At 43.6% G+C, this 288,358-nt stretch overlaps 3 protein-coding genes across 9 annotated transcripts in view; 1 reads left to right on the top strand and 2 right to left on the bottom strand.

Annotated features, from left to right (window-relative positions):
* PHC1 (polyhomeotic homolog 1) overlaps positions 1–20,909 on the top strand; it is a 78,787-nt gene extending 57,878 nt beyond the window's left edge. For 3 of the 7 annotated variants that reach the window (XM_077455175.1, XM_077455173.1, XM_077455174.1), the window contains exons 9-15: positions 2,558–2,690; positions 2,892–3,079; positions 6,149–6,260; positions 13,241–13,346; positions 14,546–14,720; positions 17,189–17,414; positions 18,670–20,909. In XM_077455175.1, coding sequence (XP_077311301.1) covers positions 2,558–2,690; positions 2,892–3,079; positions 6,149–6,260; positions 13,241–13,346; positions 14,546–14,720; positions 17,189–17,414; positions 18,670–18,824 — 1,095 coding nt within the window. In that variant the 3' untranslated portion in view covers positions 18,825–20,909. The remainder of the gene's footprint in view (positions 1–2,557; positions 2,691–2,891; positions 3,080–6,148; positions 6,261–13,240; positions 13,347–14,545; positions 14,721–17,188; positions 17,415–18,669) is intronic. The other 4 variants (XM_077455179.1, XM_077455177.1, XM_077455178.1 and 1 more) reach the window with 3 other exon arrangements.
* A 14,959-nt stretch (positions 20,910–35,868) lies between these two features.
* LOC143930668 (cation-dependent mannose-6-phosphate receptor-like) lies at positions 35,869–62,253 on the bottom strand. The gene is made up of 7 exons (XM_077455171.1): positions 61,996–62,253; positions 51,195–51,347; positions 47,870–48,036; positions 46,626–46,735; positions 45,134–45,264; positions 39,282–39,408; positions 35,869–36,508 (listed from the first exon to the last, which is right to left on the bottom strand). Exons 2-7 carry the CDS (start codon positions 51,344–51,346, stop codon positions 36,386–36,388), a joined length of 810 nt encoding a protein of 269 aa, XP_077311297.1. The 5' UTR covers position 51,347; positions 61,996–62,253; the 3' UTR covers positions 35,869–36,385.
* A 15,479-nt stretch (positions 62,254–77,732) lies between these two features.
* On the bottom strand, positions 77,733–288,151 carry LOC143930667 (alpha-2-macroglobulin-like protein 1). The gene is made up of 36 exons (XM_077455170.1): positions 287,942–288,151; positions 286,411–286,594; positions 284,323–284,485; positions 281,152–281,204; positions 278,567–278,587; positions 274,001–274,154; positions 260,025–260,109; positions 246,128–246,254; positions 245,878–245,992; positions 244,618–244,736; positions 244,334–244,501; positions 225,826–226,056; positions 224,430–224,493; positions 208,608–208,753; positions 194,021–194,170; positions 193,191–193,373; positions 192,948–193,053; positions 189,606–189,753; positions 170,450–170,675; positions 162,793–162,919; positions 151,301–151,422; positions 144,829–144,880; positions 142,792–142,875; positions 140,170–140,346; positions 125,687–125,768; positions 125,427–125,583; positions 119,432–119,539; positions 115,728–115,890; positions 112,434–112,648; positions 108,474–108,692; positions 99,067–99,191; positions 96,481–96,571; positions 89,032–89,097; positions 83,802–83,904; positions 79,793–79,857; positions 77,733–77,820 (listed from the first exon to the last, which is right to left on the bottom strand). The coding sequence occupies exons 1-35, from the start codon at positions 288,004–288,006 to the stop codon at positions 79,817–79,819; spliced, it is 4,440 nt and encodes a 1,479-aa protein (XP_077311296.1). The 5' UTR covers positions 288,007–288,151; the 3' UTR covers positions 77,733–77,820; positions 79,793–79,816.
* Positions 288,152–288,358: the final 207 nt, after the last annotated feature.

The following is a 288,358-nucleotide window of genomic DNA, read 5'->3' as shown; positions in this document are numbered from 1 at the left end:
TTCTTTTCTTGTTTGGTTGCTTTTAAATGTGAATTCCACTCATGACTGATTAAGTATAGTATAGTAAAAAAATAAAAATAATTGTAAGGTTTTACTTTGTGTGGGATATAAGCTTTACTCACAAATGATTCAAAGTGTTGCCCCTAGGAAAGGTGTACGTTTCTCTACTTAAAGAGGGATTCCACCTACAAAAGAAAAAATATTAAAAGCCAGCAGCTATAATTGCTACAGCTGCTGACTTTTAATAAATGGACACTCACCTGTCCCAGGGTCCAGCGATGTCGGCAGCCGAGACCGATTGAACTCTCGGCTGCTGCTGCCGCCATTCTAGGTGAGGGAATCGGGAAGTGATTCCCTCGCGTAGAATTTGCGGCTTCACTTCACGGTTCCCTACTGCGCATGCGTGAGTCGGGCAGCGCACTAGGAATGGTCCACGCTGTCTCTAGGACCCGTGTGTGTCCCAGCAGACAGCGTGGCAGGACAGGAAACAGCATAGACTCCCGTGGAAGTCTATGCCCGGAAGTGGGTGCAAATACCTGTCTTAGACAGGTATCTGCACCTCCCTCCCCCCTGAAAGGTGCCAACTGTGACACCGGAGGGGGGAGGGTTCCGATGAGCGGAATTTCCACTTTAGGGTGGAACCCCACTTTAAATCCAACTAATGAATGCACCCAACAAAAGGATATTCCAGTAGGAATGAGTATACTCCCTACATAAAATATAAAATGTATACAGAGACCTTAAAGTGCAACTAAAGGAAAAAAATTTTTTTTAGTTTTGGATAGAGTGGAGAGGGATTAGAACACTTGTCAGTTTTTATTGCTTTCTGCGCCCCCATTAAGGAGATTCACCCCCTCTATTTGTCGCAGTTACCATTATCATTGAAAGTAAAAGACAGTTCCAAATTTTGTCCACAATAAAGTAATATAGGGGAAATATTCCAATGGGGACACTAGTTCTGGTCCCCAAGAGATTCCCATAATTCCCAAAGATTTCTTCTCACTTCTAGTTTGGCTATGAGACAGGAAGTTCAGTTAAATCTCCCCGATGGGACACAGGTGACAAAAATAAACCTTACAGGGGTTATAGCCCTTCCTCGCATATCCAAAATGAAATAAAAAAAAATAAGATTTGGCTAGACTACTTTAATTGTATGAATACAGTCAAAAATGTAAGTTTATTCAAAACAATGCTATTTGATAAATAGAATTTAGGTTTCTGTGTAGATTGTAGGAGGTCAAAGAGAAAAAGGCAGGGAAGTGCACCATCTTGCACAGTACACAATTAATAGAATCAAAAGTTTGCGCTCAACTGGGGAAGAAAATTTTTGTACACAACCTCATAATCGTGAAAGGATGAACACTGACACCATGGCCAATGGTGCAGTGTAGTAGACGGCTCCAACCTCGCTCCTCTCTGTGAGCGCTGACAGGCCAGGGAATAGGACGACTCCTGCGCATTGTACAATGATTCACATCGGAGCCCACAGTATACTGACAGCATGTACAGCTGTGGACATGCACTAATTCTGACAGGTAGCAGTAGGTTGCTAAGTCCAGAGACGTCTGACCATGAAGCTGTTACCCTACACTGGCCATAGTATTGGTGTTCATCCTTTTCGTGGTTATGAGTCTGTGCACAAAGTTTCTTCCCCAACTGACACATGTGCGTGCAATTTTTCTTTGATAGTATTTATTTTTAATAAAGTATTTAACTGCACACAATTGTGCACTTCCCTTTATTTTTCTCTTTTAAGCTTTTTGCATCCCTTTGTGCATGTTAAGCTCAGGAATCACTGCTGAAGGTGGTGTGCACATAAGATTTCATACATGGACTGCTATTCTGCCTTAAATTAAGGGCACATAGCGTAGAAAATGTTAAAGCTTGTTTGGCTGTAGTTCTCTTGTGGATCACAGGAGTGCTGTTAGTTTTGCACTCCTGTGACCCGTTTTCAGCAGATGGCCCGCTGTCGTCTGTCCTCACAGAGGTGTTCCAGGCTCGAGAAAGAAGGTGAACGTATGGTTGGGATCCGCCCACATGCCTGGGCCGGCATGCAGCTCAGCCCCATACTTCTCTTTTAAGTGTTTCTATATCATTGTGTATTTTGTATGTACTGTGCATAACTAATTCCTACTGGGGGGGGGGGGTGGTTATATATTTGACTTACAATGATTGAGGGAAATGTATCCAGTGAATGACACTATCTCTCAGACTCTCTCATTTGAAGATTAAACATATTGCACAAACCCAAGGTCCAAATATTGCTATGACCATAAGTTTCTATTTGTACTTTTATTTTGTTGATGGATGCTGATTGGTTAAATTATTCTCTGATTTCTGTTATCTTTTTGGGAAAAGTTCTCTCTTCTATAGATCCCATCTCTATCCCCCTCCAGCATTAGAGTTTTAATGAAAAACTCATCAGGAACAGTGAGACAGTTTGGCAGAGCTGGGAACACAAGTGCAGAAGACAGCTTCTTACTAGGGAGGGAAAAAAAAGAATTGATGATTCGACTGACCATTCGATAAGACACACAATGGTTGTTTGATCTCTTAGGGCAAGATGTCTGCAGCTGGAAAGAGAAAGACAGAGTCAGAGGAGGACAGGGAAGAGTCTCCAACACTCCCAGTGAAAGCATCTCCCCCAGCAGATACTCCACCTACAGTTGAAGAAAGCAGCACCCCAGCTGGTGGGTGAATGTGATAACTCTGCTTTGCTTTACTTGTTATGTCTTTCAGCACTTAAGTTGGTAACATTCTACTCGCATCTGTCCTGTCAGCTCATTCAGCCTCTCCTTGTTTTCACATTTTGCATTTGCAGGCAGAAGGTAAGATGCTGATGTTTTCATTCACAGCTTGATTTCATTTTATTTGCACACTGTACTCCACAGATAAGCCAGAAGCTGCCTCTCAAGTCACCCCTGCTCTGTCTGTGTCTGCACCCCCTTGTGCGCCCACCCTTTCGATCACGTCGCGTCAGCACAGTGACTCCAAGCCCCCACAAGCCATTGTGAAGCCACAGATCCTGACTCATATCATAGAGGGCTTTGTCATCCAAGAGGGAGCGGAACCCTTTCCTGTAAGCTATTAGCACTTATCTTAGTTTTGAGCTACTTTTGGTTGAGAAGAGTTGTGTGCCATATGTACAGATTCTGAAAAATGTTTATTAAAGCATTTGTACAGGCAAAAATGAAAAAGTAACAAGTGAAGTAGAATGAACTTTTCTATAAGGGAGTGAAGTGCTTTCTGTTTTTTCCTTTGCTTTCATGTAAAACATACCTGTTAATCCTGCTAAATTCCGTGTCCAGGCAATTTGTTCTCTGTTTCAGAATGACAGGGGTGTATGCTTTGTCCCAGTGGTGTCACCCTTTTCACTCTGCCACTGCTGGAATAGGGAGGCTGCATTAGCTTATGATTATGCAGTATGTTCACATAATGTCACATCATTTTGTTTCTTTTGGAGGATAAAGCTGGACACTCCCACATGAGGGATGGGCGAACGATTCGGCCCGGGCACAAGTTCAGGCCGAACATTGGTTGTTCGGATGTTCGGCGAACACTGAACAATATGCTGTGTTCGGGGCAAATTCAAAAACCGCCGTTACACCATTAAAATCCATGGGACACTAACATGAAAAATCAAAAGTGCTAATTTTTAAAGGCTTATATGCAAGTTATTATCATAAAAAGTGTTTGGGGACCCGGGTCCTGCCCCGGGGACATGTATCAATGCAAAAAACTTTTTTTTTAAAACAGACGTTTTTTTCGGAAACTGTGAAATTTTCTTTAATGATTAAAGTGAAACAATAAAAATGAAATATTCCTTTAAATATCATGCCTGGGGGGTGTCTATAGTATGCCTGTAAAATGGCACATTTGTTCCCATGTTTAGAACAGTACCACAGCAAAATGACATTTCTAAAGGAAAAATTGTCATTAAAAACCGATCACGGTTGTAAGGAATTGTCGGGTCTCGGTCGGCAATATAGATAAAACTGAAAAAAAGGGCATGGGTTCCCACCCAGTCCATTACCAGGCCCCTTGGGTCTGGTATGAATATTAAGGGGAACCCCGAACCAAAATTGAAAAGGAAAATAGCGTTTTGGTTTGGGGTTTCCCTTAATATTCATACCAGACCCTAGTGGACTGGAGGGGAAACCATGCCCTATTTTTCAATGAGTTTTATCTATATTGCTGAGACCTGACAATTCATTACAGCCGCAATCCGTTTTAAATGACAATTTTTCCTTTGGAAATGTCATTTTGCTGTGCTACTGTTCTAAACATGTGAAACGTGCCACTTTACAGGCATACTATAGACACCCTCCAGGCACAATATTTAACCACTTACCGACCGCCGCACGACTATGTAAGTCCCTTTTTTGAAGAGGGATATCTCGGTAACGGCAGCAGCTTCTGCCGCAACCGAGGTATCCATCTCTTCAGGCGGCAGCTCGGTAAACGATAATGGTGGTCTCTGCGATGGATACACCACAAGATCACCGTTATCGGCAGAAGGAGAGGTGCTATCCCCCCCTCTCGCCGCTCTCCCGTGCCATCCGTCGCTTACCGAAGCTGTCGGCAGGAGGCGATTGAGTCCCATCACTTCCTTGGCATGGAGACAAGTGAGGCTAAGATGGCGTCAAAACGCCACTTCCGCCGATACGTCTTAAAGGCACATTTTTTCAATGTCGTTTTTTTCAAATGACAATTTTTATTTATTTATTGTATTTAAGTCCAAATATGAGATCTGAGGTCTTTTTGACCCCGGATCTCATATTTTGACACCATTCCACGAGCCCGTGCAGTTTTGAAGTGTGACATGTTGGGTTCAATTTACTTGGCATAACATTATCTTTCACATATAAAAAAAATTAGGCTAACCTTTACTTTCTTATTTTTATTTTTTTATTCAATTAAGTGAATTTTTTCCCAAAAAACAAGTATTGCAGTGACCACCATTTTATTCTCTAGGGTGTTAGAAAAAAATGTATAATGTTTGGGGGTTATAAGTAATTTTCTAGCAAAACACAGAGTCTGAAAAAGAGGCTCGGTCCTTAAAGCGGTAGTAAACCCGCTATTTTTTTTTTTAACACCTGCAAAGCAAAAGGCATAATGAGCTAGTATGCACCGCATACTAGCTCATTATGAAATACCTTAGAACGAGGCCCCGACATCTGGCACGATCCACGCCGAGGGAGCTGACATGCTCCCTCTGCGTTTCTTCCGGGTATCGCGGCTCCGGCGCTGTGAGTGGCCGTAGCCGCGATATCGTCACTTCTGCGCATGCGCGCGGGAGATTTCTTTCCGGCCGCCGGCCACTGCCGGATTTTCAGGCCGAGAATCCCCTCGTGCGCATGCGCCGCTGCAGTCAGCGGCGCATACCGAGGGGAATATCTCCTAAACCGTACAGGTTTAGGAGATATTTTTTTTACCTACAGGTAAGCCTTATTATAGGCTTTCCAGTAGGTAAAAGTTACAAAAAAGGGTATACAACCACTTTAAATTGTTAAAGGAATTTTTGTTGCTTCAATTAATTATTTTTATTGCATTAAAAAAAAAAAATCACTGCTCCCGAAAAAACGTAAATTTTCAAAAAAAATGTTTGCTTTGATATATGTTCCCTTTGGCAGGACCCGGGTCCGCAAACACTTTTTATGACAATAACTTGAATATAAGCCTTTAACATGAGCACTTTTGATTTTTCATGTTCGTGTCCCATAGACTCTAACGGTGTTCATGTGTTCTTTCAAATTTTTTCCTGTTTGGATGTTCTGGTGCGAACCGACCCGGGGGGGTGTTCGGCTCATCCTTAATGACCAGTACCATCCACACATCTCCTGAGGGCTGCTGGTAGTAGAAGTCAACCTCTATAGAAGGGCTGATGTTAGCCTCTTCACACAGCCATTACCCAGTTGCTTGGGAATGTAAGAAATATGATCAGGAGTCTGCTACTAAAATCAACGTGAAAAAAATGAGCACCAAAAAAAAAAAAATCTTTTAAATATCCTTTTAAGAAAAAGTATTGGAATAACAATAGATGTAACTGCGAATCAATTTTCTTATTTACTTTATATCACTGAGCAAAGAAATGATTTACTTGTTGGATGAAGGAAAGCTTTTGCTCATGCATGTTGTCTTTTTCCAGGTGGGTAGTCCTCAAATACCAAAGGACCCTGAGAAGGTGCCTGCGACTGGTCCAGCTTTGATTTCAGCGGAGAGTCCTCCCCCTCAGCCCACACTAGACCAAGCTATTAGTGGTATTTCCTTTTGTTATTTCATTGGCTTTGTTGTGTGATCATGTACTAACTTGTTACATTTTGTCTTACTCTATATTGCTTCTCATTTGGTAAGTCAGAGTTAACTCTTCCAGGCTGATAAGATCACAGCCATAGAACCTGTAGGAACTGTATGTTGAAGAGGGGATCCATGCTCCCCCCCCCCTCCCCCCAAATAAAAATACTTTAGCTGCTGACTTTTCTGGTACAATACTTTTTATTAAGATATGAGAGAGACTACAGCTGTAATAATCCCACGCAGGAGATATGAATAGAAGGCATAAAATAGTACAACTTAAAAATACTCATAAATTACATTTTAAGGTATAAACTGTCTGACAACAGTTACCCTCCGACCAAAGCCGGGGATCAACACAAGGTGCCTGAGTCAAAGGGCTCCGAGGCTAGGGTCTGGAGAAATCCACAAATATTGGGAGAAATGAAACCTAAACCAGGCACACAAGAAAAAAGAATAGGGGGTGGTCAAGTAGGGGTGGGGTAGTCACAAAAGAAGGGGAGGAGAGGAATGAAGAATGGGAAGGGAGAAGGTACCCCCATGCCAGGAGGTGGAAGAGGTCAATTGGGGGGCCCAGGCTGGTCGGGTGCAAGGTTGGCAGAGCGTAAGACCACCACAGGGCCCTAGTCATCTTCTCATTAATCATGAAAGTCCTTAAGATGTTTTTTACCTCTGCAAACGAAACGGCTGGCTTTTTCCAGGCCCTGGCTATTGCGCGTTTAGCATCAATAAATAACTAAGTGGCTAATTTCTGCTTATAGGAGAAGAGGCCTGGGAATGGGCAGTGGGGCAAAGCCAATTTGGTGTCTTTGTGGGTAGGTACATAGAAGTGGGTGAAAAAAGGCCAAATACCCTCGACCAAAATCCTACTAGGTGGGGGCAGGGCCACCAGTTTGTCTCCTCATTGACCACATCCCCAGAAACATCTATCAGTGGGTCATGCGGGCTTGGACCCAATACCAATGGAGAAGGGCCTTCTAGGCTGCCTCCAACATGGGCGTATTAAAGGAGCACTTTGCAATAACGGACCAGGCTTTGCTCCAATCCACCAGTTCAACAGGGGATAGATCTTACTTGAAGACATAGGATAGAGGAGCTGGGGTACCACTAGAACTAAGGGAGCAGTATATTAGAGATATTGTACCAGAGGCTCCTGCAGAGTGCAGGCAGGTATGCTCAAAGGCTGTCATAACTGCTGACTTTTAACGTTGGGTACCTACCTGTCCAGGCATCCAGTGGTGCCCTCACCAGAGCCTATTCTTCAATCGGCCATCAGTGCTGGCAATACCATCTTGACTAAGGGAAACCAGCTGTCAAGCCCTGCAGCTTCACAGCTGCTTTCCTACTGTGCATGCGTGAAGCGCACTTTACTTTGTGAATGGACCACAGACTTCTGAGACTTGTGAAGCATCCGAGAAGACTGCAGGGGGGAAAGGGGGGGGGGGGGAGTGGAGTCTGAACTTCTGGCTCACAAACTCGCGATCCAGAAGTGGGCGCGGGTACCTGTCAAAACCAGGCAGGAGGCAGACAGGCGGATGGAGCTCCACATTAATGAACTTTCTTATGTTCTATCTTCTTTTCATGCAGTGCCACTAAAGTCAGTAAATATGGTTGGTTATTTTATGTGCAAGATTGTAAAATGGGAACCATAAAGTACAGTTTGTACACTAATATAAAATATGTAACCAATATTTCTACAAGGAAAGGCTGTAAGGATTCTGCCTAACTTTGAACTCGTTTTTTGCCCTGCCAGAAGTTCCAGTCTTCTCTCTAATCTTGGTCAACATTTTAATGCTGCACAAGGGTTGAAAGTTCCCTTTATCACCACCCAAGGTAGCTCCTGTAAGACCTGGTCTATGTATGATCCTTGAAAGTTACAGTGTATCTAAAATAAATGTAAAAATTAAAGTAAACTGCGCTTCTGTAAACGTAATACACTTGTGTAAAGCAGCACCACTGACGTGGGATATGATCACATGAATGATAAATGTATAGAAAAAGGTGTTAAGCTAAACAAAAATGTGATGTAAATATCAATGTAAAACGAGTCCATGTGTCTGCTAACTATTATCAGTGTAATGCCTTCACTTTAATCAAAAGTGCTCAAATGCTGGTTCATTCAATTTTTCCACCTTATGATAACCATTACCATAATAAAGGATTTACCCTTACCAGAGCATGTTTGACCACCTATAACGGGGGGTCAAATAAGGCTTGTGTATCTTATATGTTCTTATATGTCCAATGGGATGTATCAATATAAAGATAAACACCAATAGTGTAAAATCCTTAAGACCCCTTTCACACTGAGGCGTTTTCAGGTGCTAAAGGGCTAAAAAAAAAAGCACCTGTAAAACGCCTACCCTGCAGCCCCAGTGTGAAAGCCTGAGATTTCCTAGCTGTTTGTACCGTTACTGGAGCAGTCTGCCAGCAGAGGCTCTAAACTTGCTCCACTGCACTCTCTCTGACCCTCCCGAGCCTGTAAATCAAACCAGGCCTGCACCCCTGTTACTCATTCAGATTCAGAGTCCCAGTAGTCAATAGTCTATGTCAAGAGCGGCTGTTTTTCTGTCACCGCAGTCTCCTCCAGTTGACTCGGATATACAGGGATTTGTTTCAAACCTTTTATTGATGCAGGATGTATTACCTTGCATCTAAGGCGCTGGGTCCTCGGCCATCATGATTGACTGGCATGAGATGACTTTACTCCTGTGCAGGAGTTAATTCATCCTGGGCACAGGTGCAGCTTAGTGTTGATTTAAAAAAAAAAAAACTATGAACAAACAGGTATTTTTTTTATTTTTATTATTATTATTGCAGAAGAGAGAAAGCATGTCTCCTCTATAATAAAACTCTTGCCTGTTCACAATTCCTGCAAATTTAGTTCCACTTTCAAAAGGGGCAGCTTTCTAGACCCTTGCAGCTGAAATTCTTCTGAAGGGCCAAACTCCTTTTACGCTTTGACCAGGTTGGGAAATCTTCAACACACCCTGTGTGTTAGTGGATCCTTCCCCCGTCCCTTCTTCACCTCTAAGGGGTTGTATGGTGTTGTGGAATTACCCCCTTTTATCCTTTCAGCCTTGCTGACACCTTGGTTCCTGGGAACCTGTAGGTGAGACAATCAGATGATCCTTATGGACCAAAAAGTCCCTGGCATGACCCTTCTCTTGGAGATAATGGGATGGTTACTGTCTCCCATCCAGGGAGAAAGTACTTGTAGGGGGGTCCCCATACCTGGAGCTTGAATCTTGTTTCACAGAAAGATTGGTACCATTGTTATTTTTCAAGGGATCCCCCTGTGAGTTGGTTCCTTGACCTACATTTTGTTGGACATCACTATGGTGCTGTTAGACCTCCAGGAAGGTTTGGGAACGCTCTCTGTGAATGGTCTGGTAACAGTGTTGGACGATGCTAGAGTGTGCTACTTGCAACTGCATTGCATTCTGGTTCCCATCAACCTGTAGCCTCCATTCTGAAGAGAGGTTTATGCACCAGGGTGCACCTCATCTCCTTTATGGCAGGGGGAAATCATTGCTTGAGGAACCTGTATTCCTTTGTATTGGAAGCAGATGGCTCACACTGGAATCCTGTGTAGGTACACCTTGTTGGGGACACTGTACATACAGAGGCCTGGAACTGATTACCTGGAGTTGGGTCCACCTTCTGTGTCTTTTCTGAAGCCTTGTCAGAAAGCTTCCCAGGGTACCTCTCCTTGGTTCTGTCCTTAGTCATGTTCATGTTTTTAGCTGTCTGGCAAAGGTTCTTGTCCTTAAATCCATGTCTGGATCTGGGCAGCTCAGTTAACTCTTGGTATAGAGTCTGGATCAGGTAGGCATATCCTGTAGCATTTCTTTGTCAGATCTTAGAGATACCACCAAGTGTTTTAGTGGATGGGTCTTACTCATCCTCTGGCCTTCTGGCATTCATATGCACCAGTCTGGAGTGCTGTTTTGTCCCTATTTCTGCCTACCTTTTTAAGCAGTACTTCTTTTGCATCCTATCTTACTTTATTTAGTTACACTAAGTTTAAGATTGTTTCCTTTGGGATTTTTATTAATTCCCAGTGATTTTTGACTATCGCTTTGAAACATTATACTGCAAGGCTTCCTACTACCTTGGATATCTCCTTGCAAAATTGGTTGCCTGGCCAGGCAAGCTAATTTCTTTCCTTGTACCTTCCCTCCCTGGAGATGGAAGTGTAAGGCTTGGACCATTTCTCAGTTAGACTGGCTATTTTTTTTCTCTCTGAACCTGTTTTTGTCCAATGTTTCCTCTGGGGACACAGATTGTGTTTATTTATTTTTTTGTTATGTTCTTTCTTGTCAAGTAGTCATGTAGTTTCATCTGTTTTTTTTTTGTGGTTGGTTGGTTCACACGCTCTTACTGTTCCCCTTGGTGGAGATCTCTTCTACCCTGCTCTGAGAATCACTTTAATCCAATGTAGCCTTCCCTTGGTCATTAGCCGATTCCCCTGTCCTGCAGGAGATTTCACCTCATCTGGTTCAGATTCGATTGTTGGTCCTTCTCCTGATCTCAATAACCGGGGTGGGGGGGTTCTATAGTGTACAAAGAATGCTAGTGATAGCTGATAACGTTGCTAGATATATATAATTTCAGTGGACAGAAAATTACAAAAGGGCTGGATTTCTGGAAGGACCAACTGGAAATTCTGTGTTTGCAAAAATACACTTAGTCTGAAAAAATCAGAAAAATTGCATGGTCACACTAATGACAATACTTCAATATATTAAATGTTTGTTCTTGGGTTATAAAGGAACACATGCACAGATTTGTTCATGTAGGTCCAGCATCACTCAAAGCTAGCAACAAACGTGGTATAACTTATTAGGCCAATCTGTAGAGGAATCTTAACAGCTCGTGTGTGGAATCATGCAAGATCCTAAGTGAATACATTGGATAATTTCCATTTGCACCATGGAAAATCTCTCATGAAAATGTTTTTTTCCTACAATTTACAAAACATATTAAAGTGGAACTCTACCCATGACTACTTGATAAAAAATAATCTTCTTTAGAAAGGAACATTCATTCCCCTTTAATAATTATGCCACCAAACGTGGTGTGTGCTGTAAATTGCCTCCAGCATTGCTTCTGTTTCTTCTTGCTGGAGGCTGCCATTTTGCTGAAGCTCAGAGCCCCTGAACAACAGTAAATCATAAAGTGGAAATAAACCCATCCATTTAACGGTATCAAAAAAAAGTTACATTCCTGGGATGCCAGGATTGCTAACTGTCACGTTTGTGTTCTCAACAAAACTGTCAAACCATCAAATGGATCAGTTGATGGCCATCAAACCATCAAATGATCAAATGGATCAGTTGATGGGCATCAACTGATCACATGTGCAGCACCATGGCAGTTGCAGATCAAACAGAAGCAGCTTCCTTGCTGTAAAGGATAAGAGGGTTTAATTACACTTTTTAAGACTGTCAACAGATCAGCCTCTACAAACTGGACAGTGCCTAAAAATGGAGCGCAACAGAGCATGTGCAGAGCAGGGGTAAGATTACTGGATTTTAATCACTTCAATACTGGGCCAAGTCTGACACTTCTCTCATATATGTAAAAATCAGTGGGATTTTTTTTTTTGCTAGAAAACTACTTAGAGATTTTATATATATATATATATATATATATATATATATATATATATATATATATATATATATATATATATATATATATATATATATATATATATATATATATATATATATATATATAATATATAATTTATTTATTTTTAGCAGATGCCCTAGAGAATAAAACGTCGGTTGTTGCAATTTTTTACGCCACTGTCTTTTTGCAGCGATTTTTCAACGTAATTTTTTGGGTTAAAATATACACTTTAATTAAATAATAATAATAAAAAAACACTATATATAACTTGATTTTTGTAAAATCTGAAAGATAATGTTACACCAAGTAAATAGATACGCAACATGTCAGGCTTTCAATTTGCGCACGCACGTGGAATGGCGTCAAACTACATTACCTAGAAATGTCCTCCGAACCTTCAGAAATGTTTACAAGTTACCAGTTTTGCCTGCAGAGAAGGTCTAGAGCTAGAATTATTGCTCTCACTAGAATGTTCACGGCAATACCTCTTGTGGTGTGTATGCTGTTTACATATGTGGGCGTGACCTATGTGTGCATTTGCCACGGCGCTCGAGCACAGGGGGTTGGTGGAGCTCTTTAAATGTTTATTTTATTACATTTTTTTTACATTTTTACACTGTCCCTTTAAAAAAAATGTTTCTATCACTTTTATTACTATCACAAGAAATGTAAAGAGCCCTTGTGATAACGATACAGCATGACAGGTCCTCTTTATTGAGAGATCTGGGTTCTTTAGGACCCCACATCTCTCCTCTACAATGGAAAGCATTAGATAAAAAAAACAACATTGCTCTAAAGCTTTTTTTTTTTTTTTAAATTGCATTGTTTACATTGGACCAGAACCTGAAGTGATGTCATGGTTTCCGGGCTCACCGATTGTCCAGGTAAGCCCAAGAACTACTGGAAATTGTTGTCTCTTCTAAAAGTGGTTCAGCGGCCAATTAGCTGCTTGGATCTCTTTTAGCGGTTAGAGAATTGCCGGCTGAGAAAAACAATAGCGGGATTATGGCTTGTTGCTCCAGCCATAACCCTGGCATTCTACTTCAAACTGAGGGTGTCTTTTTCCTGTGGCCCGGTATTGAAGTGGTTAAACAGTATAGACACTTATTTTTAATGTTTCATATAGCTAAACCTGCAAAAGAGGCCGGCCTGAAGTGATCTATCAGGACTTCATTTTCAGACTAAAGTTCCACTTTAACAATGAAGGGACATTTAAATACAGTGATAACTATTTAGTTTTCTCTGCCCCTATATACGGCTCTCTCTTGTTATCTGACATCTATTATATTCATGCTTTGTGTTGCAGATTCTTGTAGCTCCAAACTTTTAAAGTGTGAATACTGTGGCAAGCTTGCTCCATCAGATCAGTTCCGGGGCTCAAAGCGGTTCTGTTCAATGGCCTGTGCCAAGAGGTAAATTTTAATATTGAATATTTTTTACTGCTTTGTACACGTAATGCTGCAAATGTAGGGTTTGGGACATGTAGACGACTTTTCTATATCTCTAAATGACGCATAGTTCATCTTTACAAAAAAAAAAACTGCCTGTGCAGATAATGCAGCTTTTTCTCTGATTTAAATCCCGTCGGATGCGCTTTCTCTCCCAGAATGCAGCATTGGAGAATAATAAACAATAACAGCTGGGCGTGTGTTGACAGCGTCCTAGCAACAAGGCAGGATGGGGAGAGATGCAATCTTTGGGAGTTTTTCAGTCCAGCTTTGGGAGGTACATAAATGGCCTACACCTATAGCAGGGACATTATTTATTTAAAGTGTTACTAAACCGAGGACCCTTTCTCATCAGCAGTATATAGTAGTCTTGTGCCTTCTATCAGTGTCTGGTTAAAGCTTGTAAGAGGAGTTTTCACTCTACGCTAACTGCCATTTAATGCTGCAGGACCCCTGCCCCTCTGTCTGGACAGTGCTGATTGGCCCGGTGCTGATCACATGCACTCTATCTCAAGATAAAAACTAACTCTAGCAATACACTCCAAAATGAGCATGTGCAGGCTCTGCTTTATCAGGAGATAGATTGGTAACAGTGGAAAAAGGGGAGGAACAGAGAAGACCGGATCAAACAGTCTTTTTACACAGTGAGTATAATAAGCTTGCTTTACTACATATACACACTGATTTTACAGTTGTGGGTTTAGTAACAGTTTGGTCAAAGCTAACAGTTTTGTTTCTATCTACAGGCAGTTTTTTTTAGTAAAGATAAACTAACCCTTTAGTCTCTGGAACACTCTGTAACTTAATGGAGTTATCATTGTGTGCCAAGTGAACATGAATGTCCCAATGAACGAATTTTGTTTTATATTGCCTGTACCTGCTAAAGTGCTTGTATAGCGTCAATAGGTGGGGCAGCCACTGTACAGCCCAACAGGGAATGTCAGAGTAATCTTTGTATTTGTTTTCATATGTTCTAAAGTGAAGGCTTTTTCCATATTAACCAATTGCCCTCCAGAAGGTTTTACCCCGTTCATGACCAGGGCATTTGTTCAGCATTGCGCTAGTTTTAACTGGCAATTGCACGGCCATGCAACACTGTACCTAACACTGTATATAAACAGCAGCAATGTATGTGGCTGTGGCATGTCAAGACGTCATTACAGTTCCTTTCCTTCCAGATACAATGTAAGTTGCAGTCACCAGTTACGTCTTAAAAGGAAGGCATTGAAGGATCTTCAGGAAATGGGAGGAGTGAGAGTGCGCAGACGCGGCCCACGAAGAAACAGTTCTGAGATTGCACGTGCCAAGATCCAGGGGAAGCGAATGCGGGTAACAGAGGTGCCTAGCGCCCATATTCTTTACTATGGCGCAAAAGTAATAGGCAGACATGTTTTAAGTTAAATGTAACTATAGTTGTGGGAAGGGGGAGTACGAGGGGAGGGGGGTGCCTGAGCCCAGAGGTGGAAATAATTAGTTTTTTCTGACTGAGAATTCTACACAGGAAGTATATAGGGAAATCATTTGAGCCTTCTTAGAAAATATTCTTCATTATTGTATATTTTGCTGAACAACCAAATACAGATTTTTTTTTTTTAGAGAGTGTGTTCTACATGACAACAGTGCTTTTCCCATTTTTTTTTCACACTGTTGGTTGGCATCTATGCTACCCTTGTACCTGCATGCTTTTATTCTGTCACAGTAGTGGTCATCTTCCTGCCCAAGAATGTCCATGGATGTCCTGGAGTTGGGAAGTGGTCATGCTGGGATGATGCCTGCAGCCGCAAGCATCATCCTGGTATAAAAATGTTCAGCCGGTGAATCCCTGTTAAATCTCTGTCCTGACTCTGACTCTGGGAAACCATTCAGGACAGTGCAGCGCGACTCGCACCTGGCTGTGAAGCCACAAGCTGTCACACCTGGGTGCCCACACTAGTGACGCTGGTGAAGAGGAGAGGTGGGGGAGAGAAGCGAAGCTTCAGGCGGCCACATCGTTGGACAGTGGGACAGGTGAGTGTGTGTTTATTAAAAGCAGCTACAGCTTTTGTAGCTACCTCATTTTAATAAACTGAAAAATGACTGGAACTCTGCTTTAAGCAAAAAAGAATTTGAGTGGTTGGCACTCGATCACTTCTGTGGGGGTCCTCCCCTCTCCTGCCACCACCTTTCCTAGGCTTTCCCGTCTGATCACGAAGCCTGGGAGTGTTGCGACGATGTTCCTCTCTCTCTGTGACCTAGGAAACCAGTCAAGGATTTCCTCGCTTCTGGTTTTGGCACTTTGTTTCGGAAAGCAGCTGGCTTGGCAGATCTATGTCTCTTAAGCTGCACTGGAGGCCAGAGGAGAGATTTGGGATCTAATAGACCCCAGATCTCTCCTTGAAGAGGACCTGACATGGCCCATGCTGTCACAAGGGATGTTGTTTATCCCTTATGATAGCAATAAAGTTAATACAAAAAAAACAAAATTAAAGAGACAATAAGAGACAATGTAAAAAAAAAAATTTGATAAAATAAATACATTTAAAAAAAAATTGCCCCCGTGCTTGCACACAAATGCATACGTAAGTCCTGCACACATATGTAAGTGGTGATCGTACCACACTTGGGAGGTATTGTCATGAATGTCAGAGTGAGATCAATAATTGTAGCAGCACAAGACCTCCTGTGTAACTCTAAACTGGTATTAAGGCATTTAAAGCGTTGCCCATGGAGAATGTTAAGTACCGTAGTTTGGCGCCATTCCACGGGCGTACGCAATTTAAAAGCATGACATGTTGGGTATCAATATACTTGGCATAACAACATCTTTTATATTTTACCCAAAAATTTGGTATTACATTGTGTTTGTGTGCAATAAAATTAATTAAAATGCATTTTTTCCAAAAACTGCTGCGCAAATACCATGTGACGTAACAATTTGCAAAACACATTTTTTTCTATAGGGCCTCTGTTAAAATTTATATGTATAATGTTTGGGGGTTCTAAGTAATTTTCTTGCAAAAAAATGTATATTTTTACATTTATGTAAGGGAAGTGGTTAATAAAGGGCCTCAAGTGCGGCCCCAACTCATCCAGGGGACTGCATGGTCAAGATGCATTACGTCAAGTCAGATGTTTAATACCCCTCTATTGTCAGTGCAGTGAAATATTAATCCTCCTGGTCTGATCACATGTTCCAACGCCGCACTTCTACTCTCCTCAGTCTACAGAAGGAGGCTGGGACTGGGCATTTCAGCGCCCGGCATCCTGCTGCCTCTCTGCAGAATGGTGGCCCACAAGTAGCGTACCAACACACAGCGAGCCACATGTTGGGTACCATTGTTCTATCATGTCATTACCAATGGCAGAGCTGGAGCGCAAAAAGCCATTGATTGATAGGCATTAAGAGCTATGTAATCACCCACGCCTGCAACACCCCCCCCCAACAAACACAAAAAAAAACACACACACACACACACACACACACACACACACACACACCTTTATTGCTGTCACATAGTGGATTAGTAGCACCCATGTGACAGCATGGAGCTTGGTCACCTTCTTTCTAATGAGACATTTTAGGTCCCTATATTGCAGTGCCTATGGAAGTGAGCGGGCAACTTTACAGCTGCCAAAATCACTTCCAGGAGAAAGCTGACAGTCGATCTGTGAAGTACACACAAATTGTGTGTGAAATCCACCATTGCCACAGTCTTAGCCTTACGCTGATGACAGAGAAGGGGATTATTTTCACTGTAGCATGTAACCTGTATTAAATTCAGGATCCATTGGGTTTATACAATTTTCTGACTATTCCTTCATTACAGGAGGATTCGAGCCGCGGTTCTGACAATTCCAGCTACGATGAAGCTTTCTCTCCCACCTCCCCAGCCCCTCCCTCCTGTAGGACACCCCATGCAGAGAGAGATGGAAGTACCCCAACCAGTGGACCCTCCAGCTCAGAACTTCTGGGGATCAATCCAGTGTTTCTGTCTAGCAATCCCAGTCGTTGGAGTGTGGAGGAGGTGTATGAGTTCATTTCCTCCTTACAAGGTATGACATGTCATTATCTGCTATTTATAAAGGGCCATCACAAATATTGCAGAATAAAGGTGGGTGGGGGAAGTGTGCTGACCAACTAGGGTAAAAACTATATTTTTTACTTTTTGGGTTTGCTATTAAGATCCCTTTCACACCAGGGCGTTTTGCAGGCGCTATTGCGTTAGAAATAGCGCCTGCAATCCACCCTAAAAAAGCTGCACCATTGTCTGTAGTGTGAAAGCCCAAGGGCTTTCACACTACAGCGGTGCGCTGGCAGGACGTCGGGGAAAAGTCCTGCCAGCAGCTTCTTTGGAGTGGTGAAGGAGCAGTGTGTTTACCGCTCCTCCCCCGCTACTCCCCATTGAAATCAATGGGGCATCGATGTAATACCACCGGCAAAATGCCGCCATTGCGATGTTTTGCTGGCGGTTTTAACCCTTTCTCGGCCGCTAGCAGGGGTAAAAGCGCCCCACTAGCGGCCGAAATGCGCCGCAAATCCGACGGTAAAATGCCGCTAAAAATATCGCCGTTTTACCGCTGACGCTATGGGCGGCGTGGTGTGAAAGGGGTCTTAAGGTCTCTTAATTATTTGCCTATTGCCTCTACTGCAGTGACCTATTTGAAAGTTCTTGTAATGAGAGTGGTATATTGTTGTTATTTCTTTTGTATCTTTGAAGATAGGCTCTTTGAGTTGCCCTTCTAAGGCCCCTTTCACACGAGCGGATCGCATAGGTCCGCCTGTCCGTTTTTCAGGGGGACCCGATTGGACCACCCATTGCTGTCTATGGAGCAGCAGATGTCAGCAGACACCCACCAACATCCAATCCAATCCTGCCCACTAAAAACAGACAGATGGGTATTTGTTCCTCATCTGTCCAGTAGATCGGATTGGTTGACAGTCGGATGGAAGAAGACAGGCGATCCCTTTCCATCCAACTGCCCTATAGAGAACCACTAGTGGTCTGTGCCCTTTCTGCATCAGCATAGCGGACATGGAACTGTCATCCACCCGCTCAGCGGGGATGAACGGACAGATCCACTGCTTAGCAGTTGGATCCACTGCTGGAGTCCGCCCCGTCTGCAATGGGGCTAAAATGAATAACCTGCAGCAAATGGTCAGATGCCTGCTTTCATTTTTCTGTCCACTTTAGGTTTTGAAAGCCAAGTTCTGATGGGGAAAAAATGTCTTTATGATTTGGAAATGCATCCCTGTCGTCCTAAAATGAAATCTGAGAAAACCTGATTTGCCCTTTTTTTTGTTCCCTAGGATGCCAGGATCTAGCTGAAGACTTTCGGTCCCAAGAGATCGATGGGCAGGCTTTGTTACTGCTTAAGGAAGAACACCTTATGAGTGCCCTGAATATTAAACTGGGACCTGCTTTAAAAATCTGCGCCAAAATCAACCTTTTGAAGGAGACTTAACTGACCGTGTTTTCCCTACAAAGCACAAGGGGGGAGGGTGTGAAGGAGACAATGGACAACTCCCTGGACCGTTCTCCCCCTGATATTTCTCCGGAAAACTGTGTAGGGAAGCCATACAGCAAAACTGACAAGAGAGAGGAACAGCAGCCTTCTCCACTACCAGCCACCCATCTAATAAACTCCCCTACGCTCAAAGCTCTTCTTTTACCATTTAATCATTATTACTATAAATATATATCTATATCTTCTGTATGTTTGTATCTGGTCATTCAGGAACCATGCCTGCCATTGGGAAAACTACAGGCATGAGAAGACTATAACTACGGGCCAAGCCTTGTGCAGTTTGATGCTTTGTACGTATTAGACAATACTTGCCTAAGCAAGTAGGAGTATCATAAGTAGATGCAGGGGGTGCAACCAAGAGCAATTTTGTGTACATGTAGCAAATCTGTAGACAATATACAGATGAAAGCATACTTGTAAATATACTGGTCTGTGCAGGTACAGGGGCCTCTTTTACTTGCTTATCATATGCACACATTTCTACATACGACTGAATGTATATATAGTGAGATCCCCTGGTCACGCTTGCTGTAGAGACTGGTACTTAAGACATGTCCACACTGTATTTCCTTGTGCCTCTTTTTAGTGTATGCTGGTCTGTTGCACATATATGCAATGGTTCGGTATGTTGGACATACTCGTCTTACGTGTACATCACTGCAGCATGCAATACTGCCTGTTCAAACTCCTAGTGGCAGGGCTATTGCTGCACCCTGTTCAGTTACAATGTTTTCCCCTTGAGCCCCTGTGTGCACCAGCATTTGGGATCTGAGCCTTAATGATTCTCATCTCACAATGGAAACATCCCTGCTTGTGCTGTACTGCACCAGACCCGCTGACACAGCACCCTCCTCTTGTGCTCTTTAACGTATAAATGTGCCTGCTGAGTGGAGGCAGCCATTTTTCTTGCTAGCGGTGTTTTCGGTAAATTCCAGCAGGTTGGATCACAGACACTCCAGCAGTGAGATCTCTCATCTGGTACCCTCAGTGCTTTGCTGTTTTTGGAACTTTCATTTATTTTACAGCAGGAATGAGTCCCATGGGGGGTCTGATTTAATGACTGCATGGAAGAGATCTAGTCACTGGACTCGCTAAAAAATAGCGACTTGGTGATTCAGCCCACTGTCACCCACCCATGATTAAAATATCTGTTTTGGATGGACACACCTTACATAAGCAAAATCAGCAAGTTGGTAAGAATATCTAAAATGGGACCCAGAATTGTTTTTGTGGCCCTCGGATTAATGAATATCATGTATATTCTCCACAAACTGTACAGTTTCATTTTTAGAGCAGTGGCCTACTAACGTCCAACTATGACATGTTGGCATATGGGCTTCTGTCCCACACAAGGTCATATGAGCATTGCCTAGCTGTGCCCCAGCCTTTTTGAGACCTGAACCAGTAAAGATGAGACTGCATACTGCCAGTTTACTAATTCCTTCTAAATTTGAAGACTAAAAAAATAATTCAGCCCAAAAAAAAGTCTGAATATTGGTACTAATCGCAGGCCAGCCATGTGTCCTCTGTATGGGTGGCCCCTACACTTCTATGACTCCAGCACACTAATAAGCACAGCACAGTGTGTTGCTGGATATCAGCCCAATACAAAAATCACAGTCTGGTCTGTATATTATGTTTTTATAGCTTCTTCTTTTATTCTTGTTTGAATACCCCACTGTTTTGTGACCATTCTTGCAGTACTGGCTTCCTTTTCCCGTTTTTTGTATTTTCTTCCTCTTGTTTTATATATATATATATATATATATATATATATATATATATATATATATATATATATATATATATATATATATATATATATATATATATATATATATATTTCTCTGTAGGTTTTTATGTAAGAGCTCATCCTGCAGCCTATCACTGATTTTAGGATGCCGTAACTGTTGGCCAGCTGATATAGCAGCGGTGGGAGAGAAGTGGAATGTGTCCTTTTTTTGTTTTGTTACATTTTGTCAGCACTTGAAGACAATGGAATAAAAGAATCATTGCTTTGGATCTTGGTGATTATGTTATGTGAATAATTGTCCTTTGCATGTCCTAAATACCCGCCTCGTTCCCAACACTTAATTTTGTATTTCACCATATTGTTATTGGCTGGTGGGATGTGTTTTATGTATACAGAACATTTTCTGCACAAACTATGTATTAGGTCAGGGGTAGGCAACCCCGCGGTATGCAAAGCCTCTTTTGCCAGCACTCGACTCCCTCCCGATCAGCAGAGCAGTGCAGGGAAGTGTCAGTGAGACATTAATGCATTCCAATTTTATTGTCCCCCACACCGCACCTGCACTGAGGGGGAGACACTGTGCCCCCCACATTGTAAAAGATGGGAAACCTTGTTTTGGCTCTCTAACTTTACTAAAGCTGCGATCGTCAGCTTTTGTGATGCAGGTCATTGGCCCTGGGAGGAGGAGGACTGTCATTGGTCACTGCTAAAGCCAATCGCAGTCCTGCTAGCCCCACCCACCATGTGGAGGAAGATGACTTGCTTGGTTACCACTACCAATCTCAGAAAGAGGGGATTTCACTGACAGAGAAAAGGTGACAGTTTGAAGGTGACAGTTTGTGGAATTGCTTTTAAGCTTCTGGGAACTTTGTTGAAATTATTCCTGAACCTCTGTGTCACTTACTACTGAACCCTGACACTCTGTGTCCCTTTAAGCCACAGCTGTATTCAGCGCAATGAAAATCGCACCCAACGCCACACTTTTTCTCAGCTGCAGGAGCCCAACTAATGATCCTGCACACAGGCCCAATGCTTTCAGAAAATGCCCCTGACCTGAGCTCATCATTGCACATCCATTCTATATGCTTGTATGTGACATCACATATAAGGACGTGGGCTGGATGCAAGAGGTGGATCAGCAGAATGAGTGTCCCAGGACAGGTAGACGTGTCTCATCTCTGCTTTCTTTCACCACTCTGCATATCACGCATATCATAGATGAGAAGAGGGTACAGCAGTGGAGCAGATGAGCAGGGGGTGTACAGTGGTGGAAGAGATGAGCAGGGGGTTAAGCAGGGGGGTAATGCAGTGGGGCAGATGTGAAATTAAGTGTATTGGTGGGACAGATTAGCAGGGGATTCCAGTGGTGGAGCAGGGGGTACAGAGGTGAGACAGTTGTGCAGGAGATACATTGCTGGGGCAGATGAGAAAGCGGGTTACAGTGGTGGGGCAGATGAGCAAATGGGTTCAGTGTTAGGACAGATGAGAAGGTGATTCAGTAGTGAGACAGAAGAGCATGGGGATATGGCGGTGGAGCAGATGTGTAGGGGGTTACAGTGGTGGCGCAGGGGGGACAGTGATCTGAAGTGTGGAGTTGCAGGAATTGGGGCTGATCTGAGGTGTCAGAGTGCAGGATATTCATTTCTCTCTACTACTCAAGTAGTTTACAGCATTTAACTTATAAAAAAAATCCCTTTCATGATTGAGAGTGTAAAGTTGGCTTTTTTTTTTTTATAAAATCGGCACGCTCAATTTCTTTGAAAACATTTTTCGGCACACTGTGCTCAAAAGGTTGCCTACCCCTGTAGTAGGTATTTAAGAATCCATTGGATAGTTAAAAGAAAAGTATTGTATTTATGTTTATTTAAGAATTATACTTATCTAGGTGGATGTAGCATCTGTCCCCCGCTGGCTCTAACACGGAGTTCTGAGTGATGAAATACCGCCAAACGATCGGTTCCCAGAGCTTTATTGGCAGAGAGCTGGTGACTGAGTCACCGGCTCTCTGCTCTGCCCCCCCTGCACTCACTGGAGGGTAGGGCTATGGAGGGGGTGGGAGTAGCCGGCGCAGCCTCTCAGTGGCTCACTGAGAGGCTGAGCTTGGTGCGAGTCCAGGTATGTGTGTGTGATCCTGGCCATATGACCGCAATCTTTCCTGAGCCTGGACTGGCTTTGTGATGTCAGCTGACAACAGGCTTCAGCCCACTGTCTTCTGAAAACGGGTCACAGGAGTGGAGAACAGACTGCACTCCTGTGATCCACAGGAGAAGTACAACCAAACAAGCTTTGGCTGTACTTCTCCTTTTAAGCTGGCCATAGATGGTTCAAATCTCTGCCAGTTCAGCAGGGACCGGCTGAGATTCTAACCAGCTTTGGGCAGGCTGATTGTACCCAAGTCTATTCATTGATTAACTTGGGTACAACCAGCATGTCGGAATTTTACATGTGATGTTTGCAAATGGCTATAGCCACAGCAATAATCACTGTGTTCTCTCGACAGGCATGGCTCCCCGCACATCCATCGCCCCTCCCCCACGGAGAACATAGTAGCTCCTCGAGAGGGACTCAAGCGATTATCTTTCCTAAAAATCGCATCATCTATGGCCGGCCTTAGAGAGAGATTTACTAAAACTGGTACCAACAAGATCTGATGCATAGTATTCAGCTTCTAGTTTTTTTTGTCAAAGCTTAACTGAACAAGCTGACGTTAGATGCTGATTGATTACTATGCACAGCTTCTGTGTGCATCAGTTTTAGTAAATCTAGTTTAATTTAACTAAAAGCTTTTTTTTTTCAAAATAAATCTTCTGCCCTCAACTACTAAAGTGACCTGAACCATGGTGTTGATCAGGTGACAGGTCCCAACACACTAAAGCTAGCTCCACTCCATGTAGAGAGAGGATTTAAAGTGTAATTTGTTTTCAATACATACACATTTGCCCATGTTTTGTCTATTTTAAAGCTTAACTCCACATTTAGTTTGGACCAAGTGTGTGTGTTGTTTATTTAAAAAATAAAATAAAAATTATTTTGTCCAGACAGAATTCAAACAAACATGGCAAGACAATCATGACTGCGCAGAACACATGTGCTAACCTATAGTGTATAGTGCTCCCGCTTCATATACTGAAGCGGGTGCAGGGCACTTTTAACTCCAAAGAAGGTTAATAAGGGGTTAAAAGCGCCACTGCCAAAGCACTTTGCGGGTGCCTTGGCAGCACTGCTCATTGATTTCAATGGCAGGAGTGGTGTATACAGCGCTCTCACACCGCCCCAGAGAAACTGCTTGCAGGACTTTTTTTTTTTTTTTGTCCTGAAAGAACACCGCCCCCGTGTGAAAGCTATTTTTAATGCTAAAACACCTGAAAAGTGCCTTCAGTGTGAAAGGGGTCTTAGTGTTGGGTCCTGCTCAAAAGAGTCTACCTTGTCATGGTGGCAGGCTTCCCATTTATTTGGCCACAATATATTTTCTTACTGTTAAATCTTGAAAGCACTGATGACTGACCTGGGATACACTTTTCATAGCCATATATTAAGTTGTAAGAGTATTAAAATAAAAGTGGTTGCATTGAAGGACTCTGTGGGCAGGCCCTGGGGAATGTTGGTGGTCAGTAGGTAAGTTTGACTGGAACATCGGGTGTTTGTTCTAAAACTAACCGAACATATGGGGCATTCACGGGAAATTTGAGCACTGCAGAACGCCCCATAATGTACTACGAGATCGCAATGCATTGCTGTATGATGATTGGCCAAAGCATGCACCTGACCTGCATGCTTTGGCCAATAACAGTGCATTCTGCTGAGAGAGCCATAATTGGCCAAAGGCAGGGTGCCTTTAGCATATTGATGGGGACAAGGGCCTTATCCCCACAATCCTTGCGCGGTGGTTGTGGGGGTCTGCGGGCGGGGGGCTTATCGGAATCTGGAAGCCCCCTTTAACAAGTGGGTCCCCAGATCCCACCCTCCCTTGTGAATTGGTACAGGGTACATCGTACCTCTACCCATTCATCAAAAAAGTCAAAACGACAGACAGTTTTTCACAATTCCTGCAATGTAAATCCATCATCAATCAGGGCGTCCGATGGTCCCAGGAAAAAAGAAAGAGGAAAAACTACTCCATGGGAGGCTTCCCCATGACTGCAGTCTTTTTGCTTTGACTGCTGTTATATAGGCAAGGGCGGGGCCACATGGTGATGTAACCGAGTGACTCTACCCCCTTGTGACTGAGGGGGCGAGGTCACCCTTTTACGTTCTGGGTAGCCCTGTCCTTACCTATATAACCACTGTCACAGCCAAGAGACAGCAGTTGGTGGGACCCCTGCCATTGAGACAAGGCTTTTTTTTTTTCTATTTTTTGGGTATGTCAGTGGCGTGATTGAAGATAGATGGACATCGCAAGACACTTTTATTTTATTTTTTAAATAAAGGAATTGTCAAAACCTGTCTCCTGTCGTTTTTACTTTTTTGACACTTTTTTTGGTGAATGGGTAGGGGTACAATATTTAAAGGAATAGTTAATTGTTATTGTTTCACTTTAAGCATTATTATAATCCCTGCTGCTGAAAAAAAACGTCTTTAAAAACTTTTTTGCAATGATATATGTCCCCTGGGGCAGTACCTGAGTCCCCAAAACTTTTGAAATTAGCACTTTTGATTTTTCACGTCGGTATACCATAGAATTTAAATGTGTTCGTACAAAGCTAAATAGCGTTAGCCTAAAGTAGTCTGCATAGGATACATAGGATATTAGCAATTTTTTTTTTTTTTTTTTTTTTTTTTAACTTCAGCGTTTAGGACAGAAAAAAAAAATTGTATTCGAGCCCTTGGAAGTGTTTTCCTGCCAGAAAAAAAACGCTACTAACAGCTTTTTTGCGATGTACTGTACTGTTCATGTACTGTAAAAATGCTAATAAAATGCTACTAGAAACTGGCACAAAAATGCTGTTATCAGTGTTTTTCATCCATGTTTTTTTTCTAGCTTAAAAAAAACTTTAGTGTGCATGGAGCCTAAGCGCACCTGCTAAACTTAAAAAATACATGTATTAAAAAAAAAATGTAATTTATTTTCCATACATAGTTACATACTATGTATGTAACTATGTATGGAAAATAAATTACATTTTTTTTTTTTTTTAATAAATGTATTTTTTCCCAGGTGCTCTTAGGCTCCATGCACACTAAAGTTAAAAGAAAAAAAAATAAGTCATTTATTTTCCATTCCTGACTAGCCGTGCTGGTCGTCTCCAGAGTGGCTCTTGTTGCCAGGGCAGGAAGTAAAAATCGGGTCCTCTTTGGGGTACCTGGAGGGAAAAAGGGGTGGAGATGCATGTGCCACTGACCTAAGGGCGTATTGGTAATTTCTAAAGAAATGCAGGTAGTAGTGGGATGAGGGATCTATGTTCCGAGTGTGGGGGGGGGATGTGGGCGATTATAATGTTGGGGTGTGTTTTGTGTTCAAGTGTTTGTAATCCAGCTGGATTGTGTCGGTGACTGTTAACCCGGGTTCACTCTGAGGCGGGGCGGGACACTGCCTGTAAAGTTCACAGAATCGCAGCACATTCCTGTGCGAATTGCAGGCAGTGTCTGTAGGGGGCAATTTGAGCCATGGATTTGTATGATCGCACTGCGTTTGCCACAGACTCGTGCAGGACCCTTTTTGTTGTCTGCACCAGAATCGGATTGCTGTTGTTAATATACACTCCACAATCAGTTTGCATGATGCAGTGTGAAATCTGCAGTGACTTTGTACCGCATCCAGTGTAAAGTCAGGCCTACTTGGAGTGACTGTGAGGCCAGAGATGGTTACAAATTTTCGGTGGGGGTGGATATGGCTATGAGTGGGGAACGTGTGTCTGTGATCTCGGGGGGGGGGGGGGGCACAGTTGGGAGATTCACAAGTGACACTTGTGTCTGGGCTCCATAGCTAGCACCATATATTGTAAATGTGGGCGCCTAGAAATCCCAAGGCCCTGTGGATGACTAGAGGAGTGTTGTATAAAAAGAATTAGGCACACTGTAATAAGAATCTACATAACTGAAAATCGCCAAATTTAAATATGAAATAAAATTGTGCGTGTCGCAGTCAGAAAATAAAAATGTTTTAGCAGCCAGTCTTCTCACACTAATTTCCACCCATCTTTGTGCTGTATAGGAGGGGCGCCTGGATCTGCACCCTCATATCCTGGAATATGTACTGCAAACTGAAGAGCCCTCCCCTCTCCTCTCCTCTGCTCCTAGACGGTTGGAGTTATGATTTGTACTCCAGATTATGGAAATCGCTTTTATGGTCCTAGAAAATGACCAACGCACGGCGCCGGCAGCATTGACTTTGTAGATTGAACTTAAACTGGAAATCGTTACACCTTTTCCAGATACTACAAATATCCCATAAATCCTAAAGAAATCCAATATCTTGCTTTTTTTTATTATTATTTTTTACACAAAATAATGAACACAATTTTCATCATCAGGTGTGTTTGTGTAGTTTCCCTAGTTGAATAAGAGTGTTACTGTTATTGGACTGCACAATTAATCACTACTGTACTCAGGTGGGTTTGCACAATGTTTCACCACATTCACAAGGACATTCACCATTTTGGGAGAAAACAAAATCAAACCAGGACTGGTTTTCACATATGCTCACTAATTTTTTACCATTCGCATGAGTATGTTCAATATTTTTGTATACATCTAAATAAGCCAGGACTGGCTTTAGCAAAATAACTAGCGCAACAATTTATTTTTAAAATGAAGCCAGTTTTTTTATTTTTTTTAGCCCTATTCTATAATGAATACCCTTGTGAAAATTAGTGAATAATCGTTAAAACCAGTCCTGGTTTATTTTGCCTTTTCCAAAAATGGTGAACATTCTTGTGAATATGGTGAAAGTTTGTGCAAACCCACCTGATAACAATTACAGTTATTACTATGATTCAGGCAATTTCCATGAGCTTGCACTAATTAAATATAATCAGGTGAGTTTGCACAAATTTTCACCACATTCACAAGGACATTCACCATTTTAAGAAAAAGGGAAAGTAAACCAGGACTGTTTTTCACGATCACATATCACCATTTTCACAAGGATGTTCACCGTTATGGAAAATCAACCAGCACTGGTTTTCATGATTGATCACTAATTATCACCATTTTTACAAGGATATTCATCATTTTTGGAAAGAGCAAAATAAACCAGGACTGGTTTCCCAATTACTCTTTTTTGAATTTTCACAAGAATGTTTACTACAGTAATATTCACCGAATTATAGAACAAGCCTCCTGCTTTAGGGAAAGTAGTACAACAATTTATTCATTTTTAAAATCAAGCTAGTGCTGTTCTTTTAGCCCTATTCCATAATGGTGAATACCCTTGTGAAAATTAGTGAAAAATCATTAAAACCAGTCCTGGTTTATTTTGCCTTTTCCAAAAATGGTGAACACCCAGGTGAAAATTAGTGAATATTAATTAAAACAAGTCCTGGTTTATTTAGCCTTTTACAAAAATTGTGAACGTTATTGTGAAAATTGGTGAGCAATCTTGAAAACCAGTCCTGGTTTATTTTCTCTTTTTACAAAATTGTGTCCCTGGGAAAATTAGTGCAAACCCATCTGATAACAATTACTGTGATTACAATGATTTAAGCAATTTCCATGGACGTTTTGGGTTAAAAAAAAAAGTCCTCACGTGTCTTACTTTTCCCAAAAATAAGTCTGTCCTGTTTTTTTTCCTCTGTGTTATAAAGAACATCCTTGTGCAAATCACTTGCACCAATTAATCATTGTAATCAGGTGTGTTTGCACTCATTTTCACCACATATACAAGACGTTCACCATTTTGGGAAAAGGGAAAATAGGCCAGGACTGTTTTTCAAGATTGCTCACTAATTATCACCATTTTCACAAGAACTTTCACAATTTTTTTTGGAAAAGGCTAAATAAACCAGCACTTGTTTTCATGATTATTCATAAATTTTCACCTGGGTCTTTTCAAAGAAAATTCAGCCCTAGTCAATAATGGTGAATACACTTGTGAAAATGAATGAATAATCATTAAAGCCAGTCCTGGTTCATTTTGCTTTTTCAAAAAATTGTGAACATCCTTGTAAAAATGGTCATAATTGGTGAGGAATCGTGAAGACCAGTCCTGGTTTTTCTTCCTTTTTACAAAATGGTGAATGTCCTTGTGAAAATTTGTGCAACCCACCTGATAATATTTACAGTGAGTTCAATGATTTAAGCATTTAATATGAGTGTTTTTGGATAACAAAAAGCCCTCACTGTGCCTTCCTTTCCCCAAAATAACTCTCATGTTTTTTTTCTCTGTGCTATAGAGAAAATCCTTGTGCACATTACTTTCATTAATTATTCATTGTAATCAGATGAGTTTGCACAATTTTTCACAACATTCACAGGGACATTCACCATTTTTACACTTTTGAATTTGCACAAGAATGTTTACTACAGTCATATGGGCTGAATTCTAGAACACGCCTCTTGCTTTAAGGGAAAGAGCTAGTACAATAACTTATCCATTTTTAAAATAAAGCCAGTCTTTATTTTTTTTTTAGCCCTATTCCATAACGGTGAATACCCCTGGGAAAATGGTGAGATTCAGTGAATAATCGTTAAAACCAGTCCTGGTTTATTATGCCTTTTCCAAAAATAGTGAATGTCCTGGTGAAAATGAGTGAATAATTGTGAAAACTAGTCCTGGTTTATTTAGCCTTTTTTTGAAAATGGTGAACATTCTTGTGAATATGGTAAAAATTTGTGCAAATTCACCTGGCAACAACTACAATGATTACTATGATTCAAGCAATTTCCATTAAGTTGAGAGAAAAAAAAAAGCACAAACTTATCACGGTGGACATGGTGACTTTTTTTTAACTAACCTTTTTTTCACAAATTTTCATGACGACGTTCACCAATTTTGGAAAACAGGAAAATAAGCCAGGACTGGTTTTCACGGTTGCTCACTAATTCTCACCATTTTTTGTGGGGGGGGGGGACAGGACTGGTTTTCAAAAATGCTCACTAATTATCACAATTTTAACGAGGACATTCACCATTTTGGAAAAAGGCAAACCAAGAATTTTTTTTTCACAATTGCTCACTAATTATCACCATTTTCACGAGGACGTTCACCATTTTGGAAAAAAGAAAACAAACCAGGACTGGTTTTCACAATTGCTCACTAATTATCACCATTTTCACAAGGACGTTCACCATTTTGGAAAAAGGCAAACAAACCAGGACTGGTTTTCACAATTGATCACTAATTATCACCATTTTCACAAGGACGTTCACCATTTTGGAAATGGTGAAAATTATTGAGCAATCGGGAAAACCAGTCATGGCTTATTTTTCCTTTTTTTTCTAAATTGGTGAAAATGGTGATAATTAGTGAGTTATCGTGAAAACCAGTCCTGGTTTATTTTTCCTTTTTTCTAAATTGGTGAAAATGGTGATAATTAGTGAACAATTGTGAAAACCAGTCCTGGTTTATTTTTCCTTTTTTCTAAATTGGTGAAAATTGTGATAATTAGTGAGTAATCGTGAAAACCAGCCCTGGTTTATTTTTCCTTTTTTCAAAATTAGTGAAAATGGTGATAATTAGTGAGCAATCGTGAAAACCAGTCGTGGTTTATTTTTCCTTTTTTCTAAATTGGTGAAAATTAGTGAGCAATCGTGAAAACTAGTCGTGGTTTATTTTTCCCTTTTTCAAAATTGGTGATAATTAGTGAGCAATTGTGAAAACCAGCCCTGTTTTTTTTTCCTTTTTTCAAAATTAGTGAGCAATCGTGAAAACCAGTCCTGGTTTATTTCTCCTTTTTTCAAAATTAGTGAGCAATCGTGAAAACCAGTCCTGGTTTATTTCTCCTTTTTTCAAAATTAGTGAAAATGGTGATAATTAGTGAACAATCGTGAAAACCAGTCCTGGTTTATTTCTCCTTTTTTCAAAATTAGTGAAAATGGTGATAATTAGTGAACAATCGTGAAAACCAGCCCTGGTTTATTTCTCCTTTTTTCAAAATTAGTGAAAATGGTGATAATTAGTGAACAATTGTGAAAACCAGCCCTGGTTTTTTTCCTTTTTTCAAAATTAGTGAAAATGGTGATAATTAGTGAACAATTGTGAAAACCAGCCCTGTTTTTTTTTTCTTTTCAAAATTAGTGAAAATGGTGATAATTAGTGAGCAATCGTGAAAACCAGTCCTGGTTTATTTCTCCTTTTTTCAAAATTAGTGAAAATGGTGATAATTAGTGAACAATTGTGAAAAACAGTCCTGGTTTATTTCTCCTTTTTTCAAAATTAGTGAAAATGGTGATAATTAGTGAACAATTGTGAAAACCAGCCCTGGTTTATTTCTCCTTTTTTCGAAAATTAGTGAAAATGGTGATAATTAGTGAGCAATCGTGAAAACCAGTTCTGGTTTATTTTTCCTAAATTGGTGAAAATTGTGATAATTAGTGGGCAATTGTGAAAACCAGTCCTGCTTTATTTCTCCTTTTTTCAAAATTTGTGAAAATGGTGATAATTAGTGAGCAATTGTGAAAACCAGTCCTGGTTTATTTCTCCTTTTTTCAAAATTAGTGAAAATGGTGATAATTAGTGAACAATTGTGAAAACCAGCCCTGTTTTTTTTCCTTTTTTCTAAATTAGTGAAAATGGTGATAATTAGTGAACAATTGTGAAAACCAGCCCTGTTTTTTTTCCTTTTTTCTAAATTAGTGAAAATGGTGATAATTAGTGAGCAATCGTGAAAACCAGTCCTGGTTTATTTCTCCTTTTTTCAAAATTAGTGAAAATGGTGATAATTAGTGAACAATTGTGAAAACCAGTCCTGGTTTATTTCTCCTTTTTTCAAAATTAGTGAAAATGGTGATAATTAGTGAGCAATCGTGAAAACCAGTTCTGGTTTATTTTTCCTAAATTGGTGAAAATTGTGATAATTAGTGGGCAATTGTGAAAACCAGTCCTGCTTTATTTCTCCTTTTTTCAAAATTTGTGAAAATGGTGATAATTAGGGAACAATTGTGAAAACCAGTCCTGGTTTATTTCTCCTTTTTTCAAAATTAGTGAAAATGGTGATAATTAGGGAACAATTGTGAAAACCAGCCCTGGTTTATTTCTCCTTTTTTCGAAAATTAGTGAAAATGGTGATAATTAGTGAGCAATCGTGAAAACCAGTTCTGGTTTATTTTTCCTAAATTGGTGAAAATTGTGATAATTAGTGGGCAATTGTGAAAACCAGTCCTGGTTTGTTTTCCTAATTATCACAAGCACTTTCACCAGTCAGGAAAAAAATGGGAAAATAAACCAGGACTGCTCTTTACGATTGCTCACCATTTTGGAAAATATACCAGGATTGGTTTACCAATTACTTTTTTGAATTTGCACAGAAATGTTTACTATAGTCCTATGGGATGAATTATAGAACGAAGTACCTGACTTAATGTACAGAACTAATAAAATTTATTCATTTTTAAAATAAAGCTAGTGCTGTTTTTTTTTTCAACCTTATTCTATAATGGTGAATAATTTTTAAAACCAGTTCCAGTTTTGCTTTGTCTTTTCCAAAAATGGTGGACATCCTTGTGAATATGGTGGAAAAGCCATCTGATAACCATCACAGCGATTACAATTGTGAAATCCACTCGTGTGAGATTTGACCTTTCTTTTGAGAATCCGATTTTCTGACTGTTTCCATCTACCAGACAGACATAGTAAAGAGTTGATGTAATGGTGAGCTTCGGGTGAATGGTGAATATTGCTGGAATGTTAACTTCAGTCCACGGCTCTTCTCCAAACAAATACCGCAACAGTTTATTTTTTTAGAATGGTAGACCTCAGTATAGAAGAATAAGGTAACAATATCTTGGCGCTCACTTGTCTGGCTCCTTTAATGCATATCAATAATAAAATGCAATCAGAAGAATTTGCACAAAGCCATTCACCATAAAGAGAGAATGGCAAAATAATTTATAATTGTTCTATATTTTTTTGCCATCTATATGAGGATGGTTTGGTTGCCATTACTGAATAAACCGGCTTTGGTTCTCACACCGATGAATGTTACATTTACATTATTAGAGAACAATCATTAGACAGTCACCCCTGCTTTATTGCATAATGAAACTTCTTTTACAAATGGTAGACAGTTATAAAGCCCAAGAGTTGTGGAATTTGGCCTTTTTCTGCCCTGAATTGAATTAGTAATTGGTGAGATTACTGGGGGGGGGGGGGGGGCATTCCATCTAAAGAGCTCCTGTAATGGTGAGCTTTGGGTAAAAATTTATATATATATATATATATATATATCTATATCTGGAATGTTAAGAAACCACAGTCCCAGCTTCTTTATACAAAAACCACCCCGGTGTATTTAGTTAGAATGGTAAAGCGTTTAACAAACGTCTTGTGGCCCACTTACACTGGTCAGGACCCTTTAATGCACAGTGGGGCCTTTTGACATGGGCATTCTGCTTTGGGGGTGGGAAGTCCTAGACCGATACCCTCCTAAGTTGGATCAGAACAGACAAAGATGTCACATATGCAACATTCTCATCTTTACCATTTTCTTTCTTCCATATAAAATATATAGACCTATAAAAGGCCTATGGGAGGCCAAATGTAAACAGATGTGTCCACTGTACTCCCCCACCTCTATAAAAGTGGACCCAAATGTAAACAGTCTGACCACAAGTCAAAAACAAAAATGTGAAGAGGAACTCCTGTGTATTCTATGCATAAACCACTTGCCTCCTGGTCACTTTTACCTCATCTGTGATCAGCCGAGGCCCAAGGACATCCTCTCTGCTTTGTAAGCCCATGCTGTAGCTGTAGCTGTCTTTTGGCTTTAGCACAGATGTATGGTGATAAGCCATACATATTTTGATATCACTACAACACTGTTTTTTATTTTATTTATTTTTTTATTTGTGGGGGTTGCATTAGGGTGCCATTAAAAATCAATAGGCATTAAAGTGCACCAATCACGTGCAACTTATATTACCACAGCACAATGTGGTGAACAAGTCCTCAGCACTGAAGGGATTGTTCTCAATCATTGCACAATGGAGGCCACTTGAGTTTGTTCTCACATTCCAGGCACTGTAACTTCTGTTCCAGGCTTCACTTAGAGAGTCACAAAGGCAACCTCATGTTTCCTTTAGGTGGTCTTCTAAGACTACTAGTTGCCTTGCTGTCTCTGGAATTTAATACTTTCCAAGTCAGGTACCTATAAGCAATACTTTCCAAGTCACTTAACAGGAATGAGCATGCAGATAAAAAAAATAAAAATTGAGCAAAAAAAAAAATAAAAAATTGTTCTAAGCTGTATACTTGCGTTTAAAGGTAGTGACTAGCCAGGCAACAAGCATTTCATAATGCAAAGTCAGCCATAGCATCCAACATTTCTTTAAAAGAGGATTCAATGTCTGTCTATGTTTGACTAAAACCATTTTTTTTTTTTTTTTTTTTTAAATATAGGAGTATTCATAGTATCATAGTCAGTAAGGTTGAATAAGGACTCCAGTCCATGCAGTTTAATAAGGAGTCCAGTCCATGCAGTTGAACCTGAGTGAGTGTCTACAATTGTCCCTGTACATTACACACTCACATTGGTCCCTACCCTCAAGAAGGCCACAATCCAAGGTCCTCATTCATATACTAGGGCCAATTTTTGGACAGAAGCCAATTAACCTACCTGCATGTCTTTGGAGTGTGGGAGGAAACCCACACAGGAAGAACATGTCCTGTGCCACCCTACACCACTGTGCTGCCCTGTATGGTCTGCTCTATCAGTTATGTTACCCTCTGCGCCACATTGGGGCACCCCAGATGTTTTGGAAATACATTTCCTATGATGCTCAACTACACTGCAGAGTGCATGAGCATCATGAGAAATGTAGTTCCAAAACATCTGGGTTGCAAGGTTCGCCATCAATGTACTAACTGTTCCATTCTCCATCTAAAAGAATAATGGTTCCACTTTAGAAAAATCTATTGTTTGCCCAGATGTGAACTAATGCCATTTAAAACGAAAACCAACGCTGTACATGAGTTGATGTACACGCAAAAAAGAAAATACACTTAGGTGCGAATATGCTCTAAAGGTAAGAGACGATGTAACCATGCTGATCTGTATTCAGATTATGGTATTAATTCCCTGGTATTTAAGCCAGCCATAGATTGTTTGAATGTCAGCTGCTTCAGTAGGTACAGGTTAAGAGTTTATCCATCTATGGGCAGGTTGATTGATGAATTAAACTTGAGTACAACCGGCATGTTGGATTTCTATCATGCAATTATTGCCAGCAGCTATAGCCTCTAGCAATAGTCACAGTATTCTTCTGGCAGGGATGGCTCCCCCAATCTCCCAGGCAGGAGAACACATTAAATCAACAGGAAGGATTCCCCCATCAACACAGACTGTTAATAAAGTGATTTTCTTTCCTGAAACATGGTTGCAGGAAAGAAAATCCCCATCTTTAGCCTGCCTTAGAGAAATTATTCTTCAGCCTTTCATTTTGATTTACGAACAATTAAAAAGATGGTGTCTTTTGACCAAAAGTCAATCTTAGCAATAGAACCCGGTGATGGCAATCTACAGCATATACAAACCACAGAAGTATAACTGTCCCCTATGGTGCAAAAGATACCAAACAAGATCTTAAATTCTCATCGCAGACATTCCTGCAGTAGGCAAGAAATGGGCGCTGTAGCAACCAACAGCTGGAGGCTGGTAATGTTCTTGGACAAAGCACATTTTGGTAGCACACCACAGATCTTCAAGAAAACATCCAAAAGGTTTCAGTTAAATGATCACAACACAGCAATAAAGTGTAATGTTTAGGGGCCAAGCAGGACCCCTTCGTCACAAGCCTTGATGGGATCAAGCGTGGCTGCAGAACATTGCACTTTATCACTGATTAGATAACATTAAATTAGGAAAAAAAAAAAAAAAAAAAAAAAAAACCAACACACCACACAAAACACAAATTCTATTTAGAATTTTTTTTCTTGTTTTACTTTTTTGTAAAAAAAAAAAATCCAGAAAAATCTGCCAGTAGTCACACAAGATATAAACACCCATAAAAAGGTAATTAACCAAAAAATAGGTATAGGAAAAGCAATAGAAGGCGAAGCAGGAAGATGAGATGGCGATTTCAGTTGCTGCAAGAAATATGAAACAGATATATAAAATTGAATGTCAGATAAGGACCTTGTTTTTTTTTTTTAGAACGGAAAGTAACAGGTGGGGGGCCTACAGTATTATTGGCAGTTCAGTGTGTATTACCATGATCCAGAAATAATGTGGGTCATATAACTAGCCAAACACAATCTATCCAATCCTGGCCCATAGCTATGATCCAATCAGGATCTTTCCCATCCTATGACTTAACCTGAGTATGTCTGTTTTTGGTTTTAAAGGCCAACACCGCAGCAGTACCAGGAGCAGACAATGCTCCTTACTTTGAATCAGAAAGTAAGAACCAGGAATCTCAGGAGGGCTAGCCACCTTGGCTATACTCTCATATGCAAGGCATTTAAAGTCTCTTCCCAGGACAATATTGTGGCAGAATTTTCACCACATAAGGGCTGTGGGAACTTATGCCCACATGGCAGCGGAGAAGCTTTAAGAAACAAAAAAGGAGGTTCTAAGCAGCAGGTAAGAATGTGGTAGAAAGTGTGGTTTCTTCCATTTGTAACACATCAGGGGATGTTGTAGGGAACTGGATTTCACATAGGTAGTAAGTGGTCATCTCTCTCTTCTGGCTCTTCCCCAAGCTGATCATCTCCCACTCCGCGGTAGGCGGTTTCCGAAGACCGGGGCCGAGATCGGCACACAAAGTCACAGCCATCCTAAGAGAAATTAATAAAATTAGATTTATTTCAATGAACCTCAACCTGAGAAATGTCAGTTTGACAAACTGTGACACCATTAGTTACAGACAGGCCTGGCAATACCATCATCTTTGAATGTCGAAGGAGTGCAAGTTTGCTGGAACTAAATGGGCATGTCAGACTAGCAATCCTCTGAGGGAGAGTCGCCATGTCAAGGTCCGGTTAGTTAGTATTACCAGTGATAAAATAAATCTGCATGGGTTAAGCCAATCTAGTAGGTTTAAAAGAGAAGTATGGCTTAAAAAAATAAATAAATCATACCTATATGGCTGAAGCACCGATCCCATCACCTCTAAAACCAAGAACTGACTGATCAAACACCGCTGGCTGCTCAGCTCTCAGTCCTTAGCCTACAGAGGCCTCTCTGATCTACCCTCCAGTGTTCACTGGAGCGCTGGGCTGTAGAGGGAGCGGCTGGCTCAGGCTCTCAGCAGCATGCCGAAATGCTGAGCCAGCAGACAGCGCAGGCATCTGGGTGGATCCCGACTGTAAGGAGTAAAGCTAGCCGACAGTGGACTTTAGCCAACTGTCAGCATAGAATGGGTCACAGGAGTGCAGAACGAATTGCACTCTTGTGATCCTCAGGAGAGGCATAACCAAAATAGCTCTGACTATACTTCAGCTTCAAGTGATGTATAGCGATGGTGGTGGTTAGCGGACAGACATTTTAAGTGCAGGTTTAGAAAAGGAGGGAATAGCCAGGATGGCTATAGAAAGCACTGTTTTGCCATCAATGTCCGTTGACCACTGGTGTCTAACCTAGGTCATAAACATAATATAATCATCTGACTGGCATAAAAGGCAGTTTTCTTTCGGCCAGACTGGTTGTTATGGAGTCATGTTTTTATCATGGTAATCCTCCCCTTTAGGCTCTCAAAAAGGAGGAGTCCACTTTTATAAATCTATAAGAGCCAGGATAGAAGACGCTGTGCATGGTCCACCGATTTTTTTTTTTTTGTGTGTGTGTGTGTGTGTGTGTGTGTGTGTGTGTGATAAAGCTTCACACACACGCACACGCACACGCTTATACCTTTCCATCCTGCATATACAGTGCTCAGCATAAATGAGTACACCAGCAGATTGGTCAGAAAACCGTTTAGAATCAACATTTTCTATGGGACACTATACTGCAAAATACACCCACAAATGTGGGCCATTGATTGCAACCAAGATTTAAATGGCACACAAAAAAATAAAAAAAATGTATTTTCCCTAACAAATTCATTAAAGACCATGTTGCAGAAATGAATACACCCCAATGAAAAAGTCTTAAGAGCAAAGCCAAGTTTTAGGCAACAAAACCCTAAACAAGAATTCAACTACGAGTGAGTAATTATTCATTAGCCACTTCAGTGCTGGAAGGTTTACCCCCCCCCCCCCCTTCATGACTTGGCCATTTTTTGCAATACGGCACTGTGTTACTTTAACTGACAAATTGCACGGACGTGCGACAGTACCCAAAACATTTAGGTCCTTTTTCCCCCCACAAATTAGAGCTCTCTTTTGATGGCATTTGATCACCTTTCTGCCATTTTGCGCTATAAACAGACATAGCATAGTTAATTCATCCTGTAAACATTGTAAAAAGTAAAATTCATTAAGGCATATCTCCATAATTATAACCATAGTAAATAGATTCCAATTGATATATAAAAATACAGTTATAACAACAACAAGGGGGCATCTAATGGCTCCTACCCATAGATTACAGTTATCTACTATGGAAACACGCTTCAATGAATTTAGCTTTTTACAATGCTTACAATGTGAACTAATTATGTTATAGGGTAGGAGCCATTAGATGCCCCCTTGTTGTTATTATAAAACTGTATTTTTTATATATCAATTGGAATTTATTTACTATGGAGATATGCCTTAGTGAATTTTACTTTTTACAATGTTTACAGTATGCATTAACTATCCTACTATATTATGTTATTATTACTGCTATACTGTATATACAATTAAACCATTAAATGCCAATTGATGTTATGTAATGCCTTATTTAACAACTTTAGTTCAATTTTTTCTAGTTATTTGCCATACTCATTGTGATTGTATTATCTCCTGAGATGCATGCCTCATACAAAGCCCCACCTTTCTTCTTTCTTGTTCAATTATTGGGGATGGAGGCGTTTGGCTGTAGATGCCCTATGTCTCACAAAGTCGCACCCTTTAGCAGTTTTATTTTTATTTATTTCCAAGTAGGACTCCTGATCTGAACCCAAACACCTATGGGGAATTCTGAAGAGACAAGTTGAGCATCACTCTCCTTCCAGCATCCAACCTCTAAAAAGGAGGACATTCTTGAAGAACGAAAAAAAAAAAAAAAAAAAGATAGGATGTTGCATTATGTCGCCAACTTGTTCATTCCATGCCTAGAAGACTTGGCATCTTTACAAATCATGGAGGCCATACAAAAATACTAGATGGAATAGTTTTTGTTGTGGGCTGTATTCATTTTTGAATCAATTTGAGTAAAACTGAAGATTTTGTAATCCAAGTTATATCGTTAACCTTATGTTCATGTAATGAGCTAAATAAAAATGTTCTATAAAATGGTTAATGTCAAAATTTAGGAAAATTGTTCTGGGGTTCATTGAGAAATTAAAGTATAAAGTATATACTTTTCAAAAGAGATGTACTCATTTATGCTGAGCACTAGTAAACGTCACATTTACTACCACTGATCTCCATAAGTGCGCTAACATCTATGGAACGTCATACTCACCGCTACCAGGTTGCCAAACTCTTGCCAAAAGGTGATATTGGGGAACTGCTCTATCCCTTTAGCTCCAACGACAAAGCGCTTATAAATAAATCCACCGATGATATAAACCGCAACTAGTACCGCAAACCTGAGAAAGTTCAGAGCCAAAGTGTTAAATCATACATGTTTACCCATCACACCTTGACCATCATATCTGATTAAACAGGTAAAAGAAATATCTGGCTGTTATTCAGATTTTACAGTTCTATCAAGGAAAAGCTGTTAAAATTCATGCACATGAAGGCCACCACTGCTTACCTCTTCTTCTGAATAAGCTAGTTATCTGGCTGCATGCTTCCCTTCCTGCTTTAATATTTCCAATTTCTAACCCAGAACAAGTATGCAGGAAATCGAGGGAGAATCTTTCCAATAGGGATGCGGACAGCAATAAAAACCTGAGGTAAAGCAGTAGCACATCCTCAGAATAACAGAAGACTGTCATCACGTTGCTCGCCGACAGACCACTCAGTCCTCTTCTTCCACATTCAACTCAACTAATGGGGCAGGGGGGTGTGGTGGCAACCGTTTGCAATGAGCGCACAAAAACCTATAGCATGCATGATTTTCAGAGCTGAATATCTGGAAGAGCAGCTTGGTGCTGTGGTAAAGTTTCAGGTCCGTGTGGTCACTCCTTCCATGTCGGGCTGTGAACTTCTGAGACGCCCCTCATACATGCCAACAGAGAATGCACTAGCTCAGTCTTCACTCCACCTTGTGATTACAGCAGTTATGTAGAGTTTATAAATATGAATGTAGTCTAATAGGCACCATAGCAAGATCTAGTACACTCAGGCACAACATATTACTGCTGATTACTGTCACCGCCCTTTTCTTCTGCTATACAGATCTGTGATGACAAGAGGGGTGATAGATACTATGCCAGCACAGAAAAAAAAACTGCAGTGTGACCGATGCATTTTCACAAATAAGTCACAAATCATGAAAATGTAGGTTTAAAAAGATGAGACTTCAACTGGGCTTTAAGTGTCTAATAAGTATTGTCTATATTGCGGAGGACCTGACCAGTATGAATTCCAAATTCTGAACTACCTGGCTTTACTGGATGGGGTACAAGCAACGCCCCTTCGGTTCAAGACCAGCTAACCCCTCCCAGTCGCTTTCCACCCCTAGCAACACCTAACCCTTACTCAAAACCAACCCTTTATACTCCCCCTAAATACATTTTCTCTAAGCGTCTTCCAGGACACTTATGAGACCTAGGGCTCCTCCTACCAGGACAGGAAACACGTCAACTCCCACTGGATAAAAGGGCAGTCCTCCAGGCCCCATGTCAGCAATAGGGTTTCCTCTGGATGGACAGTGGGGGGGTGGGGCTAGGGTAACATGTTTCCTGTAATCAGGTTCCCCTGGGTCTCATGAGCGATGCTCGTTATGATGGGGAAGTTTTCCTACCTTCTCTTCCACCAGGGGAGTGGGCGATTGCTGTTCTCTGTCATCAGTATCTGGGGAAGGCCATGACCGTGGTGATACCAGCTCCACAGTGCGTCACGTAGGCAGCATGCTTTCCCTGCTAATGCGCTCCAAGCTGGCCCACAAGAAGTATCCGGCAGGGTTACTCCCAGGGTGTATAACGTCATCAGCGGGTGCCAGAGACGCTGGTTCCAGTGTCCATACGGAGGGAACAGGGGACGCTGGCAGATGGTGTTTAGCCCCTTGCCGACTGGCTCACCCGGATAAATGTCGGCAGAAGGGCAAATACAGGCAGATTAACATACCTGTACGAATCGGTTTGAGGGCACATGCGCCGGCCGCGACCGCCGTGAGTGTGATCGCGTCTCATGGAGAGGATGAATGGGGGGGAAATGCTAAACAAGCATTCTGTTCTGCTTAGTGACAGGACACTGATCACCGCTCCCTGTAATCAGGAGTGGTGATCATTGCCGTGTCACAGAGTGCGCAAAGCCCCCCCCCCCCCCCCACAGTAGAATCACTTCCTAGGACACACTTAACCCCTACAGTGCCACCTAGAGGTTAACCCCCTTTACTGCCAGTCACATTTACACAGTAATCAATGCATTTTTAATTGCACTGATCGCTGTATAATAAATGTGAATGGTATCAAAATCTCACCAGAAGTGATAAAAATGCCATAAAACTATTGCAGATGCTATAACTTTTGAGCAAACCAAACATGTATTGCAATTTTTTTTTAAACAAAAATATGTAGAAGAATGTATTGGCCTAAACTGAGGAGATCTTTTTTTTTAAATCTGGTATTATTGCAAAAAGTAAAATAATGCGTTTTTTTTTTAAATTATGCTTTTTTGTTTATAGCGCAAAAACTAAAAAACCTCAGAAGTGATCAAATATCACCAAAAGAAAGCTCGATTTTTGGGGGAAAAAATAAAAAAGTCATCAATTTTGTTTGGGAGCCTTGTCGCACGACCGTGCAATTGTCAGTTAATCGACGTAGTGCCAAAACGCAAAAATACACTCTGCTCTTTTGCCAGCCAAATGGTCCGGGGCTTAAGTGGTTAAAGGGTGAACACCCAGCAGAGGCTGCGGACCACCAGAGGGACAGGATGGATTCCTCTGCAACACCTGCACAGGCAGCGGATGCAGGCCACAGCACCTCACAGGTAAACCTGAAGTGTTATACATACCCTTGCATACCCTGCAAGTGTGGGACTCCATAGATCAAAAAGGTCCTGATCCTGGTTCTCCAGTCAGATCAAGGCAAGGGCTTTTATTACCATATTTTTGTCATCGGAAAGCCATCTGGAAAATATTGCCTTATCCTGAACCTCTGGTCTGTAAACCGCACAACCAGGTACAAGCAGTTTCGTATGAAAACAGTGTTTTCAAATCAAAAATATGCTTTGCCTGAGCGGCTTCATGGCCACTTTGGATTTGAGGGATGCCCATCTGCACATCTCTATACATCCAGCTTTCCAAAAGGTTCTTGAGACTGGCAGTCAAGATGAGGCTGGTTGATAAGGACAAGTCTTCCTTGATTCCAGCCCAGAGGGTGACATATCTGTGATACAAATATTGCTCAGTAAACCAGAAAGTTTTCCTCCCGCAGGAAAAAGTCTCAAATGATTCAGGCAACGTCAACCTTACAGACCAGTCAGTCTCGCTGAGAGAAATCTCAAGAGCAGTTGGTCTGATGACCTTTTGCTTTCCCGCAGTTCCATGGGCAAGATTGCATCGATGCCCACTTCAACTGTTTCTGCTAGGGAACTGGGACGGAGACACAAGTTTCCTAGAGTTGAGGGTCCGGTTACCCTCCAGGGTAAAAAGAAGCTTGTGGTGGTGGGAGGTTGCACCTTCACCTGACAGGAGATCTGCAATGGTCCATTCCGGTATACAAAAGGATAACAAAGGACGCAAGTTCCTGGGGACAGGGAGCCCACCTCACCAACACAATGGCACAGGGAAGATGGTCTCCCAAGGAATTAAGAGCTTCTTCGCATCAGAAAGATTCTAGCGGTCCAGAGCCTTGAAAGCATTTCAGATGCAAATCGGGTCAGTCTCCAGATTTTATCCAACAATATCCCTACTGTTGCACGAGAAATTTGATGCTTCAATCTATAGCCCAGGGGATCTTATGGGCAGAAAAGAATCTGGCGTCGATCACAGCAGTGCACCTGAAAGGGAAGCAAAACTATCTGGCAGATTATCTCAGCTGCTACCAGGTGTGTCGGGACAATTGGTTCCTTCATCCAAAAATCTTTACAGAACTTACCGGCAGATGGGGATATCCTGAAGCGGATCTTTTTGCAAATCAGAGCAATTGCAAAACAGAGAAATTACTTTTCTTGAACCCAGCAGACCAATCATTGGTGGATCGATGCTCTAGCAAATCCATGGCCTTTCAGCTTCTGTTACTCCTTCCCGCCAATCTGGAGGACCTCTGGAATTGGCCTGAAGTTTCTTCTAGAGGAGACAAGCCTCATCTTAATAGCCCCTTTTTGGCCCAAGAGGCCATGGTTTTTCCTGTTGCAGACTCTGGCCTCAGAGCCTCCACTCAGTGTGGAAGAAACAAGACCTATTGTCTCAGGGTCCAGTTTTGCATCCACGGGTGGCTTCCTTAAACTTGATGGGTTGGCATCTGAAGATACTAAGCGCCCAGGGGTTTTCAGACAAAAGTAGTGAAAACCCAGGTTAATTGCAAAAAGCAGCTATATATTCTAAAGTCCTGTATTATATATGGATATGGCTGGTAGTTAGAAACTGCCCTACTGGGGACCTGTCCCTGGTGCAGCAGAATGTTAGAATTCCCTTTTGAGCCCCTGGAGGATATTTCAGTTAAAATTACTTACCTTAAAAAGACAATTTTCTTAGCGGCAATTACCTCAGCTCATGGGGTAATAGCTGCATGGACCTTTAAAGTTAGAGCCTTTCCTCTCAATCTTTGAGGATTGGATTGTTTTAAAGACAGATCCGGGATTTTTGTGGCCAGTACCTTCCACAGATCGCAGGATATTGTACTGCCAACCTTTTGCAGCATGCCGAAGGGCGACAGAGAAATAAAAGTTTTTTTTTTTTTTAAGACATTAGAAGAGTTCTTGTCTATCAAGAGGTCATCAATACCTTTAGGAAAACAGACACCTTGTTTGTTATCTTTTCAGGATCGTACAAGGTAAAGGGAGCAAGCATCTAAGGCCACGTTGGCTAGGTGGATAAAGCAAGCCATTTCAGAAACCCATAGGGTTAGAAAGAATCCTCCACCTTATATCAATGCGCACTCAACAAGAGCCTTGCCTGCGTCTTGGGCTGAAGGCTCACCAGAACAAATATGCAAGGCTGCCACATGGTCCAGATTTTCAAGCTTCGTTCAACATTATCGCCTAGACTTCCTATCTACTCAGTAGCAGGCATTTGCTCGCAAGGTCCTTCAGGCATATTTTTATCCTCCCTAGACTGGCAAGTTCTGGCTCATCGTCTCATGGGCTGTCCTGGAAGATACTTAGAGGAAAGCGGAGTTAGACTTACCGGTAACTACTTTTCTGAGAGTCTTCCAGGACAGCCAGATTCCCACCCGGTTTTGTCTTGACGTTATGTGTATTAGACATGTGTTTTGCAGGTATGTCCTACGGTTCTTGAGAAATACTGTAATAGTGCCAAGGGGCCTGGAGAGGGTTAACGTGTTAACGAGGAGCTCTAGGTCTCATGTGGGGTCCTGGAGAGAAAAAAAAAAAAGAAGAAGAAGGAGGGGGGGGCTGGGAAGAGGTACCTGTAAATCTCACTTTTTTTCCCCCCTTCCCTATATCTTGGTCAAACCCTTATTTCCCCCCATGGTGACACCAATCCCCCCACTCTTTCTTTGCAGATGGGAAGCCTGGCTCCTCCCCCTGCCTTGCTAATCCCCTTGTACTGTTCCTCCTCTTGACCCAACCCCAATTCCCCATCCCCCCCCTTTCCTTTTCTACCAGTCAGGTACCCAGTAGAATTTCCCCACCCCTTATTATTCTAATTTCGGTTATTCTCTTTTCCCCAAATAAAAATAAATAAATCCAGCATTAGTTATTGTCAAGACTCGTTTGTGCTTTTGTCATGAAATTTGCATGTATGAATTTGGTATAACTCTGTATGATTGAACTCAATTCCATGGTTACCTGTATGTCGTACATTTAAGATGTGAATCTCCAATTGTCTTTACTACTGTAACCACAAACTGAACTGGTTAATTCACTTTTTTCTCCTCCATTTTAGGTGCCTAATTGAGGTGATGCCCATTTACAATCCCATGTCATCTTCACAGTTTACAATGCTCTAAAATAAAATCACTACTGGCACACAGGTACTTTAGAATCTAAACCATTTTATTTCTCTAGCTGGGCACTTACACAATGAGAAGAATGGAGCCCACACTAAGATGGGATTCCTCTGCTGGACAGGCAACACTGCTGTCCATCTCAAACAGATAGAAACAATTGCTCGTTTTGTTTCTCTCCTCGCTAATTATCGTAAAGGCATCCTACAAAGTGAAGACAAGATACATTTAGATTAGATTACACAGCTAGTTATTGCAGCAGCATGGTAAACGACTATGGTCTTTCACTGGGATACAAATCTATTACCAAATATAGACTTATTTTCCTTTTTGTTGAGTGTTTTTTATGCCATTAATTATTTCCTGCTTAAAAAAAAAAAAAAAAAAAAAAAAAAAAAAAAAGGGGAGGGGTAGTTGTCAAGCTGAACATTGTTTACGTATCACAAGTCTCGGGAGATGTCTCCACACTACTTCTCTCCAAGAAGATCAACATGTGGTTTATATACAACCCTGACTATCAACCGCTGAACTGCCTATGTTTTACTAAAGTGGAAGTTCAGGCAAAACCCAACGCTAAACCTAATCTAGCCCTGTAAAGCAAAAGCTTCGGTCTGGTCCCAGTGTCAGCTTCAGTGTGGAGATGTATGCCGGAGAGGCAGCAGACAACGGAAGCCCCATAGTAAAGTCTATGGGTGACATCACTTCCTAGACATTTCAGTTGTTGTCGGTCCTCTCTTGCACAGCATTCCCTGCTGGAGACCGGATGTAGAAAAAAGGTAAGTACATTCGACTTTTGCTTTACAGGGTTAGATAGATTAGGTTTAGAATGTGGCAGAGAGCAGGTTTTGCCAGGACGTACACTTTAATATATAAAATAATGCCAATATTGTAGATGTAGATTGTGTAGACTGTAGATCTGTTGCCCGCTATAATTTCACCCATATCCGCAGGAATTCTGATGCTGCACCTCCAAGTACCTGCACTTTATACCTGCAACAGTTCTTTTCTTTTATACGCTAGTGGTAGTCACTTAAATGTGGGTTGATATTGTTGAAGTCCACTGTTTAATTAGTTGCAGGACTAACATTGTCCTTGGATGCACCTCCAACTTGACTATGGACTAAAATCTTTGGAAACTGTTGAATCACATAAATATAGCCAAATACCCGAGGGGAAAAGATAGCCAGTGGTTACAGCCCCCAGACTTGCATACCAAGTGGTAGCAGTTTATAAAACAGATATTGGGGGTTATTTATCCACTTTGCACTACACGTGCACTTGGAAGATCAGTCGCTGTAGATCTGAGGGAGAGATGCAAGGAAAAAAACAAAACAAACAAAAAACAGCATTTACATGAATCAGCAGAGCTTCCCCTCATTTCAGATCTTCCCCTCCGATCTAGAGCGACTGCCCTTCCAAGTGCACTTGTAGTAAATAACCCCCATTGCGTTAAATTTGCTTCCGACCACCACTAAACGATTACCTTGCTAAATTAAGTGCTTCGTAGTAGATAAAAAAAAAAAAAAAAAAAAGTCATATCCTTTAAACATCATTGAAGAGCATACCCCCAGGGTGTTCTTGTTGCAGGATATCATGATCAAGGCCTGCCTTGGTTCTTTACCACAGTGATTGTCGTACTTGTCTCCAGATTTGTAGAATAGCATGATCCAATCCGCTAGAACATGAACAAAAGAAAAATTAAACTACATCCGCTCCGTGTAGATAATCTGTATTTTTAAAGAAAAAAGAACAAAAAACAGTGAGTGAGGAGAACCATTCTTGCCCTTAACTACCTTCTGGGCAGAGGTAATACATTTTAGCAGCATCAGTATACTCCGGGTAACCTATAACTATTTTCCCTACCCAACTAGTTTTCACATCATCTTTAAGCAACTACCATGCTTTTTATCTGTAATGCAGTCTTAAAATACTCTCCCCTCCCCCACCCATTAGTTATCCAATAATAAAAACAGCAAATATATATAATGGGGCACTGCCATCTTCAGGTGATGGGGCCTCTAAAGGCTTTGTTCGTAAACAAACCCAAAAGCTTGCATGCTATTACGACGTCATAAGCACAAGATGGACTCATGCAAAGAGATGCATTTCCAGGTGGATGGCAGTATGTACAGTATTTGGGAGCCCATATTATGCCCACCTGCGTGCGCATGTAAAACACAGCTGCTTGCGTATACCCACAGTGTTTTTTGTAACTTTTTTCTATGGGCAGGGTTTTGTTTTTTGTTGGTTGTATGACTATATTCCTACAAATATTGCTGAGTGCATGAGCCCTAACAGCTGTCACATGACAATCCACAATGATTCATTCTCAATCATTACTAGTGACCAAAGCAGACACTGATAGAGATTGGTGGGCTCTTGTGTGCGCTGCTTGCCGTCAAATGGGGGGGACATTGACTGATATCTCCCCCCCCCCCCCCCAAAAAAAAAAGTGTTATTGTGCAGAAAAAGGTTCATCTACAGATTAAGGTTGAGAAGAGGTTAGCATTACTGAAAGATTGCCGATATGCTGCAGATCTATTTTTTGATATTAGATAGCGGAACATGAAGGGTATTTATGAAGGGATCCCACAAGTAGCCCAATGTTAATAGATTTGCAGCAGACAACAATAGAAAAGATATGACAAAGGTCAGAGGTCAAAGTCCAGAGAACAGACATTACCAGGTCTAGCAAACAGTACACAATAAGAAACCGGTTTACAGGGCTCCAATTGTATGACGTTGTTGACTTTCAGTTGATATAAATGACTGCTCATTGCATTAAAAAAAAAAAAAAGGAAAGACTTACTTCCATTGATGAGATGGGTGTCATTGATGCGACCAATCACGGTGTCCGGGGCGCCTGCTTTGGATTGCACCAGTCCTGCATATGAGTTTGTGCTGGTATTGACCTGGCCACATATTACAAATGTATATTTGTAGGAATCACCATCTTCATTAATGCTGGTCTGAAAACTAGATGCATAAAGTTACAATTTGTTTAGTAGTGCCAGCACTTCTGAGCACGCCACAAGCGAACCTGGCATTTTAACAAACCCAGTCCGATATATTAATGCTAATAAAAACATTCAATGTCCTCCGAAAGAAAAAAAAAAATGCAATATTCTCGTGGGTTGATATTACTGAGGGCTTTTCTCCCTCGCTTTAGGTTTAATCATGTCTGTCATGGTGGCCCTCATATTTAAAGTTCTCCAACCCAGACTTTCAATACACAGGGGCCAATGTGATCCAGTATGGGAGAAATTAAAATTCTTCACAAATGAGAGCTGATGCTACTTATTCCATTTGTATCGCTTTAGCTGTAGTGGGGGCCTTCCAAAAACAGTCTTCACCTTAGATAGCGCCTGCTTGCTCTCCATATACAATTATCTTTAAAGCCTTGCTCCCCAGTAAAAAGCCAAAAAAAAAAAAAGTTCCTCTGGCACTAGCCACCTCTCAAAGCACATACTCCAGCCATCTGTCTGTTTGCAGAGGTTTCCATTTTGAAGTTAAAAAGGAGAAGTTCACCTTTGGGAATGTTACACCCCATTTCTAGGGTGGGGGCATGTAGCACATTCCTGCAGCTCTCCCCCTGACAGCAGGCCGGGGATCCTCACCCCACACTCGCTGTCGCTAACTGACAAGGATTCTGTTGAGCAGGGCTCTGGCCCCACAGACGAGACTTTCGTTCACAGAGATCTTTGAGACTGACAGCTTGTAGTTCTCAATGTACTGCGAGGGCACTGGTGAGCCGTCTTATAGTAGACTGAGCTTCCCAGACTGAAGTAATGGCCTGCCTATACCAGACGTACAGGCAGACAGCTACAATGAGACATTGCTCATGCAATCTGCTGATCGCTAGTACAATGCTCTACATTTTCTAAGAAAATAGTAAAATGCCCATTTATTTTAAACCAAAAAAAAAAAAAAAATCTGAACTTAACTTATAAGATAACTGACAGCACAATATACTGTACAGAGTCGATATACAGATAAGATAAAGATAAGAGATAAGATGGGACACAGATGAGAAAGGATTTCTTCTCATTGTAAAATTTACAATGAGATTACAGGAACTGCATGGTCTAGCTTACCTACTGACATACATTTTGCAACAGATATCAACTTTATGAGCTAAATTGCGTAATCATAAAACTACTGACTACAACCCCCACCACTTCTAGCCTGCACATACACACAGCTGCACGTGGAACCAGTAAGGCCTCAGTCACCCAAGGGGGAATAATGCATAAACCCATGGAGGGCTAGGTTTACTTGCATGAGAATGCACAGGTGTTTTGTGCATGGCCATGCAGGCTATCCCATTGATGTCAATGGGACACAGGCGCTGCGCCCGATTTGTGCAGGTGCACGGCCTGAGCCCACAATGTATACTTTCAGGGCCGTGCACCTGCAGATGTCAGATGGAGAGCAGCATCTGTGTAGCTGCTGCATTCCAATTGACATCCATGGGACTACTTGCATAGGAATGCAGGTTAAACACAGCCCTCCACATGCGTATGCTTTAGTCCAAGTGTGAACAAGGTCTTACAAAGTAGTACCTGAATATGAGAGACTTTGTAATTGAACTCTTCCCTTACAACCAGAACCAGAAGTGGGCCCATTTGTTCCTGTTAAACAGTGATTGTGGTATATTCTGGGTATCTATTGTTAATACAGAGTCTATTCAGGTAGCGTTTATCTAATGGAATGTTTTAGTAATAAAAGACAGAGTAGGAGATTGAGAATATAGAAGTGATATGTTTTATCATGCTATGAGGAAGGCTGTATTAGATGAAACACATTAGCATTGTTTACACATGTCATATGTAGCCAAAGTTCAATAAGAAGAGTACACCGAGTTGCTGGCTTTATTTGCTATGGATTGAACATTTATCTCTATGTACTGGGGTCAACATACTAGAACTGGAGAGTGAAAAATCAAGAGCACCTGGGCATAGAAACCAATCAGCTTCCAGGTTTTATCATAAAAGCTTAACTGGACAAGCTGAAATTAGAAGCCGATTGGCTACCATGCACAGCTGCACTAGACTTTGCACACTCCATTTTTATTAAAGTGGTTGTATGGTCATTTTTTTAACTTTTACCTACAGGAAAGCCTATAATAAGGCTTACCTGTAGGTAAAAAAAATATCTCCTAAACCTGTACGGTTTAGGAGATATTCCCCTCGGTATGTGCCGCTGACTGCAGCGGCGCATGCGCACAAGGGGGTTCTCTCCGTGAAAATCCGGCAGCGCTCGTGCGGCCGGACTGAAATCTCCCGCGCGCATGCGCGGGAGTGACGATATCGCGGCTCCGGCCACTCAGCGCCGGAGCCGCGATACCCGGAAGAGACGCCGAGGGAGCATGTCGGCTCCCTCGGCGTGGATCGGGCCAGATGTCGGGGCCTCGTTCTAAGGTAAGTATTTCATAATGAGCTAGTATGCGGTGCATACTAGCTCATTATGCCTTTTGCTTTGCAGGTTTAAAAAAAAAAAAAAAAAAACATTGCGGGTTTACTACCGCTTTAAGTCAACCCCAATGTGTCAGAGGAGGATATAGTGGTAGGAGGAGACAATAGTCATCTATATACAACTGCAATATAATGCACCGGACAGGCCAGAAAAGAGGAGAAGCACAGGAAACGGGTCCTCTTCTCCAGCCAGGAACTTACAAAGTGCATGTCTTTACCACATTTTCTTGACAAAGTGGAGATGAGAGAAATGCCAGCCATGACGTTGATTTCTGAAAGCCAAAATGCCTGTTCACAATGCAAGGGGATTTTCACTTAGCAAAAAATACACAATCGCATAAAAGAAAAAAAAGAAAAAAAAAAAAGAAGAAAAAAAAAAACGATTTTTGCTTGTATGCGATTGGATGATGGAAGTCAGCAGAGCTTCTTCTCACAAAGTGAAAGTTTCAAATCAAAGTGAAGAGACTCTTTGGCTAATCAACTCCCATAGGTAAAATCCATTTAGCACAATCAATAAAACAGAGGAAGGCAATAGTGTTGCTCACAGAAACCTCTTTACAACCAACACTACTCAAAGGGTATGAAATCTACAATTTGCCTAGTTCCTTGGGGAAAGACACTGCTTATACACATTCCATATCAATATTCCTGCATAATTACATCTTATTCTTCAGTGGAGCCAGCCTTTGGAGGAGAGCTTGTTCTGCTGCGGACTTCTTGTCTCCACCGGTCAGTATGCAGTCATTCACAACCGGGTTGTCAGCAATGGCTGATACAACAACTATGCAGAGACACCACAATGGTGCGTACATCCTGCAAGAAAAAAAAGAAAGGAAACTTAACTGCGTTCTAGACAAACAGAAAGCTACTTTTATTAGTAATAGTTGCCTGCAAAATGTGAGATCAGGTGTTGTATGAATCACCAGCTATGTAATAAGCAGAATGTACCCGACAGCAATCTGTCACCAGCTCTCAGAATCCTGAATGTAAAACTTGTAGAGATTCTGCTACTGCTGTACACAAGAGGCTCCTATGATCTACACTGGACATTATCCAGAATACAGATGTGGACCAAATGCACGTGGGGAGCCGTGCCTGCTAGAACACGGCAATTACTGCTATTGGCTATAGCTGCTGCCAATAATCACATGCTAGCAATCAAACATGCTGGTGGTAACCAAAGGCAATCGATGCGTCAACATGTATACATCAGCTGCATTAATATCAGGCTGCATGTTCCACCCTAAATAAAGTGCAACATGTGATGTATTACTACAGGCAAACTTGTCATTTATGTTTTTTTTAGTTTATTAAAAGTCAGCAACTACAAAGTGTAGCTGCTGACTTTTAATCTTTTAACACACACACACACACACACACACACACACACACACACACACACCTGTCCCACGGTCCAGCGATGAGGCCACCCAGAGCCTCACTTCTCTCCCTCTCCTCACTGTCAGCGCTGTCACAGCAACTGTTGGCACCCAACTGTGACAGCTGTCAGCTTCACGGCCAGACAGGCTGCACTCTGCTAGCGGCAAGGCAATCTTCTGGGACCTGCGACATGTCACAGAAGATGGCAGAGAGGGAGGGGCTGCCTAGGGGGAGAGGAGGTGTCACCTGGTAGGCAAGAACAGGAAGGAGGGAGAGGGAGTCCCAATCTAAACTAGGTAACCCCCCCACCCCCCAAAAAAAAAAAGTGATATGTCAGGGGGCGAGGAATGCTTAAAGCAGAAGTTCCACTTTTGGGTGGAACTCCGCTTTTAACCACTTGCTGACTGCTTGCCCACAATGTACTGTGAGCGCATGGCCACTGTAGGCAAAGTGGCAGACTTGTAAATTGCTGCTTGCTTCCGGATTAAGGGTGCACGAATGCGCACCCCACACTCGCTGTGACTACACGGTGTGTGCCGGTCAGCAAGTCGTGGACAATGATTCATAGGCGGGACATGCTGATCAGCTATGTGCAATCACAGCCCAGAGCTCTGTGTCGGTAAACACAGAGGGAGCAATCTGTCAGTTACTTATCCCTGCAAAGCAGGAACGAGGAAACAGATCTAGTAGTAAAAGCAGCACACTGTACACACAGTTAGGCACAAATTTAACCTCTTGATCACCCTAGATGTTAAACCCAGTGTGTGTGTGTGTGTGTGTGTGTGTGTGTGTGTGTGTGTGTGTGTGTGTGTGTGTGTGTGTGTGTGTGTGTGTGTGTGTGTGTGTATACACACACACTGGGTTTAACATCTAGGGTGATCAAGAGGTTAAATTTTACATACACACACATATACACTAGAATTCATGCACATTAATATACATGTATTGAGATTTTTATTTTTTTAAATCAAAGATGTCATGTCAAATTGTATGAAGAAAATACATTTTTTTTATTGGATAGGTTTTGAAGCATTTTCTGTATTTCCCCCCCCCCATTTATATTGCAAAAAATAAAGAAAGAAAAAACAAAAAACAAACGGTGATCAAATATCAACAATAGAAGGCTATTTTTGTGGGTAAAAAATAAAAAAAAATAATAAAAAATAAAAATACATAAGTTTTGTTTGGGCAGTGTTGCATGACCATGCAAATACCAGTTAAAATAAGGCAGTACTGAATAGCAAAAAAAAATAAAAAAAAAATAAAAATGGCCTGGTCATGAAGGGGGTAAAATCTATGGAGTGCCAAGTGGTTAAGCACTGCCTTGATGTGACAGATATATCCTACAACAGTGATCAGTGTACAACCCACATTTGTGAAGCACTCGCAATACAAAGGTTTTGAATGCAGTTTACAAAGCAGGCGGCATGCCCTGGTACGAATAAGACTTCAGTTTACCAGTTTTAGGGCACTTGTATACCAGCAGTATGGTTTGCTCAAGCTGGATTACAAACCGGTAAAGCAGGTATTACTAGAACCCCTGAAGAGGTATGCTGGAAACAGAGAAAACAGACCCAACTGTGTAATCAGTCACACACTTCCTCCTCTCCAGCCAGGAACCAACGAATAGCAGGGAAGAGGAACTGACTTTCATCATAGAGCAGAACTTTACCCACTTCCATACATGGCAGGAAGAGCTCATTCATAACCGACCACCTTCTGAAGAAACACTCAGTGTGTAATCTTCATCTCAGGAGGCCTGTCATTAAATGGTTTCACACCTATTTACTATACAAAGATGTGTCTATTTCTCATCTCTGACAACAAGTTTAGAGAACACGGAGTCTGATTACACTAAAAACATATGAGTGCAATGCGCCCCGAGCTTTTACTGCACTGCCAGATGGGTGTGCAAAATGGAGTACAGCTTCCCAGCATAATCAATGCTAAAAGGCTTTCCAAATAAATAACCCGTCATCTCAATTCAGAAGCTTGGTCTGTACCTCCGGGGCCCTTTGTGTGCAGCCCTCTGTGTTCTGGGCTGGGCCCGCCATGTGTTGGGCACATTTATTACAATGAAGCAAGCATGAGCACTCATTTCAGGTGTAGATGACCTGAATATGATCTGCTTTTGCAATCATATAGACTTGTATGTGGAGAGAGGCAGTCCCAAAGCAAACAAAAGCCTATCAACACTGGCCCTAATGCAGGTACGTATCCATTACAAAAATCACTGTAAAGGGTACTATAAATAAAATAAATAAAATTATAATATATACAATTTTGTTATACTTTCCAGATCTGTGCAGTGGTTTTGCCCATAGCAGTCCCGAGGTTCTTTAGGTCCCTCGCCGTCACTCCTGGCTTCTCTTCTTCCTGGTGTGCCCGCTTCCTAATGTGGCACACCTGCGGGCTCAATCTTGAGCCATGCTGCCTGTGTCCATAGACACAGGCAGCATGGTTGGGTCCTTCCCCTCGTCACAGGCGATTAGCAGCAGCAGGAGGAGCCCCATGGCTCCCACTGCTGCCTGTCTGTCCTGTGAGGGAGGAGAGAGCCTATGCTTTCAAGCACAGCCCTGGATTGAATTTAAGGGGGTTGGCAAGGGGAGCTACACACAGAAGGTTTTTTTTTACCTTAACCACGTCCCGCTCAAGGTACGTCATATGACATCCTGGACTTTGAATGGGGATATCTGAAAGATGACTGCAGCTACAGCCACTTGATTGTTCTTATAGGCGGCGAGCGTCTCTCCAGCTGTCCTCCAGTGCTTCTACCGGCGAGCCGGGAGAACGGATCGGTCGCCGCCGGAAGTCGAGCATAGAGATTTCTGATGATCCTCAGAGGCCTGTGCGCTAAGTTATAACCTCACATCAATATTTTTTTTTATCTTGGCCTTTCCAGCCTGAAGTAGAGATGGGGAATCTTCTAGTCCCCCCCCCCCCCCCCCCAGTTGTGTTCAGTAAGGAAATGAAGCCGCAATGCTTCACTTCCCGATTCCCTGATAGAGGATGGTGGCGGGGGCAGCCGAGAGATGAGTGATTGCTTGTCATCTGCTGCCAACATCGCGGGGCACCCTGGACAGGTAAGTGTCCATTTATTAAAAAAGTCAGAAGGTGCAGTATTTGTAGCTGCTGGCTTTTAAAAAAAATGTATTTATTTATTTTTTAAAGGTGGAGCTCCGACTTTAAGTATCAAAGTTCTAAGTAATTTTTTTTTTTTTTTTTTTAGAAAGAGTGATGACTTTTACACGTAGGAGTGAAGTGCCAGAATTAGCCTGGATGGGAAGTGGTTAAAGCCATGAATGCACTTGAGCTCTCGAGTTTGCAAATGCCACAAGCTTAAATACATACATTTGACTTGTTATCAGCCTCTTCTAATCTGCTCTACATCAGAACTCTGGGTGGGAGAAGAATGGGGAAGCACAGTGGTCTACTTAAGACATTCTGACCGGAGTAAGCAGAGTGATGAGCTTGACAGTCTGCTATTGCTCCTTTACTGTCCAATCAGACTGATGACCATGAAGTGACTGGGCTGTACTGCTCAAATTGCAATAGAGCAGGCATGTCCAAAGTCCGGTGTATACCGTATATACTCGAGTATAGGCCGACCCGAATATAAGCCGAGGCCCCCAATTTACCCCAAAAAAACTGGGAAACTTATTGACTCGTGTATAAGCCGAGGGTGAGACATGCCTGTCCATCCCTGTGTGTCCGTCCATCCATCCCCGTGTGTGTGTCCATCCATCCATCCATCCCTGTGTGTGTGTCCATCCATCCATCCCTGTGTGTGTGTCCATCCATCCATCCATCCCTGTGTGTGTGTCCATCCATCCATCCATCCCTGTGTGTGTGTCCATCCATCCATCCATCCATCCCTGTGTGTGTGTCCATCCATCCATCCATCCCTGTGTGTGTGTCCATCCATCCATCCATCCATCCCTGTGTGTGTGTCCATCCATCCATCCATCCATCCCTGTGTGTGTGTCCATCCATCCATCCCTGTGTGTGTCCATCCATCCATCCCTGTGTGTGTCCATCCATCCATCCCTCCCTGTGTGTGTGTCCATCCATCCCTGTGTGTGTCCATCCATCCATCCCTCCCTGTGTGTGTCCATCCATCCATCCCTCCCTGTGTGTGTGTCCATCCATCCCTCCCTGTGTGTGTGTCCATCCATCCATCCATCCCTGTGTGTGTGTCCATCCATCCATCCCTCCCTGTGTGTGTGTCCATCCATCCATCCCTCCCTGTGTGTGTGTCCATCCATCCATCCCTCCCTGTGTGTGTGTCCATCCATCCATCCCTGTGTGTGTCCGTGCAGCCTTGTGTGTCCCGAACCGAGCCTCCGTCCCGTCCCGAGCCTCCGTCCTTCTGCCAAGCCAGGATCGCCGCTCTTCGTCGGCGCCTCGGCGGCCATTCCTCTGTTCAAAAGCCGCGCCTCCGTCTGTGATAGGCGGAATACTCAATTTCCCAGCAGTCTGTGTTCCGCCTATCACGGACATCCTCTCATCCTCGTCCGTAGTATGAGGATGAGCGGATGTCTGCGATAGGCGGACCACTGACTGCTGGGAAATTGAGTGTTCCGCCTATCACAGACGGAGGCGCGGCTTTTGAATAGTAGAATGTCCGCCGTCTGTCTGCTCGACGCGCTGATCGGGCAGGCAGACGGCGATGACTCGAGTATAAGCCGAGGGGGGCACTTTCAGCCTCAAAAAAGAGGCTGAAAATCTCGGCTTATACTCGAGTATATACGGTAATTATATATACATACATACACCTGTGGCCACCAAAGATTGAGCGTGTTATGTTTTTTATGCTGTCAATATATGGTCGGCCCTCACGCATGTTCACTTCATTAAATCTGGCCCTCTTTGAAAAAAGTTTGGACACCCCTGCAATAGAAAAAAAAGAAAGTCAACTTACTAAGCTGACTATGTATATCTCAGGCCTAGAGAGGCATGTGCAACCGCTCCCATAGGCGTTTAGCCGCAGTGCATGAGATTGGCGAGGGTGGACACAGACGCACAGTCCTGCACCACTGCTGATGGCCTGTAAAACTCTACAAGTGGCTGAGAGCAGCTGGACGGTGCACCGAGTGGTCCAAACATTTAAGGCAGTATGCACCTAGCAACGAATGCTCAGAACCAGGGCAGCTGTTAGAAATCATGGGGCCCTGTACAGCCTACCTGACGGGGCCCCCTTCAACCACCCTTGACCCCACCCCTGATCCCGGCTTGAAACAAAATGCAGGTTTGTTGCCATTTACATATGCGCGTGGAGCCAATGCATACTTTTGCAATTAATAAGCACGAAGGGGGGGGGGGGGGGCAGTTTAAAATTATTTAAAATTGTATTTTAGTACAAATAAAAAAAAATAAAAAAAAAATCTTACACTGCATCTTTACATTACTTGTGATAGCATGGGCCATGACAGGTCCTCTTTATGGAGAGATATGAGGTCTTTTAGACCCCATATCTGTCCTCTGGCCTCCAAAGCATCTGATCAAACTAAGATCAGTTTGATTAGATGCTTGTTCAAGCCAGTGATGGCTTCTTTACATAACCGGCAGTGACAACATCCTTGTCACTTCCGGTTTCTGACATCACACAGTGGGAAGAACAATATCCATCCCTCTCACTGTGTCCCTGGAACCGGATGCTACTGGTCACATCTTAAAAGCAGTAAAGGTGGTGATGGGACCCCCTTCCACTGCCTGTAAAAGTAATCCAGTGGCTTCTTAGCCATTAGGATTACTTTACTTTGTGCAGAATTGCTGGGACTAAAAAAATGATATCTTGATCATTGCTGTAGTGATGATCAAGATATCATCCGTCTATCCCAGCGATTTACTGGTACATTGCTGGATGGGAAGCAGTTAAAGGGGATTGGTTTGGGGAGCCGTAAAAATGTAGCTCTGCTGCATGTTTACTGCTCCCCCAAATCAAGTCTAAGGGTCGGTTCACACTAGGACGACTTGTAGCGTCCCGTTCTGTACAATGGAACCGTTCTAATCGGAGTGACACAAGTCGCTCCGACTTAGAAAAAGGTTCCTGAACGACTTTGGGGGCAACTTGCATTGACTTCTATACAGAAGTCATTTTGCAAGTCGCTGCAGCGGTCGCGTCTGGGTCGCCTGAGGCAGTAGCGCTGTAAGTTGCGCTGCCTCAGTGTGAAACGACCCTCAAGTAGCATCTCGTTGTTTCTTATGATCATCAGCATTACAATTATCACAGGTAGCACAATAAGCAGGTGCTCTGTCATGGTTCTATCATTGCTCTAGGTCACATTGCTTTTGGGTGCTCACTGAGTTAACTTATGGCTGTACTGTATGTAACAGACTGTAACAAAGCACAGCCATAATACAGTGAGCACCCAAAAGCAATGTGACCTAGAGCCATGATAGAACCATGACAGAGCACCTGCTTATTGTGCTACCTGTGATAATTGTAATGCTGATAACCTACTGAGCTGTGAGATACATGATAGGACACAGTGAGTATTCTAACCTCTATTCCCCACTCACTGTGTCCAGTGCAGCCACGCTGTCCTCCTCCTCTCCCCTGTCAGCCGATCAACTTCTATATAACTCATGAGGAATGCAACCAGGAGACGAACGGAGAATCACTGTATCACTCCGCCAGCCGGGACTAATAAAATAGTGGGGCGGCATGATGTACATGTGCCCGAAAATAAAGAAATAGTCCCTCTGCTGCGCCTGCACTCCCCTCCTGGAAAATTATATAACCCCCCCCCTCTGTAAGCAAGTAGGAGCGGGAGGGGAATTTAGGAAACTTTTTTTTTTTTTTTTTTTTAAATGCAGTAACAAACTAAGATGCCCGGGCCCCACTGTGTAGCTGATGGGGGCGGGCCCCGTACAATGGGGCTGGTTGTACTGCCCTATCAGCGGCCCTGCTCAGAACACAAACCAGCCTGAATGGCCCTGTTGGCACCAATCTACCCAAAGTTCTTTAATTCCAAAAAATTGAAAGAGCTGGGCCGAAAACTGTCAGATTCAGTCACGGTCAAAAAAATTGCAATAAAAAACTGCTAAATCAAAATAAAGTATTCAAAAGCTGCAGCGGGTGATTGGTCCGTCGGTACCGTTTAGTGTCTAAGGCCGGAATCTGTTAGAATTATTTTATTCGTTCTGCAGGCTAAAAAAAGAAAAAAAAAAGCAATCTAAGCTCTGGATCACACCAGATGCAGTCCGGAGCGTTTTTATTCTGCATCAAAAATGCATTAAAAGCGTTTACCACTTGCCAACTTGGTTATACAGTGGCAGAGCGGCTGTGCTGTGATTAGACAATGGAGGTCCGCTGGCACCTGCCGATTGGTGAGAAGATAAAGAGCAAAGGCAGAGCTCTATTCTTTCAGTAGGAATGTGATGAATTTTCTTTCCCTGCAGGGCAGGGAATAAAATCCATCAGATGCCTTAGTAAAAACAGCAGACATAGTACACAAAACAGTTAAGCATAAAATGTAAGGCTTTGATCAACCTAGATGTTTAACCCCTTGCAAGCCAGTGGCATTAGTACAGTGACAGTGTATATTTTTAGCACTGCACACTGTATGATTGTCGCTGGCTCCCACAAAGTGTCAAAATACCTGCATCAATATTGCAGTCCTGCTAATGGATGATCGCCACTATCCATTATTACTAGTATAAAAAACAAAATTTCCAGTATGTATCCCATAGTTTGTAGATGCTATAACAGCTGAGCAAACCAATCAGTATATGTTTATTGGGTAACAGTGCCGAATCACAAAAAAAAAAAAAAAGCTTTACCTTCTAAGAAATGGGTGCAGCACAGGTGTACATCAGAGGCCAGTCCACCCAGGAAGATTGCTTGTTGGGATATGGAATTCTATTGGTTTTATATATCTTTTGGGACCTATCAGAATACAAGCTACAGACAACCATCTTCTCATTGGGTGTTTTATAACAGATGATTACTTCCCTAAAGTGGAATCAGCCACATGAAATGGAAATGTGCTCACATAGACTGTAAAGCAGAAGTATGGCTCAGACACAGGACGGCCAGAATGTGAATCTTCACAACAGATGGAACAGAGCAGAAAACATCACAATTACAGAACAACTCTACACAGAATAAAATATGGGGGGGGGGGGGGGGGGATACATCACTATCTACAAGACAGAATAGGCCCCGAATTGGTGGGAGTGTCCTCTCCCAGTCTGCCTGCTGATCACCAGTTGTCCATGTATTCTCACCCAGATAGGCGGGTAAATATCAGCAGTAGGATGCCAGCTATAGAGTGAACACATAACCTTGGCATGAATGGGTAAAGTCCAGGCTCACTTCATGTTGGACAACCCAGGAGTACTTAAGAAATCTCCCCCCCCCCCCCCCCCCCCCCCGTAAAAGCAAACTCCTAATACCTGCCTAGCAGGCTTGTGACATCACTGCAGTGACCTATGACCTCTGGCAAAATCTTCACATTTTGCAATTCCAGGCGAGCCCATTGCTGGGGTCCGGCGATGTGCACAGCGATTCCATCTGACGGCCATTTACAATCATCCTTAGATCCACCAAAATGATGTAATATGAGGATTTACCCATTCAATCCGTATCCAGCAGGCTCTCGTCCTACATACTTGTTGGTAGATCTAAAAAGGTGATTGTACAATCAGATTGTAACATTGTGGTGAGCTAGAGGCCACAAGCACGCCGTACATTTTATTTTTCCTCCCCTGGACGCCTATTATGAGTCTGTCTGCTCTCACCAACAGGATGCCAAATGTGACGACATCCTAAGAACGCGTTAATGAAACAGGGACCAGCAGGAGGACCCAGTGCAGGAGAGGCGAGAGGAAATCCTCCAATGGGGAGGCGGTTCTGGTGACAACCATCTAAAAGGTCTAGTTTACGCAAGTGGTAGCCCTCTGAAAAGCAATCTACAGTGGAACACTCTTTCAGGGGGCATTATGTTGCTTCATCACGGCCCGTTTTAATCCCTCAACTGCAACTGCATGCATTGTAGGTTGCAGCTTGGCCCTATTGGCTAGAATGTGGTGTGTTTGGCGGGTGGTCCTGTGTGTTACTGTATGGGGATCATCATAAGATATGGGGGGGGGGGTCATTTTTTCCATGACACAATGCAAGTATCGTAGCCTGGGCACGCGCAGACCCCAGACCGGTGCCACGCCATGTGTACGCCCCACTAGAGCTTCCCTCTAGACCAGTGCTCATCAACCCTGTTCTCAGGGTCCACTAACAGGTCAGGTTTTATGTATTACCTTGGGGAGATGCAGACTAGAATACTGCATTCACTGAGCAGCAAATGATATCACCTGTGATGTATTTCAGTTAGTTATTTTGCAAACCTGGCCTGTTAGTGGGCCCTGAGGACAAGGTTGATGAGCACCGCTCTAGACGGTAAAAACATGGCTCACCCTCAAGGGTAAAATAGGCCTCAGAGAGTTACGCCCCAACCCTACTCAATTCAAAACTTACAATATATTTTGGCTATAAGTACACTTTAAGGTGTCCACATGGCCACACTGTATATGGGCTCCCAGGAGACCCAGCCAGTGTACAGCCACCCACTGTAATGAATGGCTGGAGAGGAATACATGCCATGCGGGCGTGAACACACCCCGGGGGGTGGGTGATGCTTGGACTTGGCATTAAAGATTTCCCCCGGTCTACATTGATTCATTACTATGGAGAGTGTACACCACAACCGTGCCTCCCAGGCCCAGACATAACCTGCAATGACATTATACAGCCTGTCCAGTCAATGCTGGTTGCACTACCTGGTGATTCTCTAACCTGGAAGGAGGAGCCGCAATGAAAGTCAAAGGTTTTATACCAGGGGTCTCAAACTGGTGGTCCTCCAGCTGTTGCAAAACTACAAGTCCCATGAGGCATTGCAAGGCTGACAGTTACAAGCATGACTCCCACAGGCAGAGGCATGATGGGACTGGTAGTTTGATTTAGATGCTTCAGACTTCACTGGCTGCATGCTTGTTCCAGGTCAGTGACTCTCCAGGCTCCCAGCATCCCTTCCCCCGTCCTCAGAGGGCCCCATGACCAGGATAAGGACTGTACACACATTACCTGGCTGTGTCTCTCCTGGAGGTCCCTGAGGAGGTCGCTGGAAGCCCTCTAGTCTGAGGTGATGATCCGGATGTAACGTGTGTGCTGGAAGCTGCACCTCACACTACAATGTGCACGGCTCTAAGGATGAGCATGTCAGGCCCCTTCCCAGCACCGAGCTCACACAGGGCTCACCGGCTCCCTCCCCATTCAACCCTCCACAATGCTCACTCTTCTCCCTGCCAGGCCGGAAGCAAAAGCTGGACTGTCAGGGCTGAGTGGGCGGGGCCGGAGCGGCGAACCGCAGCTAAGCCAATCGCTGCCTTCTATGGCTATAACCACACCCACTGCTAACCAATTTCCCGGTTGGGGATCACGGGACTATAGTCATATGCTATCACGTGGGCCGTGGGAGCGCTGCGTGATGCCGTAACCAGAGTGTTTGGGCATGATGGGAGTTGTAGTTCTTTAGGAGGGACTCATTCCAGATGGGTCACCTGAAGTGAGGAGCTAAAACAAACGTCCCCCCCTAGACACACACACAGGGGTCATATTGGTCAGTTCTCCTCTGAAGTGGTCTGTCTTCTCTGCTGGGCATAGGAAGGCCCTGACCTGACACGGCTATGTCTGTTTTCTGAAATCAGAGGCGCTGGAGAATAAAATGGTGGCACTTCCAATTGTTTATGTCACACAATATTGGTGCAACTTGATATCAATACAAAAGCTTGGTTTTAGGCATACCAATATAATATATTACCCACTTTTTTTGCTAAATTATAAAAGGTGAGCTTGTACCGAGTACATACGCAACTTAACCACTTCAATATGGGGGACTTTTACCCCTTCCTGCCCAGGCCAATTTTCAGTGCTTTCATTTTTTGAAGGACAAATTGCGCGGTCATGCAACACTGTTCCCATGTGCCATTTTTATCATTTTTTGAGACAGATAGAACTTTCCTTTGGTGTTATTTAATCACCACTGGGTTTTTTATTTTTTGCTGAAAATACAAAAAAAAGACAAAATGTTGAAATTGAACTTTTCTTAGTTTCTGTTATAAAACTTTGTAAATAAGTAATTTTCTCCTTCACTGATGTGCACTGATGAGGAAGCACTAGTAGGCTGCAACGATGGGCACTGATTGGCATTACTGGTAGACACTGGTGAGTGGCACTGATGGGCATCATTGTAGGGCACTGACAGGATTGCCCAATGTAGACGATCTCCTATTTACAATGTGATTGGACTACATCACAGGCTCTTTCCGAGATCAGTGATGCGGTGTGACCTTCGGACATGGATCGCCCCACTCTGATGGACGTCATATGACATCCATTCAGAACAGCCCCCGTATGGCCGTCATTCTGCTATAAGCCAGTCGGGAAGGTGTTAAAATTATGAGCGCCCGTGAAATGACAACAAATTTTGGTACCCAATGTTTCCATAGGCAACACTTTAACCACTAGGCGTCCGCTCTATAGCCGAAAGACAGCTGCAGAGAGGACGCCAATTGCCGGGAGGCCGTCCCTGGACGTCCTCCTGTTTACTTCAACAATGTGCGCTCCCGTGAGCGTGCTTCGGGGGGAAGTTCTGTGCTGGCCGTGTCCCCTGGACACAGCCAGTCACAGATCGCTGTAAAAGCTGCCAATCACAGCTGCCGTTTACAGCACGATCGGCGTGCCCAATGAGAGTCATTTGCCCCAATGCCACCTGTCAGTGCCATCTGTCCCCAGTGCCACGTATAATGCCATCTGTGATCAGTGTCACATATTAGTGCCATCTGTCATCAGTGCCACGTATCAGTGCCAGCTGTCATCAGTGCCACCTGTCAGTGTCACGTGTCAGTGCCATCTGTCCCCAGTGCCACGTATAATGCCATCTGTGATCAGTGTCACATATTAGTGCCATCTGTCATCAGTGCCACGTATCAGTGCTCCAGGGCCTTCAAAAGTGTAATAGGTAGTCAACAAGTTAGATGTGTAATTTATGCTCCTAGAACATGTGATGGCGCTCCCTGCATGTTGGGCCTCTCTAAGTGGCCAGGCTGTGGAAAAGCCCCACACATGTGGTGTCATAATACTCAGGAGAAGTAGCAGAATTTATTTTGGAGCGTCATCTGTGGTATACACATGCCACGTGAGAGAAACTACCTATTACAATGATATTTGAAAAATAAAAAATTAATCATTTTGCAAAGAATTGTGGGGAAAAAATGACAACACCAAAAAGCTCACTATGCCTCTTACTAAATACCTTGGAATGTCTACTTTCCAAAAAGGGGTCATTTGGGGGGTATTTGTACTTTCCTGACTTGTTCGGGTCACAAGAAGTGAGATAGGCCACCAGTACATCAGATGTGATCAATTTTGTATGATTCGCACCACAGCTTGTAGACTCTCTAACTTTCACAAAGACCAAATAATATCCACTAATTTGGGTTATTTTTTACCAAAGATATGTAGTAGTATAAATTGTGGCCAAAATAAATGAAAAAAAATAAATAATTTGCAAAATTTTATCACAGAAACAAAGAAAAATGCATTTAAAAAAAAAAAAATTTCGGTCTTTTTTCATTTATAGCGCAAAAAATAAAAAACCAGAGGTGATCAAATACCACCAAAAGAAAGCTCTATTTGTGGGAAAAAAAGGACAAAAAATTTATTTGGGTACAGTGTTGCATGACTGAGTAATTGTCATTCAAAGTGTTAGAGCACTGAAAGCTGAAAATTGGTCTGGTCACAAGGGGGGTTTAAGTGCTCAGTTGTCAAGTGGTTAAAAGCCTCTGCAGGTCATCGGTTTAGAGTTATAGAGTGCAGACATATTTTTTTTCCAGCGTTATTAGACAAGTTCACCTTTTAACCTTGTCGCACCGACCCTTTGAGAGTTCTAAAGCTGGGAGATGATTGGCTGTCACAGCAGTCACATGATCGGATTGCAAGTATGCATCAGGAGCTTACCGATTCCACTGGTCACTGTGCTGGGAGCGCGCTCTCAGCTTGGCAGTTTTTTTTTTTTTTATCTTAATGCATCGAATATAGTAAGATAAAAAACCTTTTGCCTTTACAACTCCTTTAAGACCCACCTGTCAGTCAGCCGCATATATATGCGTATGGCTGACAGCAAGAGGTCAAAAAAGATAATAAATTGTTTGTTTTGTTTATTAGCTTTGCAGGTAAAAAAATGTGAATTTACTATTTGTCTTTTTTTTCATAGTAACCTGGAAAGCATTGCACCCAGGATCAGCAGATTGCAGTGCAGTGCAGGGCTCCTGCAGACTGTCAGTGTAAGCTGTCTAGCTGTACATCGCATGGACTGGCAGTTACACAATGACAGGAAGAACCGATGAACTACCAGAGCGCTCAACAGCATCCCTGCAGTTCAAAGAAAACCATAAGCTGTCGGCCGTAAAGACTGTCGGTACTTGTAGTTCATTCGTTCACAGAACTCAGTGAATGAATGACGTGGCCGTGTGGGCGGAGCCCCGCATGGCTACGCTGTTTTCAAATACTGACAGGGACTGTAGGGAGAAGATCCCAGGCATGCTGTCACAGGGAGGAGGGCGGTTGCAGGAGCGGGAACATGTTAAACGTTTCCCCCTAAAAATGGGTGAAACGTTTAACATGTTTAGGGCTGCAACAAATGATTATTTTCAAAATTAAATAGTTGGCGACCGCACACTGTAGCTTTATTGCTACAGTGCGGGCCGGTTGCACAGAATCACGTACAGCGTATAAGTGATTCTGCTTTCCCGGGTAAGGGGTATGTGCGCCGGCTGTGCTGTGATTAGCCATAGCACAAGCCAATCACAGAGTGCTGGCCAATGGATGACTGCTGGCACCTGCTGATTGGCGTGGAGGAAGACAGGACAGAGCTCTGTGTATGTAAACAATGCAGATCTCTGTCCTCTCAGCAGGAATGTGCTGTTTTTTGTTTCATTGCAAAGCAGGGAATAAAAACCATCACATCCCTTAGTGAAAGCAGCACACAGTACATACATAAACACTGGTTAGGCACACATTTGATCGCCCTAGATGTTTAACCCCTTCCCAGCCAGCATCATTAATACAGTAAATATTTTTAGCACTGATCACTGTATTAGTGTCACTGATTCCCACAAAGTGTCAGTTAGTGTCAGAATGTCGCTATCATTTTTGCACAAATCACTCTGTATAACAAAATTGGCACCTTTTGTTCCCTACAAATAGAGCTTTTTTTTTTGGTATTTGATCACCTCTGCGGTTTATATTTTTTTGCATTATAAACAAAGAGCGACAGTTTTGAAAAATAAACCTTTTTTTTTTTTTTTTTTACTTTTTACTACAATACATATCCCAAACAAATATAAAAAAACAAATTTATTCATCGGTTTAGGTCAATATATATTTTTCTACATATTCTTTGTAAAAAAAAAAATGTAATAGGCGTATATTAATTGGTTTGCACACAAGTTATAGTGTCTACAAAATAGGGGATAGATTTATGGTATTTTTATTATTATTATTATTTTTTTTTTACTTATAATGATGGCGATCTGCAATTTTTAGCGGGACTGCGACATTGCGGCAGACAGATCAGACACTTTTGACACTTTTTTGGGACCACTGACATTTTTACAGCGATCAGCGCTATAAAGAGTCACTGATTACTGTGTAACTGTCACTGGCAGGGAAGTGGTTAACACTAGGGCACAATCAAGGGGTTAAATGTGTTCCCTCAGCATGTTCTAACTGTAGGGGGGGTGGGCTACCTGGGACATGACAGAGACCACTGTTCCTGATCACTTGGAACAGTAGATCCCTGCCATAATGGGGAACCGCCTCGTTTACAAAGGCAATTCCCCGTTCTGCCTCTGCACTAGTTGACAGATGGTTGCTGACTCCGCCCTACCCGCGGACACGCTCCTGCAGCGTGCAGCGCGAGCAGGCCGCAGCTGTGCACGCCCACCATCACGCCTGCGCAAGCCGCCATACAGCTACGCAGTATAATGACAGTGGCTGGTTGGCAAGCAGTTAAAACAGTATCTTTTCAGCAATAGAAGATTCTCCCTCTTAACCGTGTGAGAAAAACATGGTATTGTGGGTAAATTTTATACACATAAACCTGTTTTTTTCCTTCTAGTTGAGAGGGCTGGAAGGGAGTATTTGTCTTTTAGACACATGCCTCCTTCTATGACACTGCAGTGAGAGGCGTGCCTCCATTGCAGCATTTTTATTGGACAGCTGGGGGGGGTACCTTACTATTGGTCCAAGGCTCCAAGATGTCCATTGAGCTCAGTGCCTCTGACAAGAAGTGAGGAGAGGCACTGTGAGCTCAACCTCTCAGTCTGCTGCAAACAGAGTGTGCCAGCTTGTATTTAAATGGGCCTCTCTGTATGTAGCTTCTTTCAGGCTGTCTCAGGAACCATAGGTCCCAGGATTCCCAAATATTGATCAGTGGTCTATGCGACCCCAGGTCCCCGGGCTATGATCCTCAAAGCCTTACTGTTTTTTTTTTTTTTAATGTTCATGGCTCTGCCTCACCTGCCTTCCCTGACTGCATGTCCCTGCTCCAAACTGCATCAAATAATGGGTGTGGCCAATTTCACCAACAGTGGGAGGGTCTTAAAGGGGCATTATATATGAGGAGTGCATTATATACAGAGCGCAGTGTTGAGCTCCGCATGCACCCCTTCACTACCCCCATCTTCTGCCCTCTCCTTAAATGCTACATTATCTTCCACGTGTCTTACTTTTGTTACTGTAGTAAGCTGAAGGTGGTATGGGTGCCAATGGTGGTATTCCAGTTAACGGTGGTTTAGCTGGAAGTTGGTTAACGGGTGCACTGCAGTCAGTGGGTTGTCTCTGAGCCAGCATGTTGGCTAGAGACCTATTATGATATTTGAAAGGTACCGCAGTGCAGTATTAAACAGATGGTATTTTGGGGTTCCTCAAAGACCAAGGCTATTATTGATGGATGGGTGTTTTGGTAACAGATGTTTTACGGGTTATGTTAATTTAAATAGAATTTGTTAATAAAAGAGGCTTCTACGGACAATATTTACTCGTTATGTGGTCTCGTTTAATGGGTAATGGTATGGGGGTGGTCTGGCAGTGATGGAAGGATGGTACATGTTATACAATGGTTATGACTGCATCTGATTTTTTTCAGGCTTTATTCCTTTATGTGCAAATGGTTATCCAGTAACACAATATCTGTCCTTGGGTGAAAACACTCAGAGCCGGTTCACACTTAGGCAGCATGACTTGCAGCACGACTGCCTCAGGTGACCGGGATCCGACAGCAGCGGCGGCTTGCAAAACGACTTCAGTATAGAAGTCAATGCAAGTTGCCTCAAATTGCCCCCAAAGTAGTACAGGAACCTTTTTCTAAGTCGGAGCTTCTTGAGTCACTCCTTTTAGAACAGTTCCATTGTACAGAACGGGGCGTAACTTGTCAGGTGGCTAAGTCGCCTGACAAGTCGCCCCTGTGTGAACCAGCTCTAACTCACTGTATTGTATCTTTGGAGAAGCAGCATTACCACCCTCTGTTTGCACCTGATTTGGACTTTAGAACCCCCCACTTTCTTCAGCTACATCAATTGGAAAAGGGTGTCCTGTAGCTCGCAGAGTTGAACTGGATAGGGCTGGGATTTCAGTGTAGAAGTAGTAGAGTACATTATTGACAGGATCAACAGGAATTTTTTATGCACATATCAAACAGCTAGTATAACAAAATGCTCTCAATGGTATATTAAACAGACCAAAAAAAGCAAATAAGAGACGTTCATTATTACATTTTAAAGATATTTGTGTGATTGAGAATGTTAATCCACTTTATAATATTTTCATGTACAAGATAAGCATTCCAATACTTTCATATAAAAAGGTACATAAACAATTTTTTTTTCATAGATGGAAAATGTGTGCAATAAATGACCAACAATTGGCTGGTAATATACAGTAGTTCCGGCACCCCTGCGTATTTATCTGTCTGGCTGTATATAGTCTTTAAAATCTGATACACAAATGAGCAGTCATATATAAAGCTGTAATATTGCAATTTAAAATTTAATGATGTGCAAAAACTAATGTAGTGGTACCCCTGTAGGGGCTGCTGGATATTGTGGTCCACCTGTCACCCTGACCAGCCCAGCATTCACTTCCCAGTCACTCCAAGACAATAAACAGTCCGTTAGCTTTGTTTTGTGTTTTTATTGAGGGATTATAACTTGGATGGGGTTAAGGAATTCATGAGATGCCCAGAAAGATTTTTGCATAGCTTGGGACAAATAATAAACTCTCCTCTTCCTCCAGCACAACTCTTGCTGCAGACTATTCCCTTCATCTTCCTCCAGCACAACTCTTCAGGCACAGCTTGGTTGGGCCTGACACTGGCTTCAGCCAGGCCCTAGCAACCCTTTACCGGCAGGGACCTCCGGCCCCTTTAGTGTAGCAAAAAGAATGGGAAGTTCTGGTGCTAGCTGTCCTAGGTGGACTACTGATCCCAATCAGCCCTCTTTAGGCCCTGCCAGCCTTCCTGGCTGCAGCTGCCTGTCTCCACTGCCCATGACATCACAGTCCTCACTGGCTGTACATCCATCTCAGATTGCATCCTTCCAATCCTCACCGGCATGCCTCCCAAGCTTTCCTGGCTGTGTGTCACTCACCGACACCCGGTGGATCCCTCCTGCAGACTTACCCAACAGTACTCTCCGCTGTCCTCTCCTGCTCCAGGTCAGGACACCTCTTTGTTTTTATGAGGGTTCCTCCCACTCCCGAGCTCCAGGCCCAGGTCAAAGGCCACGACAGCTAATACTCCATCTCCCAGTTCTTCCACCTGGCAACTCCTCCCCAGCAGGGCTGACTTTAGGTCTTTAAGGAGGACTGCCCCCTGCAAATCCAAGTTGGGGATTGGTCAGGGCTCCTTAGAACACCCCAGGCAGGGCCACCTCTCTTCCCCTCCTCTCTTCTAGAATCCTCTAGAAGCCAGAGGGAGGTAACTGAGAAGTGATGCTACTCTAGGCTACTCCCAGTCCACACAGATCAAAACAAACAGCTAGGCCTGATTACATTTACCTGCACTACAAAACTCCTACTTCTAGCACCTACCTAAAGTAGAGGGTGCTACACTAACAACACTATTTGGAGACCTGAGTGGCTTAAATTGACCTGCTCATTAAACTGAAATCTTCTGGAACTCATAAAAATTCTTTGAAAAAAATAACTTCTTCCTCTCCCTGTATTTGGGAACCTTGTTTTAAACTGTCTCAAACTTCTTCTGAAGACCACAGTAAAACAAGTACTTCCAGTGTCTATTTCTTGGGTCCTCTGCAATTCTCAATGGTTTTTCCTTCTGACCTCCACTCATTACAGGATACAGTAGCGATGTAGAGATCAGATGAAGAAACCAGTGAGAACGGTGGGGAACCCCAAGCATTGGCACTTCTAGACTTGTCAATCTCATTGTGGGACCCAGGGTTAAGATGGCTACTGATGACAGCAGAGTTTGGCTGCATGTAAGGTAGGAAATTGAGTATTCACACTGTTTTATTTACAGGTATGAGTTTCTGAGAATTTCAATCTAATGATAGTGTGCCTTTAAAAGTCAAAGGATACATACACTTTTAGACAAACTACATATATCTTTGTTTGCCCTCTTCCCTCCTACAGTGTTTACATGCAGTGCTGAAAGCCTTCTCTGCACTGGCCGCACCTGTACAGTAGATCTCCATTGACTTCTTTGGGACTAACTTCTACGTGTCACGTGCCTGTTTTCCATAGAAGCCTACAGGGACCTACCGTGTAGGGAAACCCAGCGCAGGGCACATTTTTGGAAAAGGATGGAAGATATTTGGGAGGCCACTGAATGGAGATATGTTCCTGGGGAAGTTGGGATACTAAATGTCAGAAAGGGTGCAGAAAACAGGATACCGTAAGTGCATTGAGCTTGAAAGTGCACTTTTGTTTTTTGGTACACGGCTTGATATTATACACACCAGCTTTTTACTGGCAAAAATGCTGCATCTGAACCCCCTGCTTTGTCCAATGGCCCTTCAAGGTGGGTACTCTTAACAGAGAATGCAGCAGGATAAGACAACTATGCATGACATTGCGATGTCTGTGGGGTAGAACCAGAACTGGGTAATTTTAAGTTCGAGTGTCCCACAAACATTTGAAATGAAAGTACACTATAGAATTCCTGTCAGGAAAAGGGCACATACTCCAGACAATAATGGGAGTATTTTGCATTCATGGCGCCCTGGGCACACATGCAAAATATGCCCTTTATTCCAATTTTCACCCTTCTTTCATCAGACATGGTGTATGTTTTATTCTGTAAGAACGAACATGAACCTGTACTACAACCTGCAGACAATTTACATCCTTTTTACCTACAGGATGTTGTGAGACCATTTAACCCTTTCCTTCTCCTTTCTAATTATAGATTTACCCACAAGTGCCCAGAGATGGCTAGACAATAATAAGTGAAGACACTCCGCAGATTTTTAGCAGGGTTTGAGAACTTTTAAATTTTCTTTACCTTTTCTTGAATGCTTCTGGACATTAAAAGGCTCTATTCAGCAATAGAGCTGTAGGGGAAGCAAGGATATTGAGTGGAGTCCTAAGACTAGGTTCACACTGCCGCCACGTGTGAGACCCCAAGTTGAGTGATATGTAAACACAAATGTTAATCAAAGAGAGCTGTCTTAATTAGCATTGCTGAAGTTGTTCCGACTTTAGAAAAGGTTCCTGTACCACTTCAAGGCGACTTCTATCCGACTTCTATTCTATACTTCTATCAAAGTAGAACTCAAGTTGCCAGGAAGTCGCCTGGGAAAGTCGCACCATAAATCAAGTGACTTTCAGGTCACGGCAGTGTGGACCCAGTCTAATGCCACATACACGTGGTCAGATTTTCCAACGGGAAATGTTGGATGTGAGCTTGTTGGAAAGTCAGACCGTGTGTATGCTCCATCGAACATTTGCTGTCGGACTTTCCGCCGACAAATGTTTGCTAGCAGGTTCTCAAATTTTCCACTGTGTGTACACAAGTTCTTTCGCACACGCATGCTCAGAGTCAAGCAGAAGAGCCGCACTGGATATTGAACTTCATTTTTCTCGGCTCATCGTACATCACCGCGTTCCCACTTTCAGAATTGTTGGCCAACATTTGTGTGACCGTGTGCATGGTGTGCAAGACAAGTTTGAGCCAACAACCTTCGAACAAAAATCCACTTTTGTTGGCGGAAAGTCCAATCGTGTGTACGGGGCATAGCTGCCATTACTAGTAAAAAAGAAAAAAAAAAAATCTATCCCCTATTTTGTAGGCGCTATAACTTTTGTGCAAACCAATCAACATACGCTTAATGCTCTTTTTTTTAAACTAAAAATAGGTAGAAGAATGAAACTGAGGAAATAATTTATTTTTTTAAATCGGGATATTATAGCAAAAAGTCAAAAATATTGTGTTTTTTTTTCAAAATTGACGCTCTTATTTTTTTTACAGCCCAAAAAATCAGAGATGATCAAACACCACCAAAAGAAAGCTCTATTTGTGGAGGGAAAAATTACAATTTCAGTTGGGTACAGTGTTGCATGGCCGCGCAATTGTCATTTAAAATGTCATTTAAAATGTTACAGTGCTGAAAGCTGAAAATGCCCTGTATTGAAGTGGTTAAAGATATGTTTGGATGACGCCCAAGCTCATTTCTACTGCCAAGTAGCTCCGCATTTAGGGCTCTCTTACACTTGCAACTGTAATTACCACCCCTCTAAAAAATGTTCTGCAGTGGATCACTTTTTAAAGGCATTTGACAGGCAACTTTGACAGGCAATACAGTGGGTATAAAAAAAGAATCATCTGCCTTTAATATAATCACATTTTGTTGCTTTGCAGCCTGAAATGACAGGCACAATTTTTGTTTTATCCATCTGTATTTACTCAGTGCAACTTATAACATCCAAGTGAAAGATATAATACCAACGTGTCAGAAAAAAGTAAACATCAAAAACAGAATCACTGAGTTGGAAAAAAGATCCCCCCTCCTTATGTCAGTATTTTGTTGAACCACCTTTTGCTTTAATTACAGCCTTTATTCTTTTGGGATTTGTCTCTACTAACTTTGCACATCTAGACTTTGCAATGTTTGCCCACTCTTCTTCGCAGAACTGCTCAAGTTCCATTAAATTTGATGGTGACTATTTGTGGACTGCAGTCTTCAAGTCATTCCACAGATTTTCATTGGGGTTTGAGTCTGGGCTCTGACTAAGCCATGCAAAGACATTCATCTTTTTTTTTCCTTCAACCACCGCATGGTCATTTTTGCTCTGTGCTTCAGGTGATTGTCATTTTAGAAGGTAAACCTTCCCATTGACAACTTTCTGGCAGAGAGCAGCAGATTTTTTCTCAAGAATTTGATGGTATTTTGCCCCATCCATTTTTTTTCTATTCTGACAGATGCTCCTGTCCTTGCTGCAGAGAAACACCCCCATAACAGAATATTACCACCTCCATGCTTTACTGTAGGAATGGGGATATTTGGATGGCGAGCTGTATTGGATTTCCTTTGGTATTGAGGTCAAATAATTCAATTTTAGTCTCATCCGAAAATAACACCTTTTTCCATGTGGCCTCAGAATCTTCAAGGTGCATTCTGGCACAGCTCAGTTGTGACTGAATGTGGCCTTTCTGGAGTGGCTTTTTTTCTTGCAACCTTCCCATATAATCCACATTTGTGGAGAATGTGTAATATTGTTGTCACATGCACACAATGACCACTCTTTGTCATAAATTCCTGCAACTGCTTCAGAGTTGCTGTAGGCCTCTCTGACCAGTTTACTTCTGGTTGTTTCATCCAGTTTGGAATGATGTCATGATCCAGATGGGGTCTGTGTTGTACCAAATACCTTCCGCTTCTTAATAATTAACTTCACTTTGTTTTTAGGCATTGTTAAAGCCTTTGGTAATGTTGTATCCAATCCCTGACTTGTGCCTTTCCACAAATTTATCCCAGAGATCTTTTGACAGTGCCTTGCCACCCATAGTTGTGTGCTGCAGTTGCATTACCAGGGACTGAAATGCTCCAGGAAAGCTCTTTTCATGCTGAGCCAATCAAAATGAACACAGTTGAAAGTCAAATGGGTTTGTGTGCCATTGAGAAGGTATTTAGCTACACCTGATTGGGTTTACAAGTCTTTTTTTTTATGGGGGGGGGGGGGGGGGTCCTTTTTCTAACACTTGAATGCTATAAGTGGCACTAAATATAACTGTATAAAAAAAAACAAAAAAAAAAATAACAAAAATAAAAAACGGTGTCTGTCTTAGTTTTGGGCTGCAAAGCAACAAAATTTGATTATTTTAAAGGGGGTGATTATTTTCTATACCAACTGTATGTCACATCCTGGACACTGTTTTAACCATTGAAAGTCCACTGTGGCTCATGCCACGACCACATGCAGGGGTTTCAGCCACTTGAAAGGGTAGCATTTAACAAACAAATTGCAGATTGACCACAGAAGTGTGCTGACATGGCCAGTGCCCATTTTAACTCAGGGCTAGGTGGTATAACCATGGCCCAACTACTAATTTTTAGCACCCCCTGGGTAAATGGGGCCTTAAAGTAAACCACATGCTGCCCTCTAATTGCAGCGTTTTTTACTAAAATAATCACATGACAGAATTGGGGAGCTTTACTAAATTACATTATCATTCTGAAGTACCTAGGGTAGAATGATGTTGAAATAACGCTCATACGACAGCTCTGCTTCTTGACAAGTTTATCGCAACAAATCAGCATTTTACAGATCTTATATATAATTATTTTATCTCAGAGATCTGATATACTGTATAATAGATACCATATATTATTTAAAGTTATTAAAAAAAAAGAATTGCAAATCTTTATACAGTACACAATTAAACGCTACTGGTAAATTTAGCCAAGCAAAAGAGGAGTTTGAGTTTAGGTGGTTCACATTGGGTGGCATTTGGTTAATGTCAACTTTCAAACAGAGGTACACTGACATCCATCTTGTAACTGGTATGATGACATCCTCTGTAGAAGTTATGGCAGCTTAATTTACAGTGATTATATATTTTATAGTTAAAGGCAAAGCTTTGTGTTTTGATTTGGATAGAGAATAAGGGGTTAGAACACCTGGCAGGTTCTTATTGCTGTTTGTGTCCCCCTTTGGGAGATTCACACTCTCTAATTGTCCTGAGCACCAGTGTCACCAGGACTGAGGGTTACAGTAGCTTGAAAAGGTATTCATACCCCTTGAAATGATCCATATTTTGTCATGTTACAACCAAAAACATAAATGGATTTTATTGTGATTTTATGTGATAGACCAACACAAAGTGGCATTGTGAAGTGGAAGGAAAATGATAAATGATTTAAATTCTTTTTACAAATAAATATCTGGAAAGTGTGGCGTGCATTTGTATTCAGCCCCCTTTACTCTGATACCCCTAACTAAAATCTAGTGAAACAATTGCCTACAGAAGTCACCTAATTAGTAAATAGAGACCGCCTGTGTTTAATGTAATCTCAGTATAAATACAGCTGTTCTGTGAAGACTTGAGGTCTTGTTTATTTACTTGAACACTTTATTTTTAATCTAGTTCAGTCATATATAGCACAAGCAAAATTATTTGGACTTTTTTCACTGTACCATATATTTAAGTTTCAATGACCTTCGTTTTGTCACTTTATATATCAAGGTTTATTAATTTTCATGTGTCACTTTATATTGATTAAGGTATATATCATATTACCTACCAAGGTTCATCGATTAGCACATGTCACTTTACACTGGTTTATTGAAGGTTCTTTATCCATCTCAGAACAGCGCCACAACCACCACTTTCCATATTATCTCTTCACACTCTGACCCTACCTAGGTAGGTGTCACAGTGGATTCAGCAGCTCTTATTAAAGGATATTTACCATCACCACAGGACATTCCCCTCTATGAACATCTCATGGAGCACTGTTCAATCCATCATTCTAAAATAGAAAGAGTATGGCACAGCTGCAAACCTTCCAATACATGGCCGCCCACCTAAACTGACAGGCCGGGCAAAGAGAACATTAATCAGTGACACAGCAAAAACTGCAAATCTGAACTTTATGGAAGAGTGACAAGAAAAAAGCCATTGTTGAAAGAAATATAGAAAAATGGGATTCCCTCGCGCTATCAAAGTGAAAAATATCTGAATGTGGTATGTCGGTTAGATTGCTGCTAGACCTAAAGTGTATACCATGCACTTCAACAACAATACATAAAAAAAGGTGATCAGCGCAAACTATATACCAAATATTACTACAAAGATGGAAAATCCTTGTTTGATATGTATTCTACTTCATAAAGTGCAATAAATCAATAATTATATCAATACTATTGGTGAATCCTAATGCAAATTGCTGCTGTGCATGCAATTATTTAGCTGCTGTGCAAAATTGCTACTGTGCAAACTACATAAATTATTTTCAAAAAATGCACAACACATTACCATAAATTCATAAAGTGAATAAAATAGCAGCTATTTTATTCACTTTATGAATTTATGGTAATGTGTTGTGCATTTTTTGAAAATAATTTGCGTAGTTTGCACAGTAGCATTTTGCACAGCAGCTAAATAATCGCATGCACAGCAGCAATTTGCATTAGGATTCACCAATAGTATTGATAAAATTATTGATTTATTGCACTTTATCAATGAAGTAGAATACATATCAAACAAGGATTTTCCATCTTTGTAGTAATATTTGGTATATAGTTTGCGCTGATCACTTTTTTTATTTATTATTGTTGAAAGAAAGCCATAAGAAGTCCTGTTTGCAAGAAGTCATGTAGGAGACACAGCAGACATGTGGAAGAAGGTGCTCTGGTCAGATGAGATCAAAATTTAAGTTTTTGGCCTGAAATCAAAACGCTATGTATGGTGGAAAACTTCACCCCAAAAACACCATACCCACAGTGAAACATGGTGGTGTCAGCATCATGGCCATGTGTTTGAATGGCCCAGTCAAAGTCCAGACCTAAATCCAATTGAGAATCTGTGGCAAGACTTGAAAATTGATTTCCACAAACACTCTTCATTCAATCTGACAGAGCTTGCACTATTTTGCAAAGAAGAATGGGAAAAAATGTCACTCTCTAGATGTGCAAAGCTGGTAGAGACATCTCCAAAAATTCTTGCAGCTGTAATTGCAGGGAAAGGTGGTTCTACAAAGTATTGACTTAGGGGGGCTGAATACAAATACACGCCACACTTTTCACATATATATTTGTAAAAAGTTTTGAAAAACATTATTTTCCATCCACTTCACAATTATGTGCCACTTTGTGTTGGTCTATCACATAAAATCCTAATAAAACACATTTACGTTTTGGTTGCAACATGACAAATTGTGGAATATTTCAAGGGGTATGGATACTTTTCCAAGGCACTGTAATTACAAAATTTGCCCCCAGAACAGCAATAAATGGGGAAATCTTCCCATAGGGACACTTCTTCGTGTGACATTGGAAAGATATCATCTCATTTCCTGTTGTCTACAGGACAGGAAGTGAAATCTCCCAAATGAAACACAGATGGCAAAAAAACAAACAGCAGTTTTAATCCTGCACTACTTTTATTCAAAATAAAAAAAGTTTTGACTTTAAATATACTTGAACTGAGTTCACTTTAAGACACGTATATACAATATATGCCATATCATTTTTTGAGATCTTTGCTTCAATAGTATCCATAAGAATGCCTGCTTTCTTTCTCATTTTCTTTTTCTGAAGTTTTCTCAGTATACTGTGCTGGCTTCACTCGGCAGTAGACGTAGAAATCTCTTCTCTGGTATATGGGCATTGCTGGACATTTTTCAGAGAGAGAAAGATAGTACGTGTGAATAAATTGAATTGGTGTTGTATGAATATCCTTGTGTATTGCAGAATTGCATATAAACTTTGCTGTGACAAAGGCAGTAATTACATCATAGATTATATAATAAAGTTATACTGCCCCCATGTTGTCTTTGCTTAGAGTCTACAAACATGTTTTCGAACATAAGAAGATATCTAATCAATCTTCCTCACATCTAACATCAGTTATCCAAATTGTCCACAAGCAGCAGACCTGTTTTTACAGGCCCCCATACATCTACTGCGAAGGACCAAGTCGGGAGGCAGCCACCCTTCAGCAGGAGGAGTGTAAGCATGTGCTTACAGGTTGGTTGTGTCGAGTTACTGTAGTTATTTCTCCAGGCTCCGCAGGTGGGAAGGGGTTAAACAAGTAATTTTCCCGGGCTTTTCTGAGCTCGCCCTCCACCCTGTGCTGTCAAATAGGGGGATGGCTCGGCTCAGCCATTGGCCATGGCCTGTATGGGAAGGAATCGAGAGACCAAGCCTTAAGATGATATCACCAGCTTCATTTGGAGCACACTCTAAGAAAGTCTACCTCAGCCAGGACTCCTCCACATAATAGACTCTCAACTTGGGAAAATGCATGCACCAGCAGCATGGGTCTAGCTAGTTAGAAAGGAACTGTTATTGCACTGTATACTGTCTCAACTGTTTCATGCCTGGTCTGAAGTTATTCAAAATGGTGCATGGAGTTACATAGAGTATCTGGAAGAACAGAGTCTGTAAGCACATAAGGGGGTGAAGAGAAAGGAATGAAAGGCTATCATGAAGGGTTAAACTCAGCAGAGGAGTTGACAGGAAATGTGTAGTTGCTACGGGTAACAATAAACTGGTGGGAATGGGCAGCCAGACAGCAGAGAGTGCTATTTGGCATGGGTGTCAGGTCCTCCAGTAGTGAGGAAAGGCAGCGGTTCTTTGGCTCCCTCCCTTGTGGTTGGCTCCCCAAAAGCAATCAGGACAAAACCCTGGGTACTGAGACCCCATGGACCTAGCCGTATGGTACGGGAGAGTTGAAGGAGTTAATTAAGTGCACTGTGCACAAATGAGGTCTGCGTTTAATGCATGGCAGGACCCTATTCTGTCACTGGAAGGGAGGTGGCAGAGAAAAGCTGGACTGGTGGAGTGAGACACAAGCTCAGCGGTGACCCCTCTAAGTGCTACATTCTGGAAGACAAGATGTGCAGCAATATGGGATGGAGTGTTTTACAGAAAGAATCTACATGTTGTTACACAGCTGCACAAGGTGTAGAGCAATGATTCTCAATCAGGATTCCTCCAAAGGTTGCTAGGGGTTCCTTCAGCATTGGGCAATTTTTGCCTCTCAGATAAGTTCCCACTGACACCATTGATCTTTTTAGCTATCTGTAAGGAGGTAATTCTTCTCAATGACCACAAGTGTAAGGACCATTCTTCCCACTGACCATCACACTAATGTATCAGGAGTTGTAGATTTCTAATTTTTAGCAGGGGTTCACCGAGACCGGAGGACTACTTGAAGGGTTCCTCTGTATTGAAAAGGTTGAGAAAGGCTGGTGTAGAGCTCACTTCTAAGTTGACTTTCCACCTTAATTTTGATCTTCACATGACGGTGGCTCTGCCTAGTCCCAGGCATTAGTGAGCATATACACAGGAAGAGGTACCTACGATGTGCAGGGTGAGCGGTCCCACCCACTGGAGAGTGGCACAAAAAGGTAGGACCTGCAATGTATGATGCTGAACTAACTCAGACCATGAGGTGGAGGGGCACACTTTGACCTTGGGTTCTATAAAATCTTGTCCTGTCCTACTGCAGGTATAGGGTAGCATCTTGACCCTTCTCTCCAAATCCAACTAAAAAAGTATTCATATCTGAGCAGAAACTTGCACCCCCCCCCCCCTTTTCAAAATACGAATGGCTAAGACTACAAGAGTAATTAATTACCATCTTTAATTATATCCACTTTGTTCAGTAATTGGGCACATCATACATTGTAACAGCGTTCTCTCCTGCCAAAGAAGAAAAGAAAGGTTTAGGATTTTTTTTAAATATTTCCCTTGAAATTAAAGGGAACATGTAGAAGCAGCTGTCAACTGTCACAGCCAAGGCAGTCATCCAATGGTAGACATTGCTCCATCTTCTGGAGTTAGCGTTATACCTGAGGCAGAACACACAACCCTCTGTACATGCAGACAAATGCTCATATTGCTATGACAGCTGTCCTGATAGATTCCCTTGAAAGAATGTGAAAAGGTTCAAGGCCTCAGTCAATAGGCTTTTGACTACCTTTAGGTGGGTTTTGCATTCCCATACAAATCTATTGGAATGCAAAACCAAGTTGAAGCAGGTCATCTGCAGCTCAAAAGCACCTGTCAATGTATTCTAAATAGCCTCAGGAACTTCTCAAACTGATGCCATTGACTCAAGCCCAAATAACATCGACATAGGTCCTTAAACATAAAATGTTTCTCTGGCATCAACAGTTTCTATAACAAAAGCCTGATTGGTCAATATTAATTGCTGAACAAAGCCCGGCAAAGTCTTACAAATACAGTATGTATTGATCCTGCCACCTAAAGCAGCTTCATGTGATGATGTGGCAACAATACTGCATTGCTCCTGAAGTCAGAGAAGAGTTGCCACTCTCATCTCATGTCAGCTGTGACTGCTTGCACTAAATTGGGACAACAAAAACTTTGCAGGAGACTTAGTTATCAGCATTGTCATTGCTAATTCACAATCCTGTAGCTTGATATACAGCACCCAGACACACATAGTCCTACCCACTGCTTTCTGGCGTGCTTTCTGTATCGATTTATTTTGCTGAAACCCTTAGGCTGCTTTCGCACTGAGGCGCTTTGCAGGTGCTAAAGTGCTAAAAATAGTGCCTGCAAAGCGCCCTGAAACAGCCGCTGCTGTGTCTCCAGTGTGAAAGCCCCGAGGGCTTTCACACTGGAGCAGTGCGCTTGCAGGGCGGTGTATTTACCGCTCCTAAAGCGCCCCTTCCCATTGAGAACAATGGGGCAGTGCTACAAATCTGCCTGCAAAGTGCCGCTTTAGCGGCGCTTTGTGGGCTGTTTTAACCCTTTTCGGCTGCTAGCAGGGGGTTAAAACTGCCTCGCTAGCGGCCGCAAAGCGCAGCTAAAACAAAGGTTAAGCACAGCTAAATATAGCGCCGCTTTAACGCCAGCACACGCAACGCCCCAGTGTGAAAGTAGCCTTAGGCTGGGTTTACATCTAATACCGATGTGCCTCCCAGCAAGGGTCCTATGCATCCCCGTTCACTGATTCAGGTCTGATTTAAGCCCACATTTTGGGCGGAATTCAGACTTGAAATGGACCAAAAGACGCACAGGGCTCCTGTGCAAATTCGGACCAGAGCCACAGCGGAGATATGTGAACCGGCTCCATAGAGAGTCGGTCAAGATCTCCTGCTATTGTGCATCGGATGTGGTGAATCTGCATCCAATTCGCAATGTGTGAACCCAGCCTCACCTTGTGAGCTACAGTGTCTGGGAAGGACGGCACGCAAGACACAAAAAACTGAGGATTTTGATCAGTTTTGAAAAGAAAGGAAGTATTTTGTTTAATTTATGAGTCTTGTGCATTCCATAGTAACTAGATTTGGTACTTGTTTAGACTGTCATACTGGAGCATTTTACGTACTTGAGGGTTTTGAACAAAAGAGATGTGTCCTAACCAAACTTCAACGTTTTTAGAATGCATCTATTATGTCCATCTCCTCTGCTTCTGCTGACACTCCCCCGCCATTATTACTGGCTGCCAAAATGACAGCTGATAAATGCTTTGCAGTACACAGCAAATGCAGCTGCTGCAGTATAAAATGACATTTGCAGATTGTCTGCAAATGTCTTTGAGTAAGTACAATGAATGAATATTTTTTCATTGTATTTGCAATTTCATTCATATGTGGATCAAATGTTTCACCTTATGACAATTGAAGAAAAAAACCTTAAACGTTTTTTTTAATGAATTACATACTATGTATTATTTGTTATCCTAAGTTATCACCATGTAAACTGGCCCATTGTGGAAATGTAACATTTGCTCTGGCCCATACTGGGTATACAGGTATGAGAGCAGAAGTGGTTAATGTAGACATAAAGGAAAAAAAATAATCCTAATTTATTTTACTATGCAAGTATTTATTTACTATATACAGTATGCATAGCTAGTTTTGGATAGGTCAGGGGAGGATTAGAATCACTGTACCCAAACAAAATTGCCATCCTTTTTTCCCACAAATAGAGCTTTCTTTTGGTGATATTTGATCACCTCTGCGTTTTATTTATTTATTAGTAATGTCGGCAATCTGCAATTTTTATCGTGACTGCGACACATTGGACACTTTTGACACTATGGGACCATTGTCATTTATACAGCGATCATTGCAATAAAAATGCACTGATTACTGTGTAAATTACACTGGCAGGGAAGGGGTTAACCACTAGGGGGCGATGAAGGGGTTAGGTGTGTCCTAGGGAGTGATTCTAACTATGGGGGGGAGGGGCTACCTCGGACATGACAGCGATCACTGCGCCCGATCATTACACTAGGCAGAACTGGGAAATTCCTTGTTTACATAGACACTTCCCTGTTCTACCTCTCCACACCACAATCGCCAGCCGCCAGAGAACATCGAGTTCCCAGGACCCACAGGCATGCTCCCACGGCGTGCAGCGGAAGCGTGCGAAAGGCGGCAAATTTAAAGGGACATACCTGTACACCCATGTGCCTGCCTGTGCCATTTTGCCAACATCTGTGTGCAGCGGTCGGCAGGTGGTTTAAGTCCACTAATACACCGTCTCACCCTGCTCTGCACATGTTTAGCTGTGCTTCATTTTTAGGCACTGTGCCGAAAATGTAGAGTCCGATCGGCTGACAGCCTAAAGATTTACTGCTGCTCAGGAGCTCTGGGCTTTAGCAAAATGGCAAACTCCAGCAAGACAAAACAGAAGCAATGCTGGAGACAATTTACAGAACACAAAAATTGTGGTAGCATAAATAATAATGTGGAATGTATGTTCCTTTCTGATGAATGTCACTTTTTATCAAGTTGTTATGGCTAAAGTTCCACTTTATTTTGCAATAATAGCTTGCATACTAAAAATAAAATTTCTGTTAGGAAATAATTTCTCTAAATGGGAAACCAATTAAAATGTTATTGTTATAATAATGTATATAATGGCAAGATAGGGCAAAGCAACATTCCTAACAATTTGTAAAATACTGCTTTCTTTACACTATATCAGCCAGGCACATGACAATGACACATGGAAGCCGGAGAGTATGGAATATCCCGATTTCCTTTTATGCCGCGTACACACGGTTGGAGAATCCGTCGGAATGCGTCTTATCAGTCCGTGTCGCCAGATAATTCGACTGTGTGTGGTATGCATCGGATTGATTCCGTCCGAATCTCCGTCGGACCCAATTTTCCAACATGTTGGAAATATTTCCCGACCAACTGGGCCGGTCGGACATATTCCGATCATGTGTAGAGAATTTTGATCGGACCAAGTGCCACGCATGCTCAGATCAAATTCCTACATCAAAGATATTGGCTACTAGCCTGAACGTAGTCCCATCGTAACGAAATTACGTCATCACGTTCTGAAAGATCGGATTTTTCGCTAACTTGGCCCGACCATGTGTATGCAACAGTTTCGGACAAGATCCGACGGACAAAATCCAACGGGCAAAATCCGACGGATTTGGTTGCGGAAATCTCCGACTGTGTGTACGTGGGCTTAGTCTGCTGAGAATTCCTTTTGTGTACATGGCTGTGATAATGCTTTGAAATCATTGGTTTCATATACATCTCTGTGGAAAAAACACACAATGAGAAGGAAAAAGGGAATACATGGAACACATCTCTTACAGACCTTATGATTTTTTTTAAAGTGTAAATGTTTTAGTAACTTTAGCATACCTATATCATAGTAGTCAATGACCTTGATCATTTTAGGTCTTTGATTTTGTACCGTAAATTCTTCGTCAGCTGAAAAGGAAAAGCTCTCGTATGCTCTACACAACTGTGGAAAACAATGGGAAACACTGGTTGTAACTTAAAATAATGAACCAATTTTCAAAAACAGAAACTAAAATGAAAAAGGAAGATAAGAGGAGTAAAACTCTGCAGAGAATGATAGGTGATCTGAGCAAAGAGCTAAAGAGTGACAATTGTATGAAGGCAAATAATGGCATTAGAAGTAAAGGCAAGATCTTAAAAAGTAAGGCCGCGTACACACGCGCGGACTGTTCGCCCAACCTTGTCCGCTGAACAGTGTTTGGGCGGACAGTCCGCTCGTGTGTGGGGCTTCAGCGGACAGTTTCAGCGGACAGTTGGCCGAACAAGGTCTTACGGAAATTCCGAAAAACTGTCCGCTGAAACAAGGTTTCAGCGGACTGTTCGCTCGTGTGTAGGCTTGTTCGGCCAACTAAGTCTCGCGCATGCTCAGAAAGGATTTCCACGTCGGAAGGTTGCATTGCAGTGTATAGGACGTCGTATTTTTCGTCCCGTCGTACGTGCCGTTCACGTCATCGCGCACGGTTTCAGCAAACTGTTCGTCCGTCGTGTGTGGCCATGTCCGTCCATGCTAAGTTTGAGCGGACTGTTCGCTCAAACTGTTGGACGGACAAAGTTGGGCCAACAGTCCGCGCGTGTGTACGCGGCCTAAGGAGAAAACAGAAGTCAAGGAAAGACTGGATGAAAGGGTGTAACTAAAGGAATAAAGGAGAAGAGTACAACAGACCAATAAGTCTGGATTGATTCATAAAGAGAACAGAAGATATCATATGAAAATCATGTTAAAGAAGAAACAAGTTGACAAACCAGAAAGTAAAAAAGAGGAGGCAAGAGGAAACTAATTTGGGAGTTTTATCGCCCATTCACACCAGAAACTGCACATACCTGTGCCTTTTTGACTGCAAGTTTACGTGCATTTGAAACTTGAATGCGTTTTGTGCTGTATGTAGCAGTTTGCATTTTTCTATACATTTTTGGGTTTGGCTTTCTTGGCTTAAAGGAGCACGTTCTCTGCATTTGCGGTATGGAAAAATGCAGCAGGCTCCAACTGCGTTCAGTGTGAAAGGACCCTAAAGCCCCGTACACACGAGCGGACTTTTCGACATCCAAACTCCGACGGACTGAGTCCGGCGGACTATCCGATCGTGTGTGGGCTGCAACGGACTTTAGCGAAGCTAAAGTCTGACGGACTTTAGAAATGAAGCATGCTTTAAATTTTCCCGACGGAACTCCGCCGGACCCGGTCCCCTTTGAAAAATCCGCTCGTGTGTGTGCTACTCCGACGGACTAAAACCGACGCTAGGGAAGCTATTGGCTACTGTCTAGGAACTTCCTACGTCGAATCCAGTCGTACGTCATCACGTTCGACTCCGTCGGAGTTTGGTGTGATGGTGTGTGGTCAAGTCCGTTCGGTCGAAAAGTCCGTCGGAACTCCGGCGGAACTCCTTTGGAGGTCTGTCAGACTTAATCCCTCTCGTGTGTACGGGGCATTACTGTTATTTTAGGTTTATTTAAAGCTTAAAGCATAAAAATCAAGGTAATCCTATGGGCGCAGTTCACATCATTGCAGTGCAGTTCAGTACAGCTAAAAAAATAAGAGCATGCTGCATTTTTCTGCACCGCAAATGCAGGGAACGCGCTCCTTTAAGTAAACAAAGCCAAACCCAAAAACATATAGAAAAATGCACAACTGCTAAACACAGCTCAAAACGCATTCAAGTGCGCTTCAAATGCACGTAAACTTGCAGTCAAAAAAGCACAGGTATGTGCAGTTTTTGGTGTTAGTGAAGCTTTGGACGGCAGCATTGCTAATCTTGGGGAAAGGTAGTGTTAGGGCCGGTTCACACAGCGATGCGATGCGAGGCGACACGGCTCGCCTCGCCTCGCTCCCGCAAGTCGCCCCCGTTCAGTACTATGGAACCGTTCTGAGAGGAGCGACTCGAGTCGCTCCGACTCAGAAAAAAGGTTCCTGTACTACTTCTGGGCGACTTCGGGGGCGACTTGCATTGACTTCTATACAGAAGTCCTCTGCAAGTCGCCGCTGAGATCCCCGCAGGTCGCGGCGAGGCAAGTCGGAGACGCCTCGCCGCGCCTCGCTGTGTGAACCGGCCCTTAGATGGACTAGCAGATTTAGACCACATTCACCCAAGGTGATTGAATCTGTGCCCTGTGTGATGGCTGTTTACCCAAATGGGGATGTACAGGTGTTAACCCTGGGTGCATTCAGGGCCGCGCATCCACACAGATATCACATTGGGAACAGCGGCTGTGTCTGTGCAGCCGCTGCATTCCAGTTCTCAGCAATGTGACAGTGATGGGACTGCCTGCATGGGGATGCACAAGACACTTCAGAGTGGTGTAGTGGTTGGCACTCTTGCCTAGCAGTAAAAAGGGTCGCTGGTTCGAATACCAACCATGACACTACCTGCCTGGAGTTTGCATGTTCTCCCTGTGCCTGCATGGGTTTCCTCCGGGTACTCTGGTTTCCTCCCACACTTCAAAGACATGCAGGTAGGTTAATTGGCTGTCCAAAATTGGCCCTAGTATATGAATGGGGACCTTGCATTGTGGGCTCCTTGAGGGTAGGGACCAATGTGAGTGTGCAATGTACAGGGATAGGGACAATTGTAGACACTCACTCAGGTTGAACTGGATGGACTGGTGTCTTTATTTAACCTTACTATGTAACTTGTGTATCATTGTGTGGGTGAACACACTGGGCTAATGAGAGACTGTTAGTTCTCTAAGGAGTGAACTCAGCAGGAGCTGTACAAAGGAACCAATTTTGTGCAGGAGGAAGGAAGAAGTAAAATCTGTAAATAGGGTGGACTTTATCTCTGGTTTTGTTTGTTGGACATTTTTCAGCTTGGGCATCCCATAATCCCTAACCCCATCCAAGATATCACGCCCTAACAACAAAAATAAGCCAAAGGACTGATTTCTATGTCTGGATGCAAGAAGGAAATGCTGAGTGACTGGCTGTGCATCAGTGTGGACTCCTGACATCTGAAACTATAGAGGGTAGTGCTACATAAATGTTTGTTTTTGGTATATGCTCTGTGCTTGAAGTTTATCAAAATATTATTTTTTATGTCAGCATCAGGGACAGTACTTGCATTGAACGAGAAGTATCCCTGGTGCTGGTGGCAGCCATGTGCACTGAAATCTCCAGTCCTCTGCCCCCATATACCCTGCAATTGTGATCTTCCAGTCCTGCGAGGGTTAATACAAGCATCTGGACTTGTCACAGGCACTTGTTCAAAAGTGCCAAATTTGTACTGTCTTTCCCCCCTCCTCCATTAATAGAGACCATACTATTGTTTCCAGGAAATAAAAGCGCTCGAGGAATGGAGGACAGAAATAGTAAAAGGTCCACCTCCTCCTTCATTCATAGAGTTATTTTAATTGTAGGAAGCTATAGTACAGCTTCTGTGAGCAGAAGACAAAGGGGTGGAAAGCCTATGAAAGATCCAGCTGCCTATATTACCCCTCGCCAAGGGCAGATGTGCAACAGATGACTAATCCGAAATTAACTTTCATTGATTTGCCTTTATAATCTACTGAATTTCACTTCTGATTGGTTGGTATCTATAACCCAGATAGCAAGGACATCTTGCCACAAATTGGCAGTGTTGAGTTGTAAGTCTGTTAACACATTTTCACTGGCAAGTTGTACACTTACAGAGCACTTGAAGCACAAGTTTTGGTAGACACTTTTCCAATTTGTAGCAAATTTCTGTGGTAAGTCTCTAGCAAGAGCAAAGTTTCAATGGTGAGTCTACAGCAAGAGCTCTGCAAGTCTACAACATGAAAATTCAGCCACAGTGCCCCCTGTGGTGGGATGACTATAGCACAACATAACTGAACAAGATCTTCCAGTAGACTTGCAGAATGTTTGCAAAGAAAGTTGATCTGTAGTCATGCAATGTAGACTTGCTGCAATTGTGCAACAAACTTGTGAAGTCTGGCAAGTCTAAAGCCTTGTACACACGGTCGGAGAATCCGTCGGAATGCGTCTTATCGGACCTTATCGTCGGATAATCCGACTGTGTGTGGTATGCATCGGACTGATTCCGTCCGAATCTCCGTCGGACCCAATTTTCCAACATGTTGGAAATATTTTTCGACCCACTGGTTTGATCGGACATACTCCGATCATGTGTAGAGAATTTTGATCGGACCAAGTGCCAAGCGTGCTCAGATCAAATTCCTACATCAAAGCTATTGGCTACTAGTCCCATCGTAACGAAATTACGTCATCACGTTCTGAATGATCGGATTTTTCGACAACTTAGTCCGACCGTGTGTATGCAACAGTTTCGGACAAGATCCGACAGGCAAAATCCGACGGATTTGGTTGGCAGAATGTCCGACCGTGTGTACAGGGGCTAACAATAGCTTAGCAAGTCATTTTCAAACTTGCAGCTCAATTGTTTGCTATCTGGGAAGCTACTGTTCTTTACACTATGAAAAGTAAAGCCATTAGTTCTTTTGCCTTTTTATACTTTTTGGCCTCACGCACACAGGTCATCTGAACAAGTGTCTCGGAATGCCAGAACTGCTGGTAGGAAAATACAGCATACAAAAATGTGCTAAAAAGCCATGTATTGCATATGCTATATGCACGCTTATACACGTAAAGCGCTTGAGTGTAAATGCATTCTACTTATTATTTTATTCTGGCCAGTAGAATGCATTAAAAGGGTTGTAAACCCTTGTGTTTTTTTTTTTTGTTTTTTTTAAGCATCAAACATGTCATGCTTACCTCCACTATGCAGTTTGTTTTGCACAGTGTCTCCCCGATCACCATCTTCTGGGGTTCCCCAACTGCGCTCGTGGCTCCTTCCCGCATTGGTAAACCCCCTAGGAGAGGTCCGTGTGGGGGGGGGGGGGGGGCTCCCGGGTCCAGCATTTGCGTCCATAGACACAGAATGCCGGACTTGTCCCCGCCCCCAGCGCCCACATCATTGGATTTTATTGACAGCAGTGGGAGCCAATAGCTGTGCTGCTGTCAATCTATCCAATCAAGAGACGATTTACAAGCTGAAACAACAATTGTATAAGTGGCATTTTTTAAGCTTGGTGTGCATGAGCCATTTTGTTTAACCTTGTTCATAGTTTCTTATCATCATACCTCTGAAATATAAATATTTACAATGTCTCCTTCTTTTTCAGTTTTCTTCACCAAGTCCTTTGTCATCTGAAGAAAAATTGAATAGACAAACAAATGTTAGAAGCACACTAATGTGTACTATACAGTGGTAGCATCTGCTCCTCAAACTAAAACTCAGACAAAACATGTAAAATATTATTAGTTGATGAGTACAGTAAAAACTTTGTGACTTATTAAAAAATGTCTGGTTTAAAATTGTGTATTGCTTTATCAAAAGTGTTATCCAAGTGTATAATGGTTTTCATTTTTTTCTCTAAATTTAGGTAACCCTTAAAGCAGAACTCCATGAACTGCAACTGACTTTTAAAAGGTTTAAGTCTGAGGAGGTGTATGCTACCTGTGGATCTGCATTTGATTTTTTATTTACTATTTATTTTTTTACTGAGTGTCAAAAGTACGGTTATCGCTGGACTCCCAGCACTTTGACAGCTAATGCCATGTACACACGATCGGAAATTCCGCCAGCAAACGTCCGAGGAGAGCTTTTGGTCAGAAAATGCGATCGTGTGTATGCTCCATCGGACTTTTGCTGGCGGAATTTCGGGCATCAAAAGATTGAGAGCAGGTTCCTAATTTTTCAGTTGGAAAAAGTTCCGATCGGAAATTCCGACGTGCAAAATTCCTGCGCATGCTCGGAAGCAGTGAACTTAATTTTCTCGGCTCGTCATAGTGTTGTATGTCACTGCGTTCTTGACGGTCGAAATTTCAGCAAACTTTTGTGTGACCGTGTGTATGCAAGCCAAGCTTGAGCGGAATTCCGTTGGAAAAACCATCCAAGATTTTTCAGACGCTTGTATGTACAGGGCATGAGATGTGCTTTTATACAAAGCAGCTGCTCTGCCCATCTCTCCCTTCTGGTGTCCATTCACATACTTTATAACACAAAGCCTTCCATAATTTGATAGGAAGAGAATAGGGGCAGGCAGAATGGCTGCAAAGGAATCTGCAGCTGCTGTATCAGAGACCTGAAGGTCCAGAGCTGGTGCACTGGAAGTACAGTTGACACAACTTATAAAACAGCTGATTTTTTTAAGAATTCTGCAAATCCTGGAGTCCTTTTTTAATAGCTTTAAAAGGGTTGTAAACCCTTGTGTTTTTTTGTTTTGTTTTTTTTAAGCATCAAACATGTCATGCTTACCTCCACTATGCAGTTTGTTTTGCACAGTGTCTCCCCGATCACCATCTTCTGGGGTTCCCCAACTGCGCTCGTGGCTCCTTCCCGCATTGGTAAACCCCCTAGGAGAGGTCTGTGTGGGGGGGGGGGGGGGGGGGGGGGCTCCCGGGTCCAGCATATGCAAGCCAAGCTTGAGCGGAATTCCGTTGGAAAAACCATCCAAGATTTTTCAGACGCTTGTATGTACAGGGCATGAGATGTGCTTTTATACAAAGCAGCTGCTCTGCCCATCTCTCCCTTCTGGTGTCCATTCACATACTTTATAACACAAAGCCTTCCATAATTTGATAGGAAGAGAATAGGGGCAGGCAGAATGGCTGCAAAGGAATCTGCAGCTGCTGTATCAGAGACCTGAAGGTCCAGAGCTGGTGCACTGGAAGTACAGTTGACACAACTTATAAAACAGCTGATTTTTTTAAGAATTCTGCAAATCCTGGAGTCCTTTTTTAATAGCTTTAGCAGGCTTTCAAACAAATACATTGCCATTTTTTTACTCAATGTGCAATGCTACAACAGGATACTACACTAATATTTCAATAGTGCAAAAAAGTTGGGATCTAGAGCAGGGGTCCCCAAACTGTGGCCCTTTGCATACTTTTATCTGGCCTTTGAGGCACTATTCCATCCACTGACTTCAACAATGGAACATCATTCCTTCCACTGACACCAACAGTGGGGCACCATTCCTCCAATACCAATGAAGAGGCACTGTTCCTCCCAATGACAGCAACATTGGGGCACAGTTGTCCCCACTGACACCATTTATGGGTCATTATTCCTTCCACTGACACCAATGATGGGGTACTATTCCTCCCCTTATTACAAATATTGGGCATTGTTTTCTCCTATTGAAGCCAGTTCATTTTCTTCTCTAACTTCCGAAAGTCCGGCCCCCCTGAAAGACAGTTAACTGGCCCTTTGTTTAGAAAGTTTGGAGACCGCTAATCTAGAGCAAAGGAGTCCATAGAAAGAAAAGATTCTCCCAATATACAGTTGCCAGTAAGTGTTCCCTAGGGAGGTTTTTTTCTAACTGTGGGGGGAGTGGACTGACTGGGAGAATAGAGAGATCGCTGTTCCTGATCACTAGGAACAGACACTCTCTCTCTAGACCCCTGTCAGAACAGGGATCTGTTTACATTGACAAATCACCATTCTGCCTTTCTGTGGAGTGAATGCAGCCGCCAGCCATGCTCTTTGGCTCCGGCGGCAACACCCACTGTATCTATTACACCAACCAACGTACCAGTATGACGATTCACGCAATAGAGCTGACCTCCTGCCTGTATATTGGCAGCAGCTGGTCGGCAAGTGGTTAAAGTGGTTGTTAAGTCAGAAGTTTTTTTTTTATCTTAATGCATTCTATATATTAAGATAAAAATCCTTCTGTGTGCAGCAGCCCCCCCAGCACCCCCTAATACTTACCTGAGCCCCATCTCTCTACAGCAATGTCTGTGAGTAACTCGGCCACTCTGGACTCTCCTCCTGATTGACTGAGACACAGCAGCGGAGTCATTGGCCCCCGCTGCTGCCAATCAAAGTCAGTTAGCCCCTGGTTAGGTTGATATGGGGATGGTGGCCTGCCATCGCTGCACGTCGACGCCACGCCCACACGCCGTACGTGCGGTGTCATGGTGTGACGCCGCACGGCGGACGTTGTCTTTCCAATCACCTCCAAACACGAGGGACGCTGGGCTCCCCTATATGAGCGCTAGTCGCTCAGACGTGGATGCTTCTACCCCGTGGATCTGGACATAGTTTTTTGCGTGACGTCGGTGTACATCATTGGTGGTGCTGCGGACCCTCTTTTCTTTACTCTGCTTCGTTTCTACAAGTGTTCAATTTCGGCTCAATCTGCCCTTATACCTAATTTTCACTCCTTACTGGACACTGTTCTGTGTAATCCCAGGTAAACTTAACTTTTGGGTTGGGCTCTCTGGGGGTTCTTTATGGTGGTGTGTCACTTTTTTGATTTTACCTCATTGCACAAAATTGCACATCTGTTCTGTTTCCTTTGTGGTGACTATTCCGGCTTATTCCGATATCCCCCACTTATTCCTTTCCTTTTTTTATTTGTCTATTTAACTTCCCTGATTTCACACTCTACTAACATTAGCCCCAATTGTTGCCTTTCACTAGTTTTTCTGGATTCATTCTTATGAGTGCTACTTGGCCGAATGAATCCCATCCACAAGGACCTCTCAACTATTCTCTATGGCCCGGTTGCCAATCCAGGATGTCACCCCAGCTCCCCGGGGAGGCTATTACACCCCTCCCAGCGCTTCTGATGTACACTACCATTACCATCCACTATATATTTTATCCGTCATCCATAGGTAAGAGTGACTAGGACCATTGTTATGCTCCCCCTCTTTGCCTATGTATATAATCAATTACCATTGATTATTATTATAATATATGATTTATCATAGGTGTTCCAATATACAGCTGCTCCTGATGAGTGGAGACGATCCACCAAACGCGTCGAGCTCTTTACCAATGAATGCCATGCCCTAGCGGCCATGATTCTACTATGGGTTTGATCTACTTCAATCATCAATTCATTTTATTGGTTATTATATACACACTTTGGAATGTACTGTCGGTCTACTGTTTACTTTGTCATGTTCATTATTATCATTGTATCATGAATTTTATTGGGCTATGCGACAATTATATTAATTATATTATAAAATTTTGTATATCATATATCTGATTACTATTAATATACCCATTGTACTACCTCTTGATGTGTTTCCAATAAATTAGTAATTTACTATATCATATTGATTGAAGTAATTCACCCCAAGTAATTTGTTTCATATAAAGTCCCGTTGCCCATTTTTTGCCCCCTTCCCTTTTCCTTAACAAATATCGGGGATGGAGTCTTGTGTACTGGATGGTCACGGCTCATATAAAGTTCCATTTGTTCTTGTTTTTTTTTTTGTTTGTTTTTTTTACTTTGTCTGACTCTATAGGATGTTATCCCCTAACGCCCCTGTGCTGCTCCAGTCCTAATGAAAATGCTATTCATGGTCTTCAGCAGCTGCTATAATTGCTATTGATAAGCAGGCATGTACTGGCCATAGGGACTATAGGGAGTTTCCCGGTGGGCCGATGGCTCAGTGGGCCTGTTTCAGTGACAGCCAGTGGCATCGCTGGGGGGGACTTTTGGGGCCATAGCCCCGAATCTGGGGCCCATAGCCCCGAGTCAGTCCAGGAGTCCCCAACCACAGGGTCCTGGCCCACTACCTGCCCTCTTTCTGGTGACCCTGATATTAGGAGGGGCTCTCTGTGGACCCGGGTGTAAGGGGGGGCTCTGTGGGGACCCGGATGTAAGGGGTTGGCTCTCTAGGGACCCTGATGTAAGGCCGATGATCTCTGGGGACTCTGATGTAAGAGTGCCTCTCTGGAGACCCTGATGTAAGGGGAAGGCTATATGGGGACCCTGATGTAAGGGGGGCTCTCTAGGGGCTTTTTTGCGCAATTGCGTACAGTTTATATACTGTTTTTTTGCGTGTTTGCAAAATTAAAGTGGGCCGGTCTGGATGAAGTCCAGGGCCAAATTTTTGTTCCAGTCCAGCCCTGTTGATAAGGTTGTCTTAATTGTGGAGAGTTGGAGGTGTGTTTAATGCAATTTTTGTATCAGATTAGTTTATTAATTAGTAAATAAAACCTTGTTTGTCAATACTGCTTGACTCTTTTAGTAATATCACCCTTTTGGGCTCTTTTCAGCCTGACCCTTTTGTAAAAAGATTTGTTATTATGTCTAATCAGCCCTATGCTGCCGACAGCACTGCCAGAAAGCATGGCCTGATCTTAAACTTCCTGAGAGCTCTCTGCAGACTATACTGCAAATCAAGGCTGGCCCAAGACATTGTGCTGCTTGGGTCCAAGAATGAAATGCTGCTCCCCCCCCCACAAAAAAATTACGCTCACCAAAAGGCCCCCATATCCATTATTTTATATCATGATAATTAAAACCAAAATTAAATGTATCAGGAAGTCAGATTTACATGCAACAGCACCTTGTCTATATGCAAAATTATATGACATACCATTATGTTCAATTCCAAGGAGTGGGCTAGGACCGTATAGCGGCAGGCTAGGGTAGTATATGGACAGGCTAGGGCAGTATAGGGGCAGGCCGGGGTAGTATATAAGACAGGCTAGGGCCTACATAGGGGTAGGCAGGGCGGCCCGGGGGCAGTTGTCATCATTACACACAAAACTGCTGGGCAAAAAATCTTGGTCGTCAATTTGCTGAGTAAATAGGATAGAAGGAAAGGCGTCGTGGTTCAATTTGCTGCCCTCTCAAAGTGCTGCCTGGGTCCAATGGGCCCACCAGGACCCATGATAGGACCGGCCCTGCTGCAAATAAACAATAAAGTTGTTGCATTCTGTAAATAGATTACTACACTAATAAGGTCATCGGTCTGCTCTCCAGTCAGCCAGCTTCCAGTATTAGATGGACAGCCCTGCACAATGCAAGCCCCGATTGGCTCAGAGTGGAGCTCCTCCCTTTCCCAGTTTAAGTGCTCATTTGCAGGGGATTACAGGAGATTCATAGTTGAAAAGTTAATCTGTATGTAAAATATTTATTACAAAATGTGTAACTGGATTAATGTATGGCTTTTTAAACCAGTCTGGTATTTTATGGGTAAACATTTTTTATTGAGATATTTAACAGAATTATTTTATGTGATGTTTTACATTTTTACATGTTTAATGTTCCTAATTTGTATGACTGCAGGTCGTACACAGATTTGTAAGTTTCCTCTCTAGTCACTATCTGTATGTTAGACAGTATAAATAGCATTCTAGCTCAACAAATGCTGAGATAAAATGAATCACTAGGAAAGCTACATGTAGAATATATTGTTTTTAATCTCTACTGACCTATAGACTTGCACTGAGAGTGGAGCAGTATAACACAATCACTGTGCTAAATAGACCACTCATTCCACACTCAACCAATATACAGGGCAAAAAGCAATAAAAAACAAAATATAGTAAATCAGTTAGTGAGTTCCAATATGCAAATTGAAACTTAAATTAAAGTTACGGTGCTTCTATGGACCTCCTGTGATACAATAAAGTGCCTATGCTACAAAGAACTTTGTATGTCCATAAGAAGCATCGGCATTTAATTTTATCATGGGGCGTCCATAGAAGCACCATCACTTTAATTGAAGTTTCAATTTGCATATTAGGACTCACTAATTGGAGTTACTATATTTTGTCTTATATTGTTTTTTGCACTGTATATTAGTTGAGTGGGGAATGTGTAGTCTATTAGAGTTTTACCAAGTTTATGTCTTGTGTTGGCACATATGAGACTGCAGCTTTCACATACTTATAATAGTGATATATTCACATATACAAAAGCGCAGAGCATTTGTTTATATACACCGCTAAATAATCTTTTTAGTATTTTTTTTTTTTACTGTAAGTACAATTACTAATTAAAAACTTTAGCACACACTGATAGCCTTATTTATGTTAAAATAATGTTCATGTGCATGTAAAAAAAAAAAAAAAAAAATAGTAAATTGCCATAATAAAGACCACATATGTTTATATGCACCAGGGTACTCACATAACCAAGTCTCACCATTTGCAGAAAAAGTGGAAAGCGGAGTGGCCCGCTCCTGCCTCCTTTAGCCGAATGTGGCCACCCATTCTTTATTAAGACCAGCAGTGCTATAGAGTCGAAGTGTTTATAATTTAAAAGCTGCTATAACTCATTCCAAAATAATTAAATGTAATTTCTTTTGCTGCCAGCAGTATCTGCTTGTGAATATGGCCTCTATGCTTTGTCATTGAAAGTAATAGACTAATATGATATATACCTAGTCTTTGAATTATCTTGTTTCCTATGTTACCAATACACACTAAAACAACGGCTGTACTCATAAACCAGGCTAAGTTATCTGTTGACAATAGTAGGTGACTAGTTGTAAAGGATGATCCAAATGGCAATCATTTTTTTTCTATAATGACATGCACTCTTAAAATCTCAAGCATGTGGTAATAATTTAGGAATGGATGTGGGAAAGGAGGCAGAAACCCTGACAATCTGACTGTGGAATACATGATAATGGTAACTGAAAGGACCCGGCCTTGCCAATGAACCCATTTAGACAAGAGGATCTGCTGAAACCCATTGATGTAACATTCATAGAAAATAAATCATACACATTTGTGAATGGTTTCTATATGTTGTAGTTCCATCTTACTCTTGTCAGAGACTCTTCATTTGCATTGAAACCAGAGGGTAATTCAACCTGAACCAGAACCATGTTTGATGCATTGCGGGGGCCTGTGTACCTGTAGGAATGAAAACATATTCTTTTAAAAATTAAAGAATAGAAAGAATGCAAAGCAATTAACTAAGAGCACAACGAAGACCTGTAGATTTTTCTTTTTTGCTCAAATATTTTATAAAAATGAAGACAATAAAAATGTCACAATGAAATTTTGTGGGTTAAAAAAATTGGAACAGTCATCCAGTTTGGAGTCGAGAATGAGAACAATCAAAGCATCAGTAGAACATGGTGCATCAATCACATTAAGGATAGTTTGTTTAAAATTTGTTGAACAAGTGATACCCAAATATTGAAGTAGTTCCAGGTAATACTTAAAAAACATAACTGGGTAGAACGGCGGTATGCCTGGTGTATGGTTAAGGAGGACTTGGGTGCCCCAATTCCTAAGTTTCAGGAAGAGCAAAGAATTGTGTGGGAAATGGCAACCAGGGGGATGATTGATGTGTAATGGCTTCAGTAAACCATAAGAGAGAAGGAAACATGTTAAGAAGTATTGAGTTAAAAGCATAGCAGGAGAAAAGTGGGAAAGGTAGAAGAAGGGATTAGGTAGGTAGGTGAGTATCCCCGGGGGGGGGGGGGGGGGGGGGCGTGGAACATCTAGGGGGGCTGTGGAATTTGCCCTATATGTGTATATAGGAGAAATTATGGAAGTAAAAGTGTACTATCAGAGTTGGAGGGTAAATAGCTTTCAACTCAAGGGTTCCAAAGTTTCTCATATTTAGGGATCCTATACAGCAACACGGCTTCTATTTTGGCATGAATCATAGCTTGTGTGACCCTATTTTGGGCTACTAGTACACAGAGGGAGGGGGTTTTCCAGGCTGACCTGCAGATTTCTTATGTTTAAATAGCAACCCTAGCCAAACAACACAACACATGTTTGAAAAACATGTATACAGTATCTCACAAAAGTGAGTACACCCCCTCACATTTTTGTAAATATTTTATTATATCTTTTCATGTGACAACACTGAAGAAATGACACTTTGCTACACTGTAAAGTAGTGAGTGTACAGTTTGTATAACAGTATACATATGCTGTCCCCTCCAAATAACTCAACACACAGCCATTAATGTCTAAACCGCTGGAAACAAAAGTGAGTACACCACAAGTGAAAATGTCCAAATTGGGTCCAAAGTGTCAATATTTTGTGTGGCCACCATTAATTTCCAGCACTGCCTTAACTCTCTTGGGCATGAAGTTCACCAGACCTGCACAGGTTGCCACTGGAGTCCTCTTCCACTCCTCCATGGCAACATCATGGAGCTGGTGGATGTAAGAGATCTCAAACTCCTCCACCTTTCGTTTGAGGATGCCCCTCAGATTTGCACATTTGCAAATATATGAGTAAGCTGCAGCAGCCATGGCACGGCATCCCAATGTACTGCAGTCTTAATTCTTAATTGTAAAATTTGATTGCCTCCGAGTTGGAGCACATATATAATAATGGATAGATTAAGGTCAGCTATGCCTGGAGGGAGCCCACACCTTCTTAAAAGGTTCAGTGAAGCACTGGTCACCTAGCAAAAGGACAATGGAAGCGAAGGTATCCAATGCATCCTCACACTAATTCACCGACTATACAAACAAATGGCAACCACCCCAACCTATAACTAGCCTTTGCAGCAAGGAGCACATGGAAGGGCAACTTGGTCTCCCAACTTGTAGACTCTCAAAATAGAGTTAGGACTTCAGTACACTGGGATGCTGTGACGTGGCCAGTGCAGCTTACACATGTATTTGCAAATGTGTGCAAACGAAACCCCTTGTTTTTAACATGAACTGTTAAAAAGGGTCAATTTGGTTTGTTGAAAGCTGACTGGCAAGTTTTTTTTTTTTACATGCATTGCCCTTTCATGTGCTCCTTGCTGCAAATGCTAGTTATAGGTTGGAGTGGTTGCCATTTGTTTGTATAGGCACAAATTGTGAGCACATGAATTCTTTAAAACTGTACTATATCCTCCCAGCCATTCTCAATGCAGCCTACCATCTCTGTCAATTGTTTTCATTCTCCCAGGATCGTCCTATGAGGATGTAGGACCCCTGACCCTCTGTCTGGACAGAGCTGATTGGCCCTGTGCTAATCACATGCACTATCCCAAGAAAAAAAATACTTGCTGGCAATACACACCAAACGGAGCATGTGCAGCCTGTCCCTCAGCCTCTATTCTATCAGGAGGCAGATTGGGGACAGTGGAAGAAGGGGAAGATGAGAGGAGACAGGATCAAACAGCCTTTTTACACACCCCCTTAGGTTCCACAGAGCATAACAAGTATGCTGTACTGCATATACAGACTGTTTTTACTGTTGTGCATTTAGTAACACTTTAAAAATGACTTTTGAAACTACATTAACTTGCTCATTATATATTTCAGAAACTGGGTTTAGATACACTTTAAATATTAAGGAGATAAGTTACACTTAAGGCAATGTGGTGATTTTACTTTCTTTGTAGTGTCATACTAAAAAACACAACAGGATTAGTCTTACTCACCGTACTGATATATCATAATGTAAATTAGGTTTAGCTTGGTCCTCCACCTTTACCACAGTGACATTCACCTTGATATCAAAAGCTGATCTGGCTTCAGCTTTATACACGTTGTACTTCAAAGATGTCTGTTTAAAACAAAAAAATAGGAAGCTGGGTTAAATGAAACCAGAATCCTAGCAAGAATAAGACCCCTTATCAGCTCACAGAGCTAAGAATTTTATTATTATTAATTATTATTAATTTGTTCCATTCCATTTGTTTAGATGTGGCATTCGTTATGGATAATTCATAACTTCAGATAAATTTGTATTCATTCACAAACAGCCAAATTTGAAAGGACATTCTAATACATATAATTTAATAGTTAGTTATTATTAGCTAGTTATTATTTAGAATTTTACTGATTTTCTTTCTTTTTTCAGATTTTCAATTTTTCTATTTCTCAGTTCTCGAATTCCAAAATTGGAAAATTTTTAAATTCGAAATTGAAAATGTGAAAATCAGAATTATCGGATCTGAAAAAAAGCAAAAAAATAATGAAACGAAAATGAAAACGAACACATTTTTTGTCAGTGCACGTCTACTCTCCTTGCCCGGCTTGTCAGTTTAGCTGGGCAAACATGTCTTGGTAGGTTTGCAGTTGTGCCCCACTCTTTAAATTTTCAGATGATGGATTGAACAGTGCTCCGTGAGATGTTAAAAGCTTGGGATATTTTTTTTTATAACCTAACCCTGCTTTAAACTTCACAACTTTATCCCTGACCTGTCTGGTGTGTTCCTTGACCTTCATTATTATTATTATTATTAAAAATGTATATAGCGCCAACAGTTTACGCAGAGCTTTACAATGTATAGGTGAGACAACACAATTACAGTAAAATACAAAAGGTACAGGAGGGCCCTGCTCATAGAGCTTACATTCTAAAGGGAGGGGGTGGTGGTACAAAAGGTAATAGCTGCAGAGAATGATTTGATGGGGGCAGCTCGGGGACAGTTAGGTGGGTGTGGGATAGGCTTCCCTGAATAAATGAGTTTTCAGGGAACTCTTAAAGGTGGACAGGGTAGGGGCTGAGCGGACAGACTGGGGCAGGGAGGTCCAGAGGATGGGAGAGGCTCTGGAGAAGTCTTGAAGGCGAGCATGAGAGGAGGTAACAAGGGAGCTAGAAAGCAGGAGGTCGTCGGAGGAGCGGAGGGGACGATTTGAGCGATATCTGCAGATGAGGTTGGTGATGTAGATGGGGGCGAGATTGTGGATTGCTTTATATGTTATGGTTAGCAATTAGAATTTTACACGGTGGGGTAGGGGAAGCCAGTGAAGGGATTGGCAGAGAGGGGCAGCAGTTACGGAACAATTAGTGAGGTTTATTAGTCTAGCAGCAGCATTCATAATAGACTGAAGGGGGGATAGCCTGCTTAAGGGTAGGCCGTTAAGGAGAGAGTTACAGTAGTCAAGGCGGGAAATAATCAAGGAGTGAACGAGTTGCTTTGTGGTGTCATTAGTCAGGAAGGGTCGAATTCTGGAGATGTTGCAGAGGTGAAGCGGCAGGATTTAGCCAGTGATTGGATATGGGGGCTGAAGGAGAGGTCAGAGTCAAGGATTACACCCAGGACCCTGGCATGAGTGGAGGGACCAAATGTTGTGTTGTTGATATTAATGGTGAAGTCACAGGGGGGATCGTGAAGGAGGAAATATAACAAGCTCAGTTTTAGAAAGACTGAGTTTAAGGAAGTGGTGTGACATCCATACTGATATGTCATTCAGTAAGTTGGAGATCTGTGAGGAGATTGAGGGGGTGAGTTGAGGAGTGGAGAGATAGATCTGGGTGTCGTCGGCATAGAGGTGGTATTGGAAACCATGGGAGCTTATCAACTGGCCCAGGGAAGAGGTATAGAGTGAGAATAGGAGGGGCCCACAGACAGAACCTTGGGGTACCTCAACAGAAAGAGGAAGGGGAGCAGAGGAGATTGAGTTGTAAGTGACACTGAAAGTGCGCTGATATAGGTAGGAGGAAAACCAGGATAAAGCAGAATCGCAGAGGCCAAGGGAGCGTAATTTGCTGAGGGGGAGCAGGTGGTCAACTGTGTCAAAGGCAGCAGAGAGGTCTAAAAGTATGAGTATGGAGTAGTGGCCATTGGTTTTAGCAGTTAGTAGGTCATTGGTGAGTTTTAGTAGGGCAGTTTCAGTAGAATGTTGTGGGCGGAAGCCAGACTGTAAGGGGTCAAGAAGGTTGTTGTCCATAAGGTAGCGACTCATTTGGTCATGGACAAGGCGTTCAATGAGCTTGGAGGCAAACGGAAGCAGGGAGATGGGTGTTAAGTTGTTCAAACAGGTTTGGTCTAGTGAGGGTTTTTTGAGTATGGGGGTAACCAGTGCATGTTTGAGCAGGGAAGGAAAGGTGCCGGAGGAGAGGGAGAGGTTGAAGATGTGGGTTAGGGAGTTAAGGATAGAGTGGGAAGGTGGTAGCAGTAATTGTGAGGGGACAGGGTCCAGGGAGCAGGTAGTGAGGTGGGCCGTGGAGAGGAGTTTATTAACTTCCTCAGTGGTAACTGGGCAAAAAGAGGAGAGTATTGAGCGTGGTGTTGGACCTGTTGTGTTGGGTAGGGGAGGAAGTTGAATGCTGGATATCTCCTTGCGAATTGTGTCAATTTTGGTATCGAAATGGTTGGCAATCTGTTGAGCGGTAAGCAAGTTGGTGGGTGGGGACAGTGGGGGGTGAAGTAAGGAATAAAGAGTAGAAAAGAGTTGACGTGGTTTGGATGAAAGGGTTTTGATGAGAGTGTTGTAATAGGTTTGTTTAGCAGTGTGGAGGCAGGAGCTGTGTTTGAGAAGGGCAGATTTGTAGAGGGTAAAATCTTGCAGGGACTTAGATTTACGCCACGCTCTCTCAAGAGCACGGCTGTGTCTCTTAAGACTTCTGGTGCCATCTGTTTGTCAGGGTTGTGGCAGACAGGGCCTTGTTCTGTGTGTAGAAAGAGGAGTAAGTATGTCTAGGGAGGATGACAGCGTGTTGTTGTAGATGAAAGTGGTTAGGTCTGGGCAGTACAGGGGTGCGATTTTGTCTTAAAGGCCATCAGTAGCAGAATGAAAAAGGGAAGGGTTGAGGTTGCGAAGGTTTCTGCGGGTAGTGGTTTGTAGGTTGGCAGCATAGGATGTAGGAGACAAGTAGAGAGTGAAAAGGATAAGGTTGTGATCAGAGAGAGGAAAGGGTGTGTTAGAGAAATTGCAGGGAGTGCAGCGATGGGAGAATACGAGGTCGAGAGTGTTACCGTTGGAGTGAGTGGTGGTTTGTGTCCATTGTGTTAGGCTAAAAGAGGAGGTTAGGTTGAGTAGTTTAGAAGTGGCAGCAGTATTAACATTGATTGAAATGTTAAAATCACCTAGGATGATAGCAGGTACTTCAGATGAGAGAAAATAGGTTAGCCATGCAGAGAAGTCATCCAAAAAGCGTGACACTGGTCCAGGAGGTCGATAAATAACAGCGACCCTCAGACAAACTGGAGAGAAAAGACGATTGCAGTGCATTTCGAAAGAGCAGGGGGAAAGAGAGGGAGGTGTGGGAAGTACCTGAAAGGTGCATTGTGGGGAGAGGAGAAGTCCAATGCCACCTCCTTTTCGTCCACTGGGTCTGGTGGATTGAGTCCAAAGGAGGCCACTGTGGGACAGGGCAGCTGGAGAGGTAGTGTCAGATTCCTGGAGCCAGGTTTCAGTTATAGCAAATAGATTAAGGGATTTGGAGAGGAAAAGGTCATTGAAAGAGGCTAGTTTGTTGAAGACTGAGCAGGCATTCCAGAGGGCACATGAAAGAGGGGGGCCGACTTGTGGAATTAGGGGAATTGGGATGAGAAGGTGGGGGTTACGACTGTTGAGGGAGGTAGACAGCATATTTTGGGGGTGGGAATTGGGTGTGGGGGGGGGGCAGGGTTTGGTGCAATGTCACCAGACATTAGTAGGAGGGTGAGGGTGGTAAGGCGGGAGTGGGATTTATAGGGGGCAGATGCTGTGGTGGAATGGACGTGGTGATACTGCGTGGGCTTTGAATGAGCAGGAGGTAAGTGGTGCTCACTAAGGTTCTCTAACAAACCTCCAAGGGCTTCACAGAACAGCTGTATTTATACTGAGATTAAAATACACACAGAAAGACTCTATTTACTAATTAGGCGACTTCAGAAGGCAATTGGTTCCACTAGACATTAGGCTGAATACAAATGCATGTCACACTTTTCAGATATTTATGTGTAAAAAAAAAGTTGAAAATCATTTATCATTTTCCCTCCACTTAACAATTATGTGCCACTTTGTGTTGGTCTATCATCTAAAAATCCCAATAAAATACATTTATGTTTTTGGTTGCAACATGACAAATACTTGAATGAATACTTTTTCAAGGCACTGTAAGTCTGTTTGCACCCACCTGTCCATTGGGATGAATGGACCATCCGATCAGGTTGACCTGAAAAACTGACAGGCAGGCCTGAGTGGATCTCGCATGTGAAAGGGGCCTAAGAGTTGCTATTTTGTTATTCAGATTTCAATAATGATTTAAAATAATACAGTTTTATAATTATTCATTATTGATCATAAAATGTCATAAATATTCACTATAAGAATCCGTAGAGTTGCCAGATTAGAGCTGCTGTATTTAGACAAAAACATATTGTAGAATTTTAATTAGTCGGGTGCACAATAGGAATGATATGATTATACCTGAGTTTAGTGAACCTTACTGAATTACAGGTGCCAAATTTGAACCCCATTGAAGTCAATGGGAGCAAAACGTTAAAAATGGGGGATGCCCTTAAATTGCTTGTGAAGTGGCATATCAGCAAGATGTACAGTGAATATAAAAAGTCTACACACCCCTGTTAAAATGTCAGGTTTCTGTGATGTAAAAAAATGAGACAAAGATACATCATTTCAGAACTTTTTCCACCTTTAACGTGACCTATAAACTGTACAACTCAGTTGAAAAACAAACTTAAATCTTTTAGGTGGAGGGAAGTAAAAATTAAATAAAATGATGTGGCTGCATAAGTGTGCACACCCTAAACTAATACTTTGTTGAAGCACCTTTTTTTTTTTTTTTTTTTATAGCACTCAGTCTTTTTGTGTATGAGTCTCTAAGCATGGCACATCTTGACTTGACAATATTTGCCCACTCTTCTTTGCAAAAACATTCCAAATCTCTCAGTTGCGACGGCATCTCCCATGCACAGCCCTCTTCAGATCACCCCACAGATATGCAATTGGATTCAGGTCTGGGCTCTGGCTGGGCCATTCCAAAACATTACTCTTCTTCTGGCGAAGCCATGCCTTTGTTGATTTGGATGTATTCTTTGGGTCATTCTCATGCTGAAAGATGAAGCTCCTCTTCATGTTCAGCTTTCTAGCAGAAGCCGTAAGGTTTTGTACCAATATTGACTGGTATTTGGAACTGTTGACAATTCCCTTTACCTTGATTAAGACCTCTGTTCCAGCTGAAGAAAAACAGCCCCAAAGCATGATGCTGCCCCCACCATGCTTCACTGTGGGTATGGCATTCTTTTGAAGATGTGCAGTGTTGTTTTTGTGCCAAACATATCCTTTGGAATTATGTGATAGCTTAATTCTGAACACAGCTACATCCCCAGTTATAAGAGAGTTTATCCACTTATGCAACCACTTTATTTTAAAATCACAACCTTCTAAAAGATTTCAGTTTGTTTTCAATTGAGTTGTAGAGTTTATAGGTCACATTAAAGGTGAAAAACATTCTGAAATGATTTATCTTTGTATAATTTTTTTAAATCACAGAAATCTGACATTTTAGTGTTCTGACATTGAGTGTGTAGACTTTTTATATCCACTGTATACAAACTACTACAGTAAAACCGACATTCACAAAGAAAATAAAAAACCTGTCTAATTTGCAAGTGAATGACACTACTTTTGTTTTTCCACAAATGGCAAGGGATTCCCTTCTATATACCAGACTCTTATCTTAGATTAGGATCTAGTACAGATGTTATGGGGGACCCCTATGTAAAAAAAAAAAAAAACAATTAGTGCGGGCCCCCCCCCCAATTATATACCAGACCCTTTGTATGTGCTCCCCCTGAACCATACCAGGCAACATGCCTCAACTTGAGGGCGGCAAAGCACCTTGTTCCCATGTTGATGAAGACCTCTTCCCCATAACCCTGGCCAGTGGTTGTGGGGGTCTGAGGACAGGGGCTTTTCAGAATCTGGAAGACCCCTTTAGCAATAAGGAAGCACCCCGATACCATCCTCCATGAGAATGAGTACCCCTACTCACTCATAAAAAAATGTAAATGCTAATAAGACACTTTAATAAATATTAAAACGCACCCAAAAATGTCCCATGATGTACATCCATTATGAATCGTGTCATCTAGTGATGCAAAGTGTTGTCAGTTCTGATGCGGACACTATCCTGTCCTGGCAACTATTTGCCCACGAATGACATATCCAGTGGATGACAGCTGAGCCTAAAGGAGTGGGGTTTCCTGGGGGCTGTCATTCAGCAATTATGGACAGGACCATATTTGGTCAATGACAGTCAAACAGGCAAATGGAAAAACACAGTGCTTTGTGTATCCCTTGTCATTTTATACCCGTGAAAATGCTCCAATACCCCAAAAAAATACTTTTCAGCGTGATTTGCATCAATACAAAATGAATGGGTGCAAATCACACTGCAAAGAATCCCATTAACAGGAACAGAATGTATCACAAAGCCCCCCCATAACAGATCCGCCCTCCCATCACAGAGCCCCCCATAACAAATCCACCCATCACAAAGCCCCCCCCCCAACACAAACTCCTCTCCATCACAGATCCCGCCCATCACAGACTCACTCATAACAGAGTCACCCATCACAGATCCCCCCATAACAGACTCCCATACCACAGATATCCCCCCTATCACAGACTCCCCCCATCACAGACTCCCCCCATCACAGACTCCCCCCATCACAGACTCCCCCCATCACAGACTCCCCCCATCACAGACTCCCCCCATCACAGACTCCCCCATCACAGACTCCCCCATCACAGACTCCCCCATCACAGACTCCCCCATCACAGACTCCCCCATCACAGACTCCCCCATCACAGACTCCCCCATAACACACTCCCCCCACCGATATTACACTTATAACATCACAGCCCTCCCCTCTGCTACCTTAATCACACAAGACTTTAAGCAAGTCCAGGCAAATGGCAGGACATTGCAAGTGAAAGGCAGGTGTTTGATTGCTGGGACCACCCCACTGCCTAGTAACCAATCACCCTCTTCTTAACTCAAAAGGTCCTGCCCTTTGTCCGGACCTTTCATGTGCCTTGTCTTGTGTGATAAAGGTAGCAGAGGGGAGGAGGAATGCTGCGATGTTAAAGGGGCAGTCCACAGGCTGGGTATAATCACGCTGGTGGGCCGGATGTGGCCCGCGTGCCGTAGTTTGAGAACCCATGCATTAGGTACATATCTGGTCAAATGCAAATTGCATAGGCATCCCAGTCTGGCCGATGAAAGAAAATAACTGCCACTGGAGGTGCTCACAGGGCTGGAGGAGATATAGAGGCAGTCTGCCCCCAAGCTGACATCACTTCTGCCCTATACCCACTGGGTACCAGAACATCTCCTCCAGCCCTGTAAGCATCTCCAGTGGGCATGATTTTCTTTCATTGGTGGGATCGGGACACCTATGCAGATTTTCATTTGACCAGGTATGTACTTAAAATGGAATTCCACCCAGAAATGGAACTTCGGCTGATCCGGTGCCCCCCCCCCTCCGGTGCCACATTTGGCACCTTTCTGTCTTAGCCAGGTATTTGCTCCCACTTCCAGCGAAAGATCGCCGCAGTATCCACGAAGATCTACTCCATGTCTGGCCCCTCCATCCCCCGGCTGTCTTCTGGGAGACACACAGGTCCCAGAAGAGAGAAGGGACCACTCAGAATGTGCGCAGTGCGACTAACGCATGCTCAACAGGGAACCAGGCTGTGAAGCCGCAAGGCTTTACTTCCTGATTCCCTTACTGAAGATGCCGATGCCTCCACCTGGAGCCGAGGGATGGGTCGGCTTCTGGTGAGGACATTGCGGGCTTCCTGGACAGGTAAGTGTCCTTATTTTAAAAGCTGCCGTATTTGTAGCTGCTGACTTTAAATTTTTTTTTTTACAGGCAGAACTCGGCTTTAATGTGAGTTATAATTTTTTTTATAAACTGACCACTAGATGGGGCTTTTCCTTTTCTATACACACACAGCAGCAGTGGGGGAACCACATTCCTGTTCAAATCACATGTGATTCTTTGCAGTGCGATTTGCACCCATGTATTTTGTATGGATGCAAATCGCGTTACAAAGTATAGGTACTTGATATCGGCGAACACTTAACCTAAAGTATCAGTACTTGTAGATAAAAAAAAATCAGTGCAACCCTAATTCAAACCTTAGCATTTCTTCTTGAAGTGTCTTCCATTCCATTGACAGAAACGTATCAGAACCCATATAAACACATGTTGAGATGTTGCTGTGTGCTTTAACCACTTCAGCTCCATTTTTGCTATAAAATATTCCCAATAATTAAAAAAAAAAATCAAATTTCTTCATCAATTTAGGCCAATATGTATTCTGCTACATATTTTTGGTAAAAACAAAACAAAATACAGTACGTGTATATTGATTGTTTTGTGCAAAAGTTAGAGCATCTATAAACTATGGTATATTTTTATTTATTTATTATTAAATTATTTTTTACAACTAATGGCAGCGATCAGCGACTTATAGTGGAAACCGCGACATTACGGCGGACAAATTAGACATCTGACACTTGACAATTTTTGGGGTCCAGTGACACTAATACAGTGATCAGTGCTAAAAAAAAAAAAATGCACCGTTACTGTACTAATGACGTTGGCAGGGAAGGGGTTAACATCAGGGGTGATCAAAGGGTTAAATGTGTTCCCTGGGTGTGCTTACTAACAGTGGGGGCTGCTTTGACTGGGGGAATGTAAAGATCTGTGTTTCTGCTTAGCACATTCCCCTCTCACTGAAAGACAATCTGCCTTGTTTATAGGCAGACCACGGTTCTGCCTTTCTCAAGAATGATCGGCGGGTCCCCACTGATTGGCTCCCACTGTGTCCAATAACAGTAACAGCGGGAGTGGGTCGCCAGCAGCGCTTGCCCCCCAGACCCGAAATATCAGATCACAACAGGGTCTATTGCAGGACCCTGTTGTCAGGCATATAATGAGGCCATAGGCCTGACGAAGTGGGCCTTTGAGGCGCCGAAACATTGCACTTGCTCTTGTGATGTGATTTTTATGTAATAAAAACCTTTGAATGACATTTGAGGATCCTTGGTATGCTGGGGAATGTGTGCATTTATCTGTAATATACACAGTCTTACCTGTGTGAAGACACATCCTTTACCCGTCACCTGGACTGTATAGTTTCCAGGAATCCTTGTCAGCTGTTTTTTCTGTAGAAGAAGTCGTGTCTCTTGAGCCACATTAAAACGATGAAGAGTGCCCTCCTTGTCTGTGCGTAGTGTTATCTCCAGCCCTTCATGCTTTGCATACGTTATTTTAGAAAACAGAGAAAGAGCCTGGAACCCCACCACCGTGTCCTGTGCAGGAGACATGAGAAATAAGCTTGTTTATTAAAATAATTGATGAAAATTAACTTATATATAACAAACCTTATCCAGCTATAGAATCCAAAGATATGAACCCAGCAGCTCCATAGTCCATAAAGTAAATGCAGCAAACAAGAATGAGTAACTTAGGACTGGTGTGTCAGGTAAACAGATGTAGCGCACCGCCAAAGGAGCCACCGATGATGAACTCATTCCTTCCCCAATTTTAGTACAAACACAGGCAGACATACAGCATTTCTTCTCGCTCTCTGGCTCAATAACAGTCAAGGGGGTGGCTTTTATGCACTTATTGCATAAAAAATACTGAATCATTATAGGACACTTCTCTTCCTATTGATATGTCACTGTGTCCCCACCAAGCATACAAAGTAAATGAGATAGAGATCCCCAAAAAATCACCACTGGTTGAATAATGACTAGTATCTTTTTTAAAAACAGAAAATTACACACTGTGATTAGGACTCTGAATTTAGGTTAGTACTCAAAATGCCAAAGGCTCAACATCCACTGGCCACTCTTCAGTGAGGGAGAAACAAAACTCACAATACCACAGGACAACTGGATACCCTCCTCCAACTTCCATCAGGTACTCTTCAGTGAGCTCTCCAGAGCAAAGTCCCAGACTAGACTTTGAAATAGGCCCCCAGCTAAGCTACAGCCGGGACCTTGATGACTCTCAAGCAGCCTTCCAGCAGACTGCCCTTAGTGGCAGAGCCCCCTTAGGCTGAGGACTCCTCTTACAGGACTGGACCCAGAACCCACTCACTCCTGCTCCAAGCCTCAGAATATTTATTGGCTCTCCAGACACCTACTGGGCACATCTTCTCAGGGATTGGCTGGGTCTCCATAAATATTCAGACTGCCATTCTACCTTTCCTCCCACTGTGCTTCCAGAACCCTCTAGAATACAGGGGGAAATAAATAGGCCAGTAGCCTGTGAAACACTGAGCAAGCTAAGGCTATCAACAGCTGCTCCACTGGCTACAGGGGAGCTAAACGAAATTTTCTTAGCATCATAAACCTTAAAGTGATACTAAAATGTTTATTAATCAGACATAACATTACATGGGACAGTCTGTTTAGTAGTTGGTCACAGAAACAGAAACCAGGTTACTGTTGAGTTTGTTTGAGGATGCTTCTCAAACTAATGGGCATGTCCTCAAACAGGGGGAGCTGTTGACATTTGGAACTGTCGGTTGTTATGGTAAACAAGTTTGTAACCATTGTCAATAAAAGCCCAAATAAAAGCCAGCAGCAGAGACATATATATAATCACACTCTCCTATCATTCGAATTGAATTCGGAGAAACCCACATCCAATTTGCATATATGTGAACCCACACCGTGTGGCATAAAAAAATTGCAACCATTGCCATTTTATTTTCTATGGTATATGATATATATATATATATATATATATATATATATATATATATATATATATATATATATACATATATATATATATATATTTTTTTTTCTAATCAATATGCAGCTGTCACATGACCCAGCTCTTTCCCAGCCTGTCTGCGGGGAAACAGTATGAGGAGGAGCTTCTACTACTCTGCTGCTGGTCACATGTTTGGAATACCGAGTAAAAATAATTAAAATCAATAAACAGTTTTTTTTTGTCATACAAATATATATTTGAAATCAAATCTTTATTAGTTTTTGGCAATAACATGGTGTGGGTGGATTTCTACCACTCACAGACAGTCACATCCCTGGTCTTAGAATAAGAGATGAAGCCTGCATGAATCTACATGTAATATCCCTCTCCCATTGTGTTTAGCTGGTTGGTTGGCATGGAGAAGGAAGACTGTCATTTACAACTGTGTATACACCCACCTGTATGAATCTATAGTCACATGGGCTGCTCAGATGTGATAGGGAGAAAATGCTCAGCATAGAAACTCACAGAAAACTGAGCATGTGCAGAGCTGCCACCACAGCTGCAAAATCCCTAGCTGAATTGGGTATAAACAGAAGGAGGAGATAGAGAGCAGCAGGATCAACCAGGTATTTTGCAGAATACAGAAAACAAATCTCGTTGTGACTGAGTGATTGATAGTTTTTTTTTATGATGTGGGTTTAGTGACACTTTTACTAGAAGGTTGCTACACAGAATTTCAGTAAAATCAATATAATAGCTTGTACACATGAGCAGTAAAGGCTTTCCTTAGTACAAACACACATCTAAAGCACTACTGAAGAAAATGCACGAGCAGAAGATAAATGACTGCCTGTCATAATCAGATTTAGCTGTGCATGCCTTATTATTATTCTAAGTAACAAACCTTCCTAACATGTTTCCTATTGAATGAGTAAGAAAATTAAGAATGATAACTGGACTATGGAAATATCTTAGAATCGCAAACTTTAGATTTTATAATAAATCTAATTTTTGTATAGTCTGGTGTCTGAAACATGTAGTGCTCTTGTGCCAAAAAATGTAAAGCTTACACTGAGTTTTTCAATAAAAGTGGAGACAAGAAAATGCAGGGGGATCGAGTGCAGGACTCTTTTTTTTTTTTTATTATACTTTTTTGTACTTCTAATAATATTTTTAAGGGAACCCTTTCCAGTTTAATAACCACTTGCTGACCAGCCACTGCAGGTATACTGTGGCAAATCGGCTCAGCTGTGCAAATCACCTTAGGTGTACGTCGGGCTTGTACACGACGATCTGTGGGCGTGCGCACGCTCCCATTGGCCAGCGGGGGAGCCAATCAGCGGGTCCAGCGAACTCTATGTCCACTGCCAACCAGCAATCATTCCCCACAGTGACAGATCTGGGGACCTGCCATAGTAAACAAGGCAAATCTCCATTCTGATAGTGGAGATCACACAGATTCTGTTTTTCTACTATGCAGCAAGACGGATCTGTTGTCCCAATGAGCCCTTCCCCCATTCCCCCATATAGTTAGAATACACAGTGAGGGAACACAGTTAACCCCTTCCTTGCCAGTGTCATTATTACAATAACAGTGCATATTTTTAGCACTGATTACTGTAATAATGTCATTGGTTCCCAAAAAAGTGTCAACAATTTAAATTAGCTGACCGATCGGTCCGCCACAATGTCACAGTCCCACTAAAAATCGCTGATCACCGTCATTACTAGTAAAAAATAAATAATAAAAATGCTATAAATCCATCTCCTATTTTGTAGGCATTTTGCACAAACCAATCAATATACGCTTATTGGGATTTTTTTTACCAAAAATATGTAGCAGAATACAAATTGACCTAAACTGATGAGTAAAAGATGTTTTTTACATTTTCTTTCGGAAATGTTTTATAGCAGAAAGTAAAAAAAAAGTTTTCTTTTTTTTAAATTGTCACTCTTTTTTTTATTTATAGCATAAAAAATAAAAACAGGAGAGGTGATCAAATACCACCAAAAGAAAGCTCTATCTGTGGGAAAAAAAGGACGTCAATTTTGTTTGGGTACAGCGCAGCACGTTAGCACAATTGTCAATTAAAGCGATGCAGTACCGTATAACAAAAAATGGCCTGGTCATTAAGGGGGTAAATCCTTCTGGGGCTGAAGTAGTTAAAAGCAGGTTTAACAATGTATCTTCCCCCTGTGGGGGGCAGGTAAATGACAGAAAAACCCTAAGCAGGCAACCACCTTTACCAGGCACCAGCTATATGTAAGTGCCCAGTAACCCTCATACAGTACATCCAATGCAAGTTACATCTGCCAACCTGGGTAGAAGCAAAGCCCCCACGTGGGTTCCGCTGTCGGGCAGCCCACTTAGCTATGGAAGAAGCTTTGCTGATATCCTCCATCATAGGGGTGTCCAAAGAAACATGTGCCAAAATCACATAGGATGCCAATTCCACCTCTTTAGAATTAGGCTCGGACCATGCTGACTTTTTGTGAAGGTTATCTGGATTTGCAGGCCAATATGTTTCTCCTCCTAAAAACGACATAAAAAAAGGAGGAAAGTAAGTGAGAAGGCAGTGAGTGCTTAAAACAGTGTGCAATATTGCATATACAGTATTTCTGTATACCACCAATTTTAAACTAGAGCTGAATCCAGTTGTTGGATTGCACTCCAAGAAGGAAGCCTAAGGGCTGGTTCACATCAGCAACTGCATTAGAACATGGCTGCCCGTGTGTGGTAGAATAACAGCAGTGCCAATGCGCCAATCACAGCACATCACACTATATACTTTTTTTTCTTTTTTTTAATGAACTCTATTGAAATGCCACACAGTGATATTTCATTAAGGGGGATGTGAAACCTTACATATACCCAGTGAAGGGACTATCATCAAATCCTCCTACTGAAGATGTATCTGTCTATCTGCAGTTTTCTCTTCTCTACATCTGTTCAAAGTGCAGAATTTATAAGCCTGTATGAGAATTCAGAAAAAATGGGGTGGAGAGTTGAAATTACACTCTGCAGAGCTCAGTGAGGAGAGCCCTGACAGCTGTTTGGAGGGAAGATACACACCCCCCCTCTACACAGATCACAGGAACAGAGCTGAGGCTGTCAATCCCATCACCTTTTTTCTCTTGGTGTCAAGAAAAATTGTCAGAAGTGATTCAGACTGATAGCAGAGGAACGAAGCAGCAGATAGAAATTACACTTAGTGCTTTTAATTAAGACAAGTACACACTATAGAGGGATATGCTTTGTTCATATTTTTTTTTCTGGGATTTACAAACACTTTAAGTTTTATTGTCCACAGTGCAGTGCAAACATGACAAATTGGGTGAAATGTGCAGTCACTGAAAGTCACTGACTTTTTTTGGACATCACATGTCCAAATTCCTCTATTTATAGACATTGCATGTCATAATGGAGGACTACTTGGAGTATTTTTAAGCACATCATTTATTATTCAAGTTTTTTGTACTCATATTATTGGTTATGGTTTATATGATCACATAAGTGCTGCACATTTCACCCAATTTTTCATTTTTGCAACTTTATCCACTGCTGTACTGGGCTGCTTTAGTTTTTTAAAATTTTTGTTTGATTTCTTTTATAGACAGCACAGTATATATGTGTTTATAATTCACAGTGCAGTGAACTTTTTTTCTGCGTGTACCACCACGGTTTTGTGAACTGGCTAGGTAGGAGACAAGGCACTTTGCCTTGTCTTGTGGTGTGACTGCAAATAGCCACCCAATGCCATCCTACCACACCTTCTATGAATAGGCCCTGAAGGTGACCATACACTATACAATATGATTGTACAATCTTCTTTTGATTATCATCAGCTATGTAGCACAAGGGCCTGTCTGACTGAATATGAATTAAAAGTATTGTTTAGGCTAGCACTCATATTACATGATTTTGGTAAATGCTAAGGTGAAACTTTGGTTAGGTTTTAATTGCTATTAGGAGATTCACCCTCTGTATTTGTCCTATTTACTGTTATCACCAAAAGCGATTTGCCTACAAAACCGTACAAAGCATTACACCTGCGATCAGCAAATTGCAGGTGCAATATCAGGCTCCTGCACACCCTCCCTGCAGCTTGCTGCCTGTACCTCTGTACAGACTTTCAGGTAGAAAGCTGGAGAACGAACGAATGGATTATAAGTGTGATGATCAGCACACTCGCAGTCCATTGAGAACTGAAGTCCTGTCTGTGAAAGGACGGGACTTGTAGTTTACTCATTCACAGATCTCTGTGAATGGAGAATATGGCTGTTTGCATGGAGCCCACACAGCCGTTCCATTTTTAAATGTAACAGTGGGTGTGTGGGAGAAAACCCCCTAACTGATGTCACAGGGAAAGGGGATGGGGGCAGAAGCTAGAACATGTTACACCCTAAATATGGTAATAATAGAAAAACTTTTTTCTAAGGGTGAACTTACACTTTAAGCACTTGAATTGAAGTTGAAAGTTGCAAGTTGAAAAAATAATTGAAGGTTACATTTAAAGATTACTCATGGCCTCATGTTCATTGTCTGAAAGCTGTACAGCTGAGAACGCCAAAGACCTCTTATGTTTGATTTGATATACTGCAAAAATACTTACAAGTGCTATGGCATGAACCACAATAAAAGGAGTTCCCTAAGTGATTACATTATCTCAGTATAAATATTATATGTACAGTACATATAATGGTAATACATCCCTGTGTATCATCAGATAAAGAAAGCATTCAAGCCATATGCACATAAACTTTAATGGCATCCCAGTCTTAGTTCGTAGAGTTCAATATTGAGTTGGTCCACACTTTGCAGGTATAACAGCTTCAACTCTTCTGAGAAGGCTGTCCACAAGGTTTATAATCGTGTCTATGCGAATGTTTTTTTTCCAGAAGCGCATTTGAAGTCAAGAACGGATGCGGACCAGAAGGCATGACTCACAGTCTCCTCTCTAATTCATCCTAAAGATGTTCTATTAGGTTGAGGCCAGTCAAGTTCCTCCACCTCAAACTTGCTCATCCATGTCTTTATGGACCTTGCTTTGTGCACTGGTCCAAATCATTTGGTGGAGGGGAGATTATAGTATGGGATTGTTTTTCAGGGGTTGGGCTTTTTCCCCTTAGTTCCATTGAAGGGAAAACTTAAGGGGTCACCGTACCAAGAAGTTTTGGACAATTTCATGTTCCTGACTTTGTGGGAACAGTTTGGGGATGGCCTCCTCCTGTTCCAACATTACTGCACACCAGTGCACAAAGCAAGGTCCATAAAGACATGGATAAGCGAGTTTGGAGTGGAGGAACTTGACTGGTCTGACCCCAACCCAACAGAACACCTTAGGTATAAATTAGAGTGGAGATTGTGAGCCAGACCTTCTTGTCCACATCAGTCCCTGACCTCACAACAAATGCATTTGGTTCCCATAGGCACATTCCTAAACCTTGTGGACAGCCTTCCAGGAAGATTTGAAGCTGTTATAGCTGCAAAGGGTGGGCCAACTCAATATTGAACCTTACGGACTAAGATTGGCATGCCATTAAAGTTCATGTTGTCAAAAGGCAGGCATCCCAATACTTTTGGTAATATAGTGTATATACAATGAAATCACCTGCTTTCTCTGCTTTGTCATGCAGCTCCTTTAGAAGAATTTCTCTGGTGTCATAATCTTTAGCCAGAGTGAATAAATAAGCAAGGAGAGACTTTGTATACAAGCTGTCCACCATGGGGATGCTATTCCGAATACATTCCACAGCATTTTGTACCATCAGATCCTGGAAGAGACAAAATGTAGCTTCATGTAGTATAGAAAGGTTTCAAAACAGGATAATGACAAGCCTGTATTTAGACATCACAATAATCCAGGCATGCATGAACGTTCAAGCTTCACCCATCAATGACACTTTCTCTGTTACAGTGAAGGAATACACTACAACACTACTCTGCTTCCAGGTTTCAGACTGGAGCATGACAGAGAAGAAGCTGATTGATGAGCTCATCTCTCTGCTCACTCTGTTCTCTCCCCCTATCAGCTTGTTCTTTTGCAGCATATTTGCACAGAGTATAATGGATTGGCCCTAAGTGCTGCCCCTTCCTTTTCCCATCTGAGTGCTGCTGTACGGGAGATTGATAAATAAAAAAGGTATACAGTGCCTTGCAAAAGTATTCACCCCCCTTGGCATTTTTTGTTTTGTTGCCTCACAACCTGGAATTAACATTGATTGTTTGAAGATTTGCATCATTTAATTGACAGAACATGCCCACAACTTTGAAGATTTAATTTATTGTGAAGCAAACAACAAATAGGACAAAATAACAGAAAAAGTCAATGTGCATAACTATTCACCCCCTAAAGTCAATACTTTGTGGAGCCACCTTTTGCGGCTATCACAGCTCCAAGTCGCTTTGGATAAGTCTCTATGAGCTTGCCACATCTTACCGCTGGGATTTTTGCCCATTCCTCCTTGCAAAACTGCTCCAGTTCCTTCAAGTTGGATAATTTGCGCTTGTGAACAGCAATCTAAGTCTGACCACAGATTTTTTTTATTGGATTGAGGTCTGGGCTTTGACTAGGCCATTCCAACACATTTACATGTTTCCCCTTAAACCACTCAAGTGTTGCTTTAGCAGTGTATTTGGGGGACATTGTCCTGCTGGAAGGTCAACCTCCGTCCTAGCCCCAAATCACACACTGAGTGGTACACATTTCCCTGAGTTTAGCACCATCCATCTTTCCCTCAACTCTGAACAGTTTCCCAGTCCCGACTGCTGAAAAACATCTTCACAGCATGATGCTGCAACCGTTGTTTGGATGGTGTTCTTTTGGTGATGTGATGTGTTGGGTTTGCGCCAGACATAGCGTTTTCTTTGATGGCCAAAAAGTTCAATTTTAGTCTCATCAGACCAGAGCACCTTCCTCCATATATTTTGGGAGTCTCCCACGTTGTTTTTTTGCTGAAAGTAATGGCCTTCTATTGAAAATAGAAACTTCAATAGACCTTTTCCTATATTTATACATACCCCTGAAGAAGGAGATTCAGTCTCTCCGAAACGCGTAGGATATTTTAAGCAATCAGTGTGTATGTAGATTATCAGTGTATTTATGCATTCCTTGTTGTATGTGTTTTTCTTATAATATTTTTTCCAATAATTTTTTTTTTTTAATTTTTGCAAAACCTGATACCTATTGTATGTGCCTAAAAAGTCCACCACTAGGGGTGTCCTAACTTTTGATTCTTACGGAGCTCATGGTCATCCGCCTGTGAGTCAATATCATCATACATGCAGCATCCCTGTGATCTCCTGTAAAGCAAAGGCCTGAGCTGGTAAGCGTGTTCTCTGTGAGGTAGCGGTGCACCTGTCTGTGGAATAATCACTGGGGTGTACCTTATTACACTTATTCCACCATTTGTGCAATTATTGGAACTATCTTATGCCCTGCAAATTTGGTTTACGGACTGTAATTAGTGCAATTTTTTCTCTTTCCCACTGTGTATATGTAATGACAGATGATTTGACACTTAGATTGCACGCAGGTAGACATCATTTCACTATTTATGTGACTTCTGAAGGTAATTAGTTGCATCAGAGCTTTTTATGTGTGTCATAACAAAGGGGGTGAATACATACGCACATGCTAATTATCAGTTTTTTATTTCTACAAAATAGTTTTATATATATATCTTTTCAAATAGTTCACCAGAATAGTTAGACTAGTGTGTTATGATCCATCACATATAATTTAGATTGAAAAAAATTGAACTAAAGGCTGTAATGTAACAAAATAGGTAAAAAGCCAAGGGGGTGAATACTTTTGCAATGCACTGTATATGCTGGCATTTATACTGGTTGCATGTGAAAATACATTTTATTATTTAATTTCTGCATTCATGTGTATTGTTTTCCAAATCTTTGTTTAACTTTCATACAGAATGTACTGTGCCTTCCTGCCCCCCCCCCCATTGTGTCTCCTTAATCCACCATACTGTTCCCTCTTGCCCCCTATACTGTGCACTCCTGCTCTCCTGTACTGTGCCCTCATGCCCCCCCCCGTACTGTGTACTACTAGCCTTCCTCATACTGTGCCCTCGTGCCCCCTATACTCTGTACGCCTACCCTTTCCTGTACTGTGCCCTCCTGACCCCTGTACTGTGCCCTCATGCCCCCCCCCCCGTACTGTGTACTACTATCTTTCCTCATACTGTGCCCTCCGGACCTCTGTACTGTGCAATCTTGCCCTCCTGTACTGTGCCCTCATGCCCCTCCTGTACTGTGCACTCCTTCCCTTCCTTGTATTGTGCCCTCCTGACCCCTTTACTGTGCACTTCTGCCTTCTGTACTGTGTACTACTACCTTTCCTCATTCTGTGCCCTACTGACCCCTGTACTGTGCAATCCTGCCCTCCTGTACTGTGACCTCATGCCCCCTTGTACTGTGCCCTCCTGTCCCCCTCGTACTGTGCTTTTTGCCTCCTGTATTGTGCTCCCCTGCCCCCTCTGTACTGTGCTCTTATGACCCCAGTATTATGCCCTCTTGCCCCAACTGTACTGTGCACTCCTGCCCTCCTATACTGTGCCCTCATGATCCCCTCGTACTTGCTCTTCTGATCCTGGTATTGTGCCCTCCTGATCCCCCCATACTGTGCACTCCTGCCCTCCCATACTGTGCCCTCCTGATCCCCTCGTACTTGCTCTTCTGATCCCGGTATTGTGCCCTCCTGATCCCCCCATACTGTGGCCTCCTGACCTGCCCCCCCCCATACTGTGCCCTCATGCCCTCCCTACTTTGTCCTGCTGATCTCCGTACTCTGCTCTTATGATGCATTGTCCTCTGCTCTTTGGACTTTTTATATTGTTTGTAAAATTTACTCTTTGGTTTATGGTATGTTTTCCTTATTGTTTAAAATTAATTGTATTGAAAGTAGTAATATATATATGTTTAATACTATCAACTATTTATAGTTCAATTCTTGAGAGTAGGTGCATTAATTGAGGCAGGCTGGTAGAGGCCCCAGTGCATTACTTTGCCCAAGGGCCCTTCATGCTATTAAGATGGCCCCACAGGCCTGTAGGGGCCCCAGTGCATTACGTTGCCCAGGGCCACTTGATACTATTAGGATAACCCTGGTATTCACTGGAAACTATACAAAACCCCCTACACATCTTTTCTCTGCCAATAGGATTTGTATTTCTGTCCATTCCAGCTTAAGATTTATGTACATTTCACAAGTAACAGGAACATCATTTTGATTATGTGTCATTGTCACTGTAACAGGCAACATAGTCACTGCAAGCATTGCTCAGATCAGTTCCATACCAGCATTTCAGCGCCTTCAATACTCTTGCTCACCTCCTCAGACCATCCTGTTTCCAGAAAAGCTATTGTGATGTAAGCATTTAGCAAAATTTCATCATTCACGTCCCCCTAGTATAAAGAAGTGTCACAATTATTAAACATGTACATGCATACCCCCATCTCTGTATGGATTCCTCTGGTCATATCTTGTTGCTACCAAGATATAGAAAGTGATTCAGCTGTTTGGGCTTCTTTTCATTTCTTTTCACCCGTGATTGGCCAGTACATCTTTTCAACTTCCTTTAACAGACCAAGCTGTTCAGCAAAAGTGGCAGAGAGGGTTGAGACTAACCATTTACAGCTACAATGGTCCACTTTTATTTATGTAAACTCTAAAAAAAAATGTTGCTGTAACTGCTTAAAGTCTTGTTTAAAAAAAAAAAAAAAAAGAGAACGAACATGTTATACTTACCGGCTCTCTTCAGTGGTTTTGCACAGAGCAGCCTGGACCCTCCTCTTCTTGGGTCCCTCGCCAGTGCTTCTGGCCCCTCCCTCCTGACTATACCCCCACAGTAAGCAGTTTGCTATGGTGGGTACCCAAGCTGCTAGTAGATTTTGTTTTTGGAGTCAATACAATGTTAATTGGGGATAACTAGGATCAGTTGTGGGTTTAATAGGTAGGAATGTCTATAAAAGTTCCCTTTTGTTTTGCTTTTCAAGGTTTGCAACAGTTGAAGCTACACAGAAGTCTGTCAGCTGTGATGAATCACAATGTAATGTAATGAAGTAGTTATTGGATATGATATCTATCAATAATCACTGTAGCAAGTTGTCAGTGAATTTTGCACACAAGCCAGGACCTTGGCGATCAAGCTTGTGGGGGGTCAAGGTTTGGACATGTACACAGCAGAGCAAGGGGAAATAATACTTACTAGGTACACCCTGGAAGCTTAAAATAAGTCCTGTGGGCTCCATAATCAGTTAAATTGTTTGTATAGCTAAAACCGTGCCAACATGGGAGAAAACCTGTGATACCTGTATGCTGCAATGGATTGGCCCCAAGAAAGGAAAAATACGGTATTTGATACGGTTTTCCATTTTTGTACTTTTGGATAGCGTGGGAAAGGGTTAAACCTCTGCTGGGTTATTATTTGTTGCCTGTGCACCACTGGGGAAATAGAAGTAAGTAGATAATATAAACATCCCTTGTGACTGTAATAGGTATTCTTTATGGAGGGATCTACGGTCCATAAGACCCCAAATCCCTCCTTTGCACTTAAAAGCATTCAAAACGCCAACGTTTGGCTGCTTTGAATGCTGTCATTTTTTGGCTTTAAGTCTTCTGTAAAGCGAAAGTGATGTCAAGATATCTTTCTGGTTACTAGATCCAAGACCCAATTGAAGCCGATTGTTCGGGTCTCCAGCCAGGCAGCGAAAGTGGGGGGGGGGGGGGGTGGAGTCCCCTCCCGCTGCTTGGGATATTGGGATAACAGTCGAGTGGCTTCTTAGTCACATTGGTTGTTATCACAAGAGAGCCAACTGCCGGCTCTTAGACACCTCTTTTACACTAGCGTGGTGTGGGCATTAGTGGTAAAGCACGGCTAGTTTTAGCAGCACTTTACCGCTGTTATAGTGATGCTATTCGGCTGATAGCGGTGCAATTTTAACCTCCGTGCGCAGCCAAGGAAAGGGTTAATAGTGCCCGTGTTGCGGTGCTGCCAAATCTCTTTGCATGTGGTTCGGCGGCACTGACCATTCATTTCAATGACTTTCACACAGGGGTGGCTTAAGAGGCGCTTTTCATGTGCTATTTTTAGCCCTAAAATGCCTGAAAAGCGCATTAGTGTGAAAGGGGTCTAAGAAAACGGTACCGGGGTGAGGCCTACAGCTGTAGCTGTAAATTCCGTCATGTATTTAAACCTTAAAAAACTGTGTCCTAAGACATTTTATGAAATGTTTTAAGAGATGAAAAAATATATATATTGTGCACTGCCTACCACAGGATGGTGCCCTTTGCATCTGGCCTGGCATTCCAGTGAGCTTGGGGGGCCAGGGACTGACAGAATTTTTATGCATACAAATTCCGTACGAAATATGAAATTTCGATTCCGAATTTTGGATCCAAATTCATAATGAAAATTTGTAATTGTTACAAAAAGTTAACAAACCTAAAAGTTAAAAGGAAGTCAGCACAGGGATGGTGGAACCCTATGGGGAATTTCTATGCTTACGAATATTATATGAAATATGAAATTTCGTTAACGAATTTTGGAATTTCGGATCCAAATTAACAGGATTGTGACTGGTGTTTTGTTCACCAATCAGAGGAAGTCAGCACAGCACAGGGATGGTGGGAACCCCTCATAATGGGCACAGCGGGTGTACACACAGACCTGGGAACTCAGCACAGGGATGGTGGGAACCCCTCATAATGGACACAGCAGGTGTACAGACCTGGGAACTTAGCACAGGGATGGTGGGAACCCAATCAGAATTTCTATGCTTACGAATTTCATACGAAATTTCGGATCCAAATTAAGAGAAACATGACTGTTGTTTTGTTCACCAATCAGAGAAAGTCAGCACAGCACAGGGATGGTGGGAACCCCTCATAATGGACACAGCAGGTGTACAGGCCTACGAACTTAGCACAGGGATGGTGGGAACCCTATGGGAATTTTTATGCTTACGAATTTCATACAAAATATGAAATTTCAGATTCAAATTAACAGAAACATGACTGGTGTTTTGTTCACCAATCAGAGGAAGTCAGCACAGCACAGGGATGGTGGAAACCCCTCATAATGGGCACAACGGATGTACACTCAGACCTGGGAACTCAGCACAGGGATGGTGGGGACCCCCCATAATGATAAATTCATCATAATGAACATTCGTTATATTTACGAAAAGTTAACAAACCTAAAAGTTAAAAACCCAGGAAGTCAGCACAGCACAGGGAAGGTGGGAACCCCCCATAATGATAAATTCATGATAATGAACTTTTGTTATTTTTACAAAAAGTTAACAAAACTAAAGGTTAAAAACCCAGGAAGTCAGCACAGCACAGAGATGGTGGGAGCACTTCCTTAAAATGCTAAATTCCTCATAAAGAACTTTTGTTATTTTAACGAAAAGTTTATGAATCTTACGAAAATTTGTATTTTGTACGAATCCGAATTGAATTTAGTAAACGGCGCCCATGTCTGGTAAACACCCTCTCCCCAGCAAAGATTTCTAATTATGAAGAAAATCTCCCTTCAATCAATCCAATCAAACTCCCTCCCAGAATCAAATCCCTGCCACTAACCACCCCCTGTAAACTTCTCAACTAGAAACTCCCCCTTCTCCAAAAGCAAACCCATGCCACTTTCCTTAACCCCCCAACAAAAGAAACTCCCCCAGGCTGGAGTTCTCACTTCCTCCTTCCCAAAACAGAAAATTAAAACAAATAAGTGTGGCGCTTAGGTGGCAACAAACCACATGAACCAGTAAGGCACTAATTCAAGCAAAGAAAATTACATACACTTCAAACCTTAATAACCGTAATGACATACACTTGACCCCAGAGGACGGCTGTTTAGTTGAAACGCGTCGGGTGGACCCCCTTACAGACATCGCTACTTTCTGGCTATGTTATTATGATTGAACCAAATGTGAGTGTAATTTTATTATTATTTTTTAATAAATTAGATGTTAAAACGGTATCAGGCTATGCTAGTTTTCTACTTCCATGGTCTTTGATACCTGAGCCCCCTATTTTCGTGGGATGAGCACTATAGGAGGATCGCTACGGATGATTTCATGACCTGAAGACTTGCGGGAGATTACATATTAGATGTATGATTATCTGGTTTGCTAACCTACAGGCCCATATGACTCGAGAGGCGTAAGCCTTCCTCTGAGTCCACGTCATTTGGTAAGCCTCCTCTCCCCTTCTTTATCACGGTGGTGGTGGTATTATTCTACACATCAGAAGCTGAATTTCACCTTTTTTCACGTCACCTCAAGTTTGGAATTGTGATTGATATTACACATTTCAAGGACTGATAGACGTTCACTTGATGGACTGTATATGTTAAATTAATTTTATTTACCTTAACCTTTTGTGTGCATGAGGTTCATGCACTCTTCCACCTGGGAGTAAGATCTCTTGATATACAACGGAATTTACACATATTTTCTTTTTTTTGAAGTGTATGTAATTTTCTTTGCTTGAATTAGTGCCTTACTGGTTCATGTGGTTTGTTGCCACCTAAGCGCCACACTTTTTGTTTTAATTTTTGTATGTTACTGTGTAGTCTTCAGTAGTGTTGGCAGCTGGGTAGAACACATCTTTTCACAGCGCAGTATTTTTTTACACCTTTATTCCTTTGTTCAAAACAGAAAATTGATGCCTCCCCCTTACCAGACCTCAGATTCAGCATGGCACAGAAGTAGGACAACTTCTGCATCCCCAGTCTCCTTTCAGCTGTGTCATATGATACCTTGAGGAGGAGTCTAGGAGTTCCCCAACTGTGCACTGTCAATTGCCGGCATCTAAGACCTTGCAGTAATTTCATGCTTTTCAGAGGGACCCCTTATTAAACTGAGGGGTTGGGGCACAATAGAAAAGGGGCTTGCTGCTGCACTCCGAAACTCTGATTGCTTCTACTGTGCTGATGCAGAGGCTAAACAGCAGGGACACTGTCTGTGCATTTGCCAGGATGCTCTGGGGGAGGGGTTTGAACCCCTCTGACCCCCCCATCTATGCCCCTGCATTAATACCAAACAAAGAACAGATTTCAATAGTGTTTACTTGCCTCCCACCAAAGCAAAGTGTCATTTCTCACTCTGCCATTTAGTAGTTCTACTGTCAGTTTGGGTCACTTCTGATATGTTTTCCTGACACCAAAAGCTAAAAAGGTGACGGGGAGGGATCTTCAGCACATAGCTTGTGACTGAGAGCCACAGTGCTGTTCCTGTGTCCCTCCAATAAGCTCTCTGAGCTCTTGTACCCCACCCCCTGCTTAGTGAATCTGTGAAAAATCCTTTTCAGTTGTACAAGGATGTACAGGACAAATGGCTGCAAATAAACAGATAAAACGTATGAAGGAGAATTTGTTTAATCTTTGTGCATCTCCTGAGACTAATTACTTAATTGGGTATAGGTAAGGGTTTACAATCACTAAGTACATCCAGACACCCAATATAGCATAACTGCATTTGGTTTACTGGTGTGTAAAGTGTATGTGAACCCAATTGAACAATTATTTGCTCCAATTTTGTCTGTTAAATATACCACTGAACAAATTTTGTTGTATCTGTTTAATAAGTGACAGAAATCCTTTAAGGTGGTAACCTTTCTGTACATTCTGCCTCTGCTGTTCTGTAATCAGTTGGCATTGTTCTCAGATGTCTTTGTAGACTACAGAACACCACCCCCCAAGTTTTAAAGATGAAGTGAGGAGGAGGTGTTCTGTAATTCTAACACACTTCTAGTCCCAGGTTGGCAACATATGAAGTGTGTTGCTGGCGGGTTTGCTAGGTTAAATCAAAGAAGAAAAAAAGAAAAAAGTACATATTCATTCCTGGATTTAAATACACTTTAAAGGATGAGTTCGCCTTTCCAGAAAAAAAATAATAAATGCCCATATTTCTGCAGAAAAAAAAAAAAACTTTCTGCCCATACTTCCATACAGGCCATCTGTGTGAAAGCTGCAGGGCTTGTGAATAAACTATGAAAGTGCTCATCAGCGCCCTTGCAGTTCATTCAGAACTACAAGCCAACAGCCACGGTGGATGGTGGTACTTGTAGTTCATTCATTCACATGAAACTGTAAATGAATGACACAGCTGTGTGAGCTGAGCCCTGCATAGCTGTGCTCTTTTCAAAAAGTGACAGTGGGTGCGGGGAGAAGATCCACCGCCCACTCTCACACTGAGGGGGGAGCGGGGGGACTGGTGGCAGGAGCTGGAACATCTAGGGTTAAAAGGGAGTTTGCACTGCTCTATTGTATTAAATATACTGGTGTACCTGTAAAGTCGTCCTGAAGAGTTTCCCCCTATTTGCAAAACATCCACTTGGGAGCTGGTTCTTCTTCAGCCATTTTCCGGCCCCCTCAATATATTTCTTATCCACGGAGATAAAACGAGACGCTGCATGAAAAGACTTCATGACAGCTGCCGTCAGCCTGAGAAAACAGAAAAAGAAATGATAATTAAATAAGGTCACCCTGTGCAAATGATTTCCTATGAGTGTGGCAAACTTTGCACGATGGAACTTCATGACCTTACCAGGCACTGCCATCTTCATCACTCTTCCCAAATGCACTGAATGAAAAATCTTCTCTAAGAAAGTTCAGCTGTCTCTCATAACCTAATAGGAGAAGAGCGTCAAACTCAAATGAAACAGCAAGCTGGACTGAATAGCTGACATTTCACTAATGTATTCTCCACTCTATCCAATATTAATAAAAATGGTGTCAGGACTTTCAGCTAAGGATCACAAACAGAAAGTGAGTGTGCCCCAAAAACAGCTGTTTGAGGTGTCTATGGTAGAACAAAACACATTCACATAAAACAGAAGGTCCCCAGGCAGGACAACTTTTCCGTAAAAAAAAAAAAGGACACTCGCACACCCTAAACAAGATGTTGCCTCCCAATATAACCCCTCCCACAACTGGGAGTACCTCAGTTTTTTCGCCAGTGTCCAAGCTGTTGGTCACAAGTAGGGATGACCCGAACACCCCTCGGTTCGGTTCGCACCAGAACTTTCGAACGAACCGCAAATTCGTACGAACTTTAGAACCCCATTGAAGTCTATGGGACTCGAACGTTCGAAATTAAAAGTGCTAATTTTAATGGCTAATATGCAAGATATTGTCTTAAAAAGGGTTTGAGGACCTGGCTCCTGCCCCAGGGGACATGGGTCAATGCCTTAAATGTTTTTAAAAATGACCGTTTTAGCGGGAGCACTGATTTTAATGACGATTAAAGTGAAAAAAAAAAAGTGAAATATTCCTTTAAATATCGTGCCTGGGGGGTGTCTATAGTATGCCTGTGAAGTGGCACGTGTTTCCCCGTGTTTAGAACAGTCCCTGCACAAAATGACATTTAACGGAAATAACGTCATTTAAAACTGCTTGCGGTTTTAATGTTATATCTGGTTCCTGCAATATGGTTGAAAATCATTGAGAAAAATGGCATGGGTAGCCCTCCCTGCCCATTACCAGCCCCTTTGGGTCTTGTACGGATATTAAGGGGAACCCCGTACCCATATTAAAAAAAGGAAATGCGAGTGGCCTCGAGGCCCTATATACTCAGAACAGCAGTATACAGGCGGTGCAAACAAGACAGGGACTGTGTAGGTTTGTTGTGTAAAGTAGAATCTGTTTGTAATTTTCACCCCTGTATAATTTGTTTTGCCGTCCGTCTTTTTTCATCTCACTTGCTGTTGTCTCCTTCCGTTTGCAAGTAGGAGACGTTTGTAAGTTGGATGTTTGAAAGTAGGGGCCTGCCCTATATGCTCTGCAGAAATGGCGGAACAAGGTGTTAGTGTTGCCACAACATTGTAAACTCTCAAAGTGACTCTTGGTGGGCGCTGGAGCTCCCTGCTGTGAACGATTATATCAAGAATTGTAATTACATGCCATTGTTGAACAGTGGTAGAAAAATTGGGCCTTTGGTGGTTGTGGTGCTGGTGCCACAACACTATAAGTCCTCACAGTTACTCTGGGTGGGCACAGGAACGGGCCCTGCTGTGAAATATTATATCAAGAATTGTAATTACATGCCCCTGTGGCTGAAAAATTGGGCCTTAGGCACTGGTGCTGGTGCCACGACACTGCAACCTCTCCCATATACTCTAGTTGTAGTGCAGGAATGAGCCCGGCTGCAAAGCATTGTATCAAAAATTGTAATTAAATGCCCCTGTTAAACAGGGGCTGAAAAATTGGGCCTTAGGCACTGGTGCTGGTGCCACGACACTGCAACCTCTCCCATATACTCTAGTTGTGGTGCAGGAATAAGCCCTGCTACAAAGCATTGCATCAAAAATTGTAATTAAACGCCCCTGTTAAACAGGGGCTGAAAAATTGGGCCTTAGGCACTGGTGCTGGTGCCACGACACTGCAACCTCTCCCATATATTCTAGTTGTGGTACAGGAATGAGCCCTGCTGCAAAGCATTGCATCAAAAATTGTAATTAAATTCCCCTGTTAAACAGGGGCTGAAAAATTGGGCTGGTGGCATCACCCAGAACCAAAAATGTTCTTCCAACATATCAGTGGAGGAGGAAGAGGATAGACAATCAACATAACAGGACAGTCACTCAGCATCAGCCATAGGCAGTCTTGAATATCACAATATTTAAAAAAAAATTATTCGGTTACATCAGCTTCAGGTGCTTGGTAGCTGTGGGTGATCCAAGACTGATTCATCTTGATGAAGGTCAGTCGATCAACTGAGTCGGTGGACAGGCGCACCCTGTGATCGGTAACAAAGCCACCAGCAGCACTGAAGGTGCGTTCCGAAAGAACGCTGGATGCAGGACAGGCCAGTAGCTCAATTGCATACTGTGCAAGCTCTGGCCAGTGATCCATCCTCAAGACCCAGTAAGCCAGAGGATTTTCGGTGGGGAAGGTGTCCAAGTCTGACCTTGTCCCTAGGTATTCCTGCACCATGTAAATTAGACGCTGGCGATGGTTGCTGGAACCGATCATACCTTGGGGCTGCGGACTAAAAAATTGTCTGAACGCACCGGTCAGACGGCCACCTTCTCCACCGCTCCTTCTGACCGATGCCTCAGCAACATGTTGTCTAGGACCAGGAGTTTGTAACCTCCCAGTCTCTGGGAACGCGTTGCACAGACCTTTCTGTAAGGCCTCCCGGAGATGTCTCATCCTCTGCTCCCTCTGTGACGGCAAGATAAGGTCGGCAACCTTACCCTTGTACCGTGGATCAAGGAGAGTGGCCAGCCAGTAATGGTCCCTCTCCTTGATCCGAAGAATACGAGGATCCTTTCGCAGGCTTTGCAGGATCAGGGAGGCCATGCAGCGTAGGTTAGCTGAGGCATTCGGTCCGGAGTCCTCTGGGTCACTAAGGACAACATGATCCGCAGCTAGCTCCTCCCAGCCACGTACAAGTCCACGGGTTTCTTGGGACTGTAAATCATCCCTACAAGACTGCTGCTGATGCTGAGTGCCAGCCTCCACCTCCATGCTGACACAATCATCCTCCTCCTCCTCATCCTCTTCCTGTGTGATGGGTGGCACAGCAGGAACACTGTCTGGATAAAGGGGGCCTTGAAAGGCAAGGAAGTCCTCCTCTTCCTGCCTCTGTTCTGCCTCAAGTTCCCTGTCCATTATTCCACGCAGCGTATGCTCCAAGAGGTGGACAAGAGGTACAGTGTCACTGATGCATGCACTGTCACTGCTCACCATCCTTGAAGCCTCCCCAAACGGTGACAGGACAGTGCATGCATCCCTGATCATGCCCCACTGGCGTGGTGAGAAAAAAACTAGCTCCCCTGACCCTGTCCTGGTGCCGTAGTCGCACAGGTACTCATTGATGGCTCTCTGCTGCGCGTGCAGCGGCTGCAGCATGGCCAACGTTGAGTTCCACCTGGTGGGCATGTCACATATAAGGCGGCTCTTGGGCAGGTTCAACTCCTTTTGGAGCTCAGCCAGCCGAGCACAGGCATTAAATGATCGGCGGAAATGCACACAGACTTTCCTGGCCTGCTTCAGGACATCCTGTAAGCCCAGGTACCTGCCCAAGAACCGCTGCACCACCAGGTTAAGGACATGAGCCACACAGGGCACATGGGTCAGTTGTCCCTGTTGGAGGGCGGAGAGGAGGTTGGTGCCATTGTCACAAACCACCATTCCTGGCTTAAGCTGGCATGGCGTCAACCACCTCTCGGCTTGCCCCTGCAGAGCTGACAAAACATCTTCCCCACTGTGGCTCCTGTCCCCCAAACAAACCAGCGTAAGCATGGCATGGCATCGTTTTGCCTGTGTACTTGCGTAGCCCCTGGAACGCCTATGGAGCCCCGCTGGTTCTGAGGACAGAGCACTGGAAGAGGCCATGGAGGAAGAAGAAGAGGAGGGGGTGGAGGAGAGAGGTGTGTCACAACCAATAGTAGCATTTTGGAGGCGTGGTGGCGGAACAACCTCCAACACTACTGCACCTTCACCTGCATCCTTCCCAGCTGCCAGAAGAGTGACCCAATGGGCCGTGAAAGACAGGTAACGTCCCTGTCCATGCCTGCTGGACCATGAGTCAGTGGTAATATGCACCTTACCACTGATCGCCCTGTCCAGCGAGGCAAGGACATTGCCTTCCACATGCCGGTAGAGAGCCGGAATAGCCTTCTGTGAGAAAAAGTGGCGTTTGGGGACCTGCCACTGAGGAACCGCACATTGTACAAACTCACGGAAGGGGGCCGAGTCTACCAACTGAAAAGGCAGCAGTTGAAGTGCTAGCAATTTAGCCAAGCTAGCATTCAACCGCTGGGCATGTAGATGGCTGGGAGTGAACTTCTTTAGGCGGTCCAGCAGCTGGGGCAGGGACATTTGCCTGCTATAATCGGACGTGGGTGTACTGCTAGCAGAGTGCCCGGAAGCACTTGGCTGTGACACACCTAATTCTACACCTTCATTCCTCTCAGAGCAGGTTTCAGAGAGGACTGAAGGTCTAGTGGGTTTGGAGATCCCAGCTGATGAGGAGCAAGGAGAGGTCCGCTTTGTTCTTTGGTGTGGGTCTTTGAGGTACGCTTGCCAACGAGCTGCATGGCAGGTCCAAATATGTCTAGTCAAGCATGTGATGCCCAAGCGGCTGATGTTTTGGCCATGCAAGATACGCTTGAGACATATGTTGCAAATAGCAGCGGTGCGATCTGATGCACTCGTCTCAAAAAAGGCCCACACCAAAGAACTTTTAGAATAACGCGCAGAGGCAGCACGCTGCACAGGCGGAGCTCTGCGGGGTGATTCAGTCGGTGTGCTGCCCCTAAGCTGGCCCCCGGAGGGCATCCTGCCTCATTGGACACGTGCCTCCTCCTCCTTCTCCTCCTCTCTCCTACCAGGCACCCACATGGAGTCAGTGCCCTCATCATCCCCTCCCTCTTCATCGCTGGAGCAAACCTGGCAGTATGCTGCAGCTTGTGGAACATGACTGCCAGATTGCTGTCCTTCTTGAGCATCCCCTCTCTCTGCGCTCACGCTACTGCCTTCCTCTAGCTGAGTATCATCATCAGAGCCTACAAAACACTGGGCATCCTCCTGGAGCATGTACCCAACACTGTGCTCAAAGAGTTCAGGAGACTCCTCAGGAGGACCTGGTGGGTCTAGGGAAGGAGTCACTGATGATGACATTGAGAGGAGGGAAGACGATGCGTTGGCAGCTGCTTTGCTAGTACCCTGAGCCTGGGTGAGAGAGGGTGAGGAGGATGAAGAGGGCTTGGTCTACCAAGTCTTCGGCATGTTGCGGCTCAACATGTCCAGCTGCCGAAAAGAAGGACAAGCGTGTCCCATGACCACGTGCTGATGAGGACGATGCACCATGTCCACGACCAGCACTGTTGTCTCTAGACACAGAGCCTGCTTGCCATCTTTTATTGGCTCGCGCCTGTCTGCCTCTCCTTGCTGGCCTTCCAGAAATGGTAATGGCCTGAAGGGAGATGGGAAAACCAGCAATTGGGTAGTGTATATTGTGCTGGAAGCACACAACACCCACTAACTCCTGCAGATGGCAGATGGCTCAATTAGAGAAGAGCTATGTAGGTGGATATAACGGTGTATACGGAGGTCAGGGCACACAGACAGCACGCACAATCTCCTGCAGCTGACTGCAAGCTCTATTTAAAAAGAGCAAGATAGCTAGCTATATAGGTGGATATAACGGTGTATTCTGCGGTCAGGGCACGCAGACAGCACGCACAATCTCCTACAGCTGACTTCAAGCTCTATTTAAAAAGAGCAATATAGCGAGCTATATAGGTGGATATAACAGTGTATTCTGCGGTCAGGGCACGCAGACAGAACGCACAATCTCCTACAGCTGACTGCAAGGTCTATTTAAAAAGAGCAATATAGCTAGCTATATAGGTGGATATAGCGGTGTATTCTGCGGTCAGGGCACGCAGACAGCACGCACAATCTCCCACAGCTGACTTCAAGCTCTATTTAAAAAGAGCAATATAGCGAGCTATATAGGTGGATATAACAGTGTATTCTGCGGTCAGGGCACACAGACAGCACGCACAATCTCCTACAGCTGACTGCAAGCTCTATTTAAAAAGACCAATATAGCTAGCTATATAGGTGGATATAGCGGTATATTCTGCGGTCAGGGCACGCAGACAGCACGCACAATCTCCTACAGCTGACTGCAAGCTCTATTTAAAAAGACTAATATAGCTAGCTATATAGGTGGATATAACGGTGTATTCTGCGGTCAGGGCGCGCAGACAGCACGCACAATCTCCTACAACTGACTGCAAGCTCTATTTAAAAAGAGCAAGATAGCTAGCTATATATGTGGATATAATGGTGTATACTGCACTACAGAAGAGCAAGAACGCAAAATCGGCCGATAGCAAACGGTGTATACTGTGTTGAAGGTACACAGAACACCCACTAACTCCTACAGACGCCAACACACTACACAAGGCCGCCGCGCTGGCGGCCTTATATAGTGTGGGGCGTGTGCTACACAGCCTGAGCTATGATTGGCCACAGGCATCCTCACTGCCGGCGCTGTGATTGGCCAAGCATGCGGGGTCACAGTGCATGTTTGGCCAATCATGAGCCAGCAATGCACTGCGATGGCGCAGTGCATTGTGGGCCGCGAATGGCCCATAACGTTCGGTATTCGCCGAACGGGCGAACAGCTGATGTTCGAGTCGAACACGAAGCTCATCCCTAGTCACGAGTAAAGATGTGCTTGCTGAGCTCCACTGGAGCAATCCTTGCTGGGGCCAGCTATGCAGCCTGATCAATTTAAAGTGGCTTTTCAAGCCGAATTGAATGGTACCCGGGCTTCGTGGCAGAAGAAACAAGGTTTAACCCATAACGCTTCCCTTTTTAGAGAGCTGGACCCCAGGATCCAGAGCTTTGGTGTTTTCAGCCATGAAGTTTTTACTGGCAGGCCGCTTTATGAGTCCAGGAGTGTGGGTTCCCAGAGGGTCCCCAGTTCCTGAAGGTTTTGTAATGGAGCCCACCGTGAGGGTGGAAGATTGGGTCTGTTGGTTTTTACCACAAAAAACCCTGCGACGGGAAATATAAGTGGGGGTTTATAAGGAATTTTTTAATTTTCTTATGAAACGTCTTTAATCACTTCCGGACCAGTGCACGTCGGCAGAAAGGCACAGACAGGCAAATGGGCGTACATGTACGTCCCTTTAAATTTGCCGTACCATCGCGCACGAGCCAGCCAGCATCCTCTGGGACTGTGGCATCATAATGGGCGGGGACATCATCCGGCAATGTCCCTATATAAGTCGCTGCACGCCGCATGCCCGTCATTGTGGCCAGAGACGGCGACGAGGCAACAGCTCAAGAAGAGAAGACGAGAAGGAGAGAAGACAGCCACTGCTTGTAAAAGAGCTAGAAGAAGGCGCAGAGGCCCGGCAAGAAGAACCGAAGAGGGGGACAAGACCCCTGAACAGGGGGACAAGACCCCCGAAGTCGGAAGAAGAGGGCGGCCAAACAAAGAAGAAAGCCGGGCTCCTCCACTAGTGAAAGAGCTAGCAAAAGAGCAGAAGTCTGGCGAGAAGACCCCCGAAGATTGAAGAAGACCCCCGGAGCTGTGCAATAAACAATTTTTTTCACAGGTGAATGGGTAGGGGTACATTGTACCCCATACTCATTCACATAGGGTGGGGGGCCGGTATTCGGGGGCCCCCTTATTAAAGGGAGCTCCCGGATTCTGATAAGCCCCCTGCCCGCAAACCCCGACAACCAACGGCCAGGGTTGTCGGGAAGAGGCCCTTGTCCTCATCAACATGGGGACAAGATGCTTTGGGGTGGGGGGCTGCGCGGCCCCCCCTTCTCCAAAGCACCCCCCCATGTTGAGGGCACGTGGCCTGGTACGGCTCGGGGAGGGGGGGCGCTCGCTGGTCTCCACCCCCTTTCCTGACTGGCCGGGCTGTGTGCTCAGAGAAGGGCCTGATATGGACCTAGGGGTTTTTTCGGCGCAGGGCTTCCCCTCTAACTCCATACCAGGTGACGGGGCCAGCGACGCCTCCTTCGCTGGTCCCGGCTACCTGGAGCCACGCTCAAAATGAGCGGACTTTTCTCCATGCTGGAAAAGTCCGTTCATTTCAAAAGTATGGCGGACTAGCACACACACGGCCGTATTGTCCGCTGGACTGCGAGTCCAGCGGACATATTTTGGTGCAAAACGACTTCCTTAGTCCGTCGGACTTTTGGGTTAAAAAAATTCCGCTGGAGCCCACACACGGGCGGATTGTCCGGTGGACTTGAGCCCGCCGGACTTTTCCACTGGATTGCTTGATCGTGTGTACGCGGCATAAGAGTCACTACTGAGGGCTGTATAGAGCATGTACCTTGTCATGCTTTCCTCAAAGATCACGCTGTGTCACAGAAGGGCTTCCCTCCGGTCGAGCAGCTCTGACCTCCGGTAACATTTGGGGGGGGGATTTTCTTCCACGAAACACCCCCCCACCTGGACAAAGCTCTCCCCCTCTTCCTGGATAGGGGGAAGCAAGAAGCTCCTGGCTAGTCTACCTTTTTGCTGTGAAACGGCTGTTTGGGGATGATTTGGGTAATACAGTCAAAGAAATTCTAGTGGAAAACGTACCCCTTTGCCATTTAAGAAAAGGAGTAAACGGATTTAATTTTAACAAGCTTCTTCTCCTGTGCCAGGGGCATCAGCCTCCAGGCAGACACGATGGCCTCTGCCGGCAAGTTCAAGAGGTAAACCCCAGAGACAAAAGAAGTCTTGGGGGAGGAAACCTACAAAATACTAAAGCCTCCTTGTGAGGAGGCACCTCTGCTCGCTCGAGTAGGGGGAATACTTCTGTAGTTCTCAAGGGTCTGGCAGGAAGAGTGTCCAGACAGATGGGGGACTTCCTCAATAGCTCCAGGGTACAAACTGGAGTTCCAAGAGTTCCCGTCTCCTCATTTTCTCAGATCAAACGTTCCTAAGGATCTAGAGAAAAATAAGTCTTTCTTTTAAGCATTGGACCATCTTTTGGTAAAAAGTGATCATGGTGGTCCCCATGTAAGAGCAGGATTTGGGGTTTTGTTCAAACCTTTTTTCACGGTGCCAAAACAGAATGGACATTCTGGATCTCAAAAATTGAATTCGGCTCCTGAATATCCACTCTTTTTTTTTGCATGGAGTCAATCCATTCAGTTGTCTCCATCCTACAAGGAGAAGAACTTCTGGCATCAATTGACATCAAGGATGCATACCTCCATGTGCCTATTTCACCGCTCACCAGTAATATTTACTTTTCAAGGTAGAAAATCTTCATTTTCAGTCTATCTACTGCACCTTGAATGTTTACAAAGGTTCTGGCCCCTCCTCTAGAAAGATTAAGGCCCCAAGGTATAACAATTATAGTTTACCTAGACGATCTGCTCTTGATAGACCAGTTAGTAGCCTGCTTAGACCAAAGTATGGTCAACACATTCAACTACCTGTAATGCCTAGGTTGGATTATCAACCTAGAGAACTCTTCCTTAAAACCATGAAGAAGGCTCAAATACTTGGGTCTGATCATACATACACCTAGAAAATGGTATTCTTGCCTCAGGCAAAGATCAACGCCATAAAGGAACTGATTCAGGTGGTCGAAGCAAGATGAATTCTTCTATTCAGCTTTGCCTGAGGTTGTTTGGAAAGATGGTGGCTTAATTTGAGGCCATTCCTTATGCTCAGTTTCATTCCAGACTGCTGCAAAACAGTATCCTATCAGCTTGGAACAAAAGGGTTCAAGCTCTAGATTTCCCAATGTGTCTGACTCCAAAGGTGCACCGGAGCCTCAGTTTATGGTTAATAACCAAAAATCTGCAAAGGGGAAAATCCTTCCTACAGTTACCTGGGAAGTGGTAACAACATATGCCAACCAGTTCTGGAAGAGGCAACTGTCCAAGAGAAGTGGTCCAGATAAGAAATTACCTTGCCCATTAACATTCTAGAGATTTGGGCAGAGCACTTGGTCCTGAGGGCCTGAACGTTCAGTTTACGGAATTTTTCTGTCAGGAACCAATACAATGCCACAGCAATGGCCTATATCAATCACCAAGGGGGGACAAAAAGTTGTGCGGCCTAGAGAGAGGTGAATCATATCCTATCTTGGGCAGAAAAAAATGTACTTGAGTTGCCAGCAGTTGTTCCCGGGAGAATGGTTCCATCACCCTGATATCTTAATGTCAATATGTCAAAGATGGGGGATCCCAGACATAGCTCTGTTTGCGTACAGGTTCAGCAAAGAAATCAACATTTTTGTGTCAAGAACAAAGGATCCACTAGCATGCGGAACAGATGCCTTGCTGTTCCCATGGAATCAGTTCTCACTGATTTATGCATTCCCTCCTATTCTGCCTGCATCCACGACTTCTTTGCAGGATCATGCAGGAGAGGAAGTTGGTGATTCTTGTGGCCCCCAGCGTTGCCCACAAGATCTTGGTATACAGAGATTATAAGGATGGCGGTAGGGGTCCCATGGACCTTACCACCATGTCCAGACCTTCTCTCGCAAGGTCGTTATTCCATCCTACCTTACAAACACTAAATTAACCTGTTTGGCTATTGAGTCCCACATTCAGAAGAAACGTGGGCTGTCGTGCTCAGTGATATCTACCTTGGTTGATGCAAGGAAGCCGGCCTCCAGAATCACATATCAGAGAGTCTGGAAGGCATATGTCTTATATAAGTATAAGTCCTCTGATCTCATGTTGCCCAACTTTTGTTGCGTCTCTCCCTCCCCTCAGTTGGCATTGCTCTGGGACATCCCACGTAGTATTTATTATGGCTCTGTGTCCCATGATGTAGGGTTAAGAAAATAGGATTTTTATAACAGCTTACCTGTAAAATCCTTTTCTTTGAAGTACATCACGGTACACAGCGATCCCTCCCCTCTTTCTGGTATACGCGTGTATTGCTTTGCTACAAAAACGGAGATACTCTCAGTAGTGGAAGGGGTTGTATAGGGAGGCAACTTCCTGTTTAGGGTGTGCCAATGTCCATCACCTGAAGGTGGCCTATAACCCACATAGTAATTACTATGGCTCTGTGTCCCGTGATGAACTTCAAAGAAAAGGATTCTACAGGTAAGCTGTTATAAAAAGCCTATTTTTTTTGCCCAGGGAGCGGATATCCACCAAGAGACTTGCAAATAGTAGAACTCAGAAGTCTCAACACTATAGGAGCCTATAGCATACAGACCTGGTGCATAGACCTGTCAAACAGACTGGGTACCATACATTTCAATTTTATAAGATGAGGTGATTTTACATAATCCTGGTCATATTATCAAAATGTACATTGACAGATGGATCAGTTGCTTTTGGTGCTGGTAGCCATTGATGCTGAGATTAAGTTTTAGGGCTCAGGTGGGGGGGGGGGTCTTTACTTATTAGGATTAATGGAATTGAAGGTTATTGTTGGAACCCAACTGATTTAGGGGAGATACAGAGCACTTGACTGTCTGTATCAAACATAATGTACTGTTGTTTTCTTTAGTAATAGTTATTTTTTTTAACTACCTGCTTATTGGACAATTTTACCACCTGCCTGACCTGGCCAATTTTCAGCTTAGCACTGTCGCGCTTTGAATGACAATTGCGTGGTCATGCAACACTGTACAAAAATGAAATGTGCATAATTTTTTCATGAAAATAGAGCTTTCTTTTGGTGGTATTTAGTCAGCACTGTTTATTTTTTATATTTTGCTAAAAAATTTGAACATTTAGAAAAAATAAACGTTTTCATTGTTTGTTATAAAATATTGGAAACCAGTAATTTTTCTCCTTCACTGATATGCACTGATGATACTGCACTGATGGCCACTGATAAGCTACACAGATGGGCACTAATAGACTGTACTGATGGGCACTGATGAGGCAGCACTGGGGGGCACTGATAGACGGCAGTGATTAGGTGGCACTGACGGGCACTAATTGGCAGCACTGGTGGGCACACATTGGCAGCAGTCAGTAGGCAGTGGGCAGTGTTTGTCAGTGGGCAGTGTTTGGACCACACTGATAATCAGGACATTGATTGTCCTTTTAGAGAAGCCAGTTATCAGCTCTTTTCCTCTCCTCATGGCTATAGTGCAGTCGGCAGGTAGTAAATGTAACTGGTAGTTTGTTATGTTAAATCCGTTTAATTTGGGATAATAATTCATTGTGTGATGCTGTCCCAGTATATTGAAAGGTTCCAGGGGGTACAACAACGTCCATCAATAGTTACACTTTGATCCAGATGATCGTTGATCGGGTTGTAATTTCTGGTCTTTACTATTGAGCATGAGCAGTACTAGTTGCCTGGTTTGTCAGTGGTGTTCTGTTAGATGTTTCCCAAAAGTCCATTACTTTCATTTGGACGGTCTGGTCTTACCTAATTATTGTATTGTTTCACTGAAATTATACACTCACCGGCCACTTTATTAGGTACCCCTTGCTAGTACAAGTGTTGGACCCCTTTTGCCTTCAGAACTGCCCTAATTCTTCATGGCAAAGATTCAACAAGGTGTTGGAAACATTCCTCAGAGATTTTGGTCCATAGTGACATGATAGCATCACGCAGTTGCTGCATATTTTTCAGCTGCATATCCATGAATCTCCCGTTCCACCATATCCCAAAGGTGCTCTATTGGATTGAGATCTGGTGACTGTGGAGGCCATTGGAGTACAGTGCACTGTCATGTCCAAGAAACCAATTTGAGATGATCTGAGCATTGTGACATGGTGCATTATCCTGCTGGAAGGAGCCACCAGAAGATGGGTACACTATAGTCATAAACAGTGTTGGTCATCTTACGTTAAAAAAGTAATTAGTTAAGTTACAAATTACTTCTCCCAAAAAGTAATTACATTAGTAACTCAGTTACATTGGAAAAGTAATTAGTTACTCAAAGTAACTGTGACTTTTTATTAAAATATTCTATAGACGGGACTAGCGAAGTAAATGTCGCCGCCTTCATCGGCGAGATTGACACCTCGCGAGCCCCGTCGCTTGGTATAGATTTAAAGGGGAACCCCTATGCTGAAAATGACATGGGGGTCCCCCCAAGGTCCATAGCAGACCCTTATCCGAGCACACAGCCTGGCCAGTCAGTAAAGGGGGTGGGGACGAGCGAGCACCCCCCGCTCCTGAACCGTACCAGGCCGCGTGCCCTCAACATGGGGGGAGGTGGTTTGGGGAAGGGGGGCCCTGGACAAGGGCCTCTTCCTGACAACCCTGGCCATTGGTTGTCGGGGTCTGCGGGCGGGGGGCTTATCAGAATCTGGGAGCCCATTTTAATAAGGGGGCCCCCAGATTCCTGCCCCCTACCCATTCACCTGGGGAAAAAAGTGTTAATAAAAAACACAACACGGGTTTTTAAAGTACTTTATTAGACAGCTCCGGGGGTCTTCTTCCGATGTCGGGGGTCTTCTCGCCCGGCTCCTCCGCTATCTTCTGCTCTTTCACCACTAGCTCTTTTACTATCGGAGGAGCCCGGCTTTCTCCTTTGTCACCGCCGCCGTCCGGGGGTTTTCTTCTGACTTCGGGGGTCTTGTCAACATGGGGACAAGGTGCTTTGGGGTGGGGGGCCACAGGGCTCCCCCTTCCCCAAAGCACCCCCCCATGTTGAGGGCACGCGGCCTGGTACGGTTCAGTAGGGGGGGTCGCTCGCTTGTCCCCACCCCCTTTCCTGACTGGCCGGGCTGCATGCTCGGATAAGGGTCTGCTATGGACCTTGGGGGGACCCCCACAAGGTTTTTTTGGCGTAGGGGTTCCGCTTTAAATCCTTAACCAGGCGACTGGACTCGCGAGGTGTCAATATCGCCGATGGAGGCAGCAACATTCACTTCCATCGCTAGTCCCGTCTATAGAATATTAAAAAAAGTCACAGTTACTTTGCTGAGTAACTAATTACTTTTCCAATGTAGTAACCGAGTTACTAATGCAATTACTTTTTGGGAGAAGTAATTTGTAACTTAACTAATTACTGTTTTAAAGTAAGATGACCAACACTGTTGACGAGTGACTGGGTGGACTAAGGGACCTGAGGGATCGTGCTGGTATCGGACAAAGGAAGCATATACGGCAAACAGACTCTTCTTGAGTAAGGGGGTCCCATGACATGGGGAAAGCCTAAGAAAAGAAATCAAATGCACCCACTACATTTAATGATTAGTAATATATTACATTTTTTATTTTGAGTTTTAATACTGCTTTAATAACTGAAGGAAAGGAATCAGCCATAATTCTCTGCAGAAAAGGCTATAGACTGAACTTACATTCCTTACAGGCAGCATTGCTGGTGAGCATGGACTTATTGTCATCTACAGCCTAGTCATTTCATTGTGTTTGTACATTTCATACATTGATTATACATATTTTTTATTTGTTTTTCCCAATAGCTTCACCCACCCCATTTTGTTAATAAAGCTTCTAGATTACATTCAGTCTGGTTTATTACAGAATAGGAGAGTTTAGTTACATGTTGAGTTACACAAAGAGAAAGATCATAGCATTACATGCCCTACTGACAATGATTTTTTTTCTACTATCTGAATGGCTAATTATCTCTTACTCACCATGTTTCATGTAGTCATCTGCCAGCTTCTTGATGTCCTCTGTCATTTGATTTGTACTCTCCAGGTAATCCTTTACATAGATATTGAGAGCAAACTTGGCCATAGTCTGCTCCCCACAGCCAGATGGGAGGGATAGTAGCTGGTCAGTTCCCTGAAGTGCAGAACCTATTAGATCTCCTGAGAACATAGAAAATAAAGGAGTGTATATGATATATTTAGTGCCTTTGTTATTGATAGACAAAAGCAATAACTAAGCCCCTATCTGGAATATGGCTAAATGAAGCACTGGATTTGACCGATCAATGGATCCTGGTTTGAGGAGGTCAAACAAAATCAACATACTGCTGAGGCCACTCTCCAACACAAAACAGGGTGCACCTTAAACCAGATGACCCAAAGCTTGGAAGCCACGTGTACAAAAGCCAAAGAAAGTGCCAAATCAATGAATTGAATGGCCAGCGTGTTGCTGCTGTTTTACTCCTGGGCAATGCATCACTTTGTTTCATTTTTTAAACAAATTAATTGTGGCAGTTCTGTCATTTTGCATCCTCCCAAATCTAGGCAATATCTGAGCCTTGAAGAAGGGGCATACTTCTTGGCCCCCAAAACATGTTGGCTGTTTTGCATTGTCCTGATGAACAAACATCAATATTAAACCGTTTTTAGACTCTCAGTTCATGGGCCTGGAGCTTTTTTTGTTTTTTGTCCCTAAATCTGGGCAGAATTTTGGTTTAATAGTTTAGGAGGAAGGGGAACATACAGGATTGTTTTATACAAAAGGTACACATTTTTTTAATGAACGTAATCATTTTTAGTCTTGTATATTTAAAAAATAACCCAGGCTTGTTTTTGAGCCACTGCAGTTTAGTTATGTATGCAATTTTGTCCACAGTAATTATGGCATTCAGAATTTGTTTCACAAATCATTTATTGGATTTATTTTTAATTTTTGCAGAATACATAGGAGAACATAAGTTCAGCACAGAATAGTGCATGGAGGTGCAGTCATTAAAAGATTATTCCAGAACACAATACCAGTACAGAAAAGTTGAAAAGTGATTGGAGAAAAGCATAAAAAAACGGTGAATGCTTGTCTGGGATGGGCAGAAGCAGGGAGGTGGTGAGAGTCAAGGGGTGATCCCATGTGAACCAGTGGTCAAGGTGCAAAAGGGCAGAATAAATAGCATCAAACTGAGAGCAAAGTCTGGTCTATATTCATGTGAGCATTATAGGATATCCAGAGGTCCCAAACCTTCAAAAACATAGCATGGGATTCTTCAAGTAAAGAAGTTAGCTTCCCATGGACCATGGTCCCCCTGTCATTCAGAATTTGAAATGGAATCTTTGCAAGATGTTTTACCTGTCAGCAGGGCTTTTTATTCTCAGAAAATAGGTGCATGTACTCTCCACTTCTGAGTCACTCCTGGTTTCCTACCCCTTCCCACCTCCAAGCAACAATTGAGCCCCCAGTGATATAAGATCCCTCTCAACAGCAATAGACCACCCTAGCAACAATAGACCCCCTACGTTCCTGCCTAAAAAAATGCCTTGCCCGTCAGCCAAGCCTGCCACCTGAATCCTTGCAGAGCTTTTCCTTTAATCCCTAAAGTAGTAAAAGTACTCCCTTCTGTCCTTATTTTAAAAACAGCCTTTAGAGCCATAGAGCTAGAGGACTGTGGTCCATGGTAAAAATACCCATGCTCCATCTAGTGCTTGCAGTTGCAGATTCACTAGAATGAACATATTATGTTAACTATAATGACATAATAAAATTATAATGACAACTAGGCAAAAGATGGAACACAGTAAGTTAACTATTTAGCAAAAATGTTTTTATCTATAACTCAGTATTAGGCAGCTTTCAGACTTAGGAGTTTTTCAAGCGGTTCTGCATTAAAAAGAAAAAAAAAGTGTTCACACTGGGGCGGTGTGCCTCCATTGCGGTATAAAAAAATCCTACTTACAGCATTTTTGGAGCATGTTTGGGAGTTAAAACAAAATAAATAAATCACCCCAAAAAATGCTCCTCTCCTTTGAAATGAACAGGAACCACATCAAAAAATGCCCCAGCTGAGTGTTTATGGTGCAGTTTTTGAGTCACATGTCCTTTAAAAAACGCAAAAAAACACTTCATTAATGCATAAGCATTTTAATGGCAGTTTTGGAGCAAACCAGTTTGAAAGTGCTCTTGGTACTACTTAGCGAGCAATGTACTACTATTGGTACATTTACCCTACAATGGGAAACACTGCAGTAATTTCAGAGCAATATGCTAAATTCAATAACCATGATAGCCAATCAGAATTTTTCTTTCTGTGCCCAAAAACCGAAAAAAATGATTTCTGGTGCTTTTTTCACTGCTTTACTAAATAGAAAAGAATGTCTTCAAAGTTTTCATACTTTTTATAGTAGGCACTGTAACTGTAAAAAAATTTAGTTCATTGTTTTAAGATCATGTAGAAGTGGTAGTAGAGTGATTCCTTCAAAATATCCTCGATATGAAATTCATACATATACTATGGAACAATCTGAATGCCATCAGTGAGAAGCGTATGAAATATGGCAGTTTGATCGACTTGTCACATTAGTTTATACATACATTACTCTAAGAATTTGCCTTACCTAAAACTGAAAAGACAGCCGTTACAGAGTTAGGCACTGCTCCAGGAGGTGCTGTGATGAATATGGTCTCAGAAGAAAGATTAGCTGTGTACACAATGCAAAAACAATCATTAAGCCAATAATTCTTTTCATGAAGCTGACACCAGGCAGATGTAAAAGCAATCATTTGCAATAGTACCATAGTACCACTGGCAATAGTCACTGTATCTATCTGTGCCATAGCACCAAACTGACCTTCTAAAATTGCCAGCATCCTGATAATAGGAGAAAGAAAAGTTATTTTTATCCTTCATTACTGATCACAAGCTAGGTGTGCCTAGATTGGAAATCTTGCTGAAAAGCATTCCAAATCTTTCAGCAAGTAAAACAGTTACATAATTTGAAACACTCTCCACATGACACTACAGTATATATTCTACATTGCACCTACATTTTGCTTAATTCATACATTTCAGGGTGCAGAGTAGGGCATCTGTGGTATGCTATGGAGTGCTCTCTGTATAATGCTGCAGAGAACTTTCCAAAATAAAAGGAAAGCACTGTCACATGATTTGCCGAATTTGTGTGACAGATTTCCTCTTCCTAGTACTTTTTTGCAGTTCATTAAAATAAATGAGGCTTTCATTTCTTCGAAGTCCTGAAGATGAAGTGCAAAATAAAATTATAAAGCACATTTAGGGGTCTACTGAGGCAAGTCAACAAAAGAGGGCAACTATAGGGTCATACTGCCGCAGGCCAACAAGATAAGGGGCGGCCTTTAGGGTCTTAGTGAGACAAACCAACAAGGTAAGTTAACCATTAGGGGTCTACTGAGGCAGGTCAACATAACAGGGCAACCATTAGGATCATACTAAGGCAAGCCAAAAAGACAGGTCAACCATTAGGGTCATACTAAGGCAAGCCAAAAAGACAGGTCAACCATTAGGGTCATACTAAGGCAAGCCAAAAAGACAGGTCAACCATTAGGGTCATACTAAGGCAAGCCAACAATATAGAGTAACCATTAAGGGTATATTGAGGCTGACCAACAAGATAGGGCAATCAGGGTCATACTGAGGCAAGCCAACAATATAGGGTAAGCATTAGGATCATACTAAAGCAAGCCAACAATATAGAGTAACCATTACGGGTATACTGAGGCTGACCAACAAGATAGGGCAGCCATTAGGATCATACTAAGGCAAGCCAACATTATATGGTAACCATTAGTGGTATACTGAGGCAGGCCAACAAGGTAAGTCAAGGATTAAAGGTACACTGAGTCCGACCAACAAGACAGGGCAATCATTAAGGTTAAACGGAGGCAAGCCAACAGGATAGAGCAACCAATAGGGGTATACAGAAGCAGGACAATAAGAGAGAGTAACCATTAAAGTTAAATTTAAGGTAAAACATTTTTTTTTTCATTTTGAATAAAGGGAGAGTTATAACGCCTGTCAGTATTTTTGCTATCTGTGTCCCATTAGTGAGATTTTCTTTTACTTCCTATCCCATAGCCAATCCAGGAATTGAAAGGAAATATCACCAAAGAGAGGGAATCCATGGCTGTCACCAGGATCACAAGAACTAATGTCCTTATTGGAAGATTTCATTTCTATTAATGTTCTGGGGACAATCCCAAAATGTGAGATTTTCTTTTACTTTCTTTCCCCTTTAGTTACACTTTAAGCATGGACAACCATTAAAAGTAGTAAGGTACACTAAAAGGAACCAAATGTAGTGCAATATCAATTGGATATACAATTAGCAACAGAGTTACACAAGAATAATCTAAATGCCTCCACCCACAATGCTGATTGGGTTCTTTTTGGTTTAGTAAAAGAGTAATGATCTGTGAAAAATGGTTTTAAAAAGCCAGCATTATATTCTGTAATCTGCAGAACACATAATTTTAGAGTCCGCTGTTTCCATGTATTTTCCATAAACAGTATTGTACTGAATATTGTCTCATTGTGGATCTGTTCAAGGTGCTGAACACTTTAGCACTTTATTACCAAGGCCACAGTATATCCCTATTATTAAAATGTAATACTGTACCTTCACCACATAGAATGGAATTGTGTGACTTCTCCACTGGCACACCCTCTGCCTGCACAATATGAATAAACATCATTAAGTTAATAAAATATGTATACAGTTTAATCCCTACACGCCCACTACTTGAGATCGTTTTTTCTTTAAATAATTTCTTACTATGTTTTTCTGAATCCTGTAATGTCATCTGTGATCTCCAAAACCTCTCCTTTTCCCTACTTCTGCAAGTGAGGATGCCTTTGTCCCTACATACAGTGAGTCAATGGAGAATGAACATAGCAACCCTCCAACACAAAGTCCTTTTTAGACTTTTTTTTTTCCTCTACTGTTTTTCCGAAGTTTAAGCTTTCAGTAGAATGTATCAATTTACATGGATATGAGACAGACCATTAAATGTGATACTAAGGGCCGGTTCACACAGCGAGGCGAGGCGACACGGCTCGCCTCGCCTCGCTCCCGCAAGTCGCCCCCGTTCTGTACTATGGAACCGTTCTGAGAGGAGCGACTCGAGTCGCTCCGACTCAGAAAAAAGGTTCCTGTACTACTTCGGGGCGACTTCGGGGGCGACTTGCATTGACTTCTATACAGAAGTCCTCTGCAAGTCGCCGCTGAGCTCCCCGCAGGTCGCGGCGAGGTAAGTCGGAGACGCCTCGCCGCGCATCGCTGTGTGAACCGGCCCTAAAGCTAAAAATTTTTTTTTACCTTAATACAAGGAATTTTTATTCCGTTTTATAAATCTCTGTCCTCTTCCTTTCCTGCATGAAGGGGAAGAGATGGGAGAAAAGGTCCAGCACTGTACATGGCTGCAGCTTTTCTCCCCCCTCGCTTCCCCAAAGGACTTGAACAGCAGCAGGAGGCATTGGCCCCTGCAGTTGTCAATCAAAGGCAGTGAGGAAGAAGAGGGGGGGTGGAGCCAAGTCTCGCTGTGTGTGTCTATGGAGTCCAGCTCCAAAGACACACAGCTTGGGACCGAGCAGACACCATGTTCCCCCTAGCAAGCGGAACACGAAAAAAAGAAGGAGCCAAGATAGCTGGCAGGCGACCAAAAAGGAGGAGGATCGGGCCTGCTCTGAGCAATACTATTGCACAGAGAAGATGAGCATAACATGTTTGTTATTTCAATTATAAAAAAAAAATAAAAAATAGACTTTAGTGATACTTTAATACTGGCAGGGGTGATTAAAATGATCAGCTTTTATTTATGTAAAGTCTTTACCCCAAAATAAGGTGACCAGATTTTTTAAATGAAATCCGGGGACATACTTTTTTTTTTATTTGTAATGGCAGCAATCAGCGACTCATAGCGGGACTGCGATATTGCGATGGACAAATCCGACACTAATGCCACATACACACGACCGGTTTTCTCATCAGAATAAACGCCAAAGGTTCCAATGGAGTTCCGCTGAAACTCTCTTGCCTACACACGATCACACCAAAGTCCAACTGTCTAGAACGCGGTGATGTATAACATGTACGACGGGACTAGAAAAAGGACGTTCGATAGCCAGTAGCCAATAGCCGCCATCTCGTACTTGCTTCAGAGCATGCATTGTTTTTGGTCCGTTGGAACAGCATACAGACGAGCGGTTTTCCCGATAGGAATTGGTTCAGTCGAAAATATTTAAAACATGGTTTCCATTTCTAGGTCTGTCCGAATTTTAGAAAAAAAAAAGTCAGATGAGACATACACACGATCGAAATATCCAATGAAAAGATTCGATCTGACTTTTTCTGTCGGACATTCCGCTCGTGTGTACGCGGCATTAGTGACACTTTGTGGGAACCAGTGACACTAATACAGTGATCAGTGCTAAAAATATGTACTGTCACTGTACTAATGACACTGGCATGGAAGGGGATAACATCTAGGGCAATCAATGAGTTAAATATGTGCCTAACAAGTGTTTTCTCACTGTGGGGGAGGTGATTTCCTAAGGGAAGACATAGATCCCTGTACTTGCTTTGCAGGAACACAGGATCAATGTCTTCCACGCTGACAGAATGGCGAACTGCCTTGTTTACATAGGCAGACCACTAGGCGAGTCCGCTGGATCCGCTGATTGGCTCTGACACCCAGAAATGCAGGATCACGTATATAAGTGATTCTGTGCAGTGCGACCACCCTGTAGTGGTAAATCATCTATCAGGCAAGGGTTAAGATCATCAGCATTACGATAACTCACAGGCAGCAGGCACTCTATCATGGCTCTGGCTGACTCTGTCACCATGTGTCACATAACATTAACAAATGAATGGGGTCGGCAACTACTGTACATGGAAAATGAGTTTCAATGTAGAAAAATTTAAAATAATGCATTTGGGTGGCAAAAATAGGAATGCAATCTATACACTGGGGGGAGAACCTCTGGGGGAATCTAGGATGGAAAAGGACCTGGGGGTCCTAGTAGATGATAGGCTCAGCAATGGCATTCAATACCAAGCTGCTGCTAACAAAGCAAACAGAATATTGGCATGCATTAAAAAGGGATCAACTCCAGAGATAAAACGATAATTCTCCAGCTCTTCAAGACTTTGGTCCGGCCTCACCTGGTGTATGCTATCCAGTTCTGGGCACCAGTCCTCGGGAAGGATTACTGGAAATGGAGCGAGTACAAAGAAGGGCAACAAAGCTAATAAAGGGTCTGGAGGATATTAGTTATGAGGAAAGGTTGCAAGCACTGAACTTATTTTCTCTGGAGAAGAGACGCTTGAGAGGGGATATGATTTCAATATACAAATACCATGATGGTGACCCCACAAAAGGGATAAAACTTTTTTGCAAAAGGGAGTTTAACAAGACTCGTGGCCACTCATTAAAATTAGAAGAAAAGAAGTTTAACCTTAAACTACGTAGAGGGTTCTTTACTGTAAGTGTGGCAAGGATGTGGAATTCTCTTCCACAGTCGGTGGTCTCAGCGGGGAGCATTTATAGTTTCAAGAAACTATTAAATAAGCACCTGAACGACCACAGCATACAGAGATATACAATGTAATACTGACATACAATCACACACATATGTTGGACTTGATGGACTTGTGTCTTTTTTCCACCTCACCTACTGTGTAACATGGCTGCTGGGTGCTGATTTTGTTAACTTATGACCAATAAGTGCCTGTGAGTTCTGATACCATCCATTATGCCAGAGAGACAGACACAGTGAAATGTAGTCTATTCACAGACACCCCCAAAGCACACCTGTGTTGAAGCCTTGAAGGCACTGACAGCCCCACAATTGGATCTGCTTCCCCTCTATTCCTGCTGCTGGACATTGTCAGCTGAGCTCAGCTGCCTCTCTCTGCCCATCGCCACCGCCACCTCACAGCCTCTCAGGTCTCACTCTCTGGGCCCCGGCTACTACTGGGTGGGGAGCAGAGGAAAATGACTGCCAGGGAAGGCAAGGAGATAAGCAGGCAGGCAGCTGGCCGGAATTTGAGCCAAGGCAGAATAACATGTGAGCGGAGCTGAATGGGCATGCATGTGCCGAAAACTGAAGAAATAGTCCATCCGCTCTGACCAGCACATCATCATCAGAAAGGGACACAGATAATGGAAAAATACACCCCCTAAGCTAGTAGGAGCAGGGCTGTGTAATTCAAAATTTGTTTTTTTTATTCTGCACTGTCTGTCTTTGAAAATTGCCCCAGCTCCTGCTGAAGTCAAATCCAGGGACAAACTTTGACGGGGACAGTGTCCTCAATCCGGGGACTGTCCCCTGAAATCAGGGACATCTGGTTACCCTACCCCAAAAGGCAAAAAACAGTTTGCTATAACTAATTATAAAGTGTGAGCTAGGGTTTTGCTATTGTACTGAAATCTGGTAATACATTTAAATAAACTTTTTTTGTTCATTTTGAACAGAGGAAGGCAGGATCATAATCCCTGCCAGTATATTTTTTGCCATCTGTGTCCCATCAGGGAGATTGCCCTTCATTTCCTGTTCCACAGCTAAAACAGTAAGTAAGAAGAAATCCCTACAAATTAGGGGAATCCCTTGTGTATCGCCGGCTCCTGAAGAGCATGTGCTGTGTTTTTAATGTTACACCTGAACTGCAGTTTGGTTTGGGTACAATTGTTATAAATTTGGACCACAGCATCAGTCTGACTGGACTACAGGATGTTCAGCCTGGCCACAAGGGGCACTATCTCTTCTGGCAGGCATGGAACCACAGTCTCGTTGGGTGCTTTAAGTTTACTCTCTCTCGGAGCCCGCCCAGTGGGAGTATCACTCTTGCTGTGCTTTCTGGGAGAGGGTACTTAAGATGCAGATGTCACGTGTTTCAGGGTTCTGGTCCAGAAGTACGTTTAGACTCCATGGTCCTGGTCCTCCTGACCAGCCCCCAGGAAGGCTATGACCTGGGGTGCGGATCCACCTGACTTGTTGTCTTGGGCTGGCTAGCCCGAGGCAAGGAAACTAAAGAAGGATTCCAAGGTGCTCCGGTGCCGTCTCCGGTAGTTGAAGAAGCCCAGTAACTTTGTAGCTATCCAGGAGAGGACTCTTCATAAGAAGGCCGCATGCGGTTGGCTTCTTAGCAAGAGCCTGGAGGGGCTGAAGTACCTAAGTGAATCCCGTCTCGTGGGTATCGCCAAGCTGGCTGAAAGATCCAGGCATCACACGAGTGTTCCACAAGTTTTAGTTTGCTGAAGTTCTACAACACCGTCTGTGGTAGAGACTTGTTCCCGAGTAAAGAACCTTGTTGGCTGCTAGGCCTTATGAGAAAGGGACTATCCAACCTGAGTGAACATCCATTTGTGAATGGCTATGCTCTGGATCTAGTCAAAGTAAGCAAGTCCTTCATTATTGACTTTGACACTAAGAGTACCTGAACTTCCTTCCTAACCCTCTGATCCTATTTTAAAGAGACTGTTTGTTGTCTAAGTTTTTTCAATAAAAATCCCTTCATGCGGATCTGTCATCAGTCTCTAGAGTTTCTGGGTATCTACCACGGGAAACCCCTAGACACAAATCGAGGAGAAGAAGGTAACGGTAAGCCCAATCAAACCAGCAGCTCCTTCGGTTGTTAGTGCTACACTTGGGACCCCCCTCCAGGTCACCAGAACTAGTGTCCGCATGGGAAGATTTCACTTATAATACTTTTCTGGGGACAACCCAAAACCTGGAATTTTCTTTTACTTTCAATGGTAAACAGGACAAATAGAGGGCGAATCTCCCTAACGAGGGTACAGACAGCAATAAAAAACAGACAGAGGTTCTAATCCCTCTCCACTCTATCCAAAACTATGAAAAAAAAAGTTTTATCTTTAGTTATATTTTAACATTCCCACCCCCCCCCCCCCCAACTGAGAATGCTGCTGTGCCTCCCATGCTCATTCCTCCACAGTGGTATCTCACTAATACAGGAATTGTGTTACTGGCCTGGATCACTGGATGAAAACAGAAGGAAAAAAGCCAAAGAAAAGAACATGAATGCAGTCACCACATCTAATGATTAGTAAACAGCAATATAATACATTTCTGGTTTTAGGTTTAATACCACTTTAAGAAAACATACCGTATTTATCAGCGTATAACACACACTTTTTCCCCCTGAAAATAGGGGGAAAATCGCAGGTGCATGATACGCCGATAGCGTATCTCAGAGGGGGAAGGAGGGGGGACAAGTGCCACTGGAAATCGTAGAGCAGAGCCGAATGCCGAGCCGAATCCCAAGCCGAGCGGAGATGACGGCTCGAGATTTCCAGCGTTCGGCTTGGCATTCGGCTGTGCTCGCGCTTGGCTTGGCATTCGGCTCTGCTTGGCGCTCGGCTCGGTTGCTCAGGAAAGGAGAGTAGAGGAGCTTCCTGCACAGTGCTGCATCTGTATTCACAGATTCAATTATGGTTTCAGGGCAGTAATCAGCTGTATTTGACAGAAGTGGGAGAGATTCCAGTGCTCTACAGCGGTGAGAGAATAGCATAACATCCCTGGCTAGTTTGGGATCACTGGCATCTCCTGCTAACTGGCTAATTCTTGCTGGATGGTGGAGCAGCTGAGAGGCAAGTGACACCTAAATGCTTAAAACACATTGGGGTCAGTTAAGAGCACATGGCAGAAGTAAATGGAAGGTTACAGATGGGCACAGATCAGGCTGCATTGATGCTCACTGACCTTATTTTTCTTAAAAGTGGTTTATTTAAAAAAAATTTTTTTTACAAAACTTGCCTCTTAAATTGGGCTGCGTGTTATACGCCGGCGCATGTTATACGCCAATAAATACGGTATTTAAAAAAAAAACCATTGCAGTCACTTTAAATTACAAATAAAATTACTTTCCTTTTTTTTTTTTTTTTTTTTAATACATCATCTGTATTAACATAGATTTCTTCCATATGAAGGGGCAGGAAGCTGATACTAGAATAGTCTAAAATATATCAGCATTATAATCTGTGGAGATGAAACAGATGCTACACATGCCTATGACAGGAACGACTTTCATTTTAAACTTTTTTTTGGTGTATATCACCAAGAGTCACCTTAATCATCACAGTCTTCATGACAATATCAGAAGCTCTGGTGTCTGGGACGATTGGCTGCTCTCCTTCACACCCTTCTTCTGAATGAATGGCTTGTATACTGGTCATAAATTCTGCAGAGCCTGGATAGAACAATTATATTGTGTTAAAGTCAATCCAGATCCAATCCTCTCCTTCAGCCATGAAAAGTCGGTGTGCCTCAAGGCAGACATATTTACAGTACTTTCTATGGTTATAGCTTATATACCCTAGGTTTTAAAGTTCAACTCCAACAGCTAAATACATAGTTAATATACACCTATGTGACCTGGCTTATCTGTCAAAAGATTTGTAATTCTGTGTAGCTATTTTTATGATTCAGGCTGTTTTTTTTTTTGTTAAAATAAAAAAAGAGGTTATACTTACCTGCCCTGTGCAATAATATTGTACAGAGCAGTTCCTTACCTTCTCTTTGGCAATCCCCCACTGGTGCTCTCGGCTCTTCCCTCCTCTTGGTGCCTCCTTAGCAAACTGGGTGCTAAGGAAGGAAGCACCTGTGCACATGCGCTCCCACGTTGGGCTGTGTGTCTCCATAGACACATATTGCACTGGTAAGTCATGACCCCTCCACCACTTCCCACAGGAGTTTGATTGACAGCTCCTACTGTTCTCAGTATCTCCTGTTAGACCAGAAAATGAGGGGAGTGGTGCTGGATTGACATGCCCAGAACAGAAAGTTAGTTTAGTTTTGTTTCAGATAGTTTTGTTTGGGTTATTCATTTTCTAATGAATTACAATTTTTTGATTCAAATTCGGATCAGTTGACAACAATGATCAACCAATCCAAATTCTATGTGAAGAATAGCTGGTTATTAAGGAGCGGGCCCGGGATGACAGCTGCCACGTCCTTAACAGCCAATGATTCATCGATTCCGAAAACAAATTTGTCCAATATTAAGTCAACTGACCACTTAGTTTATGAAATTCCGGAATTTGTTTAGTGTTTTTAGCAGTGTTTATTCAAAATAGCATTATTAAAAAAGTATAAAAATAAAATTAAAACATTTACAAAAAAAAAGAAGAAGAAGAAAACAGCGTGGGGGTTTACATCCAGTAAGGGATTAAAAAAAATGGCATGAGGACCCTACTGCCCCAAAGCATCCCTCTCCCATCTTGAGGGCATGTGGCCTAGTATGGTTCGGGGGGTGGTGCTTCTCCCTCGTCCACCCCCTTCCTGGCCTGCCGGGCTGCATGCTCCGATAAGGGTCTAGTATGAATTTTTGGGGGGTCTCACGCTATTAAAAAAAAAAAATTGTGACATGGGCTTCTTTATTTTTCATTGGTTGCATGACAGCTGATAAGTTATCAGCTGTTAAGGATGCAGCGGCCAGCTACCTGGCCCGCTTAACAACCAGCTATTTACATAGAATTTGGATCAGTTTTCGACTGGTCTGAATTAGAATCATTCCAAAAATGTGGAATTCATAAGAAAACGAATAAATGAAACTTATGAAATTTTAACTACATGCATTACTAAATAGACAAGTGTTGGGGTCAGTAGCGCTACCTAAAAAAAGTACAGAGGGAGAGAGAAAGAGAGGGGGCTGTGACCACAGATATGAGGTATACACTACAACTAAATCCCTATATAGGTGTAAAGCAAGCCCCCTGTGGGGGTAATACCTTAAGGTGTGTGTGTAGGTTTACAAAATAAACACCCTCACTATACATGAAAATAGGCAAATACACAATATGACTCACATAGACCGATTAACCAAAATACCCAAGTATTCCTAGTAAGTATGTATATACATTAATGTATGTTAGGGATGTTACCTTTCCTTCATGGTGCACTGGGTAACTATGCTGCAAGGCTGGGAAGGATGCAGAACAGGGTTCAGTTTGGAGCTTGATCCGCCACCACGCCTCCAAAAAGCTGGTGGTGATTCTGCCACAACATCTGTTTGCTCCCCTCCCTCCTCCTCTTCTTCCTCTATGGCCTCTTCTGCAGAATTGTCCTCTGAACCAGCAGTGCTCCCTAAGCGCTCAAGGGGCTATATATATGCAAGCAGTCAGGCTAAAAGATGCCATGCAGGGCTCGAGTTGGTCTGCCTAAGGCTGACATTCAAAGGGATTGCACACAAAGCAGAGGGCCATCAATGAGTACCTGTGCAAGTATGTCACCAGGGGAGGGTCCCTCTTGTCACCATTTGAGCAGGTCACAATGATGGTGAGCAGCGAAAAATGCATCCATCAGTGACACTGTCCCTCTAGTCCTCCTGCTGGAGCACAGGCTTCATGGGATCATGGACAGGGCACTTGAGGTAGAATAGCGGGAGGAAGGAGGAATTCCTTTCCTCTCAAGGCCCCCTTTATCCAGATAGTATTCCTGTGAGGCTAACAAACACACAGGGAGAAGAGGAAATGGAGGAGGAGGAGGAGGAGGAATGTGTCAGCATGGATTTAGAGGATAACACGCAGTCTTCAAGGGATGGTTTTCAGTCCCCAGAAACCCAAGGAGTTGTACATGGCTGGGAGGAGGGAGTTATGAATAATGTGATCCTTAGTGACCCAGAAGACTCAGAATCGAATGCCCCTGCAAACTTATGCTGTATGGCCTCCCTTATCTACAAAGCCTGTGAAAGGACCCTAGGATTCATGGTATCAAGTAGAGGGATCATTACTGGCTGGCAACCCTTCTTGATCCAAGTTACAAGGGTAAAGTTGCAGAACTCATCCTGCCTTTCCAGAGGGAGCAGAGAATGAAACATCTTCAGGAGGCCTTGAAGAAATGTTTGTGTAATGCATTTACAGACCCTGGGAGTTTACCATTTCCTTGTTCTGGACAACATGTTGAGGCTTCGCTCGGTCAGAGGAAGAGCGGTGGAGAAGGTGGCCGGTTGACCAATGCCTTTAAACAATTTTTCAGTCCTCAACGCCAAGGTCTGATAGGTTCAAGCAATCATCGCGAGCATCTGCATTATATAGTGTAGGAATATCTAGGGGCAAGAGCAGACTTGGAGACCTTTCCAACAGAGCATCCACTGGTTTACTGGGTCTTGAGGATGGACCATTGGCTACTGGCCTGTCCTGCATCCAGCTTGCTTTCTGAACGTACATTCAGTGCTGCTGGAAGGTTTGTAATGGATCAAAAAGTGCACCTGTCCACAGACCCGTTGATAGGCTCACATTTATAAAAATAAATCAGTCCTGGATCAGCAGCTATCAAGCACCTGATGGTAGCTTCCAACAATATTTTTGGTTTAGGGCACCACCACCCAAGGCCCAATTTTTCTGCCCCTGTTTAAAGCCGGAGTCCGCCGGGACTCCGCGTTTTTTTTTTTTTTTTAAGTCAGCAGCTACAAATACTGCAGCTGCTGACTTTTAAAATAGTGACACTTACCTGTCCAGCGCGCCCGCGATGTCGGCACCCGAAGCCGATCTGTAGATCGTCACTCGAGTGCTGCCGCCGCCATCTTGGGTATGGGAATCAGGAAATGGAGCCTTTCGGCTTCATTTCCCGGTTCCCTACTGCGCATGCGCAAACCGCGCTGCACAATGAGGACGGTCCCCGCTGCCTCTGGGATCTGTGTGTTTCCCAGAAGGCAGCAGGGCACTTGCGGAAGGGGGCGGGCACTTGCGGAAAGGGGCGTAATCTATGCCCCTTTCCGCAGAGAGCTAGCCCGGAAGTGGGTGCAGTTGCCTGGATTATCCAGGTAACTGCACCCCCCTCCCCCCTGAAAGGTGCCAATTGTGGCGCCGGAGGGGGGGAGGATTCCGATGAGCGGAAGGTCCATTTTAGGGTGGACCTACGCTTTAACAGGGACATGCAATTACAATTTTTAAAATAATATTTAACAGCAGGGCCTGTTTCTGTGCCCAACAAGAGTAACTGTGAGGGTTTACAGTGGTCTGGCACCACCAAAACCAAAGGCCCACTTTTTCTGCAGAGTATATACTGTAGTCCATATAGTATATACTGCTATTAAAAGTATATAGTGCCTGGGTGACCCTCACGCAATAAAAAAAACAAACAAAAAAAACATTTGGCACGGGGTTCCACTCAATATCCATACCAGATCTGAAGGGCCTGGTATGGATTTTGGGGGGGACCTCCACTCCATTTTTTTTTATCATTTTGGTGTGGGGTTCCCCTTAATACCCATACCAGACCCAAAGGGCTTGGTAATGGACTGGGGGGGACCCCCCAATCATTTTTTCAATGATTTTTTTTATATATATTGCTGGGATGTTTTTTCTTAGCTAGTTTCCTGCAGTCTATTAGCACCTATTTTCTCCTATACATTTATTCATTTTTTCTCTCTTAGCTTGTTTCCTGCAGTCTATTAGCGCCTATTTCTCTCTTACGTTTTATTTTTTCCTTCCTCTCTTAGTAATAATGTTTTGGGGTTCCAAGTAATTTTCTAGCAAAAAAAAAAAAAAAGATTTTACCTTGAAACCAACAAATGTCAGAAAAAGGTTTAAGTGGGGAAACTTCCCTCATTTTCACACCAACGCATATTCCTTTGAGCTAAAGGACACATTGTTACAATGTTTATACTTAAAGTGGTTGTAAACCCTTACAAACCACTTTGACCTACAGGTAAGCCTAGATTAAGGCTTACCTGTGGGTCCAAGAAATATCTCCTAAACCGTAGACAGCGGCGCGCAGGCGCACTGGGCAGGCAGCAGATTGATTGCGCACGGGAGTGACGTCATCGCTGCTCTGGCGAATCACAGCACCGGAGCAGCGAGACCCAGAAGTCACTCCGGGATCCATGGCAGCGGCAGACGTGAAGACCGAGGACCGCTTCGGGGCTTAGTTTTCTGGTAAGTTATTCATAATGAGCTAGTATGCTATGCATACTAGCTCATTATACCTTTGCCTTGCAGGTTGCTTTTTTTTTTCTTCCCCCCCATGGGTTTAGAACCACTTTTAGTTCCACTGCTAAAGAATGTTGTGATTCTTGGCAGACTTCCCTTTTTTTTTTTTTTCTTTTGACAGCTGTAGAGAATTCTCTGCATAGAAAGAATCAGGAAATACTTTTTTCAAGATTGCAATGGGAAAAAAAAATCACAATAACGATTCTTAACGATTAATCGCGCAACTCTAATATATATACATGTTTTCTATTATTATTCCGAGTTCAATTGGAGTATAAGATTTTTTTTTCTGTCAGTGGATTTGGACCAAACTCTTTACATCAGATTTGAGTGTCAGTACTGTGTATTCTAGCCAGGTTTTCTTTGTAACACCAGCTGAGTACTAATTTTAATTGGTTAGTTCACCTGTAACCTAATGATCACACATTAGAGCAATATATAGGTGATTGTGGTGACTATCTCCAATAGGTAATGACTAAGTGCTAACTTTTGCGTGAAACGCGCCTACCTCTTTGCCCCCTGCTCCCTGGATCTGTCAACCACTTGTCATATGAAGCTTCAATAAAAGGATTTTTGGAAGTGCAGCCATCTGGAATCATTTCCTAACGTTGCACAGCATGCAAGCTGGGCTGGCACCTGACTAGTGTATGGGGATTAACCAGAGACTCACTAACCTTGAGCGGCTTTCCTTGTTTCATTGAGGGGTTACAGTGTTCTGGCACCACAAACAACTAAGGCCCATTTTTTCTGCAGAGTATATAGTGCAGTCCATATAGTATATACTGTATACTGCAGTTCAGAGTATATATTGCCTGGGGGACCCCCCACGCCATTTTTTAAAAATGTTGACATGGGGTTTTCACTTAATAATATACCAGAGTCTGCTAATGGACTGGACAGATTTTTTATGTTTATTGCTGGGATCCAGAAATACATCACAGCCGCGGACAATTTTGAATAAAAATGTTTCCTTTAGAAATGTAATTTTGCTGTGGGACAGTGAAACACATCAGACAGAGGCGCTAACTTAAAGGCAGACTAAGGGGACCCCCCAGGCACAATATTTAAAGGAATTTTTCATTTTATTGTTTCACTTTAAGCATTATTAAAACCACTGCTCCTGAAAAAACGTAAATGTTTAAAACTTTTTTTACATTGATACATGCCCCCTGGGGCAGTACCCGGGTCCCCATACACTTTTTAAGGCGATAACTTGCATAAAAGCCTTCAAAATGATTTTTCATGTTCATGTCCCATAGACTAATGTTGTTTCCACAAGTTTTTTGCCTGTTTGCATGTTCTGCTGCGAACCAAACCGGGGGGGCGGGTGTTAGGCTCATCCGCAAAATTATACTGCAGCTGTGGCTCTTAGGCATCACAACAGTCATATTTTACTCTGTGACACCAATAAACCCTAATGTACAGCCCTATGCAGGAGCCCTATCACATGCCTCCTGAAATATCTGTGATATACTGTAGCAATCACAGGAGGCAGCAAGGCCAAGTTAGGCCAAAAACCAAGAAGTGCTGCCTTGCAGCACAAAAACTAGCAAGGGAAAAAATAATGATATATTAGCATTTGTGTAAAATGGAGGAGGGAGGGGGACACAAATTAATCAAATCTTCGGTTGGTGAGTTAAGCTCTGTTATAAGCTACTTCTTTTAGGTGGAATTTCCTTGGAAAAAATATTTTACCAGTTATTTGGTGTTCTTTGTATTTGTGGGTTTTTCTCTCATCTTTTTTCTAGTGTGTGCTAGAAGTTAGTATAGGAAAGCCATACTCTGATTCACTTTTCTAAGCTGGTGAGTCTTAATTGGGTCAGGGTTTTTAGAGTTCAGGGTTACAAAAAGTTGTCACTAAATGATATATTGCTCACACATGCCATAGTTATATGTGGAATTGCACCCCAAAATATATTCTGCTGCTTCTCCTGAGTACGAGGATACCACATATGTGGGACTTTTTGGGAGTCTAGCTGCGTACGGCACCCCGAAAACCAATCACTGCCTTCAGGGTTTCTAAGGGTGCAAATTTTTGATCTCACTCATCACTACCTATCACAGTTTCGAAGGCCATAAAATGCCAAAATAGCACAAAACCCCCCCAAATGACCCCATTTTGGAAAGTAGACACCCCAAGTTATTTACTGAGAGGCATGTTGAGTCCATGAAATATTTTATATATTGCCACAAGTTGCAGGAATTTAAAAAAAAAAATTTTTTTTGAACATAGTTGTCACTAAATGATATATTGCTCACACATGCTATGGGCATAAGTCAAATTACACCCCAAAATAAATTCTGCTGCTTCTCCCGAGTACGGGGATACCACATGTGGGGGACTTTTTGGGAGCCTAGCCACGTACCGGACCCCGAAACTCAAGCACTGCCTTCCGGATTTAAATATAAAATGCTACCAAAAAAAAACTTCATCAGGCCTGACTCTGCGATCGCTGCAGTTATGTGTTTAGTGTTTTGTAAGTGACAGTGATCAATCGATACTGCACTTGGGTGGGCTGGGCGAAGGGGCAAAACGCAGGTGCCAGCAGGTATCTGGGCTGATCCCGCTAACAATGCGTTCTTTTGGAACCCTAAACTGCTGGGGATGCTAGTATAGATCTGATCAGATCAGATATTGATCTGTTCAGATTCTATACCACTACGGGAGGTTTATGCTTTGCGTGTGGGTGTTAGCGGTACTGGCACTAACCTAGCGCTGCCTGGGGCGACGCAGACCCTGACCCTAAAACCTAATTGATATCACCCGCCGGGTGATCAGGGGGTTAAACCTTTATTGGGTAATAAATGGTGGGTGCCCTGATGCTATAAAAAGCAAACTAACCAGAGTCACCCGTAACACTTATACGGTGATCACTGGTGAAAGGGTTAACTAGGGGCAATCAGGGGGTTCAAATTTTTATTAGGTAGTATATGGGGGTCCCTGGCGCTATATAAAAACCTGACGGGGAACCTAAATAACTAACTGGCTAACCAGCGTCACCAGTGACAGTTATACTGTGATCGCTGGTGAAAGGGTTAACTAGGGGCAATCAGGGGGTTAAAACCATTATTGGGTAGTATATCGGGGTACCTAGTGCTATAAAAACCTGGTCGGTGAACCTAAAAAAAGAACTAGCTACCTAGCGACAATAGCGACACTAATGCTGCGATCAGAAAAATGATCGCTTAGTGACACTGGCAAAAGGGGGTGAAAGGGTTAACTCTAGGGGCAATCAGGGGGTTAAACCTTTATTGGGGGGTGATAGGGGGCTACCCTGGACCTGACACTAACTGCCCTGACAGTTTTTACTTTTACAACTGACACTGAATGCAGTGATCAGTAAATAAGTGATCAATGCAATCAGTGACACTGTGACTGGGGGGGGGGGGCGGGGGGCGATCGGAGGGGGGGGATGGGGGGGGTTTGTGTGCCTGTGTGTACCTACATGTCAGTATAGTGTTGGCGCACACTTACTTTTTGTCTTCTCCTCGTAGTCCGGTCAAAAAGACTGCCCCGAGGAGAATGACATTACTTCCTCCTTCCTGTGTATACAATACGCAGTGGGAGGAAGCTTGTCATTGGCCAGGAGCAATCGAGAGGGGATGGCCAGAAACATACGGCCATCCCCTCATCACGGATCGCTCCTGCAGCGAACCGGACCGCCGTATCCAGCGATCGGTCCCCCCACCCGCTGGAAGGCAGGCATGTACATGTACGTGCTTGTGCCTGCCTGTGCCATTGTAATGACGTACAATGGCAATACGGCGGTCCTTAAGTGGTTAAAGGTATATTTTTTTTAAATGTAATTTTTTCATTTTTTTTTTTTGCATTTTAGTCCAAATATGAGATCTGAGGACTTTTTGACCCCAGATCTCATATTTAAGAGGACCTGTTATGCTTTTTTCTATTACAAGGGATGTTTACATTAATAGGAATAAAAGTGATCCATTTTTTTTTTTTTAAAACAGTGTAAAAATAAATAAAATCAATTAAAATAAATAAGAAAAAAAAAGTTTTTTTTAAAAACACCCCGTCACGACGAGCTTGCGCACAGAAACGAGCGCATACGTGAGTAGCGCACGCATATGAGGACGGTGGTCAAACCACACATGTGAGGTATTGCCGCGATCGGTAGAGCGAGAGCAATAATTCTAGCCCTAGACCTCCTCTGTAACACAAAAAATGCAACCTGTAGAATTTTTTAAATGTCGCTTATGGAGATTTTTGAGGCTAAAAGTTTGACGCCATTCCACAAGTGGGAGCAATTTTGAAGCGTGACATGTTGGGTATCAATTTACTCGGTGTACCATTATCTTTTACAATATAAAAAATTGGGCTAATTTTACTGTTGTCTTATTTTTGTGATTTTTTTCCAAAAAAAGTGTGCTTGTAAGACCGCTGCGCAAATGCGGTGTGAAAAAAAGTATTTCAATGACCGCCATTTTATTCTCTAGGGTGTTAGAAAAAAAACAGTATAAAATGTTTAGGGGTTCTAAGTAATTTTCTAGCAAAAAAAAAAAAAACAGTTTTAAACATGTAAACACCAAATCTGAAAAAGAGGCCTGGTCCTTAACCACTTGCTTACTGGGCACTTAAACCTCCCTCAGTCCCAGACCAGCTTTCAGCGCTGATGCACTTTGAATGACAATTGTGCGGTCATACAACACTGTACCCAAATGAAATTTTTATCATTTTTTTCCCACAAATAGAGCTTTCTTTCGGTGGTATTTAATTACAGCTCGGAGTTTTATTTTTTGCTAAACAAACAAAAAAAGATGCCAAAAAAAAAAAAAATCATGTTTAATAGTTTGTTGGAAAATTTTGCAAAGGGGTCATTTTTCTCCTTCATTGAAGTGCGCTGATTAGGCGGCACTGATAGGCTGCACTGGTGGGCACTGATGGGCTGCGTTGGTGGGCACTGATAGGCTGCACTGGTGGGCACTGATAGGCTACACTGGTGGGCACTGATAGGCATAGTTAAGGCGGCACTAATAGGCACAGATAAGGCGGCACCGATGGGCACAGATAAGGCGGCACTGATGGGCAAATATGGGCACAGATAAGGTGGCACGGATGGGTGGCACGGATGGGCACTGATAGGTACCACTGATAGATGGGACTGATAGGTGGTACTGATAGGTGGCTCTGATAGGTGGCACTGCTGGGCACTGATGGGGGGCACTGCTGGGCACTGGTAGATGACACTGATGGGCACGGATAAGTGGCACTGGGGTGCAGCACCTTTGAGGCAGATTGTGGGCACTGCTGGGTGGCACTGTTGGGTGGCACTATGGGCACTGCTGGGTGGCACTTACTTTTTAGACATGTGGCACTGCAGGGGGCAGGTGGGCACTGGCAGGGGGCAGGTGGGCACTAGCAGGGCTGGCCGTGATCGGGACTGATGTCCCGATCACGGCCGCCGGTGATCGGCTTTTTTTTTTTCTCCTCGCGCTGACAGCGCGAGGAGGAATAATAGCCGATTACCGGCTCCGTTATATCACATGATCAGCTGTCATTGGCTGACAGCTGATCACGTGATAAGGGGTCGGGATCGACCCCTTGCACGGATCGGTGATCAGGCGAGTCTCATGGACTCGCCGATCACAGAGCGTGGCGCGCAGGCCGCTCGTGCACGGGACTACGTCAATAGACGTAGTCCCGGAAAAGGAGATCCGCGCTGTAGCCGTCATTTGGCTATAGCGCGGATCTCAAGTGGTTAAGAGGCTAAAGACAGTGGCATACTTAGGTCTTCTATCCTTTCCAGAGAGATCTCCTGAGAGTTACCTGGATGGGCTGGTGAGGAATCATTAGGTTAGACTGATGTAGAGAGGTAGCCAGGAGGGCTGGTGAAAGGGGCAGCTGCCGGTGAGCAGGCTGGGCCTGTAGAGGTGGTATTGGGATTAGTGGCCACAGAGGAGAAGTTACAAGCCGTTTCACTACATCTGAGCTACACAAAAAGTGGCAGCGAGTACCTGCCTGTAATGGGCTATGCTAATCTGGTCTGGGAGCCTGTCAGATCATTTTAGAGTGATTAAGCTGGAGCAAGCAAGTGAGTGTGCAGGAGGAATGTGAAGGAGACTGTGTATATATGTATGTATATAGGAAGATGGCTCTGAAGTTTTGCTGAAGATAAGTGGGCATCCCATAACTTCCAATCCCTATCCAGGTTATTAACCCTCTAATAAATAAAAAACAAAACAAAAACAAACACGGACTGTTCTCTGACTCTGGGTGCTTGTGAAGATTCCGTGTGCCTGGCTGTGCAGGAGTGGGAGATCCATGTTTGTCTGCAGCTCCTATGGGGGTGTGCTACATAAATATTTGATAAATGTTTACTGCAATTTTTTTTAACTTTTTTAATGTTTCTCAAGAATAAAGTCAAATAATGCAGCTAATCAGGGGCTCTTTGGCACAACAATAGGTCCAGGATAGTTGAAAGAAGCTTTTGTAAGCCCTAGGAGCCATGTGAAACCCACAATTGAAACATTTACAGAAATCTAATTTTTGCAAAACTTCAGGGAAATGTAAAAACTCAAAATTTGCACACCCCTAATGAGGACCAGTTCTTGAAAATAAAAGTCACAATGAAAAACGATACTCCCATTTGTGTTCATTGGAGGATATTTACCCACTTTCAGAGCTTGCATTTTCAAAGTGAGCACTATAGGTTCTTCAGGGTACAGACATTGAGGGGTGTCGCAGGTAGAACATTCATTCACCTTTAGCTCAGGAGGGTTCTGGAGACTGATTTTTACCTGCAGGGGGTCAAAGGTTCTTTTAGTGTCACCAAGTATTTCAGAATAATTGCACAAAAATCTTTACTAAATATTTGTACAAGCACAACTGCAATTTGAAGGCATTTGCACCGTGGCTTCATGCATTTGATTTGCATCAGCAATTGAGTTGCTTTGCCAGATTATATGATCTCTACTGGGAATGCAAACACAATACACACGGCACCTCCAGAGAACATGCAACCATCAGGTATTAGACATGTGCATTCGTTTTCGTCCGAATGCATTTTCGTCCGAATTTCAGCTATTTTCGTTTTCGTTTTGACAAACGATAACGAAAGCACAGAATCCGAAAAACGAAAGATCCGACATAAATAAATGCTTTATTTTCGTTTTCATTGTTACAACAGTTCGATATAGAATAGGAGATTCGACGTGACTCTGACAATAACAAGCTGTCTATAGAACCTGTGGTCGAATGTGCCTAACCTTACCTCTATTAGTCCAAGATTATATAGAGAAAATATTCGACAGAGAGAAAAGATTCTGCAAGTTACTGTCCTAAAAAGTATTTAGGGACCCGGGTCCTGCCCTAGGAGACATGTATCAATGCAAAAAAGTTTTAAAAACGGCCGTTTTTTCGGGAGCAGTGATTTTAATAATGATTAAAGTGAAACAATAAAAGTGTAATATTCCTTTAAATTTCGTAGGGGGGGGGGGGGGGTTGTCTATAGTATGCCTGTGAAGGGGCTCATGTTTCTGGTGCTTAGAACTGTCCCAGCACAAAGTGTCATTTATGCAGGAAAAAAAGTCCTTTAAAATCACTCGCAGCTATTATGAATTGTCGGCTCCGTAATACAGAGAACACTCATTGAAAGTCATTGATAAAAAAAAAAAAAAAAAATTTAAAAAAAAAGCGTGGGGGTCCCCCAAATTCAATTACCAGGCCCTTCAGGTCTGGTATGGATATTAAGGGGAACCCTGCCTCAAATTTAAGAAAAAATTTGACGTGGGGTTCCCCCTAAATATCCATAACCAGACCCTTCAGGTCTGGTATGGATATTAAGGGGAACCCTGCGTCAAATGTAAAAAAAAATTGACGTGGGGGTCCCCCTAAAAATCCATACCAGACCCTTTATCCGAGCACGCAACCTGGCAGGCCGCAGGAAAAGAGGGGGGCGAGAGAGCGGCCCCCCCTCCCTCCTGAACCGTACCAGGCCACATGCCCTCAACATTGGGAGGATGCTTTGGGGGCCTATGACCCCTCAAAGCACCTTGTCCCCATGTTGATGAGGACAAGGGCCTCATCCTCACAACCCTGGCCGGTGGTTGTGAGGGTCTGCGGGCGGGGGGCTTATCAGAATCTGGAAGCCCCCTTTAACAAGGGGACCCCCAGATCCCGCCCCCCCCTGTTTGAAATGGTAAGGGGGTACAAAAGTGCCCCTACCATTTCATGAAGAAAGTGTAAAAAATAGTTAAATAAGACAAACACACTTTTGAAAAATTCCTTTATTAAAAAAAAAATAAAAAGATTCCAGCGGTGGTAATCCACTCTTGCTATCCAGCGACGGACGATCATCTCTCCAGCGATGGCTCATCTCATCCAGCGCAGCGTATCCATCCTTCTTCTGTCTCCGCGGTGGAGACACTGCAAGGATTCCGGCGGCCTGATGTTTCTTATATACGGAGGGCGGGGCCACCCATCACCTGACCCCGCTCCCCTCTGACGCAAGGGGAAACCTGGGGTTCCCTGTGACGTATGGGTGACCCCGCACCCCTCTGATGTAACACAGGCAGGTTTCCGTTACATCAGAGGGGGCGGGGTCACCCATACGTCACGGGGAACCCCGGGTTTCCCCTTGCGTCAGAGGGGGGCGGGGTCAGGTGACGGGTGGCCCCGCCCTCCGTATATAAGAAACGTCAGGCCGCCGGAATCCTTGCAGTGTCTTCACCGCGGAGACAGAAGAAGGATGGATACGCTGCGCTGGATGAGATGAGCCATCGCTGGAGAGATGACCGTCCGTCGCTGGATAGCAAGAGTGGATTACCACCGCTGGAATCTTTTTTTTATTTTTTTTTATTTTTAATAAAGGAATTTTTCAAAAGTGTGTTTGTCTTATTTAACTATTTTTTACACTTTCTTTGTGAAATGGTAGGGGTACTTTTGTACCCCCTTACCATTTCAAACAGGGGGGGGGCGGGATCTGGGGGTCCTCTTGTTAAAGGGGGCTTCCAGATTCTGATAAGCCCCCCGCCCGCAGACCCTCACAACCACCGGCCAGGGTTGTGAGGATGAGGCCCTTGTCCTCATCAACATGGGGACAAGGTGCTTTGAGGGGTCACAGACCCCCAAAGCATCCTCCCAATGTTGAGGGCATGTGGCCTGGTACGGTTCAGGAGGGAGGGGGGGCTGCTCTCTCGTCCCCCCCTCTTTTCCTGCGGCCTGCCAGGTTGCGTGCTCGGATAAAGGGTCTGGTATGGATTTTTAGGGGGACCCCCACGTCAATTTTTTTTTACATTTGACGCGGGGTTCCCCTTAATATCCATACCAGACCTGAAGGGTCTGGTTATGGATATTTAGGGGGAACCCCACGTCAATTTTTTTCTTAAATTTGAGGCAAGGTTCCCCCCCAGTCCGCTCGTGTGTGGGCTTCAGCGGACTTTTTCAGCGGACAGTCTGGCGGACTAAGTCTTACGGAATTTCTGTAAGATTGTCCGTCCAAACTTGGTTTCAGCGGACAATCCGCCCGTGTGTGTGCCAGTCCGCCGTACTTTCGAAATGAGCGGACTTTTCCCGCCCGGAGAAAAGTCCGCTCATTTCAAGCGGCTATCCAGGTAGGCGGGGCCCGTGACGGAGACGTCGCTGGCCCCGCCGCCTGGTATGGACTTAAAGAGGAAGTAAACCCTGATGGGTTTACTTCCTCTTTTTTTCCCTGCAAAGGTAAAGCATAATGGACTACTATGCATCGCATAGTAGCTCATTATGTGTCACTTACCTGACACAGGAGCCAGCGAAGTCGCCGCTGTCCCCTGTAGTCCGCCGCATCCATCTTGCTGGTGGCGTCTCGCAGCTCCGACGAATCACAGCGGCGAAGCCGCGATAACGTCACTCCCGCGCATGCGCACGGGAGTCACGTCTCGCAGCTCCGCCGCTGCCATTCGGCGAAGCCGCGATGACGTCACTCCCGCGCATGCGCACGGGAGTCGACAAATTAGGCAAATCCATTCTTGGACTTTTTTTTTCGGGCAAATATCTCCTAAACCATATAGGTTTAGGAGATATTGCTTGGACCTACAGGTAAGCCTTAATCTAGGCTTACCTGTAGGTCAAAGTGGTTTGAAAGGGTTTACTTCCTCTTTAAAGGGGAACTCCAACGCCGAAAAAAATCGGCGTGGGGGTCCCCCCCAAGTCCACAACAGACCCTTGTCCAAGCACGCTACCCGGCCGGCCAGGAAAGGGGGGCGAGCGAGCGCCCCCCCCACCCTGAGCCGTACCAGGCCGCGTGCCCTCAACATGGGGGGTGCCTTGGGGAAGGGGGGGCCGCGCGGCCCCCCCACCCCAAAGCACCTTGTCCCCATGTTGATGAGGACAAGGGCCTCTTCCCGACAACCCTGGCCCTTGGTTGTCGGGGTCTGCGGGTGGGGGGCTTATCGGAATCCGGGAGCCCCCTTTAATAAGGGGGCCCCCGGATACCGGCCCCCCACCCTATGTGAATGAGTATGGGGTACAATGTACCCCTACCCATTCACCTGTAAAATAAAAGTACCAAAAAAAAACACAACACACGAGATAAAATATTTTATTGCACAGCTCCGGGGGTCTTCCGTCTTCGGGGGTCTTCTCGCCTGACTCCTCCGCTATCTTCTTGTAGCTCTTTTGCTAGCGGAGGAGTCCGGCTTTCTTCCTCCCCGCCGCCGGCCTCTTCTCCCGACTTCGGGGGTCTTGTCCCCCTTTTCGGTTCTTCTGCCGGGCCACCGCGCCTTCTTATAGCTCTTTTACAGGCGGTGGCCCGGTCTTCTGTCGCCGCTGTCGCCGCCGCCTTCCGTTCTTCTTCTTCTTCTTCTTCTTCTCCAGGAGATGTTGCCTCGACGATCTCTCCGGCCGGAATGCCAGAGCCGTGCTGCGCGGCCACTTATATAGTGACAATGGGGCGGTGTCACATGGTATATGTCACATGGGTTGGTGTCACATGGTGACCCCGCCCCCTTACGATGTCATAGTCCCCATGTGACATCAACCCATGTGACCAGCCCATGTGACATATACCATGTGACACCACCCCATTGTCAATATATAAGTGGCCGCGCAGCGCGGCTCTGGCATTCCGGCCGGAGAGATCGTCGAGGCAACATCTCCTGGAGAAGAAGAAGAAGAAGAAGAAGAAGAAGAAGAAGAACGGAAGGCGGCGGCGACGGAAGACCGGAAGAGGGGGAAAAGACCCCCGAAGTCGGGGGAAGAGGCCGGCGGCGAGGAAGAAAGCCGGACTCCTCCGCTAGCAAAAGAGCTACAAGAAGATAGCGGAGGAGTCCGGCGAGAAGACCCCCGAAGACGGAAGACCCCCGGAGCTGTGCAATAAAATATTTTAACCCTGTGTTGTGTTTTTTTTGTACTTTTTTTCACAGGTGAATGGGTAGGGGTACATTGTACCCCATACTCATTCACATAGGGTGGGGGGCCGGTATCCGGGGGCCCCCTTATTAAAGGGGGCTCCCGGATTCCGATAAGCCCCCCGCCCGCAGAAGAGGCCCTTGTCCTCATCAACATGGGGACAAGGTGCTTTGGGGTGGGGGGGCCGCGCGGCGGGCACCCCCCATGTTGAGGGCACGCGGCCCCCCCCTTTCCTGGCCGGCCGGGTAGCGTGCTCGGACAAGGGTCTGTTGTGGACTTGGGGGGGACCCCCACGCCGATTTTTTTCGGCGTTGGGGTTCCCCTTTAAGTCCATTCCAGGCGGCGGGGCCAGCGACGTCTCCTTCGCAGGCCCTGCCTACCTGGAGACGCGCTCGAAATGAGCGGACTTTCCTCCGCGTGTGTGGGCGAGTCCGTTCATTTCAAAAGTAGAGCGGATTTTATGGCGGACTTAGTCCGCCGTATTAGTCCGCTCAAAAAGTGCCGTGTGTGGACAAGTCCGTTCATTCAAAAGTTTGGACGGACTGTCTGTCGGATTGTCTGACGAACTTAGTTGGGCAGACAATCCGCCCGTGTGTACGCGGCCTTACTCTTCAATCAAATATCATTAAACATAGGGTATATTAGCAATGTGTTTAATTTATAGCAAAAGTATCAAAAAACATATTTCTCCATTTAACATCAAGATCAGGTTCATATAACCCAGCCAGCACAGAGTTCCCCCTTACATCAGAGTCTGCAATAGAACACCTTACAGTGAAAGGGGAAATTTGATGCAAAGGGGAATGCTGCAGACGTTGGTGTAAAGGGGAATGCTGATGTAAGGGTGGGGGGAGGGGAATGCTGATGTAAGGGTGGGGGGAGGGGAATGCTGATGCAAGGGTGGGGGGAGCGGAATGCTGATGCAAGGGTGGGGGGAGGGGAATGCTGTTGTAAGGGTGGGGGGGAGGTTACTGATATAAGGGGGAACCTTTATATCAGTGCATCCTTACTAGAGATGAGCTTGGTGTTCGACTCGAACATCGGCCATTCGTCTGTTCGGCAAATTCAGAACTTTGTGGACCATTCGCACCAAATTCGTGTGGCACGAATGGCCCACAATGCACTACGCCATCGCAATGCATTGCTGGCTCATGATTGCACTGTGATCCCGCATGCTTGGCCAATCACAGCATCAGCAGCGTAGAGAGCCATAATTGGACACAGGCAGGATTATAGCTCAGGGGGTTTAGTACACGCCCCACACTATATAAGGCCTTGTGTAGTGTGTTCCGGCGTGCAGGAAAAGAGCAAGATAGGCAGGGACAGTGTGTTCTTTTCTCAGGCAGGTTCTGGTGCGAACCGAACCGGGGGGTTTTCGGCTCATCCCTAATCCTTACCTAACTGCATTCACTCCCCCTTACATCAGTGACCCTCCCCCCTCAGACTGGCCTGGCGGCTCTGTCACTGACCTCCTCTTAGGTGTACTGTGCAGGGCTCAGTCAGACATTTCCCTCCGAATTGCATACAAACGCATTTTCGGATAGGAAATTTTTCCAACCGTAAAATAGAGAACCTGCTCTCAATCTTTTGCTGGAGCATACAAACGGTCACATTTTCTGACCAAAACCTCACATCGAACGTTTGCTGGCGGGATTTCCGATTGTGTGTAGGCAGCATTAGGGTCACACACCCGCACCTGCACACCTGTCTAATTAGGACGTGCGACCATATCTGTACAGCTCCGCATACACTGAGGACTGGTTCACACCAGAACACATGCAAACAAGCACAAGCATTTCTGCATATTCGGTTTTCGACAGCTTATTCATTTCAGGGGGCTGCCAAATGTACAGGAACGCACAAAAAATAGGGCAGGGGGTACCATGTGGTTTGGTAGACACAAACGCACTATTTTCTAGATGCATTTGTGGTGCCATTAACAATTAGGTTCAGTTCACAGTGCTGCGACATAGGATCTGACTTGTGAGATCTCAAGTTGCATGTTTTCCTATGAGAGCTGTCTTAACATACTACACAAGTCTGTCCGACTTTAGAAAAGGTTCCTGTATTACTTTGGTCCAACTTGGGTGCGATTTCAGCCCTTGTACATGCTCCTAAGTAACATTTAAGTTGGAAGATAGTTGCAGGGCAAAATCACAGGCAAAGTTGTACAACTTTGCTGCCACAGCAGTGTAAACCAAGCCTTAGGCCGCGTACACACGCGCGGACTGTTCGCCCAACTTTGTCCGTCCAACAGTTTCGGCAAACAGTCCGCTCAAACTTAGCATGGACGGACATGGCCACACACGACGGACGAACAGTTTGCTGAAACCGTGCGCGATGACGTGAACGGCACGTACGACGGGACGAAAAATACGACGTCCTATACACTGCATTATAGCTTTCGGCGTGAAAATCCTTTCTGAGCATGCGCGCAACTTTGTTTGACGAACAAGCCTACACACGAGCGGACTGTTCGCTGAAACAAGGTTTCAGCGGACAGTTTTACGGAATTTCCGAAAAACCTTGTCCGTCCAACTGTCCGCTGAAACTGTCCGCTGAAAGCCCACACACGAGCGGACTGTCCCCCCAAACACTGTTCAGCGGACAAAGTTGGGCGAACAGTCCGCGCGTGTGTACGCGGCCTCAGTGGCACCAATGCAATTAGCAAGAGTAACATGTTCCCAATGCAGTGCAAGAAACATATACAGAAAACCACCTTTCCTGCATGTTATGGGGTGAAAGGACCCTTATATAGGCTGTCTGCACACAGCCCCAGCTAACTCCATCTGCATAAACAATCCCCTCATTCAAGCTATACATGTGAACAAGGCTTAAGGCTCCTTTTTCTAGTGCATTCGCTTTGTGAATTGAACCCTTTAATACAATCAGTGTCCTATATCTGACTACTGAAAAATAAATTAACATTTAAGTGTACTTACCATCATTGGATAAGGTAGGTAGTTGAATACAGAAGATTTGATTAATAATGTCTCTCCTCGGGTTACAGAATAGGGATGATTTATGTGTTGAAAGAATGGCTTGAAGGCCCGCAAGGAGGTGGCATTGGCAATACCAAGGCCTTTATCTCCCATACAGAATGCTGTAGCTTTCCACTCAGTAATGGAATCTGGAACATGGACTTTTATCTCAGCATGACCGGATATCCTGATATAAAATATTAACAGAGAGCAAACTAATGTTAAATAGAGGCAAACGATTTGATCGAATAGTGCACTGAACAGCCCTTGAAATACATACACTAAGCTATCGTGGTTGTGTCCATTATATCTGTTTTGTAACCAGCAGATGGAACTTAATGGGCACAGAGGGCCGTACATCATGAAAAAGGAGTGGGTTTATGTGGCTGGGAGGCACCAGGGAGTGACAGGTTTAAATATAGTAGAAAACACCTGTAGTATTTCCCAGAGTTGGTAAGCGATCGGTGCACTGGCTTGTGTCCTCCTAGCACCAGAGCAAACATGTAGATAACAGAAATCTGGCAGCTCAATCTTCCACAATGGATACATGTACTAATCCAGGTTTGGTACAAAATAATACAGGGCTTACGCATTTCGGCATGTAGCCTTACACATAACCATTCATCATAGGCTATGATTAAGGCTACATGCCAAAACACGTAAGCTTTGGATTATTTTGTACCACACCTGGATTGATAAATGTATTCATTGCGGAGGATCAAGCTGCCGGCTTTCTGTTATCAATAAGGAAGTTACAAGTGTTTGCATACAGCTGAGAAAAATAATAAAAAGGTTGAGCTTAGCTTAAATATTGTGATCAAAAACTGCTGCAATCAAAAATTCCTTGAATAGTGAAGAAATGGTATATGTGTATATATTTATAAGATGTGCTGTTTCCAACTTAAATTGTGTCTCCAAAACAAATGTGACAATTCTTAAAAATGGAAATAAAAAACATTTTTTTAAATAAGCTTATCACTCTAAATGCAAATGATCATATATGATCATGCAAAATAAAATATATGAAGCTGAACCACACAATTGGATCACAAATATTGTGTGACTGAAAACCTGCTGCAACACAATGCAAATGAATTAAAGATGAGTCAAAAGTTCATTTGTGTAAGCTGATGCTCCAACAGTTGCTATAATTGTATGAAAATAAATGAGTGGTTCCAACTTCCCACATGCAGTTCATAAAGGATTGTCTTTGTTCAAAGAAAAAATAATCCAAAACTTCAGTGCATCACCACGGTGCTGTGAACGAAAGACTGAACGCTAACCAAATGGAATGATCCCACCAAGAGACCATTATGTGTGTCTGTTAAAGCTCCTCTGAGGGTAGTTGATCAAGCAGCTTCAGGGGGTAGATCCAGGCTTGCATGTCTCACTACCTTTGTGTCTCATATAAAGTAGTAAAAAAAGAAATGTAAAAGGCTCATAGTGCAAAACTGTATAAAAAAATTTATTTATTAAAAACAAGATTGCACTTACAGCATAGTAGTATACATCGGGCAGTTTAAACATGTGTGGTGTACGGCCACCTGCAGAATGGTCAGCACTTGTATACGTCATACTGCTGTCTCTAAACCAACACTTTTCCTCTCAGAAGCCATCGAATGGGAATGGAGGCTCATGTGGTTTGCATACAGCTGCCTGTAGAAATCAATGACAGGCTGCGACTGTATGCATATTACTACACAGCTAAACGTCTGTTTGTGTAAAGGGAGAGATGATTATCCCTGGGTGAAAACTGTCTGTACAATCAGCTGTACGCAAACATCTTTCACTCCCAGGACACAACCACATAGACACATTCCTTTTCATGCTGTATGGCCCTCAGCACCTATGTGAATGAGGTCTAGGGCTCCTTTACATTTTGATTTATCTTTTTGACCCGTATTAAAAAAAAACAAAAAAAAAACTGTTATTTACAGAGATCATTAGCAAATTGACACAGGCAGGCAGGATCTGCTGTAACATTTCCTTTAATAACTCACAGTGCTCTGAGAATCTTTTGTAATGTACATGTTTACATGTGCATGTTTACAATACAGTGGTCGGTAAGGGGTGGGATGCAGTGGGGAGAGAGTAGTGCTGGTGAGCATGATCACGGCGCATCGCACTGTTCACTTTGTTTTGCAAACAAACTTTATTGAAATATCACACAGTGACATTTCATTAAGCTCTATTGCCCGCCGATGGACTGCCTTGCACCGCGCTGTACTGGAAAAAGTTTGGCTTGCTATAGTTTTTTTTTAAGCACACATCACTGCAACATGATGATGTTAAACATTACATACATTTAGCGTATATACGTAAGAATATTATTTATGTCTAATATTCTTGTATCTCAGAGGCGTTTCCGAATCAATAGCATTGATAGTCAAACTGACTTAAAAGAAAGTGTGAGTTTATTTGTCACACAGTTGGCATCATAAATACAATGTAAAAAGTATAATAGTTCAGTTCAGTGTAGGTAAAAATATATAAAATAGAATAGTTATAAAGTAATAAGCTTATGAAAGCATGTGTGTTTCAATGGTGCTGCCTTCTGTCCACATTGACCCCGTGTGTCCTCCAAGAAGAAACAGGAAATTACGTTCTTAGACTTCTGGCAGAATTCAACTGTCCCAATTCATCAGTCTCTGTGTGAATATGTCAGTATCATATCTTTAGTGGGTGTGTGTGTGGGTGTCTGAGTGTGAGTGAGTGCCCGTGTGAGTGTCTGCGAGCACCCTCCTTCAATCTTGAAACTTTGGTTTAAATATTACATGTGAACGTCATAACCTCACAAACTTAGAACCTTATATGGCACACATTCATTTCTGCTAACTTCCGCAATGTGTGATCCAAAAGTAGATACTAACTCAGAGAGTCATATGGAGCTTGATTGACAAGCTCACATGTAACACTCCATACTTGACATCATGTGCTGTTCATGTAATGTCATATAACCATACATTTACATAATATGAACACATATTAACAACTTTACATTAAGTAACTATATACTAATATGTACTAACATGACTGAGACTACTCTAAACTTATTTTAACAAGATATAATCCATAATGTATCATTGCTTTAGCTACATAGACACATGTCTATTTTTGTCTTCTCATGACATTCTGTACCAAGATACCATATATGTCATACTCAAATTGGCTACATCAGAAACTTATTACTAACTCAGCTTTAGATGAGGATATGTTTCACTGAACACTTGATCAAGGTCATTCACATGCTATTTATTATGATTAATCATAAAACCAAATATGTTTTCCAAGCTTGCCATAGATATATTATAACACCTATAAGTGCCAAATTATGAATTTGGAATAATATTCTAACATACGTTTAGAAATGTCCTATAAAGAAATCTATGTCATTATCAGTGTGAATGAGACATTAGCTAACATAGAGCATGGAGTGTCTACCTAAAGTAGATGCAAACCATAAGGCATAGTTGCCAATATTGTCAATAAATTTCTAGGGACACTTTTTTGTCTGTAAGCTGAGTATTCTTTTAATTAGGGGCGGGACCTAGACAAAGTGAAAAAATGTGGCGTGCTCAACGCACCACGGCGAATAATTGGCATGGTTATAACTATGTTAAATATTGGGCATGGCTGGTGTGGTTACAGAGAGTGAGATGATGGAGGGAGAAGGAAGAGAGGGATGGAAGGAGAGAAAGAAAGGGAAAAAAAAAGATAGGGAGGGAAGGAGAGAGAAGGAAAAAAAGAAAGAAGGGTGGATGGACAGCAGGCCCAGATCCTACATCATAGTAGCAATAAAAAAAGATATAATTTAGTCCTCTGCGCTATGTGTAGAAATGTGCTAACAAATGTAGTTGAGAGTCTGATGCTATATACCCAATATGTGTTCAAATGTGATTTAAAATAGTGAAAGATAGGAAAGCACTCCCCTATAAATAACTAGTAAAGCAAATCATACACAATATCCTAACATGCAGTATAACAACAGCAAAAAAAAAATAGGATTTTTAAAACAGCTTACCTGTAAAATCCTTTTCTTTGATGTACATCAGGGGACACAGAGGAATAGTAATTACTATGTGGGTTATATCGGACCGACAGGTGCTGGACACTGGCACGCCCCTAAGGCATGTACTCCCCTATATAACCCCTCCCATTACTAGGAGTGCTCAGTTTTGTAGCCAAGCAATACAAGTGTATACCAAGAAGGGAGGGACCTCCGTGTCCCCTGATGTACATCAAAGAAAAGGATTTTACAGGCAAGCGGTTTTAAAAATCCTATTTTCTTTTCTTACATCAGGGGACACAGAGCTATAGTAATTACTATGTGGGATGTCCCATAGCAATGGCAACTGAAGGGGGGGGAGACACCACAAAAAACAGGAGGCCAGAGGACTCATACTGCAGCCTGCAGTATACTGCGCCCAAAGGCAATATCCTCATGACCTTTAATATCGATTTGATAAAATCTGATAAACGTATGAACCGAAGACCAACTTGCGTCCTTACAGATCTGAGCCATAGAGGCCTGATGATGCACCACCCAAGAGGCACTAATGGCCCTGGATGAGTGTGCTCTAACATGAGAAGGAAGAATTTTCTTCTTTAACCACTTAAGGACCGCCGTATTGCCATTATACGTCAACACAATGGCACAGGCAGGCACAATCACGTAGATCTACGTGCCTGCCTTCCAGCGGGTGGGGGGTCCGATCGGACCCCCTCCCGCTGGTTACGGCGGTCCGTTTCCCTCCGGGAGCGATCCGTGATGAGGGGATGGCCGTTGGTTTCTGGCCACCCCCTCTCGATCGCTCCTGGCCAATGACGAACTTCCTCCCACTGTGTATTGTTTACACAGGAAGGAGGAAGTGATGTCATTCTCCTCGGGGCTGTCTTTTTGACCCGGACTACGAGGAGATGACTAAAAGTAAGTGCACCAAAACACTACACTGACACATAGGTACACAAACCCCCCCCCCCGATCCCCCCCCCGATCGCCCCCGATCCCCCCCGCCCCCCCTCCCCCCCCCAGTCACAGTTACTGATCAATGCATTCAGTGTCAGTTGTAAAAGTAAAAACTGTCAGGGCAGTTAGTGTTAGGTCCAGGGTAGCCCCCTATCACCCCCCAATAAAGATTTAACCCCCTGATTGCCCCTAGAGTTAACCCTTTCACCCCCTTTTGCCAGTGTCACTAAGCGATAATTTTTCTGATCGCTGCATCAGTGTCGCTAGTGTCGCTAGGTAGCTAGTTATTTTTTTAGGTTCACCGCCAGGTTTTTATATCGCTAGGTACCCCGATATACTACCCAATAATGGTTTTAACATCCTGATTGCCCCTAGTTAACCCTTTCACCCCCTTTTGCCACTGTCACTAAGCGATCATTTTTCTGATCGCTGCATCAGTGTCGCTACTGTCGCTAGGTAGCTAGTTATTTTTTTAGGTTCACCGCCAGGTTTTTATAGCGCTAGGTACCCCGATATACTACCCAATAATGGTTTTAACATCCTGATTGCCCCTAGTTAACCCTTTCACCCCCTTTTGCCACTGTAACTAAGCGATAATTTTTCTGATCGCTGCATTAGTGTCGCTACTGTCGCTAGGTAGCTAGTTATTTTTTTAGGTTCACCGCCAGGTTTTTATATCGCTAGGTACCCCGATATACTACCCAATAATGGTTTTAACATCCTGATTGCCCCTAGTTAACCCTTTCACCCCCTTTTGCCAGTGTCACTAAGCGATCATTTTTCTGATCGCTGCATCAGTGTCGCTACTGTCGCTAGGTAGCTAGTTATTTTTTTAGGTTCACCGCCAGGTTTTTATAGCGCTAGGTACCCCGATATACTACCCAATAATGGTTTTAACATCCTGATTGCCCCAAGTTAACCCTTTCACCCCCTTTTGCCAGTGTCACTAAGCGATAATTTTTCTGATCGCTGCATCAGTGTCGCTAGGTAGCTAGTTATTTTTTTAGGTTCACCGCCAGGTTTTTATAGCGCTAGGTACCCCGATATACTACCCAATAATGGTTTTAACATCCTGATTGCCCCTAGTTAACCCTTTCACCCCCTTTTGCCAGTGTCACTAAGCGATCATTTTTCTGATCGCTGCATCAGTGTCGCTACTGTCGCTAGGTAGCTAGTTATTTTTTTAGGTTCACCGCCAGGTTTTTATAGCGCTAGGTACCCCGATATACTACCCAATAATGGTTTTAACCCCCTGATTGCCCCTAGTTAACCCTTTCACCAGCGATCACAGTATAAGTGTCACTGGTGACGCTGGTTAGCCAGTTAGTTATTTAGGTTCCCCGTCAGGTTTTTATATAGCGCCAGGGACCCCCATATACTACCTAATAAAAATTTGAACCCCCTGATTGCCCCTAGTTAACCCTTTCACCACTGATCACCGTATAAGTGTTACGGGTGACTCTGGTTAGTTTGCTTTTTATAGCATCAGGGCACCCACCCTTTATTACCCAATAATAAATTAGGTTTTAGGGTCAGGGTCTGCGTCGCCCCAGGCAGCGCTAGGTTAGTGCCAGTACCGCTAACACCCACGCGCAAAGCATACACCTCCCGTAGTGGTATAGAATCTGAACAGATCAATATCTGATCTGATCAAATCTATACTAGCGTCCCCAGCAGTTCAGGGTTCCAAAAAAACGCATTGTTAGCGGGATCAGCCCAGATACCTGCTAGCACCTGCGTTTTGCCCCTCTGCCCAGCCCACCCAAGTGCAGATCGATCACTGTCACTTACAAAACACTAAACACATAACTGCAGCGATCGCAGAGTCAGGCCTGATCCCTGCGATCGCTAACAGTTTTTTTGGTAGCATTTTATATTTAAATCCGGAAGGCAGTGCTTGGTTTTGGGGGTCCCGTACGTGGCTAGGCTCCAAAAAAGTCCCCCACATGTGGTATCTCCGTACTCGGGAGAAGCAGCAGAATTTATTTTAGGGTGTAATTTGACTTCTGCCTATAGCATGTGTGAGCAATATATCATTTAGTGACAACTTTGTGCAAAAAAATAAAAGTTTGTAATATTCCCGCAACTTTTGGCAAAATATAAAATATTCCATGGACTCAACATGCCTCTCAGTAAATAGCTTGGGGTGTCTACTTTCCAAAATGGGGTCATTTTGGGGGGTTTTGTGCTATTTTGGCATTTTATGGCCTTCAAAACTGTGATAGGTAGTGAGGAGTTAAATCAAAAATTTGCACCCTTAGAAATCCTGAAGGTGGTGATTGGTTTTGGGGTGCCGTGCGCGACTAGACTCCCAAAAAGTCCCACACATGTAGTATCCCCATACTCGGGAGAAGTAGCGGAATATATTTTGGGGTGCAATTCCACATATAACCATGGCATGTGTGAGCAATATATCATTTAGTGACAACTTTTTGTAAAAAAATGTTTTATTTTTTATTTTTTGTCATTATTCAATCCCTTGGGACAAAAAAAAAATATTCAATGGTCTCAACATGGCCCTCAGCAAATAGCTTGGGGTGTCTACTTTCCAAAATGGGGTCATTTGGGGGGGTTTTGTGCCATCTTGGCATTTTATGGCCTTCAAAACTGTGATAGGTAGTGATAGGTAGTGAGGAGTAAAATAAAAAACGTATGCCCTTAGAAATCCTGAAGGCGGTGCTTGGATTTCGGGGTCCCGTACACGGCTAGGCTCCCAAAAAGTCCCACACATGTGGTATCCCCATACTCAGGAGAAGCAGCAGAATGTATTTTGGGGTGTCATTTCACATATGCCCATAGCATGTGTGAGCAATATATCATTTAGTGACAACTTTGTGCAAAAAAAAAAAAGTTTGTAATATTCCCGCAACTTGTGGCAAAATATAAAATATTCCATGGACTCAACATGCCTCTCAGTAAATAGCTTGGGGTGTCTTCTTTCCAAAATGGGGTCATTTTGGGGGGTTTTGTGCTATTTTGGCATTTTATGGCCTTCGAAACTGTGATAAGGTAGTGAGGAGTTAAATCAAAAATTTGCACCCTTAGAAATCCTGAAGGTGGTGATTGGTTTTCGGGGTGCCGTGCGCGACTAGACTCCCAAAAAGTCCCACACATGTAGTATCCCCATACTCGGGAGAAGTAGCGGAATATATTTTGGGGTGCAATTCCACATATAACCATGGCATGTGTGAGCAATATATCATTTAGTGACAACTTTTTGTAAAAAAATGTTTTATTTTTTATTTTTTGTCATTATTCAATCCCTTGGGACAAAAAAAAAATATTCAATGGTCTCAACATGGCCCTCAGCAAATAGCTTGGGGTGTCTACTTTCCAAAATGGGGTCATTTGGGGGGGTTTTGTGCCATCTTGGCATTTTATGGCCTTCAAAACTGTGATAGGTAGTGATAGGTAGTGAGGAGTAAAATAAAAAACGTATGCCCTTAGAAATCCTGAAGGCGGTGCTTGGATTTCGGGGTCCCGTACACGGCTAGGCTCCCAAAAAGTCCCACACATGTGGTATCCCCATACTCAGGAGAAGCAGCAGAATGTATTTTGGGGTGTCATTTCACATATGCCCATAGCATGTGTGAGCAATATATCATTTAGTGACAACTTTGTGCAAAAAAAAAAAAGTTTGTAATATTCCCGCAACTTGTGGCAAAATATAAAATATTCCATGGACTCAACATGCCTCTCAGTAAATAGCTTGGGGTGTCTTCTTTCCAAAATGGGGTCATTTTGGGGGGTTTTGTGCTATTTTGGCATTTTATGGCCTTCGAAACTGTGATAAGGTAGTGAGGAGTTAAATCAAAAATTTGCACCCTTAGAAATCCTGAAGGTGGTGATTGGTTTTCGGGGTGCCGTGCGCGACTAGACTCCCAAAAAGTCCCACACATGTGGTATCCCTATACTCGGGAGAAGTAGCGGAATATATTTTGGGGTGCAATTCCACACATGAGCAATATATCATATTTTTTTTTTTTTTTTTGTCATTATTCAATCCCTTAGGACAAAAAAAATAAATATTCAATGGGCTCAACATACCCATCAGCAATTTCCTTGGGGTGTCTACTTTCCAAAATGGGGTCATTTGGGGGGGGGGTTTGTACTGCCCTGCCATTTTAGCACCTCAAGAATTGAGATAGGCAGTCATAAATTAAAAGCTGTGTAAATTCCAGAAAATGTACTCTAGTTTGTAGACGCTATAACTTTTGCGCAAACCAAAAAATATACGCTTATTGACATTTTTTTTACTAAAGACATGTGGCTGAATACATTTTGCCCTCAATGTATGACTAAAATTTAGTTTATTTGATTTTTCTTATAACAAAAAGAAGAAAATATCTTTTTTTTTCAAAATTTTCACTCTTTTTCCATTTATATCGCAAAAAAAAAATCGCAGAGGCAATCAAATACCATCAAAAGAAAGCTCTATTTGTGGGGAGAAAAGGACGCAAATTTCGTTTGGGTGCAATATTGCATGACCGCGCAATTACCAGTTAAAGCAGCGCAGTGCGAAATTGGAAAAAGACCTCTGGTCCTTAAGGTGTTTATTGGTCCGGAGCTGAAGTGGTTAAGCTAAAGCTTGAATAATCACTTAACAAATCCATTTGGACAATAGTGGATCTTGATGCTGCCTGTCCACATACTGGACCCTCTGGCAGTACAAACAAAACCTGTGTTTTGAAAACCTGAGCGGTCGCCCTTAAATAGACTCTAATCGCTCTTACTACATCAAGAGAATGTAGTGCCTTCTCTTCCCTAGATTAAGGCTCTGGGGAGAAAGAAGGAAGAATATCTTGGTTTAATGAAAACCTGTTACCACTTTTGGTAGGAATTCAGGACGAGGACATAAAACCACCTCATCCCTATGCATGATGAAATATGGCTCTTACAAGACAGAGACGCTAGTTCCGATAATCTTCTAGCAGAAGAAATGGCAACCAGAAAAGATTATCTTTCTTGTCAAAAGAACCAAGGAAATTTCTTGTAAAGGTTCAAACGGCTGACTTAGCAAAGCCAATAAGACCAATTTTAAATCCCAAGGATCTAGAGGTGCCTTGATAGGGGGAATAAACCGTGTTACCCCCTGAATAAGCTATGCACCAAGAGTGGGAAGCAAGAGGCCATAGGAAAAAATACTGACAAGGCCGGGATCTGGCTCTTGATAGAAGTCAAGGCCAGCTTCATTTCAGATCCCATATGCAGAAACTCAGGAATCCTGCCTATGACATACTTCCTGGGGTGTCAACCCCTGGATCCACACCAAGAAACATATGCCTTCAAGGCTCTAAAGCAAGTGATTCTGGAAGCCGGCTTCCTGGCATTATTCAAAGTAGACACTACCGAAGGAGATCACCCACAATCTTCTATAGAGTGGCATTCAACAGTCAAACCTGTTAAAGTTAAGGTAAGGTAAGATGAATTACCGGACCTTGTACGAGAAGGTCTGGCTATAATGGCAGAGTCCAAAGGACTCCTAGTGCCATCTTTATGATCTCGGTAAATCAAGATCTTCTGGGACCCGCTGGGGCCACCAGAATCATCTCCTTTTGTTCCTGCTTAATCCTGCGGAGAAGGCGCGGAAGTAGCAGAACTGGAGGAAATGCATAGACCAGTGAAAACTGATCCTATGGGAAGACTAATGTGTCTGTTCCGCCTGCTAGTGGACCCCTTGTTCTCGACATAAAGTTGTCGACTTTGTTGATACCCCATCTCTGACATATCGCTAGGAAGATGTCGGGGTGAAGAGATCATTCTCCCGGAAATAATTGTTGGCGACTCAAGTAGTATACCTGAAAAATGAAAATTGCCGATAGGCAAGGAATGTTGTGTTCTGCCCAAGCTAGAACATTATTCACTTCTTTTTGGGCTTGCACGACCTCTTGTGCCTCCCTGGTGATTGATGTAAGCCACCGCCGTGGCCTTGTCAGACTGAATCCTGACAGGACAGTCCCGTAGTCTGACCGTCCAAGATTCTAGGGCCAGATGTACTGCCTGAAACTTCCAAAAAAAAATTGATAGGCAAGGTCCTCTAACCTGGACCCTCTCCCCTGGACAGAATCTTCTTCCATGGCTGCTCCCCAGCCTAGAAGGCTGGCATCTGTCAACACCTTGCAGGATAAAGATTTTCCCTTTTGCTGGCTAACAACCACCAATTTAGGCTCTGACTATGTCAGGAGCCAAGTGTATTGGAAACAAATAAGGCCTGAATCTTTTTTATTCCAGACTGACAGGATGGTGTCTTGAAGCAGTTTTTAAGTAAAACTAGACATGTGCATTTAGTTTCGTTCCGAATCGAAATTCGGACGAATTTTCATTATTCGGACATTCAGATGCATCCGAATTACCGAATTACAAATGAAATTCGAATCAAATTCGAAAAATTACATTTTGCGTCCCGAATTTGGGGCCACGTATAGCTAGAAACCCTAAATTTGGTATGCAAAACACAGTAGAACTAGCACTACAACATCTCAAAATTTGGGGTTTCTAGCTTCAAGTGACCCCGAGTTACGGGGCCCCAAATTCGGGTTGCAAAATGTCATTCTCTGCTGCAGAAAAGTGCTTGACATTTTGCGACCCGACTTTGGGGGCCCCGTAACTCGGGGTCACTTGGAGCTAGAAACCCCAGATTTGTGTTATAGTGCTAGTTCTACTGTGTTTGAATACCAAATTGGGGGTTCCTAGCTATAAGTGGCCCCGAGATATGTGGCCCATTAGTCGGGTCGCAAAATGTCATTCTCTTCTGCAGAAAAGTACGTGACATATTCTCCATATCTCGGGGTCACTTGGTGCTAGGAACCCCACAACTTGTGGCAGGTGACGTGGCAAGTGGACAATCCACAACTTGGTCATGTGGCACTCATGGCAGGTTACGTGGCACTCGTGGCCGGTCACGTGGCACTCGTGGCAGGTGTCATGGCAAGTGGACAATACGCAACTTGTGGCAGGTGATGTGGCAAGTGGACAATGACATACAGCATATGTACTTGCCTTGCGATCGACATCCGTGACTTCTTCAATCAGGCATGCTGACAACTTCATTGATGTGATAAATATAAATGAAATAAGATGTATGTATTTTTTAGCACTGGTACACTGCAAGTATGAGAAGTTGATGTGACAGATGTATATAAGTAACTAACCATCTTCCACAATTTCTAATTCAAATAGAAAAGATTAGAAAAAAATATAATTTAATAGAATAAAATAGAAAGAATATACAACCATCTTCTGAAATTCAAATTTCAAATAAAATAAATTTGAATTTTGAATAGTATGAATTCAAATTTTTTAATTAATTAATTTTAAATTTGGATAGAAAAGATTATAATAAAATAGAAAATAGACAAGAAAAACGGTAGAACAGAATAGAATATATTATATTTTATTCTGTTCTATTGTTTTTCCAGTCTATTCTTTCATATTCTATTAAAATCATTTCTATTAAAATCGAAATCATTATATACTTAATTCAAATTTCGGAAGATGGTGGTTTTATAATATATATATATATATTTCTTTCCGACATTCGAATTTCGTATAGAATGAATTTGAATAGAAAAGATTAGAATGGAAATAGAGAATAGACTAGAAAAACAATAGAACAGAATAGAATATAGATACTATCTATTTCATTTTAATTTATTTTGCAGATTACTATTTGTTTCCATAAGTTCTGCAGACTATTAGTATCTATTTCGTTTTCTCACCAGATCTCCTGCAGACTATTAGCATCTTTTTCTTTTTTTTTTGCAGATCTCCTGTAGACTATTAACAGCCATTTCACTTCTTCTTTTTTTGCAGATCTCCTGCAGACTGTTAGAATCAATTTCATTATTTTTTTTTTTTGCAGATTACTATTTATTTCCATCAGAGCTCCTGCAGTATATTAACATCTATTTCATTTTTTTGCAGATCTCCTGCAGACTATTAGTATCTATATCTAAAGGATATGGCTGTTCTAATGCAAAAAAAATAAAAATAAAATTGAAATAGATGCTAATAGTCTGCAGGAGATCTTCAAAAAATGAAGTAGATGTTAATATACTGCAGGAGATCTGATGGAAATAAATAATCTGCAAAAAATAAAAATGAAATTGATTCTAACAGTCTGCAGGTGATCTGCAAAAAAAAGAAGTGAAATGGCTGTTAATAGTCTACAGGAGATCTGCTAAAAAAGAAATATATGCTAATAGTCTGCAGGAGATCTGGTGAGAAAACAAAATAGATACTAATAGTCTGCAGGAGATGTGCAAAAAAATGAAATAGATGCTAATAGTCTGCAGGAGATCTGGTGAAAAAAACGAAATAGATACTAATAGTCTGCAGGAGATCTGCATAAAAATGAAATAGCTGCTAATAGTCTGCAGGAGATCTTATTAAAACAAATGGTAATATGCAAATAAATGTAAAATGAAATAGTATCTATATTCTATTCTGTTCTATTGTTCTAGTCTACTCTCTATTTCTATTCTAATATTTTCTATTCAAATTCATTCTATACGAAATTCAAATGTCGGAAATATATATATATATATATATATATATATATATATATATATATATATATATATATATATATATATATATATATATAAAACCATCTTCCGAAATTCGAATTCAGTATTATAATTTTGATTTTAATAGAAAAGATTTTAATAGAATATAATAGAATAGACTAGAAAAACAGAACAGAATAAAATATAATATATTCTATTCTGTTCTATCTTTTTTCTAGTCTATTTTCTATTTTATTATAATCTTTTCTATCCAAATTTAAAATGAATTCATTTAAAAATTTGAATTCATACTATTCAAAATTCAAATGTATTCTATAGAAATTCGAATTTCAGAAGATGGTTGTATATTCTTTCTATTTTATTCTATTAAATTATATATTTTTTCTATTCTGTTCTGTAATCTTTTCTATTTGAATTAGACATTTTGGAAGATGGTTAGTTACTTATACTTATATATAGCTATCACATCAACTTTTCATACTTGCAGTGTACCAGTGCAAAAAAAAAAAAAACACACACATCTTATTTCATTTATATTTATGGTATCAATGAAGTTGTCAGCATGCCTGATTGAAGAAGTCATGGATGTCGATTGCAAGGCAAGTGCATATGTATGTCATTGTCCACTTGCCACAAGTTGTGTATTGTATTTGTCCACTTGCCACGTCACCTACCACAAGTTGTGTATTGTCCACTTGCCACGACACCTGCCACGAATGCCACGACATCTGCCACGAGTGCCATGTGACTGCCCACGAGTGCCACATGACCCGACACCAGTGACATATGACCGGCCATGAGTGCCATGTGACCAAGTTGTGGATTGTCCACTTGCCACGTCACCTGCCACCAAGTGATCCCAGATATGGGCAATATGCCAAGTACTTTTCTAGCACCAAGTGACCCCGAGATACATGGCCCCAAAGTCGGGTCACAAAATGTCAAGCACTTTTCTGCAGCAAAGAATTACATTTTGCGACCCGATTTTGGGGGCACATATCTCGGGGTCACTTATAGCTAGAAACCCCAAATTTGGTATTCCAACACAATAGAACTAGCACTACAACATCTCCAAATTTGGGGTTTCTAGCACCAAGTGACCTTGAGATACATGGCCCTAAAATCAGGTCGCAAAATATTTTCAAATCCAGTTGAAATTGTTTCGAATCCGGTTGAAATAGTTTCGAATGCGGTTGAAACAATTTCGAATCATGTTGAAATCATTTCGAATCCGGTAGAAATATTTTCGAATTTGGTTGAAATATTTTCGAATGCAACCGATTTTTTGAATTCGGTAGAAAACTAAACGAAATCCAAAAACGAATTTAACGAATATAACTAAACGAAATTAATTAATTAATGAATAAAAACTAAACGAAACTAAACAAATTTTTTCCTTTTGCACATGTCTAAGTAAAACTGCGCGCAAGGGATGGCCTTGAAGGAGGCCACCATTTCCCCTAAAAATCTCCTGCACAGCCGAATGAAGGAATTTTCTGTTGTTTTGATAAGTTGAATTAGTCCAACAATGGATCCGATTCTTGTCTGGGGTAAGAATACTTTCTTCTGTATGGTATCTATAACCAGCCCCCAAGTACTGTAATCTCCTTGATGGTTTTAAGGAGAATCTTCCTAGGTTGAGTATCCAGCCTAGAGATTTAAGATAGTTACAGCTGAGATCAGACTCAGGTTTTAGACCTGAGACTGAATGATCTATTAAAAATAGATCTTCTAATAGGCTAGGATCCCTATGCCTTGAGCCCTTAATCTGGCTAAAGGAGGTGCCAGAATCTTTCAGAACACTCGTGGTGCGGTGGCTAAGCTAAATGGCAGGCCACAACTGAAAAGATAATTTTATATTTCAAAAACGCCAACATTTCTGGTGAGCGGGAAAATTTGGCACATGGAGATATGCAACTCCCCTCCTTGCAGGGTGGACACAGCCGATCGAATTATGAAAGGATTGGATGTTTAAGTGCCAATTCAGATTTTCGAGATCTAGAATGGGTCTTACCTCTCTGTTTGGTTCTGGAACCTTAAAAGGTTTGAGCCAAAACCCCCTGTTCCACTAAGGGGACCTTGAATATCACCGACTGGGATAACAGCTGATCCAGAGACCAAAGAGAGACTTCTTTTATCTCTAGATCCTTATGAACATTCTCTGAGGAGACGGAAACTTCTGGAACTCTAGTCGTAACCTAGAGAAAAAATTGCAGAAATCCATCTTGACATTGTTCCTGCCAGATCTTGAGAATTGCAGGACCTTTCCCCTCACCCGAACAAGTGGGGGTGCCCCTTCATGGGAAGGCTTTAGCATTCTGCTTTGTGGGCTTTCTGCCCCAAGATCCTGGTGCTGCCCTTGGGTATTTTCCCTTGATCCTGATGGTTGAGACCGTCGAGACTGCCTAGAGGCAGATGCCCTAGGCATAGGAGTGCCAGCACGATAAAAGGAGAAATGTTTGAACCTCCTCTTACTGGTAAAGAGAGCTTTATCCTATTAGAGGTCTTTTGGATGTACTTCCAGATCAAATAGCCGTACCCCAGGAAGGGAAACAAACTGGCTAAGAGCTTTCACATGGTGCTTCGGCTGATCAATATTTCAGCCACAGAACTCTGCAAGAATGCACTAGTCCAAGCATAAGCCATAAGGCTTAAACAATAGTGTCTTTCATAGCATCTACTGTGAGACATAGTGCGTCAGATACACCAGCCCATTGCCAGACCTGCTGATCAGGCAGAATTTCAGGTATCTCCACAAACTGTTCCTTAACCCTTTGAAGTCCACATTTTCAATGAGTTAGCTGGACTCAAAATGCGCTCCACCAAAATGGTGGAGCAGAATGTCAAAGAGTTAATGGACTGAGATACACCATTGCAGCAAGAACCGGCTATGCTACTGAACTGCAAAAGACATCTTGTCTTTAAAAGGAAGTTCCAACTTTAATTTGCTGGATCCTTTAACATCAGTGCATTATCCACCGGACATGTGAGACTCTGCTCACTGAGGTGATTGCAGCATCAATTGCTATGCATGAATAGGAAAAAACATCCCCAGGTGGGGGAGGTTCTAATGAACCCAATTAGAGGTAGATACCTCAAGAGCCTGTGCTGCAGGCAACAAAGGGGTTAAGTATGGGAGTACACAAAGAACATGACTTGTGATGCTACTCCTTCCACATTAGGATCCTCCGAAGAGGATAAATAAGTATCTTCCAATATTTGGGAAGATCTACCTGATCCCCAGCCTCCTGCACATCAACAAAAGGGCCCTGAGGACTAGATGCGAATCTGCTATGTTTAGTCCTACTATGGAGAGACATCATAGCATTAAAAACATTTTAAATGGTAAAAGAAAAACACGTTTGTATGATATATACAGGGACTAAAGTGTTCTACACCTGACGGCTCAATCTGAGTAGCCGTAACCCTCACAGAGGAGGATGACATTCTTTTGGAAATGCATTTAGTTTACAGTGCATAACAAATGACCTTTTGGAGAAGTTCCATTACCATTCATAGCCTGAAGCATAAAGCAGAAGCACTATGCAAAAGAATGTACATTGCTAGGCTATAGTTCAGCGCCATTAGCTGCTATTAACCCTAGCTTCAGTAAAGTATAATGTGCTAAAGGAGTAAGCCTGTGTTCACTAACCTGACCAAGTCATCCACTTGCTCTGTCCCTCCACAGCCAGCAGCAGCTTTCACATATACAGCGTTAAAAATCAGCTTCCTCCATGTGTGGCTGGCATCTGACACTGTTAGCCATGCCACCTCGTGAATTATGGCCCCCATTTCCTGTCAAGGAAAGTGCTTTCCTGCGCTAGCGGCATCCTGTGGACCTGTAAGCATGGCGGGGGGTAAATCCTCCGCTGACGCGGTCTGCCATATATATATATATATATATATATATATATATATATATATATATTAAAGAGGCAATTGTCTTGGAATTTCCCCCTAAGGGGAATAATGCCAATCTGGGGACACAGGAAGAGACCATACCCACCTTTTCTTACCAGAGGGTCGGTTCCGCCTGGAGGAGAGGAGAGTGAAGGCTTCTGCTGTTTCCAGCGTCAGGAGGGTGAGTGCTCAATACAGCCCCCAGTGGTGACACATAGGCATGACAACATTATACATAGAAGGAGAAATTGCTAAGAAAATCTCCCTTATCTTATCCTCGCAGCAGGGTTTTATCAGAGATAAAAAAGATCAATCTTCACCCTTCACTGTAGGCTCCGAGACCTTTTAGGAAACCTTCAGGAACTGGGGAACCTCGGATTACCCACAATCCTGGACCTGCGACAGCACCCTGCCAGTAAAAACTTTATGGCCTTACTACCAAAAAGTACTGGATCCCAGGGCCCAGGCTCTCTAAGAGAAGCGTTCACAAGCAAAACCTAATTTCTTCGGACACGAGGCCCGGGTAAAGACATCAGAACGGATCAGCATGGCTAGCCCCATCAAGGATTACTACCCGTGGAGCTTAGTATAGCACATCTTTACTCGTGACCAACACCTTAGACAAAAACTGAGGACCCCCAATAATGGGAGGGGTTATATAGGGGAGTACACGCCTTAGGGGCGTGCCAGTGTCCAGCACCTGTCGGTCCGATATAACCCACATAGTAATTACTATTGCTCTGTGTCCCCTGACGTAAGAAAATATAATAAAAATTAATATTAACAAGCATGTAACAGCATAAAGATATATAAGCAAAGATAAGTGTCACTTAATACCAAATCTGTGGTAGTGCATACCAGTGTACCACTACTATAACACAAATGTCCGAAAATGCATCCAGGAGGAGAGGAGAGATCCTGGAAGAGAGGCACATAAGAGAGCAAGGTGAGGACAGCAGGACCACTGCTAAGAGACTCCAGAGAGGACAACTGGTTGCAGCCGGGAGGGCTGGTGAGTGGAGCACAGTCGGGAGGACTGGGGAGGCATGCCTGACAGAACTGGGAGATTGTAGTTTGAGATGGGTGCAAAACCAGAAGAGTGGACTGTGGAGAGGGCAGTGGCGAGAGGTCATTGCAGCCAGACTGTCTGACAGGGCCTGAAGACAGCTATCTGGGATCAGTAGTTGGATAGAAGACAGTTAGTACCTGAACCATTTCTATGTCATAAGGGTTCGGGGCCCCTGCCCACAAAAGACAATTCACTGAGGCCTGGCTGAGTTAGTATCAGGCCTAACCATGGAGTGCTAGCTAATCTTGAGGAGTAACGGTCAGCAGCAGGTGAAGTGCTTAAGAAGTGAAGGAGAGAGAAGACAGGAGTGTATATACAGGAGTGTATATAGTAGTCCCAAGCAAGCTGCACTGAATCTTTCTGGGCATCCCATGATTTCCCTTTTCCCATTCAAGTTCAATCCCCTCAATAAATAACAAAAAAACAAAGCTTATGAACTGTTCTTTGTCTCTGAGTGCATGAGAGATGGATGCCGGGCTGTTGAAGGTGACAGGTGGACCGCAACATTCAGCAACCCCTACGGGGTCTTGGCTACATATTAAAACGTATACTGGAGAGTAGTATCAGGTTGATGTGTACTTTAAATGCTAGCCAGAAACTACAGCAGTACGGGTCTAAAGTAAGTCCATGCCAGGATCAATAAAATGTACTTACCCAACTGGGACCAATTCCCAGAGCAAGGTTTCTGGAAACATCTTCCGAATCCTACTATTCATCTCAGTAGCACTGATGGAAGGGTGAATTGGTGGCATATCAGGCTCGTCCACAATTAAATAATTAGGAACATATGAACTGTGGGGTTCTGAAAGAGTAGAACATGTATTTCGTGAAGATTAACCAGATCATTTGCACCTGAGTTTCCCAATGCTACTCCTTAGTTCTCCTTAAAGTGGTTCTAAAGACCTAAGCTTTTTTTTTTACATTAAAGTATAACTAAAGGCAAAAAAAATAAAATCAAGGTTTGAATAGAGTGCAGAGGGATTAGAATGCTTGTCAGTTTTTATTGCTATCTATGACCATATTAGGGAGATTTACTCTTTCCATTTGTCCTGGTTACTATAATAAATCAAGTGAAAGTAAAAGAAAATTTCCAAATTTTGGGTTGTCCCCAGGAAGTTAACAGTGGGGAAAACGTCCTATTTGGCTATGGGACAGGAAGTGAAGGTAAATCTCTGCAATTGGACACAGATAGTAAAAAGGAATATAACAGGGATTAAAACATTTCCTTGCTGTATCCAAAATGAAAAAAAAAAGTTTTGCCTATAGTTCTATTTTAATACATTCTCTGCATTAAGGTAAAAAAAACCTAATGTTTATTGTCTAAAAATAAAATAAAAACTTACCCTTTACAATCACTTTAAGGACTGTACATTCAACACCTGGGTGAAGGTTTTGGGTAGAGTTTCACCAAGGACTGTGATGGTTACTCTGCCTTCAGCAACTGGTATAGGCTGCATATCCCCATATTTAAAAGAGAAGTATGTTTTTTTTCCCGATTCATACTTACCTAGGTGGATGGAGCATTAGACCAATGCTGCAGCTGTTTCCTGCCGTCTCTGCACTGAGACCCAAGCCACCGAGCATCGCCGATGGCTCGGTTCTCACAGATTCCAGAGAGGAAAGCTGCTGACTGTCAGTCAGCAGCTCTCCTCTCTGATCCTCCATGCTCACTGGAGTGCTTAGCTGTAGAGGGGCGGGGAGAGGCCATCTCAGCATCTTGCTGAGACTGCCATCAATCAAGGCAGCTGGCGGATCCAGACTTGGAAGTCAGGATGACACGCTGCCTTGACTGATTGCAGTGATGATAGCGTAGCGGACTTCAGACTGCTCTCTGCTGAAAACGTGTCATAGAATTGCAAAACTAATAGGGGAAGCACAGCCTAAAAAGCTCAGGCTGGACTTCTCCTTTAAAGAGGAAGTAAACCCTGATGAGTTTACTTCCTCTTTCATTCCCTGCAAAGGCAAAGCATAATGGACTACTATGCATCGCATAGTAGCCCATTATGTGTCACTTACCTGACACAGGAGCCAGCGAAGTCGCCACTGTCCCCTGTAGTCCGCCGCATCCATCTTGTTGGTGAGGTCTCGCGGCTCTGCCGCTGTCTTTCGGCAAAGCCGCGATGACGTCACTCCCGCGCATGCGCATGGGAGCCGACATGCGCGGCAGCTCCGTCGCTGAGAATGCGCCGTAGACAGCGGTGCCCGTTTTCAGGCAACTATCTCCTAAACCATATAGGTTTAGGAGATATTGCTTGGACCTACAGGTAAGCCTTAATCTAGGCTTACCTGTAGGTCAAAGTGGTTTGTAAGGGTTTACAACCACTTTAATGTCCGTGTGAACAAAGGTTTAGGTACAGCTAACAGATAATGAAAGCAAAATGGCTTTCAAAGTGCTGTTTGAGAATTCCATAATGGGAACTCTTCAATGGCAACAGGAACCAAAATACATTTCCTGATATTTCTTTTTAGTAGAATGGGTGGAGGCTGAAACCACTGTCAGATTATTTTTTTGTCTCTGTCCCATGTGCTTATTTTCTCTCATTTCCAGTCTGGTAAAACAGTTGTCACCAGTAAAATAAATAAAGGTAAATCTCTCTAATGGTACCTTGGGCGACAGTAAAAGTCTAAAAGCAATCTTAATCCTCTCCTACTCTATCCAGAATGGATTTTGGTTTGACACACACTCTAGGGTCTGTGTTGATGGGCTTTGGGCTTATGTCTATAGTAGTCATGCTGACAACTATTTTAGATGCTTGTGAGATATCATTCAGAATTTATCTACAGGTGTGTTTGACCTACAGGGGACTTCCTTCTTCAGTGCAAAGGCAAAACCTGAAATTAATAAAAGCCCCTCAAACACAGGCCATCAAAGGGGAACTTTACCCCCCCCCACACTTTTTTTTCCTACTTCCTACCCGTTATGTAGGGATGCACTCAATCCCCATACTCACCTACCGAATGAATCCAGCATTGTCTTGCTGTGACATCCAATCTGCTGTCACAGCCTGAGCCCTGTGCAACCATCCTTTCCCCTGACGTCATCTCTCTCTCCTGGGTTATTGCAGCTAGCCCCCAAGGAAATTCTGCTGGGTCCAAACTCCTGCAGTCTTCTGGGATATGTGACAGGGAGTCTGCGAGAGCAGGGACATGTCATTCCCACCTAGGCAAGGATGGAGGCGGGGGGGGGGGGGGGGCAGGACCAGACAATTTTTTTTAACTAACTAGGGAGTGCAGGAAACCAAGTAGACCTTGGGAGTGACAGTCCAATTTAAACACAGAAATCACACTGTGCCTCTCTTTGTAAATCTCTACTAAACATAGGTTTGGAACACTAATTATACAAAATTGTAACTAATATAAAATATTTCTGGATTACCAGATTCAATCAATATTCTAATGATCATTTCCAGTGAAGAGTGTGACTGATGGTTGTGGGGCACTATAGCCTTGTAGACAATGAGAGGTGAGAAGATACCTGCTCATCTTTGCATAGTGCTGCTAATGTCATTTACAAGGCATGGCACTTTTTTTTTCCAATTGTGTCTTTTTCCTTGTTGCAAATTACTGTACAGCAGGGGTCTCCAAACTATGGCCGTCCAGTTGTTCAGGAACTACAATTCCCATCATGCCTAGTCAAGTCTGTGAATGTCAGAGTTTTACAGTGCCTCATAGGACACGTAGCTCTGTAACAGCTGGAGGGCCATAGTTTGAAAATCTCTGCTGTACAGGATGCATTGGGATGACACATGTAACAGCATGGTAAAAAACAAACCAACATTTGCCAACGGTACATATTTTAGAGTGATGTATTTAGTGTAGCACTGGTAGCAGATCCCCCAGTTTTGGCAATTGTAACTATATAAATGGGAACCTACACCTGTTTCAAGAGACAGATTTTATACAATGTAAAAAAAGAATGATTAACATCTACAATATATTAGTAAAAAATTCATTCTAGAACTGAATGAAAACGCTGGACTGTTAAGAAAGGCTCACCAATTTGAGGTACTCCATAACTTGACAAGGCTGAGAACAGTGGATAATGGGGACATACCACAGGTTTCCTCACCTGGGTGTTTGTTAGAACCTTCTGTCCAATATACTGAAAATGAAAATATAGAAAAAATTGTGATTGAAGGATTAGAATGGGTTAGCCATATTTACATGTGACACAGTACAATCTTCTCCTTTTGTTTAGCTATATATTTCTGTAGTTCTTCAACACAGCCTTGGCTTTACCTGAATAAGTGTGAACACATCAGGAGCTGATGAATGTGCTATATATGGCAAGTTATAGGATCGTTTTTTGCGTTGATGTGCTCCATATGAATAAACAGCATGTGAGTGGAAGCATACAGGATTATCCTCCCGTACACGATAGGGGTAGCCGTACCGCCTTCTATGTGCCAGAAGACTGTATACCTATGGGGAAATAAACAATATACTTTAGAAACTTTGTAAGCAATGCGTTAGTGATTTAGGAACACAGTCTGCAAAAATCACAGGTGCAGCAAGTCTTATATGTGGGAACTTTATACCCCACTTCAGTCTTCATTCTTATTTCCAAGGTTGGTGATAACTAATACTGTGAATAAGGGATAATTGTGGGGCATCTTAATAAATAATGGATCCCAAATTTATGGGCTTTCAAATCCTGTTTGTGCCCCCATCGGGAGGAGGAGGGGCATTTTATTTTACCTCCTGTACTGACACCTCTCACCTGTGCAGAAAGTGAGGGGAAATCTCCAAAGTAGGGACACATACAGCAGTAAAAGCATAACAGAGGCTTGATCCCTTTACTTCTCCACCAAAAAAGTGCTTCTGGTGCTGTGTCCCCACCTTGGAGAAACAAAATGTAATATTCTCAAGTGCACTGCCTTACAGTAATATGGCCATAATAGTAAGGCTGAAATTACCAAAATGGACAGCAATGTCAATATAAATATTGAGGATGTAGTACTGGGCCCCAGTAGTCCTTGGCTTTCTCATCATATTAGATGCTGGTGTTACAGAAGAGAAGCCTACGAGCTAAATTCTAATGAACACACATTAGAGCATGCCAGCCTTACCGCATCACTGGAGATATCAGATTCTGGCCTCAGCAACATAACTCCTTCATCCACTGACCTCACTGAACACAAAGACCCAGGCTGTGCATTTACATGTAGAGTACTCTGTGAGTCTGGGGAAACCTCTTTGTCTGAAAATGCCACAGTCACCTGGAAATAAAACATGAGATTATAAAGTTCTGTGTGCAATACCAGCCATTCCTGCTATAAAATCTGAAAGAGCTGAAGAGACAGATGCATTTTTTGTATCCCGGAGATTGGTTTCCTTATACCAAAGTCCTCTCTTTCACAGACAGTACAGTCTAAGTTCAACATGCAAGCAACCACGCATGGTGTAAATTCAGTTTGCTATTACTGTCTATAGCATAATAGTCAATAGTCATTTTTACATTTTTCTTTCTGCATTTATGTTAAAATTCAATAAAAACCTATTGGAAGTGATGCATTTTAAGACACTAAAGAGGCTGGTATCTGGATATGGTCATGGGTTCATGTACATGTGGGTGTTGTATGGGAGATTAGGACTTTTGTTTAAATCAGGTTAACAGTGTTGTATTTCCCATAGTCATAGACAAGAAGATTAAATAATAGAAGGCAGCCTCAAAAATTTAAGGGGGAGCCAATGCTCAGATTCAAGGACTGCTGTTAAAGGCTCTTCAACTTGAGCAGCTGCCCTCAAAGAAGCTTCATGTACCCACTCTGCACTCAGGGGCTACCCTGTCAAACAATAGCTATCAGACCTTATACGGCAGCCTGCACTACACTACGGCTGAAAGACGAATCCTCGGCTGCTTAAACATCCACTTGATAACATTTTGTGAACATATGCACTGAAGACCAGGTAGCAGCCTTACTAATCTGGGCCACAGATACCTGGTGGCGAAAAGCCCAGGAGGTTCCTACACCCCTGTTAGAATGAGCTCTACGTTTCAGACCATAGGCCTGAATGACCAACTGACAGACCTAATTGACAATGGAAGCTCTAGAAGCTGCCTGCCCCTTCTTGTGTCCTTTTGGTAAAACAAAAAAGAAGTCTGTTCCTTGGATCTCCACAGATCTAGACAAATAAATCTTGACTGCCCGGACAACATTCAAGGAATGCAGTCATCTCTCTTCTGCCGAACGAGGCTGAGAAAAAAGGAGACAAAATAATGTCCTGATTTACATGAAAGGATGACACCACTTTTGGCAAAAAGGATGGAAGAGGTCGTAACACGACCCTGTCGTGGTGAAGGATCAAGTATGGTACCCTGCATGAAAGGGGCCACCAAATCGGACACCCTTCTAGCCGAGGTGATTACCATCAGGAAAGCTAGCTTGCATGACAGCAAGTCAAATGGAATTTCCTTGATAGGCTCAAATGGTTGTTTCTGTAACACAGACAGCACCAAGTTCAAGTCCCAAGGACACATCGGTGACCTAATGGGGGGAAGCAAACCAGTTGCCCCCTGCATAAAGGTTTGGACCAGCGGATGGGAGGCTAAAGGCCTTTGGAAGAATACTGACGGCCCAAATCTGACCTGTGATTGTACTCAAAGCTAATCTGATTTCCACAGCTTACTGTAGAAAAGAGAGAATTCTCCCAATCACATATTTCCAAGGATGCCATTTTCTGGCTTCACACCAAGCAATATAATTTTTCCAGACCATATGATAGATCTTCCTAGTTACAGCTTTTCAATAGACATGTGCATTCATTTTCGTCCGAATGCATTTTCGTCCGAATTTCAGCTATTTTCGTTTTCGTTTTGACAAACGATAACGAAAGCACAAAATCCGAAAAACGAAAGATCCGACATAAATAAATGCTTTATTTTCGTTTTCGTTGTTACAACAGTTCGATATAGAATAGGAGATTCGACATGACTCTGACAACGTGTCTATAGAACCTGTGGTCGAATGTGCCTAACCTTACCTCTATTAGTCCAAGATTATATAGAGAAAATATTCGACAGAGAAAAGATTTGACGGAGAGAAAAGATTCTGCAAGTTACTGTCCTAAAAAGTGTTTGGGGACCCGGGTCCTGCCCCAGGGGACATGTATCAATGCAAAAAAAAGTTTTAAAAACGGCCGTTTTTTCGGGAGCAGTGATTTTAATAATGATTAAAGTGAAACAATAAAAGTGTAATATTCCTTTAAATTTCGTAGGGGGGGGTTGTCTATAGTATGCCTGTGAAGGGGCTCATGTTTCTGGGGCTTAGAATTGTCCCTGCACAAAGTGTCATTTATGCAGGAAAAAAAGTCCTTTAAAATCACTCGCAGCTATTATGAATTGTCGGCTCCCGTAATACAGAGAACACTCATTGAAAGTCATTGATAAAAAAATAAATAAATAAATAAAAAAAAAAGCGTGGGGGTCCCCCAAATTCAATTACCAGGCCCTTCAGGTCTGGTATGGATATTAAGGGGAACCCTGCCTCAAATTTAAGAAAAAATTTGACGTGGGGTTCCCCCTAAATATCCATAACCAGACCCTTCAGGTCTGGTATGGATATTAAGGGGAACCCCGCGTCAAATTTAAAAAAAAATTGACGTGGGGTTCCCCCTAAAAATCCATACCAGACCCTTTATCCGAGCACGCAACCTGGCAGGCCGCAGGAAAAGAGGGGGGGACGAGAGAGCGGCCCCCCCTCCCTCCTGAACCGTACCAGGCCACATGCCCTCAACATTGGGAGGATGCTTTGGGGGTCTGTGACCCCTCAAAGCACCTTGTCCCCATGTTGATGAGGACAAGGGCCTCATCTCCACAACCCTGGCCGGTGGTTGTGGAGGTCTGCGGGCGGGGGGCTTATCAGAATCTGGAAGCCCCCTTTAACAAGGGGACCCCCAGATCCTGGCCCCCCCCCTGTTTGAAATGGTAAGGGGGTACAAAAGTACCCCTACCATTTCACAAAGAAAGTGTAAAAAAATGGTTAAATAAAACAAACACACTTTTGAAAAATTCCTTTATTAAAAATAAAAAAATAAAAAAAAGATTCCAGCGGCGGTAATCCACTCTTCCTATCCAGCGACGGACGGTCATCTCTCCAGCGGTCTCATCTCTCCAGCGCAGCGAATCCTCCATCCTTCTTCTGTCTCCGCAGAGGAGACAATGCAAGGATTCCGGCTGCCTGACGTTTCTTATATACGGAGGGCGGGGCCACCCGTCACCTGACCCCGCCCCCCTCTGACGCAAGGGGAAACCCGGGGTTCCCTGTGACGTATGGGTGACCCCGCACCCCTCTGATGTAACACAGGCAGGTTTCCGTTACATCAGAGGGGGGCGGGGTCACCCATACGTCACGGGGAGCCCCGGGTTTCCCCTTGCGTCAGAGGGGGGCGGGGTCAGGTGACGGGTGGCCCCGCCCACCGTATATAAGAAACGTCAGGGAGCCGGAATCCTTGCATTGTCTCCTCTGCGGAGACAGAAGAACGAAGGATTCGCTGCGCTGGATGAGATGAGACATCGCTGGAGAGATGACCGTCCGTCGCTGGATAGGAAGAGTGGATTACCGCCGCTGGAATCTTTTTTTTATTTTTTTATTTTTAATAAAAGAATTTTTCAAAAGTGTGTTTGTTTCATTTAACCATTTTTTACACTTTCTTTGTGAAATGGTAGGGGTACTTTTGTACCCCCTTACCATTTCAAACAGGGGGGGGCCGGGATCTGGGGGTCCCCTTGTTAAAGGGGGCTTCCAGATTCTGATAAGCCCCCCGCCCGCAGACCTCCACAACCACCGGCCAGGGTTGTGGAGATGAGGCCCTTGTCCTCATCAACATGGGGACATGGTGCTTTGAGGGGTCACAGACCCCCAAAGCATCCTCCCAATGTTGAGGGCATGTGGCCTGGTACGGTTCAGGAGGGAGGGGGGGCCGCTCTCTCGTCCCCCCCTCTTTTCCTGCGGCCTGCCAGGTTGCGTGCTCGGATAAAGGGTCTGGTATGGATTTTTAGGGGGAACCCCACGTCAATTTTTTTTTAAATTTGACGCGGGGTTCCCCTTAATATCCATACCAGACCTGAAGGGTCTGGTTATGGATATTTAGGGGGAACCCCACGTCAAATTTTTTCTTAAATTTGAGGCAGGGTTCCCCTTAATATCCATACCAGACCTGAAGGGCCTGTTAATTGAATTTGGGGGACCCCCACGCTTTTTTTTTAATTTATTTATTTATTTTTTTATCAATGACTTTCAATGAGTGTTCTCTGTATTACGGGAGCCGACAATTCATAATAGCTGCGAGTGATTTTAAAGGACTTTTTTTCCTGCATAAATGACACTTTGTGCAGCGACAGTTCTAAGCCCCAGAAACATGAGCCCCTTCACAGGCATACTATAGACAACCCCCCCCTACGAAATTTAAAGGAATATTACACTTTTATTGTTTCACTTTAATCATTATTAAAATCACTGCTCCCGAAAAAACGGCCGTTTTAAAACTTTTTTTTGCATTGATACATGTCCCCTGGGGCAGGACCCGGGTCCCCAAACACTTTTTAGGACAGTAACTTGCAAATTAGCCTTTAAAATTAGCACTTTAGATTTTGAACGTTGGAGTCCCATAGACTTTAATAGGGTTCTAAAGTATGCTATATACTAGCTCCGTCGAATCTTCTTTATACATTCGACAGACACCATAAGCCTTCAAAGACAGATTCGACCGTAATTCATGTGGATTTTCGGACGAATGCAATTTTTGAACGAAAAACTAAATAAATAAAAACGAATTTCGGGAGTAACTAAATAAATTAAGTTTTCGGACGAAAACGAAATTCCGAAACGAAATATTTTACTCTGCACATGTCTACTTTTCAAGCATTCACTAGGGTAGACACCACCGATCCCAAGATGCCACAGTCCAACACTCTGGCTTAAATAGCCATACCGTCAAATGTAGAGACTGTAAATTGGGGTGGAACATAGGACCTTGAGACAGTAGATCGGGGCGGCATGGAAGCTTCCCTGGCCCGTCTATTGCCAGTCTCATAATCCCCGGGAACAAGAGCCTTCTCCAAATCCTGCGCAACAAATGTGTAAGGAGAGGGATTGGGGGGAAAACATAAACCAGTGAGTACTGGCTCCATGGAACTACCAGAGCATCTGCTCCGATTCCAGAGGATCCCTTGTTCGGGACACAAACTGCTGTAGCTTGTAGTTAAACTTGGATGCAAATTGGTCGACCTCCGGCCTTCCCCAACACTGGCAAATTTCAAGGAACACCCCCTGGGTGTAAGAATCATTCCCCCGGGCAGATCTTCTGGTGCCTGAGATAATTTGCCTTTCAGTTCTCTACTCCCAGAATATGGACTGCCGATAGAATCAGCACATGTCCCTCTGCCCAGGCTAGTATGTGGTTCACCTTCTTTAGAGCTGAATGACTCCTGGTACCGCCTTGGTGGTTTATATAGGCCACTGCAGTGGCATTGTCGGACTGAACCCTGATAAGGCAGTCCTGAACCTCCACTGTCCAGGACCGTAGGGCCAGATGTACTGCCCGTAACTCCAGGATGTTGATGGGCAGGTTTTGTTCTGTCCCTGACAATCTCCCCTGAGCTGTGTGCCCCTCCACGGTTGCTCCCCAGCCTGAGAGACTGGCATCTGTGGTCAGTACTCTCCAAGTTACCGGGAAGAAGGATCTTCCCTTTCATAGGTTCTGATCCTGCAACCACCAGCTTAGGCTTAAGCGCACCTGAGGAGATAAGAACATTGGATAATCTAAGGCTTGTCCTCTCCTGTTCTAAGCCAACAAGATGTCTTGTTGTATAGGCCTGGAATGGAACTGGGCACTGCCTCGAAGGAGGATAACATCCTTCCTAGAAGACTCATACAGAGCCGAATGGAGGGTTGTCTGGTGCCCCTGATGCTTCAGGGCACTGATCTTTACGGGTGACAAAAATACCCTTGCTTGGACCATATTTAGGATCATACCTAAATACTTCAGACTTTGAGCTGGTCTCAAGGCTGACTTTTCCATATCTATGACCCAGCCTTAGATTTCCAAACACCGCACTGTGCAGGCTATGCTCTGTAGAGAGTGATCTCTGAGCAGGAGGCCGTCCAGATACCCGAGGACCAAGAAACCTATGGCTCTTAAAAGACCCAGTACTGGTGCTAGGACCTTTGTGAACTGGTGCTAGGACCTTTATGAACACCCGTGCTGTGGTAAGCACAAAGGGTAGAGCCACAAATTGAAAATGACGTTCCTCTACCTCTACTGTAAATCGCAGGAACCTCTGATGAGGCTGAAAGATAGTTACGTGTAAATATGCGTCCTTTACATCGATGGAGGCTAGAAAGTCTCCCATCTGGAGCGAAGCTGCTACTGAGCTACAGACTCCATCTGAAAGGACTGGATTAGTAGATACTGGTATAGGAATCTTAGATCCAATATGGGTCTTGCGTCCCCATTTGTTTGTTGAACCGTAAACAGGTTTGAATAAAACCCTGCGCCTCTTTCGGAAATTCGGATCAATTTGAACATATGAATAGCTGAAAGAACAAAAATTACGAATAAGCAAAATAACACATGAAAATACAAACTTCCGAATGGACAAACTTATGAAAATACAAAACAGTAAAAGAAAGAAAATGACATCTATAAGGAATGATTTACATTTCGTATTTTCAATCCTTTATCTGTTCATAATTTCGTATTTTCATTCGTGTTTTCATAATATCATTTGTTCGTCCATTCGTAATTTAGTTTGTTCGTGTTTTCGAATTGTTCTTTTGAATGGACAGAGTAAGTGTATCTTTATATGTATGTTCGTAATTTTGTGTTCTCGAACCGTTCTTTTGAATAGGCAGTGTATTTGTGAGTGATGTTTCGTGTTCTCGAACCGTTCTTTCGAATAGGCAGTGTATTTGTGAGTGATGTTTCATAGTTAGTAAGGTTGAATAAAGACACCAGTCCATCCAGTTCAACCTGAGTGAGTCTCTACCCTATCCCTGTACATAGCACACTCACATCGGTGCCTACCCTCAAGGAGCCCACAAGCTAAGGTCCCCATTCATATACTAGGGCAAATTTTTTTGGACAGAAGCCAATTAACCTACCTGCATGTCTTTGGAGTGTGGGAGGAAACCGGAGGAAACCCACGCAGGCACACGGAGAACATGCAAACTCCAGGCAGGTAGTGTCGTGGTTGGGATTTGAACCAGTGACTCTTTTTACTGCTAGGTGAGAATGCTAACCACTACACCACTGTGCCGCCAATGTATCTTACTTAATATCTTTAGCCAATCAGCTTATCCCTTTTGTGTCTGAGTCACACTGCACACTGCATTCCTGAATCTTTTTTAAATTCAATTGAGGAGGAGACTGAGTCAGGTCTCCAGGGAGTGGACTGGAGTAAGTACAGGACTTATTAGAAAAGCAAGCATAGGATTATTATTCTTCATTTCCTACGAATGTACGAAACAACAAAAAAGGCAATCTCACAAAAATAACAATTACTAAATTATGTGTAGTGTATCGAATAAACGAAAATTATTATCAAACAAAATTATGAATTTCGAATCAAAGGAAATTAGACTAACGGATTTACGAATCATTTTGTATCAAAGAAATTATAACTGTTATGAAAATACGAATGAGTCCGAATATGAAACCTCGTGTCTTACGAAATTATGAATCATTAGACTAACGGAATTACGAAACATTTCGTATCAACGAAAATATATCTGTTACGAAAATACAAATGAGTCTGAATATAAAAACTTGCATCTTACGAAATTACTAATCTTACTTACTAAACGGAAATGTAAAGAAACAAAACAATTTTTTTTGTTATGCACATGTCTAAGAGGAACCTGTACAATCACTCCTTGATGCACTAAATGATGTAGTGCCTGAAACAGTATGTTTGGAGGATCCGAGGGAATACTGGTTCTTATAAACCTCTGAAGGGGAACCCCCCGTAATTACAGCTTCTAACCGCAGGATATAGCGAAGTGACCCACTCGCCTTGAACCACTGTTATCCAAATTTCCACAAAGTGCACCCCCCCCGCTTCCCCTCAAAAGGAGGGCTTGGTGCCGGGTTTAGAAGAGTTTTGGACCCAGGGCTTTTTCTGGCCCTGGCCCTGCGGCTTGCCCCTGGATCTAGCCCCCCGCTGGTGGCGGAACTTCCTTGTCTCTGAGACACCTGAGGAACCTCAGGAGGTTTTAGATGGGGGAAGCCAGGTGCTTCTCTTCACAGGAAGTAGAGAACTCTTCCTTCTGGAAATCTTTTGGATATACTTGTCCAAATCGTCACCAAACGTTCCCCATTAAAGGGGAATCCTGACAATAACTTCTTACAGGGAAGCTCGGCTGACCAATTCTTAAGCCACAAAAGTCTTTGCATATGAACAGACAAGAGAGCCAACGGAAAAACCTGTTGTATTGAATCCTTTAAAGCATCAACTGCAAAACACAGGGCTCGAGGAATATCTGTCTTATTTTCAGAAAGCTCATCCTCCTGGCTAGGCCTGTCAGGCCATCTGACCTGATCCTTTAAGGACTGGCAGATATCAATTGCTGGCTGAATAGCTGAATCAGCCAAAGAAAATGAAGGCTTTAACAAAGACTTCAGTTTCTTGTCAACAGGGTCTTTCAAGTCCTGTGCGATATGCACCGGACAAGTTAAGTTCTTGCTGAAGGAAGAAACTGCCTGAAAAGGCCTCAGGTAGCCCAAAGAAGACCCACGGGGCTCAGTAAACTCTCCGAGAGGCAATTTAGAGGCAGACTGAACCATTTTGGTATGATTCTGGTTCAAAAGTCTCTGCGACTGAGAGGCAGACACCAACTGGATATCTTCTAGTCCAGATTGCTCAGAAGGAGACTCATCCGCCAGGTCCTCCACAGAATCCAGAGCTCTTAGCTTTTCCCCATCCTCAACCCATTCCTGCTCCAAAGTAGGAGGCTCATGGAAGGGGGATCTGTCACCCTGCGGGATGGAGGCAATCATGCCACTTATTCTGTGCTCAGGCTGAGGACAGTTCATCCTTGGTGATAAAGGGTGAAGCAACTGCATTGATTGTAGGCACAATACCAGATAGGTGCAGCGACTCAGCTCGCCCAAAAGCCTCTGGTCTTTCAGGGGATACAACAATAGGGATACGACTAGGTTCATAAGAGGCTACTAATGGCATAGGTGTGCCCTTCCCTCTTCTTTTTTGAAGACATTACAAGCCACAAAAAGAGGAGTACCTGGGTGTAGTATTACCACACCTCAGAAGGGAGACCCTTTAATAGAGCTCATCAAGCCCCTATACAACAATCCTGCTAAGCACCTTAGCCAGACCCGGGTAAGGAGAAATGAACCGCTGAAAATGGTTGGTTCAGAGCCTGCTCTGTGTCCCACAGCTGCCTTTAAATAAGCTGGCTGTGCGCTGGGATGTTCTGCGCATGCGTGTGCGCATTCCCGGCCAACAGGCATGGTTGTATTCACACATGACGCAAATCTTTGTGCGCCCAGATCAGGCTACGATGAATACACGGCTCCGAGTGCGCATAACGCCTATGATGAAGCTGCATGCACTATGGCCCCCAAACAAACAACTGCTGAGCACAGGAGCATTGACTCTTGTGAATGCATGTGCTCCCTGGTGAGCCAAGAGGTGAAATGGCGCACAATCGTTTGCCATCATTCAGGTAAAAAACAGCCAGACACAAGCAAAAGGTACTCTTTGCAAACACTCACAGCTAGCTCGAAACTCCCTCGAGTGGTCACCGCACACAGTGTCCAGCCTCTAGCTAACTTCACTGATTGTTAGAATCACTGGGACACCCCACAATAAGTAAATAAGGGGGTTTCACTCACCCGTCCAGGTGCAGGGCAGCTTAGAAACGAAGAGCCTAATCTTCACCTATCATGGCGGGTTCCTGTCACTTGAGGACCTTCAAGGACTGGGTACCCTGTCCATGTTTAGTGTCCACTCCCTTGGAGCTGTACAGCACCCTGCAGGAATGCCTTTGCTCTGTGGTGTCCAAGATTCCACTTCACAGTAGAGTTTCAACCTCATCCCTTTAAACCCAAAAAACTTTGAAATACATAGGTTCTGAGGCTAATTTAATGCAGATAAGGCACACAGTGAGTTTAATTGCCACAGAACCTGTGTAATTAATATGTGTTCGGGTTTAAAGGGATGAGGTGGCAACCCTACTTCGCAGGGTACAGTACCTGGAGGTCGCATTACAGGCAAAACCTTGCAGGATCTTGTGTCTTCTTTCTGAGGCTTGGGTACCATTTATCTAAACATATTGAGCCTGTGTCAAATGGATCTGATCGGTCAATCCCTTGATTCATTTAAGAACCGTTTGTGGGCCTAGAGACCTGGAGCTCGGAGAGCTCAAACAAAATGTGCCAATCCACTTTGCAGACACTGGTAAAAAACATATGTACTTCCCGTATGGCAGGGGTTATATAGGGGATCACTTCTTGTCTAAGATTTGTCTACCAGTGTCCATCCTAAAAGATGGCGTATAACCCAGTAGGTCATGAATATTAGCCTCACTCTGTGTTCCATGATGTATGAAAAAGAAAATATATTTTACACTTAATTTCTTTTAAAAACCTTTAGTGCTTTATTTTTTCATACACTGTAATGCACAGAGTCTGGTAGCTAGAACGTCTGCTAGTATACAACTCTAATGTGAACCCTCTTTTTGACTAATACGGCAATCAGATTATTAGGAACCATGTTGATTGGCTCCTGATTGCCGATATGAGACTTGACAATTTTAGGTGAAGTTGGCGTCTCAGAATGCAAAGGTGCACCATTTATTTCTGAAACTGAACATAAATGAACATTCTCTCTCTGCTGTAGAATGGTGATATATAAATTGCAGACATGAAGGGATTAAGCTAAAAGGACTAGGTTAATGTGTGTCAAAGCAAAAGCAGGACTGATCACAACACTGGTCAAATACTGGATTTACCAAAAATTTGCCTTATGGAAACGTTGAATGTTTAAAACTGACTAAAGCAGGGTGTCCATACAAAAGTGAGGTCATGTGCACCCGGAGGGAAAGTTCGGTCCGAACTGATAGATGATGGAGCTGGCACTTAGATCTGATTATGCAATGCTTCCCTGGTGCAAGGTTATAAATATGTGTGTATATGGGGTTTTAGTGGGAGTTTAAAAAATTTAAGGATTTTACACTATATGAGCTTTTGCTTTTTCAATGGTGATGCCTATGAGATAAGTGTAATACGAGTAGAGAGAGCATAGAGAGAACGATTCAATGCACAGAGCTGAAAGTCTCTACTAGGGATGAGCTCAGGCGTGTTTGCATGGTCCACGTGCAGAGCCCAACAGGAAATCGGTGCAGCGCTGCGCTAATCACGGGCAGTGAGACATTGCCCCAATGTGGGGCTGCAGAGATCGGGCAATGTCTCACTGCCTGTGATTAGCGCAGCGCCGACTTCCTGGCGGGCTCTGCATGTGGACCATGCGAACACGCCTGAGCTCATCCCTAGTAGAGACTTTCAGCTTTGTTCGTTGAATCGTTCAGGACACTTCTAACCTATTTATAGCATCCTCCCCAACATAAAACTCAGGCTGGTTTTATAACATGATGGAGAACTTTTCAGGAGTGATCAGGCTGATAACAGAAGAATTGGGCAGGAGACAGCTCAGGGAGATAATAAAACACAGCAGATATATGTGCCCAGCTCAAATTTCCTGAATCGGGTTTACATCCACTTTAATTTCACAAAGAGAAGCCTCAATATTCAGTGTCAAGACACTTTGTTAAATGGACACTTTATGATTATATATTTTTTGTGTATAAATTAATGTGTATAAGCGTTTTTTGTGATTTCCGTGAACATCTTGGATAGAATTTAATTTTAAACAAATTGCTTTGAAAGCACTTTAGTAATTTTGGAAGCACTTCATTTGTTGCACTTTTATATGTGTTTATGAGATATAAATTATGTGTTATATTTACCCTTAGAGCTGTCACGTTTTGCATAATTTGAGTGACACATATGATTGTGTTTTGGGATAGCAGCTTATTCTATAATAATTTAGAATAAGATTGGCATGGGTTTGGTCTGGGTTATACAATTACTGGATCTAACCAAAAATGTGTCTTTTGAAAACAATGTTTAGAACTGACTAAAGCAGGGGAATGTAATATTTCCTGTAATGTTACTGAGGTTTGAAAGAAGATGGCCAAGACTTGATCTAGTGAACATTGTGGGTGAACCCAACATGTCAATGGTCTTTATAAAGGCAAGAAAATTCCTGACATACGACAGCTAATACATGGCAAAAGATCCACAAACTGCAAATTTCGCAACTTTACGTATATGCTTTTTAATTAGAAATATTTTTTTTGTTTTGTTTTAAATTCTGATATACAAAGCAATAAAATACATATGGATGTAACCAGATTAAAATAAGAATCAAAGGTAAAAACAACCCACAAAACATCTTCCTCTGTAAAATGTTTGCCTAACAACTTAAGCCAAGCTTTTTTAAGGTTGAAGCAAGGTAAGAATATGTCCAATGGTTTAAAGCTCTCTTCTATGCCTATATTTTTAACTGCTGAAGCATTGCTTTTTACCACTAGAGGGAACCACTAGCAAAGAAATGTTGCAAGATGATAATTAAAGCAGTAGTAAACCCAAAAATAAAAATGTTATGATGCAATTTACCAATTCTTACATGTGGTAGCATTTTTGTTCACCTGGTGTTCAGCCAGTAAGTCTATTATTTTTCAACTTCCTTTACCAATAGTTGAGACAAACTATTTAACACTTACAATGGTCAGATTTTATTCATTTATGCAAAACTTAATTCCAAAAGGGGAAAAAACAAAGTTGCTGTAATTGCATATAGTATTAGCTGCAGTTTTCCTTTAGTTTGTTAGTCAAGTTAATTTAAATCTGATAGAGCATCCAACACTACACTCCCCCCAGACTGATTATTCTGCTGTCCAAAGGGGTCTTCATTGCTCTGCTGCCCACAGTGGAGACACCCTAAGACAAGAAGTGTGTTACTGCCTGGATCACCAGGTGAAAATACATCCTCCCCCCACCCTGTCCAAAGAAAAAGAAAAAGAAAAGAAAACGAATGAATCACCACATTTAAGAATTGGTAAGCTGCAATTTTTATTTTTGGCTTTAAGGCTATTTTAACCGCTTGCCGACCGCCTCACACCGATATACATTGGCAGAAGGGCTTGTACAGGCAGAATCACATACCTGTATGTTGCCCTTTAAGAGGCAGCCAGTGAGCACGGTAAGCTCCCTGAGTCGGGTCGCAGGTCCCACAAACTCAATCGCCGTGGGGATACCTGCGATCTCCTCACGGGGAGGAAGAACTGGGAGATTCTAATGTAAACAAGCATCTCCCCGTTCTGTCTAGTGACAGGGTCACTGATCTCTGCTCCCTGTGATCGGGAGCAGAGATCAGTGATGTGTCACACACAGCCACTCCCCTCGTGTTAGAAACACGCCCCAGGACACACTTAACCCCTACACTGCCACCTAGGGGTTAACCCCTTTACCGCCAGTGTCATTTACACAAGAATCAGTGCATTTGTATAGCACTAATTGCTGTATATGTGACAATGGTCCCAAAAATGTGTCAAAAATGTCCGATGTGTCTGCCATACTGTCGCAGTCATGATAAAAATTGCTGATCGCGGCCATTTAAAAAAAATATATATTAATAAAAATGGCATAAAACTATCCCTTATATTGTAAAAGCTATAACTTTTGTGCAAACCAATCAATTGCTTATTGCGATTTTTTTTTACCAAAAATATGTAGAAGAATACGTATCAGCCTAAACTGAGAAAAAAAAAATGTATATATATTTTTGTGGGATATTATAGCAAAAAGTAAAAAATAATGCGTTTTTCAAAATTGTCTCTCCTTTATTTTTTTATAGCGCAAAAAATAAAAAATCGCAGGGGTGTTTAAATACCACCAATAGAAAGCTCTATTTTGGGGAAAAAAGGACGTCAATTTTGTTTGGGAGCCACGTTGCACGACCGCGCAATTGTCAGTTAAAGTGACGCAATGTGCAATGTGTTAATGTGCTCTGGTCAGGAAGGTGGTAAATTCTTCCGGGGCTGAAGTGGTTAATGTATCCTGGATCCTGTATTCTGGCTCTAACGAGAAGGGTTCTCTAATTCCTGCTGTATTGAATTGTATTGTAACTGTACTGTCTGCTCTCATGTTGTAAAGTGCTGCACAAACTCTATATAAATCCTGTATAATAATAATAATCTCAGCTGAGTGCACCTGCAAAGCACCTCTCTTGTCACTCCCGTGTGAAAGCCGAGTGCTTTCTCACCGGAGCAGTGCGCTTGTGGGACATTAAAAAAAGTACTGCAAGCAGCATCTTTAAAGGGGGTTTAGGAGCGGTGTATACACCGCTCCTAAAGCACCCCTGAACAATGAAATCAATGCTGCCGAAGTGCATGCAAAGCGAAGTGGCATCGCTCTTTTGCGGGTGCTATTAACCCTTTATTCGGCTGCTAGTAGAGGTTAAAAGCTCCCCAGGGTTAAAACGAGTGGCGCTTTACTGCCAGTGCCCCTGCGCCTCAGTGTGAAAGTGCCCTAACTGGACGTCTTTTTACCTGCATCAGTGAGGCATTGGTTTACCTTATGATTGAAGCATTTGTTGATATGGAACACTTCAGTGTCAGCTACTATTTGTCCATTGCCAGGTAATACATACACAAGGATGTGTGCCATGGGAGCAAGGTTAGCATTGACTGGAAGGTGGATCTCCAAGGTGCCAATCATTACTAGAAATAGAAAGTCCAACATTTTGTTAAAACAGCGGTGAAATATAATCATGTCAGGTCTCAGTGGCTTCTTCTCTCAATATATCCTCAAAGCATGTCTTTCTATTAGCATTTGTGGCTGTAAATGCTTATAACTACTTATTTCCATAGTGGATACATGTACATCATAGTGACCAAAATATTTTAAATTCATTACACTCTCACCGAAACTACAATTTTAATGTTTTCCCATCATTAATCAGCACAAATATTCACCTGTTCCAAGAAAATTTGCAACACTTGGAGTTAAAGAGCAACTACACTGTACTGAGCACCAAAAACACTATTGAATTATTTTTAAAATAAACATACACCCCCATCCATGTCTCCATGCTCTATTTTATTCAGAAATCACTTTGAAACACGCGCCCATAGCATTTCTGGCCATGGCCATCTTTAGCAAGGGCAAATGATCCATGTAGCATTTACTACCTGGAAATCATCTGCCCTTAGCTCAGTCATGCAGGTGTCAGGAGCGTCTAGCACTCCTGTTTCTCGTTCCAGCATCCTGGTTTTGGTTATGGCATTTTCCTTGTCTCTCTGTCCACCTGCAAGGTGATTAATGTGGTCAGTCTCTGGGTAGAGAGCAAACCTGATAAAAGCCAGCCTAGCTGGCAGTCTCATGTTTGTGATATTATGTTTGTAACATGTTTTCCGAGCTACCTGTTTGTCTGCTTTGTTGATTGGATTTCCCTGTGTATGATCTAGGATCAGATATCGAATATTCTTTGAACCTTGCCTGCCTTGTACCTGGACTGCCACTGAACCACTCTGCCTGTCTGCTTTGCTCAGTTTGCACTTGACCCAATATGGTGGTCAGGCACTATAGCATTGTGTATAAGTGCTGGGGGCAACCAAGTATCGGTAGGCTTGCTTGTTATAGGTGAAGAACACAGAAGCCAGCTATAGTGTCTGACCACCTGCATTAGGGGTAAGCATGACAGCAGGTAGGAGGGTGTGCTTAGCTGAGAAAACCCCTCCTCCCTTTCTGAAGACTCCTGGGATGTATGATATCATTTGCCTAGGTTCGGAAGGCAGGAAGTAACTGAAGAAATGTAAAAAAAAAAAAAAAAAGGTTTAAACACATAAATATAATATACTGTATCTTCCTGTCTATTTACTAATGCTAGCAGCATGAGGATTAAAATAGGCAATGTTGACAGAGAGTGAAGTAAAGGAAATCACTGCTATATGTAATGTCGTATTTATATATAGTACAAGACTGACCCCCTAACATTTGGCAAAATATTTTCCAATGTTACACTTTGGAGACTTCCTTGCTTGTGCACAGTTAAAATGCATCTAAAGCCAAAAATATTATTTTGTTTAGTTTTGAAAAGAATGGTGATGGGTTATAATTCTGCAGGTTTTTATTGTTGTCTGTGACCCTTTAGATAGACACTCTCTCGATTTGACCTAATGACCGTTGTGACTGGGACTGAAAGAAAGAGAGAAACCAATATTAGGAGCTGCCACCAAAGGGAAAATCTTCTAATGAGGAGACCAGTTCCGATGACAACTGGTACTATGGAGAGATTTTCTCTCAATTTCCTTTGAGTCTACAGAGCAGGACGTGAAGGAAAATCTGGGGTACAGACAGAAAAACCTGCCAGGGGATTTTTACCATTCCCTTATCCATCCAATGAAAAGAAAATAGTTGGCTTTAATTATAGTTAAAAATTTAAAGTGGTTGTATACCCAGTGAAATTAACAGCCTCAGATGATACACAGGGATGAAACAAATCCTCCTACATACGTTTCACATGTATATCTGTGGTCTTCATCTTTATATATCCTTTAGAAAGTGCAGAACGTGTTAGGAGATTTTCTTTTCCTGTTCAACAGTGCAGTGAAGCCTGGGCATAGATCCAAGAGAGTTGATTGGAGGAAAGGCACACACCCGCTCTCTTCATAAGTAGAGACAGGGCCGGGCAGGAGGGGTAGCTACCCTGGGCATTGTGGTATCATGTGAGGTGGGGGGCGCAACAGGGATATTGGGGGGGGTGATTTGTGTTGGAAGGGGGTAAGTATTGTTATAGGAGGAGGAATTTGGGATGAGGGTGGCAAGAGTGGTGATTTAGAGAGATTTGTGTTGGCGGGGGGGGGGGGAATGTGTACTAAGAGGGGTAATTTTAGGGGTAGGATTTTTGCTAGGAGAGATTAATTTTTTTTTGGGGGGGGGGTCAAATATTTCGGCTGAGAGGGGGTATTAAGCAGGGGTGGATTTTTACTAGCAGAAGACACTGTTTAGAGGCCTTTGATCCATCCCGGATGTTATACCCATATGGGACATGTGTTGTTTAGCATCTGTTAGTTCAGTGGTCCAAATCCTGAGGTGAGCGAGGCAAGTGATTTGGAGGTGGAGGGATAGCCACCATTTGCTTTGGATTTGTGACTTTTCACACGTGGATCCCATTCAGTGCTTTCAGGGACTGCTAGTCCATCTCTCTCTTTTTACTGGAACATTATTGGACTTTAACCACCTCAATACAGGGCACTTACACCCCCTTCCTGCCCAGGCCATTTTTCAGCTTTCAGCGCTGTCACACTTTAAATGACAATTGTGCGGTCATGATACACTATGTGAATTTTTTATAATTTTTTTCACACAAATAGAGATTTCTTTTGGTAGTATGTAGTTACTTCTGGGTTTTTAATTTTATCTTAAACAATAAAAAAGACCGAAAAAAGTAATTTTTCTCCTTCACTGATGGGTGCTGATGAGGCGGCACTGATGGGCACTCATAGGCTGCACTGATGGGCATTGATGAGGTGGCACTTATTGGCACTGATAAGGCATGAATATGCCACACTTATAGGCTCTGATAGGTGGCACTGATATGTGGCACTGAGGAGTAATGATAGGCAGCACTGGTGGGCACTAATAGGTGGCACGGATAGGCGGCACTGATGGGTGGCATTGATGGGCAGCACTGATAGCCAATACTGACTGGCATCACTAATGGCCACTGATTGCTGGCACTGGTGAGCACTAATTGCTGGCACTGTGGGTGCTTTATTGTAATCGGGGGGCAATGATGATCAGTGTCCTGATTACATTCCGAGTTGTCCTCTGCAAGGAGATGCCGCTGATCGGCTCTCTCCTCCTCACACTCTGTCAGTGTGAGACGAGGAGCACCGATAACCAGCATCTCCGTTAGGGATGAGCCGAACACCCCCCGGTTCGGTTCGCACCAGAACTTTCGAACGGACCCCACGTTCGTTACGAACGTTAGAACCCCATTGAAGTCTATGGGACTCGAAGGTTCGAAATGGAAAGTGCTAATTTTAACGGCTAATATGCAAGATATTGTCCTAAAAAGGGTTTGGGGACCTGACTCCTGCCTCAGGGGACATGGGTCAATGCAAAAAAAAGTTTTAAAAACGGCCGTTTTGGCGGGAGCACTGATTTTAACCACTTGCCGACCGCCGCACGCCGATGTACGTCGGCAGAATGGCACGGGCAGGCATAAGGGCTTACATGTACGTCCTTGCCTGCCCGCCCGGTGCCTGCGGCGGTCGGTATTCGTTCGGGAGCGATCCCGGACGAGGGGACGGCCATTCATTCATGGCCACCCCCTCTCGATTGCTCCCGGCGAATGAAAATGTCCGGTGACATCACTTCCTCTCCTGTAATGTAAACACAGGAGAGGAAGTGATGTATTCTCTCCTCCGTGTCGGTAGTTTTCGTTCCGGCACCGAGGAGAGAGGTTCGGTGAGTTGCACCAACACACCCCACATACAGTAGAACATGCCAGGCACACTCACACCCCCCCTTTACCCCCGATCACCCCCCAATTACCCCTGCCCCCCCAGTCACAGTGACACCAATTGCTTTTTTTTTTTTTTTTTTTTGCATTGGTGTCATTTGTGACTGTAGTAACTGTTAGGGCAGTTAGGGTTAGCCCCCTTTAGTTCTAATGTGCCCCCCTAACCCCCCCAATAAAGGTTTAACCCCGTGATCACCCCCCGTCGCCAGTGTCACTAAGGCTGGGTTCACATTGCAGCGGTTTATGAGAACGAATGTGATTCGCACCGCACTGCAGTGCAAATCACATCCGATCTCTGTGCGATTCGAGTTCAGCCATACAGATAGTATGGCTGAATTCGTGTCGCACCCGCCGCACCCGCCGCACCCGCCGCAAATTCGCACGGGACCCTTTTTTTGGCCCGCAGCAGAATCGGATCGCATGGGTGTTCACACCATGCGATCCGAGTTTGCAGATCGCACTGCGATATGCGAACTGATCTGGGGGTGTCATTAACATTTCACTGACACTCCCAGCAGTTCGCATAGGGCAGTGTGAACTGCCGCCGGGAGGCATGCGATGCGGGAACCCGCCGCGGATTCATGGCGTTCCCGCATCGCTCCAGTGTGAACCCAGCCCAATAAGCGATAGTTTTTCTGATCGCTGTATTAGTGTCACAGGTGACGCTAGTTAGGCAGGTAGGTATTTAGGTTCGCCGCAGCTTTTTATAGCGCCAGGGACCCCCATATACTACCGCATAAAGCCCCCTGATTGCCCCCTAGTTAACCCTTTCACCAGTGATCACCATATAACTGTTACAGGTGACGCTGGTTGGTTAGTTATTTTTTTATAGTTTCAGGGCACCCGCCATTTATTACCCAATAAAGGTTTAACCCCCTGATCACCCGGCGGGTGTCATTTGTGACTGTAATAACTGTTAGGGCAGTTAGGGTTAGCCCCCTTTAGTTCTAAGGTACCCCCCTAACCCCCCCAATAAAGGTTTAACCCCGTGATCACCCCCCGTCGCCAGTGTCACTAAGGCTGGGTTCACATTGCAGCGGTTTATGAGAACGGATGTGATTCGCACCGCACTGCAGTGCAAATCACATCCGATCTCTGTGCGATTCAAGTTCAGCCATACAGATAGTATGGCTGAATTCGTGTCGCACCCGCCGCAAACTCGCACGGGACCCTTTTTTTGGTCCGCAGCAGAATCGGATCGCATGGGTGTTCACACCATGCGATCCGAGTTTGCAGATCGCACTGCGATATGCGAACTGATCTGGGGGTGTCATTAACATTTCACTGACACTCCCAGCAGTTCGCATAGGGCAGTGTGAACTGCCGCCGGGAGGCATGTGATGCGGGAACCCGCCGCGGATTCGTGGCGTTCCCGCATCGCTCCAGTGTGAACCCAGCCTAATAAGCGATCGTTTTTCTGATCACTGTATTAGTGTCACAGGTGACGCTTGTTAGGCAGGTAGGTATTTAGGTTCGCCGCAGCTTTTTATAGTGCCAGGGACCCCCATATACTACCGCATAAAGCCCCCTGATTGCCCCCTAGTTAACCCTTTCACCAGTGATCACCATATAACTGTTACAGGTGACGCTGGTTGGTTAGTTATTTTTTTTATAGTTTCAGGGCACCCGCCATTTATTACCTAGTCTCACTAGTGTACCCCTAAATTTAGGGGTGTCTACTTTCCAAAATGGGGTCATTTGGGGGGGGTTTGTGCCATCTTGGCATTTTATGGCCTTCAAAACTGTAACGCCCTTAGAAAGCCTGAAGGCGGTGCTTGGTTTTCGGGGCCCCGTACGCGGCTAGGCTCCCAAAAAGTCCCACATATGTGGTATCCCCGTACTCAGGAGAAGCAGCAGAATTTATTTTGGGGTGTCATTTCACATATGCCCATGGCATGCGTGAGCAATATATCATTTAGTGACAACTTTGTGAAAAAAAAAAAAAAAGTTTGTAATTTTCCCGCAACTTGTGGCAAAATATAAAATATTCCATGGACTCAACATGCCTCTCAGCAAATAGCTTGGGGTGTCTACTTTCTAAAATGGGGTCATTTGTGGGGGTTTTGTGCCATCTTGGCATTTTATGGCCTTCAAAACTGTAATAGGTAGTGAGGAGTGAAGTCAAATATTTACGCCCTTAGAAAACCTGAAGGCGGTTCTTGGCTTTCGGGGCCCCGTACGCGGCTAGGCTCCCAAAAAGTCCCACATATGTGGTATCCCCGTACTCAGGAGAAGCAGCAGAATTTATTTTGGGGTGTCATTTCACATATGCCCATAGCATGTGTGAGCAATATATCATTTAGTGACAACTTTGTGAAAAAAAAATTAAAAAAAATTAAAGTTTGTAATTTTCCCGCATCTTGTGGCAAAATATAAAATATTCCATGGACTCAAAATGCCTCTCAGCAAATAGCTTGGGGTGTCTACTTTCTAAAATGGGGTCATTTGTGGGGGTTTTGTGCCATCTTGGCATTTTATGGCCTTCAAAACTGTAATAGGTAGTGAGAAGTGAAATCAAAAATTTACGCCCTTAGAAAGCCTGAAGGCGGTGCTTGGTTTTCGGGGCCCCGTACGCGGCTAGGCTCCCAAAAAGTCCCACATATGTGGTATCCCCGTACTCAGGAGAAGCAGCAGAATTTATTATTATTTATTATTTATGTCATTTCACATATGCCCATAGCATGTGTGAGCAATATATCATTTAGTGACAACTTTGTGTAAAAAAAAAAAAAAAATATTCAATGGGCTCAACATGCCACTTATCAATTTCCTTAGGGTGTCTACTTTCCAAAATGGGGTCATTTGGGGGGGTTTTGTACTGCCCTGCCATTTTAGCACCTCAAGAAATGAGATAGGCAGTCGTAAACTAAAAGCTGCGTAAATTCCAGAAAACGTACCTTAGTTTGTAGATGTGACAACTTTTGCGCAAACCAATAAATATACAATTATTGACTTTTTTTTTACCAAAGACATGTGGCTGAATACATTTTGGCCTAAATGTATGACTAAAATTGAGTTTATTGGATTTTTCTAATAACAAAAAGTAGAAAATATCATTTTTTTTCAAAATTTGCGGTCTTTTTACGTTTATATCGCAAAAAATAAAAATCGCAGAGGCAATCAAATACCATCAAAAGAAAGCTCTATTTGTGGGAAGAAAAGGACGCAAATTTTGTTTGGGTACAACATTGCATGACCGCGCAATTACCAGTTAAAGCAGCGCAGTGCCAAATTGTAAAAAGACCTCTGGTCATTTACCAGCAAAATGGTCCGGTCTGAAGGTGGTTAATGACAATTAAAGTGAAAAAAAAAAGTGAAATATCCCTTTAAATATGGTGCCTGGGGGGTGTCTGTAGTATGCCTGTGAAGTGCCACGTGTTTCCCGTGTTTAGAACAGTCCCTGCACAAAATGACATTAAACGGAAATAACACCATTTAAAACTGCTTGCGGTTTTAATGTTATATCTGGTTCCTGCAATATGGTTGAAAATCATTCAGAAAAATGGCATGGGTAGCCCTCCCTGCCCATTACCAGCCTATTTGGGTCTTGTACGCATATTAAGGGGAACCCTGTACCCATATTAAAAAAAGGAAATGCGTGTGGCCCCCAGGCCCTATATACTCAGAAGAGCAGTATACAGGCGGTGCAAACAAGACAGGGACTGTGTAGGTTTGTTGTGTTAAGTTGAATCTGTTTGTAATTTTCAACTGGTACATTTTTAAAGTGTAGCTCCAGTCAAAAAAACTATTTTTAAGCTTTTTGGAAAACATAGGGAAGGGTTATCACCCCTGTATAATTTGTTTTGTCGTCCATCTTTTTTCATCTCACTTGCTGCTGTCTGATGTTTGTAAGTTGGATGTTTGAAAGTAGGGGCCTGCCCTATATGCTCTGCAGAAATGGCGGAACAAGGTGTTGGTTTTGCCACAACATTGTAAGCCCTCAAAGTGACTCTTGGTGGGCGCTGGAGCGCCCTGCTGTGAACGATTATATCAAGAATTGTAATTACATGCCATTGTTGAACAGTGGTAGAAAAATTGACCTTTGGTGGTTGTGGTGCTGGTGCCACAACACTATAAGTCCTCACCGTTACTCTGGGTGGGCACAGGAAGGGGCCCTCCTGTGAAATATTATATCAAGAATTGTAATTACATGTCCCTGTTAAACAGGGGCAGAAAAATTGGGCCTTAGGCACTGGTGCTGGTGCCACCACACTCCAACCTCTGCCATATACTCTAGTTTTATTGCAGGAATTAGCCCTGCTGCAAAGCAATGCATCAAAAATTGTACTTAAACGCCCCTGTTAAACAGGGGCAGAAAAATTGGGCCTTAGGCACTGGTGCTGGTGCCACCACACTCCAACCTCTGCCATATACTCTAGTTTTATTGCAGGAATTAGCCCTGCTGCAAAGCATTGCATCAAAAATTTTAATTAAACGCCCCTGTTAAACAGGGGCAGAAAAATTGGGCTGCTGGCATCACCCAGAACCAAAAATGTTCTTCCAACATATCGGCGGAGGAGGAAGAGGATAGACAATCAGCATAACAGGACAGTCACTCAGCATCAGCATAGGCAGTCTTGAAGGGATGTGGTATTTCAAAAAAAATTATTCGGTTACATCAGCTTCAGGTGCTTGGTAGCTGTGGGTGATCCAAGACTGATTCATCTTGATTAGGGATGAGCCGAACACCCCCCGGTTCGGTTCGCACCAGAACTTGCGAACGGCCCCCACGTTCGTTACGAACGTTAGAACCCCATTGAAGTCTATGGGACTCGAACGTTCGAAATGGAAAGTGCTAATTTTAACGGCTAATATGCAAGATACTGTCCTAAAAAGGGTTTGGGGACCTGACTCCTGCCTCAGGGGACATGGGTCAATGCAAAAAAAAGTTTTAAAAACGGCCGTTTTGGCGGGAGCACTGATTTTAATGACGATTAAAGTGAAAAAAAAAGTGAAATATTACTTTAAATATGGTGCCTGGGGGGTGTCTGTAGTATGCCTGTGAAGTGCCACGTGTTTCCCGTGTTTAGAACAGTCCCTGCACAAAATGACATTTAACGGAAATAACACCATTTAAAACTGCTTGCGGTTTTAATGTTATATCTGGTTCCTGCAATATGGTTGAAAATCATTCAGAAAAATGGCATGGGTAGCCCTCCCTGCCCATTACCAGCCTATTTGGGTCTTGTACGCATATTAAGGGGAACCCTGTACCCATATTAAAAAAAGGAAATGCGTGTGGCCCCCAGGCCCTATATACTCAGAACAGCAGTATACAGGCGGTGTAAACAAGACAGGGACTGTGTAGGTTTGTTGTGTTAAGTTGAATCTGTTTGTAATTTTCAACTGGTACATTTTTAAAGTGTAGCTCCAGTCAAAAAAACTATTTTTAAGCTTTTTGGAAAACATAGGGAAGGGTTATCACCCCTGTATAATTTGTTTTGCCATCCGTCTTTTTTCATCTCACTTGCTGCTGTCTCCTTGCGTTTGCAAGTAGGAGATGTTTGTAAGTTGGATGTTTGAAAGTAGGGGCCTGCCCTATATTATAGCGGTATGTACTGGGTACAGAGCACGCAGACAGCACGCACTATCTCCTAACACTACTGACTGCAAGCTCTATTATTAACCACTTGACCACTGGGCACTTAAACACCCTTAATAACCAGACCAATTTTCAGCTTTTGGTGCTCTCACATTTTGAATGACAATTACTCAGTCATGCAACACTGGACCTATATGAAATGTTTGTCCTTTTTTTCACACAAATAGAGCTTTCTTTTGGTGGTATTTAATCACCTCTCAGTTTTTTTTATTTTTTGTGCTATAAAAGAAAAAAGACCGGAAATTCTGCGAAAAAATGAATTTTTCTTTGTTTCTGTTATAAAATTTAGCAGATTAGTAATTTTTTCTTCATAAATTTTTTTTTACTGGTTACATGTTTTGAGTTGCAGAGGAGGTCTAGGACTAGAATTATTGCTCTCGCTCTAACGTTCTCGGCGATACCTCACATGTGTGGTTTGAACACCGTTTTCATATGTGGGCGGGGCTTACGCATGCGTTCGCTTCTGCATGCGAGCACATGGGGACATGGGCGCTTTGATTTTTTTTTTTTTTTTTTTTATTGTTCATTTTACTTTATTTATTTTAGTTTGACATTTTTTTCCCCAAAAATATATTTTTGATCACTTTTATTCCTATTACAAGGAATGTAAACATCCCTTGTAATAGGAATATGGGGTGACAGGTCCTCTTTACAGTGAAATCTGGGGGTCAATATGACCCCACATCTCACCTCTAGGCTGGGAAGCCTGAAATAAAAAATAAACAAAAAAGATTCTGGCTTTGATCGTACTGGCGAGTTGGTAGAAGCATCGGAGGGCGGTGAGGGGTGGGGGGCGTCTATGGCTGGGTATTTCAGGGTATCACCGAGTATGGCTGGGTATCTCCGAGTATGGCTGGGTATGGCAATTTATGGCAGGGTATTGCAGAGTATTGGCGGGGTATTGGCGGGGTACTACAGAGTAATAGCAGGGTACTGCAGAGTATTGGGGAGTACTACAGAGTAATGGCAGGGTACTGCAGAGTAAAGGCAGGGTACTGCAGAGTAATGGGGGGTACTGCAGAGTAATGGCAGGGTACTGCAGAGTATGCACTGGTATTGCAGAGTATTGGCGAGGTATTGGCGGGGTACTACAGAGTAATAGCAGGGTACTGCAGAGTATTGGGGAGTACTACAGAGTAATGGCAGGGTACTGCAGAGTAAAGGCAGGGTACTGCAGAGTAATGGCAGGGTACTGCAGAGTAATGGCAGGGTACTGCAGAGTAATGGCAGGGTACTGCACTGCAGAGTAATGGCGGGGTACTGCAGAGTAATGGCAGGGTACTGCCCTGCAGAGTAATGGTGGGGTACTGCAGAGTAATGGTGGGGTACTGCAGAGTAATGGCGGGTACTGCAGAGAATTGGGGGGTACTGCAGAGTAATGGCAGGGTACTGCAGAGTAATGGGGGGTACTGCAGAGTAATGGCAGGGTACTGCAGAGTATGCACTGGTATTGCAGAGTATTGGCAGGGAATTGAGGGGTTAAATTCGGTGAGCAGCGATGTGGGCACTGCAGATGCAGCTCACATCGCTGCTGACACCGATCTCTTTCCCCTCCGCTGTACCGATCGGTACAGAGAGGGGAGGGAGGAACCGGCGTCATAACATGACGCCGGTTTGTTTACAAGTGATCACTCCGTCATTTGACGGAGCGATCACGTGGTAAACGGCCGCGACGAGCGGGCGTTTACCGTGATCCGTGATGCGCCGGGTCCACAGGATGCTCTCGAGTGCGTGCCCCAGGGGGCGCGCGAGAGCAGAATTCTGGGAGGCCGTTAATTAACGGCCTCTCAGAGTTAAACAACCGCCCTGAAGCCGTTAATCGGCAATGGGCGGTTGTTAAGTGGTTAAAGATAGATCACTAGCTAGCTATATAGGTGAGGTGAATATAGTGTAGTGGTGTATACTGCGGTCAGGGCACAGACAATAACCACTACACAAGAGCAAGATAGGAAATCAGCCAAAAACGATTGGTGTGTAACTGTGTTGAAGGTACACAGAACACCCACTGCTTCAGATGCCAACACACTACACGAGGCCGCCTCAAAGGCGGCCTTATATAGTGTGGGGCGTGCACTACACAGCCTGAGCTATGATTGGCCACAGGCAGGATGCCTGTGGCCAATCATGGCTCTCCTCGCTGCTGGCGCTGCGATTGGCCAAGCATGCGGGGTCACAGTGCATGCTTGGCCAATCATGAGCCAGCAATGCACTGCGCCATCGCAGTGCATTGTGGTCCGCGCGCGCCGAACGCCCGAACAGCCAATGTTCGAGTCGAACGTACGTTCGACTCGAACACGAAGCTCATCCATAATCTTGATGAAGGTCAGTCGATCAACTGATTCGGTGGACAGGCGCACCCTGTGATCGGTAACAAAGCCACCAGCAGCACTGAAGGTGCGTTCCGAAAGAACGCTGGATGCAGGACAGGCCAGTAGCTCAATTGCATACTGTGCAAGCTCTGGCCAGTGATCCATCCTCAAGACCCAGTAAGCCAGAGGATTTTCGGTGGGAAAGGTGTCCAAGTCTGACCTTGCCCCTAGGTATTCCTGCACCATGTAAATTAGACGCTGGCGATGGGTGCTGGAACCAATCATACCTTGGGGCTGCGGACTAAAAAATTGTCTGAAAGCATCAGTCAGACGGCCACCTTCTCCACCGCTCCTTCTGACCGATGCCTCAGCAACACGTTGTCCAGGACCAGGAGTTTGTAACCTCCCAGTCTCTGGGAACGCGTTGCACAGAGCTTTCTGCAAGGCCTCCCGGAGATGTCTCATCCTCTGCTCCCTCTGCAATGGCAAAATAAGGTCGGCAACCTTACCCTTGTACCGTGGATCAAGGAGAGTGACCAGCCAGTAATGGTCCCTCTCCTTGATCCGAAGAATACGAGGATCCTTCCGCAGGCTTTGCAGGATCAGGGAGGCCATGCAGCGTAGGTTAGCTGAGGCATTCGGTCCGGAGTCCTCTGGGTCACTAAGGACAACATGATCCGCAGCTACCTCCTCCCAGCCACGTACAAGTCCACGTGTTTCTTGGGACTGTAAATCATCCCTATAAGACTGCTGCTGCTGATGCTGATGCTGATGCTGAGTGCCAGCCTCCACCTCCATGCTGACACAATCATCCTCCTCCTCCTCTTCCTCCTCCTCACCCTCTTCCTGTGTGATGGGTGGCACAGCAGGAACACTGTCTGGATAAAGGGGGCCTTGAGAGGCAAGGAAGTCCTCCTCTTCCTGCCTCTGTTCTGCCTCAAGTGCCCTGTCCATTATTCCACGCAGCGTATGCTCCAAGAGGTGGACAAGAGGTACAGTGTCACTGATGCATGCACTGTCACTGCTCACCATCCTTGTGGCCTCCTCAAACGGTGACAGGACAGTGCATGCATCCCTGATCATGCCCCACTGGCGTGGTGAGAAAAAACCAAGCTCCCCTGACCCTGTCCTGGTGCCGTAGTCGCACAGGTACTCATTGATGGCCCTCTGCTGCGTGTGCAGCCGCTGCAGCATGGCCAATGTTGAGTTCCATCTGGTGGGCATGTCACATATAAGGCGGTTCTTGGGCAGGTTCAACTCCTTTTGGAGCTCAGCCAGCCGAGCACAGGCATTAAATGATCGATGGAAATGCACACAGACTTTCCTGGCCTGCTTCAGGACATCATGTAAGCCGGGGTACCTGCCCAAGAACCGCTGCACCACCAGGTTAAGGACGTGAGCTACCCAGGGCACATGGGTCAGTTGTCCCTGTCGGAGGGCGGAGAGGAGGTTGGTGCCATTGTCGCAAACCACCATTCCTGGCTTAAGCTGGCGTGGCATCAACCACCTCTCGGCCTGCCCCTGCAGAGCTGACAAAACATCCGCCCCAGTGTGGCTCCTGTCCCCCAAACAAACCAGCGCAAGCACGGCATGGCATTGTTTTGCCTGCGTACTTGCGTAGCCCCTGGAACGCCTACGGAGCACCGCTGGTTCTGAGGACAGAGCACTGGAAGAGGCCATGGAGGAAGAAGAAGAGGAGGGGGTGGAGGAGAGAGGTGTGTCACAACCAATAGTAGCATTTTGGAGGCGTGGTGGCGGAACAACCTCCAACACTACTGCACCTTGTCCTGCATCCTTCCCAGCAGCCAGAAGAGTGAAAGACAGGTAACGTCCCTGTCCATGCCTGCTGGACCATGAGTCAGCGGTAATATGCACCTTACCGCTGACCGTCCTGTCCAGCGAGGCAAGGACATTGCCTTCCACATGCCGGTAGAGAGCCGGAATCGCCTTCCGTGAGAAAAAGTGGCGTTTGGGGACCTGCCACTGAGGAACCGCACATTGTACAAACTCACGGAAGGGGGCCGAGTCTACCAACTGAAAAGGCAGCAGTTGAAGTGCTAGCAATTTAGCCAAGCTAGCATTCAACCGCTGGGCATGTGGATGGCTGGGAGTAAACTTCTTCCGCCGGTCCAGCAGCTGGGGCAGGGACATTTGCCTGCTATAATCGGACGTGGATGTACCACTAGCAGAGTTCCCGGAAGCACTTGGCTGTGACACACCTAATTCTACACCTTCATTCCTCTCAGAGCAGGTTTCAGAGAGGACTGAAGGTCTAGTGGGGTTGGAGATGCCAGCTGATGAGGAGCAAGGAGAGGTCCGCTTTGTTCTTTGGTGTGGGTCTTTGAGGTACGCTTGCCAACGAGCTGCATGGCAGGTCAACATATGTCTGGTCAAGCATGTGGTGCCCAAGCGGCTGATGTTTTGGCCACGTGAGATACGCTTGAGACATATGTTGCAAATAGCAGCGGTGCGATCTGATGCACTCGTCTCAAAAAAGGCCCACACCAAAGAACTTTTAGAATAACGCGCAGAGGAAGCGCTCTGCGCAGGCGGAGCTCTGCGGTGTGATTCAGTCGGTGTGCTGCCCCTAAGCTGGCCCCCGGAGGGCATCCTGACTCGTTAGACATGTGCCTCCTCCTCCTCCTCCTCCTCCCTCCTTCCAGGCACCCACGTGGAGTCAGTGCCCTCATCATCCCCTCCCTCTTCATCGCTGTAGCAAACCTGGCAGTATGCTGCAGCTTGTGGAACATGACTGCCAGATTGCTGTCCTTCTTGAGCATCCCCTCTCTCTGCGCTCACGCTACTGCCTTCCTCTAGCTGAGTGTCATCATCAGAGCCCACCAAACACTGGGCATCCTCCTGGAGCATGTACCCAACACTGTGCTCAAAGAGTTCAGGAGACTCCTCAGGAGGACGTGGCTCTCATGGCTCTCCTCGCTGCTGGCGCTGCGATTGGCCAAGCATGCGGGGTCACAGTGCATGCTTGGCCAATCACGAGCCAGCAATGCACTGCGCCATCGCAGTGCATTGTGGGCCGTGCGCGCCACACTAATTTTGACGCGAACGGACCAAGAGTTCGGATTTCACCGAACGGACGAACAGCCAATGTTCGAGTCGAACGTACGTTCGACTCGAACACGAAGCTCATCCCTAATCTCCGTGTTTACTTGTGACCAGCTGTGATTGGACACAGCCGATCACATGGTTAAAGACCAGCGGCTGTTTACAGAAATTGCGGTGGCGCCCTGTCCTAGCAACACAGGGAGGCCACAATCGTTGCGTGCCACCATAGTCGCACGGGAGTGGCCATTCTGGGAAGCGATCATATGACGTCCACCCAGAATGAGAGCCGCACCGCCCAGCCTGGGCGGGCCGAAAGTGGTTAATTTACATTTTATATATGTTTATTGAGCCTTGATTTGCGCTGCGCTCTTTTTATTATGTATAATGCTCATACATCTTGGGGGGGGGGGTCTAGACTCTAGATAACCTTGTCCCAGGACTGGTTAGAGACTTTCAGATCTGTTCATTGAATAGTTTAGCCCTCTGCTAATCTATTTATAGCATCCTCCCCAAAACAAACATTAGGCTGCTTTTATCATATGTAATGGAGAACTTGTCAGAAGTTCTCAGGCTGATAACAGAAGAACGGAGCAGGAGACAGCTACAGGACATAGTGCTTTGAAGTGAGATAAGAAAACACTGCAGATATATGTGCCCAGCTCAAATTTCATGAATCAGGTTTACATCCACTTAAAGGATGCCTAAGCAGTATAAGTCTCCCTATTGGAAATGTTTCCAATGCATACCAAGTGCATCTAGGCTGGCAAATGTAATTGTATCCATCCCAAGTGATGGATCTCTAGAAATGGTTTGCATTTTTTTGCATTTATTATGACAGATCTTTAAGAATGGCTCTCTATCAATCTACATTAAAAAAATAAAGAAAAAGTTACCAGAACTTCTCTTAATGCTGATTTTCTTCTCGCCATTTAATACAAGGTTCCCCATTGCAACAGCCTTCAGAAGAAAAATATTTGAAAATGAATTGGAGACTTGGAAATAGAAATAGACCAGCAGATTTAATTTGCAATATTGCTTTTTACCATTAGTAACTTTTCCAGATATTCTCAATATAAGATGTATGTTACCATCCTGCTTCAGGTATGGGTAATGGTATAACTGTTCTGTTCTTTGCTTCTGTTTGTAGCATTCATTAAACTAAAAAGTTGTTCATTTTTGTACACCAAGTGGAAATTTGGGTAGCTAGAGAGAGTTGTGGGTTGCTGTTCCCTCACAACTTTCTGATATGAGAAACAGGCACACCTCTGAAGGACATACTCCTACAATGTTCCTATGCAGACAATTAAGAGTATATTCACTTTGCAGAGCAGACCATACACCAGTGTTAATTTTGTAGACAAAAATATTTTCTTTGCCAAAATTAACACTATTTTAGTCTACTAAAATATGACTAAAACAACATTTTAGTCAAAAGAATATGACTAAAGCTAAATTGAAATTTGATGTCAAAATTAACACTGCCATACCAACCTAAAGCAGTTATGTGCTGCCATGATCCAATATCATAAACACACAAATTGGAAATGCCTCAATGCAGATATCTGTGCTTATTGAGATTGGTGACAGAGCATCTATATCAGTTTGATGTGAAGAATAAAGTAACATCTACTGATACTATTGTGGAATATCGCACTAGAACAATTGGGCAGGGGTGTCTGCTATAGTGTGCTGTTGTCCTTAGCCATGATAGTTATTAAATGTATTAAATAGGCAGGTGGTATGTTGGGGAGCTTGAGACCTCGCCAACCATTTTAGGCTTAAGCCAATAGTAATGCGTCAAAGATATTAGACCCAAGATCTGTACCTCGGGGGCTAGTTAAAATTTACATAATAGACCTGGATAGAGTTTCCAGAGCTCCTGAAAGACTTGCCATGAATAAGAGAATGCATTAAATGTCAATGTGATCACACAGTGCTATGGACTATGTGCTTGATACCCAGGACTATCAGGTCTGTCTTTTTTGCTCCTAAATCCCATTAACTGGGATCTAGCCAAGCCATCTGCCTGAAGAGAATTACTGCCTGCAAGTTTCTTTTTACAACCTGCAAGTTATCATTTTAACGTTCTTGTGGTAACACCAAAAATCCTCTGCAGGAATTATGGCAGAGAAATCTTGCCATTCGAGTATCAATAATTTTTAGGAAGCCAGAAGCTGGATTGGTGCTACCTACATATAAAAAAAATCACTTTCAGGTGAAGTGGCCCTCAGTATTTTCAGTATTTGTATGCCAATACCATGGTGTGAAAAATAACAAAATGGTTTATACCACATAATGGAAATCCAAAGTATCATCTTGGGTCATCATCTCACTGGTTCTGATGAGGTAGTCAATCTCTATTGTATTTGTTTGGCCACATATTAGGACATGGTCTGATGGTTGAACCTTTATGAAGCTGTTGGTGGCAGAGTTAAATGAATTCAGAGTCAGATGGGCATCAACACTGTAAGGATTGAGAATTCCAAAGACCCTCTCTGTTTTTTTCTTCTGATACGAAGCCTAAGAAGTAACACATTTCTGAATTAGACTCTGTACACCCTAAATTGAATTCTTTACAGAAATATTATTTCATTCTTCTGAAGAGACTCCCTCTGCATTGTTTATAGCAGCCAGTAAGATTAAAGATGTTCTTCTAGGACATTCTGACAGCTAGTGATGTCTAACCAGTCAGATTTTGTACACAAACCACGGGGGTTTGTTAATTTGCTCCTAGATCTAGCCTGCCTCCAACATACTTTTTCACAAGCTGATTAAAATAAGCAATACTTCAAGCAACTCTGTACACACAGACACTGCATGTAGATATGTATCCAGCAACTAGCCTGTTTGTTACCATCAGGGCCATTTTTAAGGCAGGGCAAAAGGAGAAGCTGCCCTGGGCGCTGTCATTGTTGTGGGGCCCAAAGCAGCTACCCCATACTTGGCAACTATCCCAGTTTAAATTCCCTTGTCCCTTGAGGTTTTAGTCCCATGCTGTGTCCCGATATCTCAGTGTGAAGTTTTGTTACTAATGCTGCCCAGCTCTGTCCTATTGTTGTGTATAGATGACTCACCTGCAGACCATGTGGTTATATGTAAATACCGTCATTGATATGTAAATAGTGATGGCATTCATATCTAAATTGTGGAAGACTGGCAGGATTCATATGTAAATAGAGGCAGTATTCATATGTATATTATGCCCACCTGAGCTCATATCCATCATCACTTATACTGAATGCTGCCCACTGGTGCAGAGGTTAGCATGGGTTTAAGGATGCAAAGGTGTACTGACAGGGTGGATAAATATGTAGGTCACGTGTAGGGCAGCCCATTCATTTCAATGGACTTCTCTATGCGCTACAAATGTGGAAGAAACTCCCTAACTCTTTTCCAAAATCACACGGTGCCAAGGCACAGGTCAGCAGATGGGTGAGGGTGTCATTAACAATTAATGGTACTGCTGTGTATCTGCAAAAGGGAAACACGTTTCTGTGGTGTCAGGAAAGCGATGTCTCAAAGCAGGTGGAGACACTGAAGAGCAAAACTGCTTGGACGAGGGGGGAGGGGGGGGGGGCACAAAACATTTTTTTGCCCTGGGTCCAATCAATATTAAAGATGGCCCTGGTTACCATGTGTAATTTATATGCAGTTCATGTCTGAAAGCATGTTTTGTTGTATATGTAATCAATTTCTATAAAGGCTGAAATTGATTACATATACAACAAACCCAGCAGTAATTAAATACCACCAAAAGAAAGCTCTATTTGTGTGAAAAAAATGATAAAAAACAGGATTTTAATAACAGCTTACCTGTAAAATCCTTTTCTTTGATGTACATCAGGGGACACAGAGTCATAGTAATTACTATGTGGGTTATAGGGCCACTGATAGGTGATGGACACTGGCACGCCCTAAGGCAAAAAGTGTACACCCTATATAATCCCTCTGTGTCCCCTGATGTACATCAAAGAAAAGGATTTTACAGGTAAGCAGTTATAAAATTCCTGTTTTCTTTTCTTACATCAGGGGACACAGTGCCATAGTAATTACTATGTGGGATGTCCCATAGCAATGGCAACTGAAGGGAGGGAGACACAATAAAAAAAAGGAGGCCAGGGCACTCATACTGCAGCCTGAAGTATACTGCGCCCAAAGGCAATATCCTCATGACCTTAAAAATAGATTTAATAACATCTGATAAACATATGAACCAAAGACCAAGTCGTGGCCTTACAGATCTAAACCATAGAGGCCTGATGATGCACCACCCAAGAGGCACTAATCGCCCTAGATGAGTGTGCTCTAACACGAGAAGGAAGAATTTTCTTCTTTAAGTCGAAGCTTGAACAATCACTTGCCTGTCCACATTTTGGACCCTCTGGCAGTACAAACAAAGCATATGTTTTGTGAACCTGAACCTGAGCGGTCGCTTTTAAGTAGACTCGCTCTTACTACATCAAGGGAATGTAGTGCCTTCCCTTCCCTAGATTGAGGCTCTGGTGAGAAAGAAGGAAAAATATCTTGGTTTAAATGAAAACCTGTTACCGCTTTTGGTAGGAGTTTAGGATGAAGACAAAAAACCACCTCATCCTTATGCACGATCAAATATGGCTCTTACAAGACAGAGCCGCTAGTTCCGATTCTCTTCTAGCAGAAGAAATAGCAACCAGAAAGATTATCTTTCTTGTCAAAAGAACCAAGGGAATTTCTCGTAAAGGATTAAATGGCTGATTCAACAAAGCCAATAAGACCAAATTTAAATCCCAAGGATTTAGAAGTGCCTTGATAGGAGGAATAATCCATGTTACCCCCTGAATAAGCTACGCACCAAGACTGGGAAGCAAGAAGCCATTGAAAAAACACTGACAAGCAGGGATCTGGCCCTTGATAGAAGTCAAGGCCAGCTCCATTTCAGATCCCATTTGCAGGAATCAGGGATCCTGCCTATGACATACTTCCTGGGGTGCCAACCCCTGGATCCACACCAAGAAACATATCCCCCCTACAAACCCTCTAGTAAATGATTCTGGAAGCCGGCTTCCTGGCATCAAAGTAGACACTACCGAAGGAGATCACCCACAATCCTTTATAAAGTGGGATTCAACAGTCAAAGCTATTAAATTTTTCGTCTGTAAGGTAGGATGACATACCGGACCTTGTGCGAGAAGGTCTGGCTATAATGGCAGAGTCCAAAGGACTCCTACTGCCATCTTTATGATCTCGGTAAATCAAGATCTTCTGGGACCCACTGGGGCCACCAGAATCACATCCTTTCATTCCTGCTTGATCCTGCAGAGAAAGCGCTGAAGTAGCAGAACTGGAGGAAACACATAGATCAGTGAAAACTGATGGAAAGACTAATGCGTCTGTTCCACCTGCTAGCGGATCCCTTGTTCTCGACACAAAGTTGTCGACTTTGTTGTTGAATCTGGATGCGAATAGGTCCATGTCCGGAATACCCCATCTCTGACATATCGCTAGGAAGATGTCAGGGTGAAGAGACCATTCTCCCAGAATAATTGTTGGCGACTCAAGTAGTCCACCTGCCAATTCTCTAATCCTGAAATGAAAATTGCCGATAGGCAAGGAATGTTGTGTTATGCCCAAGCTAGAACCTTATTCACCTCTTTTTGGGCTGCACGCTTTCTCGTGCCCCCTTGGTGATTTATGTAGGCCATCGCTGTGGCCTTGTCGGACTGAATCCTGACAGGACAGCCCTGTAGTCTGACCGCTCAAGATTCTAGGGCCAGATGTACTGCCTGAATCTTCCAAAATGTTGATCTAACCTGGACCATCTCCCCTGTACAGAATCTTCTTCCAGGGCTGCTCCCCAGCCTAGAAGGCTGGCATCTTTTGTTAATACTTTCCAGGATATAGGTAGAAAAGATTTTCCCTTTTGCTGGATAACAACTACCAATTTAGGCTCTGGCTTACGTCGGGAGCCAAGCGTATTGGAAACAACCAAGGTCTGAACCTTTTTATTCCAGACCGACAGGATGGTGTTTTGAAGCAGTCTTCAGTGAAAACTTTGCGTAACGGACGGTTGCGAAGGAGGCCACCATTTCCCCTAACAATCTCATGCACAGCCGAATGGAAGGATTTTTCTTTGTTTTGATAAGTTGAATTAGTCCTACAATGGAACTGATTCTCGTCTGGGGTAAGAATACCTTCTTCTGTATGGTATCTATAACCAGCCCCAAGTACTGTAATCTCCTTGATGGTTTTAAGGAGGATTTTTCTAGGTTGAGTATCCAACCCAGAGATTCCAGGTAGTTACAGCTGTGATCAGACTTTGGTTTAGATCTGAGACAGAATGATCTATTAAAGGTAGATCGTCTAAATAGGCTAGGACCGTTATGCCTTGAGCCCTTAATCTGGCTAAAGGAGGTGCCAGAATTTTTCAGAACACCCGTGGTGCTGTGGCTAAACCGAATGGCAGGGCCACAACTGAAAATGATGATTTAATATTTCAAAGTGCCAAAATTTCTGGTGAGCGGGAAATATTGGCACGTGGAGATATGCATCTTTGATATCGACTGAAGCCAAAAACTGCCCTCCTTGCACGATGGACACATCCGATCGGATTGACTCCATGCGAAAGGATCGGATGTTTAAGTGCCGATTCAGATCTTTGAGATCTAGAATGGGTCTTAACTCTCCGTTTGGTTCTGGAAGCGTAAAAGATTTGAATCAAAACCTGTGCCCTGTTCCACTAAGGGAACCTCTGATACCACCGACTGGGATAATAGATGATCCAGAGCCAGAAAGAAAGACTTATTTTTCTCTGGATCCTTGGGAACATTTGCTCTTAGAAAAAACGAGGAGTCGCCGCAACCTAGAGAAAACTGCAGAAGCCACCCATCTGTCTTGACATTGTTCCTGCCAGATCTTGAGAAATGCAGGAGCCTTCCCCCCACCCGAGCGAGTGGGGGCGCCCCTTCATAAGGAGGCTTTAGCATCCTGCTTTGAGGGCTTTCTGCCCCAAGATCTATTCTGACCCTGGTGCTGCCCTTGGGGTGTTCCCCTTGAACCTGGCGATTGAGGCCGTTGAAACTGCCTAGAGGCTGATGCCCCTGGCACAGGAGAGGCAGCACGCTTAAAGGAGAAATATCTGAACTTCTTCTTTACTGTTAAAAAGAGAGCTTTTCCCATTATAGATCCTTTGGCTGTATTTTATCCAGATCATCTTCAAATAGCCATTCAGCACGAAAAGGGGAAACTGGCTAGGAGCTTTTTACAAGGTGCTTCGGCTGACCAATTTTTCAGCCATAGAACTCTGCGAGAATGCACTAGTCCAAGCATAAGTCGTGAGGCTTAAATTATAAAAAATTTCATAGCATCTACTGTGAAACATAGTGCGTCTGCTACGTCAGCCCATTATTGGGCCTGCTGATCAGGCAGAATCATAAGTATCTCCACAAACTGTTCCTTAATGGACTGGGATATACTAATCACAGCAAGAACCGGCTGCTCTACTGAACTTGTTAAAGACATATTGCTTTTAGAAGCATTATCCACCGGACATGTGAGATTCTTGCTCACTGAGGAGATTGCAGCATCAATTGCTGGAACCCCCCATTTTTTTTTCATAGAAATCCTCTTCCATAGGGTAAAGTGTGGAGAATTTCTTAGGAGGATAATATTGTTTATCCGGATGTTCCTATTCAGAATACATAAGCCTTTTTAGACATGCTAGAATAGGAAAAAACATCCCTAGATGGGGGAGGTTCTAATGAACCCAAATTAGAGGTGGGTTCCTCAAGAGCCTGCGCTGTAGGCAGCAGCAAAAAGTTTGAACAAACCAATTTAGTAAGGGAGTGCTCAAGCAACCTGTCTTGTGATGCTACTCCTTCTACATTAGGATCCTCGGAAGAGGATAAATAAGTATCTTCCAAATATTTGGGAAGATCTACCTGATCCCCAGCCTCCTGCACCTCAATAAGAGGGTCCTGAGCACTATATGGGAATCTGCTATGTTTAGCCTCACTATGGAGAGATATCATAGCATCAATCTTCTTTCCAATTTAAAAATGGTAGAAGAAAAAAATCTCGTGTGATATATACAGGGACTGAAGTGTTTAGCGCAGCTGCAACAACAGTTCCCCCTGATGGCTCAATATGACCAGCCGCATCCCTCTCAGAGGAGGATGACATTCTTTTGGAAATGGATTTAGTTAATTGCGAAACCATTGACCCCTTTAGAACCCTTAGAGGAGTTCCTGGTCCCATTACCCCTCATAGCCTGAAGCATAAAGCAGAGGCTCTAGCAGAAAAAGAATGTACACAGCTAGGCTATAGTCCAGCGATATTAGCTGCTATTAATCTTAGCCTGGTAAAGTACAATGTGTCAAAGGGAAATGCCTGTGTCACCAACCTGAAACAAGCCATCCTCCTGCTCTGTCCCTCCACAGCCAGGAACAGCCACATACATACAGTGCTTTAACAACTCCCTCAATGTGTGGCCGATGTCTGATTCCATTAGCCACGCCCCCCGTGTGAATTACGCCCCCCATTTTCCTTTCAAAGGAAAGTGTTTTCCCACGCGAACACCATCCTGTGAAACAGCAGACATGGCAGGGGGGTAAATCCTCCACTTTTTAAAAAAAAGGAAACTGCTTTGACTTATTTATCCCCCGAAGGGGAGAAAAAACAACAACATTGGGCTGCAGGAGGAGAACCAGACTCCCCTTTCTTACCGGAGGATCTGCTTGTGGCTGGAGAAGAGGAGAAATGAAGGCTTCTGTGCTGTTTCCAGCATCAGGTCAGTGAGTGCTCAATACAGCCCCCAGTGGTGACACATAGGCATGAAAGCATTATACATAGAAGGAGAAATTCCTGAGAAAATCTCCCTTACCTTTACTCGCAGCAGGGTTATCTGAGATAAAACCCAATGTTCAACCTTCACGGTGGGCTCCAAAACCTTCAGGAACAAGGGAACCTCAGGTTACCCACAATCCTGGACTTGCAACAGCACCCTGCCAGTAAAAATCTTTATGGCCTAATACCAAAAAGTACTGTATCCCAGGGTCCAACTCTTTTAAAAGAGAAGCGTTCGCAAGCAAAACCTAGTTTCTTCGGACAAAAGGCCTGGGTACCATTCATTTAGCCCATGAAAAGACATCAGAACAGTTCCGGTCAGCATGGCTAGCCCCAGCATGGAAGCTTCCAGTGGACCTCAGCACAGCACATCTTTACTCGTGACCAACACCTTAGACACTGGCGAAAAAACTGAGGACTCCCAGTAGTGGGAGGGGTTATATAGGGAGTACACTTCTTGCCCTAGGGTGTGCCAGTGTCCATCACCTATCAGTGGACTTATAACCCACATAGTAATTACTATGGCTCTGTGTCCCCTGATGTAAGAAAATAAAATTTGTTTGGGTACAGTTTAGCATGACCTTGCAATTGTCATTCAAAGTGCGACAGCGCTGAAAGCTGAAAAATGGCTTGGGCAGGAAGAGGGTGTAAGTGCCCAGTAGGCAAGTGGTTAATCTAATATTCATCAATTAACAAATATTGACAAATGAATGGATTAGATCTTTATAGAATAATTGAGTTGAATATATATATATCTTCTATGGAAAAAGTAAAATTATAACAAATTTTATACTTGTGAAAGTATACATATTGTTATAAACATTTCTATGGAGAGCCAACATGTGTTAGGAATTTTGAGTTAGTTTCCCTTACCTTCCCCCATCACAGATGGAGAAGAAAGGTTTCACATTTAAGAGGGATTCCACTGGAAACAAAAATATTAAAAGCCAGCAGCTATAAATACTACACAGCTGCTGACTTTTAATAAATGGACACTCACCTGTTTAGGGGTCCAGCGATGTAGGCAGCCGAGACCGATTGATCGCTCGGCTCTCGGCTGCTGCCACCGCCATTCTCTGTGAGGGAATCAGGAAGTGAAGTGTTGCGGCATTCACTTCCCGGTTCCCTGCTGCGCATGCCTGAGTCGTGCAGCGCAATGGGAATGGTCCGCGCTGTCTCTGGGACCCGTATGTGTGTCCCAGCAGACGGGACAGGAAGAGGCATAGACTCCCAAGGGAGTCTATGCCTGGAAGTGGGTGCAAATACCTGTCTTAGACAGGTATCTGCACCTCCCTCCACCCTGAAAGGTGACAAATGTGACACCGGAGGGGGGCATGGTTTCGATGAGTGGAAGTTCCACTTTAGGGTGGAACCCAGCTTTAAGATGCAAAAGATTGTGTATATATGAGAATACAAGTTTGTTATATTACAATATTTCTTGATTAGGATATTAAAAAGATCACTGGGGTTTCAATGAATATTATATATATATATATATATATATATATATATATATATATATATATATATATATATATATATAGTATTTGATCTTATGTTAAAAGAAACTTATATCGTATAAGTTAAAAACTTTACACATATCTCTTCTTGCCCATCCCCATGGAATGTTGTGAATAGAGATGGTGTTGTATTTCAACATCTGGCGTTAGAAAACCATTTGCCACTAAGTCTGTGGAACTATAAGACAAACCAACCCTTTTTAGGAAGGTGGGGGCTATTTTCATGGGTTTGATTTGTGGAGTAAAAGCTTTTGAATGAGAGATTTGCTGGAGACATCACGAGGCATTGAAGGAAACTGCCACATCTTCACAGACATACATCTGATTCAATCTTCATTTTACAAATATAATACATTATTGATGTTATTTTTACATTCTACAGTTTGATATTGTTCTTGTAATATTATGCTATTTTATTATTAAATCAATTTTTGAGTTCTTACACATCAATATAATTTACAGAATATCGATATAAATACCATAATAACGGTATTTCAATGCCCATAATAAATTATTATTCTGGCCAATGACATAAATTAATGCCCAAGCTCTTGACAGTCCCTGTAAATGTGCTAAAAAGTTTGTAAAAGCTTTAACATCAGTCTGTTTTTCTGCCAAAGCGCTGCTGCCAGGAGGAAAGGCTACCAGTCCAGGAGGACATCCTGTGTGCATGAGGCCTAAGGCAACACAAGGCAGGCTTTGGGTTGATGGTAGTGCAGGTACCTCCTACAGTATCCTATCTACAGTACATGCACAGTTAGTTTATAAAGAGCCTAGCTTAGCTGGAAAAACAGGTGCTCTAACAGCTGAAAAAGCTACCAGATGTTTTCCTTTTTGTTTTGTAGTATAACCCTTCCCGCTGTCCTTGTCTTAGGCCCATGCGGACTGACCGTCTATCTGTTTTTCTTCCATCCATCAACAGACGACAATGCATTAATATGGGCAAACAGATGGCCATCCGGTGACTTACGATATTTTAACTTTTTTTTTTATGTACAAGGCTACGTCGAGATCCGTGAAAACGGATATTAACTTATGTTAACAGACAATTTCCGATCAGTTAAGATCCGTTCTAAAGAAATCATTTTTTTAGTTTATCTGTGAACTCAACCTATGCCCCAGGCAGTAGTTGGACAATAGGAAGTACATTGCCAGTATATGCCCAAGGAGAAACACTGCAAGAGATGTCTCCCATGAGGAGCTTATAAGCCTGGTGCACGAAAGGCCAGGCTTCTGGGACTCAACCTGTCGGGACCACAGTGACAGAGTAAGAGCACAGCAACTATGGTATGAAATCTCTAAGCTTGTGAAACCAAATTGGTCCACCAGGACTTCCAAGCAGCGTGATCAACATGCTAAGTGTTGCCCAACTGCAGCTTGCTCTCGTCAGTGCTTTGATGTAATCATTAGTCTATGGAAACATGTGAGTAATGTACTGTTCAGTCTTTCACTGCAGCAGAGCCAAACCATGTGGCACTCTACTTTGTATGTATTGTTATTTACAGTTTGTAGTAATGCATGTGAATTTGAGGTCAGTGCACATCCTTTATGGCCTCTCTGAAGTGTGCGCACCTTGTGCCAGGAGGACATAATTTTTGTGTCTATTGCTGTCCTTGTTGCACGTTCAATTTGTGGTGACCTAAGCAAAAAAATATTTCTGTCCATATGAATATGTTGATAGCATTCTGTGCACATAATGTTTAATATTGTGAATAGGCAAGGGCATGCTGACTCCTCCACAGACTATGGAGTCCTATTGGTTATAGTTTTTTTTTTAGCCACTTTACTCAAAATCTTTACTCAAATTCACTCTCAATGTATGTTTACAGGATTCGAAAATTAACAGAAGGTGGCGTTCTCTGCGAGACCGTTTTCAAAGAGATTTGAATGATGAGGCAGAGTGTGCAAGTGGTTCCGGAGCTACCACAAAGCAAAAATCTGTCTTCTTTGAAATGTTGTCCTTCCTAAGGAAAGTCATGGACGTTAGACGGTAAGTGATGTTTGGATGTTCCATCTAGAAAGTGAAAAAAGTAGGTCTCCATATAGTAAGGTTTTGTGACCAAATGTTCCTCCTTTTTATTGTAGTACATCATTAAACGTCTCAGAGTGTGAGGAGAACACTGAAAATAATGAAATGGAACCAGTACAGGAAGGTGAGCAAGCCACACAAGAGGGAGAAGGCCAGTCCCAGTCTGTGGATGAGACAGCACGTCCGAGTGCACGTCCAAGCTCTTCGCAAAGATCCGTACATGTAAGCATACTATTGATTACTATGCTTTTTCTGATGTACACCAAGGCATCATGGCATTTCTCAATTGACATATTATTCTCTACAGGTTAGTCATGACAGGCAAACAATATCACGATCCTCGGGGTGTGGCAAAAAATACTGAAATTCCAGAGATGGACAAAGCCATGAAGTCCTTCATGGACGAGTTTACTGTTCTGTCTTTAAAAGAGAGAACATTAAAGATCCATTCTGTGATCCAAATAACTCAAATACATCCTTCCTGAGGAAAATTTATCACACAATTCAAAAAGCACCAGCAGAGAGGCAGATGGAGATACATATGGGTATATTTAATTATGTTGGGGGATGTATTAGAGCTGCCGAGTCAGGAATGCCATTTCCCACTATTAGCCAGTATTAACCCCCTCAGAGGTCATGCCGTCAATATTTCTACAAGTCCCCCGTGTCTTCCTGCTCAGCCATATCTACTGCCCTATCCATAGACCCCTGTGCATTCATACAGCTCAATGCACAATACCCAGAGGCCTTCTTATACTTCCTCTCCTGCTCATTCCTCACAGGGAAAATATCCTCCGAGTAAACACTAGCTCAAATTCTGCCGATGTTTCTCAAGCTAATAGCCAAACCAACTCTGGTTCTACTTCCCAAACTTCCACTCCCTATTCCCCATCCCCCACCTCTTTTATCAGGCTATGTAACCTGTTTTTTATGTTAAACTAAGAATTTTTTTAATGTTTGCATATTGTATGCTTTGTTCAAACTTTGACAAATAAAAAGAAAAAGTTAAGGGAAATTTTTTTTATTTTAAAGGGATTATGCAGAATAATAAAACTAAAACCTTTTTGAACATGCAATGTGCTTTTGTGTCTTTTTATGCTATCAAAACACAATGAAATAACCAAAATGAGCAAACATAAGTTATTTTCATATGGCATATTAGGACATATTTGTAGAATTATTGAAATTTGTACTGCATTATTGACATATATTGTTACTGCCATGGAACTTCTCTTGACGGAGATAGAAGTAGTTGGCAAATTGTTCACGCATGGCAATGTAGGTTCTCCTTGCACGTACTCTGCTGTACTGTAAGGAGGGCAGGTGGAACGCTTCCTCTACCTCAACCTGGATGCCCTCCTTATCCCGGACAATAGTATACAAAATGCAGCAGGCCTGAATTACTAACTCAGCATTCTCAAGACTGAGTTACAAGGGTGTTTGGAAAACACAGCATTTACTGGACAATATGCCAAATGTACATTCAATGAGGCGCCTTGCGTGGCTCAGTCGATAATTAAAGATCCTCTTCTTGTTGTCTAGATTACTTCTGGCATACGGCCTAAGAAGATATTGAGAAAGTGCAAAGACCTCATCTACAACAAGCAGGAAAGGCAGGTCTGGTCTTTCATGTTCCAGGCAGAGGCTGATCGAATGGTATGTTGAATCGCCCTTCTTGCAGTCTTCGACCCATTACAGACTCACAGAACACTCTGGAATCAGAACTGCTGCTATATGCCCCAATGTCCACAGTAGTAAATTTATAATTACTATCACAGATAGCCATGAGGACCAATGAAAAATATTTATTGTAGTTATGAAATCTAGACTTGGAACGTGGAAGCTTTTGGATACTGATATGCTTTCCATCAAGAGCTCCGATACCATTTGGAAAGTTTGCTTGATTCCAAAATCCATCTGTTATTCTTCGCCACATGTTTCCATCTGGTAATGGCATCACTGCTGGACACAGCTCTTCCCATATAGCTAAGCAAATATCATGCACTATCTCCAAAATAGTTGAAATGCCCAGTACAAAATAATGGTTTAAAGAGGTATAGGACTGGCCAGTTGCAAGAAACCTAGTGTCAGGTCACTTTGAGGCGAGGTGACAGATGCACACCGTAGGGATCAGGAGTGCACCGCAAGGTTGTGGACCCTATGGCTGACTGCTACGGACGGGAGACAGATCCCACTGGGGTTAGAGCGTAAGATTCCCTGGGGCGTGGAGTCTAAGAGCCAGCAGGTGTTCACCAGCGCCTCTAGTGGGAAGGATGGACTTCGCTGCAACTGGCTCCAGGTCGCGACCCCCAGGGTCCCCCAGCTCACACCCACAGTAGGCAACAGGAGGATAGGGATAGTGAGGGACAAGGCCAAGGTCGGGGCCACAAGCAGACAGGAAAAGTCAGGGACACGCCAAAAGGTCAGGATCACAGGCAAACAGGGATAGTCAAGGACACGCCAAACTTGGTAACGGAACAACAGAAGAGCACACGGCAGGTAACAGGAAGCTAACACACAAAAGGTTGATCAGCAGGGTTGGCCTGCAGTGCACAGGTTAATATAGAGTTACCTGATAGGAGCTAGAGTTGAGCCATGACAGAGGATGGATTATAAAAGCAGGCAGGTGAGGGTCAGCTGGTCTCTAGATGAACACATGGAAACAGGTAAGCAGACAAACTATTGCATAACCTTGACGGTACCCTCCCTCTTACGAGGCCTTCCCCTCCCCCGCCTGGGTCCAGGCTTAAAGGGAAACTCCAGATGGAACCTCCTCAACAGACTAGGAGCAAAAACCTCAGATGCAGGGATCCAAGACCTCTCCTCAGGGCCAAACCCTTTCCAATGTACGAGGTACTGAAGAATGCCTTTACGGAGTCGGGAATCCAAAACTTGACTAACGTCGTATTTTAGATTATCCTCAGAGACTGGAACCGAGGTAGGGAGAGGACGAGAGGACTTGAGGACTAAAGGCTTTTTAGGAATGGGTAAGGGCATGAGAAGATCAGGAGCCTGAGCAGGGTCCCCCAGACCCTTAAAGATGAGCTGGGCATCCAGAACAGGACCACCAGACTGGGCAGAGGTCAGTGGATCCCTGAGGTCAGGTTGGTTAGTAGATGACATGTCACAAGAGTCAATCTGGATAGATGAAACACAAACAGAATGCAGAGAGCCCTGAGAAAAAGATTGAAAACCCCACCTGGCCGAATGAGGCAGTCTATCCAAAGGATGGATTGAGCCTCTTAAACGGGTTTGAATGGACATAGTAGCAGTAGGGTGAGGCCAGGTCACAGAAGGTCCTGAACAAGAAGCAGGAAGCTCATTGGGCATGGGCTGGACTGGCATAACTGGTGCAGAGGCCGACTGAATAGTATTGTCAGGTGCAGTGACCATCTCAATCGCATCACAGGGCATAGCGACTGTGGAACTTACAGACAAGTTAGCCTGGCTGTGCGTCCAAGGGAGATTAGGGACAGGCAAAGGTAAATGGTTATGCAAACTGGAGTGAATGATCGACTCAGGCTCATAGGTGGGCCCCTCATCCAGAGTACCACATGACCTAGAGAGTGCATCAGTCCGACTATTGCAGGACGCATCCCAGAGATCGCTATATACAGCGGGAAGAGCAGAAGATACTGGGATGGTGGTAACAGGAAGTTTCTCCTTTGGGGTACCCTTGAGTAGGCAGGAAGAGGAACAGGAGGAACCCCAAGTCAGGATCTGTCCAGCAGACCAGTCAACGTGTGGAGAATGGAGCCGTAACCAAGGAAGACCTAGTATAATAGGAGATGAAGCCTTAGGTAAGACAAGGAAAGATATCCACTCCTAGTGGAGTGTCCCTACTGACATCTTAACAGGAAGGGTCTGGAAGCGGATAGGGCCCCCTGGGAGAACAGTGCCATCAATCGCCAAGACCACCAACGGAGTTGTAAGGGGCAAAAGGGTAAGTCTCATGGAGGATGCAGTTTCCCAATCCATGAAATTGGCAGCGGCTCCGGAATCCAGATGTGCTGAGACCGAACGAGAGGAAGCACCGACATGAAGCAACACAGAAAGAAGAAGACGAGAAGGTGAAGGTGATATTTCAGGTTCTAATACTCCACCTTCTAGATGTATTAGCCCTGAGCATTTTTCCAGGCGAGGAGAACAAGTGTCACGGAAATGACCTTTGGCCCCACAATAGAGGCATAGGCCCAGAGTTCTGCGCCTAGCGCGTTCTTCGGGAAATAACCTTGTCCAGCCCAACTGCGTAGGTTCCTCAGCAGGAAGGGGGTGCTCCTGGGATTGAAGAGAAGGTATTGGGAGCTCAGGCTGTCTAAAGAACGGGGAGAGCTGGCGACTTTTTTCCAGGGCCCTCTCCTGAAACCGAATATCGATCTGGTTACACAAGGTGATGACACTGTCCAGATCAGCAGCTAATTCATCCTTCACTCTATCAGAGAGGCCATGTAAAAAGGTTGCAACTAGGGCCTCATTATTCCAGCTCAATTCAGCTGCAAGGATACGGAACTGAAGAGCATACTGTCCCACAGAAGCGGACTCTTGACGGAGACGTAAAAGAGTGCTAGCCGCTGAGGAGACACGACCCGGTTCCTCGAAGATATTCCGAAAAAGTTTCAAGAAATCAGACAGGCTTAGAAACCACTGGATCATTCAGTTCCCACAGAGGGGCAGCCCAAGCTAGCGCCTCCCCGGACAGGAGGGATATAATATATGCGCCCGATCGGACAGGAAGTTTTGGGGCTGAAGTTCAAAATGAATTGTGCACTGGCTAAGGAACCCCCTGCAAGCCTTGGACTCCCCAGAGAAACGGGCCAGAGCTGGTAGTTGTAATGAATGTGTGGCTGCGACTGATGCGATAGGTGCAGCAGCAGATAGCAGTTGAGGTTGTTGAACCGGGGGTCCTAATGAGGCCTGATCCTGTTTCAAAACGGGATACCAAATCCTGAAGGAACTGCATCATCTGGGTCTGATGCGATTCTTGGGTCTCAAGTCTGCGAACTAAGCCCTGCAATGGATCATCTGCGGGTAGAGGCACATCAGCTGGGTCCACGGCTGATCAAACTGTCAGGTCACCTTGAGGCGGGGTTGACAGATGCACACAGTAAGGGTCAGGAGTGCACCGCAAGGTTGTGGACCCTACGGCTGACTGCTGCGGACGGGAGACAGATCCCACTGGGGTTAGAGCGTAAGATTCCCTGGGGCACGGAGTCTAAGAGCCAGCAGGTGTTCACCAGCACCTCTAGTGGTGAGGATGGACTTGGCTGCAACTGGCTCCAGGTCGCGACCCCCAGGGTCCCCCAGCTCACACCCACAGTAGGCAACAGGAGGATAGGGATAGTGAGGGACAAAGCCAAGGTCGGGGCCACAAGCAGACAGGAATAGTCAGGGACACACCAAAAGGTCAGGATCACAGGCAAACAGGGATAGTCAAGGACACGCCAAAGTCGGTAACGGAACAACAGAAGAGCACACGTCAGGTAACAGGAAGCTAACACACAAAGGTTGATCAGCAGGGTTGGCCTGCAGTGCACAGGTTAATATAGAGCTCCCTGATAGGAGCTAGGGTGGAGCCATGCCAGAGGATGGATTACAAAAGCAGACAGGTGAGGGTCTCTAGATGAACACATGGAAACAGGTAAGCAGACAAACTATTGCATAACCATGACACCTAGAAAAAAATTAAACATCTTTTTAAGTAAAAAAAATTCTACTGGCAGATAAATACATACAATATTTATTATCTATACATACTGTATATACACACACACAGAAGACCAGGGGTAGGCTTGATAAATGAATGACTTCTTACCTCAAGGTCACTAAGCTGGTCCAGTAAGTAGTAATCGAATGTGGCTATGGTCATCCTGGTGAAGTTTAAAGATGTCAGAGATGAGCATAGTGCAAAGCCACAAAACCTTCAGAAGGCCGCTTCATTAGCACGGGGTGGGTCCAAATCGACGTCTCCTAGTCACAATCTGCTTTTTCTTGCTCTCTATTCTCCTCATATAGGCAAATATGACAATGTCACGCTGTCCCAAAAGTTGTTGGAATCCATTGCACAATGCAGATAGCACACGCAAGGGCAAAGGAAGGAAACAGCAAGAACAAGTCACTCACTGAAAACTGCAATGCAGCATGAGAGGAGCAATGCTTTCTGGGCAATTTCCTCAAAGCCACAGAAACTGCTGTAAACGGATCAAAATGGATACAAAAACGGATGTAAACGGGTACATTAACGGAGATTAACAGAACGGAAGATGGATCAAAATGGAGATTAACGGAATGGAAGACGGATGAAGATGGATGAAGCAACGGATAAGAATTGATACACTTTTAGCATGGCTAAACTGATGGTGCCCATGTGAATGAGGCCTTATAGTGCGATTGCAGTAAAAAGAGGGACAAAAAGAGTAGAAACAGGGAACTAAAAAATTACATCCCATTATACAGTACATGGATTTTCAGTTAAGCTCAATACTTTACAGAACAACTGTGCTCACAGGCATCATAGGTACCTAACCACTGTGGATGTGTGCTTTGCTTGCTTTGGGTCAACATAGTCATAGATTTGTTGTACAGAATAACTGCAGCCAAAACTTTTTTTATTGAAAGTTAGGACTTCCATCGGGTTTTTTGTTGACTCCTTAGGTAGTTGGAATTGTTTAGTTCAATTAATACAACACATCTTCCAGCAGATGATCCCACTTCTAAATGAAAGAAAGATGAAGGTAGACTCATCACAACACTATATCAGAAGCAGCCACACCATGTGCTTTCTCGCTAAGGACATTGTAAAGGACATGTAAGTCTAAAGTGCTTTTTTAGTGCCGTAGGTAATTATGTACAGATGGTACAGGAAAATCGTAGGTTTGGGCTGTTTAACCACTTGTCGCCCGCCCTATTACAAATAGACGGCGGCAAAGTGGTTTGATAATCCTGACTGGACGTCATATGACGTCCTCAGGATTATGAGCCGCTGCGCGCCCCGGGGGCGCGCATCGCGGCGATCGTTGTTGCGGGGTGTCAGTCTGACACCCGGCAACTACGATCTCGGTAAAGAGTCTCCGACGGAGACTCTTTACCACGTGATCAGCCGCGTCCAATCACGGCTGATCACAGTGTAAATGGGAAGAGCCGGTGATCGGCTTTTCCTCACTCGCGTCTGTCAGACGCGAGTAGAGGAGAGCCGATCGGCTGCTCCTCTGACAGGGGGGGGTCTGTGCTGATCGATTATCAGCACAGCCCCCCCCGAGGATGCCCACACTGGACCACCAGAGACACCACCAGGGAAAAGGTAATCCTCCCTAGACCACCAGGGATGCCCATGGTCAGCACAATGGATGCCAATCAGTGCCCATAATGGATGCCAATCAGTGCCCACAATGGGCATCACTGATTGGCATGCATTATTGTTTGGCACTGATTGGCATCCATTAGTACAGTATAAAACCAATGCCGCCTATGAGTGCCCACCCGTGCCGCCTATGAGTGCCCACCTGTTATGAGTGCCCCCCTGTGCCGCCTATGAGTGCCCACCTGTGCCGCCTATGAGTGCCCACCTGTGCCGCCTATCAGTGCCCACCCATGCCCATCTGTGCTGCCTATCCATGCCCATCTGTGCCGCCTATCCATGCCCATATGTGCCACCTATCCATGCCAATCCGTGCCAGCTATCAGTGCCAATTTGTGCCACCTATCAGTGTCCATCCATGTCGCCCATCCGTGTCGCCCATCCGTGTCGCCCATCCGTGCCGCCTATCAGTGCCGCCTATCAGTGTCCATCAATGCCACCTCATCAGTGTCACTTCATTGGTGCCCATCAGTGCCGCCTTATCAGTGCCCATCAGTGTAGCCTCATCAGTGCCCATCAGTGAAGGAGAAAACGTACTTATTTACAAAGTTTTGAAACTGAAACAAAAAAAAAATTTTTTTTCAAAATTTTCGGTATTTTTTTATTTGTAGTGCAAAAAATAAAAACCGTAGAGGTGATCAAATACCACCAAAAGAAAGCTCTATTTGTGGGAAAAAAATGATAAAAATTTCATTTGGGTACAGTGTAGCATGACCGTGCAATTGTCATTCAAAGTGCGACAGCGCTGAAAGCTCAAAATTGGTCTGGGCAGGAAGGTGTTTAAGTGCCCTGTATTGAAGTGGTTAATAACTGACATATTCCTCACAAAGAATCTTGGGAGATAAGTGATCATCCTTATCACTAAGGCTTGACAGACCCAATGTGACTTTACTTACTGCCCCAGGGAACATCAACCTTTCTTTCCAACATATTAGAACATCTCTGATGGTTATAAGACATATTCCTGATGTTTTTGCGTAGTTTGCAATAATTATTTAATTCCTACTCTGCCCAAGTTATTGTAAATAGGTCTTTATAAATATGAGGGGCCTTGTCCCCTAAGGTCATACTCACTGTCAGATATACTGGATGTCCATTCCACGGCTTGGTGTCCAATGAAAAACACACTACCCCCTTCTCATCTGTCTCATACACATGTTCCTTTATCACAGTGTCATATTTCTCTGTTACATACAATTTCTGAGATTTCATTGGTGATCCATCAGCACTGGCTAGCTTTAACTAGAACAGAGATAAAAACAGAGGAGGACTGTTTAGAACACTAAGTGGAAGTGAAATTCCAAATAAAAAGTTGAAGTCCACTTCTGATTCATCAGGGGACCAGCTGTCAGTTTTACCTTTCCCTTGTATCTCAGGCCTGCTTTGTAATAAGAATTTGATGCTTCGGTTTCTTCAAAGGTCACTTTGGTAATCATAGCTGAAACTTTGCAGCTGCTGGTAGCAATGGATTGGATTCCTGTAAAGAGAACAAAAAGCTTATGTAGAGTACTCATCATCTTGTGTAACTAGCTGAGAGTATGCAAGTCCATCAGGAATATTATGGGATTGGATGTTGTCAAGGAACAAGTATGTTGTATCTCCACACCCTATAAAACTAAGCAGATGCCCACAAGCCAGGTAATAAAGCTTTGATCATAAAAGGGGAGGCTAGGACTGGACCTTTCTAATTTTCTTGACTTGTAAGGGAAAATACAATTAAAGCACAACTACAGCTAAAATGTTTTTTGCAAAAAATGCAAAGAGCACAAGGAGGTGCTCTCCAGCCATTGTCCAGTCCACCTGACACCTGTAGCTGTATTCCTGCATGCTTTGCACTCTCCACTGGAACATGGGATCAGCGTTTTACATGCAAGTGTGTTTTTTTTTTTTAAATGGTGTTGTTTTTATACACGCTGATCTGGTGCCCTTTCCATTTTTTTTGCATGTCCACGTGCGATTCCCTGATTCTTCAAGAGGAGCTTCCTGTGACTGTGTGCAATTATCTAGATTTCCTCCAAGCCGATCTCTTATCTACATTTGGTCTCATTTTAGACATGCTCCATTATACACTGAGCACTGAATAGCTTGTTTTTGGATGGAGTGAGGGAGGGTTAGATCTTCTGTGCCCCTATTGGGGAATTTTTCTGTCAGTTTTCTGTTTGTGTTCCTATAAAGGGGTTTTCTCCTTTCTTCCTAAATCTCCATTATGAGTTCTACCTTTATCTCTGTACTAGTGAATGTGTTTTTAATGTTACCAATGCCCCAGTTGGGTGGGGATTTCCCTTTCTTTCCTGTTTTGTGTAGCATCTGACATTTGTCAAGTTGACAGGAATTGAAAGAAATCTCCCAGTGGTGATACAGAAAGCTTAAAAATGTTCTAAATCTTATACACTTGCACCTAAACAAAAAAATTTCATCATATTAAAAGATGGCTGTGTTTGTGTATAATAATGCAAATACCAGTTTCCCTATACGTATTCCACTCCTAGTACTGATAGTTAGAACTCTCCCACACCCACCAGCTGGGTAGCTTGGAATAAAATGGCATCACATTACTTGGTGAAGTTAGGAGTATTTTCTGTGCTCTAAGAGACAGTTCTATTTTAACATTGCATTACCTGTCCCGTCTTCTATAAGGGAGGCTTCAGCATCGACATTCATGAGGTAGTGGTAGGAATTAAGGTTGTATGCTTCTGTCTGCACTTCCTTTTCAAAGCAGCCACTTCTATCAGTCTGTCAGTTGGTAGAAAAATATCACATATTACTCCATCATCCATACCAGACAACTCATTTATTTTTACACTATAGTGAATATGTCAGCTTGTGGGGTGTAGGGGCTAGTGTTGTTAATTTTTCCTTGTTCCATACCCGTCCTTGGTACTCATTACATATATCCTCGGGGCACTGGTTCTTCATCGCCATCCAGTAATAACAGAATGATTTTCGGCACAGCTTAGCTTTGATTTCCCCCTGAACAGGCTTTCCAAAAGTGTATCTATAATGTGAAGATAATGATGAGCAGTCAATAAGAAAAAAATGTGTTTGTGGTTCTTAACTAATCTAATTAGTAAACTTAATACAAATCGTGCTGCAGTCCATGGACAAGCAAGCTATCATACAGCTCCATCATGCTACAGGGCAGGGACAAGGGGAAGAGGATTGAAGGGGCACTTGCCCCGGCTGCAATATTGATATGTGGAGGGGGGGGGGGGGAAGGAGCCCCTTCTTCCTGCTTTAGAAAGAGGAGGCTTCAGCCTCCCTCACAACCCTTTAGTTCCATGCATCACACAGAGTCCACCTACCAGTTACCCTACACTCCTTCATCCCACTTACTGTACATAGGTGCCAAAGAAATCCTCCTTAGACTGACACCACCAATGCAGGGTTATTTTTTCCTCACTGACACGGATGCAGCACCATTTTTCCTTCCAGTATGCAGGGATGATTTTTACTTCCGGTGACACCACCGAAGAGGCATCTTTTTTCAATCCAGTGACACCACAGATGCAGGGACATTTTTTTTTTTCCAGTGACACAACCAACGCAGTAACATTTTTTCCTACCCGTGACATCATGAGACACACACATTTTTCTTCTTCCAGTAACACCATGGATGCATGGACTTTTTTTCATTCCAGTGACACCACTGATTGCAGGGACATTTTTCCTTCCAGTGACACCACTGATGCGGGCCATTTTTCCTTCAACTGACACTAACAATGCAGGGACATTTTTTCCATTGCCACTGTTATTCCCATATTTGTACACTGATATTAAACTCTTTAGTTTGTTACCACAACTATTTGCACTTATTCAGCACCTGCCACAAACACACAAACATTTCAGCATGGTGTGCTTTGCATGGGGCTATTAGCAGGGCCGCTGATGAGGCAGTACAACCGGTCCTGTTGTACCGGGCCCAGGCCCCATCAGCTAAACAAAGGGGCCCGGGACAGCTTTATTGTTCATCTCTGCCTAAATGAATAAATGGATTTTACTATACCGCACCTTTACGCCTACTTGCTTACCGGGGGGGGGGGGGTAGGAGGGTAGGTGGGGTGTAGGCATGATATAAAAACGAAGAAAGGGGCGCCTCTGGGTGCAGATTTTTTTTAAAACGTCATGAATTTATTAATAGACAAACAATTTTGCACTCACATATTCCAAAGCCTCAACAACAAACAGTGGAGACGCCTAGAGGAGCAACAGGACATCTGTGGACCAAATCACCTATATGACGGAATGAATTATATGATCTTAATCTCAATGTCCATTTCTCTCTTGGAATATGTGAGTGCAAAATTGTTTGTCTATTAATAAATTCATGAAGTTTTTTAAAAAAATCTGCACCCAGAGGCGCCCCTTTCTTCATTTTTGTATCTTGCAGTAATTTGGAATCTCGGTTTCAGTTTCCTGGTGGTGGCAGCCCTGTATGTGGAACTCCTCTTAAAAGACTAACACATCTTATTGGACTTGATATTTAAATATATACAGAGATATTTCTTCTGTAGTCACATTGCATGTTTATATGCTTTTATGTGGACAGTTGTCATGGTTATGCAATAGAGTTCGTCTGCTTACCTGTCTCCATGTGTTCATTTCTAGAGACCAGCCGACCCTCACCTGACTGCTTTTATAATCCATCCTCTGGCATGGCTCCACCCTAGTTCCTATCAGAGAGCTCTATATTAACCTGTGCACTGCAGGCCAGCCCTGATGATCAACCTTTGTGTGTTAGCTTCCTGTTACCTGCCGTGTGCTCTGCTGTTATTCCGTTACCGACTTTAGCGTGTCCTTGACCATCCTTGTTTGCCTGTGATCCTGACCTTTTAGCGTGTCCCCGACTATTCATGTCTGCTTGTGGCCCCGACCTTGGCTTCGTCCCTCACCATCCCTATCCTCCTGTTGCCTACTATGGGTGCGAGCTGGGGGACCCTGAGGGTCGCGACCTGGAGCCAGTTGCAGCCAAGTCCATCCTCACCACTCGAGCCTCTGGTGAACACCTGCTGGCTCTTAGACTCCGCGTCCCAGGGAATCTTATGCTCTATCCCCAGTGGGATCCAACTTGGTGTTCTGGCGGCCCTGCCTTCCTATCACCTTGACCTCTGTCAGCAGCAGTCAGCCGTAGGGTCCACAACCTTGCGGTGCACCCTGAATCCCTACGGTGTGCATCTGTCACCTGGCCTCAAGGTGACCTGACAGTTTGATCAGCCATGGACCCGGCTGACATGCCGCTCCCTGCAGTCGATCTGTTGCAGGGCATAGTGCGGAGACTCGAGACCCAGGAATCTAATCAGACTCAGGTGATGCGATTCCTTCAAGATCTGGCTTCCCGCTTTGAGCAGCTACAGGCTTCCTTGGGAACCCCGAACCTGCAGCCTCAAGTACAGTCTGCGACTGCACCTATCGCACCAGTTGCATCCACGCATTCTTTATTACTGCCAGCTCCGTCCCATTTCTCTGGGGACTCCAAGGCCTGCAGGGGCTTCCTCAGCCAATGAACCATTCATTTTGAGCTCCAGCCTCAAAACTTTGTCTGATCAGGCAAAGGTAGCCTATATCATTTCCCTCCTCTCTGGTGAAGCTTTAGCCTGGGCTGCTCCCCTGTGGGAGAAAAATGATCCGGTGGTTTCCAGCCTGTCCAACTTCTTGAAGCTCTTTTGTAATATCTTCGAGGAGCCAGCTCGGGTTTCTTCTGCGGCTAGTGCCCTTTTACGCCTTCGTCAAGAATCTTGTTCTGTGGGACGATATGCACTTCAGTTCCATATCCTCACAGCTGAATTGAGCTGGAACAATGAGGCCCTGGTTGCAACCTTTTTACATGGCCTCTCTGACCGAGTGAAGGACGAATTAGCAGGAAGAGCTATTCCCGCCGGTCTGGACGATGTAATTTCCTTATGCAATCAGATTGACATTCGTTTCCAGGAGAGGTCCTTAGAAAAAAAGACGCCAGTACCCCCTAGGTCCTAGTCAGTCTGAACTTTTTTCCTGTCTCCCTGTGGAGCATCCTCTGTCAGTTGAGGAACCCATGCAGCTGGGCCGGACTAGACTAACCCCCGAAGAACGTGCTAGACGCAGAACTCTGGGCTTGTGTCTTTATTGTGGTGGCAAGGGTCATTTTCGTGTCTGCTGCTCGCTTCGTCCGGGAAACGCTCGGGTAATACATTTGGAAGGTGGAGTATTGGACCCAGAAACATCACCTTCTCGTCTTCTTCTTCCGGTGTTCCTCCATGTAGGCACTTCTCCCCAATCAGTCCTAGCATATCTGGACTCCGGAGCTGCCGGCAATTTTATGGACTGGAGAACTGCTTCTTCTATGAAGCTTACCCTTTCCCCCCTCGCTACGCCACTGGTAGTCTCAGCAATTGATGGCACTGTGCTCCCAGGGGGTCCTATCCGTTTCCAGATGCTACCTATTAGGATGTCGGTAGGGATACTCCACCAGGAGTGGATCTCCTTCCTCATCCTTCCCAAGGCCTCTACCTCCATTGTATTGGGCCTTCCTCGGCTACAGCTCCACTCGCCACATGTGGACTGGGTCTCTGGGCAGATCCTGGCTTGGGGCCCTTTGTGTTTCTCGTCCTGCCTTCTCAAGGTGAGCCCCAAGGGGAAACTTCCCATTGCTACCACATCCGTATTGTCTGATCTTCCCGCGGCATACAGCGATTTCCGGGATGTGTTCTGTAAGAAGTCTGCTGAGGTGCTTCCTCCCCATAGATCTTTTGACTGTGCTATTGACCTTGTCCCTGGAGCAACCCTGCCCAGGGGTCGTACCTACCCTCTGTCCATTCCAGAGACCCAGGCCATGTGTGAGTATGTCGCCGAGAATCTGGAGAGAGGTTTCATCCGGAAATCCTCATTGCCTGCAGGAGCAGGGTTCTTTTTCGTTGCCAAAAAGGATGGTACCCTCAGACCCTGCATCGACTATAGAGGTTTAAACACAGTGACTATTAAAAACCGATACCCCTTACCTCTAATATCTGAGCTATTCGACAGGTTGAAGGGGGCTTCCATTTTCACTAAGTTGGATCTCAGAGGTGCATACAATTTCATTCGAATACGGGAAGGTGACGAATGGAAGACTGCGTTTTAACACTAGGGACGGGCATTACGAATACCTGGTTATGCCTTTTGGTTTGTGTAATGCTCCAGCTGTGTTCCAGAACTTCGTCAATGAAATATTCAGGGACCTACTGTACCAGTTTGTTGTCATCTATCTGGATGATATTCTCATCTTTTCCGAAAATCTGCCTGCTCATAGAAACCATGTACGCACCATACTTCAGCGCCTTAGAGAGAACAATCTCTATGCTAAGATGGAGAAATGTTCCTTTGAATGTTCCGAGGTCCTGTTTCTGGGATGTTTTGTTTCTAGTGCGGGTCTTCGCATGGATCCTGGAAAGGTCTCAGCCATTACCAACTGGCCCCTTCCCGCTAGCCTCAAGACCACACAGCGTTTTCTTGGCTTCACAAATTATTATAGGCAGTTCATAAGGAATTACTCTTCCATTGCCGCGCCCATTATCGCTTTGACCAAGAAGGGTGCGAATGCCAAAGACTGGCCTCCCGAGGCTATCTCTGCATTTCACGATCTGAAACAGGCCTTTGTCTCTGGACCTCTCTTGAGGAGACCAAATCCTGAGGACCCATTTTTTATTGAAGTAGACGCTTCTTTGATGGGGGTGGGAGCTGTGCTTCTTCAGGACTTTGAGAAGAAACGTCAACCATGTGCTTTCTTCTCCAAAAAAAATTCTCAGGCAGAGAGAAATTATGCCATTGGTGATCGGGAACTTCTCGCAATTAAATTGCCGTTGGAGGAGTGGCGTCATCTCTTGGAAGGTTCCCCTCACTCCATAACGATCTTTACTGATCATAAGAATCTACAGTACCTACATAATGCTAGACGTCTGAACCCCAGACAGGCCAGATGGAGTCTCTTCTTTTACGTTTTAAATTCACGATTACGTACAAACCTGGTTCCTGCAACGGTCGAGCTGATGCACTCTCTAGGTCATTTGACACTTTGGACGAAGAGTCCAACCCTGATCCTGAGCCGATCATTCCTACCTCATGCATTGTTGCCCATTCTACCACCCTGGAATATAAAATTCCTCCTGGTAAGACCTTTGTTCCCACGGAGCTCAGAACTAAGATCCTTAGTTGGGGACATGATTCCAAGGTGGCAGGTCATGCTGGGTTCCTCCGATCCTTCCTGCTCATCAGTCGTCACTACTGGTGGCCTAATCTCCGCTCGGATGTTAAAGACTATGTTAAGGCTTGTCACGTCTGTGCTCAGTCTAAATCTTCCACTCAAGCCCCTGCTGGTCTTCTCATGCCCTTGCCCATTCCTAAGGAGCCCTGGTCTCATATCGCCATGGATTTTATCACTGATCTTCCACTGTCGGAGAATAATACGGCCATTTGGGTAGTAATCGATCGGTTCTCCAAGATGGCTCATTTTGTTCCTCTTCCTGGTCTCTCTTCTGCCCCTGCCTTGGTTCCCATTTTTGTACAAGAGATTTTCCGCCTTCATGGTGTTCCTTCTCATGTCGTTTCGGACAGGGGTGTGCAGTTTACTTCTCGTTTTTGGAGAGCCTTTTGCAAATCTCTCGACATTACCTTGGATTTTACCTCTTCTTATCATCCCCAATCCAATTGCCAGACTGAGAGAGTTAATCAGGAGTTGGAGGTCTTTCTCCGTACCTTGGTCTCTGCCCATCATGATGATTGGGCATCACTATTACCGTGGGCTGAGTTCTCCCACAATAATCATGTCAACATCAGTTCTCAGAAAACACCCTTTGTCACGGTTTATGGAAGACATCCTCAGCTTCCTCTTCCTATGACTTGTTCTTCTGACATTCCAGCTTTGGCTACTGTTCAGGAATCATTCAATTCCATGTGGGCTGACGTTCATGATTCCCTCCAGAAAGCTGCCAACAAATTCAAGAGATTTGCTGACCGTCGCAGGCGTAAGCCACCTTCTCTTCAGCCAGGAGACAAAGTCTGGCTCTCCACCAGGAACATCAAACTCTGGGTTCCTTCTCTCAAATTTGCTCCAAGATTCATTGGTCCGTACACCATAATTTCTAAACTGAATCCAGTTTGTTTCAAGCTCCAGATTCCCAAAAGCCTCAAAATCTCTAACTCCTTCGATGTTGCCCTTCTGAAGCCTTTAGTCCTTAATAAGTTCTCTCGTCCTCTCTCTACCGTAGCACTGGTCTCTGAGGATGATCAGGAGTAAGAGGTTAGCCAAATTTTGGATTCCCGACTCTGTAGAGGCATTCTCTAGTACCTCGTGCACTGAAAAGGTTTTGGTCCAGAGGAGAGGTTGTGGATTTTGGCTTCCGAGGTCTTTGCACCTCGTCTGTTGAGGAAGTTTCATTTGAAGTTCCCCTCTAAACCTGGTCCCAGGCGGGGAAGGGGGAGGCCTCGTAAGAGGGGGGGTACTGTCATGGTTATGCAATAGAGTTCGTCTGCTTACCTGTCTCCATGTGTTCATTTCTAGAGACCAGCCGACCCTCACCTGACTGCTTTTATAATCCATCCTCTGGCATGGCTCCACCCTAGTTCCTATCAGAGAGCTCTATATTAACCTGTGCACTGCAGGCCAGCCCTGCTGATCAACCTTTGTGCGTTAGCTTCTTGTTACCTGCTGTGTGCTCTGCTGTTATTCCGTTACTGACTTTGGCGTGTCCTTGACCATCCCTGTTTGCCTGTGATCCTGACCTTTTGACGTGTCCCCGACTATTCCTGTCTGCTTGTGTCCCCGACCTTGGCTTCGTCCCTCACCATCCCTATCCTCCTGTTGCCTACTGTGGGTGCGAGCTGGGGGACCCTGGGGGTCGCGACCTGGAGCCAGTTGCAGCCAAGTCCATCCTCACCACTCGAGGCTCTGGTGAACACCTCCTGGCTCTTAGACTTCGCGCCCCAGGGAATCTTACGCTCTATCCCCAGTGGGATCCATCTTTGTGTTCTGGTGGCCCTGCCTTCCTATCACCTTGACCTTTGTCAGCAGCAGTCAGCCGTAGGGTCCACAACCTTGCGGTGCACCCTGAATCCCTACGGTGTGCATCTGTCACCTGGCCTCAAGGTGACCTGACAACAGTCCTTCCATTTTTGGTGATATTATTTTTGGATCCTTGCGCCTCTACTTGTCTTGGGGTGTAGGCATGGTTGGGGAGGCCCCATCAAGAGGGCTGTATGGGGCCTCATGATTTCTAACAGTGGCCCTGGCTATTAGCCCTAGCTGCTCCTTCTTCTGGGAGAGTGCAATTTGTCATCTTCATCTTGGGCAACAGATGACCATGTCCTGGCACTGTATTCCAGAATTGATATTTTTTATGAAAACCTGTGCTGAGAAATATGGAAGCCTCTCATTCTGATCCAATTCCTTTAGAATAATGGGGTATTGCCCTAGAGCAGGGGTCTCAAACAAAGGGCCAGATTACTGTACTTCAAACTTTAGACTGGATTGTGGCCAGCGTGGGGTAGAAAACGTTCTAAAGGCCCAGCATCAGTGATAAAAAATATGCCCTCAGGGTTGGTGGTCAGTAGGAGGACGAGTAGTGCTCCTATTAGGAGGAATAATATCCCATTCATTGGTATCAGTGGAAGAAATAATGCCCCATTGTTGGTGTCAGTGGGAGGAATAAAGGCTAGCAAAGGGCCACATCTGGCTCACATCTTCCTCAACTATACCTATGCAAAACAAATTGGTTACAAACTTGCTCCCCTGTTGTGACGGGAGAATAAAAGAGAGGCAATACACTGATGGTCATCCTTCCTCCTATTCAAACTGTTGGCTTTAACTAGTAATACAGCTTTGACTTGTTCAGAGTTCTGCATGCTCATCCCTCTCCCCATATTAGTGTTAAAAGTAAATGATTATGTATTCCAGATCTATGTAAAAATACATGTAATGATATGTTTTAACAAATACATAATTAAATTAAAAAAGTGTTTTTATGGGGGCGTGGCCTGCGAGAGCATGGAGTAGGATGCATCTCACGGAGCTCCGCTCGGTTATCCTGCTATCCACAACATCCTGCACTCTATAGCCGGTGAATACTCGCGCTACTTACCTGACTGCCTTCCCGGTAAGCTAAGCACTATGTCGCCGTCAAAATCTCAGAAAGCTGCAGCGGCGAAATTGGCATAGTACCGCCATAGAGAATCGGCTGGACCTGGGGAAGATGGCGACGGGGAGCAGGAGGAGGAGGCGCGGTCTGCTGGAGATACTGCTCTACTCCTGGAGGCCATCACCTTATGCCGCACTTCGCTCACCTCGCAGATTGAGGAGGTTAAGGTGGATATATCTCACCTCCGCCAGGACTTCCACAAGCTCCGTGATCGGGTGAAAGCTGCCGAGAATGGCCTGAGCGCCATGGAAATTGCATTACCACCGCTGCACACCGAGACTGAAGGCCTGCAACAGCAGATACAGCAACTGTTCTCCGAACATGATGAAATGGAGAATAGGCTCAGAAATGCAATTTGAGACTCATTGGCTTGCCGGAGGGTGCTGAAGGGAAGGACCCGGCTGGGTTCTTAGAGCAATTACTTATTGACACTTATGGCAGAGCGGCATTCTTCCTCATGTTGGCTGTTGAGCGAGCCCACTGCATGCCGGCTAGGCCACCACCACAGGGGGCCCCACCAATCTAACCAGATTGAAGGGTAACAGACTTTGGCAATGTCAAGCTTGCACTTTTCCCTGACTTCTCCTCAGAGGTCCAGCGCCGCCGCCGCACAGATTGTGTAGATTGAGGATTCATAACTACAAATATACCATGATCTTTCCAGCTAGGCTGCGTGTGGAACATGATGGGAAAGTGTCCTTTTTTGATGCAGCAGAGGAAGTGCTTACTTGGCTGGAACATCGCACGGCGGTGGCACGGAGAGACTGAAGCTGGAGTGAGTATGTGGTTATCCCCCATTTTTTACAGTTGGGCTGTGTGACTTGCTCTATATTGGAACTCTGTGCCCAGCCTGATAGCCACTGAACTTTTCCCCCCTTTGGAGTTTTTGGATGTGTGGGGGAGAGGAGATGGTGAGGACTGGCGTTACATACTGATGTTGTTTGCCATCTTTTTTGCACATACCCAACTTCCCCTGCTCACATCTTATTATATGGTGATTTTACTGCAGCATCCTTATAGGTGCAATGCAGTTCCTGTGAATATTACTACACTCACTGTAGTCCTCTTGGGGTCCGGATGCTCTACCTTCTTCTATTCGTGGCGGGAGCCGTGAGAATGTGAACGTCCTACCTGACTTGTGTGTTACACAGAGCAATTTACCCCCGCTTACAACCTGGATCCTGCTTTTTATTGTTAGTGGATGTGGCGGAATTCTGCTTCTCTTACATCATCCGTTCTGTTATTATTGTCAATGGTATGGTACACCCGGCTGGGTGACCCCGAGGGTAATGTTAACACTGATGTGGGAGCATTGCGCTTGTGGCACTGGGGACCTTCCTGATGGGGGGGGGGTACTCAAAGTTACTATCTGATGACCTGTTTTTTGATATGTGTTTGGTATAGGGTATGGCGTCATTGAAATTTTTTACATGGAACGTGAGGGGGCTGCGCGATAAAATTAAGCGCCCGGCAGCCTTCGCAGTTCTTAAAAGGTGCAGAGTGGACGTGGTAGTACTGGTTGAAACTCACGTGGAGGGGAGGCTTCAGATGGTGATACGTCGCCCGTGGGTGGGTTGGGGGTATCATTCAACCTACACTTCCCACTCGAGGGGAGTGTCGGTGTTGATAGCCAAAACGGTTCCTTTTGAACTAGGGGAAATTGAGACTGACCCACTTGGTCGCTACGTCTTTCTACATGCAAAGTTTTATGGTGAGCCCATGCTCGTGCTAGCCTGTTATGTGCCTCCTCTATTCTGCACCTCAATTCTCTCAGCGGGTTTCTCCTTTATGTCAAGATATGCCGCAACACCGGCTGTGTGGTTGGGGGATTTTAATGCTACTATGAATAGTTCCCTGGATAGATTGCATTCCTCCCATGTTAGACCTACTCCGTCTGGAGGTAGTACTTTGTCTAAATTAATGACTTCCTTCCGGCTGGTGGACACGTGGCGGCACAGGTTCCCTTCTGCTTGTGTCTTCTTGTGTTTCTCCTCCTCTCATGATACTCTGTCCAGGATAGATTATATTTTTGTCTCCCAGATTCTCACCCCGAGACTACTTGATGCATCCTTTGGACCCCGAACTTTATCGGACCACAGTCCCTATCAGATCACTCTCAGTGTACCACAGCGTAGAGCTCCCCGGGCGTGGCGCTTGAATCCCTTCTGGCTCACTCTCTTGCCTGAAGACGATGAGATTGGGATGGAATGGGATGCATTTTTTGCTGATAACGATAATTTAACGAATCCCTCGGCTGTCTGGGAGGCCTTCAAGCTCCACGCTTGTGCTACCCTGATCTCCCGTATAAACAAGATTAAGGACAGGGCTATAGAAAGCTTGGAAGTGGAAGTGGGGAGGCTAACTGAGGCGGAGCACAATCTTATGCAGGATCCCTCGCCCGCTAATGCAGCACATCTTAGGCTTCAAACTAGAGTGGTAGAAACCATACAATACGAAAAGGCTAAACAGAAACAATTTTTTCTTCAACAGTTGTTTTTTGAACATGGGGAGAAGGCGGGCAAACTACTATCGTACCTGTCCCGTGGGGAGGTTAGACCCCCCGTAGTAATCTCCTTGCACGGCCCAGGTGGCACTCTGTTAACGGATCCACCGGAGGTGACACTCAAGTTTCAGGAATTTTTTTCTGAGTTATACTCGTCTACAGTACCCCCAGATGGTGGTCCTGTGGATGGGTTTCTGAATATGGTGGAGCTCCCTCAGCTCACAGTGGAACAAGCCTCTATTTTAGAGGCACCGCTGACGGTGGATGAAATTACAACGGCCATTGCGGCCTTTGCACCCTCCAAGGCTCCGGGCTCGGAGGGTTTGCCAATAGAATTTTACGCCCAATTTTCTGAAATTCTCGCCCCTAAATTATTACTGTTATATACTCATCTTTTCCAAACTTCTGAGTTACCTGCATCTATGAGAGAGGCCACTATAGTCCTGATAACCAAACCGGGAAAAGATCCTCTGCTCCCGGAATCTTATCGTCTGATATCACTGTTACAAGTAGACATTAAGATATTGGCGAAAGTCCTCGCCCTATGCCTTAACCAGGTTATACTTTCACTTATACACTCTGACCAAGCTGGCTTTATGCTGGGATGAAAGACGTCCTTTAATTTTAGGAGGCTCTTTATTAATCTACAGGCGACACATGAGGAAGTGAGTACGCGAGTAGTTGTGTCTCTTGACACAGCGAAAGCATTTGATTCCGTACAATGGCCCTATTTGTGGAAGTGTCTACAGTGCTACGGGTTCGGTCCAAATTTTCTTAAATGGGTACAGCTCCTTTATCATGCTCCGAGGGCTAGAGATGTGGCAAATGGTTGGCCGTCTTCGATCTTTAGCCTGGGTAGAGGCACAAGGCAGGGCTGCACACTATCCCCACTTTTATACGCCCTAGCGGCAGAGCCTTTAGCCGTAGCTATTAGAGCAGACCCAGAGATTAGAGAACTGAAAGTGAGATATGTTGTTGAGAAGATCAGCCTCTATGCCGATGATACTTTACTATAACTCGTTGACTCAGACTCATCACTAACTAAAGCACTCCTACTTATAGAGCAATTTGGAGCATTTTCGGGCCTCAAAATGAATTGGGACAAGTCCCAGATATTACCATTAGATGCCTTCCCCCCTGTGCACTCTTCTAGCAATCTCCCTTTACAAAGAGTTGTTACGCTTAAATATTTAGGATTACACATCTCCAGGGCCTCAAGGGATTATATTGCCCTTAATATTGAACCCCTTTTCGCTATGATTAAAAGTAAAACGCAGGCATGGTCCAGTCTCCCCCTTGGAGTGTGGGGACGCATTAATCTCATTAAAATGATTTTATTACCTAAAGTACTATATGTCCTCTGGCACTCCCCGGTCTATCTTTCTTTAAAATATTTTAGGAAACTAGAGGCTCTCGAGTCCATTTGTGTGGGGGCGAAATAGACATAAACTCTGCTGGCAGACTCTAAAATGTCCGACAGACAGGGGAGGCACAGCACTACCGGACTTTGGCCATTATTACATTGCAGCACAGCTCTCTCAATTTTTTCATCTGGATAAATCTGATGGGGAACGATTTATGACAATGCTCTGCCCCAACTGGGGCCAGCAAACAGGAGACCCCCTATATGCTATTACTGCGGGTCTGGGAGCCTCTGGTCTGGGTGGAATACAAGCTCCAATCCTGCAACAGTATAGACGTATATGGGATATAGCTACCCGCAGATTGGGGATCCCAACGTATAATGACATTACACCTTTATGGGCTAATAAACGTATGCAGGAATTTCTTGCTTTACAAAGGCAAGAGGTATGGAGAAAGCGAGGCATATATTATTTGCAACACTTACTTCTAGATGGAGCCCTCAAGACCTTTGGTCGAATGTGGGAGGAATTTGGGGTCCACGACAGTCTGCATTTCACATACCTACAGGTGCATCATGCGGCTTTGACACAGTTCTCACAAGGGAGATTCCCCAGCCCACTCCCAATCCTATTATGTCCATAGCCAGGAGCGACGACCCTAAGGGGCTTATTTCCTCCTATTATGCTATGATGTCTGCCCCTGTAGCAAGCAAATGTGCATATGCCCCCAAACCACGCTGGGAAAGGGATCTGGGGCCCATTGAAGATGGTGGATGGGAATATGCACTGGAGACGTGCAGGGAAGACTACCCCAAATTGTCGGATAGATTGTCACAAATTTTTATAATACACAGAACCTACCTAACCCCTCTCAGAATAGTACGATATAAGAAAAACTTCCCGCTGACTTGCCCAATGTGTAGACTCAATACTGGCAGCTTCTTCCACCTCCTCTGGTCCTGCCCCCGAATTCAGGGATTTTGGGAACAAGTAGTAAACTTTTTGCATGACACTATGGGTACACCAGTGGAATTACATCCCAAACAATGTCTCCTGGGCATCTACCCAGTGGAGCCTGCTAGATACACCAAAACATTTATGCAGGAGACTGTTCTCAGCCAGAAAACTCATTGCCAGGAAGTGGATAAGGCCTACTCCCCCGACATTAGCAGAGTGGAAAGCGGACATTAATCTCACTCTCCCCTACAAAAAATGTATGTACACTAACAGGGGCTGCCAAGCCAAATATTATAAAGTATGGGACAAATGGATAAATGACGCAGGCTCATGTGGGTAGACAGGTGATGCATGTGCTGCCCTGGACCAGGTGGTTAGAGTCGGGCTATATTCCTCATTTCCAAGTCTGATGTAAGGGTATTACCCTCTTATGGGGTCACCATTGATTTGATACATGATATAATGTTATAACATGTTACCTGTGTTTCTCATTATTGTATGTTTACGTAATGTACACCATTCCTTAACTGTCTGTACCTTGGTTCACTAATAAAAAAAAGTTGTTTTAAAAAAAAAAAGTGTTTTTATATCTGCCTGCACTGCTAAGATTTAAAAACAGGGCAACATGAACCCACGGTCTTGGAGGTAGATACTGTGCTAAGTTTGATCCAGCACCATTATCATTCCAGACTTTCTATTCTCAACAATGGGAATTCATCCAGGTTCCAGCCAGTGCCATTATCTATCTCTTTAATGTTAACATAATATGCATTTTTTTATGAACAAAAATTCAAATTTACCTTCCACATATTTTTAATGGAAAGCTCTCCATTGAAACAGTGATCACCTCAGGAAGCATAGCAAGAACTTCAAATTTTGGCAGCACTGACAATAGAACCATGCAGAAAGAGAACACAAAACCAATATGAAAGAAATAATGTAATTAAACATGATAACATACAAAAAACAAACTATTTATAACCTATGATCTCTCAACATTACATTTTTTTTGGTTTCTTATGAGATGTAGGTATGCGACTAATATGACTCCATATATACGCATGTGTTGTTTAAATCAATTTTATCCAGCTTGGAGTAATTTCATCTATATGATAGATATTTACAAGTGTGTTTTTTTTTTTTGTTTTGTTTAATTTTTTTTTTTTTTATTGATCTATGCATGTCTATCTTATGCCAAATATCAATTCATATTGTTGCTTTATTTTCAAATTCTGTATTTCATAATTACAATGATATTCAGATTTATGTTTTACTATGTGTATGTAACATGCAATATTTGTTTTATCAATAATAATCAATAAAAACATTGAAACAAAAAAAAACATTACAACATGTGCCAAAAATATAAGCTATAAAAACCCAGAGCAGGCTTTAGTGATTCTGTAGTAAAGTCCCTCTTTACTAGGGATGAGCTTGGTGTTTGAGTCGAACGCATGTTCGAGTCGCACACCGGCTGTTTGCTCGTTCGGCGAAGCCAGAACTCTGTGGGCCATATTCGTGTGTCGCTCACAGCCCACAATGCACTGGCCAAGCATGCACTGTGACCCCGCATGCTTGGTCAATCACAGCGCCGGCAGCGAGGAGAGCCATAATTGGCCACAGGATGCCTGTGGCCAATTATAGCTCAGGAGGGTTTAGTACACGCCCCACACTATATAAGGCTACCAGCGTGGCGGCCTTGTGTAGTGTGTTGCGGCGGTCAGGGAAAGAGCATGATAGGCAGGGACAGAGTCTTTATTGCTTGGGAACCTAGCGCTTGTTCAGTGGGTGATGTGTGCCTCTTGCACAGTATAAACCTGAAGCTACCCTTTATTACTGGGGTTCTGTTGCTGTAATACAGGCACCTGCAGAAGTTAGAGCGGGTGTTGTGTGCCTCCTGCACAGTATACAGTACATCTGAAGCTACCCCTTATTGCTGGTGTTGTTCTGTTTCTGTAACACAGGCAGGCAGCTGCAGTAATTACAGTCGGTGTACTGTGTCATCTGCTCAGTGTGCACCTAAAGCTACCCAATTGCTGGTTTTCCCCTCTCCCTGCAGGCCATTACTATGTTTGGAAGGCCAACAAGGAGAGGCAGACAGTCACAAGCCAATAAAAGAGGGCAAGAAGGCGTTGCCATGGGACACGGTTGTCCTTATTTTCGGCAGCTGGACGTGTTGAGCCACATCATGCCGAAGACTTGGTAGAGTGGATGACCAAGCCCTCCTCATCCTCTCTCACCCAGGCTCAGGGTACTAGCAAAGCAGCTGCCAACACGTCCTCTTCCCTCATTTCAATGTCATCAGTAACTCCTTCCCTAGACCCACCATGTCCTCCTGAGGATTCCCCCAAACTGTTTAAGCACAGTGTTGGGTACATGCTCCAGGAGGATGCCCAGCGTTTTGAAGGCTCTGATGATGATACCCAGCTAGAGGAAGGCAGTAGCGTGAGCGCAGAGAGAGGGGATGCTCAAGAAGGAGAGCAATCTGGCAGTCATGTTCCATCAGCTGCAGCATACTGCCAGATTTGCTCCAGTGATGAAGAAGGAGGGGATGATGAGGTCACTGACTGCACGTGGGTGCCTAATAGGAGAAAGGTGGAGGAGGCACATCTCCAACGAGGCAGGATGCCCTCCGGGGGCCAGCTTAAGGGCAGCACACTGACTGAATCACACCGCAGAGCTCTGACTGTAAAGGGCGCTGCCTCTGCGTGTTATTCCAAAAGTTCTTTGGTGTGGGCCTTTTTTGAGACCAGTGCATCAGATCGCACCACATATGTCTCAAGCGTATCTCGCGTGGCCAAAATATCAGCCACTTGGGCACCACATGCTTGACCAGACATATGTTGACCTGCTATGCAGCTCGTTGACAAGTGTACCTTAAAGACCCACACCAAAGAACAAAGCGGACCTCTCCTTGCTCCTCATCAGCTGGCATCTCCAAACCCACTAGACCTTCAGTCCTCTGTGAAACCTGCACTGAGAGGAATGAAGGTGTAGAATTAGGTGTGTCACAGCCAAGTACTTGCGGGCACTCTGCTAGCAGTACACCGACATCCGATTGTAGCAGGCAGCTGCTGGACCATCGAAAGAAGTTCACTCCCAGCCATCCACATGCCCAGCGGTTGAATGCTAGCTTGGCTAAATTGCTAGCAGTCCAACTGCTGCCTTTTCAGTTGGTAGACTGAGCCCCCTTCGTGCAATGTGCGGTTCCTCAGTGGCAGGTTCCCAAACGGCACTTTTTCTCACAGAAGGCGACTCTGACTCTCTACCGGCATGTGGAAGGCAATGTCCATGCCTCGCTAGACAGGGCGGTCAGTGGTAAGGTGCATATTACCGCTGACTCATGGTCATGACGTCTTCAGCGGCAGTCAATGACGAAACACGTACGACGGAGCCACGCACACTACGTCACTTCCGGGTCGTCTCGAGCGGTTGAGCGCACACTGTGTATCCACTGATCGGGCCCCGAATAGCCTTTTTTTGAACCCTTGGAGGTGATACATCTGTGCCTTACCCTGGGAACTATTATTCAGATCCCCGCTTTATACTTACAATGATTGATTGATCCAAAGTATTTAAGCATCAACTTGAAGCGGATGGACCTTGCTGAATAACATAGGACTGGTTCTGGGTTCCCTGGGTTCAAGAGCCATTTGTTTTTTTAAGTTTTTTGAAGTTCATTTTGTTGTTTGTTGTTTTTTTATTCTTTATTTTTTTATGGGAATCTTTTGATTTTTATGCATGGAAATTCTCTGCTACTCCACAGATCTTAAATAGCGGGAGCATTGGATAGCCTTATATATATACCATATATATATATTTTTTGCCATATACAATTTTTGTTATACATATTTTTTGTGAAAATAAAATTCTTTTCTGCTAAAGTAAACAACTAGTGCTCCCATCTAATTACGTATATACTACACTATGGAGGCTATATCTTTTTTCCTATGAGGAATAAACTGGATTTTTTCTGGATACGAAGAACTATATCCTATATGGGCCTGAGAGCTGGAACTGCATGAGGCTGATTTAAAGGCGCAGTACCCCTGTAGGGGTGTATCTTTCTGGTGAGTGGGGAACCTTGTGGGGGAGCACTCAAGTCACCTGAAGGATATATTCTAAGCACTAAAGTCACCTTATATGAATACATCTTTTTTGCTGGATTTGCACAACTGAGGACTCTTTTTCACTTGTGGACACTAAAGACTCTTTTTTCCTTTAATTAATTATTTTGTTTTAACTATTTTTATTTTTAAAATGTTTATTTTTATATTCCATTTTTTTGATATATTTTTGTGACTTTTTGATCAAGTTATTTTTTATATATTTTCAGTTTACGATATATATAGAAACTTTGACATATATCTTACGTACATATATTTATATAGGGTTTGATTTTCGTGTTTCGCCTTGTGGCTTTGCACCATCATACATGAGGATTAGAATATATGTTTACATATTTTACAGTTACAATTGATATTTATTAATTTTTTTACACATTTGCACCTTACAACATTTACCGTATATAGTTTAATAGTGTTTTGGAGAGAATCTAACACATTAGTACTTATGCGATTTTAAACATAAATCGCATTGAATATTACACTATCATCTTGCACTTATTTTTGCACAAAGCACTTTGTATGAGCACCTATATTGCTCTATCACAATTTATTTTCTTTATACTTTAGTGACACGGTAATTATAATACTCAAAATTGATACAGATACCAGAGGAAAGGTTACTGTACTATAACAAACTTACCAAATTGATGGGACACCTGGATCGGTAGAAATACCGGGGTCCATTTTTCCAATATTAGGTAGCGCCAGATACCCCATTTTTTACAGATCATTAACTACTTGTGAAAACCCCTCGTGGGGATTTCTTGGCTGGGGGGCTGCAACCTATCTTTTGTACTACATAAATGCGGCTTTTGCTCAATATTTATAACAATGAGTACCTGTGCGACTATGGCACCAGGACAGGGTCAGAGGAGCTTGGTTTTTTTTCACCACACCAGTGGCGCATGATCAGGGATGCATGCACTGTCCTGTCACCATTTGGGGAGGCCTCGAGGATGGTGAGCAGTGACAGTGCATGCATTAGTGACACTGTACCTCTTGTCCGCCTGTTATACACTGCATGAAATAATGGACAGGGCACTTGAGGCAGAACAGAGGCAGGAAGAGGAGGACTTCCTTGCCTCTCAAGGCCCCCTTTATCCAGACAGTGTTCCTGCTTTCCCACCCATCACACAGGAAGAGGAGGAGGAGGAGGAGGATTGTGTCAGCATGGAGGTGGAGCCTGGCACTCAGCATCAGCAGTATTTTAGGGATGATTTACAGTCCCAAGAATCCCGTGGACTTGTACGTGGCTGGGAGGAGGTGGCTGTGGATCATGTTGTCCTTAGTGACCCAGAGGACTCTGGACTGAATGCCTCAGCTAACCTACGCTGCATGGCCTCCCTGCTCCTGCAAAGCCTGCGGAAGGATCCTTGTATTCTTCCGATCAAGGAGAGGGACCATTACTGGCTAGCCACTCTCCTTGATCCACGGTACAAAGGTAAGGTTGCGGACCTTATCTTGCGGTCGCAGAAGGAGCAGAGGATGAGACATCTCTGGGAGGCCTTGCAGAAAGGTCCGTGAAATGCGTTCCCAGAGACTGGGAGGTTCCAAACTCCTGGTCCTGGACAACGTGTTGCTGAGGCTTCAGTCACAGAAGGAGCGGTGGAGAAGATGGCCATCTCACCGATGCATTCAGACAATTTTTTAGTCTGCAGCCCCAAGGTATGATTGGTTCCAGCAACCATTGCCAGCGTCTGATTTACATGGTGCAGGAATACCTAGGGGCAAGGTCAGACTTGGACACCTTTCCCACCGAAAATCCTCTGGCTTACTGGGTCTTGAGGATGGATCACTGGCCAGAGCTTGCACAGTATGCAATACTGGCCTGTCCTGCATCCAGCGTTCTTTCGGAACGCACCTTCAGTGCCGCTGGAGGCTTTGTAACCAATCACAGGGTGCGCTTGTCCACCGACACAGTTGATCGACTGACCTTCATAAAGATGAATCAGTCTTGGATCACCCCCAGCTACCAAGTACCTGAAGCTGATGTAACCGAATAATTTTTTTTGAAATGTCACATCCCTTCAAGACTGCCTATGCTGATGCTGAGTGACTGTCCTGTTATGTTGACTGACTACCCTCTTCCTCCTCAATGATCCTGCTGATAGCTTGGAAGAACATTTTTGGTTCTGGGTGACGCCACCAGTGGCTAAGGCCACATTTGTCAGCCCCTGTTTAACAGGGGCATGTAATTACAATTTTTGATGCAATGCTTTGCAGGAGGGCTCATTCCTGCACTCCAGCTAGAGTATCTGGGAGAGGTTGCAGTGTCGTGGCACCAGCACCAGTGGCCCAATTTTTCAGCCCCTGTCTAACAGGGACATGTAATTACAATTCTTGATATAATATTTCACAGCCGGGCCTGTTCCTGCGCCCACCGAGAGTAACTGTGAGGACTTACAGTGTTGTGGCACCAGCAGCACCACCACAACCACCAAAGGCCCAATTTTTCTACCATTGTTCAACAATGGCATGTAATTACAATTCTTGATATAATCATTCACAGCAGGGCGCTCCAGCGCCCACCAAGTGTCACTTTGAGGGCTTACAGCGTTGCGGCAACACCAACACCTTAGGCCCACATTTCTGCAGAGCATATAGGGCAGGCCCCTACTTTCAAACATCCAACTTACAAACGTCTCCTACTTGCAAACGGAAGGAGACAACAGGAAGGGAGATGAAAAAAGAGAGACGACAAAAAAAATTATACAGGGGTGATAACCCTTCCCATGTTTTCCAAAAAGCTTAAATTTTTTTTTTGACTGGAGCTACACTTTAAAAATGTACCAGTTCAAAATTACAAACAGATTCTACTTAACACAACAAACCTACACAGTCCCTGTCTTGTTTGCACCGCCTGTATACTGCTGTTCTGAGTATATAGGGCCTGGGGGCCCCATGCCTTTACTTTTTTCATTTGGGTACGGGGTTCCCCTTAATATCCGTACAAGACCCAAAGGGGCTGGTAATGGGCAGAGGGGGCTACCCATGCCATTTTTCTCAATGATTTTCATCTGTAGTGCCGGAACCAGACATTACATTAAAACTGCAAGCAGTTTTAAATGACTTTTTTTCTGTTAAATGTCATTTTGTGCAGGGACTGTTCTAAACACATGAAACACGTGCCACTTCACAGGCATACTATAGACACCCCCCAGGCATGATATTTAAAGGAATTTTTCACTTTTTTTTCACTTTAATTGTCATTAAAATCAGTGCTCCCGAAAAAACGTCAGTTTTAAAAAAAAGAAAAATTGCAACCGATCATACCTGCGGACTAAAAAATTGTCTGAAAGCATCAGTCAGACGGCCACCTTCTCCACCGCTCCTTCTGACCAATGCCTCAGCAACACATTGTCCAGGACCAGGAGTTTGTAACCTCCCAGTCTCTGGGAATGCATTGCACAGACCTTTCTGCAAGGCCTCCCGGAGATGTCTCATCCTCTGCTCCCTCTGCGATGGCTAGATAAGGTCGGCAACCTTACCCTTGTACCGTGGATCAAGGAGAGTGGCCAGCCAGTAATGGTCCCTCTCCTTGATCCGAAGAATACGAGGATCCTTCCGCAGGCTTTGCAGGATCAGGAAGGCCATGCAGCGTAGGTTAGCTGAGGCATTCGGTCCGGAGTCCTCTGCGTCACTAAGGACAACATGATCCGCAGCTACCTCCTCCCAGCCACGTACAAGTCCACGTGTTTCTTGGGACTGTAAATCATCCCTACAAGACTACTGCTGCTGCTGATGCTCAGTGCCAGCCTCCACCTCCATGCTGACACAATCATCCTCCTCCTCCTCTTCCTCCTCCTCATCCTCTTCCTGTGTGATGGGTGGCACAGCAGGAACACTGTCTGGATAAAGGGGGCCTTGAGAGGCAAGGAAGTCCTCCTCTTCCTGCCTCTGTTCTGCCTCAAGTGCCCTGTCCATTATTCCACGCAGCGTATGCTCCAAGAGGTGGACAAGAGGTACAGTGTCACTGATGCATGCACTGTCACTGCTCACCATCCTTGTGGCCTCCTCAAACGGTGACAGGACAGTGCATGCATCCCTGATCATGCCCCACTGGCGTGGTGAGAAAAAACCGAGCTCCCCTGACCCTGTCCTGGTGCCGTAGTCGCACAGGTACTCATTGATGGCCCTCTGCTGCATGTGCAGCCACTGCAGCATGGCCAACGTTGAGTTCCACCTGGTGGGCATGTCACATATAAGGCGGTTCTTGGGCAGGTTCAACTCCTTTTGGAGCTCAGCCAGCCGAGCACAGGCATTAAATGATCGGTGGAAATGCACACAGACTTTCCTGGCTGGCTTCAGGACATCCTGTAAGCCCGGGTACCTGCCCAAGAACCGCTGCACCACCAGGTTAAGGACGTGAGCTACACAAGGCACATGGGTCAGTTGTCCCTGTCGGAGGGCGGAGAGGAGGTTGGTGCCATTGTCACAAACCACCATTCCTGGCTTAAGCTGGCGTGGCGTCAACCACCTCTCGGCCTGCCCCTGCAGAACTGACAAAACATCCACCCCAGTGTGGCTCCTGTCCCCCAAACAAACCAGCGCAAGCACGGCATGGCATCGTTTTGCCTGCGTACTTGCGTAGCCCCTGGAACGCCTACGGAGAACCGCTGGTTCTGAGGACAGAGCACTGGAAGAGGCCATGGAGGAAGAAGAAGAGGAGGGAGTGGAGGAGAGAGGTGTGTCACAACCAATAGTAGCATTTTGGAGGCGTGGTGGCGGAACAACCTCCAACACTACTGCACCTTGTCCTGCATCCTTCCCAGCTGCCAGAAGAGTGACCCAATGGTCCGTGAAAGACAGGTAACGTCCCTGTCCATGCCTGCTGGACCATGAGTCAGCGGTAATATGCACCTCACCGCTGACCGCCCTGTCCAGCGAGGCAAGGACATTGCCTTCTACATGCCGGTAGAGAGCTGGAATCGCCTTCCGTGAGAAAAAGTGGCGTTTGGGGACCAGCCACTGAGGAACCGCACATTGTACAAACTCACGGAAGGGGGCCGAGTCTACCAACTGAAAAGGCAGCAGTTGAAGTGCTAGCAATTTAGCCAAGCTAGAATTCAACCGCTGGGCATGTGGATGGCTGGGAGTGAACTTCTTTCGCCAGTCCAGCAGCTGGGGCAGGGACATTTGCCTGCTATAATCGGACGTGGGTGTACTGCTAGCAGAGTGCCCCGAAGCACTTGGCTGTGACACACCTAATTCTACACCTTCATTCCTCTCAGAGCAGGTTTCAGAGAGGACTGAAGGTTTAGTGGGGTTGGAGATGCCAGCTGATGAGGAGCAAGGAGAGGTCTGCTTTGTTCTTTGGTGTGGGTCTTTGAGGTATGCTTGCCAACGAGCTGCATGGCAGGTCAACATATGTCTGGTCAAGCATGTGGTGCCCAAGCGGCTGATGTTTTGGCCACGCGAGATACGCTTGAGACATATGTTGCAAATAGCAGCAGTGCGATCTGATGCACTCGTCTCAAAAAAAGGCCCACACCAAAGAACTTTTAGAATAACGCGCAGAGGCAGCGCCCTGCACAGGCGGAGCTCTGCGGTGTGATTCAGCTGCTGTGCTGCCCCTAAGCTGGCCCCCGGAGGGCATCCTGCCTCATTGGACATGTGCCTCCTCCTCCTCCTCCTCTCTCCTACCAGGCACCCACGTGGATTCAGTGCCCTCATCATCCTCTACCTCTTCATCGCTGTAGCAAACCTGGCAATATGCTGCAGCTTGTGGAACATGACTGCCAGATTGCTGTCCTTCTTGAGCATCCCCTCTCTCTGTATTCACGCTACCGCCTTCCTCTAGCTGAGTATCATCATCAGAGCCTACAAAACACTGGGCATCCTCCTGGAGCATGTACCCAACACTGTGCTCAAAGAGTTCAGGAGACTCCTCAGGAGGACGTGGTGGGTCTAGGGAAGGAGTCACTGATGATGACATTGAGACGAGGGAAGACGATGCGTTGGCAGCTGCTTTGCTAGTACCCTGAGACTGGGTGAGAGAGGATGAGGAGGATGAAGAGGGCTTGGTCATCCACTCTACCAAGTCATTGGCATGTTGCGCTTCAACATGTCCAGCTGCCGAAAAGAAGGACAAGCGTGTCCCATGGCCACGTGCTGATGACAATGCACCGCGTCCATGACCAGCACTGTTGTCTCTAGACACAGAGCCTGCTTGCCCTCTTAACGGCTCAAGCCTGTCTGCCTCTCCTTGCTGGCTTTCCAGACATGGTAATGGCCTGAAGGGAGTTGGGTAAAACAGCAGTTGGGTAGTGTATATTGTGCTGGAGGCACACAACACCCACTAACTCCTGCAGATGCCTTTATTAGTGAACAGCAATAAAGGGTAGATACAGGTGTATATTGTGCTGGAGGCACAAAACACCCACTAACTCCAGCAGATGCCTTTATTATAGAACACCAGAGATAAATGGGTATATACAGATGTATACTGTGCTGTGCTGGAGGCACACACAACTTCCAATAACTCCTGCAGATGGCTCAAATAGAGAAGAGCTATGTAGGTGGATATAGCGGTGTGTACTGGGTACAGAGCACGCAGACAGCACGCACAAGCTCCTAACACTACTGACTGCAAGCTCTATTATAAAAGATAGATCACTAGCTATATAGGTGAGGTGAATATAGCGGTGTATACTGCGGTCAGGGCACGCAGACAACAACCACTACAGAAGAGCAAGATCGAAAAACGGCCGATAACGATCGGTGTGTACTGTGTTGAAGGTACACAGAACACCCACTAACTGCTTCAGACGCCAACACACTACACAAGGCCGCCGCGCTGGCGGCCTTATATAGTGTGGGGCGTGTACTACACAGCCTGAGCTATGATTGGCCACAGGCATCCTGCCTGTGGCCAATCATGGCTCTCCTCGCTGCTGGCGCTGTGATTGGCCAAGCATGCGGGGTCACAGTGGATGCTTGGCCAATCATGAGCCAGCAATGCACTGCGATGACGCAGTGCATTGTGGGCCGTGAGCGCCACACGAATTTGGCGTGAACGGCCCATAACGTTTGGAATTCGCCGAACGGGCGAACAGTATGTTCGACTCGAACACGAAGCTCATCCCTACCCTCTAGCAGGAAGTCTGAAAACAGAAATTTGGAGATTTAGAGAAGGCTAAGAGCAATACAAGGTAAATAATACATACTTACATAGTATTTTTTAACCAGATTTCAGTGTCACCTTAATTCTTTTTGCCACAATCCCCTGGGCTACCACAATCCCCAGGATTCCTGGACACACCCGGGTTTATACATTCCACTGCTTCCCAGCATCTGGTGCTCAGTAAGTACTAAAACCCTTAATTCAGTATAAGAGTCAGGCATCCGCATTTTAGAAAGGAGAGGCCGACAATGACAATATAATATAGTACAGGCTATAGTACAGGGTTCCTTAAAACCATTTATTGGAAAAATTAGAATCTCACCCAATAAAACATATTTACAGCCATTGATACAAGTATAAGTAGAAATAAACATCACAGTATAAAATATATTGACAGTAGCATGGACAAAGTTCATTACGCTAGAGCCACATATTATAGGTATGCAGCGATGCCATCTTTTTAACACAGATACTTTCTTTTAAGTACTCGCCGATACCAATTACCGATACATATCACCTAGGAAGAGTAGGTAGAGGGGTGGTTTGGGGGGGTGGAGGGTAGGGGGCTAAGCAAGGACAGGGTAGGGGATAGCTAGGAGGGACTCTGGGAACACAAAGGACAGAGAGAGCAGCGCTATCTAAGTGCATTATGACCGCAATTTAATGTATGAAAAGTAAAAATAGACTTACAAGGTTAAAAACAATTTCAGCATAAATGATCAATGTGGCGTTCATCCGCTCTACTCTTGGGTGTGTAGCAACCTCTACCTTAGGTAAATGCTAGAGTTAGTTTTTTGGCCAGTGCGGGGGGGGTGACCTTCGGCCAGAGCTCGGAGCTGTGAGGGAACCTCACACCACCCAAGGGGTGTCCTGAACAGGAGCAGGAGAGGACAGTGGGGAACAGTGCCGGCAAGTCTTCAGGAGGGATCCACCAGGTGTCGGTGACTGACAGGCACAGTCAGGAGAGCTGAGAGAGGCATGTTGACTGGGAGTCTGAGATGGATGTAGAGCCAGCGGGAGAGACTTTGATGTTACTGGCGTTGAAGTCGGGCTGCTGCCAGGAGGGCTGTCAGAGTCAGCCCAGGACTGACTGGGATCAGTAGTCACCCTCAATACAGCTAGCACTAAAGACTTTTTCTATTGCTATCGGTTGCTACACCAAAGGGGCACATGGTCCCTGCCAGCAAATGGCAAATCCCTATAGTTGGGCCTAACCATGTGCTAGCTGTGCCAGGAACCAAGTATTGCACAGGAGAGGAAGTAACAGTCTACAAAGAAGCATTGTGCTGGAGAAGACTGGAGCTTTATAGGATGTAAATAGAGGTTTCATCATTTAATACTATTGATTCTGGGCATCCCATTATCCGTTTACCCCATCCAAGTTTAATCCCTCATTAAAATAATGAAAACAAAGCTGATGGACTGTTCGTTGTCTGATGAGTGATTGGAAGTAAATGCCAGGCTGGGCAGGATGACAGGTGGAACTACTACACTCAGCGGCTCCACGGGGGTACTGCTACAGGTGATAGCCGCTGGTGTGTCGGTGGCCAGAGGCCGGCGGTGGGCGCTGGTGGCTCCCAGCACTTTCTGGTAAACTTGGAGACACTCAGTGCCACTGACGATATAACCACAAGTGACATCGTAAACTCAGAGTGTCTCTAAATTTAAGATGAAGCACTGGGAGCCACCAGCGCCCCCGGACCTCTGGCCACCTACACACCAGCAGCTACCACCCAAGAGTGGAGTGGATGAACACCACATTGATCATGCCTGCTGGAATAGTTTTTAATCTTGTGAGTGTATTTTTACCTTTTATACATTAAATGTATAAACTCCTGAAGAAGGGTCATTTTGTTTTGTGAAATTTGTTGAGTTAGATCTTCACACTTTTGCCAAAACATACAGATACAAACCAGTATAAATAGGCATCAATTGGAAATGTTCTTGAACAATGAGGCAATGTATTCATTTTGATTTTGAGCATTAGAAATTTAAGTTACCATTTAACCACTTCCGGACTGGCTCACTCCGATATACGTTGGCACGTTGAAGAGGGATATCGTTGTTATGGCAGCAACTAGCTACTATAACCCCCCCCCCCCCCCCAGTATCCTCTACTTCAGTGAGCGGCACGGTTTCAGATAAAAGTGGTCTCTGCTGGGGATTCGCCACAAAATCACTTATCGGCGGGGGAGAGGACCCACCCTTCTCGCCGCTCTACGGTGCCCTCCGCCGCTTACTGGAGCCATCGGTAGCAGCGGAGGCGATCTGGTCCTCTCCCTGGCTTGGTATGGAGACGAGCCCCACTCATCTCTATACCATTGCAGGGCAGAAGCAATGTCAAAACGTCACTTCCACCCATAGCTCTTAAAGCAATTTTGTTTTTAATTGCATTTTAGTGTAAGTATGAAATCTGAGGTCTTTTTGACCCCAGATTTAAGAGGTCCTGTCATGCTTTTTTTCTATTACAAGGGATGTTTACATCCCTTGTAATAGGAATAGAAAGTGACACAATTTTCCCCCCCAAAATAACAGTGTAAAAATAAAAAATAAAAGGTAAAATAAATAAGATAAAAAAAAAAAAATTTAAACGTGCCCCATCCAGCAGAGCTCACGTGCAGTGAACACATATATGAGCAGCACCCACATATGAAAACGGTGTTCAAACCACACGTGAGGTATCACCACGATCAGTAGAGCGAGAGCAATAATTCTATGGAATTCTGTAGAATTCTGTCGAATTTTTTTTATACATCGCCTATGGAGACTTTTAAGGGTAAAAGTTTGTCGCCATTCCACGAGCAGGGGCAATTTTGAAGCGTGACATGTTGGATATCAATTTACCCTGCATAACATTATCTTTCACAATATAAAAAAAATGGGCTAACTTTACTGTTATTTTTCAATTCCAAAAAGTGTAATTTTTCCAAAAAAGCGCGCTTGTAAAACCACTGCGCAAATACGGTGTTCTCTAGGGTGTTTGAAAAAATATATATAATGTTTGGGGCTTCTAAGTAATTTTCTGGCAAATTTTTTTTTTTTTAACTTGTTAACACCAAATCTCAGAAAGAGGCTTGGTGGTTAAATTAATTGCAATATAAATCAAAGGAAATTTAGATTTACAATAACGATTGTGTTGGGTACCTTAAAAGTCCATTTTCTCTCTAGGTGATATATTCTACATTATAATTGAGGATTAAGCTCATTTGTTCTTTACTATGACTGCCAAATTCTGAGTACCATACATAGATCCTATTTTGAAGAAGCGAAACGCATCAACACAGGTTTTGTATACTTTGCATATATGTAGTTGTACTTTTAACAAAAACTTAAATCAATTATTAGGTAACAAAAATTACTTTTTATATAGGCCTGTATAGGCCAACCTTTTTTATGATGTAAATATAATAAAAATTTGGTGTGTACAAGTTATTGCATCTGTCTATATGTGATCCCAGATGTTGCATATAAAGTCCCATTTCCCACAAAAAATTTACGCCCAATATATAAAATACAAATTACTCACCATATTCTGACACATGGAACTCTTGGTGAGCATTGGGAGCAATGATCGTATAGATTCCCAGCTGTGATTCTGAATCCAGTGGAAGGGAAAGATCGATCATGCCTTTATCGGGTATTATGTTTAACCACTGGCCAATGCGATTCAGGTTTGGATTCTTAAAAGAGAAACAAAGCACCATGTGCACAGTTACCCTTTTATCTAACACATAGGAGATAATAAAGCACAAAGTGTGCTGATAAAGTCGAAGTACACTCATTACAGAAATCAAATGAAAATATTTGTGCTATCAGGAGTTACAACAAACCTGCAGTGTGTATTGCAAATCCCTTAACAGCAAATAGAAGCAACAAAGTAATTAAGGACATAGTACAAATTTTGGTACAAAATTGTATTATATGCACCTCATGTTAATAAAATGAAAATTTTTTATTTATTAAATGTTTGCATTGAAGTCTACAGAGAATTTCAACTGTGATCAATGCATCATGTTGCAATGCACAGGCTCCTGCATTGTTTACATCTTAGCCGCTGTTAGGGGGCTGGAGGAAATAATGGACTACAAATATGGTGATGTTGCAGGAGGGGGGCAGATGCAGTGTTAATTCCATTGATTAAAACATTTTCATCATAATTTTCATCAGCAGCATGTTTTCAGCAACGAAAGCAAAACAAAAATGACTCAGAATTTTCGTCAATTGCCGAAAACTATGACAAAAATCAATTAACATTTTTGACAATGAACGCAAATGTGAGCTTTGTCTATAAAGCCTGCAAGTGTCTCCCCTCCCAGCAAGATAGGTACTAACCATAGCGTGCTTAGGACTTTGCAGCATTGCAGACCCCCTCAAATGACTGTCCAGAGCACTGTGCAGCATTTACATGCCTCCCGACCGTCCAGGGACTAGAGCACTGTGTGCAGCATTACAGGCCTCCTCAGACTGTCCAGAGCAATGTTTACATTACAGGCCTCCTCATACCGTTCCAAAGCACTGTGTACATTACAAGCCTCCTCAAACCGTTCCAGAACACTGTGTACATTATAGGCCTCCTCAAACCGTTCCAGAGCACTGTGTACATTACAGGCCTCTTCAGACTGTCCAGAGCACTGTGCCCATTACACATACCTCCCAACTTTTTGGTATGGGAACGAAGGACACCTATGGTGTTTCCCCAAAAATAAGGGGGTCTTATATTAATATTTAATTTTTAATGTTAAAATCAGATGCAAATTGGCCACTCACAAAATTAAAATAGAAAAAGCATTTACTCATCACTCGCAGCATGGACACTTCTCTGTATTCACACATGTAGTCCTGGGTAGCAGTGCTGTTAGATGGAGGAATGTCTGCAGCTGAAGGACAAACCAGAGCTCTGTACACAGGCCCAGTGTGTTGTAGGCAGTGGCGTATTCAAGGTATGGCAGATATGGCAAGTGCCATGAGCGCCATATGAAGGGGGAGCACTTGTGAGTGGCTGGGCAACACTTCTTCCCTGACAAGTCCCAGTGACTAACTGACACTGGGATGAAGGGGTGGCCCGGGGCGCCACCGGTTGCTGTATTAGGGCTCTGAGGGCTGCAGACAGAGATCTGGATGAATTTCCTCCCCTAACAGTAACTTTAATTAGCCATTAACCTGTGGGGGAGGTCATCATCTGATAGAACTTCCCCTATGTAGGAGGAGCCCGTCTTCTCCTTACTGCCTATGGCTGCGAGTGGGCGCCTGGGCAGGGATGAAGTCGTCCTGTAATATGCAGGCTCCAGCGCCACAGTGATATCAGTGGGAGGTCAGTCCAGTCAGAGTCTGTGTACCTTGCCCATGGTATTTTCAACCTTCTTCCATGCTTGGCACATGACAGCAGTATATGGTGGCCACCGGATTCCTAGCACAGACTGTTCTGCTCTCCACTGCAGTGCTCTCCTCGCCTCTCAGCTTGTAACCTCCTTACCCACTATGCACAGTTCCAGCACTGGGGGGATCTGAATGTAAAGAAGGGCTCTGATGGTAAAGGGTGCTTTGAACGTAAAGGGGGCTCTGATGGTAAAGGGTGCTCTGAACGTAAAGGGGGCTCTGATGGTAAAGGGTGCTCTGAATGTAAAGAGGGGCTCTGAAGAATGTTAAGCGGGGCTCTGATGGTAAAGCAGTTTTGATAGGGGCGCAGTTTCAGTGACTACCATAGGCGCCAGTTTCACTAGATACGCCTCTGGTTGCAAGGATCTACTGGGTGATGTTACATGCAGGTGGAGCAGTGGGTGTGGCTACTCATTTTGAAGGATCTCCTTCATTGTCAAGCTTATCTAGAGGGAATTCAGTAATGCCTCAGATTGTAAGTAACACGGTTAATGAGCGTTTTGCAATACGAGCTATCTTTTTTTAAAATTCTGACTCTATTTGTGAACGTTGTCTCTCAAAACGAGGAGAATTCAAGCTTCCGCGGTGTGCAGTACCGCATTTGGCCAGAGGTGCTGGGGCACTGGTGACATTCAGAGCCACATTCAGATGCACTCGGAACCACTCGAAAATACTCAAACACTGCGTTCCCGAGTGTTTCTGAGCCTCTCCGAGTGCATCCGAGTGGCTTTGAGCGGTTTCCGAGTGTCTCCGGCGCCCCCCACCTCTGGCCACATGTGGTACTGCATACCATAGAATTCAATGCAGAACTAATTATCCGAGTTTCCATTCACTTCTATGGGGAAACTTGCTTTGATATACGAGTGCTTTGGATTACAAGCATTCTTCTGGAACAAATTATGCTCCTAATCCAAGGTTCCACTGTACTGTAATTGCTTTATACAGGACAAGGGGAGGGCGCATGTCACTGCAACCCATTCTTCTCAATACTAACAAGAACAGCAGTGGGCAAACTACATAGACCAGCTGAACCGAATAAAAACAACTAAGAGAAACAAAATTTTTTAAAAGATACACATGAAATAGCAGTGGAATACTAAAATAAACTGTCCAGCACACTGCACTTAGTGTGCGCTCTTCTTCTTTGTTTTTTTGTATGTCATTTGCAGATTTCCCCAATCTTGTGAGGAGCAGCACCAAAAACAGGAAGAGCTATTTTATTACTCTTTAGGATTCCAGCGCCCAAATTTGTGGAGTAAGCAACTTATGGACATGAACTGGTTCTTCTGATGGACTTGAACTTTGTTTACATTCTCTTAGTTGCCTTTTTACAGTCACAAGTAATTTGAGTACCCTAAAAAAAGTTTTTGCTATTATTTTCTTTGCATTAATATGGGTGTAACATGAGACATGGTCCCAAGGTAAACTATGCCTTTAAGTGGATTGGGATTGGGGGGGGGGGGGGGGGGCAGTCAGAGTGGGAACAAAAGTGCATTTTAAATAATGATTGCCAACATTATCTCCCCCCCCCCCCAAAAAAAAAGTAAATAAAGGCAAATCGCTATTCACTGTACTGGTGTATTACTGAATTTTGCTTTTTTGGAGTTCTGCTTTAAAGTGGTTGTAAAAGCAGAAAGTTTTTCTATCTTAATGCATTAAGATAAAAGTTTTTCTGTGTGCAGCAGCCCCCCTCAGCCCCCCCAACACTTACCAGAGCCCCACCTCAATTCAGCAATGTTGCACGAGAGACTTGGCTGTCTGGGGTGCTTCCTCCTCATTGGATGAGACAGCAGTGATGCGCCATTGGATCCCGTTGCTGTCATTCAAAGAGTTGCGGCTCGGCTCAGGTGCCCCCATAGCAAGCTGCTTGCTATAGGGGCACTCGACAGGAGGGAGGTGATAGGACGCCAAAGAGGGACCCAAGAAGAGGAGGATTGGGGCTGCTCTGTGCAAAACCATTACACAGAGCAGGTAAGTAGAACATGCTTGTGATTTTAAACAAAAAAATACAAGACTTTAGAATCACTTTAAGTGTCTTTGCAGGTCATGCAGGCAAAGTTCAATTTGGAGGGTAAATATCTGTGTCATTCATATTTGAATAAGTGTGTGTTCAAACAGAGGACTACATCTAAAAAAGGATGGGTTTAAATAATGTATGTATGAGCAACATTAGCATTAATGTACACTGGGCAGTGAGGTAGCCATTATAGTACAACATGCGTCCAGTTTGTTTTTGAGTTTCCTTTATTAACATTCACATTGCCTTGTAAATAGTGATGGTTTTGGGTGTCCTCAAACTCATTTCTAGCCAAACTCGTGCTCTTTTATCTTTTATTCCAATGAGCTGTGGGCCAGATCATTGCTGCCACCCAGCATGCCTTTTTGGTTATGTGAGCTGCGAGGTGGGAATGACCTAGCTCGCAGCTCATTGGTGTAAAAAAAAGCAAGTGTAAAGTTTGGCGTTTTGGAGTTCAGAGCTCAACTCTAAATTGTAAACTAAAAGACAGCAGGTAAGAACCTGCCAAACAAAACAGGCTGCATTCATCAAGATGTACAGCCTGGCAACTATAACAAATGCAAGCGATCATTACTCCATAAAATCCAAAATTCAAACTTGCAAATTCTTTTAAGATACTTTACAAATACATTTGAAAAGCAAATAGCACACTTTTACACAAGGCCTAAAAGACAGGAAGACAGGGTTTTTTTTACTAACCTGTATCTCCACTAGGGGGCACTACAGAAACACAAAGGGAAGATTATTACACAATTTAGGTTTCAAACAAAACAGAAACTTTATACTAACATTTCACTTTTATGCATAATTGTTTTATTGTCTAGATCCTATGAATATAAATGACAGTCCAATCTTTTTTTTTTTAAACATATAGTTTATGTTCCTTTGCATCACTTGCAAGTTCATTGATTTGTTTTTTTGTTTATTAATTATGTTTATTTTTGCAACACTTCTCTAATTTTCTCTTAAGTTTCAAATTGTAGTGCTACTTCCTGCAAGGGAGGCTTGGTAAAGGGAGTTCTCTGTTCTTTGCCTTAACTTAGTAAATGACCTCAGCCTCTCTCAGCCAGGTTAAGCAAAAAGATATTGGACCCCTATAACAAGCATAAATACCTTGCGCACATTATATCAGGAAGCAAACTGGTCACTAATGTATTAGTGACCACTGTCAGTTAACCCCTTTGTGCTGCATTAGTGGCACAAGTATCAGTGTTCATTAACCCCTTTATGCTGCAGCATAGCACTGATACTTGTGTCACTAATGCAGCACAAAGGGGTTAACAGACACTAATGCATTAGTGACCAGTGGCAACACATTAACCCCCTTCATGCTGCATATTACTGAAACAATTGGCAATTAACCACTTCGGATGGGCTAGGGCGTTTTCAAAACCCCACGTGCCTGATCCCGCCAGGAAGCTGACACTGCGCAGCGCTAATCATAGGCAGTGAGATATTTCCCGATCCGCGGCTGCACAGATCGGGAAATGCCTCACTGCCTGTGATTAGCGCTGTGCAGTGTCGGCTTCCTGGTGGGATCAGGTACATGAGGTTGCATAAATATACTGCGACGGGACTGCGGTTACAGTAACCGCAGTGTACCCATACATCTCTACTCATTTCAGGAGCCCACCCTCACCCAACTCCCCTGCGATTGTACACAACGAGAATCTGTCAGCAGGTCTCAGCCAATGGTTCATGGCCAGGACCTGCTGTGTCCAATCAGAGCCCACTGAGGGCTCTGTACAGAGGGAAGGATTGCTTTGTTTTTTTCTCCCTACAAAGCAGGCAAAATAAACAAATGAATCTGTGTTAAAAATCAGCACACTATACACACATTATACATAGTTATGCACACAATTAACCCCTTTGTTCATCCCTGATGTTACCCACTTCCCAGTGTCATTAGTACAGTGACAGTGTATATTATTAGCCCTGATCACTGTATTAGTGTCACTGGTTATGTCATTGTCAGTTATTCAGTTCCCACAAGGTGTCAGTCAGTGTCACTTTCACAGTCCGGTTGGCGGTAATCAAAGCATGTCCAAAACATGTTTAGCAGCACACATGCTGCCAGCACTGTGCCCCCCTTCCCATGGTAATTTGTTCCGCCCAGAGTACCCGTCTCTTCCGCCCCCCCCCCCTGTACAGGTCCTGCTCATGATATCTAAACTCTCTGTTACCTATTCCTGCCCTTGAACTCTGCTTTACTTACCAACAACCCTTGCACTCTGAATTACATACAGTCTATTCCCCATGGCTTGTTAAGCACTCTGCCTTGTTCTTCTTTTCTGGGTGACATGGGGGGGGGGGGGGCTTATAGGATGGCTCTGTGAGGCCCATGTATTTCTAATGGAAACCCTGCTCTTACCACCTTGTGCTCAGGGCTGTATTTTTGCATACCTAACATAGGTAGTTTCTTAGGACATCAGGGCTGCCAGGAGTGAAGCACAGACATCTACACATTGCTGTTGATTTACTAAAATTGGAGGGTGCAAAACCTGGTGCAGCTCTGCATAGAAATCAATCAGCTTCCAGTTTTTTTTTTTTTTGTCAGAGCTTAAATATACAAGCTGGAGTTAGAAGCTGAATGGCTCCCATGCACATATGCACCAGATTCTGCACTCTCCAGTTTTAGTAAATCAACCACTTACTGACTATTAATAATATATTACCTTATATAACAAAAGGTTCTACACTTGTATCCTGCCTGATGATACAAGGCTGCAGGTTCTTCTACAGTCAGTGGCAGAACAGTTTGGGCCAATTACCACTGATTATTATTGCCTTTATAGTGGGAGCATGTGTAATTAAAGTGGTACAAAAAGTGAGTTAAAGCAGCAGAGGGTGAGTACCTCAAGATGAAAGAGTAGGTTTGCCTTTCAGTAAATAGGACAGATTGGCTTATTCCTAGCTTCAGTTTTCATAAATCAGTGAGGCGGGTTCTTATTAAGGCTCGGTTCACACAGCGGGCGGCACGACTTGCAGCGCAGCGACCTGCACATGATCAGCGGCGACTTGCAAAACGACTTCTGTATAGAAGTCAATGCAAGTCGCCCGAAGTCGCCGCAAAAGTAGTACAGGAACCTTTTTTCTAAGTCGGAGCGACTTGAGTCGCTCCTATTAGAACGGTTCCGTAGTACAGAATGGAGCGCGACTTGTCAGACGGAGAAGTCGCCTGGACAAGTCGCCCCTGTGTGAACCGAGCCTAAAGCAATCAAATTAAAAATCATTAACTTTCCCTTGCATACTTGCAGATGTCTACATGATACAATTTAACTTACAGTGTCATTGACAGCCAGAAAGTCACTGTTAAAGGTCAATATTCGGATTTTCACTGAAAGACATTACAAATAGGGACATTTATGGATGATTGTGACAGCATTAGTAAAAATTGAACTGTTTTCATTAATAAGTTAATACAAGATAAAGGTCAGAACTATGAGCTAAAAGTATAACAATAGGCAAAGTTTTTTTTGTTTTGGATAGAGTATTGGAGGAAATAATATGTTGCCATCTGTATCCCATCGGGGAGATTTACCTTTGCTTCCTGTCCTATGGCCAAAACAGGAAGTCTGAGGAAATCCCTGCAAAAAAAGGTAATCCATTGGGCCCACAGGGCAACAGAACTAGTGTCCCCATTGGTAGATTTCCCCTCTATTACTGCTCTGTAGACAACCCAAAGTTTGCGATTTTCTTTTACTTTCACTTTCAAAGATAATGCTAAACAGAACATATGAGTTATGGAGTGGCTATCCATACGAAGGACACAGATAGGTTTTTATTGCTAACAGGTGTTCCAATCCATCTCCACTCTGCTCTAAAAAGAAAAAAAAAGTTTTGCCTTTAGTTATACTTTAAAGTCCCACTTGCTGTCCTAGTTACCAACTTTAAACAGGAAATCTGATAAAATCTCCCCATAGGGACCTAAGCAGAAAAAATACAGAGTTTCTAACAATTTACTACTTACTACAAAAAAAATAAAAAAAATAAGCTGGGGTTTTAGGTATTCACCATTCATGTTGTAATAAATGTTAACGAAATTCCTGAAAGGTTTATTTTTTCAATAATGGAAATTTTGCATTCCTCTGTTCCCCTGTCTTGTGATCAATATCAAGGGATTGGCCATAAAGTACTGATATTAAGTCCAAGCTAGACAGTAGCTCTGTATGGTCAGTTTTTGGATATAAATTTTTCAAGATTCTTCACTTAGGTGTTAGTCAAAATTGCCTGCTCACCAGTGAGTTGCATAGGCAAACATTTATTTTTGTAGGGATTTTGTTAAAATGTATTTATAGAATAGGGGCAATTATTAATAGGGCCACTGTAGTGAAAAATATTGTATTCTGGTAATTATATGGGTAACTAGTAACACTACCAGCAATGATACTATATGGGATATGACTTCCTGCTTTAATAAACATACCGTTATTTATATTTCTCCTTAACTATACATGTTGGCTAAGCTGTCCAGAAAACTTGCCCAATCGTGAAGGTTGGAACTGTATACTGTATACTGTCAAGGGGGCTTAGAATGGTCAATATTTATTTATGATGGTACAGGGCTCACTCACGCTGTGTGCCGTTACCATACAGGCATTACTGTGTTCTGGTTCAATTCATTTCAAATGGCCCCTGGCACAATAAATGAAAGTCTAGTCTGGCCCTGACCCCTAGAGGCCTAATGGTGAACTTCAGAGTCAGAGAGGTAACATCCTTCTGTGTAGAGTGGGTTATGAGGCATGGTGGGCGCAGTGCAAGGTAGATTAATGGGCACAAGACACTTCTTGAATGCAAAGAGATTTATTTTTCCGTAAACAGAACTGTGGGAGAGAGGGTTAGGGCCAGGACACACTTTAGTAGTTGCAATGTTAATTAGCAGACTCTGAGACTTCTATAGTTAGACAACCATGCAGAGAAAGGCACCCAGCCAGGCACCACATCTGCATGTGTAGACACGCTGTCTCCTATGGCACCAATCTTGAACAGTTTGTAACAAAGGTTGCAATGAACTCTTTAACGTCCTACACAATCTCCTTTTTTAGATTTTCACTTAATTGAGCTCCCAGTCTATCACCTAGATCCGTTGATCTACTGCCACTGGATCACCTGAGCTCTTCCAATCTTCTCATCGAGTATCTTCCTAAAGCGTCACCCCCGCGTCCCTGCTGGGTCCCTAGCTTGGCACTTAGATACTCCTCAAGCGTCACCCCACTGGCCTGTTTGGTACCTGGCTTGGCACACAAGACTGCTCTGCAAGCGTCACCTCTGCTGGCTGGGTCTCTGGCTTGATACCAGCTGAAGTTTCCCAATTCTTCACCGTCCCCGGGTTGGTGAGAATACTGCCCTGATACTCACTTCAGCTACTCACGGTGGTCCCTGGTAACAAGGTGGATGGTCCCTTAGTGGCAACAGCTACCTCTGACCACGATAGGTTCTCTGGCCAGCAGAACCGGCACTTTTGGTTGGAATGCAAGCTGCAGTCCCAAGCCTGCACTGCTCTCTTGCTTCTGGATAGGTCCTCAGATAGCCTAGCAGCCAGATGTCCCTGGGATAGGACTCAGGCTCTGGCCCAGCAGCCCAAGGCAATACAATACACGTCCACCCAGACAGCTGTCCAGGTGGCACAGAATCCTGATCACCTGACCTCACCCAAATGAATAGGCTCTCCCAGCAGGCCAAGGGACCCAAGAAGATCCCTTCCCATTGGCTGAGATACCCTATCTATTCCTAATCTGTCCTTGCAGTGCCCTTGTCTTATCTAATACTAATACCACCAGATACCTTGCCATCTAATGACAGAAGAGAGAAGTGCAGCAATTCCAGAATTAGGGTGGAATCAATCGATCTCCTATCAATTGGCCAAGGCAACTATACTTGGCAGGTAAATTTACTAGCAACCCTGCCTAAACATCAGGGTGCTACAAAAGCATCTGCACTGCTGTGCACCACAATACATGGTCATGCACTGCTGTGCACCACAATACATGGTCATGCACTGCTGTGCATTGCGGTGTACTGTGTTATCAAAATGCTGTTGTGTCAGCAGCCTATTCAAATGAATGGGCTACCTTAATGCAGTGCTAGTTAATGAGCCACATAATCCATATTAATACAGGTATATTAAAATGCACTGCAATTGATCTGTTAGATGGGAATGGGCCCTTTAACATTTGTTAAAAATTACTGCTTTAACTGCTTAAAAAGTTGAGTTAACTGGAGTTGAGTTTTAATCTATTTTATCTCATACATATATGCCGCATTATCAATCTAGTCTACCATGTCCATAAAGTGACAATGCTGCAGTAATTTCACTACAGAAGGAAAAGGCCATATTACACCCTATAATAGGAAGTGCCAAAGCAATATATCTACTAATAGGATCAATAAGTAAATAAAATATGTTTCAGGTGAGACTCACAAAAACAAAAGAGTAAAGTCTTTATATGACTTACCAGTGTCCCCCCGTTTGTAAACAGGCTTGTCAGTCTGAATGAGAGTGAAAGAGCCCATATTGCTCACCAGCAAGTTTTTACTTTCGGATAACTGTGTGTTTGGCCCAACAATAGAAACATGAATTGATATCACTTCTTCTTTCCCTCCATATGGAGGAGGAGCCTGAGAAAGACACAACAGTTCTTAGTACTGATACTCTTATGACTATGGATAGTTGGGAAAAGGGGGATTATTACGGTGCCAGAAACAATAAAATAGATAGTAAATTATTCTATATAAATTTTATTACAATATAATTTCAACAAAAAAGATTTATACAACTTGAGGAAGCCATTGTAATGGTGAAACATGTAGGGAAGATTTGACCCAGCAGCACATCAAGGCCATCGCCATTCTGGCCCTACACAATATCGTTTGTGCTCCCCTAATTTTAATTGACTATTTGTATCTGTTGTTATTGTATAAATCTTTTTTTTTTTGTTGAAATTATGTTGTATTAACATTTATATAGAATAATTTACTATCTATTTTATTGTTTCTGGCACCGTAATAATCCCCCTTTTCCCAACTATCCATTTTTATATATTGTCTTTTGGGATGAGGTGCCGTATCTAAAACGGACCCCACTGCCATTTTCTTCAACTCTTATGACTATGTTGCGTTGAAGCATGCAATTTTAAAGATTTCTGGGTATGGATATTTTTATATATCTACAATGGTCCATCTTGGACTAATGTTATTATGCATATACCATGCATGGTTAATCCCTTGGGAAGCTGGAAATCACTGTAGTCGGCACCACTACTCTAATGATCTCCACTAGCTCCTGGCTCAGTGACTGCCCTGCTGTTTCCACATTGCTATGCAAAAGTGCCATTCAGAAAACATGTTGCATTTTCTCAAGGAATGCAATGAGTTCCCTGATTGGATGAGGTAGAGATTGTGACATCACCACCCTGTCTCTCTACCTCATCCAATCAAAGAACAGTTTGCATTCACTGAGAAAATGCAAAGCCATCTATTAATTTGGCCCGAGCTGAGCGGACAACCTCCTGTTCAGTAAGTGGCAGGATAGCCACTCAACACAGGACCCAGAAGCCAATGGAGAAATTAATACTAGTGTTGCCTACTGCAGTGATTTCGAGCTGACAGAGAAATCAGTCAGGTCAGGAATATATATTGTTAAATTGGTCCGAGTTGGTACAATGTAAACATACTGTATCTAAACCTTGAATTCTTTAATTTCCGCTATTAGGCAATACAAAGTCTAGTTAGAATAGCTAGGGTTACAGTCTACTTTTTTATGCATGTTTAATGCTTTGCTAATTTATTTAGACATGAAAGAGAACTCAGTAAAAATTATTTGTAAGAATCTAAATCTCCATCTCAAAGTTATAGTACAATCTTATCCACCACATATATGTTTGCATACTGTATTTTCTCCTTATCCCTAATTTTTCTCATTTTTTATTTTTAGAAAATCCCTCAAGAAAAATACCTGGTCTGCTGTTCCTAACTTTTATTTTTTTATCTTTATACAGATCCATGCACCGTCATTTTTCTATGTTTAGAAACATCCTCTGCCCTGCTTATCTCCCACTTAAACTATTCTCCTGATGGTCCATTCCCAGTTAATTATTAGCCTTCTGTGTCCCCTTTCCACAGTTACTGTATGTTCTCTTTTCTCCCGGGGTCCATGATCAGCTCTTGCTTTGCCTACCTTCCCAAAGTGCCATGGTCAGCTTTCATTCTTATTTCCCTTCTAGCTTTCCCCATGTCAAGCTTCCCTTTGGCCTCTTCCATAGCTTCTCGATCCATGATTAGTTTCTGTTTATCTCCTGTGCTTACCTGGCCAGCCCACAACTAGTTGCCTATCTCCTCCCCAGTGTCCATGGTCAGTTCTTGTTCTGCCTCTTCTCCCAATGGTCTATAGATAGCGCTCCTGACCAGTCAATACATGTTCAGTTAAAATGTGTGATTTGGCAGTAATAGATACTAGTATGTTCTGAATCACATGGAATAAAAAACATTCTGCCTAAATTAACCTGTTGATGAGCAGGCACATGTTTACAAGTTCAACAATTTACCTTGAACTGAGCACATTTGAATAACTTGGGTGGGATCATTTCCTGCTGCAGTAGGGTGTCATCCTGAGTCCCATGCTGTAAGGTGACTGTAACATTCAATGTCTCCCTGGCTCCAGTGATGTCCAAACATACAGTCTCAGTGGATGGGTATTCAATCTGCGCTGGGACTAACAGCAGATAATTTCTTAAAGAAAAGAGCAGCATGAGATTATTCTACTATTTTCTTCTCTGTTTTACCTCTCCGCGTGATTCCTTATTCTCTACTTTCCTTTCTTCTCTGTTTTTCTATTCTTGTTTTATTGTCTGTGTTCATGTCATTTATGGTGCCAGTATGTCTCCAATCATCACTGCTAATATTTATAGCATAAGCTTATTATGTGAGGAAAGAGATAAAGGAAATCTGTTCCCATGAAACACATATACTGGTAGCAACAGAAATAACATTACTACCATTCTGTTGGTTTCTGTATTGAGGTTACCATAAAAAATAACTAATTGGAGCAAATGTAAATAATTTCCCCCAGTGCCTAAGTACAGAATGATGATCCTGTCTACGTGACAACTCTTGTGACTAATTCACTTTAAAGAAATCCTGTAAGGAGAAAGTATGGAGGATGCCATTTCTAATATTTCTTTCTACACGTATTAGTTCCCTGGCTGTTATGAAGATCCAGTGCGTCCAATTTTGTCTATGACACGGACCTGCAACAAGTATGAAATAAAAGAGATGAGGCTATATACTGTATATCAATAGCAAAGCCTGAGACAGGCACCTAGCTTTTTCCTGATGGGTACAGATATCTTTTCTGGGTCTACACAGACCCCTAAGGAAGCCTGACATGCTTTTTGAGTCACTGACCCAAGCAAGAATTGCAGGTTAGAAAAGTCACAATGAAGTGTATGACTGGCATGCTATATCTGGGACAAGAGCTCAAATTTAAGCCACTGGACCAGCAATACAACTAGCATTTTTACAAGAGAAGGCCAGTAACGGCAACCATACCACGCAGATTTATTACAGCATTTTTCCTTTTAATGATCAAATTTGCTGCCATAAAATAGAATACTAGTTTTATACTAATTACTACAAAGGTTCTCATAGCAAAAACAAGTTTGAATAGTTTTTACAAATCAGAAAAATACAAAGGCAAAAACTAAACAAGAAAAACAACAAATACTATTTCCATAATTGATAACATCACCATGCTGCCTTACAGTATGAAAGACTGCCATGGAAAGAAGGTTTAACATGAACCCTAATAGACTTTAGTTTTTACATCAGAACTAAAAGAAAGGAAGAAAAAGCTGGTGTCAATGTTTAGTGGCAAATAAAACACAGTCACATCTGTGCCTGACCATTGAGGATGGCTTCTTGACAGTACATTGCTACTATGTGCATGTAACATGTTCTACTGCACCGTGAGCCGTACATGCCCGCATTTATCAAAGCCAGTCCTCTACTCTGTTGATATCAAATTTGTCCACATAACCCCCAATCAACGTTTAGTAAAATAAATAAAGTTGTCCTTACAAAAATGAGTGCTGTCCAAGGGTAGGTGAGAACACAACACAAACTAGGAGTATAGGATGCCACATGTCTGGAAAACAGGTGACAAAGTTCTATTCCAACTCAGTTTTAGACGACTCTTCAAATCTTAATTGAAGTTTACGTGCTATTTCCAGTAATGTTCAGTGCTCTGGTTTCCTCCTTGTGTCATCTAAAGTCTATGTTGGCAGGCCTCCTCAGTTCTCATTTACTTTCTTATCCCTTTTTATTAATTTGAAGGCTCCTCCCTATGCATTGTAACTTTTAATGAACTTATTTCCTACCAGCTTTGTGTACACATAATACTAAACATAACGCATCATTTCCTGGCCTTGGGGATAATTTTTAGTGTTGTACATACTCAGGGTCAGTGTCATAAAAGCAATGCATCTCCAAAATAAA

This window comes from Lithobates pipiens, unplaced genomic scaffold, assembly GCF_037356315.1.
Source record: "Lithobates pipiens isolate NorthernLeopardFrog02 unplaced genomic scaffold, aLitPip1_a1.2 Scaffold_25, whole genome shotgun sequence".
NCBI lineage: Eukaryota > Metazoa > Chordata > Amphibia > Anura > Ranidae > Lithobates > Lithobates pipiens.
This window is presented reverse-complemented; position numbering and strand designations above follow the sequence as displayed.

What these genes read in the sequence shown, in the direction of transcription:
- LOC143930667 (XM_077455170.1), bottom strand. Translation starts at nt 288,006, where the DNA reads ATGTGGCATCCTATACTCCTAGTTTGTGTTGTGTTCTCACCTACCCTT. An exon ending in GCCCCCTAGTGGAGATACAG is followed by an intron (nt 274,155 to 278,566) that starts GTTAGTAAAAAA and finishes TTCTCTTTTAAG; the next exon opens with AATCCAAACCTGAATCGCAT. An exon ending in GATGAAGATGGCAGTGCCTG is followed by an intron (nt 125,584 to 125,686) that starts GTAAGGTCATGA and finishes CTGTTTTCTCAG; the next exon opens with GCTGACGGCAGCTGTCATGA.
- LOC143930668 (XM_077455171.1), bottom strand. Translation starts at nt 51,346, where the DNA reads ATGTACGCACCATTGTGGTGTCTCTGCATAGTTGTTGTATCAGCCATT. An exon ending in GCTCCACTGAAGAATAAGAT is followed by an intron (nt 48,037 to 51,194) that starts GTAATTATGCAG and finishes TTATGCATCTAG; the next exon opens with TTTTCAGACCAGCATTAATG. An exon ending in GCAACAAGAACACCCTGGGG is followed by an intron (nt 45,265 to 46,625) that starts GTATGCTCTTCA and finishes TTCACTTTGTAG; the next exon opens with GATGCCTTTACGATAATTAG.